This window comes from Tenrec ecaudatus, chromosome 5, assembly GCF_050624435.1.
Source record: "Tenrec ecaudatus isolate mTenEca1 chromosome 5, mTenEca1.hap1, whole genome shotgun sequence".
Classification (NCBI taxonomy): Eukaryota; Metazoa; Chordata; class Mammalia; order Afrosoricida; family Tenrecidae; genus Tenrec; species Tenrec ecaudatus.
Genome location: NC_134534.1, coordinates 51,778,701 through 52,064,777, shown reverse-complemented (window position 1 = coordinate 52,064,777; position 286,077 = coordinate 51,778,701). Strand labels below are relative to the sequence as shown.

Here is a 286,077-nt window from a genome sequence, read left to right as displayed (position 1 = left end):
TTAATGTCTGTGCTGACCGGTTCGTTGTATGCTGTTGAGCCATGCATGGAGAATATATGGTTCCGAAACTCCAAACTCCCTGACATCGAGTTAATGCTGACTCCAAATGACCCCATGGGCTTCCAAGACTGTACCTCTGCAAGAGTAGCAGACCTCGCCTTGCTTCCAAAGAGCGGCTGAGGGTTTCGAACTGCAGAGCTTGCGGTTAGCAGCCAACACCTAACCACTAGGTCACCTGTGCTCCTCGGCCCCTCAACTGTCTGGTTACCAAGGCTAAAAGGTGGCGAGCACATCAAGTCTTTTATCGCCCTGAGAGAAAGAGGTTGGAACTGCCTAGCTTTTGGTTAGCGGCAGAGCACTTTAACCATTGTGCCACCAGGACGCCCTGAGCACCTGATTTACTATACATGGGCGATTTACTATACATATACTATACTATACTGACTTACACTTTTTTGAGTGCTCTAGTGAAGGTGTGCTTGCACATGTATGTCAGCATCTCTGGCCATGTTAGATTACCAAGCACACTGTCATATGCATGGATAAATTGCCACCGTTCATTTTACGGCATATCAACTACTGTTTATAGTTCATGAGACAGTTTCAAGTCATCCATCAAATATGTTTAGAAAGCTTTCCATCAACTAGCCATGGGGTGTGACATATTGGCTGCCTATCTTAATATATTCAAAGTAAACACTCAAACCCTTTGTATCAGGTCCTCTTTTTTGGTCATATATTGCCCTGTCTCCTTTCACCCCCTTTTCTGTTGTCCATCCCCCAGGGAAGAGGTCACATGTAGATCCTTGTAATCGGTTCCTCTTCCCAACCTACTCTCCCTCTACCATCCCAGTATCACCCCTCACACCCCTGGTCCTGAAGGTATCATCCACCCTGGAGTCCCGGTGCCTCCAGCTCCTATATGCACCAGTGTACAACCTCTGCTCTATCCAAACTTGCAAGGTAGAATTCGGGTCATGATAGTTCGGGGGGAGGAAGCATTTAGGAACTGGAGGAAAGCTGTATTCTTCATTGGTACTACATCGCACCCTGACTGATTCATCTCCTCCCCTAGACCCCTTTGCAAGGGGAACTCAGTGGCTGACAAATGGGCTTTGGGTCTCTACTTTCCACTTTCACCTTCATTCACTATGGTAAGATTTTGTTGTTGTTGTTGTTGTTCTGATGATGCCTTATACCTGATCCCTTCGACACCTTGTGATCGCACAGGCAGGTGTGCTTCTTCCATGTAGGCTTTGTTGCTTCTGAGCTAGATGGCCGCTTATTTACCTTCAAGACTTTAAGACCCCAGATGCTATACCTTTTGATAGCTGGGTACCACCAGCTTTTTTGGTGCCACATTTGCTTATGCACACATTTGTCTTCAGTGATCGTATCCTGGAGGTGTGCAGCCAATGATATGATTTTTTTGTTCTTTGATGCCTGATAACTGATCCCTTTGAAACCACGTGATCACACAGGCTGGTGTGTTCTTCCATGTGGGCTTTGTTGCTTCTGAGCTAGATGGCCGCTTGTTTACCTTCAAGCCTTTAAGACCCCAGACGCTATATCTTTTGATAGCTGGGCACCATCAGCTTTCTTCACCACATTTGCTTGTTCACCCACTTTGGCTTCAGCGGTTGTGTCGAGACGGTGAGCATCATAGAATGCCAATTTAATAGAAGAAAGTATTCATGCATTGAGGGAGTGCTTGAGTAGAGGCCCAAGGTCCTTCTACCACCTTAATACTAAACCTATAAATATAGGCACATAGATCTATTTCCCCATCCTCATATATATATTTGCATATGTACATGTCTTTGTTTAGACCTCTATCAATGCCCGTTGCCTCCTAGCTCTTTCCTCTTTTTCCCTTGTCTTTCCTCCTGTCCCACTATCATACTCCATCCCCACCTGGGTTACAGCTATACCTCTTCGTTACCTCACCCTTGATCATTCCCTACCAGGCCTGCCCCTCCCACCTCACCACCAATTTGGATCCCTTGTTGTTCCCTGTCCCTGGGTTTATTAACACCACTTCCTTACCACCACCACCCCACCTCCCCCTATCCCATGTCCCCCTGGAACTGTCGGTCCCATTGTTTTTCCTCCAGATAGTTCATCCAGCCTATCTTATTTAGACAGACCTGTGGAGATAATAGCATGCACAAAAAACAAGACAGAGCAAAAGAAAGCAACAGTATACAACAAAACAACAACAAACCACTAACAAAGAACAAAACAAAACACATCAAGAAAGAAAAGCTTAAAAAAAAAAGGAAAGAAAAGCTTGTAGTTAGTTCAAGATTCATTTGTTGGCCTTTAGGAGGGTTTTCCAGTCCAGCTTGTTGGGGCACCACACCCTGGCCCCAAAGTCCACTTTCAGCATTCCCTGGGGACCTTGCCACTCCATTCCCTTCCTGTTCTGTTGCACTACCCCAGTGCTTTGCCTCAGTGTGGTGGGATCAGGTCGGGTGCAATTCCCACACTGTGTTTCCGGTGCTGTCCCCTGCAGGGCCATGGGTCAGTGAGGGACATCATATCTCATAATGGGGCTGGCCATGTGCTCCTCTCTGTGGACTGGCTGCTATAATTGGGGTCATCATCCTCAGGACCTGGCGGGCCAGGATGTGCTCTACTCTCTCCAAGTCCTCCTTCATCTGCTCCTGTGTGCTCCTATCAGATATGTCCCTGCAGATTCAATGTCGTACTTTGAAACAAATTCTTCTTGGGGGAGGGGAAGGCATCCACTTAATATTTGGTACTGGGGCCAGCCTCCTAGACCTCTCCACTGGTTCCCTATTCCACGCCGAATGTTGCATTCACACCTTGAGGCACTGGGTTGAAGTCTGGTCCTGATGCAAAGGTCTTAAGTGGAGAGCAAATGCTTTGAGAATGATGAGGGCAAAGAATGTACAGATGTGCTTTACACAATTGATATATGTATGGATTGTGGTAAGAGTTGTATGAGTCCCTAATAAAATGTTTTTTTAAAAAACTCAAACCCACTGTTTACAAGTGGATTCTGACTCATAGCAACCCTTTGTAGGGGTTCCACAACTGTAAATCTTTATGCAAGCGGACTGCCTCATCTTTTCCCTGCAGTGCAGATGGTGGGATTGAACCAACCACTTTGAAGTTAATAACCCAATGCCTACCCCTCGGTGCCACCAGGGCCCATTATTTGCAACACGATAGAGAATGTAAGTGAAAGTGATGACATATGTGTACACTGAGTATCTTAGAAGCAGATAGTGAACCAGAGAGGGGATGAAGTGAAATTTGAACTGGGACTTTAAAAGGAGTAGATTTTGAAGGAAAAGGACAAAGATCAGGTTTCTATTTTAGGAAGATCACCCTGGGGACAGTGTTAAGGACAGAAAGGATGGCGGTGGGGAGGGGGTAACAAATTGGTTTGTTGTGTCAATACTTAAGAGCAGAAATGATGAGGCCACAGGAAAGTGGGTGTGGAGAAAAGGAGATGGTGCAGAAGCCATTGAAGAAGTAGAATTAACCCTACTATTGTTTAGTCAGGTTGACCGGATGACAGTGAGTGTGGCTTATTGTTACCCCAAGTCTCTGGGCAGTGCAAAAGGTTAAGTGGCTAGCACCAACGGAAAGATTGGCAGTTCAAAGCCACCTAGAGGCACCTCAGAATACAGTCCAGGCAATCTGGTTTTGAGAAGTCATAGCTTAAAAACCCTATGTTCTAATCTGCGCACATGAGGTCACCATAGATCAGAATGACTCAGCTCACTGAGAACTGAACTTGACAGGGCTGTCACTCTACAGGCGGCAATATGAGGATGGAGTCATGGAATACATGCAGTCTTCTGGCATGGGTAATGACTGCACACATGGTGGTGCTTTGTCATTAGCGGCTGCCCGACATCTAAATACTCTTCCAAGTTGGGAGGAGTCTTTACTAATAAGACCTGAGAGGATGCAGAACTTGCTTTCCAGTACAGAGGGTGAGAACATTGGACACTCACTTCCCAGCAGAAAATGCAGGCATGTGACCCAAACTGGATCCCTCAGATCAGTGGTTCTTAACCTTCCTAAGGCGGCAACCCTTCCATACAGTTCCTCATGTTGTGGTGACCCCTCAACCACAAAATTATTTTAGTTGCTATTTTATAACTGTATTTTTGCTACTGTTATGAACTGGGCCACCCCTGTGAAAGGGTCATTTGACCCCCAAAGGGTCATGTGCTGAGAACCTCCTAGACTCGGGGGGAGATTGATATCAGGATACACACAGATTTCCAAAGAACAATGAGCCTAGAGATGTGGAAAGAAGACAAGGGCCTAGACACACAACCTACAGGGAGGGAAAGGAGGAGAAAAAGAAACAGGAAGGGGATAAGTGGTGAGTGACGAGTGGGTTAAGTGATGTTACATTGCAGGGTTTACAATTAATGAGATGGGATAAAATGTGTATAAATTGTTGAATATAAAACTAATGGTCTGCTCTGTAAACCTTCACCTAATTCACAATAAAAAGTTTTAAAGGAGAAATGTAAAGATGCCACGGCATTTTGTTCTTTGGTGCGTAGGGTCACCGTGAGCCGGACGTAGCTCAACAGCACCTGCTGATAACAATATTATCTGAAAACTTTGTCAAGCCTACCTCCTACACCCCTCCCTCTGGAGGACATTCGACAATTGTGGTAGTCTGCGTTGATTAGAGAAAAAATTCATAGACACACATATGCGTATAAGAAAGAATTTTATACAAAGAGCAATTGTATATTAAGAAAATATCCCAGCCCAGTCCAGTTCAAGTCCATAAGTCTGATATTAGCCCAGAGGCCCCATACCAGTCTATAAATTCCTCTTCAGACTCGTGCAATACATGCAACAATGCTGAATGCAGGAATATCACAGGGAAGTGGGTGTAAAGTCTTGTGGATCCAGTGGCAGTGGAAACATCTCAGCACTGGTGTATGGCTTCTCTAGCTCCAGGGCTCTGGCTCCACCAGCATAGCTCCTTGTGACTTGTCCACAGGAATGCCTTGCAGGATGAGTGTGTGTCCCACCTACAGGAAGGAAGACAGGAGTTCCCAAAGTTCTCAGGAAACGGCCATGCCCACACCGAGGCCCCATTGGTTATGACTGATTGACAGGCTAGACTCCACCCCTATACTCAAGTTGACAGTAGGTTGTGAACTGCCACAGCAATGAATGGGTACACATGTGGTTGTCACAACTTGTAGGAGGGAATGGTTTCAGTATCTAGTGACTAGAGACAGGGATGCTGCTACACACCCTATGAAACACAGGACAGCCTCTTGCAAAAAGATTGATCTAAAATGTTAGTCATGCCAGGGTTTAGAAACTCTGGTTTTATACCTATGGGTCTATATTTTTCAAAAGTGAGTCAGTGTCTTAACTATGACAGAAAGACTACAAATGAGTGGCTTTAACCAACAGAAGTTTAAACTCACACCGTTTTGGAGGCTAGAAGTCTGAATTCAAGAACACTAGCTCTACCACAAACAAAAAAAGTAGTTATGTAGAATATGGTATTTGTGGCCTATATTAACTCAAGATGTCCCCCTGAGACTATGGTCCTGGTTCCAAGGTCCAGCAAATACTTACCTCACGGTGTTAAGTTATGTCTAGGTTTTCATAACTTTTCTCTATGCGTGCATCACCACAATTATGGATATATTTACAGCAAACGTAAGGACACATGTAAAAGTCACCTCTCTCAGATCTACTTCTCTTTATGGATATACTCTTACTCACACATCTGCCAAGCCTGTGTTCATCCATGTACGTTTAGATCACCATTATAGCTGAATTATGTATAGAACAGTATTTGCCTCTGTTGCCTTTCATTCTTGTATGCCTCCAGTGTCTTCCCCTACATCCATTATTTTTGGGGGAGGTGTTAGAGGGTGGACTACAGAAACAAATTCAGAGACACACATGTGTATAAGAAAGAGCTTTATATACATGAGCAATTGAATATTGAAACATAATTCCAGCCCAGTCCAGATCAAGTCCATAAAGCCAATATTATCCCATATGTGCAACATCAATCTATAAAGTCCCCTTCGGGCCAGTAGGTAGAAAGTCTTGTGGAACCAGCGGCAGTGCAAGCATCTCAGCGCTGGCAGGGGTCTCCATGCGGCTCCTCGGACACCAGAGCTCTGGCTGCATCGGCATAGCTCCATGTGTCTTCTCAACAGGAATGTCTAGTAGGGAGTTGCTCCTCTAGTGAGCTATTTATTTCTTTAGTGCATCCAAATGAGGTCATCAGGCTGCAACCTGATTGACAGGCTACACTCCACCCCTTTGCTCTCCTGTCTCGAATTAACAACAGATTATATAACTACCACAGGAGGCAACATCCCCTCTGCCTTCCCCTCTACCCGCATTCACTTGTGTAAATCTGCTTGACTTCCTTTTCCTTTGGTAATTCTGTAACTACACTATTCCTTCTTTTTACTTTATTGTTGTCTTAATTACAAATTGATATCCCTGGATATATTCAGTCTAACCATTTTATTTTACTGTGTATATTGCTACATCTGGGTAGACTGCTGGGCGGTCTTGTAATGTATGTTCATCTCAGTTCGTTGTCTACTGTTGTCAGTTCTCTGTCCAAAGACCTCCCTTTAGTATTTCTTGGAAGATTGATCTGGGTTTCACAAATTCCATTAAGTTCTGCTTAGCCACATATGACCTTATTTTGGCATCATCTTTGAGGGGCAATTTTGCAGGCTGTGGTAAACTGAGAGACTATATGAAAATGCAATGCAGCTAAATCACTCAGGCTCATAATGGCAGATCTGGAACACCAACTCTAGTGTGGGAAGAGCCTCACAGTTATGAGATATAAATCAATCATAATATACATTCTCATGACTGGACACAGTCCCTCCAATAACAACCCCCTCCCCAAAGGAACTGTCATAAGGGAGTTACACTATAAATCATTTCTGTGTCTGACTGCTTCAAAATGCCTAAAGCACTGTGGATGAAAGCAATCAGGTTCTAAAGCCAACCCACCGTAAAATATAGCCAACTCTGTTTTGATATCTCTTGCTGACACTGATCAGAGATAGCTACCCCTGAGGAAGGCTCAGGGCGGGTTGAGGTCAACTAGCTCTAGGTCAGCACAATGAGTCACCTCACTGCTGGTTTATTATGTTACCACTTACAGCATTACCTACTCACTATGTAATATGCTAGCTGTAGGGTGCGCATGCCTTCTGAAACCTCTGCAAGCTTCCTTTATGTATACCCATTGGAAAACACATTCTCTCTCAGTTCTGACATGGGACGAGGACTCCCCTGCCCCGCTGTCTATCTGTCAGTCTTTAATATTTTCCACAATCGCAAAGTCGCTCCCGAGGACCTGAGTGTTGGGGCCCCCTCATCCCAACAGCAGACTTTGTGATTCTTGGTTGGCATTTTTTCTTCTTCAGCGCTTTATGTATGTCATCAATTGCCTTCTTTCTTGCGTGGTTTCTGTTCATTCTTATAGGTTCTCCTTTGTTGGTACCTCTGTGCTTTTTCTTGAGCGACTTTTAGGATGCTTTCCTTGCTTTTGGGTTTGAATAGTTTGTTTATGGCATGTCTTGGTGATTTTATTCTGGAGCCTTTCCTGTTTGAGGCCTTTCCAGCTTTGGGAATGCATATTTTCTCTTCTTTCATAGTCTTCCAAGTCTTCAAAAATTTTCTTTTGTTTCTTCGCCCTGGTCTGGAATTGTGATCACATGTATCATTCTTCTTCTGGTTTCCCACACAATTCCTTGACTTGCTTTAGATTTTCTTTTATCCCATTTTCTTTCTTTCTTTCTTTCTTTCTTTCTTATTTTCCTAATTGTTCTTCTAGCAGATTAATAATCAGAGATTTATGTTCAAGCTCACAAAATGCTACTATTTTGCTCTTTGTTTATACAGTGGTTTAAAATCAGGAAAGGTGTGCATCAGGGGTGTATCCTCTTGCCATGCTTGTTCAATCTATTTGCTGAGCAAATCGTCTGGGAATTTGATTATAGGAAGAAGAGTGTGGCATCAGGATTGGAGGAAGGCTTATTAATAACCTGTGGTATGCAGATTATACAACCTTGTTTGCTGAAAGTGAGGAGGAATTGAAGCACTTGTTGATGAAGACTGAGGACCACAGTCTTTGGTATGGGTTACATTCAATGGAAGGGAGAACACAATCCTTCCAACTGGACAGTAGTTAACCTCATGATAAATGGAGAAAAGGATGACGTTGTCAAGGATGTTGTCTTACTTGGGCCTATAATCAATACTCATGAAGACGTTTTGCATTAGGTAAATCTGCTGCACAAGACCTATTTAGAGGTTGGTTTTGCCATTACAGTGGGTGTAACCATCGCAAGTGCATGAGCAAAGGAAACCCATAACCACTAAGAAAGAAGAGCTACTGGTGGGGCATGTGTGAGATTCCTGTCCAACTACCTTTCTAAAACTGCAATGTCTACAACACCTGAAATAGCAGGAGCCACTGAGACTCTAAAGAAAAGCAAAGGAGCATCATACAGACTATGAAGCAAAGTGGTAAGTGGGCTTCCTGGTCCATAGAATGAGGCAGAGGCCAAGAGACCAGTTGGCTGAGAAGCCAAAGACTAGAGAGAGACTAACCTGCCAGAGTGGCTGAGAAGAAGTGTTGCAGACCAAAAAATTCCATCCTTAATATTCTGTAACCTGTTAGCTTATCATATATGAATATGGAATAAACTCCATATTCAAATTATGTGTGAATTCTGTGTAGCCATTACAATGAATTATTGAACCCACCAGAGAGTCATAGGCAGGATGTTGGTATCATGATAGGATAAAGAAGGATGGGGGTGGGGTGGTGGGGAAGGCAAGTCTGGCTTCTGTTTGGTGGCAATCAGCCTTGGACCAGCCTGGAAGTGGATACTGCTGTGCCTTTTTATTACCAGAGGAGGTCAAATGTGGCAATTATACCATTTCCTCAGGAGGGTATATTACAGTCTGGGAAAGATGTTGAGTAAACAAGGCAAATAAAAGATGTAATATGTTAGAAAATGATAGATGATGGTTGCTAAGGAGAAAAATAAAGATGGAAAGGGTATCGTGTTTGTGTGTGGACAGGCATTGCCGTTTCAAAGAGTGGTGGTTAGAGAAGACCTTCATGGAAGGAAAAACGTTTGAATAAAGACCCAGGAAAGAAGGGAATGCTCCTGCCACCTGGGGCAGCGCATTTCAAGTAGAAGGACTGGGTATACAAAGGCCCTGAGTGTGGAAGGCGCATGTTATTTTTTCAGGAACAGTGAGTCCGTTGTGGGTGGAGTAGAGTGAGCAAGGAGGAGAGCACTCCACTGACATCAGTTCCCCTCGGGTCATGCGGACCTTCTTGAGAGCAAGTAGTAAAAGTCAAGTCAGAATGGGGCTGGGGGCTATGTAGTATGAGGCTTTGTGGGTAGTTGTGGGAACTTTGGCAATAACTGTAAGATAACGTGATTTACATTTTCATTGAATCCTCTGCTTCTTTGCCTTGCGCATAGAAAGAAGAGTGAGTCTAGAAGCTGCAGTAAGCTGCACCGCAGTAATGGTGTCATGAACTAAGAGGGAGGAAATGGATAATAAAATATTTTGAAAATTGAAATGGATCATAAAATATTTGAAAACAAAACTGACAGAATTTGTTGACAGACTTAACCAGATATGGAGTGTAAGAGAAAGTATTGAAAGACTGCGTAATTGTGTGTGTCCTCAGGGCTCCGTAATGACTATTGGCCTGGTTAATACGCAACCGTAAACTCATGAGAGACAGCGAGCCAGAGTTGCCCAGGCAAGCCGCTGGAACACTTTGGACCCACAGAATCTGTGAGCAGTGACAGACGGCGATTGCGGTTGTGGAGCCCTGGTGACACTCTGGCCTGGGGCGAGTGTCAGTGACTGGAAGTTCAAACCCATCAGCTTCTCCGCATGGCAAAGTTGAGGCTGTCTGCTCCTATACAGATGGACAGCCCTGAAAAAAGATTACAGTTTTGGAAAAACCCATGTTGGGTTGCGATGAGTCAGAATGGACTCAGTGGCCCTTTGATTCATGGTTGGGTATTGTTATTTTAAGCAACTACTTAAGAGAACTTCAGAAAGTTCATAGAACAATGGAATGAAAAGGTAATTGAATTTTTGTCTGTGAACTTTTTGAAGCCTCCTTGTATTTTGAACTGCTTGTTATAGAGTAATAGGCAACATATCCAAATGTGGATTACCTGCAGGGCCCTAAATTATTACTGCTGCGGTTCCAGCCACAGTCTCTGTAACTCCCGCCTAAGGGCCCTTTTCTTTTTTTATTCAAAGATCATTTTACTGGAGGCTATGACAGCTTTCATAACAATCCATACATCCATCAAGCATATTTGTACATATGTTGCCATCATTACTTTCTGGACATTTACTTTCCATTGAGCCTTTGGTGTCAGTTTCTTTTTCTTCCCTCCCCCACCTCATGACCCTTTGATAAGTTCTAAATTATTATTATTTTCATATATTATACTGAGCATTCTTTCCCTTCCCCTCTGGTTTCTATAGTTCCTCCCCCTGGAGGGGAGGGTGGTGGTGGTTATGAGTCAGTCATTGCAATTGGTTCCCCCTTCCTCCCCTCCTCTCCCCACCTTCCCTCTACCTTTTTGGTATTACTACTCCCATTCCTGTTCCTGGATTCTGTGTGTACCTGAGCTCTATCTCTTACTGGTACCTGTGAAAGGCTGTACTGAAATCATGATAGTGGGGGTGAGGAAGCCTCAAGGAACCAGAAGAATATTGTTTCATCGATGCTTTACTTCACCCAGGTTGACTCATCCTTTCCTTGTGACCCTTCTGTGAGGGGATGTCTCGTTGTCTACAGATGGGTTTTGGGGTCTCTGATCCCACCCCATCCTCATTCTCAACAATCTGATTTTTTGTTTGTTTTGGGTCTTCTGATGCCTGTTATCGGGGTCATCAGGACCAGATGACCCCTCGTGGTCACACAGGCTGGTGTGCTTCTTCCATATGGGCTTGTTGCTTCTCTGCTAGATGTTTACCTTCAAGCCTTTAAGACCTCAGATGCTATATCTTTTAATAGCCGGGCACCATCAGTTTTCTTCAATCCATTTGCTTATGCACCCATTGTGTCTAAAGCGATTGTGCCGGGAGGGTGAACATCACAGACTGCCAGTTGGTCAGAACAAAGTGTTCTTGCATTGAAGGAAGATATGAACAGAGGCCCAAAGTCCATCCACTACCTCAGTTTATTGCCCTCTAAATATATTTACCTAGACCAATACCTCTATTTGTATGAATTAATGTATTTACACATGTACACACCTATGCTTCTCCCTCTATCCGTAGCTTTGCTTCCGAGATCATTCCCATTTCCTTTCACCTTCCTCCTGCCCCACCACCACACTCGCTCTTCTTCTGCCTCACAGTACTTCCTCTCAGCCAAATTGCTGTTGCTCCAACATCCCAGGATTTGTATGTCCTTCTTGTTGTTGTTGATTTTAATTCCCATGTGGTTAAGTGCCCTTTTCTGATAGGCCTGGTTAAAAGAAGGTGGTGGAAGGTACTGATATCTGGTTGTGGAGTTTATTAGGAAACATGAGAGGCAAAGATACCCCAGGTGACATGGGGAAAAACAAAACAAATATATGTGCACATATTTTTAGGTTTAGTATTAAGGAAGCAGATGGACATTGGGCCTCTACTCAAGTACTCCCTCAATGCAAGAACACTTTGTTCTATTAAACTGGCATTCCATGATGCTCACCTTCCCAAAACAATTGCTGAAGAATAAATGGGTGCATAAGCAAATGGATTGAAGAAAGCTGATGGTGCCCGGCTATCAAAATATATAGCATCTGTGGTATTAAAGGCTTGAAGATAAACAAGCGGCTATCTAGCTGCTGAGAAGCAACAAAGCCCACATGGAAGAAGCACACCAGCCTGTGTGATCATGATATATCGATGGGATCAGGTATCGGGCATCTAAGACCCAGAACAAAAAAATTATATCATTGTGAATGGAGGTCAGGGGGAGTGTGGAGTGGAAACCCAAAGCCAATATTTGGGCAACTGGACATCCCCTTACAGAAGGGTTATGGGAAGGAACGGGCCAGTTAGGGTACAGTATAGCACCGATGAAACATACTGCTTTCCTCTGGTTCTTTAATCCTTTCTCACCCCCACTATCATGATCCTAATTCTATGTTACGAATATGGCTAGACCAGAGCCTGTAATCCAGGACAGATTAAACTCCTCAGAACCCACATTGAGAGTAGCCATACCAGGAGGGTAAGGGGAAGGTGGGGGAGAAAGGGGAAACCAATCACAATGACCTACCTATAACCCCTACCCAGGGAGATGGACAACAGAAAAGTGGATAAATGGAGACATTGGTCAGTGCAAGACATGAAAACGTAATAATAATTTATAAATTATCAAGGGTTCATGAGAGAGGAAGGGAAGGGAAGGGAGAGGGGAAAATGAGGAGCTGATACCAAGAGCTCAAGTAGAAAGGAAATGATGCTGGCAACAAATGTACAAATGTACAAATGTGCTTGACACAATAGATGTATGTATGGATTGTTATAAGAGTTGTATCAGGCCCCAATAAAATGATTTATTAAAAAAAACACCCTTGCAAACATCCCTCCAAGCAAAGTGGAGCCTGGCCTTGATCTCCCCAAAAGAACAAAAACCGAGTGGGTTAGTAACAGCATTCTCTGGCCACAACCGAGCCAGCACATGAGTGTCTCAGCATAGGCTGTTGGCTTTGAGTGCCTCACAGACCATGAAAAGCAGTTCTGTAAAATGTCACCGAAAAGGTAAAGGTGTCTAACGTCTCTGAGAGTCCCCCCAGACTTCTCCCCACATGCCTCATCATACCCCCAGATGTACATGGCAGAGCCCAAAGGCCACACTTTTGAAAAGAGAAAAACAAGAATCAGCCCTGCTGCTGTGTAAGGGGAGAAGGCGCTGGCAGCTGCTGGGCCTTCCCACGCAGGCCTGGGTCCCTCAAGCCTCTTTCCAGCAGCATCCTGGAACAGCTCCAGGTGAGCGTCAGTCAGTGTACTCTATTCTCCGCTCGAGGGCTGTCACTTCCTCATTTAGTGTTGTGAGTCTTAAACCATAAGACATATCGAACGAGATGAAATTTCATTGATGCTGTACTCATAATGACCTCAGTTCGCCCAGTCCTGGTGAATCTTCCTCTGCACTGTATCTGAGACCCGACCCTCAGGTCTTCAGTGCACTTTTATTTTGGAGAGGGGGCTCTGTAGATATTTATTGGGTGACTACCAATATGGAGTGAAACATCTCTGAACCCTAAAAAGGGTATCAGAACAGGAGCCCAGTTTTCACCCTAAGGGCCCCTGAAGCCCTTCCCTTCCCCAGGTCTTCATTTCCATTGCCTGGTGTAAGAGGATTGTAGCAAGGGCCGTGGTGTAGATGGGTCTCTCGAGGGTGAAAACATCAATGTTAGAGTCCCTGTAGGTCAGGTAAGGGATACAGAAGCAGACGAGGCTCTGGTGGAATGCATCTCCCATGGAGATCCGGAAAGTCGACAGGCTGTAGCACTCGGAGTCTGGCCGCTCTTGTATAGCTCAGGCATCACTGGGAGTATCTCTGCAGAGACGTCTTCCTCAAGAGCTCGCAAGAGGAGCAGAGGCAAGGAGGTGAAGATAGGATTCAGGTGTGGGTGCTTCTTACCAGGATACATTACTGATCATCCTGCAGCATAGAAAGGGACCCCTCTTAGAATCAGTTGGGGGACATTTCACTACCAGTGAAGGAGAAGAGCCAGATGGAGAGCTCATCTTTTGGATCCCGAAATCCCTGCATATTGAACCTCCTTGATCCAAGAAACGGTGGTGACAAAGAGGAGTGGCAGAGGACTGGCAGCAGACCCGGAGTCAGAGAATGCGACTAGCGTGCTGGGTCTCCCAGCCCACAGAACAAGTAAAACCGAACACTTATGGGCAGGAGGCTGGCTTGTGCAACAACATGCATCTGGGCACTACACTGGGAGAGCTATGTTGTGCTGACTCATGGAGTTGGAGCTGGAGTGCCTTAGGGTTAAGGTTTACAGCAGACGACCTACCTTTGTAACATGTGCAGACTGGGAAGATGTCAGGCCAAGAGGCTGGGAGCCAAATAATTGCCTGGCTGTGAGCACAGCAGAGAAGAAACTGTCCTGAGCCTTTCTTACCTCAGCTGTAACCTGATAACTTTCCCTAAGCCCCATAACCATGAGCATTGTCTATGAGTTCTGTGAGATCACTGCAATGACTTGTAGAACCCAGCACACACAAAAAAGAAAAAAGTGGAATGCGTGTAAAATCGAGGGCCCTGGAAAGAGCAGTACCACAATCTCACTGCGAATGAGTCATTTCCAGCTAACGTGTACTGTCCTGTCAGGATAGAGTAGAATTGCCTCACAGGGTTTCTAAGGTTGTAAATCCCTATTCATTGTAATTGTCATACTGTTGCACATAAAATGAACCCTCTTAGGATCAGATGGAGGAGGGGGACTGGATTTCAAGATGAGCAGAAGAGAAGAGCCCAAAGGTGGGGAGCTCATCCTTTGGATCCCCTAATCCCAGCACACCGAACCTCCTTAGTCCAGGGGACAGTAGTGACAACAGAGGAGTGTCCAAAAAGTAGCAGCGGAACCAAGAGTCAGAGCATGAGGCAGACGGCCACAGCTTTCTCTGGCAGAGTTGGTGGCTTTCAACAGCCAACACTGGCTGGGGCACAAATGCTTAACCACTGTATCAACTGGGCTCCTTCAAGGTGGAGTCAATTGTTGGTGTCTGGAGTTGCAGGGCCAAGGTGAGGAGAGTTTGATAGTCTTCAGATGACTTCCACAGCCCAAAGCCATACAGGAGTCAAGACAGAGAAAAGAAGAGGGTCAAAATGAAGCCTTGATGGCATTCAACTGCTGAAGCGACTAGTGAGCGAAGATCAAGTGGACAAAGGAACAGGAAAAGAGCCAGAGATCGAGGAAAACCAGGAAAACATCTCTTGTGAACATCTTATCCGTCTTAAGCAAGCATTTAAATCCCTATCAGGGGTTGAGTATTTATCTTTCAGTTCCATAACCTTATACACCTGGATACATAATATTCATTTACTAGATGTTGAATAAATGGGTGAATGAATAAAAATAAAAGTACATTGCAATCCCCCCACCCCACTAAAGCATGTGTATACCCGTTACACCACATTTCTTCTTTCATTTCCCTTCCATTAATCCTCCATACATGATTAAAAACACATGTGGGCGGCTGGATTCTTCCATGTCGAGTTATCCTTTGTAATTAAAAATATACATTTGGAAAAAAAGTTGTATATGTTGCTGTTTAATATCAACATCATTTAATGAGTTTGTCATCAAGGTGGACATGGACCTGTTTATGCCACCAGGTGAGATAGAAGCAAATAAATGTTACACATCGTATTTTATGCAATTCAATACTTTAATGTTCCTTTTAATATAAAGTAGTATAGAGGAAGTCTGTCAAAATAACCTTGATAGTGGATGTTAATAAAATTTTAAGAATCAAAAGAAAAATAAACAAATGTCTCATGATCACAGGTAGAAAAATAAAGAAAATATTTTTTAAGATAAAAATATATCTAGTAAGATGCAATTAGCCTGTAGTTGAGGAAAATGAAGAAGTACATGGAATAGTCATGGCATTATGTAATCAAGTAAAGAATGGCTTATTGGGTCACTAAAAGCACAAGACCCTCCTCTTGCCTCCCTCCCTATTTTAAGGATGAGAAAACTCATGAGGGTTAGGTGTGGACATTATGTACTGTGGAAATTTTGAAACTTGGATTCATTTAGTGTTGCTGGAGGACCTTTGTAGCGGCTTTGGTGGCTCAGTGTTTAAAGAACAGGGCTGATAAACACAAGGTTGGCGGTCTGAACCCACCAGTCCTTCTTAAGGAGAAAAATGTGGCAAGTGACTTCTGATTTACAGCCTGGAAACACCCCATGGGGCAGTTCTATTCTGTCCCCCGGGGTCAGGTCACCTAGTGTAAAAATAAACAAAAAGAATATCAACAAATTTTAATCAACATAAAGCATTTATTTCCTTTCTCTACTATGCTTCAGCTATAATTTGTGTGCCTACAACTTTTCAAGTTTGTTCCTGCTTTGGCTCCTGTTATTCCTTTAAGGACAGTGGTTGAAGATTTTACAGTACATGATTTTACATTTTCCCAGGAATTATAATTCATGAAATGTCATTTTATCTCCAATACTGCTGCTTTCAACACAGTAGCTGCTTTCAACAAAGCAGCTGCTTTCTACACAGTAGCTGTTCTATACACATGTGTGACTGGTGTGCATAAAACCTGTCATATACACCTGTATTTATATGGGGTATATGTGATGGGGTTGGTACGATGTCATCAAGCTGGGTATTTGTATGTGGGCGTATCTGCATGTGGGTGGACCCACCTGGAGCCAGACGGATAGAGGAGTAGTGCCTCGGTTCCTAAGATCATCGGAAATAGGTGTTTCCCGATGGCCTTAGGTGACCCCTGTGAAAGGGTCATTCGATCCTTAAAGGGGTTGCGACCCACAGGTTGAGAAGGGCTGCTTGAAGAAGCTTAGATTGGTCTGCTAGCCACAAGGCCAGCAATTCCACTGCCAGCTGCTCTTTCCAAGGAAGAAGGTTTCTGCTCCCTGTTTGTGTGAAGAGTTACAGTCTGGGAAACACACAGGGGCAGTTCAAGCCTGTCATATAAGGTCATTTTGAGTCAGAATTGAACGACTCGATGACCATGAGCTTGTTCATCTATCATTTCTCTGACCCTGGATCTTTGCATGACTGGCTCCTTATTCTTCTGGCTTCAGCTCAGATATTACCAGCCTGGAGAGTCTTCCAGATTCTCCATCTATGCTGTAATTCCTTCAAGTGTTTCTCTCTCCTGTCACCCTGTGTTATTTTCCTCACAGTATTAGTATTTATGGCTATCTAAAAGAATCTGGTTTTAAACAAGATTTGTTTTCACTCTAGGTTAGAAGGTCCCGCCTGTCTTGCTCACTGCTTTATTGCAAGCCTGGAGCAGTGCTTTGCACAGAGGAGGCACTCAGGATGTTTGTTACATACATATTTTTTAAAAACACTGATTTAAAAAATATTTAGTGTGCATTTTTATGGGGGGGGATTAAATCTAAAACAATGCTTCTCAACGTGTGGGTTGCAACCTCTTTGGGGGTCAAATGACCCTTTCAGAGGTCGCCTAAGACCATCAGAGAACAGATACTTCCCATGGTCTCAGGAACTGAGACACCACTCCTCTATGTCTCCAGGTGGGTCTGCCCACATGTAGATATGCCCACATACAAGTACCCGGCATGAAGACTGTCACCCATGCTACACCATGCTTCACGACCAAATATCATTTATTTGTAATTTGAAAGAAATAGTTCACTATAATTACATATTGTTTTTGTGATTATCACTATGCTTTAATTATGTTCAGTTTGTAACAATGAACATACATCCTACATATAAAATATTTATATTACAATTCATAATAGTACAGATTTACAGTTATGTAGTTGCAATGAAAATAATGTTATAGTTGGGGATCACCACATGAGGAGCTATATTAAAGGGTAGCGGCATTAGGATGGTTGAGAACCACTGTCCTTAAAGGTCTTATGTATGGAAGTATACATTTCTTCAGAGGTTTCATTAAGCAGTTTTTCTGTAACCAAAACTACCCTTTGTCCACTTTTCTATTGGATTCCACAGCATACCACACCCCTGCCTAATAGCAAGGAGTCCGGGGGCATTGCCAGGTAAGCATTGGACATTAACAGTAAGCCCACTCACTGCTGAGGTTATACTGCTCCCCTCCACACCCGTGGGGACCTGATAGCAGGTCAATAATCCGGGGAAGGATGAGATTTTATGCCCCTATTGAAGGTGCCCTACTGGTATAGTAGGCAACTGCACAGGGGTGCTAACTGAATAGTCAGCAGTTCAAAATCATCAGCTGACACCTGGGAGAAAGATGAGACTCTCGGCTCCTGTAAAGAGTTAAAATTCTCAGAAACTCACAAGAGGAAGTTCTCCCCTGTCTTTTGAAGTCCCTATGGGTGCAGATCCCCTCTATGGCAGTGAGTGAGCTTCTGTTTACAGTCTCGGAAACCCAGAGGGTAACATCTACCCTAGCTTGTTGGAGTGAGAGCAGACTCAGCGTTCACTGCTCAACCGCCCTGGAGTCAATTCTGACTCACAGCGGCCTAATTTATACCTGGTAGGTTCAAACTGCTCACTGCGATTAGCAACCCGACTGGTAACGCACTAGCCACCAGGCCTCCTCGTTTACTCGGCGACAGTGGATTTAGTTTGAATTTAAGATACTAATCTTTTATCTACCAGGTTGGTGGCAAATATGTGTTCCAGAGGGTACGCCTATTGATTCCATTTGTTTTTCTTAAGTTTCATACTTTGAAGCGGCGGAGTGTAGTGATGTTTCCACAGTGGCTCGTTTAGTTGCAGGAAGCATTCAGTAGCCGTTAAAAGTAGCCCTCGGGGGCTCACGTGCTCAGTAGAAATCTGTGACTAGTCACGTAGGCCACTTCCTTAGCAACCAAATCTCAACTTGCTCATGAGTCGGTTTCTCATTTCCGAAACTGTTGGGATTACATAAAATTAAGGATGCAAGGTGGCCCTTAAAGCATAAAAACCCAAACATAAAACAATTCACTGCCCTCGAGTCGATACCGACTCATAGCAACCTGATACGACAGGGCACAACTGCCCCTGTGGCGTTCGGAGACGGTTAACTCTTATGGAAGTAGAAAGCCTCATTGTTCCCCCGGGGGGCTGCTGGTGGATTTGAACTCTTGATTTTGTAGTAAGCAGCCCACAACATAGGCACCCCCACAAGCTGGAGGGCTGTGGGACCCGTTCTGATTCAGAGCGACCCTGTGGACAGAGAGCTGGCTGCCCCAGGTTTCCTGGTGGCGAGGTGGGTACCGCGGAGCGGGACACCCAGGCGGGGATGCTCGCTGCAGAAGGCCGAGGCTGCCTGCTCCCGCACAGATTCGAACTCCGGACACCCAAGAGACAGAGACCCTTTGCGTCGGAAGCCCCTCAATAGCAGAGTTTGGAGTCTTGTTTTTGGAGTTTCCAAGATCGTCCATCTCAGTGCAGAGCGGCTGGCGTGGAACAGCCACTGGGATTAGCCACGGAGCCCCGAGGGCTCCTGCTCCACAGGGAACGCGCTATGGCGAGTTTGGCGAACAGGCCAGTGGTTTCCTCGGCCACTTTAAGGACTTGACTCCGGAATGTGTTGTCGTACACCAACTTATGTGAACGACGAGCGTCAGTTTTCACGACCTCCGAGCCGCCCGAAGGTACCAGCCTGGAACACCGCGCGCAGACGGCGCACTGCCGTCCAGGAGGAGGCCATTGGTCGTGGGCGAGCCCCAGCCGCCCACGGGCACCAACGCGGCGCGCGGGCGGGCGGCGGCCGGGGTGGGCGGGGCCTAGGTGGGCGGGCCCTGGTCGGGGCGGGGCTCACCTTCGCCCCGCCCCCGCTCGTCCGGCCCCAGGTTCCTGTGGATCCCGGCCGTCCGCGACCTCGCGGCCGCCGCCTTCCTCGTCGCCCCCGGCCTCCGCCCGCGGGACCAGGCCGTGAGTGCGCGCCGAGAGCCTGGGGGAGGGAGAGGCGCGGCGCGGCGGGGAGCCGGGAGGGGGCTCCGGGCCCGCAGTGGGGCCCGCCGGGCCCGCGTGCTGCGCGTGGCCGCGCCTCGGGCGGCCGCCGGCGGGGCGCGAGGTCTGAGGCCCGCGGTGAACCCGCGCCGCCCGGGGCCTGGCGCTCGCGCACCTGGCGGGCGGTGCCGAGACCTGCGGGCGGCGGCGGGGGGGGGAGGGGGAGGGGGGGTGACCTGCAGCGCCTCCCCGGGCGGGGGCGGGGGTCACCGCTGCCATGCTGGCGAAGCCAGCGCCCTGGGAAACCTTGCTTCCCGGGGCGCAGGGTTCCAAGACGAGCTTCCAGGTGGGGGTGTGGAGAGAGGACTCCCGGTTTCTGGGTCACCAAAGCAAAGCGGGGTGAAGAAAGCGTCTCCTGCCTGCTGTGGTTGGAGCTTCGACTCTGTTCCATCTCGTGTTTGGGGTTCTCGGCGCCGGGTTCGGGAGCCCTGATGAGGCAACAGTGAGGCGCTCGATTCCAAGTTGGTTCCGACCCAGTAACTAAGGGAGAAAGCCCTGGCGACCTACCCTCGTAATCAGTTGGCATGGAGTCTAGTTCTCGGTGACCTATCGGATCGAGGTGGGAGCCCCGTTGGTGTCGTGGGTTAAGCGTTGGGCTGCCAACTAACCCTAAGATGAGTGTTTCGAAACCACCAGCCGCTCCTTGGGGAAAAGTCCAGTCAGGAAGTCTCAGCCCGCTCTCAGGAAACCTACCCGGGCAGTTCTACTCTGCCCTGCTCCGTCGCTAGGGGAGAAGGATGCAGCTTTCTACTCCTGGCTTTGAAACCAAGAGGCCAGTTTTTCCCTGCCCCATAGGATCGCTAGGAGTGGATGACGACTTTTTAAAAAAGAGGGTTGCTATTAGTCGGAATATGAGCCCTGATTCGATGGCAGTGGGTTAGCACAAACTTAAAAATAATTGTTCTGTAGTGTTTCATAGCGTTAGAGTTGAAAACCAAACTAAAACAAAACAAAAACATCTAAAACTAAACCCACTTGCCATGGAGTCGTTTCCCGCTTCTCGCCCACGGGGTTGAACCCACCAGCGACTCCCTGGGAAAAAGGTGAGACTGACTGCTCTACCTGTAAAGACTTAAAGTCTGGGAAAGCCAGAGAGGCAGCTCTACGTTATCCGTACGTAGGGTCACTGCCACGCAGAGCTCACTCAGTGGCCCTGTGGTTTTCTTTCTTTTTTTAAAATTTGTTTTGGTTTAGATGTTTGGAGAACATCACCCCTGGACTGCATTGCAGAAGAGAATTGAAATGCTTTGGAGAGGCTTCTTAAAATCTATATCTATCTTACCAATATGCAATCTTATTTTTTAAAAATAAAAACCATGTCACTCTCAGTATGATGTCTAAAAAAGAACAAAGAAAGACACAATGAAAAATACTAAATGTAGGCAAAGTTGTGGGAAAATGGGAACATATCCATGGCTGGTAGGAATGCAAAATGGGACAGTTGTGCAAGATAGCAGGCTGGTTCCCAGCAATGCTACTGCTAGGCGTATGCCCCGAAGACTTGACTGTGGAGTCTCAAACAAGGGATAATTGGATAAGTGAAATGTGGTACATACATACAATGGAATACTACCCAGCCAGTAAGGACATGAAGTTTTGCGGCATGCTACTATTTGGATGGACCTTCAACACATTATACTGATTAAAATAAGCCAATTGCATAATATTATGTAGCTTCATTTGTATAAAAAGTCAAGAGTAGGCAAATGTGTAGAGACCAAGTGAACTCAGTGCTTACAAGAGTGGGTTGGAGGGGAAATGAGGGTGGGGGTTAATTGTGTACAGATTCATCCCCAGTTTTTAGAGGAAGAAGGAGAATCAGAAATGGAAATGAAATTATGAAGGCAGGTCTAAAAGTATAACCTCTACTGTTTCCCATTCATACATGCATGGGTTTATTCCACACAAATGTGGTAACATATTTCTGTCATTAGCAGATGGTTGCAGACACATTCTCCCAGTACTATATCTGTCAATCTCATCAGGGTACCTTCCAAAAAAAGATGCTTTCCTGCCCTTGCTCAAACAAAAGTACATGCACGACCACCTCCACCCCCACCACCAGAGTCCTAGTTACTGCCATCGTGTCATAGTGACCCTGTGGGACAGTAGAACTGCTCCCGGCTTTTCTGAGACTCCAACTCTTTAGGGCAATAAAAAGCCCTGTTTTTCTCCTGGGGAGTGGCTGGTGGATCCCGCGGCTGACCTGGTTACTACATGTGAGCCAGTCAGGAGCTCCTGGGAGGAGCTGGGCCAGTGGGTTCAAGACAAGAGAAGTCAGCTCAAAAGGTCAGGGTGATGTTTTTTCTGGGAATTGAAAGGGGGGGTAATCTTGCTATTTTTCCTCAGAGAACACAGACAATCATGGGAGCTTATTGTGGAGAAGTTTTAAGGAAATTAAAAACCTCTGTGGAGAAAAAGGCCAGGAAAGTTGTGCCGAGCCATCTCCAACCCTGCCCCCATCATCACAGTGCATCTGCTCATCCTCCCAGGCTAGCGAGGGCTAGCCTCTGAGAGCTTCTTTAGGAAACCTAACCCCATCCTATAGCAGTGATCTTGCCCCTTCAGCTTTCTTTTTATCACCTAACTCATCATGTCAAAGGAACACGATTTGAGCCCCTCCAGAAGCTTAAACTGCCATTTCAGCACAGTGTAAATTTGGGGGGAAGGGTTAGAGAGCTGGAAACACTGCAGAAATGCATGGACCAAATGGAGTCTGAGAAACTAGAGCTTTACATTTTTGATGTCTTTGTTTAATGAAGGTTTCTGTGATGTTATAGCAAGACTTTCTGACATCCCTTCACACTTCCATGAATGACCGGCATGCTTGCCAGGAGAGCAGAGGTTTTGGATGATGCCTGGTTACCATCACTGAATATATAGATCAAAGAATCCACAGAAAGATACTGATCAAAAAGGGGGAAACGAAGAGCAAAATTGTCACATTCTCATGCTTTCTGAAGCCTTGGAGGCAGGACGAAGTTTAAAAGGAGAATCTTTAAATAAGAAATACCTCTTGAAGTAATTTTTAAAACTAAGCAATAGTTTATCTTAACTAGTTAAAAAAAAAGTCTGTCCTCCCACCGAAGGATTTACTTCAGAGGACTGCACTGAAGCTATAGCTCAGGGGGGACGGACATGTCTAATCAGAACACATGGGAGCAAATGAAAGGACAGGAAGAGAGAGTGGAGCACATCCTGGCCCACCAAGCCTTGAGGAAGATATTCCCGCTCAGAAGAGCCAATGCACAGAGTGGACCATATGGCCAGCCCCAGTTTGAGACATGACATCCCTCACTGACCCATAGCCCTACAGGGTACAACACTGGAGACAAGTGTGGGAATTGTGCCGATCTGACCCCATCACACCGAGGCAAAACACTAAGGGCGTGCAACAGAACAAGGGGAGCAGAGAAAGGAAGTCCCGAGGGAATACCAAAAATAGACTTTGGGGCCAGGGCATGGCACCCCATCAGATTCGACCTGAAAATACTCCTAAAGGTCAACAAGCAGACCTTGAACTATTTATAGACTTTTTTGTTGTTGTTGTTATGTTGCTTTATTTTGCTCTGTCTTGTTTTTTTGTGCATATTATCTCTACAGATCTATCTGGATAAGATAGGCTGGATAAACAATCTGGAGGAGAAAACAGCCGGACCACAGTTCCAGGGGATGTGGGAGAGGGAGGTGGGGAAAGGAAATGGGTGTTAACACACCCAGGACAAGGGAACAAGTGATCTAAAATCTATGGCGAGGAGGAGGATGGAGACCTCTGTTAGGTCTTGATCAAGAACAATTTAATCGAGAGGAATTACTGAAACCCAAATGAAGGCTGAGCATGATAGTGGGACAAGAGGAATGTAAAATGATAGAAGAAAGAACTATTAGGCAAAGGGTATTTATAGAGGTCTAAATAAAGGCATGTGCATATGTAAATATATTTATAAGTGAGGATGGGGAAATAGATCTATGTGCATATATTTATAGGTTTAGTATTAAGGTAGCAGATGGACATTGGGCCTCTACTTAAGTACTCCCTCAATGAAAGAACACTTTGCTCTGTTAACTGGCATTCCATGATGCTTACCTTCCCAACATGATCGCTGAAGACAAAGCGGGTGAATAAGCAAATGTGGCAAAGAAAGCTGATGGTGCAGGGCTATCAAAAGATATAGCAGCTGAGGTCTTAAAGGCCGGAAGGTAAAGAAGTGGCCATCTAGCTAAGAGGTAATAAAGCCCACATAGAAGAAGCACACCAGCCTGTGTGATCAAAGAACAAAAAATCATGTCATTGTGAATGAGGGGGAGTGCAGGGTGGAGACCCAAAGCCAATCTGTAGGCAACTGGACATCCCCTTATTGCCTTGGGGAGGAGATGAGTCATTCAGGGTGCAGTGTAGCATTGATGAAACATACAACTTTCCTCTAGTTCTCTAATGCTTCCTCACCTCCACTATCATGATCCCAGTTCTACCGTACAAATCCAGCTAGACCAGCAGATGTGCACTGGTACAGATAGGAACTGGAAATACAGGGAATCCAGGACAGATAAATCCCCGAGGACCAATAATGAGAGTAGCAGTACCCAAAGGGTAAGGGTAAGGTGAGATAGAAAGGGGGAACCGATCACAAGGATCTACATATCACCTCCCTCCCTGAGGGACGGACAACAGAAAAGTGGGTGAAGGGAGACGTCAGATAGTGTAAGTAAGACATGACAAAATAATAATTTATAAATTATCAAGGGTTCATGAAGGAGGGGGGTTGGGGAGGGAGGGGGAACAATGAGGAGCTGATAAGCAAGGGCTTAAGTGGAGAGCAAATATTTTGAGAATGATGAGGGAAACAAATGTACAAATGTGCTTTACACATTGGTGTATGTATGGATTTAGATGAGTTGTATTAGTCCCCAACAAAATTATTAAAAAAAAATAAAATAAAAGTCTGCTTTGAGCATTATGCTTTGTTATGATCTATCTACATGGGTCAAATTAGCAATGGCCACTCTAAAGGTGAGCTAGAAACAGGGGGCAGGGAACTTACGTGACTGAGGGAGGAAGTAACGGGGACAAGGAGCGTGAGAATGATTACACGCCTCGAGTGTAATTTGTGTACCTGAGCTGTACATGTAGTACTTTGATGGGTGTGCACATTCAACAGCAACAACCGATAATACATTACTTAAAACAATGTTAGTCAACGTAATGGCCAGATAACACCATGTAAAGTCAATAAAAAGTGTATTGACAGTGTTCCTTCATGGAAAACAGAGGGAAAGGCTCCCCAGATCCCTTGTCATCCAGCCGATTCCCACTTGCAGCAGCCTAGGAGGACAGGCCGGCACAGGCTGTAATCTACAACTTCAGAGGGCTGCGGTTGCGTTGTTCCCCTGCCACAGCCTGTGGGTTCCATTAGCTTTTCAGAAAGCATCCAAGTGCTTGACCACGGCCCACAGGGCTGCATGGGAAGTGCGACATCATAATTTAGCAAATGATGTGGAAATGTCCTCTTAGGCAATTGCAGACTAATTTGGCTAAGAGGACATTTCAAAATCATTATGCATAGTTCCTGTGACAATTACTAAAGGAAAAGTGTAGGTCCAGTGGCCACTGTAGTCCTCCTCCTCCTCACCCGTGCTTCTGGGTGTAACCATAATACCTCGTCCTCACTGCCATCAAGTCAGAGTGACCCACAGCAACCCTGTAGGTCAGGGCAGAAGTGCCCTCGTGGGTTTCCGAGACAGGAGCTCTTCACGGCATTAGAAAACCTCATGTTTGTCCCGAGGAGTGGCTGGTGGTTTTGAACTGCTGACCTTGAGGATAGCAGCTGCACTTGGAACCGTTATGCCATTGGATTCCTTAAAAGTAATAATATGTGTTAACATAGCTATCCTGAAACGGTTACTAGGAACTTGTCTGATTACGTGCTCATCTGTTTAGGCACCAGGATGATTTAAAAATTGAGGGCCAAGGAAGAATCGTTTTTATTCTGTGTCTTCCTGCAGTGTAAGCTCATGAGAGCACGGGTATTTCTGATGTTCATTGTTGCATTCTCAGTACCTATGCCAATGCCCGGTGAACAAGAGTTACTCTATAAAGATTTGTTTAATTAGCTTTGAATAATCGAATAGTACTATCAGTCATGGTTAGGAAATATAAAGGGTTTTGTTTGAAAAGTTAAAAGCAGCTGAAATGCATGTGCTAAGCAGCCGTGAAACAAATGGTCTTAATATCAGGAAATGTATAAACATCTCCACAGGCAGCCCTTGCTCAACATGCAAGCTTTCAAGCCGATTGAATGAAGTTAGCACAGTAGCGATAGCTTTAAACAGAAGGGAATTTCATATCAGTGCTTACAGAGGATCACATAGTTAAAGAATCATACAGGATCCTATAGTTACCCAGAACTGAAATTCCTGCCTTGTCTAATGAAACATAATAGGTGTCCAGCTAAAGAGAGAAAGAAGGGAGCCAAGTTCAAGAAAGTCTGATTTAGAGTCATGCATAGTGGATCCCATGGGAAAGGGTGGGAGGTGGGAGCGCCTACCAGCTCCAAAAGGAAAGGAGAAAGCCCGGGGCCGCCTCAGCAGTTTGATGTGCCGTCACTTCCGGCCTGCTGGTGATACAGCTAGCTGGTGGTGTCTTACCCCAGCCCATGTAATTCTAAAACTTTCAGCTGAGCATCCTGGGATTGTCTTTTGAAGAATGTGGTTTCGATTCTTATCAAGACAGATTTTGGTAAAAGATGATTCACTTCATAGATATGTCCTTTGCAGCCAATTTGCTCTGTCATGCATGCTCCATGAAGTGAAGCAGTAATGAGAGATTTTGTCACTGCTTACCACTTTTTCCAAAACTGCACTAAGCGAACCTTTGGTGAGCTGCTAACCCTAAGCAGTGACATTTGTAAAATGCATACACATGAGACAAGGGGTTATAAAAGCAATATGACCTGAAACATGTGTTAAATAAAAACTCTATAGCCTATTACAACTATGGAACAGAAATATATAGCTCTCTATATTATCTATATCCTAGGTAAATAAAGGAAGCAGCTTTAGTTGTTCACTTTGAAGTAATTGAGAACAAGGTTAAACAGCACCTTATTTTTAAAGTAGAAGTGATTAGCTCTCAATACATCTTTATCTCTCCTTTTTAAAATAAGTCTTATTGGCACTTCATCCACATATGAAACAATTCAGTAGCTCAGTAATGTCAAGAGTTGTACAATCATTACCACACTCAATTTTAGACCATTCTTCCTTGTTCTCATTGTTATCAGTGTAATTATTTTTTTAATCATTGCAAAAATATACACACCCAAACCTTCAGTTCAACAACTTCTACATATATAACTCATTTCCGTTTATTATATTCTTTGTTGTACAACCATCATAGATATCGTTTTCCAAATTATTCCACCATAGAAATTCAATGCCCCCTAAGCAAAAAAGTTTTCCTCCTTTACCCATGGTATCAATTGGTCAACTTTTGTTTTAGTAGTTTTCTTGATATAATATTCGTATCATTCCCTAGTCAAGTTGCTTTTAAATAGTTGTATATGCATCATCACAATCAATACTAATGCTCTCCTTTAAATATGTGGCCCAAAGCTTACTCTTTTTGCTACCAGGATATCTACTGAAAGCTTAATAATCAGGGAGCAGTGAGTAAACAATGCCATAGACAGGGGAACAACTAGGGAATTAAAATCAACAACAAGGCGGACATAGAGACTGGGGGTGCTGGAGCAAGAGCAATCTAGCTGAGAGGAAGTACTAAGAGGCGGAAGTAGAACGAGCATGATGGGAGGCAGGAGGAAAGTAAAAGAAAACGAATGATGAGGAAGCAAAGTTATGGATAGAGGTATAAGCATAGATGTGTACATATGTAAATACATTAATTCATAAAAATAGAAGTAGTGGCCTAGGTCCATATTTTTATATGGCAATACGCTGAGGTAGTAGATGAACTTCTGGCCTCTGCTCATACTCACCCTCAATGCAAGAAGACTTTGTTTTAACCAGTTGCCATTCTGTGATGCTCACCCTCCTGGCACAATCACTGAAGACAAAATGTGTGTATAAATAAATGTAGTGAAGAAAGTGGATGGTGTCTGGCTATTAAAAGATACAGCATTTAGGGTCTTACAGGCTTGCAGTTAAACAAGTGGCCACCAAGCAGAGAAGCAACAAGCCCACATAGAAGAAGCACAGTAGCCAGCATGATCATGAGGTGTTGTTGGGACCAGGTAACAGGCGTCAGAAGACCCAAAACAAACAAACAAAACCTTATTGTTGCGAATGAGGGGCATCAGAGCAGAGATCCAAATCCCATTTGTAGACAGTTGGACATCTCCCCTCTTAGGAGTCACAGGGAAGGGATAAGTCAACCAGGGTGCCGTATAGCACTGGTGAAACACGCAGTATTCCTCACAGTGGTTCCTTGAGGCTTCCTCACCCCCCACTATCATGTCCCCAGTGCTGCCTCTCACTTCGGACTAGACTGGAGCATGTACACAGGTATAGATAAGAGCTCACAACGCAAACAAAGGAAAAAAAGGCTCACAACACATGGAATCCAGAAATAGGAATGGGAATAGTGATACAAGAAGGGTAGGGCAGGGAGGAAGAGGGAACCGATCGCAATGATCGACACATCATTACACCCTGTTGTTGTACAAAGGGTCGAGATGAGTTGGAACCCACCTGACGGCACCTGAACAGAAACACGTAGTAATTTTGTCCAAGTTACAGGTTAGTGTGGGAGGGCACGTAAGATATTGGAGAATGTTGAAAATGGTCAAATAAACCCTGCCTAATGGAAAAATCCCACCTTCACTGTTACTTGCATGGCATGAATCCAGTTCTTAAAGTATAAAAATAGTACTCATCCCCCCCACTTCTCCGTCCTCACCATCAGATGCTGCTGCTGCTGCAGTCTCTCAGCCCAACCCATCAGAGCTGTGAGAGCTCACACATAGAACACTTTAAACTTTATAAATAGACACCAGTCCCTGTGAGTTCACTACAGGTTCCCTGGAAACGGAAAAGGACACAAAGAGCTTCCAAGGATGTGGGAGGAGCCATAACACAGCTTGCATGACCCAAAATATGACATGCTACTTACTTTCTCACCTGCTTACTCACTAACCAGGCAGCTCCATCTGAGCCTCTGGGTTCAGGTCTCTTATAAGACACACCTTTGTTAGCTCCTATCTTGTCTCCTAAAGCTCGCTCAGCGTTGTTCCCTGAGGTGGGCCTCCTTGGTCTGGTCTGCCCCCTGTTCATTAGCCGCAGGGGGTGGTCGGGCTAGAAAGAACCAAGAACAAGGCCGACTGGCCTTCTGCAAAGGGATTCCACATTTCCCTAACTATCTCGATGTGTGGAATTATTGACTAATCTCTTTCCTTCCACTCTCTTTCTCACGCATTCTATACATTTAATATTAAGAATAAGGGGGGGCGGGTGGGTGGGAAAGAAAACCAATTAGTGGCTACATGAATGGAAAGCCATATAGTTTGATCTTCAGTTAAAGGTAGAAATCGCCAGGGAGCTTCCCCACCTCTGAAGGCGTTTGCTTGCTCAGTCCACACACACAATTTTATTCCACTGTTCTATGTATATGTCAAGGACTATGCATTTATTTTGCTTTTGTTTTGCCAATACCTCGCCCACCATTCAGAGCTCTTAAAAAGACCAAATAACTGTCATGGAGTCAATTCTGACTCACAGTGACCATATAGGACAAGGTAGAACTGCCCTTTTGCATTTGTATACTGCAACTGTGTATGGGAGTAAAAAGCCTCATCTTTCTCCCAGGGAGTGGCAGGTGGCTTCAAACTGCTGACGTTGTGGTTAGCAGCCAATTTGTGACCACTATGCCACCAGCACTTAAGAGCTCAGTAAGTAGTTGTTGAATGAAGGCATCTCCCCAATATATAACTGTACAAGCTCCAGAGTCTTCTGTTGCTGTATTCCCATTTCTTTGGCTTAATTATGACTACAAACACCTTCTTAATATACTGCCTAATCATTTTGATCTGAAAGATCCAAATAGGAGAACAAATCTTGGGTTTATAGCCTTAATCCTTCGACTGCCACTATTCCCATTTTTTTGAAGAGCTTATTAATATTTACTGTTTGAATAACAGTTTGAGAAACACTGTTGTTAGTGTTCCCTGCTGGTAATACTGGGCCTCATTCCAACCTTCCCCTGGCTCCCGCTCAGTGGTGGCCATACATGTGCTCTATGGAACAGCAACTAGTGAATCTTGGTGTTAGAACCAGAGGGATCTTTGGGGACTTGGTAATATAGGTCAGCCTCACCATTTTGCAGCTGAGGATTGAGGTGGGTGGGCACTGATTTTTCCCTTCCAGTTGCTTTAGGTCAATTAATGAATCCATGTCACTGGCTCGCTTCCTTCAGGATGAACTAGGGAAGCCAGCTCAGGTAAACAAACTCTTCAGAGAACATGCAGGAAACTGGCACTTAGTTGTAGTCGAGGTTGACTTTGGCAAATTAGTTTTGCGTAATTCCTTGTGCTTCTTTCATTCTTATTCCAAGTGGCTGTTCATAAACAAGGATGAGAAGAGTGCTTTATATCTTACTATTTTATAGTAATCCATCTGTGCTGAGGCAATCAATTAAAATATAAGGAGTTAATAAAATAATTCTTGCAGCTCATAGAATGTGACTTGGTTCAGACTTTCACCTAAGGTTGAGACTTAATTCTGCCTTAATCCTGTCCAAAATGGGATCATCGGCATAAACACGGAGTCCAGAATTGTAGTACCTCACATAAGGAATTATGCCCAGAAGCCTACTTACTGTGGTTCCAGAGTTCCTGCAAGGGGCCACATAGCTTTCTCTTAATATTTTAGACAATTTAAATATTTTTGCTGTTATTGGGTGCCATTGAGTTGGTTCTGACCCATAACAATCCTATTCACAGTAGAACAAAACACTGCCTGGTCCTGCACCTTCCTCACAATTATTTCTGTGCTCAAGCATGGTTGCAGCCACCATGCCAGTCCCTTTCCTTGAAGGCCTTCCTCTTTTTGGCCGCCCCTCCTCGTACCAAGCAGGATGCCCTCCTCTAGGGACTGGTTTCTCCCGACAGCATGTCCAGAGTATGTGAGATGAAGTCTCGCCATCCTCGCCTCTAAGAAGCATTCTGGCCGTACTTCTTCCAAGACAGATTTGTTTGTTCTTTTGGCAGTGCACGGTACTTTCAATATTCCTCACCAGCACCACATTTCAAACTCATAACTTCCTCAGTTCTCCTTATTGAAAAGTTAGGTCTTAATCTTTCATTTCCTTGGATTTCTCTGTGTTACGTGTTCAGGAAATGTAAGCTGTCGGGAAGAATGGCTGGTCTGCTTGTGTTTTCCTTTTCTTTTCCAAAAAGGAGTGTAAGAAGCAGTCTGTAATCAACCGGGGAGTGTATCCACTGCTAGGGGCTCTTTCTGTTGTGACTCGTTTCCATCTTCCTCCTCTGTAAGGAAGAGCGCGTCATTTCTAACCCAGCCAGATCTTTTGTTTCCTCTACTTGGGTGCACGGTGCTGTTGCTCTCCTTTTATAATTGGTGTACATGATACTTACTGCTCTTTTAAACATGGTGTTCTGTGTACTAGACGATTGCATAGCAAGGAAATGAAAAGGGCATCCTCAGGAGTGATACTATTAACAAGGCCCCAGGCCTGATTGCCATGCGATTTCTTCCATTTACCATTCAGCCGTAATAGCTGAAGGCAGGGCCATTTTCAGGAGGGAATGCTCCTAATCGAGGAGATTTGTTTCCTGGCAGCAGCGCAGTAATGTATTTGTCAGCAATTTGCTGACTCACCAGACTTGCCTGGCATGTTGTTTATCTAGCTCTGGTAGGAGCATTGTCAGGAAAGAAGTAACAAGCCCTCTGATGTGTTGTCTCTTTGCTAGGAGAATGACTTCACCCAGAAGTGTTATCGGCATTGTCTGTTCATGGAAACTTGAGAATTTTCAGGTTGCTGGTAGAACATTCTTGGTGGTATTCCTTGAGAACTTCAGAACTCTGTCCATTCTCATTGGAACAGATGGCAGTTGCTCCCTTCCTGAGTTCCCAGAGTAGTACTAATTTCCTTGGAATGAAACCTTCTCTTGATGCTCTTCCCAGGAGCTTGAGTACAACCTGCACCAGCCAGTCATCTGTACTGGATGCAGAGAAGGGGGCGGGCAAGTTATTCCATCTGCTCTGATTGGAACTGCACTCTGAGCTGCAGCTGTAGACTCGGTGCTGTTGACTTCCCACTTGGCACCTTCTAAACCACCGTAGGCAAAGGGACACAATTCAGTAACTAACATTGCACAGATGCTCCGGTAGTATGAAAAGGAGGATATTAGGCCTCTCTGATTTTACTGATGAGGACATCAACTCTCAGAAAGCAGAAGTGAAGTAGCTAGATGCAGAATTCAATCCAGGTATGAGTTACTCCAAGTGTGATCTTGTTTCTGTTCTTTAATAGTGTGCTACTGTTATTACGGCGACTTAGTGCGGTTTGTAATAGGGGGATCCTCATGGACTGTGAAGGATTAGATCTGAGAGGATCAGGCCTTGGATTCAAGTAGTCTAAAATAATTGTGGTATGTAACGCTTATTGGTGTTAGCTGGTACGTAGGCACTATTCTACGCACACGCAACACGAGGAGGCTTCTAAAAGCCACGGAAAATTCCTTAATTATTTTTTATTTTATTAATTTTTAAAGATTCTATTATTGGTGTAGTGGTGATGCATGGGGCTGCTAACCACAAGGCCATCAGTTTGAAACCACCAGCTGCTCCTTGGAAGAAAGGCGGGGCTTTCGACTCCTGCAAATCGTTACCTCCTGGAAACTCACAGGGGCAGTTCTACCCTGTCCCGTAGTTGGTATGAGTCAGCATCAACTCAATGGCAAGGAGGTTGTTTGGGTTATTATGGATGGAGGTTATTATGGTTTGTTTTACCCTCAACACCCCATACACCTTTTGTTTCATCTCTTTTGTCTTATCCCATGTCCTCCTCGTCCATGTTTCCTGTTTCCATTCCTCCTCCTTTCTGAACTTTGCCCTGGGTGAATGCTATCTTTTGGTCTCCAATGGTTGATTGGTCTGACCTGTACTTCCTTCGTGTGCTTGTTTCCTGTCTTGTCTGCCTGAAAGTTGAGCTGTGGGAGTAAGTTCAGTTGCAGACTTGAGGGGTGACTAAGAGCCATAGAATTTGGGGTTCTGCCTGTCTGTATCCAACCAGTGAGCTTGTTTTGTTTTGTTTCTAAAAGATTCTGAGTTCTGTTCTACAGTTTTCTCCCACTCTATCCAACACCTACTGTGATCCCTTTCAAAGCAGTTGATAGTGGTAGTTGGACACCTGGTTCTGGTTTTAGGGTGTGGGAACCGATATGTGAGGCGTCCATTAGCCCATTGGATCTGTTATCTTTTAATTCCTGTGTTCCCATGAATGTTTTGAGCCCCCTCAGATACTTTCAGTTCTTACAACAACCTTCTGTGGTAGGGGCAGGCATTTACTTTTAGATGTGGAAGCTCAGGGTTAGAGAATTAATGAATTTGTGCAACGTCACCCATTAAGTGAGCATTGAGATCTAAATATAAACTCAGAGTGTGTGGCCAAGAAAACAACAACAAACAACAAAAGCTAGCTGGGAAAAGGAGGGATGCATTGTTCCCTAGGGGTTTCTGAGACTGTAACTCTTCACAGGCGTAGAAAACCTCACCTCTCTCTCTAGGAACTGCTAGTGGTTTTGAACTGCTGACCTTATGGTTAACAGTTCAACTCATGGCCCATTACGCCACCAGAACAGACTGGATTAGGCATTTTGTACAGCTCAAATCCTCCTGCCAGGTGGGTTTATTTTCCGTGTCCAAGACTTTGGGTGACATGCACTATTGGGCCTCAAACAGTGCACTCTCTGAGGAAGTTTGCCAGCTTTGAGATCTTCCCACTCTCAGAAGCGGCTCGACCGCCATCAGCTCCACCTCAATGACAGTCATGGGCGGGTGGGGAAGGGACATACGGCCTGTTTCCTCCAAGTGCTGTCACCTGCACTCCCTTTCTGCCGCTGGGTTCAGGTAGCAAAAGCCACCATCCCCTGTAGCTGCATCCCCTCTCAAGAGCAGTCTGCATCTTGCCCTCTGGCCCCGCCCCAGTTCTTCTCATGTGCCACTGGTTAGCATGCGGCTGTGGTGGCATGGCTAGCAAGTCACAGGGGAGATGGTTCTTCCTGGTTTGCTGGATCCTCTTTCTAAAGCAGTGGTTTGCCAGCTCTAAGCGCTTCTCAGAGTCTTCTCGGAAGCTAGTACTTGGATTGTACCCTAAACCAGTTAGGCCTGTTTGCTTGGAAGGGTCTCGGGCGTCAGCAATTCTGTCACTCTCCAAGCAATTTCAAGAAGCAGCCAGTGCTGTAAAATGTCGGGGTACTCGAGACCTGGTATTCCTCGTGTTTGGGTCTTAGCCACAGAAAATATCTCAGTCAGTATCTTATTAAATAGGCAGCTAAAAATAAGATTGTAGTTTAATTTACTTTGTAGTAAAAGGTTTGATTTGCCTTTAAGAGAAGGATTTGGACTATCCTTAGACTTCTATCATGGTAAAATTTCTAGTAAGATGAAAAGCTTCTTACTATTATTTGCCATATTCAAAGGTAAAGTTTAGTGTCCCACAGTAGATGAATTTCACCCAGTAAGAGCAGTGATAGGAAGCCCTGTTGGCTTAGTGGCTACACGGTGGGTTGCTAACCACAACATCAACAGTTTGACTTCACGAGCTACTCCGTGGGAGAAAGACAGGGCTCTTACTCCTGTAAAGAATTGCAATCTCGGAAACTCACAGGGCCTGGCCTACAGGGTCCCTCAGGGTCCCTCTGAGTCGAAATCGACTCAATGGCTCGTAAGCTTGTTTTTGGGTTTTGGAAGACAACAGACCGAAACAAGGGATGGATAAATCGACACCCATCCACAAGCACATACAGCAAGCAATCTCATTCTATAAATTCAGTCTGCTCCAGTTCTTAAGCCTAATGAGTTATAAGAACCCAATTATTTCCATTCAAAATGATTGGGCTTCTGACAGGCATCATTTCATTGGCTTTTTTGTACCCCCAGAAGTTTTAATGACCTGTTTCCCCTGCAGTTTCATTGGACTGGAATCCACATCATGTAAATGTCGTTTGGTCATGTTAAGAGTTGTACCATCATCACCACAATGAATTTCAGAACATGTTCTTTCCCTCATGGACTTTCTTTCCCCCCCTCACCGTTCAGGAGATGGCTGCCCAGTGCGTCACGAAGGTGGAGCTCAATGTCTCCTGTGGCAACCTTCTGGATAAAGATGTCGGGTCAAAGTCAGACCCTCTGTGTGTTCTTCTTTTGAATACCAGTGGCCAGCAGTGGTATGAGGTAAATAGTCTGATAAGGTGCAGAATTTGTTTAGAATGTCGGTAAAGCCGTCTCAGGTGTTAATGTACTTCTAGTGCAAGTTTGCTCTTGGTTGTGGAATTTTTCATGGTCTGTAGATAACTTCCTTAGCCGCCTTAGCTACAGCTAATTGTGTTTAGAATGTAAAGACTAACTTGCAAGTGCACTTTGATATGAAGAAACTTTTTGTTGTTGTTTTGTTTTAAACGTGGGGATGTGTGTACAGGTTGACCGCACAGAAAAGATTAAGAATTGCTTGAGTCCCAAGTTTTCCAAGACATTTATTATTGATTACTACTTCGAAGTGGTTCAGAAATTGAAATTTGGGATTTATGACATCGACAATAAAACTACTGAGCTGAGCGATGACGACTTCTTAGGAGAATTTGAATGTACCCTGGGACAAGTGAGTATACCTTTCTCTCATTTATACGTTAACCAGAGGATTGGGGGCGGGGTGGGGTTGATAGGTGTTCATTATTAATTTTTAAAATTACAAAACAGGTAAAAGACCATATTTACATAATGCTCTGACTGACCAGAGTAGTTAGAACTTGTCTTATTGTCTTTAAGTGCAGGGACCATATCCTGTGGCTACGTCTATTATTTCTTTGTACTCTGGATGTTTCATGAGACATTTCAATAAATCATACTCTCTCATTGCTTCACCTGCTATTTATAGAGCTCAGTATAATTTTGTGTTTATGTTCAAGACGAAAATGTTATCAAAGTAACTGACTCGGCTGTAATATTTAATTAATTAGTATGGCTGGTCCTTCTTTATTCTGAATACCACCCGTCACCCTTTACCTTCCTTAATCTCTTCAAACATAGGTATATCAAGCTTAGCCTTTCTTCCCCTGATGAACCTTCTCTGACCCACTCCACCCCGAGACTATTTTGGGTCCCTCCCCAGGGTTTCACCTTCACCCTCTCCTGCATTTACCACATCATTGTGCTGTGCTGTGGTTGCTTTGTTATCTCACTACCCAGGATGGGACAAATTTGTGCACGGCTTGGCAGGGCATTGTCTGTTGGCGCACCATTTTGCTTTTAGCTCAGAGTCTGACTTTAAGGAGAGATTGTAACCATTTGTATAGATTGAGGAAAAAGTTAGGAGGAAGGAGTTGAGTGTTTTTTGTTTTTGTTATTGTTGTTTTTTAACTGGGTAATTGGTTATTCAATTTGCTTTTTAATTTTTCAGGGTTGATTTTATTTGGAGAACATGATATTTTTTTTCCCAGTGCCTCCAGAACAATATAGAATTGACTTTCTAAAACATTGCTAAATATTGTCAGAGACAAAAGGAAAGTATTTATTTTGGGGAGGGAAAAGATCCCAGAATAACTCACCCAATTGTAGTGATATTTGTTAATCTAGCTTTTTTCTTTTTGACTTGTTGCGAGGTAGTGAGGGAAGACTTTTAAGCTCTTTACATACCAGTTTGTCAACCCGCTTCTCATGAATTTGAACACTATCTGTGTGGAAGCACCTAGGTCTCCCACATAATCTCAATCTGAACGATACATTTTAGGTATGGAGTATTGAGTTGTCCATCTTTTCAAAAGTAGGCCCCATTGATTGAGTGTTCGCACAGCAGTTTCAGTTCACTGATTTGAGGAGCAGATGAGAGTCTGGTCCCTGTTCCATTCTAAGGAGGAAGCTAAGCTCTGAAGTAGTTGATAAAGCAGCTAGTGGGGGAGGAGACTGTATCTGTCTGCCAGGTGAGCTCTTTGGAAATCTCTTCCAATGGGCTTTCCATGTGTACTTCCATTTTAAATGTTTTTCTAATCTATACATCTTTAAGAAATGGACCGCATGTATGCTTTTCACGATTTTATGTGAGCTTTATACTCTACCCCTCACCCCCCCTTTTTAAAAACTGTGAAGTTTGAAAATCTGTATCATGAAGTGAAATTGCTGTTTCACTTTCCAATTTTAACAGATTGTTTCCAGTAAGAAGCTAACTCGACCACTCGTGCTGAAAAATGGGAGACCTGCTGGAAAAGGGACCATTACGGTAAAGCAAGATACTTCTTGTTCCTCTTCTTTTAATGTACCTTGAAAGCCCGAGCAAGATGAGATGCCACGGGCCCATACGCATCATGTAAATGTGTTACAATCACACTTTTTATTTGACACTCTGGCGTGCACTTCTTCTACATTTCTTGATAGTCGCTACAGATGGGAAGTCTTTTGTGCTCCCCACACCCCCCAAAAGAAAGCCAGAAAGAGAAAATGCAGCGAATCCATCCTTTTGGTTTCTAAGTTGCCTGGAGAGGTCAGGTGCATCTTGGTGATACTTGTATCTCCGCCCCTCCCCATGGAAATGTAAATTCTGAAGTCAGAGAGAAATGGTTTAATCTGAATAGATTAAAGCAAGCATCATCATCTTCATATGACAAAAATGTTTTATGATGGATTTTATTTCAGATGGACACTGTAGTAATACCTGGCCATTGAATACTCTGATTCTTTTTTAAAAAAAATAACATTTTAGAAAAAAATGATTAGGGAAAAGAATGTACAGAATGTACAGATGTGCTTTATACAATTGATGTATGTATATGTATGGACTGTGATAAGAGTTGTATGAGCCCCTAATAAATTGTTTAAAAAAATAACATTTTATATTTTGCTTTAGGAGAAAGTTTATTTAACAAATTAGATCCCCCCTTAATGTGTTTTGTACAAATTGCTCCTTGTGCCACTGGCTGTAATTTCTACGTGCCAGCATTCTCTGTATTTCCACCCTCTTTGTTCCTTTTCCGTTGTTCTAGCTTCCCTTTCCCGTCTTACCTATTCATCTTTGTTTTGGGGGAAATTATTGACCTTTTGGTCTCCTATAGTTAATTGTTTAAGGGGGGGTGTTACTCTCGGTGATATTGTTAATTTTATAAGCCCATCTATTATTTGGATGAAACGTGACCTGCACAAATAGCTTCAATTCCAAGTTCAAAGAGTCTCTTAGGGTGAAAGTCTCAGGGGTCCTTTCAGTCCCTATCGGCCCAGTCTGTTGGTGCAGGTCTGGCATTTTTTAGGAATTTCAATTTCATTCTACATTATGATTCTACCCTAACTGGGACCTTCTATTTTAATCTTGGTTAGGATTAGTAGTGGTAGCTGGGCATCATTTAGCTTTTTGGGTCTCGACATAGAAAAGGCTATTGGTTCGGTGGACCAGTTTCTTCCGTAGCCTTTCGTTTCCGTCATTCGCTTCTGCTCCATGCAAGTAGAGGCCAACAGTTGTGTCTCGACAGGTGCTGAATCCTCCACACTTTAAGGATCTTTGTTGGTTTGCTTTCTGCTGCCCATTTTAACACCCAGTTTTTTTCATTGCTGATTGTTCATGCTAGGCAAATGAATATATTCATTCATTATATTTATGTCAGATGACATAGTGCTGCGCCTTTAAGTCTGTTGTCTCCAAGAGTTTCTGCTTACTGCGTGGAGGGCTGTGTCTGAGGGTGGAAGTCTGGCTACCTGTGTGGTTCATATTTGAGAGCAATAGCGATTACTATACATAATCCTGAGCAGCTGCTTGACTCTGTTTGATTTTCTTGGGATAGGGAACAAGTGTGCTTTCTTGCTCTTGGGTCTGTGATTACCTGGAATTTTGTTTTTAAGTAGCACAAGTATTTTACTTTAATTAGATGAAAGATCCTGATAAGCTATTTTAGAGAACTTTCTAGACAGGATGTACTCATGCTTCTTGATGTTTGGAGAACATTTGCTGGTGTTAGGTTAGCAGGCCTGTACACATCTCTTCAGCTTTCCTTGCAAAAGGAGAAGATCCAGTTTGGGCAATAACATTTAACAGGAAGTTGCATAGTGTAGAGTTGGCATCTTTTGAAAATAATTCATACATATCTATAGAATAATGGTAAATCTCTTTAAATTTTATTTGTTGGGCTGTTGTTGAGAATCTACACAGCGAAACAGAGACAGTCTCTGAGTTTCCCCGTGTAAAGTTGAGTGACATTAAGCACAATCAAGCTGTGCATGACTCGCGTTTGGAATCCCTCTGCACATGTTAGCACAGCGCACTGCCCCTAACACTCTAGTAGTTTGAGTTCTTGTTGTTGTTTTGATCTTATTTAGATCTTAAAAGAACATACTGTTTGAGAAAGACCTTTATTTATTTACTAGTTAAAATATTGTTTGGTGTTTAGAAGACTTCAGGGATTATTTTTGGTGTAAGATTTTTTTTTTTCAAAACCAAACCACCCCAGATGTTATTTATTTAATATACTCAATCACAAGAATGCAAATGGAGACTTAATTTAAAAGCAAACAACACAAAAATGACACCACAGCTTACGATACAGAGTTCTACACAGAAATCACGGGGAGGGACAGACATCTACGGAAAAGAAGACAGTGAGGGTCGGGCTCTTGGCCGGAGACCTGCTTTGAGTCGGTTTCCTGCAGGTATTTCTTAAAGGCTGTGGGTTTTTCCAGGGCTCAGCAGCATGTGTGTTCAAAGGGCTGCCGATGTTGGGCTCTCCCAGCAGGCTCTTGATGGAGAGGAGGGTAGTCCACTTGCCCTTCAGGATGTCCAGGCAGATGCTACCCTGAGTGTGCACGTTGGGTGGTAGCGGGCTGGTGGGGAGGGGGGTGAGGAAATTCACTGTGGGCGCATTGTCAGGGTAGCCACTGGGGAGCTCCAGGGCGAGCTTGTCCCTCAGGTCTTCATAGACAGTGCCAGCTGTTCCGTGGATGGTCTCTACCCACTTGAGAAGGTTGTCTGATTCCCGGGCTGCGCCCCCGCTGGGCTTGCCTAGGACACTGGCTGCGCTGGGTCGCGGTTTGGGGAGGCCATTTGCTCGGGGCTGGCAGACAGGATCTCGGAAGGCTGGTGGGTAACTGCCGATATAAGGTTTAAAGATGACCTCAGACTAATAGTTTCAGGGATTCAACCAGTAAATCTTTTTGTTGCTGTTGTTTGTTTTTAATCATTTTATTCGGGGCTCTTTCAGCTCTTATAACAATCCATACATCATCCAGTAAATCTTAATGGTACCTCTTTATTAAAACTTTTTTTTAGATTTATCTTCTTACATTGTGAGGTAATAGAATAAATTAGCACTTCATGAGTACATCAGAATCCTAAAACGTGATTTCTTTCACTTTATCTACACAGATTTCAGCTGAAGAGATAAAGGATAACAGAGTGGTCTTGTTTGAAATGGAAGCAAGAAAACTGGATAATAAGGTGGGTCAGTCGTATAGATTTCAACAAGGTCCTGTTTTTCTTCCCACTGATTCCCCTTTGAGGAAACACTACTGTGTGCTCATAGCCTGGGCCCCGTCTTTGTGAGCATCAGTTAGTTGCTCAACTATGTCCACCTGCGCCTTTGTGTCCGCGTGTCTGTGTGTTTCAGGGCAGACTCCCCTCGCCGTTCCCCTCTAAATGAAATCAGAGGATATGTCTAGCCTAAAAGACTAATAAACATTTATGTGAGAGAGCATATAGTTGTTTTACCTTTAAGAAATAAAACTCCAATCTCTGCTTTTTAATTATAAGTCAGTTATCTTCTTTGCATTCAAGCGTCAGTATTTATTTTGAAGGATGATTGATAGTATATTAGACGGCTTCAAAAAGCTTCTTGGAAAATGGACTTAAAAGATACTATGTGTTTATATAACGTATCTCTAGGGTTAACTTTTATATATATTTAGGAATACCAAAGAATGTATGTGTGTATGTGCCTTGGATGGTGATGAAGAAGGTAAGTTCAAACATTTACTGTCTGCCTATTGCATGTGGCTGCTGTGGTGAACGGCAGAGAAACTAATGTAATTTATGCCTTGAAATGGCCCTCTTCACCATCCCACCCAGCTGCTTGCGCCCTGTATGCGCAGAGTGCGATGCATTGCTGAAAGGGTATCGGATGCAGTAGAGTAAGATAAGAAGTCATGGTTCCACTCCGTTGATTAATTATATATCTGATCTTAGAAATGATTACACCCCTCTAAATTGAGTTTTTCTTTATAACTGACATGGTCACCTTAGAAGTTGGTATGGCCAATGTTTGAAATAGCAGTTATATAAGACTACCCATGACTAAGGAGCCTCGATGGTGGAACAGGTTATGCATTAGGCTGCTAACCAAAGGGTCAACAGTTCAAAATGAACAGCCGCTCTATGGGAGAAAGATGAGGCTTTTTTTAAAACAGTTTCGTTGACACTTCATCCATATGTCATACAATTCAGTAATTCAGTCATACCAGGAGGAGTTGTACAGTTATCGCCAATCAATTCTAACACATTTTCTTCTTTGTTGGACTCCTGTAATTCATGTAATTATTTTTTTAGTTGTGGCAAAGAAAGATGAGGCTTTGTATTCTCTCTGTAAAGATTTACAGTCTCAGAGCCCCACAGGGGCAGTTCTTCCCTGTTCTGTAGGGTTACAGTTACTAGTCGGAATTTACTCTATGAGTGTAGTTTTAGTATCCAGGATGTTGTTATTTAAAGCCTGAGCAGTCTTACGATGGATACGCACACCTCTTTCTCAACACGTCATCCACACGCCCAGAACAACTTTTACTGGTAATGGGCTCTTTTGGTCTTTTTATTGGAAAGCTGTTGTGTTTTTTAGCAGTATTGGTGTGATGGACAGCAACATGAGTATGTACCACAAAAACCTTAGCATAAGGGTACTTCAAAAGGCTTATGGGAAAAATTTCCACCACCTTTTGGAAATGCTTGTGTAGTTTTCCCCAGTAAACTGACTAAGTTTATGTTTGTGAGGAAGGTGGCAGCATTTGTATGCAATGTCACCCATATCTCTACTATAGAGCCAGACTTCCGGTGGTTGTGAAATGTACAAAATATGGTTGGTTATACATGGTTTCACAGGAGGATATTTTCTTAATTTTTTTTTATTGTAGGATCTATTTGGAAAGTCAGATCCGTACCTGGAGTTCCACAAACAGACATCTGATGGAAACTGGCTAATGGTCCATCGAACAGAGGTATATGTCTGCATTTGACAAGTGGGGGGAGGCATCTATTTGAACTGTAATATTTTCAGTGTTTTGCCTAATTACCTATTTATACAGATGCCAATCTGATTTCAGACTTACTTACAAGTGACATGATGTCAATACCATCACTACTTGTGTTACCATGCTTAATTATAAGTAATTTTCACCACTCTTTAAAGAAATTCTAAATGCTGTGAGAATTTAGAAAACCACCGAAATGTATATTTGCATCAAATCCCTTACCTGGATTCACCAAGAGGTTATGACCTAACGTGCACATGCTCGCTCGCTCTCTCTCACACACACATACGTGGATTCATCAAGAGGTTATCACCTAACACGCACATGCTCTCTTTCTCTCTCTCTCTCTCTCTCTCTCACACACACACACACACACACACACACACACACACGTGGATTCACCAAGAGGTTATCACCTAACGTGCACATGCTGTCACACACACACACACACACACACACACACACACACACACGTGGATTCACCAAGAGGTTATCACCTAACGTGCACATGCTGTCACACACACACACACACACACACACACACACACACACACACGTGGATTCATCAAGAGGTTATCACCTAACACTCACATGCTCTCTCTCCCTCTCACACACACACGTGGATTCACCAAGAGGTTATGACCTAACATGCACATGCTCGCTCTCTCTCTCTCTCACACACACACGTGGATTCACCAAGAGGTTATGCCCTAACATGTACATGCTCGCTCGCTCTCTCTCTCACACACACACGTGGATTCACCAAGAGGTTATGACCTAACACACACATGCTAGCTCGCTCTCTCACACACACACGTGGATTCACCAAGAGGTTATCATCTAACATGCACATGCTCTCTCTCTCTCTCTCTCTTTCTCTCTCTCTCACACACACACACACACATACTCATACACCTGGATTCACCAAGAGGTTATAACCTAACATGCACATTTTCTCTCTCTCTCTCTCACACTCCCACACACCCCCTTTACCAAAGCCATCCCAATGCACGGGCGAAGACATCAGGCGTCCTCACCTTTGCAGGCTACTGCTGGAATCTCTCCAGAAGAGGGACTTGCTCCTATTCAACCACGTTTCAGAAAAATGACCATTGAAATAGTCAAATCATCCAAATGTGAAGATAAGAAGATGTGATTACTCTTCAGATTCTGCAGTTGTTTTATAGATTCTGTATATACTCAAGTATAAGCCAACCCGAATATCAGCCAAGGCACCTAATTTTACCACAAAAACTGGATTGAAAATATGCTGAAAAACTCTGCTTATACATGAGTATATATGGTATTTTGTTTTTGTTTGGCTCTTTTGGCCTTGATCTAGGACTGTTATTTCTACCTTCCTGATATCTTCATGCCGTTGAGTGACTCTTTTGAATAATCAAGGCCAGATTGTCTGACTCTCTGGCTTCTTCTGTGGCCGCACCATTCGATCCAAGTCAATGCTTTCGTCAGAAAAAGCTGCCTGTGCCCTGCCTTCCGCATCATTAGGTGCCCACTGTCTTAGAGGGACCTGTGTTGGTAACACTAAGGCTCCCCAATTAAGCTGCTAATCATTATTCTGAAACAGTGACTAACTGGTGTTAACATCAATTAATGATCCTTAAGTAATTATTACAGAGGCGCTTAGGCATTTATTTTCTAAATCCTCTATTTCTCATAAATATTAGGCATTCTTCATTCCTATCTTCCTGCTTTTTTACTTTTAGTACCATTGTAAATGTAAAGATTTTGGTTGAGATTAGGAGTTCATTGTGTGAAACTCTGTTATAGTTATTATTTATGCTGTTGAAATTAATACACATTTGATCAAGGGAAGCGCTGGGTGCTGTTAACATGGCCCTGTTAATACTGAAGCAATCTTTTACTTCGCGTTCCAAGTATGCTCTCAGTTCATTTTACTTGTCCCATCACAAGTCTGGAACGAGCCATTTATTTTAAGGAGCTTACTTTTTTAAAAGAAAGGATAGTATTTGGACCTAGGTTTTGGTCATTACTACTGGTATGTCACGAGCGCTCCCTGGAGATGTAGTGGTTGTGTGTTGGGCCATGATCCTGAAGGGCAGCAGTTTGAAACCACCAGCAGCTCCGGAAGAGAAAGACGGGCAGTCACGGTGTCAGAAATGCGCATCGCGGTCACTCTGCGTTGGCCCTGGCTGGATGGCAGTGAGTGCAGTCGGTACGCCGTTACTTTGTTTTCATTGGACACAGGGGGCAACCATGGAGTATCTGTTGATGTTGTTAGGAGCTATCAAGTCGATTCTGTCGTTCATGAAGTACTGTTTCATTCTGTGTCATCCTCACATTCACTGTCAGGTTTGAGGCCGTGTTGTAGCCACTGTCGGTCTCGTTGGAGGTCTTCCTCCTCTTTCCTAGTCCTCTAGTACACCAAGCCTGAAGTCCTTTTCCAGGATCTAATACTTCTGATAGCATATCGCCGTGGCTACTCCTCAGGAACATTCTGGTTGCATCTCTTCTGAGATAGATTTATATAATACTCCATGTAGTCAGTGTTCCTCACCAACACCACCATCCAAATGCATCAGTTATCCTGTGCCTTTCCTCCTTCACTTGTGCAACTTCTACACGCGTATGAGGCAATTGAAAATACAGGGCTGGGGTCCGACCCGCCTTAGCCAAAGTGACAGCTCTGCTCTTCAACACTTTAAACAGATCTCTGGTGGGAGATTTGCCTGGTGGAAATCGCATTTTGTTTCCTATTGATTGTGAGCCCAAGTGAAATGAAATTTTTGGCAGCTTCAACACTTTCTGTGTGCCGTGATATTGTTAAGGATACAGTTGTGAAGATTTTTGTGTTCTTTGCAGTGAGTTGTGATCCGTACTGAAGGCGCCGGGTTTCAATCTCCATCAGTAAGTGCTTCAGGTCCGGTTCACTTCCATCCAGTGCGGTGGTCTTCTCTGTCATGGGTTTTTTTCCCAGGGCTAGAACTGTGTTCTTCTTCCCGTAGTTCAGCTTTCAACCACTCGGTATCTCCTTGACCTCCTCACACTACCGCCACCTGGGCTGTGCCGATGTTTCACATGAGCACAGTTCCCTGTTCTTAAGTTCCTCTTCTCCGTAGTTGGCTTTGATCGTAGTTTGTTAGAACATTTGTATAGTCAGTTAAGCACAAGTAAACATCTTTGTGGTCCCTTCTGCTTTCAGCCGAGAGCCGTGTGATGGCAACAGTGATATCCCTCATTCCACGCCAGCTTTTGAACGGGCTGGAATCCTTGGCCGTTTCATCCAGGCAGCTGCGACTGTCTTTGAATTACCTAAAGCAAAACTTTACTTGTCTGTGATATGGGCGACATTGACGATCGCCCTACTTGAGAGTGGACACACATCTAGGGCTCTTCAAGTCACTGTCCCGTTAGCTGTCTTCTAAATTTCATGGCATAAAGGTGTGAGTGCTTCCATGCGGCATCCATGGGAAACATTCAGTTAGTATTTGTCCATTTCCGGAGTCTGCTCCGTTAAGGGGACAGTGTGACGCGTGCTCTTGTCAGTTGCCCCATCCCTCTGTGTCCCATTAGCTCCCTGCAGGGACATCATCCTCCAAGCCTGGTGTGCCAGCCTGGGGTCCAGTCCAGCTCTCTTTCTCTCCCTCCCTCCTCGCCGGCCTCCGTGTAGGGGTGGCATGCTGGCCCCTCGCCCCAACCTGTAGGTTCAGTTCTGCTCTCCACACACCCACTTCCAGGGAGGGGGTCCGTTTGGCTCTGGTTGGGGCCAGCCCCGTAGCTCTCTCTCTTCATGCATCCTTCCGTGTGGCCAGGCTGTCCTCACCGGGCATTTCTTTAGCCATCACTTGAGCTATACAGCCTTCAAGAGCAAATTTCAGAGTCTCATCTGACATTCACTTTGGTGTTTTTCCCCTGTCTTTTTCCCTTTCGTTTACTTTCTTCATGAATGATATTTTTGGTGTCCCAACAACTCTTGTCTTTGGTCATGAGTGTTGGGTGCACCACATCTATGATTGGGTTGGTCTCTCGATTCATACACAGACTAGGTCAATGATGCAATCTGCTTCCGTTAACATGTCTAGCCTTGGAAGCCCGAGGGGCAGTTTTACTCTAGCCTGTAGATTTTCTATGGGTTGGCATTGACTTTACGCCAGTGCATGGCTTTTACATTGAAAAAGTTGAGTGAATGAAGAGGTGAAAGTCTTGCAAGAGCCACTAAAGGCCAAGAGCAAAGTGTTAATGAAGTAGATATTGTTCTAAACTGATCTTTGAAACTTCATTTTTATAGGTTGTTAAAAACAATTTGAATCCTGTGTGGAGGCCTTTTAAAATCTCTCTTAACTCCCTGTGCTATGGCGATATGGACAAAATTATTAAGGTAATTTGACATTACACAGATGTAAGTGAAGCATAATTATTATACATAATGTGGTTTATACATGCATACACAATTAACCGTTTTAGAAAATTAATTGATTTAGATAGTATTAAAGTAAATGTATTATAGATACCTGAAGAGTTGAATTTTGTTTTATATCTCAAACCCCACCCCCCCACCAACCTCACTGTCAAATCTAGGAATGCTAAAATGGAAATATTTTATGATAAAGTAAATTAGTTATTTTGAAGGAGCAGGCATGTTTGACCACTGTTGACTTACTGTTTAATCAAACATTGTAATTTTATGATATATATTTTAAAGTAACATGTTTTATTTAAACCTTTCTTCTTTTAATAGGATTATTTTTGTTGCTTTGGGCAAAGGAACTTTAACTGCATTTCTTGTCCCAGGTGTGCTTTAGGCAGATAAAAGGAGATCTCACCCTAACTCTGAGCCTAGAGCTTCCGTCTTCCATTAAAGACAAGAAGAGTGATGGGTGTGTCTCCCTCATTTCAGAGTGGAGATGTAATTCGCTGCAAACTTTTAGGCTTTAGTTTTAAAGTGTTAGGGAAGGCAGAGTGGGAAATGGAAGTACAAAAGTAACAGCATTTTCTCGGCTTTGATTTTTTTTTACTTTCTATTTATCTCCCTTAGGTTTCTCCCCCAATATTTTAAAGACACTTTTATACTAGAGGCATCTTAATATGATTCCAGATAAAAGCCCATCTCCCCAGCCCCATTCCCCCTCAAGCTTCAGAGGTCACAGCCAATGGAGTTTTGCTTGGTAGTGAAAGTAGGAACAGGAACATTGTGGAAGGAGCATAGATTCTGGAATGGAATCCAGCCGAGTCTTGGCTTAGCCCTTGAGCCAGCCGAGGGGTCGTGCATAATTTCCTCATTTACATAATACATGCAGCAGTGCTTGTCTTCCTAGAAAGGAAGGCATAAATTAATGATAAACACACAAGTTTTATAAATTGCTTAGCATAGTACAGATATCATTGTATTGCAAACGGCTTCTCTTCTTTGATCTGTAAACATTTGACTTCCATTAGCAGAGAACATTAATAAACAGTAAAAGTATCATTTCTGTAGTATTTCAAACAGCACTGGAAATCTCGGGACAAAATAATCAGAATGTTAAAAAAATCCTCTTTCTGGTTGTATCAAAATCTAAGACTTCTGCTTCACACAATAAAAGTCACAAATTGAAAAGCTTCATTAAATCTGAGAGGTCAGGAAGGGCTGGGAAAAGATGACTACGCCTTAATTCTTTCATTGTTTGTAATGATGTGTTACCAGTGAATCAGTGTTCTTACGTTTTTTTTGCTCACAGTGACATGCGCACAGGGTATTTATTACAGTAAGTAACTGGATTTACTCAGCTGCTCTGATGAATAGCTTCCATCCTAGAAAGTTTCTCAGTTTGTTTGAACTGCACACAACTTGATTTGTTACATCTGTCTGTATTTTTTAATTCTCTTATTTTGTTGCAATACTAGAAAGTCATACATCTGGTTTTCCTGGTGGTTGGAAATTGCTGGAAGTACAGAGTCTTAGAGCAGGGGATAGAGCCAGTTACTGGCCATTTCTGTGTTGCAGTGGGAACAAGTCAGTGCTGTTACTGTAAGCCCCAAAGCAGACCCGCTGCTGGCAGACCATTTTGACTCAGAGTGGCCCTCTAGGGGTTCAGAGGCTGAAATCTCTACGGGAGCAGAGAGCTTCATCTTTGTTCCACTGAGTGACTAGTGGCTTCACACTCTTAATTTGGGGGTTAGCAGCCAGCGTGTAATCCACTGTAACATGTATGAATTCCGTGCAAGAGAAATACTGGTGCATGCTGTCACCTTGTCTAAAATGGGAATGCTTTAGTGAATGTAGTATTGTGGTGTGCGTGTCTCTGTTCATTTGCATATATACATATAAAGATATATATATATATGCACACATTTAAATTTCACAAGCACTGCTGATAATGGTTAAATAACCAGCAAATACTGGTTTTTGAATTCTTGAGGTAGAGAAATTAAACAATATATAAATTATTATATATATTTTAACATATATTTGAACTAACATCAGTACTGTTAATGCTGTGTCTTTCTTTAACTCCAAATATTTGCCCTCAGAAGGGCAATAGCATTTCCTGTGAATTTAATCAGAAAGTTCAATTTCAAAATAATTTTTACATGGCTTAAGTTGCAGGCAGTATAAACTTAGGAACAAATTTCGCCCTCCATAAGCTTTGTTTAAATGAAATACTGGCTGTATCAAAGCTTGATTTTTATCTTAGGTATGAATTGAAGTTCTCGAAATAAAAACCTAAAATGTGAAGTTCCAATTCCCATAACTGAAACATCTCTTAAAAAGCATGGCATTATTAAAATGTTGAGAGTTTATTTCCTACATTAACTTAATCTTGGTTTACCAGCAAAAACTGTTAAAGTCATTAATTTCTTTTCTACACATTAAGTCAGATGAAGTCTAAAAATTGAATATCAACTATGTAGGAGAAAATCACTGTTATTCTCAATGGCAGTCCCAGATTTCTATTGTTCGGTTGATGTTTAGTCTTCTTGAATAAAAATTAAAATACAGGTTAGGACTTGTATTTCAGACTTCCTGTGATAGCTTGCAGAATTGAGACAAAAAGAAACTACTTTGTCAGATGCATAGACTTTAGCTTGTGATCAGTGCGCCTTTGTGGCGGACTGTTTGCTAGAGGGAAGTACCTATTGCTTGAGGGTAAGTGCAAATTGCTTCTCCAGCATCAGCTGTTGGTTTAGCACGGGTCCGAAAGGCCTAGAAGCACCCCGCACAGCTTTCCTCGCCCTGCATTGGTCGCCACGCAGCGCACACTGCCTTTCCAGACTTCTTCCCGAATGCCTCTGTGTTTTAGTTGTGCAAAATGGGGACAGTCGCAGCAGAATCCCCATCTGCCGTCTTCACGGGGCTCTGTAGAGAGCATGCACATGGCCCTGGTAAAGGCTTGCAGGGACGAAAGAATCTGGAGATTTTAAAGCGCCTGCTAGTTTTGGCTGCGGAATGGTTACAATGAAGTTTGCTTTTCAGCGTCCCTTGCCCACCTGCTTGCTAGCCATTCACACTCGTATGCTTCCCCTTGCAGGGAATAGTCCAGTGTTCCAGTAAACGCTTAGTCTTTGACTCTGTCCTTCAACCTGGCACAAAACTATATTCAAATGAAATATTCCATCACCTATCTGCTTAGCTGCTCAGGAGGAGAAGCTTTAATGAGACCCGGAACTAAGACTAGACCTCCCAGTACATTAGAACAGACAGAAATAGAATAAATATGCTAATTCCTCAGTGGATGAAGCACTCTTTCCCTGGATCTCTTCTTTTTATAATCAGTGTTATGATCCCCAGAACCGTACAAATCTGACTTTGTTTCATTCTTACTACAAGGCGAGCCTTTCCAGATTATAGCTCAGTAAATACATTTTCCCTAAATCTAAGCCACCTAACATTACAATATACAATTTTTAATTCCCTAAAATGTTCGCTTTCTCCAAATAATGGTTTGTAGTCACAAGATACTACAAGGTGAGAAAGGAGACGTCATTCCATTTTGCCCTTTCTCACTACTTGAAAAGGGTGTGCGAGAGCAGTCAGAAGCTGCTGGATGTGGAATTTAAAAAGTATCGTGTTTCTCATTGCCTGTGATCTGTACTAGAACCCTATTCCACGATGGCTGTTGTTGGAAAGGATTTCAGTACTTTAGGAAGTGAGTCCCATGAACTTCCTAAATAGTAAACATTCTCAGTTATTTTTATTAAAAAGACATTTCTTCCATTTATTGTAACCAATCCATCTTCAGAGAATTATGTTGATTGTGTATGTTTTAATTTCCAGGTAGAGTGTTATGATCATGACAATGATGGGTCCCACGATCTTATTGGGATATTTCAAACCACCATGACAAAACTGAAAGATGCTTCCCGAAGCTCACCGGTAAGTTTCAGGTTTGGCATGTGCACATATGTTATTGTGGTATGGCTTTGTATTTGTTCCTCACTCTCAGCCCCCTTGATATACAGTGAACCCTAATAGCATAGTGGATTAGGCGTTGGCATTTTAACCGCAAGGTCACCAACTTGGAATTGCCAGCCCTTCCGTGGGAGAAAGACAAGGCTTTCTGTTCTGTAAAGAATCATAGTCTCAGAAGCTCACAGAAGCTCAGAAGCTCATTTCCCCATATTTCTAGCTGTCCCACATATAATGCTCTGAAATCTGGGTTTTATTGTGTAATTATTAGGTAATCAGAAATGTATATGCGGGAGCATAAATTTACATTATTTAGGGGTTTAGTTTCCTTTGGCTTGGTGACATGGCTTGATGTGGCATTTTATTGGCCACAATAATTATTTACAACATTGGATAAATACCAAGGCCTAAGGTTTTCTAATTCTCTTGTCTCTTCCTTCTGACTTGTCTTAGCCCAAGGGAAGGATAGTAGCATGACTCATAGTACCTCCAATTATTGAATATTAAGCTGCCACCTAACGGCTTTGATTTTGTTTGCATGAGATATGTTGTTAATTTTCTTTGTAGCTTAGTCATAATGGAATAACATGTATTGTTTATTAACTTCCCCGGAGCCTGAATAATGCCCATGCACATAGCTGGTGCTTCAAAAAATGAAAGAAAGAGGTTATCATTAGGTGAGGACGCTTATTTAGTTGTTTGGCTGAGGAGACTTAAAGGAGGATTTTGATAATTTTAGATCAACATTGAAAAACTAAAATTTAGAAAAAAAATTGATCTCCCTAGGGGGAGTGATAAGTTGGAAGGAAACATTGTGGACTAGATTTTTCAGCAGGCATGTAAAAGTCTGTAGTTCTGTGCCTCACTTTGAGCTACCACTCTTTGAAATGAGGCAATAGCAAAAGTCAGGGGTAAATATCCTATTTATGGAATTTTAAAAGACAGGGCTAATGGGAAGTAGTGACAATTGAGACACTTAAAATAAAGCAGGGCTAGCTAGCCTAAGAATCAACTATGAAATAGTGGCCTGGGTTTGTGTTCAACTGGACTGTCTAGAGGAACAAAACCAGTGACACTCATGTATGCACAGGAAATTGCTTTGTAGCAAGAAGGCCTCCCAGCCCGGTCCAACTCAAGTGCATGTGTTGATGCAAGCTGGGGCCCTCTTCAAGTTCACGAAACTGCAGGACGATGACACAGCAAGGTGAAATCCAGGCCAGGGGGTGTCGAGCTGCATGGTCCGTGGAAAGAGGGCAGGGATGCAGTAGTTCTCAGGGAGAGTGCTCCACAAAGGCCACCGCTGGGGGCAGGTGGAGTCCTGGCAAGCAGGAGAGGGAGGGAGGGAGGGAGATGGAAGTTCCTCGTTCCCCCTTATAAAAAGGCCACACCCAAAGGAAGCACCATCAGGCTGTGTGACCTGACTGACAGACTGCATTCCACCCCTATGCTTTGATACATATTTAAGTTGACATAAATGCTAACTGCCACACATGCTTCAGTTTCACTTTCCAGATTTAGTAAATGCCCTGCTTGTTGTGGATGAGGCTAAACTAGCAATTGTATAATTCTTTGATGGGTCGCCAGGAGATTTCCTATATCCTGCTCACTTGGTTCTTCCCATCCCCTTTGACAGAATGAGGTCTTGGGGTTGGACTGTTTCTCACCTTCTGTGTTTTCAGTTACTGGCAGTCTCTGCCCCTTGGTAGATACTCTGTCCGTGGGTAATGAAGAAAGGGAAGTCACTCAGTGTTTTACTAATGAGAATCCTACTTACAACATTTCTACGTCTCTAATATTTAATCATGAATGTGTATGATTTCAAGGAGCTTGTTTAATTTTATTGTCATGGGGCTGCATTGCTTCTTAATGTTTTGATTCTTTGAAAATTGGCGCTGACTGTGGAAATTACTGAAGGTGCGTTCTGTTAACCAGAAGCAGTGACTGACCGATGCTCACCGAGTGTTCTCATTAGGAAAGACAATGAAGATTTGGAGATCCAGCTTGAAGGCCGTTATACTGTCGCTGAGGACATTGATAAAATGAGATAACCTGGATCATAGAGAGCATGTCACTAAATGCTGTCTGACTGTAGGATGTTTAAGGGGAGGGATGACGATGACAGAAGATGAGGATTGTCTTAGATAACGGCATCCGAGAAGAGGTTGATTTGAATCGTCATGAAATATTAATAGATGGATAAAAGGTGGACAGCATGGTCCTATTGTTTGAGCAAAGGAACGATACTGAGAATTGTCATGTATCAGACTTCTTTATAGCACATTACTCCCTGTGGGGAGAGAATAGAGTTGCATGTTTCAAATATTCCCATTTCTGATAGTAGGTTTTTCAGTCTCTTTCTAAATAGCATATTCTTGCTCTTTGTGTGGATGATAACAGGTGAACTTTTAGTTCTGTACCATAAAAAGGAAAGGTGATACCAATGGAAAGTTTATATTGGGGAGTATATAATTTCCAGTGTACTTTAATTGTTGGGAGATTAACTGATATACATAGGGGAGCCTCAAAAAAGTTTGTGGAAATGGAATGAAAAGGTAATGGGATTTTTTCCATGAATGTTCTGAAGTCCCCTAGCATTTCACATAGGTCATATGTTATTTTCAAATTGTCTCACAGTGTTTTGGGAGCATGCCTACATCAGAAGGTGGTTTGATTCTCTTTGACATTTCTAACAGTGCTAGTAAAAATGCATCCTTTGTGTTGTCTAATTAGCCTTTCCACACTGTTTCACTTTGCACGTCTGTGCATCCACATGCAGGTTATTGTTATTACTGGTACATTGCGGGTTGTGTGTCATAGTGCTACCTCTGTGGCCTTTGACTTCGTGTCCTCATTTGTCTGGGTCAGTCTGCATGCTCTCCCCTGAACTGTCTATCGCCTTCCCTCCACCCAGGTCCATACATGCCTGACCTCTAGTTAGCGGTTTCTCCTCCTTTGCCCTCCCACTCCTGCCTGGTGACCATCACAGGATGTTTCTGTATGAAAACCTTTTCGTGTGGTAGTAGTTGCATGTAACGTTTGTTCTTCTGTGATTGACTCATTTCACTCAGCTTGCTGCCCTGCAGGTGTGTTTGCATGTGCTGCAAATGTGTCCATGACTGAAGTATAGAAACAGGGGCTAAGGCATGAACACTTCTTAGACATAACCGAGCACTCTGAGGGAATGAGCTGAGGGGCTTCAGATCATAGTGTTGAGGGACATCCTGTGGTCACATGGCACGACGTAATCCATGGAGATGATGTTCTATGTTCTACTTCGGTGAGTAGTGACTGTAGGCTTAAAACCTTGCACGCAGCCGGCTAAGGTGTAACTGTTGGATCTTCCTGTCTGGGCGAAAGAAGAGTAGAGCAAAGCAGAGGCGCAAGCAAGCAAGCAGCCCAGAGACTAGTGTGCCACATGACTCCAGCCTCCGCCCCTGGGAGACCAGAAGAGGATCAGAGAAGTACCCACTACCTACCACTCTGAAAGGCCTCACAATGCAAGTGCCTGCTTAGAGCGGGAGAAACATGTAGCTCACAAATCAAAATCATACATAAAGGACCAGGCTTACTGGTCAGACGGAGCATCCCAAACTGTGGCATTTAATACCCCTCTAAGCCTGGCACGGTACTCACCGCTCTGGCTCAACTTTCAGCTAAGCAAGGACAGGCCTTTAAGATGAACAGTAGCGCGAGGGAGGTGCACAATCCTGAGAACAATCAACCATTCAGCCTCAAAAGGGCAGTAGCAGAAGGCCGGAAGGACTAGGACAGAAGAGCCCACGGAAATGGGAAACTCGGGGTGGTAGGGGTATGAGTGTTGTTACATTATAGGGATTGCAATCAGGGACATAAAACAAGATGTGTATGAATTGCTGAAGGGAAAACTGATTTGCTCTGTAAACTCTCATGCAAACCAATCTATAAAAAGTTTTTAAGCGTGAACACTTTGCCCTTTCTTTGTACAGATTGAATTTGAATGCATAAACGAGAAAAAGAGGCAAAAGAAGAAAAGCTACAAAAATTCAGGTGTTATCAGTGTGAAACAGTGTGAGGTCAGTTTGGTTTTAGCTACTTCCTGGCATTTCATGACGTCACCCTGGCCTTCTTTTACATGTATGGTCTCTGTACCCAGTGAGCACTTGAATTGGAAGACCGCGTAGGCATCTGGGCACCTGTGAGGTAAAGAGGAGGGTGGGCAGTTTTGTTGTGTTGTTTATTTTACTGCAGACCTGGCTGTGATGAGATTTTTAAGAAAGTTCAATTCCAAGGTCTGACAACTTTCTGGCCGAGGATCCGGAATATCACGGTTTCCCACTGTCTTAGGACGTGGGGGGCATCATGACTTCCCCCGTGGGTGGACTGGCCCCACCCAGTGCATGCATCCGAATGATAATTCCAAGGTCAAGTATTATGAATGGAGGAAAAGATCCAAGAGACGTCTTAGAAGGTTCAGTGAGCTTTTAACAAAGCCTTGATTTCTGTGATAATGGAAGCTTTGATTGGACTCCTTAATGTTTCTTAAGATTAGGATGTTAGTGACCAAAGATGAAATACACTCTACCATCACTTTTAAAAAGTAGAATATTACCAGGAGGGCTGGGGGAAGGGGGAAAGGAGGGGAGGAAGGGGGAACTGATAGCAATGATCAACACATAACCCCTACCCCCAGGGGGACGAACAACAGAAACGGGGGTGGGGGGAGACAGTGGTCAGTGTAAGATAGGAAAATAATAATAATTTATCATTTATCAAGAGGTCACGAGGGGGGCGAGGAATGGGAAAAAGGATCTGATACCAAGGGTTCAAATAAAAAAATAAATGTTTAAACAATAATGATGGTAACCTATGTACAAATATGCTTGATAAGATTGATGTGTGGATTCTTAAAAGAGCTGTAAGACCCTCCAATAAAATGATTGTTTAAAACAAGTGAAGATCTTAGCAAATTTATGAAGTGTTACCGTAAGGGTGATTCTATGCTTATATCTCATGTTGTTCAGTTAACAACTCTTGTCATGAGCCATTCTGTTTACAAACCTATCCTGCTATTAGGAGACTTAACATTCTGACGGCTTGGATTCTGTTTCCAGATTACAGTGGAATGCACGTTCCTTGACTATATCATGGGAGGATGCCAGCTGAATTTCACTGTACGTAACGCACTGACGGGGTTTTTCAAAACCGGCTGTAACGTGCCTCTTCCTTGGGCTGTGTTATTTATTTGGGTGTGAAACTGACTTTTTGATGAGATCCATGTATTTTGTGTCTGATGGTTTCCTTTGACAGGTTGTCTAGGCTTCTCAGAGAGCTTTCAGCTTTGCTGATACGATCACTTACTCCGGAGAGAAAGCAGATCTGTACACACTGCTGTTGTCCAACAAAGATACCAAAACATCCCCTTGAGTCTAAGCCGTGGATTTAATAATTCATGATTGAAGGCAGTTAGAAATGTAGCAATAGCAGATTGCTTCAGGAGACCAAATAGAAGTGTGAAGGTGTTTAATTGTCTGTGGAAGTACTCGTAGGCAGAGGCATTTTGTTAGGAAAGGAAAGTAGGCTCTGTGGTTATGTTTTGTCTCCTGAAGTTTATTTTGGACCTCAATTTCTTGTTAGTAAAGGGTGCAATTGCTCTTTGGCAGGTGGGCGTGGACTTCACTGGCTCCAATGGTGATCCAAGGTCTCCTGACTCCCTTCATTTCATCAGCCCCAATGGTGTTAATGAATATTTGACGGCCATCTGGTCTGTGGGACTGGTCATTCAGGATTATGATGCGTGAGTATGGCTTTTGAAAAACTAAAGTACTATCTTCAGCACTCCAATAGGGCCGTTCATATTTTATGGACTATGTAGTTCTCTGATACAGTTGGTGGTGATGAGATATTGGAAGGAAGTAGTTTGCTCTTCAAAATTCTTCTTGTCTTGTTTATTCTACTATAAGTCATCGTTACCTATAAAATAGGATAGATCTGCCCTTGTGAGTTTCCCAAACTGTAATTCTTTAAAGTAGTAGAAAGCCCAATCTTTTTCCCTGATGGCTTCGAACTACCAATCATGAGAATCGCAGCCCAGTAAGTAATCAGTACACTAACAGGGCTTCTAAGTGATAATGGGAAATAAAGGCCAATAAGAAAGCAACTGGTATCCTTACGTCTATAGTGAGGAAAAATTTTGACCTTACATATTGTCTTAATCATCTTGTGCTGCCGCAGCAGAAATACTGCCAGTGTATGGCTTTAACAAACAGTAATTTATTCTCCCTGTCTAGGAGACCAAATTCAGGGTATCAGCTTTAAGACAAGACTTTCTCCCTTTTCTGGCTATGTGGGAAGGCCCTTGTCTCCTTTAAACATTTGTGGGTTCTGTATACCTTGGAGATTTCCATTGACCTTGGAGATTCCCAGTGTCTTGGTATAAATATCCCCCAAGTCTAGGATGTACTCAGTGCGGAAATTCCTTGCCACGGAACTTGTTCCGTTCCACCTCTTCTTTCTGTGGGTAGTCAGTCAGGCCCCTCTGCTCTGCTGACTGTTCTCTGCTTTTATGTCTTATGGAGACGATGCAGGCCACACTCCCTGGCAACATCCCTGAATCAAGACTGAACTGAATAAGAATGTTGCATCTTGCTCTGATCCCCTTATGATCACATCATCACATAACTGGGAAATAACATCATCACATGACTGCCAGACTCCTGAGAATCATGGCACAGCCAAACTGACCCATATTTGGGGGACACCCAAATCAGTCCGTGGACATATGCTTTTATTTTTAAACAAGGAGAACTGAATATAAGTTGACTAGATTTTTTTTCATAATATTAAAGAATAATCTGTTGCCATGAAGTGTATTTCGACTCCTTGAGACCATGTAAGAAAGAGGGGAATTGCCCTATAGAGTTTCCAAGACTGTAAGCTATATGGAAGCACACAGTTACATCTTTCCCCCGTGGACCAGTGGCTGGTGTGAATTAGTTAGCACATCTTTCCTCTGTGAGACCAGTGGCTGGTGTGAATTAGTTAGCACATCTTTCTTTGTGGAACCAGTGGCTGGTGTGAATTAGCACATCTTTCCCCCGTGGGAGCAGTGGCTGGTGTGAATTAGTTAGCATACATTTCTCCGTGGGAGCAGTGGCTGGTGTGAATTAGTTAGCATACATTTCTCCGTGGGAGCAGTGGCTGGTGTGAATTAGTTAGCACATCTTTCTCCGTGGGACCAGTGGCTGCTGTGAATTAGTTAGCATACATTTCTCCGTGGGAGCAGTGGCTGGTGTGAATTAGTTAGCACATCTTTCCCCCGTGGGACCAGTGGCTGGTGTGAATTAGCACATCTTTCTCCGAGGGACCAGTGGCTGGTGTGAATTAGTTAGCACATCTTTCTCCGTGGGACCAGTGGCTGGTGTGAATTAGCACATCTTTCTCCGTGGGAGCAGTGGCTGGTGTGAATTAGTTAGCATACATTTCTCCGTGGGACCAGTGACTAGGGTGAATTAGTTCGCAGCTGAGCACTTTACCACTGGGTCACCTGGGTTCTTTAAGTTCAAGGATAGGAAGAAAAATTAAAAACACTAAACTGCTAGTAAATTGTATATAAATGGTCATTATAATGTGTCAGGGACAATGTTGAACACTTTCTGTACAACACTCATTTGACCCTCATTCTCTGTGAGCAAGGCACTGTTAGTACCTGCATGTATGGATGAGGAAGCTGTGGTTAAAGCGCCTTTCTCAGTTCATGGAGGGGCTAGCGGGCAGTCAGGATTGAGCCCACTACAGTGAATCATCGAAGACTTAGAAAAGTAAAAGTAGAATGTCACAGAAGTAACTGTCCTGTCATGGAAGGAAAAGGTGGTGTCAGAATAGGATAATAGAGGCGTGTTTGACCTCTGCCCTGTGGCACTAGGGGAGCCAAAGGGGATCAGATAAGACCTACATGCTATTCAGTCAAACAGATTAATTCAGTGAGGAATTTAATATTTTTATCATTCTTATAATATCATTACATATTTTTCCTATTACTATATTAATGTCATATTAACTTTCCTTCTTTGTTCTTCAGTATAATTTCATAGTTTTCTTAATAAAGATTTCATTTTATTTTCATTCCTTAGTTGTATTGCTAGCATGCACTATGCTATTTTATCTACTTTAATTTTTCCAATGGATTGTTAGTAGGTTGAAAAAAGTATTTCTATTTATATTTCACATTGTACTTGGACATCACAATGTACTTGGCCATTTCTGAATTCTTATTACTTTCTAACATGTTTTATCTTGGTTGATTCTCTTAGGTTCTATTTGTTCCTTATAAGTTTGCTGGAATTTATATGTGAAATTGTGTTGGCCTGTTACCATTGTTCCATTCTTTCATGGTTCTTGAGCTATTTGAGTTTTCTACCTCTTTAGGTCAATGTTGGTAATTTATAGTTTTCTAAATCAATGTGCTCCACTGTTGACTCTTCTTCCAATGGCCCTTGGATTTCTCTCTGTAGTTCTGAGATAGCTATTAATACACAGATGTCAGAATAACCAGCCTCTGACAATCAGGGTGGGGTGTGTGTTTCCGTAATATATAAAGATTATAGTAAAGTCATAGAAGGTAGGAGAGAAGATAGAGTAGAAGAGTCAGACACAGTTTATGGTAGCATGCTCACCTTGGCTCCTCTTGGTGGTCCACATGGAGGTGGGAGAAGAGAGGAGGAGAGAGAATATATTTCTAACCAAGGTTTATATATACTTAGGGGTGTGTAAGCTCCCCTGTTACAGGTCAACCACATATGTCACTGGAAGGGGTTGTACCATAGGCAATAGAGCAATGGGAGAGGGACGATCTAGGGGTGTGCATGCAATAGGAAGAGCAGGGATTAGGGGTACACATGTTACAAGATGGGTGGATCCTAGAGTCAAGATGGCAGCATAATCTTGGTCTTCCTTGAGTTGGCTTGACCTATTCCGAGCTCTCCTTCAGGAAAGCAATCCACTATCCTTATCAGTAGGGTGTGAGTCCTACCTATGTCGGGACAGAGAATAGGGTCTGATTACTCTGTGTGGCTGAATGTCCTCAGGGAGATAATCTCTAAGCAGCTGACCTCCCACTTGAGCTAGCAAGCTGGTGACAACCTGGGGGAAAACTTTTCTGTATCCCACACTGAGGAATGGCTTAGATGGGGGTGTGGTTTTTTGCTTTCAGAAGACCACATCCCCAAGGGAACAACGAGTAGTGACAGGGTTCAGCCCCTCTAGTAAAATGGAGATTTGATACCACTGCCATCCTGTCCATTCCTTTAGCAGAGAACGCGCTCCAAAGTGGGATTGTAACCACAAGCATAGAAGCTGGAATTCATAATATATCACAAAAGGAATTGTGGCTAGAGGGGTCATAGTAATTGACTATATCTGAAGTATTAATCAAAGTTCCAATGGAACCCTGACCAAAATGATGAAGGAAAAATGAATCAGAATTTGTAATTTTTTTTTAGAGCAGGGAAGAAATGACGAGAATTTTCCTTATCGGACATATAAATTTAATTTATAAACTGGATAAATGGTTAGTGGAACCAAACAGGCAGTGGGGAAATAGACTTGAGTGCATAGTCTCCAATTAGTACATGATAGAGATGTTATTTTAGACTGGAGAAGAGGGTGTCGCTGCTGTCCAATTGGATGAGAAATAAATTTGGATCCCTAACTCATACCTGAATCAGATAAGATGCTATCCTGTATAAAGTAATAGACCAAACTGCTGAAAATTAGATACCAAAGCAAAGGCTTTCAACATCGATGCTCTTTTTTCTTATATTGCATTTCTACAAGGCCAAGTTTGAAGGGAAGTCTGTCATTGTCAACTAATAGTTTGCACCCCAAATCCAAAGCAGCTTCCCTAGTTCTCATCTCTAGCCAGTGGGACCCTGAATAGGTGTGGCACATTCCTTTTTATGGGCTCACAAGTGGCTTACAGATCACTTCTACTCATTTCTCCTTGGTCACACCTAGCTGCCTAACACATCGAACTCACAGAAACTTGGTTACTCTTTCTATCTCAGGTGCCACCATCTGAAAAAAGGAGAGAATGGAGATCGGTGGATAGCAGCAGTTTCTGTCACATATCTACTCTTCTAGATGAATGAGACAGCTTATATAAGAGCAAATATTGAAGGTTCTAGAAGAAAATATATGTGCTTGTTTATACACCTGCAGTAAGGAGACAAATCACGACAGAATTCATGTGTTCACATTCATTCATATAATAGTTTTTGAAAGATAAATATTTTAAACAAAATCAAGGACAGACTACAAACTAGGAAAAATACTTTCAAAAATGTGGCATAGGTTTTATGCCCGATGCCATCGTAATTATTGGAAGTTACTATTTAAAAATTTCATGTTTATTACAATACTTTTATTTTCTATTGCAATATTTTATAATGGTAAGACACTGGAAATTAACCCACTGTCTTTCAGTTGGATGAAAATATCCACACACAATGGAATACTTAGAAGTCATTTACATGGTATCCTATATTCAGGTCCACAGTCCTTATCCTTAAAACCTTGAGGCCAAATATTCATAGATTCTGCTTCTGCATGAATATTTATATAGCATTGTGGGAGTTTCATAGTATATGACATTTGTACTATGTTTTTGTGGTAAAAGTATAAATATTCATATTAAGTGATATAAATAAGGTATAAATAACTTGATATCATTAACTTCCAGGCTTTACTGCTAAATGTGTTTTCTGCAAACTAATGAAAAGACGTGTTCTCCCAACTAATTCACAATGAAAAATTAATGAAACAGAAAAGAAAAATAACTGAAAAATCCATGGAGGGCCCTGTATGGGCTGGGGATCATAGGTTGATCCCTGTCCTACTCAGGAGATAGTCTTCAAGCAGTCAGATCACCATGTGAACTGAAAAATGTCAGGTTGGGGACAATTTCCGGCTTAACCGTGAAGACAAAAATGCACAATTCTTAGAAGAAGAAAAAATTAGAGTTTTTTTATTTGCTTACATATCTATTCATTGAAATGATTGTAATATTAAGTAGAAATGATAGGTTATAAAACATGGCTGTGAACTCCATTGCCATCAAATGTATAGAGAGGTTTTTCTCCTTGAGTACCCAGAAAATCATGCAGAATGAGAGTTGCCAGATAGTATTCATTGTCATTGAGTTGATTCCTATGGGTTTCCTAGACAATAACTGTTAACAAGAGCTGAAAGCCTCCTTTTCCTTCCATGGAGTGGCTGGTGGTTTTGAACTGCTGACTTGCTGTTAGCAGCCCGAGTGTAACCCCTCCACCACAGGGCTCCTCTGGTTCTCTTTAGTGGTTGATATTGCAGGTAATTTTTGTTTTCATCTTTACACTTTTCCAAGATTTTGAAATAAGCTTATATTGGTTTTATTCTGAGTGTAAGATAAAGCTCTATTGTGAGAAAATGACATGTCACTTTATTTTCAATTTCTGTTTAGTGATAAGATGTTTCCCGCTTTTGGTTTTGGCGCTCAGGTACCTCCTCAGTGGCAGGTAAGGGAAAATCTCTTTTGCAAGCATTGCCTCCTAGAAAAGCAAAGCCGGTTTCATCAGTCCTTGTTTTCTTTTTTGACAGGTATCGCATGAATTTCCGATGAACTTCAGTTCCTCCAATCCCTACTGCAATGGTAAGTTGAAAGAGGAAGTCAAAGGCTTTGCTAGTCTGTTCAGATTTTCTCTCTCGGTTTCTTTTTGTGGTGTGTATCCCTTTTTGTTGGGGGAAGCTGGGAGGGGCTTCCGAAAATTCATGGAAAAATTCTATTATCTTTTAATTTGATTTTCTAGGAACTTTTCAAAGTCCCTTCAGACAAGAATTGCCCTGCGTGGTTGGGGAGACACTGATACCCAGGAGGCCACCCAGTATTGTGGCGGGGGAGGTTGTAGGCTAAGTTTTACCTGTAGGACAAAGACAAAGAGAAAACTCGCGATCTTGGGAGTAGATCAACAAACACGATCATTCTTTAAAAATATGTTCACAAATCAGTTGATTTTAAGATAAATATTGAAGCAAAGTAAGCAGTTCAACATACAGACATTGTGGCTTTGTTTTTTCCCCAATGTGAGAAAAAAGATCCAGAAAATATTAAAATCCCAAGTGTATCAGAGGAGAGATCAAGTGACAAGGCTTTAACCATTCAAGTCAGATGGATCATTTTAATCTACTCTAGTTGTCTCTCCAACTAGAGTTTATTCCCATCCCTCAACTATGATTGGAGGAAAATCACCAAAGGACAAAAGGGGGGAGAAATACAAGAAAGCAAGACTAGGAAGGGGAAACAACAGTGAAAAAGAGTCAAGAACAACAAGGGAAAAGAACTCCGAGAAAAGAAAAGAGAAATAGGGCAAACAAAGAAAGCATAAACAGCAGGGGGAGAAAAAAATAACAGAAAATGGAAAGGAGAGAACTAGGTCGGGCAGTGTCCAGGGAACACTGGAGGGCTGGGGGACCCAGGATGGGAACCTCAGCTGTCCGAGGATTCATGGGTGATGGGGAGAGGTGAAGGTGGGGAGCTCGTCTTTTCCCTTCCAGCTTACCTGGAAGCAGTTCGTGCAGCTGTGGTCTAGGTCCCTGTTCTGGAAAGAACTCTTAGGACCCAGAAGCAGCTAGGGGATGGTGACTGTTTATGGAAGAGGCTCTCCCAGAACCAGCAGGATAGCTGGTATCAGGCAGCTTGTCCGATCTGTGCCCTGGGTTTAAAGGCAAAGACCTCTGCAGGGCACCACCATTCCTTTGTTGTGTTCGACCTGCTCTAGGGGCCTACCTCATGCTGTGCTGGGGGAAGCCGTGCTACATGTATTTCACCCCTGGTGGGCAGCTTTCAGCAGATCTTCCAGGTTAAGACCGACTAGGAGAGAAGGCCTGGCCTTCCAAAACTCTCATCGTTTGATGGAATACCGAAACAAGAGCCCCTAGTTTAGAAAGCACTCAAAATACCCAGTAGCCACAAAAGTGGACGTTAGCAGACCAGTGATCACTGAGGTGATGTAGGACCGGGTGGCTTTTCCTTTTGTTGTTCATGGAGTCTCCGTAAGTGGAGCCGACTGGATGACAACTAACGGGACAGCACTGAAGTGCAGGGAACGGCAATCGCGTTAGAAGTGAACCGTGTATTTCTCTCACATCCCATTCATCTCAAAGGACAAACAGTAAAACAAAATGCCTTATTCCCCACACAATGTTATTGTGGGACTAGAGAGCAACTTGGAGCAGGAAAGAGAGGTGGGAGCAGGAGTATAATTCTAGACAATAAGCTAATTTTCTGCAAAAGGTCCTTTTGACAATCAAAAGATGTGTATGTTTCTGACAGATGGGAATGTTCTTTTCTTTTCATACATAGAATTCACAAAATAGAAGAATACAAAGGTTTAGAGGGGGAGCAATTTGATTTAGGACTTTCTTCTTTTTTCCTAGTATATTTTCCCCACAATGATCGAGTGCTCCTGAGAGGAATTACTGAAAGCTGAAGGAAGGTTGAACATGATAGTGGGACAAGAGGAAAGTGAAAGGAAATAGAGGAAAGAACTAGGAGGCAAAGGACTTTTATAGAGGTCTAATTATTAGCATATACATGTGTAAATATGTTTATGTATAATAGGGACATAGATCTATGTACATATATTCTATTTTAAGTATTAAGGTGGTAGATGGACATTGGGCCTCCACTTAAGTACTTCCCCAATGCAAGAACACTTTGTTTTAATAATCTGGCATATTCTGAGATGTTCACCTTCCTGACATGATCATGACCACTGATCAAGACAAAATGGGTGCATAAGCAAGTGTGGTAAAGAAAGCCGATGGTGCCTGGCCATCAAAACATATAGCATCTGTGGTCCTAAAAGCTTGAAGATAAACAAGCGGCCATCTAACTGAGAAGCAACAAAGCCCACAGGAAGAAGCACAGCAGCCTCTGTGATTATGAGATGTCAATGGGATCGGGTATCAAAAACCTAGAACAAAAATATATCGGTATGAATGAGGGAGAGGGTGGAGTAGAGACCCAAAGCCCATCTGTAGATAATTGGACATCCCCTCACAGAAGAATCACAAGGAAGAGACAAGCCAGTCAGGGTGCAGTATAGCACTGACAAAATACACAACTTTCTTCTAGTTCTTTAATGCTTCCTCTGCTCCTGCCCTCCCCCACTATCATGACCCCAATTCTACCTTACAAATCAGGCTATGCCAGAGCTTGTACATTGCTACAGACAGGCGCTCCAAGCACATGGAATCCAGGATAGATAAACCCCTCGGGAACAATAGTGGGAGTAGCAATGCCATGAGGGTAGGGGGAAGGTGGGCGCAGAAAGGGGTAATGATTGATGTACAACCCCCCTTCCCCATTATGATCAACAGAAACATGGTTAAAGAGAGTGGACGATGTAATAAATGAAAATAATAGTTTATCAAGGGTTCATCAGGGTGGAGGAGAGAGGAATGAAATGAGCTGATACCAAGGGCTCAAGTAGAAAGAAAATGTTTTGAAAAGGATGATGTAACATATGTACAGATGTGCTTGACACATGACTGTATGGATTGTTATAAGAGCTGTAAGAGCCCCCAATAAAATGATTAAAAATAAATAAATAAAATATAATTTCAATTGGATCATTACACATTCAAATGAAAGCAGAGATAGTACTTAATGATTTCTACATAATTATTTCAGAGTAGATAGAAGTAGAGGCTAAAGATGTTTTTGATTCTCAGCCTGTCTTTGAACGCTTTGTGTTTGCTAATCACTTTGCTTCTCCATTGTCTAACCCAGTGACTTGAATAAATGAAGAACTAAATAAGTGTCTATTATAATAAATTTAATGATTTAAGATAAAAATAGCAACCGAGTGCTCCTTTGAGGCACTTTTAGTGACTGATTTTGGCCTTTTTATCTCTAGTCCATTGAAACTGCTTGAAAAATGTGTTTTGTGTTTATGAAAATAGTTTTTTTAATTGATTGTAATTATGGTTGATTTATTATAAGTAAATATGGATGACATCACTTGTTCTTTTATTTTAGGGATTAATTTTCTCTTTGAGAAATAGAGGTTGTTTGGGGGCTTCCCAAGCAACTATAGCTTTCCTACTTGTGGTTTATAGTTTGGAGGAAGACTCAGACCAAGGAGACATAGCACAGGAAAAAATGCAGCCTTATTGTAGGACCAGGACATTCCACCTTGTGCATAGTTAATCACTGAAGTGAGTTGTATAGAAATAACATATCGTGTCCAGCATTAAAAAAAAAAGAAAGAAAAGAAATAACATATCTCACTAGTCCCTTTAAAGTGGGAAGGAGGGATTTGAGTATAGTTCAGTTTCAGTTGAGGAACTGAAGGCAATTGAGATTTGTGGAGGAATGTAATGAACGGTGTTGCTCATACCTCCAGATTGAAAACAACAAGCTGATGATCTAAGTGAGAGAAAGTATTATCCTTGCTATAGTTGTGGCTTAGCTTTTCCACAGACCATTCTGTGTCGGGGAGACTGCTGGGGGCCGTCTTTATTACTACTGGACTCACTGTCACACCACGCTTCACTTTTAACTTATTGAATAAACCCTTGAGTTGTTAGCATTAGATTTACAGCGTCTGGCAGCCATGCAAACATTTTGCTATCTTATCAGTAATTTTCTTCTTGTCATTTGGATGAGACAGTGCTTTTTCATGTGTGTTTCTTTTTTCCATGAGACTCAATTCCCAAATCAGATCAAAAGTAAGCACAGACAGGTGCTGGAATCCTCCTATAAGCTAATGAATACTGTCCCTGGAAAGAAAGAAATGCCTTCCCCTGGGAGATGGCGGCAATGACATGCTTTTTAGTGCACCCTGACTTTGGCGTTTTGTAATAACTGAGCTTAGAATGCTTGAATCTTTAAAGCGCTATATGTTAATGTATGTAATTAAATGAGCACGCATGGTGAATAATACACAATTCGGTTTTGCTTGAGAATGTTTAATACTGCTTTTGTTGTCTAGGAATCCAAGGCATCGTGGAGGCATATCGGGCCTGCCTTCCTCAGATAAAACTCTATGGACCAACTAATTTTTCTCCAATCATAAATCACGTGGCCAGGTTTGCTGCTGCAGCCACACAACAAAAGACGGCTTCAGTAAGTGCACCATGGCCAGGGGACCGGGAGAATGCACACTGACTGCTTAGTGTCCCTGCGGCCAGTTTTTTCTACACATTTGCACCATTGAGATATAAAAATCAAGACAGGAAGCACTGAAATAGGACATTCTTTGTCAGGATTACCGTATATACTCGAGGATAAGCCAACCCAAATATCAGCTGAGGGACCCAATTTTACCACAAAAACTGCATTAAAATGTGCTGAAAAACTTGGCTTATACACAAGTATATACGGTAGAACCTACAGTGATTAAATTAATGATTAATAACAAAAACAACACGCACAAGTCTTTTTCTTTTCAATTTATTTTCTTAGATAGGTGGTTCTACAAAACAAGCAAGCAAACAGGCTGCTTGTTTGGGAAGTAGATTGAACACACACGGATTGAGGAGATTACCTCAGTTGCGGTTGCAAGGTGACTTCCGGTACCAAAGGTTTGGATTAGGCGACCCTTAGCTGATGACTATGGACCCTGACTTCTCAGCCTCAGTATCCTCAGCAGGAAGGTGGAGTCCCTGTCTCGGAGGAGTGTTGTAAAAGCTCAGTGAGACAATTCGTATAAAGTACACAGTGTTTGGCTCAGGGTAACTTTCACAAATGGGAGTTCGCCCAACATTTTGAACTTAAGTGGCCCACCGATGGAGGCCCAGTTTTTCATAATATGTTCCCATCCTCTGACACCTTTCCTCAGAGATAAAAGAATCGTGAGAAAGATTTTCCCCACTAATCCTATCTACTTTCTGTTTGTTTCATTGGCACGTCAACCGCGTATGGTACAGCTCAATAGTTCAGCTAGATCAAGAAGAGTTGTACAGTCTTTACCACAGTCAGTTTTAGAACATTTTCTTTTTCCCCATACTCATTGCTATTCATGTCATTTTTTTTTCAATTTTAGCAAAAGTATATCCAACCAAATCAATAACTTTTCATGTATAATTCAGTGCCATTGAGTACAGTCTTTGTGTTAACACATCCATTATTGTTACCCCTCTCCAAATTGTTCCCTCTCCATTAAGATGAACTCAATGCCCCTTATGATAACTCTCCTCCGTCACCATGGAAGCCGTGTTTAAGTAGTTTTGTGGATATAATATACACATAACATGCACTTCCATAGTTAAACCACTCCTAAAAAGAGTTATATATATCCGTCATCACAATCAGTTCTAATGCGTCCTCCCCACTCCCGTATTCCCTGATTGTTTTCCAGTCCCCCTTCCACTCCCTCTTCCCCCTTCCTGATAAACCATGATGGTAGTCATATCTCTACACATCCACTCCTTCTAAGCTTCCTAAGTTGGGTCACCTACCAGAAAAAACAAAACCAAAACAAAACAGAAAGAATAAAACAACAAAAATAGCAATAGTATAAAGATTAAAAATAAAAAAGTAAGAATATTTTAAAATATTTAAGAAGCCGTAGAAGAAATTTCTGTCTTGGAAGAATTGAGAAATATTTGCGCCTAGAGCAAATTCAGGTTGGTTCGAGTGAGAGGTCAGCTGACCAAGTATATTATACCGTGGTTCAATCACCATAATCAAGTTTTCAGTAATCTCTGTCTGATAGTAAAGCCACGTGAGTCCCTCACCCTGACTAGAGGGGATCTGCCAGATTCCCAATCTGACCAGACATTCTACAGGTGGGTTTTGGGGTACCACTGTCCTCCCTACAAATGGAGTGTTCACAATTTAAGCTCTGTTGCTTTTCTCATCATCGTATTTGGATTTTGTTATCGTCATCTTTGAATCACACAGCTGGTGTGCTTCTTCCATATAGACTTATGGCTGCTCGTTTGAATATGTCTTAAGACCCCAAACACTGTTCCAGTTGGTAGCCTGGCACCATGTGCTTTCTTCACCACACTTGCTGTTGTGCCTGTATCTTCAGTGACCCCTTTGTGAAGGCGAGTCTTGAGCAGAGCCTTGTTGTTAGCACGAGCAGAGCCTTGTTACAGGAACGAGCAGAGCCTTGTCATAAGAACAAAGTGTTCTTGGATTAGGGTTAGAATTATATTGGAGCCTAGAATCTATCAGCTTGCCTCTCCTTGTTGCCTCCCTTATGAATGACTCTGATTTACTTTGGCATTCTTATTATTACAAAAAACAAAAACAGAACCAATAAGATCAACAACAGCAGCAAACAGAAATAAAACATTTTTAAAAGCCCCCAAACTAAAGAAAAAAAGTAAAACATTGTCAATTATCCCTGTGGGGTATAAGGCAAATGCATTGATAATATCAGTAATTTATCCATTGACATAGATTTTAAGGTACTGTTGATGTGAGGGGTTTATATAAGTAGAATCTAACTCTTATCTATTTTCTTAAGCAGTGTATTTTAATTTTGGTAAACAATTCTGCTTCACCCATATTTGATCTTTGTCAGTTGTTCACTTGAATAGTACTTTAACATATTCAATATTTGAATTGAATCGAAGTGTTTGTGCTTGCATTTATTGAAATGTTAACTTTTGGCCTTCAGATACGCTGCTTTCATGTCGTTATGACAAGGCTATTCTGTGATCTGCTGTACTTTTAGTCAACGTTTAATTTTGTATGAACATTTCCTTTTCTGTCATCAGAGGATCTTGGGATATTTTAGGCTAATATAATCCTGGGTCGAGAATGACAAGGAAAATGAACAAGACAGAGACCAAATTACTCATCAAACTAGAGGTGCCATTAACCCTTGCTTTTATAGTTTGGAAGCTCTACCTGCTCCAGGGTCAAAGTGCCCTTTTGTCTGGGCTGAGAACCACTTGCTGTGAAGGTAACCGAGTCTTTCTTTCCTGACAGCAATACTTTGTGCTCTTGATTATTACTGACGGTGTGATCACAGACCTTGATGAAACGAGACAAGCCATAGTCAGTGCTGCCAAGCTGCCCATGTCCATCATCATCGTGGGAGTCGGCGGGGCCGACTTCAGTGCCATGGAATTCCTGGACGGGGATAGTGGAAGCCTCCGGTCCCCATCAGGCGAAACAGCCATCAGAGATATTGTCCAGTTTGTGCCTTTCAGACAGTTCCAGAACGTAAGTGCATCCCTCCTCGTCTTGGTGCCCAGTAATGCGCTTGCACCCAGGCCTCTGCCAGCCGCTAACCAGGCGGTTGAGCTGGGTGTTCAGGGCTAGAAGACAGTGACCATGCTTCTCTTTTCATTCGGAAAGCCCAGAGTAGAGCTGGCACTATTGTTTCAGAGTGTGCCGCCTGCAGGCTATCCGTCAAGTTATTAAAAACCGTGCTATTATGTAGCCATAAAGAAAAGTGAAGTTCTTAGACGTGTTATGACAGGGATGAACTTTGAACATGCTATGCTGAGTCAAATAGATCAGGCCCCAAAGGATAAACATTGTATAATCTCACTTACATGAAATACCTAGAATATATAGAGATGAAAATGTGGTTACCAGGATTAGGAAGCATGGGGAATAATTGATGAATAAGAGATGCTGAGCTTCAGGGTACTTATTGCTATTGAGTCCACTCTGACTTATAGCACTCGATACGACAGAGGAGAACTTTGAGGCTCAGAAACTGTACATCCCTATGGGAGTAGGAAGCCTCATCTTTGTGGTTTCGAATCGCTGACCTTTTGTTTAGGAGCTTAGCTTGCAACCCACTCTGCTCTCAGGGTTCCTTGAGCTTCTGTTTAGGGTGACGAGGAATATTTGGGCAGGATAGTGGTGCTGGCCGCACAATGCGGTCAAGGTAATGCGTGTCACACTGGCTAACGGTTATGACGAGAAGTGTTTTGTTGTACATATTTAAAATTAAAACAGACAAAACCCCGTAAAGAACTAACATCAAAACAAAGAAGCAAACAAAAAACAATTCTCTGTTGAATTTGCCAAATTAGAAGATGAGTTGGTAAATTTTCAGGGAGTCAATTTACCCAGTTTCTCCCAGGGGTGACATCCGGCAAAACTGCAGTATGTGCGACGCCATAGCCAGGGTGTTGGCATTGACCCGGTCAAAATGAAGAACATTTCCAACACCACAAGGATCCCTCATTCTAACGAAACAAAACATGTTCCCCTTTTATAAGCTGTTCTTCCCCCCCCCCCAGTTTTTGGCAAGAGAGAGTGGCATTTATTTTGCTTTTGTTCTTTTAGTTTTATTGACATGTAACTCATGTTCCACAATCCAATGATTCAGCCACATTAAAAGGAATGGTGCGGTTATCACCATAACCAATTTTAGAACTTTTCCCTCAGTCTGTGTCCACTATTATTAGCTCTCCATTACCCTCCCCAACCTCCCCTGCCATAGCCCTCAGGAACCACTAATCTAGTTACTCTATGGAGTTTACCTATCCTGGATTACACATAAATAAAATCATAAAAAACACTTGTTTGAGCTTTTGTAACATTGTGCCTTGTTGGGGTTTCCCATGCTTCTAGTTTCCCCAATACCGGGTCAGCCTGACGAGCATCTCAAGCAGAGAGACAACCCGCAGCTCCCTCCTGGGTGGTGCTTTGGCTCTTAAGGCCTGTAGCTGGTCAGCCTCCTCTCTTTAACATGAGCCTTCTGGGGCTTTGCTGTACACAGAATGTGAAAGACTTAGTGTACATCTAAATAGGGAAAAGCACATCTACTTCATCTTTTTATTTTTTAACCTTTAAATTGTGAATTAGGTGCAGACTTTACTACGTCATCGTCATAGAAGCAGAAGTTCTCTCTGAGAGGTCTTCAAAAAGTTAGTGGGGAAATGAAAAGAAAAGACCGTGAATTTTTTTCTATGAACTTTTTTGAAGACTCCTAACATCTATTTTGGGGAAGTAATTATAATCTTCTATAACTAATAATTTCATTAAAATCAGAAGATAAAAGGTAATGCCCCCCCTCCCCAAATCATTTGTATTTCTTTATGCTAGATTTAAACACGTAAACCCCAAATTAATATCCCAATAACATTGTCAATTGCATAAAATACAAGGAGAAAAATATTTAGGTATGGAACTTACCTTCTGGAAAAGGAAATATGTTAAACATTATTATCCATTAGGCAAATTCCAATTAGGACCATGCTGAGATATCCTTACACACCTGTTACAACAGCTAAAATGAAAAATGTCGTCGAGATAAAGGGGCACACCAAATGCTAACGAGGATGCAGAGAACTGGCTCCTTCCTAGATTGCTGGTGGGACTGTAACATGGCACACCATTCTGGAAGGCACTTGGACAGTTTCTTTAAAAACTAAACACTTATCCACCATATGACCCACCAATCACTCTCTTGGACATTTGTCCTAAAGAAAGGAAAACACTGAGTCCAGGGACCAAAGTGGGAGGGAGGGATTATAAAAGAGTATGATGAAACAATGTGCCTCTTGATTGTGTTAGTAGCCACACAAATTTACATCCAAAAGAAACACCCAGACCCATTACCAAGGAGCACATGATTCCAACCCATAGTGATCCTACCCATAGTGATCCTGTAGGACAGAAGGGAACCGCCTCACGGGATTTCCCAGTCTGCTGCCTTGACAGGAAAATGCCGCCTCTTTCCTCCTGCTGAGTGGATGGTGGGTTTGAACTGCCAACCTTTGGGTAGCAGCCGCATGCTGAATCACTGGGGCACGGGGGCTCCTGGGATTTGACACGTGTGACAGCATTACACGAGACTATACACACACACAGGCACACAACTGAGTACACAAAGGGCGGTTGGCCCCTGAGCCGGGTCTGTGGACTGCACCAGTAAGTGTGCTGGCTTCCTTTTGTCCCAGAGTAGCTAAGATATTGCCATTGTGGACACTTGGTGAAGGGGATGGGGAGTGTCACTATACTGGTTTTGGTTTTTGTCAACTGTGCTTATTGAGAAATAAAATGTTAAATTAGGCCCAGATGAATAAAAGACCTGCATGTAAAAGTTACCAAAAACCAAACGCTAAAATGCCGGCCGGTACCCAAACAAGTTAGCCTTCAGAATCATAGCGTCGCCAAGAAACGGTGCCAGCCGAGCAGCTGGAAACTGCTGGCTTTTACCGGCCGGTCAACTAGCCTTTTGGCAGAAGGCCAGTGAAACAATGGTTGCCCGTAGAGTCACTTCGATTTTCTCTTTGACCAGGCTCCGAAAGAAGCGCTTGCTCAGTGTGTCCTGGCGGAGATTCCCCAGCAGGTGGTGGGCTACTTCAACACATACAAGCTTCTTCCTCCCAAGAACCCCGCTGCAAAATGAAAGCTGGGCGGCCAGCTCCCACCCAATTCCTCCGTGCCTCCTGGAGCAAAGGACCCCTCACCCCTCAGACCATGAGTCTGTCATGATTTCACCCCCTGCCCCCCAGCATTTATGATGTAAACTCAGTTCTCTGTGGATTTTATCTTTCAAAGTGCTCTTTGTATGCTTTGAGTCAGGTGCCAAGTTAATCGTTGTGCATTCAATTCAGTGATGGCTGGTGAGCCAGAGTAATTGCCTCTCGATGAGGCAGTGTGGGGAAACCTGGCGTTGTGGCTATTGTTGTTCACATCTGTGTGGTGAAAATGCTGTTCTTGAATGTTCCTCAGTACCAGAGTGAAAAAATGGTGAGGAAGCTGAGATTTGCAGGCCTCTGACCTCATTTGGCTTTAAGCGGTGTCTGTTTTCCAGTCAGAGAGCTTCTTAAGAGAGAGCTGGCTCTGTGTGCCGTGCTGGTTCATGGGAGAGAAACCACTTGTGCTGGCTCCTAGATCGGGACCCAGCGTAGAAACTGCAAGGTTTATAGGACAGCATGGACTAGCATAGAGCTTCATGCAGAAAATTCATGGCAAGAAGGGAAGCCGTGTAATCCCTTTGTAACATGCACAACCAGCAAACCAAAAGGAACCAGATGCAGGAAAGCCGTTTGATTTTTAATTTGGCGTTCTCTGTCTTTTAGTCTCACTGTGAAAATCTATGAACCTAGTCAGCATTGGCCTTGGTTTTCATTGACTGTGTGTGACGCTCAGGATTCTATAAATGCTAAGGTGATGATTGTCCCCAGTACAGGACTAGCTTATTTAACGAGGGTTTGTTGACACGAATGGGGGTGTTTTGTCTAAGACATGGTGAGGACCAAACATATAATGGGAAATTAATTTCCTTATAACAAATGTAAGGCTTGACTTATCAAAAGGAGACAATTTTTATACTTTCTTTACTAAGGTCCCATACATTTTGTGTGTGTGCAGTATCATTTAGACTTTTATTGTTGTTTAAATGTGGGGTTTTTTTTGGTATGATTTTGAAATTCATGAACGGTGATGCTAGTTATCTATTAATCATAATCAGATTTGACATTTTAATATTGTATTATCCTAAGTCTACAATATGTTAAGTATAAAGTCTGCTGTAATTATAATCTGTTATACCTTTAAAAAAGTTTTTCAACAGCTACGTTAGGAGAGTAGACTTATATAGGCTTTTGAATTATTTTTTTTAAGAATGGTAATTAAAAAAATCCTCCTACTTTTACCTTTTAAGATATAATGCTTAGAGACCATTACATTTTTTTAATCGATTCAGTGCCATTTACTGAAGATCTGTGTGCCAAGTGCTATAAATATCCATATGTTGGCCAAGCATCTCTAGCAATTCAACATCAAGTTTATGCGCACAGCACTGTGTTGACATGCCTTTCAGTTTTATTGGAAAATCTGCACCCCAGCCCACTCATCTAATGCTCTGCAGTGTCTGCAGAAAGTGAGCCCTCAGTTTTGACTTCTCATAAACAGTTCTTTGCCAAAGGCAGGCTAAGAGGGAATTCACCTGCTGTCCTGGTTGCCGAGACAGTGGGCAAGGATGTATCCCTTGCAGTTGCTGGTCCCTGGATGTTTGCTGTTAACCTGGGGGTCTCTACATTTGAATTCGATAGTCTACTGAGTTGACAAGACATTTCAACATCACTCCCTCAGTAGTTGGGAGTCTTCCTGGCTAAGTTGTCCTAACTTTAGTTCTTTAAATATATTTGGGAAAAGCTTTGATATATTGCTCTTGTTTTCAGAAGTTTTCTTTTTTAAACAAAGGGGGAGGCCCCCTCTCTCACTTTTAATTTGTGGTGAAAAAATGTACGCCACAAAACATTCACCAATTCAGCAACTTCTACATGTACATTTCAGTGACATTGATTACATTCTTTACGGTGTACAATCATTCTTGGGATCCGTTTCCAAAATCTGTCACTATTAATAGAAACTCAGTGGCCCCAAGCACAATCTCTACCCTTCCCTTCTTGGGTTTCTTTCTATGTGCTCATTTCCTGTACGTGAGATATTTTTTGTTTGTTTGGAGATTCATTTATTTTGCTCAGCATATTTTCAAGATCTACGCTGCAGCATGTGTCAGGATGTCATTTCTCCTGATGACTGAGTGATGTTCCATTTATGGATGTTCCATATTTTGTTTATTCATCTGGAAGCTCATTTTGAGAAATGATGCACACCTATTTTCAATGTATAATTTTAAAACAACAGAAGTGGAGCACATTTGTTCCAAGCAGGGCAGGATCTAGATGCCTGCTCACCTGGCTACCTCTTCCCAGGCCTTCTTACAAGCTCCTCAGCGGGCTCGGAGCTGCCTCACCTGGACGCTCAGGCATCATTGGCCATGAACATTCTGTCACCAAGGGTGGCTTGATTTAGTCTTTAAGTTTATATTCTACCATAATTAATTGCTTTAAAAAGTTTTCTTATTCTTCATTGTTGATTGGCTTTATTGGAAGAAGTGTGATTCTTTAAATTGGGTCACTTGGTACTTGTTTGCAGCATTTATAATCTCTAGATTACCATTTTATAAAATTCTTACCATTTCAACACTCCCACTTATCACATGCTTATTTAATATTGTTTAATATTAAAATAGTCCCTCATTTCTCACCATTTAGTCAAATGACATGAGTTTAAAAAATGTGTTTGGAGAAAAAAAACCTCGATTGTAAACCCTTATGTGATCACGTATGTTACAAACATTGGAGTAGCAGTGGCCTGGATAGATGTACTGTTTCTCACATGTATCTTTATTATCAGTAAAGAAGATCAGAGAAGAATTGATGTATTTGAATATTGGTGTTGGCAAAGAATATTCAAAGTACAAGGTACTTCAAGGAGACCAACCGCGTTTGCCTTGGAAGAACACTCCAGATTGCTGCTTCAAAGAGAGGAAGGGAGACATCCTCTCACTAGTTTTCAGCAGGCAGTGGCCCTAGAAAAGGACAGCTTGTTTGCAAAAGTAGAGGGTGAGTGGAAAAGAAGAGCCGCAAGGAGATGGATTGCCCCAGTACTTGCCCCGATGGCCTTAAATGTAAAGCCTGTGAGGATGGCGCAGGCCAGATGGTTCTGTGGTACCCATGGTCACTGTGAACTCGTTCTCGGCGAAAACGCTACACCAACTAGCTGTCACTAGACCTCCTGCTTGCAATTATTTGAGGAATTAAAGCGTAAAATTCCTATTAAACTCAAAGAACTTGTAATACGGAAAAGGACCCGGCAAGTAGAACTGAAGTTTTAAGAAAGTATAAAAATGTAAAGTCAGATCAGGGATTTACAACTGTTTGGTTGTGCCTTAGGTAGGTAGATTCTTCCAAAATACATTCAGGGGTCTATTACTGCTTGTGCTACATTTTGACTTACTTTGTCTTTTTCATTTTGTAAGTTTTGGGGAAAGCCATTTTAAAATAGACCCTGCTAGTTTCCTTATGTGTGTGATTGATAGTCATGGAAGTGCACGTAAGGCAAGTCAGAAATTCGCGATTCTTAGAGACTTTTGTGCTTTCACAGAGGCCAATAATATTAAGTGTATACGCTACCAATAAATGAATCGATGTTAAATGTATCTTCTATTTGAATTCTCTTTGAATAAAGGTATTTCTTGATGTAATTTCTTGTTTTCATTTTTATTCCTGAAATCAATACCAGCAAAGTGAAGAGAAAAGGACCATTGGTCTAGACCCCATATTGGCACAATAACCTGGAGGACAGTGTCCCTGCACGGAGCAGCTCAGACACAGGACTGTAGGGCCGACACCAGCTCATGACATGTCCCATTACTGGAGCATCCTGTGACAGGACAATACTGGGGACACATGGCAGGGAGGTAGTGCGGTCTGAGCCCCCCCTGCAGTGGGGCAAATCAAGAAGGGAACAACAGATCAGCAACTGGAGCAACGCCAAGCCACAAAGCCCTAAAGAGCCCCCTAAAATAGACGTAAGGCTAGGAGAGGCAGCTCCGGAATTCCCCCAGGGCCAGTGGGCCGATAGTCATAAAAGTCAGCAGACAGACCTGGGATTATGTAGATTTTTTTCTCTCTTTCAATTTTTTTCCTTTTTGTTTGGTTTGTGCTATTGTTAGTTTGCCCACTTACATAAGAGGAAAGGGAAGCAAGCTCAAGGAGAAAGTGGGACCAACGGTCCCAGAGGGACTTGTGGGGAGAAGGGGGTGGGTGTGGTGAGCAAACAACGCCATAGACGGGAACAGGTGGGGGAACGACTTGTTAAAAATCAACAAGGAGGATGTAGAGATCCTGGGGGTGTTGGTGCAACAGCAATCTAGCTGAGAGGAAGTACTCGGGCAGAAAGGGCGAGAATAATGGTGGGGCAGAAGGAAGGTAAAAGGAACCAGGAATGATCTAGAAAGCAAGGCTATGAATAGACGTATATGGATAGGTGTGTGCATATGTAAATACATTAATCCATAAAAATAGAGGTCTTGGACTAGGTACAGATACTTATATGGCGATACACTGAGGTAGTGGACGAACATTGCACCTCTGCTCATACCCTCCCTCATTATAAGAACACTGTTCTGTCTTTCTGTGATGTTCACCCTCCTTGCATAGTTGCTTAAGACAAAATGGGTGCATAAGCCAATGTGAAGAAAGTGGATGGTGTTTTTAAAAGGTAGACCGTATATACTTGAGTATCACCTGAGTTTTTCAGCACATTTTCAATGCAGTTTTTCTGGTAAAATTAGGTGCATCCAAGGATATTCGCATGGACTTATACTTGAGTATATATGGTAATGTCTGGGGTCTTTGCCCTGACCAGCGGGACTCAGTTATTCGAGGGGTTTCCGAGGGGGACCCAGCCTGAAAGAGAAACGGGCGAGAGAGAGGAGCGAGACCAAGCAGATTCTTGTCAAGGTCTCCATTTATTGCTACACAAGCCTCTTTTTAAAGGGTGAGGCAAACAAAGGAATTCCAAGGGAAGGTAAAAAAAGGAAGGGTGTGGGGTAGAGCACACAGGGCAGGCAGACACAAATCCAGGGTTGGAATGTCTGGTGCTGGAGCAGACAAGGGTGGGCCATCTGGTGTGTGTCAGGATAAGATAAGGTTGAGGTGACGTGGCTTTAGCCCTGCCGGGCAGACAGTATGGAGTCGGTTTTGTCAGGCTGATTATGTCCAGTTCCCAACAGGTCTTAAAGGCTTGAAGTGAAACAAGTGGCCATCTAGTAGAACAAGCCCACATGGAAGAAGCACACCAGCTTGTGTTATCATGAGGTGTCATTGGGACTGGGTAACAGTATCAGAAGACCCATAATAAACCATGAAAAAACATATAGTTGAGAATGAGGGGGTCGAAGCAGAGACCCAAAGCCCATCTGTAGACAATGGGACATTCCCCCACAGAGGGGTCACAGGGAAGGGATGAGTCAGCCAGGGCACAGTATAGCACTGGTTAAACAATATTCCTCTGATTCCTTGAGTCTTCCTCACCCTCCACTATCATGACTCCAGAGTTGCTTCTCACTCTGGACTAGACCAGAGCATGTACACAGGTATAGATAAGAGATAAGAACTCATGACACATGGAATCCAGGAACAGGAGTGGGAATAGCGATACCAGGAGGTTAGCGGAAAGGGTGGGTGGAGTAGGGGAGAAAAGGGAAACATCGTAATGATCGACATAACCATACACCCCTCCAGGGGGACGAACAACAGAATCCATGGGGGAAGGGACACAGCAATTGGTGTGAGATATGAAATAATAATTTATAATCTATTAAGGGGTCACAAGGGGTGGGGGAGGGAGGAAAAAAGCTGATACCAAGGGCTCAATAAAAAGTAAATGTTTAGAAAAGAAGGATGACAACATATGTACAAATAAATATGCTTGATACAATTGATGTATGGATTGTAATGAGTTATAAGAGCCCCAATAAAATGATCTTTTAATAAAAAAAACCCAGCAAAGTTAAAAATAAAGTGAATATAGAGTTGTAGATGGCCTCTGTTCTCTATCTTGCTGAGTTAAATAATCTGGGGGATTGTATTCTATAGAATTTGTTCCTTTAAAAGTTATTAAATAAGGGTAAACAAGCGGCCATCTGGCTCAGAAGCAACAAAGCCTACATGGAAGAACACACCAGTCTGTGTGATCACAAGGTGCTGAAGGGATCATTTATCAGGCATCAAAGAACAAAAAAAATCATACTATTGGGTGTACACCTCCTTGATATGATCACTGAGGACAAACGGGTGCATAAGCAAATGTGGCGAAGAAAGCTGATGGTGCCCGGCTATCAAAAGGTATAGCATCTGGGGTCTTAAAGGCTTGAAGGTAAACAAGCAGCCATCTAGCTCAGAAGCAACAAAGCCCACATGGAAGAAGCACATCAGCCTGTGCGATCACAAGGTGTCAAAGGGATCAGGTATAAGGCATTATCAGAACAAAAAAAAATTCTTACCATAGTGAATGAAGGGGAAGTGCAGAGTGGAGGCCCAAAGCCCATTTGTTGGCCACTGGAGATCCTCTTGCACAGAGGTCTAGAGGAGGAGATGAGCCAGTCAAGGTGCGATAAAGCACTGATGAAAAATACAGCTTTCCTCTAGTTCCTAAATGCTCCCACCCTCCAAATTCTACCTTGCAAGTCTGGCTAGACCAGAGGATGTACACTGGTACAGACAGGAACTGGAAACACAGGGAATCCAGGGTGGATGATCCCTTCAGGACCAGGGGTGTGAGTGGTGACACTAGGAGGGTAGAGGGAGAGTGGATTGGAAAGAGGGAACTGATATAAGGATCTACATGTGACCTCCCTGGGGACGGACAACTGAAAAGTGGGTGAAGTGAGACATCGGACAGGGCAAGATATAACAAAATAATAATTTATAAATTATCAAGGGTTCATGAGGGAGGGGGGAGTGGGGAGGGAGGGGAAAAATGAGGACCTGATGGCAGGGGCTTAAATGGAGAGCAAATGTTTTGAGAATGATGAGGGCAATGAATGTACAAATGTACTTTACACAATTGATGTATGTATGGATTTTGGTAAGAGTTGTATGAGCCCCTAATAAAATGATTTTTAAAAGTTAATAAATGGATTCAACAACTTTTCTGGGTTCTGTAAAGGAAAGGTTCTCATAACTATGGTGGTCTCACATTTTGTCAATCAAGGTGGACAGTATGTGAAAGTTCTACCTAATATCCTAATTATATATATATATATATATATATATATATATATATATATATATATATATATGGAGAGAGAGAGAGAGACTCCTATTATGCTCCTGTTCCTATGCAAGACCTTAGAGATATAGCAGTGACCAAGACAGTCACAGCAGAAATGGTGTAATGGGGGGGAGACCCAGTGTGAGATCAGATGGTGACATAGTAGGGTCAGACCTAACATCAGAATGGGAAAGGAATGCTTCCTTGAGGATGTGTCATTTAAGACCTAGAATTTGGCTAGATGAAGAAGTTAAAGAACACATATGCAGGTGTTAGGTCAACGGCAAGTATAGGTTTTAATTAATTTTAATTGTTTTATTTTGTGCAACTGAAAAAAGTTTTAATTGGAGCAATGGAAACAAGTTTGAGTTTGCTGGAATACAAAGCGTGGAAGGGAAAGTGAAGAGAGAAGACCACCAAGGTCACCTGGCGTAGCAGTCCCCAAAGAGCATGCTCTAACGCCTGCTTGGGTGAGTGGTGTCTGGCGTCATAAAAGCCCCCGAGTGACCTCTAAGGTGAGCGAGTGGACCACAAAACCCTCACTTGCCATGACCCTGAGACCACGGGGTGTCCACATACGGCTACCAGCTGCTCTTAAAGGGATCTCAGTTGAAGGTCCTGGATCAAGCAGGAGAAAAATGTGGGACAGACCGTGAAGTCATGGAAGAGAACAGGCTTGCTGGTCAAATGGAGACTGGGGGAACCCCTGAGACTGTGGCCTTTGGTCACCCCTCAGGTCTGGAACTGAACTGACACCCCTGGCTCAGTTTGCAACCAAAAAGGTCTATCGGGAAGAATCACACTAGGGAGAGGAGCACACCGTAGACTAAGGAACCATTTGTGATCAAGGGAGAAGTATTTATCATGGACAAAGTTCCGAGGAGTTAGGAAAGAAGGTAGAATGGAGCCAGGAGACAAAAGGAAGATGTGAGTGGGTGATTTATATGGAGGATAGTCCATGGAAAGAAGTAGAAAGACAATCTTGAACAAGACATCTGGCAAGATGCTCCTCACTCCCTTTTCCCAACATGCATTGCTTTCTATTACCATCTGTTATGTTACCACCAGGACTGATCATGCTCACCCTCACAAGAAACTCAGAACATGATCTTCCCTGGTTTTACACCCCTCAAGGCTTCTGTATACAATTTATAGTCTGACCTCAAATCCCAGCCCATTGAGATTCTCAAGCCCTTCCAGTAAACCAGTGGTTCTCAACCTTCCTAATGCTGCGACCCTTTAATACAGCTCCTCATGTAGTGACCCCAACCATAAAATTATTTTTGTTGTTCATAATTGTAATTTTGCTATTGTTATGAATTGGGCGAGCCCTGTGAAAAGGTCATTTGACACCACCCCCACAAAGGGGTTGCGACCCACAGGTTGAGAACCGCTGTATTAGACCCTCACAAATCAGATCATTAATCAGCAAAATCCATTATATCAATGCTTTCTCTGAACTCTCCCTTCACAGTTTTACTAAATTAAGTGGCTTCTGTGGTCCTCAGGAGCTCTGCAATTCAAACTCCCTAGCCACTCTGAGAAAGATGAGGTGTTTTGCTCCCGTGAAGATTACAATCTCCCTAACCCTGATGGCATTGACCTGTGATTTCTAAAGTCAGCAGTGTGAAACCATCAATCTCTCTGACACTCACTGGGGCAGCTCTACCCTGTCACATGGGTCCCTGTGAGTCAGCATCGACTCAATGGCACTGAATTTGGTTTTGGAAACCCAGTAGGGCCACTGACTGAATCGACATGATAGCAGGGTTTTTGCTGTAAGTTCTATGCACATTTAGTTATTCACAGGTTTGGGATCTCTTATCATAAGGCTCACTCTCCCTCCGTCCTTAAAACAATAATCTTATTCTCCGCCTCACCTCTGCTTTCACTTCTGAGATCATACCCTGGACCTTATCATTGTCAACAACAAATTCTTTTCCAAATCCCATTGTCAAGTATCATCCCATTTTTCAATAACAACCCACTTTTCAGCTTTCTCTAGATTACAACTCCAACAAATCATTATCCTTTAGAAACGTCAATACACTGTCCTCTGAATATCTTTCTCTCAGTGCCCTTCAGTCTTCTCTCCATTACCCAGCTTAAAGTTAATATTATAATCACTTCCTGTATGCACTATTCATGCAGTCATTCCTTACCCTTCTCTAGATTCCTTGAATGAACTTGGGAAAATGCTGGTTAAATTCAGTTCTGTCAGGAAGACAGCGGTCGTGTGAGATATGAGAATAATAATTTATAATCTATGAAGGGGTCACAAGGGGGGGGAGGGAGGAGAAAAAGAGGAGCTGATAGCAAGGGCTCAATAGAAAGTAAATGTTTAGCAAATGAGGATGGCAACAGATGTACAAATATGCTTGATACAATTCATGTGTGGATTGTTATAAGTGGTAAGAGCCCCCAATAAAATGATCTTTTAATAATAATAAAATACGAGCCGTGCAGTCATTACCACAATCTATTTTAGAACATTTTCTTGACCCTTGTACTCATGATGATGAGCTCCCAGATTCAGAAGGTGTTCTGATGCAGGAAAAGCAGAAGAGCCCGCCAAGAAAACTGCAATGGCGGTGGTACGGAGTAAGAGAGGAGGGCGGGCTTGGGGGAGCGTTGTTAGCATGAGGAATGTGAATTGTAATCCCCCTTTCCTTTCCTAACCAACGCCGTTTTACTCCTTTCACAGACCTCAAACTACCTTACCCTATCGTATCGCTGTTTTCATGAAATCGGAGGTTCTCTTTCTGAAAGACAAGCCAGACCCTCAGTAATTCGTTCAGATTTGTGGTATCAAAGGTCATAACATAGACTGGATTGACATTTAACCCCTTGGAAACTGTTTCTTGTTTATTAAAAAAAAGTTTTACGTGGGTACTCCTTTTATGGCTAGTCCATGATCTTCATATTTGCAATCGCTTTGACCTTGGGCTGTGCTCTGTGTTGCTGGAGTCCGGGGAACAAACAGAGTTCTGCTTTGAGTTGTTTAACATGAAGACTCCAAGTTCCTGTTAAAAAGAATCTTCCAAGTAGAAGATTCTGATAGTCACAATAGAGCTTGATGTTATTGAAAGCTAGATTCCAGAAACCGCATCACGAGTCTGCCGAAGTACCTTCACATACACCGTGTGTGGATTTCTGTATGTGCTAGGTTTCCCAGTAGATGGAATTCTCACAAATTGGTAGCAGAGTCGTGTGTATGGTGGGCAGAGGTGCAAGGGGGCTGGGAGAGCTGCTGTGACCTTTGAAGTGTAACTCCCTTCTCCATCCAAGGGAGTTATGGTCTAGAAATGTCAGGTTGGATTGTCTAGTGATGCCCATTTACTTGACCTTTGCACCGTCACTTCCACACACCAATATTATAGTAGGAAAAAATATAGCCAGTCATAAAAAAAGCTCGTAGAGGAAAGCATCAAATTTTACTACAGAGTATGGTTAAGGTACTAACAACACGAATTTCAAGTATCTTTGGTATGATTAGACATAATAAATTCCAGAACAGTACTGATTAACATTGTCTAAAGATTTTTTTTTTAATTTCTCTTACAAAGGTAGGAGAATTATTACAAATATAGAACAGGCCCAAATCACAGAAAGTATACTCTTCAACTTGGTGTTCTAAATAGCAATTTCTTACCTGATGGATAACCGAAATGAAACAGAGAGCATTTTGTGCTGCTTTAGGATTGTTAACTATCTATGTTCAACCAAAGACGCTTTCTAGGACACAGGGATGAGGCCAAACTAGTTACTCCATCCTCTGGAGGCATTTAGCTCTTAGAGCCCAGTGTAATACGAAGCTGGTGTCACGGATTACTTTAAAGATTATTTCCAGGGGAAGGAAAAAAGGAAAAAGATTTCCAGTTCAAACTTCTTTCCCACTTTTAGATTGAGAAAGGCTTTGTTTATTTTTGACATGGTCTCTGTATAGAGTTGCTACCGAAAGGACTGTGGATGGCAGCTAAACAAATACTTTTAAAATATAGGCCTCTTCCAATTATTGCATGGGACATACATCCACTGTTAGGGAGCCCACTTGAACTCAGAGTGATCCAGTGACCCTATAGACCAGAGACTGCTCTTTCGTTTTTGGAGATGAAATCTTCCCAGGAGCAGACCGCATCATCTTTCATCCAGAGTGACCGAGGGGGTTAAGATCTCCATGTTTAACAACTGTGCCACCTGGATTCCAATGCATGGTATACAATGATAGGAAAAACATATTCTATTAGCTAGGTGCCCTGTGTTTTATTTATTCAGCAAACCCGTCTTCATGGGTAGCGTTGCTAGATGCCCTTGAGTCAGTTCTGACTCATAAGGACCCGATGTACAACAGAACACTGCCCATCTTACACTATGGTCACAGTTGTTTTGACGTCCATGTCCATTGCTGTAGCCACTGCATCACCCCACGTTACCAAGGGTCATCTCTTTTTCACGTGCCCTCACTTTACCAAGCATGACACCCTTTTCGTGGAATTGATCTCTCTCGAAAACACAGGAACATCTTGATAAGACGAAGTGTCACCTGCTAAGGAGCATTTTGGCTGTACTTCTTTCAAGACAGATATGTTTGTTCTCCTAGCAGTCCATGTATATTCAATATTGGTCATTAACACCATAATTCAAATGCATCCACTTTTCTGCAATCTTCCTTGTTCATTGCCTAGCTTTCACATGCATGGGAGGTGATTGACAAGACCATGACTTGGATCAGGGGCACCATAGTCTTCGAGATGATAGCTTTGCTCATTAACACTATGCAGAGGGCTTGTGCAGCAGATTTTGCCCCAATGTAATACGGTGTTGAATTTCTGGACTGTTGTTCCCACTGGCATTGATTGTAGACCCAAGCAAAAGGAAATCCTTGACAACGTCAACCTTTTCTCTGTGCATCGTGGCTTTATTTGGCAAGCCTCTCTGCATGGTTGTTAGGGGCCACGGGTTTCATCCGGCCTCATAACTAGTTACCTTAGATACAACCCTGTCCCTGTGCCGCCGCCACCACAATCAGTATACAATCCCACGGTTACAGCCACTGTGATGATTCATTTCTTTGATGGTTGTGGCAGATACATAATCGTTTGTCAATTTGAGGATTAAGAGTGTAGGGGTGGAGTCTAGCTTGTCCATCAGGTCAGAGCCAATGGGGCCTCTGAGTGGGCATGGCCTTCTCCTGAGAATTCTGGGAAATCGGTGCTTCCTCCTTGGAGGCGGGAGACACTTCTCTCTGCCACTCCCTGGCAGACTTTGCAGCTGACAAGCCACCTGGACTACCGTGATGCAACCAGCCCTCTGAAGTCGGAGAAGCCATGCAGAGACTCCTTCCAGCGCTGAGATGTTTCCAATGCCACTGGACCCAAAGACTTTCTACCCTCTGGCCTGTGATCTACATCTGGCGTCATTGCATGTGTTTTATGAGTCTGAAGAGGACTTTGGAGCTTGGTATCGGACATATGGGCTAATGTGGGACTTATGGACTTGGACTGGACTGGGCTGGGATGTTTTCTCCATGTTCAATTGCTCTTGGACATAAATCTCTTTCTCGTGCACATGTGTGTGCCCATGGATTGGTTTTGCTAGTCCACCCGGACTAACGCAGCGCCCTTCCTCTTTCCCCTGGCCTTCGTGGTAGCTGTTATCCAGATGGCTACAGTCCTGCGTCCTCCTCTGTATCCAAACTGTCCATTCACAATGTTCTCTTGCAGTTTGCCCATCAGGAGGTGGACTTTAGTTTTCTGCCTCTGGAATCCATGCTGCTTTTAGGGTTTATTTGGTAAGTATCATGTGGTAAAAGAAATGATGGGTCCATTCTGAGTCCTGGCTCACTTTTGCTCTCTCTCTTTCTGTGTCTCTCTCCCTTCTCCTTTCTGGGGCCCTCGCGCCTCCAAGCTGGGCTAGCTTCTGGGCAGAGTAGAGACAAGTTGCCCCATCTGGTACTGTCCCAGATCTGCTCTCCCTCGCCAGCTCAGTACTTAATGACAGCCACTTAAGTTAGTCCACCTGCGCCTCAACCACCCGCTAAACTCATTTCAAATGGGTAACCCATAGAGTTCTGAGCTATGGAAATGATTGTTATTTAAAACCTAGTTTAGAGAGCAAAAGCTAGCTAATTTAGGCTCTGACCATGTAAAAGAGAGGTGAGGATTTTTACATTCTTAGTCTAGAGCAGCGATTCTCAACCTTTGGGGCACGAACTCTTTTGGGGTCGAATGACCCTTTCACAGAGGTCACTCGATTCCTAACAGTAGCAAAATTATAGTTATGAAGAAGCAACGAAAATAGTTTTATGGTTGGGGGGTCACCACCACATGAGGAACTGTAGGAGAGAGTCACAGCATGAGGAAGGTTGAGAACCACGGAACCAGAGAGCCCCTTCATACTGGAAATGTGAGTGCCACAGAGTAAAGTAATGTAAGAGAGAATTAAAACCCACCAATTTTGACAAATAACATTTGAGAATGGCTTCAATGTGTTAGAGGAAACGGTTTGTCTCATAGAAAAAAAAATGACTTCTATAAAGAGACTATCTTGCCTTTTTAACCATGTAATGTTTCCAGGGCCGATCTTCCACTGAATGGGTCTTTGCTGCTGCTTCCCATTTCTGCAGCTTTCGCACCACTTTGCAGTTGTGCACTCTGCTTCCGGGATTGATTGATTATCGAGTTCAGGGCCGGCTGGGGAGACCCAAGACATACCCATGTGTTGCTAATTAATCAGCTAAGGGCTCGTTGACTTGTTTCCTAGTCAAACACTTACTGAGCATGTGCGGAGGGGTCTGCAGAGCAGAGACTTGTGGCTCAGCAGGAGGTGCTGCTCTTAGTGCTGTGTGTCCGTCCCAGGGCGTCCTCACAAGCGGCCGCGTGTTTGAACGCCCTGTTTCAGGGACCCTGGCACCCTGGCACTCTGCTGCATCAGGACTCGACAGAATCGGGTTTTGACTTGAAATGTCAAGAAATTTTGGATCGGGGCTTGAACAAAACACTGAAGTGCGACCCTACACAGGTGAGTTTTGTGAACAAAAGCAGTTCGTGTTTCGGTCGGCGTTAGTTAGCGTTGTTAGTCCGCGTTGTTTAAACCTTTGGCGACTGGGCTCCAGCGTTTCGCGATAACTTTCTGAGTTTTGGTGAATTTTTGTACTGTTTTAAAATAAAAAACAAGGGTCCTAAGAAATAGTTTTTTGAAAGCAATCATCATGATAAGGAACTGGTTAACCGTGTTATCGATATTGTTGATGATAACTTAGCAAACCCTTTTAGAAAACGGATAAGGAAATGCCAACAGCTGACCACATTAGACAGATATTTTTTTTTAGAGAAAGTCAGCCAGGTCTCAGTGAAAAACAGCAAAAAGGGAAAAAACTCCTGAAAAGCAGCAATTCCCCTTCCAAACAATGATTCTCTCTCCTTCCCTCCTCTCCACATTCGTGGCCACAGATCCTGATCCTCATCAGTCTCAAGTTATCGGCCATACTGTAGGTAAAAACTTTTAAAAATGTGTGTCTTATTTAAGTGATATTATTTAACTCTGAATTTATTTACTTTGAAATTTCTGTGTAATGTTTTGTATAAAAAGGCAATGTTGGGGTAAAAACTCGGTGGTCAAGAATGGATTAATCCATTTGCAGTTATTTCTTATGGAAAACATTGTTCTGGAACTCGACTGCATTGCCTCTGGAGGCTCCTAGAAAGGATTAACATCAAGGTGTGGGGTTCTACTGTACTTTGTCTACCCATCTGTGGTAGTTACATCATGCGGTGTCAACTTGTAGAGGGGTGGAGTTTAGCCTGTCAATCAGGTTGTAGCCTGATGAGCTCATTTAGAGGTGCTAAGGAGACAAATAGCTTGCTGGAGGAGGGACACACACTCACTCCCTGCGAGACATTCCTGACAAGGAGCCTGATGGAGCCACACTGATCCAGCCAGAGCCCCGGAGCTGGAGGAGCCCTGTGGAAACCCCTGCCATCATGGAGATGCTTCTACTGCCACTGGATCCATAAGACTTTCCACCCACTGGCTGTGATCTTCCTGTATTCGGTATCATTACATGTGTTTCATGCATTTGAAAAAGAATTTATACATTGGTATCAGACATATGCGCTGATGTTGGACTTATGGACTTGATCTGGACTGGGCTGAGATGTTTTCTCAATATTCAATTGCTCTTGTATATAAAGCTCTTTCTTTTTTTAAACATTTTATTAGGGGCTTATACAACTCTTATCACAATCCATGCATATACATACATCAATTGTATAAAGCACATCTGTACATTCTTTGCCCTAATCATTTTCTTTTTTTACATTTTATTGGGGGCTCATACAACTCTTACCACAATCCACGCATATACATACATCAATTGTATAAAGCACATCTGTACATTCTTTGCCCTAATCATTTTCTTTTTTTACATTTTATTGGGGGCTCATACAACTCTTACCACAATCCACGCATATACATACATCAATTGTATAAAGCACATCTGTACATTCTTTGCCCTAATCATTTTCTTTTTTTACATTTTATTAGGGGCTCATACAGCTCTTATCACAATCCACACATATACATACATCAATTTTATAAAGCACATCCGTACATTCTTTGCCCTAATCACTCTCAAAGCATTTGCTCTCCACTTAAGCCCTCCGCATCAGGTCCTCTTTTTTTCCCCCCTCCCTCCTAACACACCATCTTATTACGGGTCTTCCTCTTTTGGTCTGCTCCTCCCCTGTATTACAGCACGATGTGGTGTCCTTTTCCAGGGATCAGTCTCTCCTCATGTCCAAATTATGTGAGACCATGTCTCGCCATCCTTGATTCTAAGGAGCCTTCTGACTGTACTCCCAAGATAGATTTGTTGGTTCTTTTAGCAATCTGGGGTGCTTTCAATCTTCTTCACCAGCAATGTAATTCAAACGCACTGATTCTTCATCAGTCTTCCTGATTCAGCGTCCACCTTCCACATACATCTGAGGCAATTGAAGATACCATGGCTTGGGTCAGGCACCCCTTAGTCCTCAATGTAATGTTATTGATTTTCAATAGTTTAAAGAGGTTTTGTGCAGATTTGTCCAATACATTGTTTGATCTCTTGACTGTGCTTCTGTGGGCATTTATTGTGGAACCAAGCAAGACAATCCTTGACAACTTCATTTTTTCCCTCTGTTTATCATGATGTGACCTACTGGTCCAGTGGTGAGGACTTTTGTTCCTTTACGTTGAGTTCCAGTCCACACTGACTGCAATTCTTGGCCTGCGTCAGCAAGTTCTTCAAGTCCTCTCTGTCAGCAACTGAGGTGGTGTTGTCTGCCTATCGCTTTGCGATTAAACTCTCCTCCCACCCTGGTGCAGTGCTGTTCTTCACAGAGTCCAGCTTCTTGGAATATTTTCTCAGCGTACAGATTTAATTAGTCTGGTTAAAGGATACAACCTGAGACACACACTTTCCCTGATCTTAAAATATGCCACATTCCCTTTTCTGTTCATATGACTGTCTCGTTGTTCAGACCCAGGTTCCTAACGAGCACAGTGAAGTGTTCCAGAATTCCCTTTCTTCTCAGGACTATCTGTAGTTTATTATGGCAAATACAGTTGAATGCCTTTGTATAGTCAATAAAACGCACGTAAACATCTTTCTGGTATTCTTTATTTTCAGCCAAGATTCATCTGACATGAGTAATGAAATCCCTTGTTCCATGTCCTCTTTTAGACTCAAGCTTAACCTCTGGCAGCCCCCTGTCAATATACTGCTGCATGGTTGGGTGATCTCCAGCAAAATTTTGCTTACATGCGATATTACTACTATTGTTAATTAATGCTATTTCTATAATTTGTGCATTCTGTTGGGTCACCTTTTTGGAATGGGTACAAATATGGATATCTTTCAGTTAGTTGGCCAAGTAGCTGACTTCCAAATTTCCTGGAAGTGAGTGCTTTTAGTTCTTCATCAGCTTGGTGAAACATTTCAGTTTGTATTTCATCAATTCGTGGAGCCTTGTTTTTCTGAATGTCTTTAGTGCAAGTTGGACTTTTTCCTCAAGTACCATTGATAGTGAGTGTTTTGTACCATTGGTTCTTGATCATATGCGACCCCTTAGAATGGTTGAATGTCGACTAGTTCTTTTTGGGGCAGTGACTATGAATTCTCTCCATCATCTTTGGATGCTTCCTGCATCATTCAACAATTTGCCTGTAGAGTCTTTCAATATTGCAACTCAAGCTTTTTTTCCAACAACTCACGGTTGACTTTTTCCTTTAGCTCTTTCAGTTTAACGTATGTTCTTCCTTTTTTATTTTCTATGAGTAGGTTGTTTCACATTTTATTATATTTTACTTAGTCGTCTTTCTTCTTCTCAGCTCATTGATTTCATCACTTTCTTTTCTTTTTAAAAGAACAATATCCATTTTTATTTCCTTTCAGGTTTGTTTTTCTTCAGTTTCTAATTTTTACATCATGTGTGATTCTGAATAGACTAGAGAAACAAATCCAGTAAGATACTCATATGTGTTTAAGCAAGAGCTTTACATAAAAGAGCAATTGTATATTGAGAAAACATCCCAGTCCAGATCAAGTCCATAAGTCCGATATTAGCCCATATGTCTGATATTAGTCCATAAATTCCTCTTTAGGTTCATGCAGCACAATCAATGAGGCTGAATGTCAGGAGATCAGACTAGTGGGAAGACGTTCTTGTGGATCCAGTGGCAGTGAAAGCATCTCAGTGCTGGCACAGGTCTCCACATACCCCCCCCACCCGTTCCCCCCAACTCTCTGAGTGTCTCAACAACGGCAGGAAAGGGAAGGCAGGGAGAGTGAGTCTGGGTAACAGTAAACTATTTATCTCTGCCACGCCTCCAAATGAGGTCATCAAGCTGCAACCCGATTGACAGGCTAGACTCCACCCCTTTGCTCAAGTTGAAAGGAGATTATGTAACTGCCACACATAGGCTTTGATGTAGGTCTAGGGCAGCACCTGTAGGCCTAACTTTGGGTGGTGGTGGTTGGGGCGGGTGTGTGTGTGTGTGTGTGTGTGTGTGTGTGTGTGTGTGTGTGTGTGCGCGCGCGCGTGTGTGTGCATTCGGTCCTTCCAGGCCTCATGTGACCGGTTCCTGACCACCTTGCTGTGAATAGCACAACTCACACAATAACGTAGCTTCACATACAGCTTGGGAAGCACGTATGTGCAGAAGACTTGTGCCTCTGAAATGTCTCTGATGGCTGCGGCCTCCAATACTTTTCTTTTAGTAACTTCTTAATGACCTTGTCTTTGGGCACAGTGGGCATAGTTCTTGCAGCGAATAGGCTGCACATGGCTGGCTTTTCTTGGCCAGATGGTTGTTATTTATGCCTTTTCTTTGTCATGTTGGAAGCAAGGAAGCAAGAGAGCTCATTTCTTTCATATACCTTAGCTATTCTATAATTAAGCAAGTTTTAGACACTCTTTTGACATTCACTTCAATCACTTCTTTCTTTCTTGTCTTTAATGATCTTTTGCTTTCTTCTTGGAGTCTTGATCTCACAGCTACATAGTTCTTCTGCATGACTGTTCAATGTGTAAAATCTGTTCTTGAAATTCATGTGGGAATAATTAAGGTGGTATTTTGGGTCTTGTGGATTTGTTTTGATTTTCTTGAGCTTCAACTTGAACTCATGAGCAATGCATGGTCTTTTCCTCAGTCAGCTTCTGGCCTGGTTTTAGCTGTGATATTGAGCTTCTCCAACTTCTCTTCCCACGGATGTAGTCAATTTGATTTCTGTGCATTCCAACTGGAGAGATCCATCCTTATGTGTGAAGGGCAGGTTATATTCTATAAGCAGTAGAAAAGTGAAAAAGACAGGAGCAGGGCAAGCTATTGGGAAGTTTGATATGTTATTTAAGTTGTTAAATACTTGGCTGCACACCTCCATGATATGATCGCCGAGGACAAACAGGTGCATAAGCAAATGTGGTGAAGAAAGCTGATGGTGCCCAGCTATCAAAAGAGATAGTGTCTGGGGTCTTAAAGGCTTGAAGGTGAACAAGCAGCCATCTAGCTCAGAAGCAATAAAGCCCACATGGAAGAAGCACACCAGCCTGTGCGATCACGAGGTGCCAAAGGGACCAGGTATAAGGCATCATGCAAAAAAAAAAAAGAAAATATATATATATGTGTGTGTGTGTGTGTGTGTGTATATATATATATATATATATATATATATATATATATATATATACCATAGTGAATGAAGGGGGAAGTGCAGAGTGGAGACCCAAGGCCCAAGTGTCGACCACTGGAGAACCCCTTATAGAGGGGTTTAGGAGAGGAGATGGGTCAGTCAGGGTGCGATGTAGTACCGATGAAGATCACAGCTTTCCCCCAGATCCTGGATGCTTCCTCCCCACAACTACCATGATCAGAATTCTACCTTGCAGGACTGGATTGGGCAGAGGTTGTACACTGGTGCATATTGGAGCTGGAGGCACAGGGAATCCAGGGTGGATGATACCTTCAGGACCAGGGGTGTGAGGGGCGATGCTGGGAGGGTGGAGGGTGAGTGGGTTGGAAAGGGGGAACTGACTACAAGGATCCACATGTGACCTCCTCCCTGGGAGACGGACGGCAGAGAAGGGGGGGGAAGGGAGATTCTGGATATATGATAAAATAGCAATCTGTGCATTATCAAGGGCTCATGAGGGAGCGGGGAGCAGGGAGGGAGGGGAAAAAAAAAGAGGACCTGATGCAGAGGGCTTAAGTGGAGAGCAAATGCTTTGAAAATGATTAGGGCAAAGAATGTGTGGATGTGCTTTATACAATTGATGTATGTATATGTATGGATTGTGATAAGAGTTGTCTGAGTCCCTAATAAAATGTAAAAAAAAGAAAAGAGGTGAAAAAAAAACAAGAAAATGATTAGGGCAAAGAATGTACAGATGTGCTTTATACAATTGATGTATGTATATGTGTGGATTGTGATAAGAGTTGTATGAACCCCTAATAAAATGTAAGAAAAGAAAAGAAAAAAATGATCAGGGCCAAGAATGTACAGATGTGCTTTATACAATTGATGTATGCATATGAATGGATTGTGATAAGAGTTGTATGAGCCCCTAATAAAATGTTTAAAAAAATATAAAAAACAAACAAACAAAACAAACTAACAAACAAAAAAAGAAAAAGGTATTTGCTATGAACAAGTTGTTGGTTTTACAAAATTCTATCACATGATCTCCAGCTTTGTTTCTATCTCTAACACCATATTTTCCAACTACTGTTCCTTCCTCTTTGTTGTCAACTTTTGTATTGCTATCACCAATAACTATCAGTGCATCACGATTACATGCCTGACCAAATTCAGACTGAAGAAATTGGTAACAGTCTTTAATTTCTGCATCACTCGCTTTCGTGTTGGTGTATAAATTTGAACAATAGTTGTATTGACTGGATTTCCTTGTATGCAGAAGAGATTATCCTATCAGGATAACACTATACTTCAAGAGAGATCATGAAATGCCCTTTTTGATGATGAATGCAACACCATTCCTCTTGGATATGTCATTCCCAGCATAATCAACCTATGACTTTCTGATTCAAAATGGCTGATCCAAATCAATTTTTGCTCACTAACACCTGGGACATACATTTTTTATGCGTTCCATTTCATTTTTTACGAGTTCCAGTATTCCTAGATTCATACTTCATGTATTCCAGGTTCCAGTAAAAATAGGTGTTGTCAGTGTGTCTTCCCATTTTGAGTTGTGCCTGATCAGCAAATGAAGACTCCAAAGGCTTTAATCCCACAAGTTTTACTCCATCTGGAGTCGTTACGGTCAACTTTGCTTTGAAAAGGCATTCTCAAAAAAAAAAAAAAAATGAAAAGGCATTCTCACTCACATTTTGAGTACCTTACGACCCAGGGGCTCATCTTCTGGCACCCCTCGGATAATCCTCTGTTGCGGTTCATGGTGTCTTTGGCACGTGACCATGTCCCACTGCTAGGGGTGCAGGGACTATTCTTCACAGTCTGTTCCTAGCTGAAAGCTCTGCTGAATCTGTTCACTTTGGGTAACTCTGGTGGTACTTGAAATAGCGCTGACATCATGTTCAGGATCATAGCAACACACAGCCACCTCCGTGCGACAAACTGACAGACACATGGTGGCAGAGGAAAAAATAAAGTGCTATGACACACAAGTGTGTCCAGAATAGATCTAGTGTAGGCATTGAGCCCTAGGCTCTGAAGCTCAAGGGTCTGGGTTTTGTTACTGGTCCCATAATTTGCTTTCTGTGGAGACTGGTTTGACATTGGAGTGGAAACTTTCAGTCTTCGTTGTTGGGGACCCCTGGATGTCTGGTATTTGACTCTTGGCCAAGGTAAGGACAGTGGACCTCATCTTCTCTGATGGACTAATGAAAACTACAGTGAGACCTTTTTGAGCAGTTCTATGCAGCATGTGAGGTGCTTGAGAGCTTGTCGCTGACTTGATAACAGCGAACAACAACAGCAACAATCATAACCACCATACTTTAGCCAGCCTGACTTTATTATGTGGCCAGAAAGGTATTTAAAAAAATTTTTTTCCATGAACTTTTTGAAGTCCCCTCCTATAAGCACCACTGGGAACTTCTACATTGAACTCTCCCGAGGTCAAGATTCCTCACACCTGTCTTGAGAAGAGTGGGGTCAGATGCTTACATAGGAGTTTGGTAATTGAGATCCCATTGCTCTTGGATCCCATTACTGGCCTAAGCTCTCTGACTCTTGTTTCAATGTGTCCTTTGTCTTTACTTCAAAGACCAATGTGAATATACACGTGGAGTGTGGTGAGTTCTTTCAAATATGTGAACTTGGGAACTTTCTGCACTCCCAGTGAACTTGGGCAAATTATTAAGTGCCATATTTCAAGTTTCTAATTTGGGAAATGGAGACCAATAATAATAATAATTACTTTATAGAGTTTTTATTTGAATTTACTTAAAAACAACTAACAACACCAGGATTTTTAAGAAAATTAAATGAGTTAATAGAGTAACCAATTAGAACAGTATTGGCCCATAACCATCCATCCAACCAAACAAGCAAACCATTGAGCCAGTCGGGACTCATGGTGTCATAGGTTATGTGGCAGAGTAGAACTGTGCTCTGTGGATTTTTCAATGGTGGTGATCTTTTAGAAGCAGGTCACCAGACTCTTCTTCCAAGGTACTTCTACATGGATTCACATCACCACCTTTTCAGTTAGTAGCCAAGTACCTAAACCTGGGGGCCACTGACAGACTCCAGTATTGATTGGCATATGGTAAATGAGAGGGCTTTCAAAAGTTCGTGGAAATGTGGAATTAAAAGTTAACAGGATCTGTCCACGAGCTGTAGGAAGCCCCCACGTAAGTGTTGCCTATTATATTTGGGGCCCATCTAGAACCTCAGGAAGGATGATTTTTGCTTTAATTGTGTGCTCGCAATCATGTTTCCTATTTACACACCTATTACTAAGAAAAGGATATTGTTTTAAAATAGCAGGTTTTTAATTGTTCCTAATAATAAGTCAGCTTCATGATGGGGCACATACAATTAAAAAAGTAATTTATTATTTGTGGTGGAATTCAACACTTGAACGTTGGTGCCCATTCAAATATTCTTAGTATGTGTGATGGGAATATCAAATAATAAGTAAGTGTTTACAGGGTTACCAATTTACCTTTGTGATGATGTTTGACTTAAGCCACTACTAGGTTTCATTTCAAGAACCCTGGTGGTGTAGTGGGTTATACCTTTGGCTATTAACTGTAAGGTCAGCAGTTTGAAACCTCCAGCTGTTCTGCAGAAGAATGAGGCTTTCTGCTGCTGTAAAGTGTTACAGTCTCAGAAACCCACAGGGCCAGTTTAGTGCTGCAATGAGTGGGAATCGACAAAATGCTAAAGAATGAGTGAGGCTTAGTTTGCATTCCCTGGAGGAATATACAGTTTAGGTAAAGGAATGGATGGGGAAAATAGTCCAGTAGGAAAGGCTACTCCTACTGTCCCATATTGTGGTGAGGGGAAGCAAGGGCTGGCAGGAGTCACAATGCACTTTGGAAGACAGGATGGGGTTGGCTGGGTGTTCTGCACCAATATTTGAAAGACTTAGGAAATAACAATGAGATTTAGTGTGATTTGCAATCGAGGATTTTAAAACATTAAAAGATCAGGTCCTCTTTTTTTTCCCCTCCCTCCCCCCTCCCCCCTCCCTAAAAGAGGACCTGATGCAAAGGGCTTAAGTGGAGAGCAAATGTTTTGAGAATGATTGGGGCAGGGAATGTATGGATGTGCTTTATACAATTGATGTATGTATATGTATGGATTGTGATAAGAGTTGTATGAGTCCCTAATAAAATGTAAAAAAAGGTGGGGTGGTGGTGAGAATCACATCACCGTGAAAGAGGGAGAGTGCGTGATGGGGACCCAATGCCCATCTGGAGACAGCTGGACACCCCTTCCAGAGGGGTTGTGGGGAGGAGATGGGCCACTCAGGGTTCAGTGTAGCAACAATGAAACTAAAAACCTTCCTCTTGTTCCTGAACGCTTCCTCCCCTCCCAATCATCATGACCCCAATTCTACCTTGCCTTGCGGACCTGGTTATACCAGAGGATGTACAGCGGTGCAGTGGGGATCTGGAGGCACAGGGAATCTAGGACAGACGAACTCCTCAACACCAGCTGTGGGAGTGGTGACACCAGGAGGGAAGGGGGTGTAGAAAGGGAGAACCGATCTTGGAGTTCTATGTGTAACCTCCTCTCTGGGAGATGGGCAATGGGGAGACGGGGGAGGGGAGATGCCGGGGAGTGTTAAATAAGATATAATAATTATTTATAAACTATCAAGGGACCAGGGGTGGGATCGGGGAGGGAGGGGGATGGGGGAAAAAAAGGGAAACCGAGCTGATTCCAGGAACCCAAGTGGAAGGTGAATTATGAGAATGACGAGTGCAACGAATGTGTAAGGGTGCTTTGCTCAATTGATGTATGTACAGACTGTGATAAGAGCCTTATGAGCCCAAAAAAAGATTTTAAAAAAAAGAAAAGAGGAGGAAAAAAAAGAAAATGATTAGGGCAAAGAATGTACAGGTGTGCTTTATACAATTGATGTATGTATATGTATGGACTGTGATAAGAGTTGTATGAGCCCCTAATAAAATGTTTTTAAAAAACCATTAAAAGATCAAGAAACTCTTCTATTTTGAGGGGATCTGGGTGAGGAAGAAAAAAACCTAGTATATTAGGCTAGGTTGTGCAGAGAAACAAAGGCAGTGACACGCATATATGTATACGAAAGGACTTTTTATCAAGTACTCTTATATCAAGAAGCTAGCCTAGTCTAGTCCAACTTAAGTCCATGGGTCCCATAATAGCTAGAGCCCTTAATAGGGTCCCATAATAGGCAGAGCCTTCAGACGCACGCAGCTGCAGGTTGATGAAGCAGAAAGGTGAAGTGGAACCCAGAAAGCTTACAGGCCCATGAGTGCAGTCGTATGTATCCAAGGTCGGTGGAAACATGGCAGGCACTGACAGCTCCCAGGTTGGGGCAACCCATATGGGATTGACCTTTGAAGCTGGCACAGAGTCCCAGAAATCAGGAAGGCGGAGGAGCAGAGAGAGAGAGGAGGGGTCCTAGTGTCTCTCTTAGAAAAAGGCCTACACTTCCCAGAAGGCATAATTCAAAGTGTGACCTGATTGACAGGTTGGACTTCACTCCTACACAAGTTCAAGTTGACATAAAATCTAACTGCCACCCTAAGGTAATACTTCTGGGGGATTTACAAACCCTCAGATGAGGAGAGGGGCGACAGTATAGAAGACCTGATGGGATCTACATAATTTATAGCCGATTATGTCAGCCCAAATCGGAGCAGTAAGCCTTTGGCGGAGTGCTAAAGGTAGACTCGGCAGGTGGAACTGGCCCAGGCCTAGTCTGAGAGAACACCACAGTTCATTTGGGGATTCTATTCTCTCAACTACTTCTTACTGAGTACATACGGTTGGTTGCGTTCCCTTTAAGAACTAGCAAGAGTTCTGATCAAATTAAGAGTTCTGAGCCTGGAGTGCGTTGGGAATGAGATGTGTAAAACTCAGGGGTCTTATGAAGAATTAATTTATTAAGATCTGTTTGAGAGGAGTGTAGTCAACATTCATGGAGCTTACCAATCCAGTTTCAAGCACTATTCTTCTCTAGAGTTTAGTGCCCAAGAACTCCCTATAATGTACTTCACAAAGGAGTTACAGCAATTCCATTGGGTTATACATTTTCCTGTAGAGTTGCGTCACTAAATCCTCTCTTTACTTTCATTTGAATCCCCATGAATCCTCAACTCCCATTTTACTGTTCTTCCTTCCCACTTCGATACTACCTCCACCCACCCCTACCCCGAGCCCCACCTCCCTCTCCATGGAAGATGACACTGAAACTTATACTCTAGTGGCAACGTCAAGGCCTGTTCATATGCAGTGGACACCTCGTCAGGCCCTAGTGGTGTCGTGACTGTGTCCACAGTTCAGGAATAATTCAGGTTAACGGGAAGGCCCTGCTGCTGATAGTGCTCCCCCTTCTCTATTAGCTCGTTACTAGAAATACCTCCCCCCCCATTTAAACTCAAGTTCACAGAATGAGTTAATCCTGCTTCTCAGCACATGGCACACTATCCTCATTGGTTGATGCCCTTTTGTATTTGATTTTCATGCCATCTTCTGTTCCTATTACGACTTCCAGAGCCCTCCTTTCACAGCTCCTCTCTCTAATGCATGTAATAAAGATATAAAAATTACACCGTTGGTGTAGGCTTTAAATTGGAAGTGTGTAAAGCTACTTTTGTTAATCAACCAAAGGAGACAGTGTTGAGAAACTGTTCCATCAAATCTGAACTTGTCAGAAAGTTTGCTGTCTATGATCTTACTAGTGAGCCTGAACCTTTCCACTTTTGTCCGGGGGATGTGTCATATGGGCACAAAGATACATGACTTCACACACAAAGTTTCCCAAACACAACATTTCATGTGTGTCTCCCCTTAGTTGCCCCAGAAACAGGACATTGAGTCTGGTTTTCATTTCAGATCCTTTACATAACATCCCTGCTTTTATTTGAGCCAATTAAAACATGACTGACAGAGACAAGTCCCCGGAGAAGGACGTCATGCTCGGTAAAGTGAATGGACAGTCACCAAGAAGGTTCTCAATGAAATGGATTGATGGTGGCTGTCACACTGGGCCAGGCATGGGAACAATTGTGAGGATCATGTAGGACCCTGTGGGGTCTCATGCTGTGTGCAAAGGCTCGCTGTGGCCTGGAACCAATTCTATAGCACCTGACAGCAGCAGCACCACCACCATCACCACCACCACCATCAACACCATCATCACCATCACCACCATCACCACCCCCACCCCACAACCACCACCACCATTACCACCATCACTATCACCACCACCACTACCACCCCCCACCATCACCCCCCACCATCACCACCCCACCCCACCCCCACCAGAACCACCACCACCACCACCATCACCACCATCACTATCACCATCACTATCACCATCACTACCACCATTACCACCAACACTGCCACCACCATCACCACCACCACCATCGTCATTGCCACCATTGCCGCCACCAACACTGACACCACCATCACCACCACCACCACCATCACCACCACCACCACCACCACCACCACCACCACCATCACCACCTCCACCACCACCACCACCACCACTACCATCACCACCACCACCATCACCATCACCACCTCCACCATCTCCACCACCATCACCACCATCACCATCACCACCTCCACCACCATCACCACCACCATCACCATTACCATCACCATCACCATCACCACCACCACCATCTCCACCACCATTACCACCACCACTACTGCCATTGCCACCATCGCCACCGCCACCATCACCACCACCACCGCCACCACAACCCCAAGCCCAACCACCACCCCCACCACCACCATCACCACCACCACCACCACCATCTCCACCACCATCACCACCACCACGTCCACCACCTCCACCTCCACCACCATCACCACCACCATCACCATCACCACCATCACCATCACCACCACCACCACCACAACCACCACCACCACTACCACCACCACCATCTCCACCACCACCACCATCTCCACCACCACCACCATCTCCACCACCACCACCATCACTACCACCACCACCACCATCACCATCTCCACCACCATCACCATCTCCACCACCATCACCATCTCCACCACCATCACCATCTCCACCACCATCACCACCACCACCATCACCATCACCACCACCACCATCACCACCACCACCACCATCACCACCACCATCACCACCACCACCATCTCCACCACCATTACCACCACCACCACTACTGCCATTGCCACCATCGCCACCGCCACCATCACCACCACCACCGCCACCACCACCACAACCCCAAGCCCAACCACCACCCCCGCCCCCCCCACCACCATCACCACCACCACTGCCACCGCCACCATCGCCACCACCACCATCGCCACCATCACCACCACCACCACCACCACCACCACCACCACCACCAATACCAACACCACCACCACTACGACCACCATCACCATCACCACCACCAATACCACCAACACCAACAGTCAACACAGTTCATTAAAATTCTGCCCAATCCCCTCCTGTCCTAAAATAGCCCAGTCTTCCTGTGTGTGTCGCCACATCCATGAGTACTCTGGTCAACAGTTTCCTTTGTTTCAGCCAGTTAATAAACCTGGCTTTGTTCAACAACAGATCTCTCCCCTTTGGCCTCCATCAGCTGGCCTGGATACAAGCCTGTTGTTGCTGTTTCCAGTGCTGTCAGGTCAATTTTGGCTCAGAGTGGCTTCTGGTGACAGCATGGAGCTGCTACAGAGGATTTTTTGGGCTGCAATCTTGAGTGCATTTGGCAGTGCTAACTCACCAGAGCCACCAGGTGAGCCCCAAGGGCTCTGTGCATGGCAGCACAGCGAGACCTGTGAGGGGGGAGGACTCTACAGAACGGCCTTGATTTTCTGGGTCCCAGCAATTGCCCACCATCAACGGTGCTCTCTGAGCCCGAAAGATACTTGGGTTTTGTTTCTTTGACAAGCTACCAGGTTCTCAGGTTCTACGGTTTCAGAAAAGCTTATTCTTTTAGCTTACTTAAAACCACACACACCAGTAATTCATAGGGTCTATCCATGATGTGGCTTTCTAGTCCCATAAAGAGTTACAGTCTCACAAACCCGCGGTGGTGGTTCTACTCTGTCTACAGGATCACTATGAGTCAAAACTGACTTGATGGCAGTGTTTTGGGTGGTTGTGTTTGGGACCCATGATGCGGTTGAAGCTCATCCATACAGAATTTCACATTCCAAGACGCCAACATCCCCACATTGAATGGTCTCTTACCTGTGAGTTGGAGTCCACTCCGTGGCAGTGAGCGTGAGTCTGTTGTGTTATTCACGGGGAGTTATTCACGATGGCATGAAAAGGAGGTTGGTTTCCCAAGGTTCCTTTGTATTACTAGCAGGGCTGTCCATCTCCATGTAGCTTTCTCTTATGGATCTCCTTGAGCATACCTCTGGGATACAGTATGTACCCTCTAGAGTGGTCTTGCTGAGTTATCAAGTTGCTCTCCACTTGGTTCTGATTCATGGTGACTCTGCATTTCAGAGTCGATTTGTTTTCCCATAGGGGTTTCAGTGGATGATTTTTCAGAACTAAATTGCCTTTCTTTTAGAAGTAGATGCCTTTCTTCTGAGGCGTGTCTGGGTAGACTCGAACATCCAACCTTTCAGGTAGCAGTTAACCATTTGTACCACCCAAGAATTACTATAAAGGTAATAATATTAAAAAAAACACTAAAAACCAAACTCACTGCCATGGAGTTGATGCCAGCTCATAGTGACCTTTTAGGACAAGATAGAACTGTCTCCAGGAGTTTCCAAAACTGTAACTCTTTACGTGAGTAGAAAGTCCCATCTTTCCCCCCCCAGAGTGGCTGCTGGCTTTTGAATTTACAAGCCAATGTGTAACCACTATGCACACAGGGTTAGCTAAAGCTATATCGGTACTTAATTTTGCGGAGTCCTGTCGGTGTGGAGGCATCCACACTGGTATCATTATCTGCTTTGGAAGATTTTCCAATTTGCCACGTGTGCAATTCCATTGCTGCTCTGGTATATATATTTTTAAGCACAAGCCGAGAACAAGTAAAGTCAAATATCTTTTCATTGTTGATTACTTATTTATTTTGAGTCTGTGAATTCCCATTTTCTCTTCAAAAATCTAGGCTTTCTGCCTTTATGCAAATAAAGCACAAGGGCTAGCATTTGTCTTTATAACTTACACTTAGGTAGAAGTCAGAGCACAATGGAGAACAATGTACTTGTGCTATATTCTGTAACTGTAAAACTCGAAAGGGTAGAATTGTGATGGGGTGATGTTACGAGGTAGCTGGAGACATAAAGTATGACAAGATTCACTAGTTTAGAAAACACATAAGTGATGGGGACACAAGGGACTTCTAAACCATGGCAGGCATCCCGGGCAAAAGTCAGAGGAAGAAAGGCACATGGCTCAAGAAGATCAAGGAGATTATCTTGAATGGAGAGTCTGGTTGTTAGTAATGGTAATTAAACTTTGATCAATAAGGCTTAGAAGAGATGAGCAGGTACCTGAGCAAAGAAGTGACATGATCACAAGTAATGTTTTAGAAAGATCTGATTTTCTCCATCAACCTTCAGACAACTGATTTTTTTTCCTGCTGATTTGTTTATAAATTTGTTACCTGTAGTCTGCGAGTTGAAGGTTGATTCCTAGATATCTTTCTTTTTTTAAAAATAATTTTATTGAGGGCTCTTACAATTCTGGTCACAATCCATATATTAGCTGTATCAGACATATCTGCACACATGTTGCCATCATTCTTTTCTAGACAATTACTTTCTATTGAGCCCTTGGTCTCAGCTCCTTTTTTAAATTTTTTTGAGACTGTCATTTCTTTTTTTTTAAAACATTTTATTAAGGGTTCATACGACTCTTATCACAATTCATACATACATCAATTGTGTAAAGCACATTTGTACATTCATTGCCCTCATAATTTTCAAAGCATTTGATCTCTACTTAAGCCCTTTGCATCAGGTCCTCTTTTTTTCCCCTCCCTCCCCCCTCCCCCTCCCTCATGAGTCCTTGATAATTTATAAATTATTATTTTGTCATATCTTGCCCTGTCCAACGTCTCCCTTCACCCCCTTTTCTGTTGTCCGTCCCCCTGGGAGGAGGTCACATGTAGATCCTTGTAATCGGTTCCCCCTTTCCAACCCACTCACCCTCCACTCTCCCAGTATCGCCCCTCACAGCCCTGGTCCTGAAGGGATCATCCACCCTGGATTCCCTGTGCCTCCAGCTCCTATCTGCACCACAGACAACTGATTTTTGATAAAAACCCAAGCTACCATATATACTAGAGTATAAGCTGACCCGAATATTAGTGAAGGCACCTAAGTTTACCACAAAACTGCATTAAAATGTGCTGGAAAAACTCAGCTTATACACGAGTATATATAGTACATTAAATAAGGAAGAGATCGTCTTTTCTAGAAATGGTGCTGACAATATCGGACATTTATTTGACACAGACCCATGCCTTGGAAAGATGACACAGGACCCATATGCCACTCAGTATAAAAAATGAACTCAAGATAGACAAAGGCTTAAACGTAAAACCTAGAACAATATAGATCATCAGTGAAAAACATATCACTACATCTAAGGACCCTAACACTCACTATCACATTTAGTGGCATAAATACACCACCAAACATGTTGAAACACACACACATGCACACGCACACACAGCAGAAGACAAAGTAGAGGACTGCCTAAAAGGAAGACACTAGGGCATGAAAAGTCTCCATCAAAAGAGTAAAGCGAGAATGGATCGGGGATGGGTGGGTGCGCATTTGGCAATGATATATCAGACAAGAGTTAATCTCAAAAATATATAGAAAATTATAAAACGTCAACAAGAAAAATATGAAGAATCCAATTTGAAAAATGGGCAGAGGACAAGAGCAGATGGTTTACAAAGAAGATAATCAGTTGTCCAATAAACATATGAAGAAATGAGATCACTAGCCACTTGAGAGATGCCAGTCAAAACAATGATGGGATACCACCTCAAATCAGCATTGATAGCAAAGTTTATAAAAGACAGAAGATAAAACATTCTGGAAAGGGTGTGCAGTGTTGGGACCTCCATGTACGGCTAGTGAATTGTAATAGTACACAGCCACTGTGGAAGCACTACGGCACTTCCTCAAACAAGTGGGAAGAGACATTCCATAGGACTGAGCAGTCCTTTTATTTGGTATATATCTTAAAAGAATAAGAGGAGCCGTAGTGTGAACAGATTTAGATGAACCCATGTTCATTGAAGAACTCCCAAGAGCAAGAGATGTAAAGTACCTACATGCTTCTCAGTGAAATAGTGGGTACACTTTAACTTTGGTGTATACATACATTTGAAATACTGTGTAATCGTCAGAGCTGCCAGATGAGGAACAGACTGAAAAAAGGAATAAGCAGTCCATATCTGAGGAATTAGCCACTGAAAACCTATGGATAGTGAGTTATACTCGATTAATATGCCCCTTGCAGCCATAATCCCTTAGATGACATAATTCTGGATTTCATGCACCCGCAGCTATAGTCTCATTTTTGGGAGGGCATTATTTGCTAAGACACAGGAATAGGATGAGATTAAGTATGTACCTTAGTAAAGGGTGTGATTCAGACCACACTCTTTGTTTATTGTTTACCTTGGTTACTGCTATTTATACTGTGTATTAGGATTATGCTACAGCTGAGAGGAGAAAGAAAACTGTTTCTGGAGTGGCCTGGGGAAAGATTGATCGATTATGATGAGTAGTAAGCCAATATCTGCTGGAAACATCTTGCCCGAGGCCCCAGGTCATATCTGCATAAATAAGATAAAGCCAGGGGTAGAGAATAGATGATTATATTTAGGTGAAATTGGATTGCACCACGTAACTCCCACCAAATGACCTTTCCATCCTAAGAGGGGTAAGAAGGCGAGGAAAGACACTTATAGAATTCACCTGTGAATAATTGTTAAGTGGAGTCCCTGTAATGCCATGCTGCTGCATATAAAATGAGTCCACTGAGAAGCTGGGGATGTGAGCTCATCACCAGTAAGAACCAGAGTGGAGTGTGTCCTCTGGCCCCAGCATCTGACCTTCAGATTTTGGATTAAATAGCACTCACCACCAAATGAAACATTTCATTAAACTTCATGCATTCTGTGGGATTTTGTAGTGACTCACAGAACCCAGAGATGTGAGGGAATTTACTGAAGGGAATGGTGAGGGGGGGAAATGGGACAGACTGTCATCTTGCAAGAGTTGGACTTCTGGAACTTTCTCAATCTCCAACTTCTGAGACTAGTCTGGTATTAATTCATATAAAAGAAATTATTACCATGGATAGCATCAAACCATTGTCAGACACAAAACTTCACAAGAGTAGAACCTGGTCAGAGCTAGATACAGAATGCAAACCCCTGAGTTCAGAAGGCACTCACAATATGACTGAGGAAAAGCTTTCTTCTCATGGAGGCAGGGAGGAAAGCCTGTGGGCCCTTCATTTGCTGCTGATGGGGCATGATTCAACGTGCGAAGAAACAGCTGCAAATGTCAGGTAATAATTGGAACTTGGAATGAGTGAAGGAATTTTCCTAAACTGGAAATTGTAAAGAAGTGAAATGGAATGAATTAAGATCAATATTCTAGGCATGAGTGCCCTGAAATGGAGTGGCATTGGCCATTTTGAATCAGAAAACCATAAAATTTACTATGCTGGAAATGACAGATTCAGGAGGAATTTTCATCCTCAAAACGGTCATTTCAAGATCTATCTTCAAGAACGGTCTGTGGTAGTATAATATCAATCCACATACAAGGAAATCCGGTCAATACAGCTATTATTTAAATTTATATACCAACACTAAAGCTGGTGATGCAGAAACTGAAGAATTCTACCAGGTGCTTCAGTTTGAAATTGATCACATGGAATCCAGATGCATTGAGAGTTACTGTGATTGGGGTGTGAAAGTTGGAAACAAAAGGGAGGGCACCACAGTTGGAAAATGTCGCCATGGTGACATAAATGAAGCTAGAGGTCGCATGACAGAGTGTTTCAAGAGCAATGACTTCTTCACAAAAATCTGTTTTCAACAAAACAAACAGTGACTGTATACATGGACATCTCCAAAAGGAATACACAGAAATCAGATAGACTATGTCGGTGGGAAGAGATGATGGAAAAGCTTAATAACAGCAGCTGAAATGAGTCCAGGGACTGAGTGTGGAAAAGACCATCAATTGCTCAGAAGTTCATGTTGAAGCTGGGGACAATTAAAACAAGTCCAGGAGAGCCAAAATGTGATCTTGAGTATATCTTAATTACAAGAACGTGTTTGATGAATTGAACACTAATGACCAAAGACCTGATTAGCTCTGGTATGACAGACCACCGATTGTTCATATGTAAGGCCAGGTTGAAGCTGTAGGAAATGAACACAAGTTCATTGGTCTTCGCAGAAGTACTGTCAGAATACTTCTTAGAAGCCAGGATAGTGAAACTTTGTCTCGTGTGTTTTGGACATGTTGTCAGAAGAGACGTGCCTGGAGAAGGACATCCTGCTTGGTAAAGTAAAGGAGTGGCCAAAGAGAGGAAAGTCCTTGACAAAATGAAAGGGCACAGTGGCTTGAGCCATCATGGAGATGGCAGAGGACTAGGCAGTGTTTTGTTTTGTGTATATGGGTCAGCTATGATTGGCATCGCCTGGGCAGGACTGAACAACAGAGAATAATGGAGAAACTGGGAAACATCTCATACATGGATGGATCTGAAAGACATTGTGCTGAGTGAAGTTAGTCAATCACAAAAGGAAAAATATTACATGAGACCATTGCTATATTAAAAAATCCAGAGAAATACTTTTCATAGTCAAAGAAACAGAATTTGATTGTTTCCAAGGGTGCAAATGGAAGAGAGCAAAGGAAAAGTGGTCGGCTAGAGGGTAGACTCATGTTAGCTAAGGTGAAGGACATGTTATATTCTACAAGCAGTAGAAGAGTGAAAATGACAGGAGCAGGGCAAGCTATTGGGAAATTTGATATGTTATTTAAATTTTTTTTTTAACAGCAGATAGATTCTTTATGGTCTGACCGTAAAGTCCGTTACAAAAGCCCATTGCCCTCGCCCAGTCCTCCATCCAGGCAGGTCCAGGCTAGGTGGTGGGGAGAGGCAGGGTAGGATGGGGTGCACAGCAGACTCATTCAAATTCAGAGGTAACAGACTTCAGGGCGAGGGGCTCCTTTGGGGGGGGTTGGTGGTGGTAGCAGAAGGGAGGGTATTATTGCATCTGCTGGGGGGGGGTGCCCCCCTTCTACATTCCCTGCGTCAGGCAACTGAGGAGGTCGCGGCCCCAAACAGAACCCAAGGCCCCAGGGAGACAGAGGGGCCAGTTTGGCAGCTGATGTGGAAAGTGTTGTGGGCGGGGACGGCCGCCCAATTTGGCAGGTCCCTTCCTGCAGCGCCTAACCGGGCTGAGGTAGGTGGGGGACAGGGTGGAGGGCCTGGGGACCCCAGCTAGATGGGGGAGCGAGGAGGGAGTGGTACCGATTGGTGTGGGGCAGGGGCACCTCTGCTCCACACCACCCTGGGGCTGGGGCCCAGGGCCCGGTGACCTCTCTGGAGGTCATTGTAAGGTCCAGGGATGATGGCCTAGTAGCGGCCAACCTTCGCGTCCCCGATGGCGCCCCAGACATCAAAGACGAACTCGTCAGGGAAGGCGAAGTCACCAAGCCGCTCGTCCAGGGCTTCGGCCAGTTCATCCGGGTTCTTTTTGTCCTTGCCTAACTCCACCATGGTGGCCGCCAGTTCTCTGTCCCTGATGCCCATGTAACTCTCCAGCAGGTCGTCCACTTTCTCGATCGCCTTCTCCTCAAAGGCCGAGGGCAAATCCTCCACAGTGGCTGGGTCCCGGGATCGAAGCCGCAGGGTCCCTCGGCCAGTGCCTACTGATGGGCCGGAGCCAGGGCGGCCACCCCCTGAACGCTGGCTGATCATGTCAAAAGCCTTGCGGGGCTCTGTGAGCTTCAGGGTGAAGGTTCGGCCTCGGGGCAGCTCCTTGAGCAGCCGGGCCACCTCGTAGTGCCGGCAGCCTAGCAGGCTCTGCCCGTTGATGGCCTCAATCATGTCGCCCACACTGATGAGCTGCATGTGGTCGATCACGCTGCCTTCCTTGATACGCTTGATGAAGGCGTAGCCAGCCCCATTGTCTGTGATGGTGAGCCCCAGAGCCTCCTCCGACTTGAATACTTCCACCTCTTTGCGTTGCCCCTTGACGTGGGCGAAGATGAAGTCCTCCAGCCCGATCTGTCCCCCCAGCAGCTTGTCCATGTCCACTTTATGGGTGTTGAGGGTGCAGAACATTACCTCGGCTGCCAGCAGTCGGAAGGCCTCCACAATCTTCCCGTACAGCTCCTTGACGTTGGTGAAGCCCTCGATGCGGCCGGTGGGGCTGCCGTGGGCCAGCTGGGTGTGGAAGACGAGGCGGGGCCGCAGGGCTGGCGGAGGGGGCGGCAGGCCCATCTGGGGGCCCCCTCCCCTCATCCCCGCCCAGGAGCCCCGGCTCGCCCACGCCCAGCCCACCCCGGCCGGGCTCGGCCTCCTCATTTTCCACCAGAGGTGGTGCCTTTTTCCGCCGCCCGAGTCCCAGTGGCATGAGCCGGGAGCAGAACAGCTATCCCGAGTAAATCACTTCACTTCCCAGGGTCTCCGCTTCCTCATCTGCGCCGCCACGGCCCCACGCACGCCCGCTCGGCCCTCCGCAAACTCCGGCCCGGGCTCTTATTTAAATTGTTAAATACTTGGCTGCACACCTCCATGATGCGATCACTGAGGACAAACGGGTGCATAAGCAAATGTGCCAAAGAAAGCTGATGGTGCCCGGCTATCAAAAGAGATAGTGTCTGGGATCTTAAAGGCTTAAAGGTGAACAAGCGGCCATCTAGCTGAGAAGCAACAAAGCCCACATGGAAGAAGCACCACCAGCCTGTGCGATCACGAGGTGTCGAAGGGATCAGGTATAAGGTATCATCATCATAAAAAAAAAAAAATCTTACCATAGTGAATGAAGGGGGAAGTGTAGAGTAGAGACCCAAAGCCCATTTGTTGGCCACTGGAGATCCCCTTACGGAGGGGTCTAGGGGAGGAGATGAGTCAGTCAGGGTGTGATGTAGCACACTGATGAAGAATACAGCTTTCCCCAAGTTCCTAAATGCTTCCTCCCCGCAACTACCATGATCTGAATTCTACCTTGCAAGTCTGGATGGATAGAGCAGAGGTTGTGCACTGGTGCATATAGGAGCTGGAGGCACAGGGAATCCAGGGTGGATGATACCTTCAAGACCAGGGGTGTGAGCGGCGATACTGGGAGAGTAGAGGGTGAGTGGGATGGAAAGGGGGAACCAATTACAAGGATCTACATGTGACCTCCTCCCAGGGGGACGGACAACAGAAAAGGGGTGAAGGGAGATGCCGGATAGGGAAAGATATGACAAAATAATAATTTATAAATTATCAAGGGCTCATGAGGGAGTGGGGAGCAGGGAGGGAGGGGAAAAAAAGAGGACCTGATGCCAAGGGCTTAAGTGGAGAGCAAATGCTTTGAAAATGATTAGGGAAAAGTATGTATGGATTGTGATAAGAGTTATATGAGCCCCTAATAAAATGTTTAAAAAATTGTTAAATACAAAAGTGATTATGTGATCACTGGCCATCTGAGAGATGCAAAGCAAAGGAACAATGAGATACCAATTTACACTAACAATAGCAGCCAAATCCCTCCCCTGTCAAAAAACACAGAAAGCAACAAATGCTGGAGAGGATGCAGAGGGATCAGAAACCTGATACTTTGTTGATTGGATTGTATTTTTAAATTTATTTTTAGTACCTGCAAATGTTTAGATTTCTCTCTCTCTCTCTCTCTCTCTTTCTCTCTCTGTGTGTGTGTGTATATATATAAAATTTTATTGGGGCTCATACAACTGTTATCACAATCCATACATACATCAATTGTATAAAACACACACATTCATTGCCCTCAACATTCTCAAAATTTGATTTCCGCTTGGGTTCTTGGAATCAGCTCCTCATTTTCCTTTTCCCCCTCCTCCTCCCTCCTCACTCCCCCTCCCTCAAGAACCCTTAATAATTTATAAATGATTATTTTTATCTTAACTACCCGGCATCTCCCTTCACCCACTTTTCTGTTGCCCATCCCCCAGGGAGGAGGTTATATACAGATCCTTGTGATCGGTTCCCCCTTTCTACCCCCTACCCCGTCCCTCCCAGTATCACCACTCTCACCGCTGGTCCTGAGGGGTTCATCTGTCCTGGATTCCCTGTGTTTCCAGTTCTCATCTGTACCGCTGTGGATCCTCTGGTCTTGCCAGGTTTGCAAGGTAGAATTGGGATCATGATAGTTGAGGGGAGGAAGCGTTTAAGAAATAAAGGAAGGTTGTGAGTTTCATTGTTGCTACACTGCACCCTGAGTGACTCATCTCCTCCCCACTACCCCTCTGCAAGGGATGTCCAGTTGTCTATAGATGGGCGTTGGGTCTCCATCATGCGCTCTCCTCATTCATGATATGATTTCTCACCCCCCCACTCCCCCGCCTTTGGTGCTTGAAACCTGGTCCCCTTGGCCCTTCATGATCACACATGTTGGTGTGCTGCTTCCATGTGAGCTTTGTTGATTCTGGGCTAGATGGGCGCTTGTTCACTTTCAAGCCTTTTAAGACCCCAGACGCTATATCTCTCAATAGCCGGGCACCATCAGCCTTCTTTACCACACTTACTTATGCACACATTTGTCTTTAGCGTTTCTGTGGGGAAGGTGATCACACAGGATGATTTTTGTTCTTTGGTGTCTGCTACCTGATCCCTTCAATACCTCGTGTTCACACAGGCTTGTGTACTTCTTCTCTGTGGGCTTTGTTGCTTCTGAGCTAGATGGCTGCTTGTCTGCCTTTAAGCCTTTAACATCCCAGATGCTATATCTTTTGATAGCTGGGCACCATCAGCTTTCTTCACCACGTTTGCTATGCACACGTCTGTCTTCAGCGATCATGTCGGGAAGGTGGGTATCATGGAATGACCATTTATCTGATCAAGGTGCCCTTGTATTGAAGGAATGTGCGAGGAGGCCCAATGTCCACCTGCTACCATACTACTGAATCTATAAATATATGCACATAAGTCTATTTCCCCTATAATCATAAATATATTTACATATTCTCATGTCTGTATGTAGGCTTCTATGTATGCCCTTTGCCTCCTACTCCTTTCCTCTATTTCCTTATGCTTTCCTCCTGTCTCACTACCATGTTCGGTATTCATTCTTGTTTCAGTAATTCCTCTCAGTTACCTTGCCCTTGGTCACTCCCTACCAGTCCTCCTATCCCCTCCCTCCACTGGTTTTGAACCCTTCATTGTTCCCTTGTCCCTGGGTTGGCCAGCACTTCCTCCCTTCCCCTGTCTTTCTCACTTGCTTAATTCTGTTTGTCCTCGAGATCACTGATATGGTTCTCCGCATCCTCAAGCCTAATCATAAATTCTGTGACCTTGTGTGTGGCTTCTGCTACCTCCTCTGTTAGCTCCTGCAGTTCCCTTTGGTAGGTGGGCTTCATCCCCTCTATTGTGGACTTCATCTCCTCTATCATTGCATCCTTATTCTGGGTTGCTTCCCTCAGCACCTGTATTACTGTGAGCAGACTTCTGAAGATTTCCTTCTGTGGCAGATCTGTATGTTTCTTCTATGAGAGACGTTAGATCTGCTACTGTTTTGTCTCTCTGTTTTTTTTGGTTGGGAGTGATGTGGTCTGTTGATTTTTCCTCGATCTTTTCATATGCCTCATGTTTCTGGGAGGCCAGGGTAACCTTATCTGTGTTACTGTTAAGAATTCATTCAGGCAGCTGCCTATGACCTACTGTAAGGATGGGTCAGACTGCTGTGTAGGCAGTTTCCCCGAAGGCTTAGTGACCTGCAGTGGTGAGCTGTTTCAGCGACTGGAGTGGGGGCTGGAGCCTCAGTGAGTGCCCCCAGGCTGCTTTGACCTCGTCTGTCAGGGTACCCTTAGCAACCCTTTTAAAATTTAGTAATAAAAAAGGAAAATTAAAATAAAGAACTTTTTTTTAAATTTTGGGAGGAAAAAGAAAAAATGGAGAGAGAAAGAAGAAGTATAAAAGAGGAGAGAAAAGAAGTGATAATAGTGAAAGTGTAAGGAGAAAAAAGATAGAAGGAAAATGTATAGAAAAGGGGCAGAAGAGAAGTAATAGCAATAATGAAAAGGAGGAAGAAAGAAGAGAGAAAATAAAACTCAGAAATCAAAAGAAAAAAAGAGAGAAACCAGCACGAGATAATTTAAATGTATATATTTAATTTTTCTCTCCTTTTCCCTCTAAGCTCTAGTGATGCCTAATAGAAGGCGGAGGTGGGTGAGGCCTCACTGCCACGGGACGTGGTGCTGATCTGGGCCCCAGAGTCCGGCTCTGTGAGGGGAAAATGCCCTTCAGTTCAGCAAGCCCTCCCAGGTCCCTGCAGGCCTGTAGAGATGAGCCTGTGGGGAGAGGCTACACAGGCGGGAGCAGCCCTATGGGGGTGAGCCTCCTGCACCGACCGGAAAAGGCTGGGGTCGTAAGGGGTGTTGAGGGAGGCATAGGCGCAGTGCCCGCTTCCTGTGTCAACTGGGCAGGGCTGGGGCAGGCTTAGAAGCTGGCGCTGGGGACCCCAGAGGGCCCAGCAGTGGTGAGAGCCGGCCAGAGTGCACAGATGCTCCGCGGGGACCGCAAAGCCACGTCCCAGGCTCCCTAGCAGGTCGGGCACTCATCCCTTGAGCCGCTGGCCCTGTGTGCAGCGAAGGCTCCTCAGCGCCCGTGGTCTGAGCCGGTTCAGACAGCAGCGGCCCTGGCGGTGAACAGCGGGCAATGGCTCCTGCCTTCACCCCTGGGAGGAACGTGCCCGGCAGGCTCAGAGCTCGGAGCTGCTGGCCAATGGAATCCCCCGCAGTGCACCCGGGAGGGCAAAGCTGCTCCGGTGGGGGTGCAGCGCCCTGTCGCTCGCGCTCCCAATACACAGCAGCGCCCACTGTTAACGCCCGGCGCCGTCAGCGCTGGATGGAGCGCCCCGCAGCAGGCAGGTTTAGTGCTCAGGGTCGCAGGCCAGCCTGAAGTGGCTCCGGGGGAAACAGTGTCAGGGATAGAAGCGGCGGGGAGTGTGCAGCGCAGGTTCCCGGGCGGGAGTGGAGTGGGAGCTAAGCTGACAGGGGCAGGTGGCCGGCAAGCGGGGTGCTGGTGGAGAGGTCCCAGGCAGCAGTGGGGTGGATGGTCCCCAGTGGGGGTCGCCCGGGCAGCTCCTGGTAGATTGCAGGTTAGTTACCCGGCCTTGGATGAATGGAGGGAAGGATGCGGGCTCAAGGGCAGATTGCTGCCACGTGGGGAAAGGGGAACCGCGGGAAAGAGAAGCTACTCTCCTAGTGGGGTCCCGAGAGTGGGCAGCTGCGGTAGGGGGTCCCGCCACCGCTGTGCATGTCTTGGCAGAGCAACCAAGTGACTCTGGGCTCAGGGTCCCGGTCTGAGGGTGGAGTGACGCTATAGCTAGTCGTGGCTGTGGTGGCAGCAACCTAATGACCCAAGATGTTTCACGAATCAGGTCCTGGATCATAGAGGCCGCGGTTCAGGAGAGATGTGTGGGTTGGGGTTGGGGTGCTGTCCCTGGGGGATATTTCGCTCACCAGATTCCTTCCACTCGGCTACCTGGACACCAACCCCTCCTTGTTTGAAAGAGCTCTTAGAGTATGCGGGTCCCCTGTTCTGCCATCTTCCCAGAAGTCCCACTACTGTGGAAACTGATAGGGTATTACTTCAAGCAACTTGGAATACAATTTCCACATGACCCAGCAATCCCATTGCTGGATAGACACCCTAAAGAAGTAAAGTCATAGCACGAACAGACATATGCACTCCATGCTCACCACAACACTGCTCACAACAGCAAGAAGATGGAGACAACCTAAATGCCCATCAGTGTAGAATGGATAAAGAAACTACGGTGCATATTCAGAAATGGAATACTATGCAACGCTAAAAACCAGCATGAAACCATGAAGCTCCTCCTGGCATGGTTGAACTTGGAAGACATGATGCCGAGTGAAGTTAACCAATCACACAAAAGACATATATTGCATTAGCTCACTATTATCAAGAAAAAAAACCCCAACAAGAAACAGACTTTCAGCCAAAGGGAACAGGCTACCAAGACAGGGAGGGGGAGGGAAGAGAGATGAAACCATAGACTGGAGTGTGGATAGTTATTAACTTGGGCGAAGGAGAAGATAGTAACCCACAGCTGAGAAAAGGCAAATCAGAGAATTGCGGAGTGGAGGGTGGGGTGGTAAGCTAATGGTATTTTTTATAAATAGGTTTAATTATTGAATTGATGATCTGGTATGTAAATCCTACCTAATCACAATAAAAAGTTGAAAAAAATCCCCCAAACCTCCAAATAGTAAAACAATGGTTTATCCAAGAGACTGGGAGGGTAGACCAGTGATTAGAGCAGATACAGGTGCAAAGGAAATGTTTATATGGATGGAATGAAAATGATGCGTTAACCTGGTTGCATTGGATGTAGAAAAGAAAGGCTAAGTAGAATGAGTTAATAAAGAAAAGAGATTCAGTGATTCTATATATGTAACGAAAGAGTTGCTGATTATGTTTAGATTTTGAACCAAAGAGTTGGAATATATAAGATTCTGTAGGAGAGTTTGGGAAGTGATGAAAGTTCTGGGGAGATCTTAAATGGCATGTAGAGTGTATGGAGCAAGCTTTTAACTTCTGGATGTCTCCTCCCCGCCCCCTGCCCCCCTTTTCTTGTTATCATCTTCTTTCCCATCCTATTTGACATTTCCTTTCAGACCCTATTCGATCACTCTTATGCACACAAATCTCTTTTCCTCAAGTAAGTACTACTGAACAATTTCTTTGTTTTCTCTATATTCTTGAACAACACCAAGTAAACTTTTGCAAAACTTGCTGTTTTCTGAGACTCAAGCAGTATTTTCCAATATGGTGACTCTAGCAAATGATATATGCTATTACGGTGATTGAATTGTACATGGTTTGCTAAATTCATCTATGTTGTGGGCTTTTTCACTAATATAACTTGTTAAAATCCTCTCAGCAAAGTGCTGTTACAATGACCCTCTTCTGGGATTTGGAAATAGCCTTATTATACAGAACTTGACGTTATACACTAATGGCATTTATTAGAATGGAATTCTATATGTATTATTACTTCCAACATTAGCCTTGCTTTTTATGCCTTCTCACAGCTTGAGACTTTGGTAATTATGCTAATTCCAGCTGAGTCACGAGGACTGCTTTCTAAAGTGCACCTCATTAACTTGAAGACTTTGTAAACAACTATCCATGTAGGTCCCACAGACTGTGGGGACATGTCAATCTGACATGTGTATTCTGTGTAGTCCTCACCTCTTCACCCTCTGCTGAAGCTCAAAACAGAGAGCTCAGATCGTTACCTTGTGAAGCAAGAGCTTGAAGAAGAATTTGAGAAATGTTACTTTAGCTTGTGCGATGCTAGGAAAGATCTGATCCCTCTTGAGTTCCGTTGAGTTACATAGATCGTGCCTTTATTATGGTGGGAGGGAAAAATAATGGAAGTTCTTTTCTTGGGAGTAAAGGATGTGGTTTTTTGGTCACACCCCCCCCCCCCCATCTCTCCAACAGTTCGCTGCAATAGAATTTTGCCAGCTGGTTCCTTCTGCTGATCAGCCCTGTTCTTCAGTGGAATCTTCTGGAGGTCAGGTTTCTCATCCAGAAGGATTCATGATTGCTGCTTCCCTTCAGACCTAGCTGCTTGGTTGATTAGATATGACAATGACGCATTGTCCTCACAGGAATAGCAATCGCCCAACTTTTGACACATTTTATTAAAATCTCAATCTCCAGCTGGGTAAGAGATAATATTCACATGCACAGAACATTTAAGTGTGATTGAAAATACCATACAAAAATTCACACATACACACACAATGTAAGAGAACACTATTTTAAGAGGTTAATGATTCACATCAGTGATAAGACCACGCTAATCCAAAGGAAGGGAGGAAGAATCATTTGGAAAGAACCGGAGAGGAAAAAAACAAACCCTATGACAATTAGAAGAAATAGCAACTGCACCGAGCTAATGACAATAGAGAATAGGGATGTTTTTTAATAATCTTCTTATTACCGCTGCATAAAATCACACTCTCAGATAAGTCTTAGAAACTTAGCTAGGGATTTGCCTGTGGGTTCTCAGGGGTGTTAGCAAGGTCTTTCCCCCTCATTAATTTAAGGTACAATCCTGGGTACAATCTCACTGGGAACTAGCTAGATTACATTTCAAGATAATCAAACATTTATTGTTTAGCCTTTTCTTTGACTTCAATCGTCAGAACCTCTTCCCCACCCTCAGTAGAAGGAGTCATGCTGATGATGAGTGATTGACGGGTAGTTCCTCTGGGTAATAAAATTGTTTTTCCAGTTGACTGGGGCACTTCCTCCCTTTTAATATGACTCGTTTCACAGTTGAGTCTGTCCAGTGATTTCTCTGCTGCCTCTCTTTCTTTATCTTCATCTTCTTTTCCATTACCCTCTCCGTCAGAGTTCTCACTTTTTTTCTGGAAAGAGCAATTACAAATAATTGGCAAGGATTTTATATTCCTTTGATTAGCATACAATTGCTACAAATCGCAGCCAAGAGAAAACCCTCTGAATTAAATTAATATGGGACACACGTTGCCCTGTGCATCTCGCTGTCATTTGATTAAGTTTTCCGCAATGCTGAAGAATGGGACGTTTGATTTCGAGGGCTCGTTTGGATGATTACTTTTGTCTTGCAAAGGAATTCTATCCCTACTTGTCCTCCATATTCTGAAATATTAGATTCACGGGTCAAGAGTCTTTGTTTTCATTCTTTAAATGTATTTTTGACAGATAGTATGGTGTCCCTCTTGCACAAACTCATGGAAGAACCTTAGGATAAAACTCAGTGACTCTAACGGACAGGGTAAAAGTGCTCCTGTGAGTTTCCTAGACTCTAACTCTTTACAGGAGGTGAAATCCTCTTCTTTCTCCCTTGGAGGGGCTGGTAGTTTTGAACTGCTGTCCTTTCAGTTAGCATCACAAGCTGGAACCCCACAACCACAGTTCTATGTTATACTAAACACAAAGGAAGTTCGTCATAGAAAACATATGATCCACATTCTTTACTGATGCCTAGGATTAGATTGAGACATGCTTGAATGTAGCATGGGTATGCACATATAAAGTTGAGAAGCTTACTCAAGAATACATTCATTAATATTCACCTCCATACAACTTTTATATAAATTACTATTTCAGGTATAATTTGAAGAGGACAGCTGCTTTATAGAGCAGCCCTCATTTCCACCAGTGTGCGTGTGGCGAAGAAGAGGGAAATCTGGAACCCACCCATGTTCGAAAGGCTCACATCTACCCAGTTCCGATGGTTTGGAAGCAAATATAATGACGAAACTCAGGAAACAAAGTGAATCTTGGCTCTATTTCTCAAAACCTGCTTTCACAGCCTAATTGTGTGAATTAAAAAATATGCCAAAAAAGCAAAGCAAAGCAGTGGCATTCACGTTTCCTCACACGACTAGGTATTTGGAGGTAGCTCAGTGTGGGTCTGCAAGTCTGAACACTTGAATGGGATTTTTTGCTCTGTCATCTATTATGATACCAGCCAGATTCCTTGATGAGGATTTCAGTTTCTTTATAATGTGGAAGGCTTTAATGAAATCTACAAGAACCCTTTCAATGAAAAAATTTGTGGTATAGAGTTGATAGAGTACATGTGAAAGTGTCATTTGCTAGCTTCTTGGTAAAATGGGTTATATATCTATGATGGGGCATCAAACCGTTTATGGACAGACAATTCCATTTTCCATGAACTTTTTGAAGTCCTCTCACATATGTAGCTCTTGTTTCACACACACACACACACACACACACACACACACACACACACACACGCACGCACACACACACACCCCTTCTACAATAAACCTATGAGAATGAAATATGATATTTGGGATATAGGTTTAAAAATGACAAGTGCTAGATATAAAATAGTAGCTACTAGTAGTCACTTAATCCAAATACCACCATCATCTGAAATGGAATTGAAGTTAGAACTGGCGTGGACACTTACTCCCATTGTCTTTCCACTAGAACCTTGCCTTAAGTCTGTCTTGTTACCTGAGCAAAGACCTGGGTTGTTGGCACAGTGGGTGCTGCCTGGAGCTGTGAACGGAAAGGCTGGCATTTGAAACCCCCTCGTTGCTCCTCAAGGGAGAGTGCAGGCAGTTTGCTTCCTGAAAGATGTAGAATCCCGGAAACATGTGTGGCAGCGTGCCTCTGCCCGAGAGGGTTGCTGTTGAGGTGAAGTTCATGGGATGGCAAGGGGCATTACCTGAGCCGCTTGCTCTTTCTTCAACTTGAGCAGTCTCGCAAGGCCTGCTTTCCCCGAGGCTCCAATCAGAGCCTTAAACATCTTGGGTGTGTCTTCTTTAGGCGAGACGAGAAAGGCAAGTCCTTTTCTTGGAGGTGTTGCCACTGTGGTCTGAGCCTGATGCTTCAGCAGCACTCTGTGAATGGGAAAGAAGAGCTCGCTTTGCGTTCTGGAAAAATGTGACCAAGAAAGCCACCTTTTTGTGTGTTAAGTGTATCACATGGAGAAAGTTGAATGCTACGATCACAATGCAGTTCTTTCAGCTGTACATTTTTCAAGCTCAAGCCAATGCCACCCCTAAAGGAATTTTAAAGATAAAAGGCACCTTGCTTTCTTCATGAGGAGCTTTTCAGAATCGGGATAGTGCTGTAGAATATCTTGGAGGGTCTTTTTGTCCAGTGTTAAAAGGTTGGCAAAGCCATGCGCCACCACATTGGCAGTCCGGCGGTTTCCTCCACCCGCTGCCAGCAGGCTGCAAGACAAGAAGCGGGTTCTTGCCATCAGTGTCGCTTCTCCTCCACTGAAACCCTTGAAATACAGTACGCTGTTATTGTCAGACATTCACACTGGGAAGGAGAGGTGCTAGGTGTTAGAACGGAGAGAGTTGATATATGGTGATAAAAGAAGTGGGTATAGTTTTTTGCATGCTTTTTTACTTCTGCATTGCTTTGGGCTGGGCAGTCTCCATTTGTTTGTTCCTCAAGAGCCACTGCTCGCCATGCTCTAGGCTCCTTTGTCCCCTCTCCTCCCCAGGGGGCTGACCCCTGTGGACTTGCCCGTTGGTTTCCACACGAGTTTACAAACATATCAGTAGGAAATTAGAAAGCAGGAGGAGAGTGGGATCAGGGCATATATTTTCTACCTACTTTACCTGCTAGGTTTTAGGCTATCAGTGGGTACAGTTCTGACCAAAAGTTGCACCTAAGCATGTGCACGTCTCCTAGAATTGTCACTCGAGCCAGGGCACATTCTTGGTGTGGTAACAGTATGCATTCTGGGTCTGGAAATGAGGTTCGTTGTTATCTCATGTTGCGTATTCTTAGAGTTCATTCCCTCTCCACTTCCAAACCCTTAGATGAATGTCCTCTCAGTTCTCTTGGATTAGTGCCTTCTCTGTTTCCTACCTGGGTTCTGATGGAAACTACCCTCAACATCACATTATATCCAACTTAAAAAAAAAAAGGCAAGGCATGGTAAAAGGCAAAGAGAAAAAAACCCAACAGTAATAATAGACAACATGTTTTTAGAACCAGTGTCAAACATGACAAGGAAGTTTTTAAAACTACGATGAACACAAGGAGCCCTAGTGGGGCCGTGGGTTGGGTGTTGGACAATTAACCGTAAGGCCAGCAGTCCAAGCCCCCCAAAGCTCAGAAGGAGAAAGATGAGGCCGTCTGTTCTCATAAAATGTAGTTTTAGAAATCTCTATCCTATACATTAGCCACGAATTGGAATAAATTTAATGGCAGTGGTTTGATGATTGACATGGTAAGGATCTAGTGAAATGATTAGACATCATGTAAGAATAGATGGGTAAGGTATGCAGAGAGAGAATTCCAATAAAAAAATCTAAGTTAAATTCTAGGAATAAACCAGCAACACTGTTACAGGAATCGGTAATGGTTTTGATGGGCTCATCTACAGACGGGGCATGGTCAAAGAAAAAAGTCAGTGGACTTGAAGATAAGTCATTAGAAACGCCCAAGTTGAAACACAAAGACAAAAAAGGTACAACAACATCAGTGGCTGTGGAACAATTTCAAAAGATGTGACCTCCATACACAAATTACAAAAAGAGAAAGAAAAATAAGGAAAAGAAATGTTGAAAGTATTAGTGGCCAAAACTCTATCAAAATTAATCAAAATTCTAGACACTAAGCCATAGGTCCAGGAAGATGAGAGAATACAAAACCGGATAAATGGCCACAACAAACAAAGCCAAAGCTTCACTAAATCCTACTTCAAATCACATTTAATATGCAGAAAACCAAAGACAAAGAGAAAATCTTGAAAAAGCGGGATGATAGGGGAACACTTTACATGATTTATATATAATGATAGGGGAAGAGATCTAGGTACATATATTTATATGTTTAGTATTAAGGTAGCAGATGGACATTGGGTCTCTACTCAAGTACTCTCTCAACACAAGAATACTTTCTTTGAATAACCAGCATTCTGTGATGCTCACCTTCCCGACACTATTGCTGAAGACAAAATGGCTGCATAAGCAAATGTGGTGAGGAAAACTGATGGTCCTTGGCTATCAAGGAATATAGCATCTGATGTCTTAAAGGCTAGAAGATAAACAAGTGGCAATCTAGCTGAGAGGCAACAAGGCCCAAATGGAAGAAGCAAACCAGCCTGTGTGATCATGAGGTGGTGATGGGATCAGGTATCAGGCATCAAACACCCAGGAAAAAAATCACATCGATGTGAATGAGGGGGAGTGTGGAGTGGAGACCCAAAACCCATCTGTGGACAATTGAACATCCCCTCACATGAGGATCACAAGGAAGAGATGAGCCAGTCAGGGTGCAGTATAGCACCGATGAAGTATCCAGCTTTCCTTTAGTTCTTTAATGCTTCCTCCCCTCCATTATCGTGACCCCAATTGCACCTTTCCAATCTGGCTAGACCAGAGCATGTACACGGGTACAGATAAGAGCTTGCTACACAGGGAACCCAGAACAGATAAACCCCTCAGGACCAATAATGAGAGCAATGATACCAGGAGGGGAGGAAAAAGGTGGAGGGAGAAAGCGGGAACTGATCACAATGATCAACATATAACCCCACCCCCCCAGGAGGACGAACAATAGAAAAGTGGGTGAAGAGAGACAGCAAATGATGTAAGATATAAAAATAATAATAATTTATAATTTATTGAGGGTTCATGAGAGAGGGAGGATGGGGAGGGAGGGAAAAAATGAGGAGCTAATACCAAGAGCTCAGTAGAAAGAATATGTTTTGAAAATGATGATGGCAACATATGTACTAATGTGCTTGACACAATGGATGCATGTATGGATTTTGATAAGAGCTGTATGAGCCCCAAATAAAATAATTTTAAAAACCTCCAAAAACCTAAAAACAAAAAGCCTTCCAAGTGAGACAACAGATAAGTCCACATGGAATAAACACAACAGCCTGTGTGATTCAAAGATTGTAAATAATAAAATCTAAATCCAGAAGCGGGAACACTATTAGAGCTTAAATTTTGAACATCTGGTTTGCTGAAGGCTAGGGCTGACAGTGAAAGCCCCAAACTCATTTGCAGGGTTAAGCCGTGGATGAATCCTCTCTGACTCTGAGCCAAGCATGAGGATGGCCTTGTTATCAGGTAGAGTACCTTGTAGGGTGGCTTACTGCAGTTGCCGTTAGGTTAAAACGTGACAACTGGTCACTTGATTTCCCTTTTGTTCCAATGCATATTTGTTGCAGTGTTTAATATTTTCTGCTTTCTTTTTGATTGTGGTTTTTCTGGGTTTTTTTTCATTGTTGTTATTGTATTGTGATTTTGTATGCTTTTTCTGTATATGAAATTCAGGACAGGTAAATCTATAGAGACAGTAACTAGATTACTGTATATATGCGAGTATAAGCTGACCCGAATATCACCCGAGGCACCTTATTTACCACAAAAATGGCATAAAATATGTGCTGAAAAACTTGGCTTATACAGGAGTATATAGGGTAATAGTTTCCTAGGGACATGGTAGAGGAGGTTGGGCAGAAACGGGAATAAGTACAAAGAAAAATGTTCTAAAATTAATTGTAGTGATGATCACACAATTCTTTGTAATAGGATTGAACTATTGCATGACATGAGAATTATATGTCAATGAAACTGTTTTAAAAATAGGGGAACCCCAGTTAGAGCAGCCAGTCCACAGAGAGGACCACATGGCCAGCCCCACTATAAGACATGACACCCTTCACTGACCCATAGCTCTACAGAGGACAACACCGGAGACACAGTGTGGGAATTGCACCCGATCTGATCCCGCCACACCGAGGCAAAACATTAAGGGGGTGCAACAGAACAGCAAGGGAACAGAGCGGCGAGGTCCCCAGGGAGTGCTGAAGGTGGACTTTGGGGCCAGGGCATGGTGCCCCAACACACTGGATTGGAAAACACTCCTAAAGGCCAACAAACGATCCTTGAACTAACTACCAAAAAAAAAAAATTGGGGAAGAAAAGAATACTAGAAACCCTGAAAGCAAGACGAGAATAGACCAACATAAGCTACTTCCCTAGAATTCTACATTTAGCAGAATTATCCTTCAAAGATGAAGAAGACGTAAGGACTATCTCAGAAAAACAAATGCTGAGTGAATTTTTCACAGACCTCTCTTCAAGAAATGATAAAATAGATTCTTCAGGAAGCAAAATAAAAAAAGATGCCAGACATTTCCATATAAAGATAAAGGTGCTAAAGCAAAGTGTGGTGAAGAAACTAGATGGTGTCCGACTCTCAGCAAGAGTAGCATCTGGGGTCTTAAAGGTTTCTTTTCAAGCAAGCAGTCATCTAAGTGAGGTATCATGAAAGAAGCACACCCGTGTGAGCCAGGGATTGTAAATAATAAAATCCAAATCTAAAGAAGGGAATTGTATCAGACTTTAAATTGTTAACACCCGATTTTCAGAATGCTATGGATGAAGCCCATAATCCATTTCCAATCCAATTAAACACATGGATTAAGCTTCTGATGAATCCCCTCTGATTATAGTTGAGGTGTGTGAATTGATCTGTTATCAGACAGAGGACACTTTATAGTCAATTATGGCAGACACAGGTTAAAATGTAATATCTTGTCATTTGATCTCCTTTGTGACCCATCATAAAGCTGTTTCCGGTTTTAAAAGATGTGAGGGGTGATAGGATCGCTGAAGACAAATGGGTGCATAAGCAAATGTGGTGAAGAAAGCTGATGGTGCCCAGCTATCAAAAGAGATAGTGTCTGGGGTCTTAAAGGCTTGAAGGTGAACAAGCAGCCATCTAGCTCAGAAGCAAATAAGCCCACATGGAAGAAGCACACCGGCCAGTGCGATCACGAGGTGCCAAGGGACCAGGTATAAGGCATCATGCAAAAAAAAAAAAAGATATAAGTGTGTGTATGTATGTGTATATATGTGTATATATGTGTATATGTATATATATACCATATTAAATGAAGGGGGAAGTGCAGAGTGGAGACCCAAGGCCCAAGTGTCGGCCAATGGAGATCCCCTCATAGAGGGGTTTAGGAGAGGAGATGGGTTAATTAGGGTGTGAGGTAGTATCGATGAAGAACACAGCTTTCCCCCAGATCCTGGATGCTTCCTCCCCCCAACTACCATGATCCGAATTCTACCTTGCAGGGCTGGATAGGACAGAGGCTGTACACTGGTACATATGAGGGTTGGAGGTACAGGGAATCCAGGGTGGATGATACCTTCAGGACCAAGGGCGTGAGGGACGATGCTGGGAGAGTGGAGGGTGAGTGGGTTGGAAAGGGGGAACTGATTACAAGGAGCCACATGTGACCTCTTCCCTGGGAGAGGGACAGCAGAGAAGGGGGGAAGGGAGACTCCGGATAGGGCAAGATATGACAAAATAACGAGGTATAAATTACCAAGGGCACATGAGGGAGGGGGGAATGGGGAGGGAGGGGGGGGGGAAAGAGGACCTGATGCAAGGGGCTTAAGTGGAGAGCAAATGCCTTGAGAATGATTGGGGCAGGGAATGTATGGATGTGCTTTATACAATTGATGTATGTATATGTATGGATTGTGGTAAGAGTTGTTTGAGTCCCTAATAAAATGTAAAAGAAGAAAAGAGAAAAAAATGATTAGGGCAAAGACTGTACAGATGTGCTTTATACAATTGATGTATGTATATGTATGAACTGTGAAAAGAATTGTATCAGCCCCAATAAATTAAAAAAAAAAAGATGTGAGGGGAAATGCACCTGGATTAAGGCCCTGGTGCAGCCCCTCTGACCAGGGACCAGGGACCAGGGTGTGGACAGCTCTGCTCTCATGCAGAGTGCATGGGAAGCGGATGGTTGCAGATGCAGGTAGGTTACAATTTAGATCTTTTTCATTTGATTTCCTTAATAATCCATTTAAATATGTTCTAGTTTTAAACATTTTCTGCTTTCTTTTTGATTGAGGTTTTTATCTGTTTTACTATGTTATTGTTATTCGTTTTTTAAAAATGTTTTTCTGCATATGAAATCCAGGATAGGTAAATTTATGGAGATTAGTAATTGGGTTAATTGCTCCTTGGGGGTATGGCATGAGAGGTTGGGGGAAACGGACTGCTGGTAACAATGAATACAAAGTGAAAAGAATGTCCTAAAACTGATTGTGGTGATGATTGTGCAACTCCTTTTGATGTGATCGAACTATTGAATTGTATTATATTTTAAGTGAATACTGTGTTATATGTGAATTATATGCCAATAAAATGGTTAGAAAAAAATCAGTAGATTAATGCATTAAAATATTTTTAAATGTTAAAGATAAAGTGATTAATTAAAAAACCCAAATTAAACATTTTATTAAAATTATGCATTAGTTCCCATAACAACCAATGGGAACTGTTGCTTCACAGCTGAAAATTGCAGCTGCCCTTGACATTCATTATAGCCACATTTCATCTCTCTAAACAAGTGAATTTAAAAAATATAAATTAGTGAAATTTATAGTTTCACTTAAAAAATAAACAAGTGAATTTTTGAACGTAGAAAATAAAAAGAAATTGCCATCTACACAATGAAAGAAAGCATATAAGACAGTGAATAAATTAAGGTAAAGTAAAATCTTTTATTTTTATTTTCAATGGATATAAAGGTAACAGCTTGTTTAAATAATTATAGTAAGGATGTATTGCGTGATTGTAGCATATGAGTAAATAAAATGAGTGACAGCAGTGTTACCAGGAACGAGAAGGAAGAATTGGACTCACTCTGTTCTAGGTATATATACTATGAGAAGTGGTTCAGGGTCAGTTGAGGTGAATTTAAATTAAAGTGAGGAGGACTTGAAGCTCTTGCTGATGAAGATCAAGGATTGCAGCCTTCAGTGTGGATCACAACTGATTGTAAAGAAGACCCCAATCCTCACAACTGGACCAGCAAGTAGCCCTGTGATAAAGGGAGAAGAGCTTGAAGTTGTCAAGGATTTGGTCATGCTTGGTTCCACAATCAGTGCTCATGGAAGCAGCAATCAAGAGTTCAAAAGACACACTGCACTAGGTAAATCTGAGGCACAAGACCTCTTTAGAGTATTGAAAGGCAAGGATGCTACTTTGAGGAATAAGGTGATTTGAGCAATAACCTGACCCAAGCCATAGTAGTTTCCATTGCTTCATATGTAAAACTTGGACATTGAATCAAGAAAACTGAAGAAGAATTTATGCATATGAATTGTGGTACTGGAGAAGAAGATGGAAAGTACCATCAATTCCTAACAGCACAAACTGCTGTCTTGGAAGATGTACGTCTAGAGCGCTCCTGAGAAGCAAGCATGGTGAGACTTTGTGCTACGTATTTTGTACATGTTGTGAGGAGAGACCAGTCCCTGGAGAAGGGGCTCATGTTTGGTGAGGTGGAGGGGCAGTGAAAGAGAGGAAGGCTCTCAAGGAGCTGTGTTGACACAATGGCTGCCGCGATGGAAACAATTGTGGGGATTGCGCAGCACTGGGCATTGTTTCATTCTGTTGTGCATACGGTAGCTCTGGGTCAGAACCCACTCAACAGCAGCTGACAACAACAATACCAGAGAACGCAGGAAATCATTACTTTTAAAACAAGTATAATTGATATGTTAAGAGAGAAAATAACACGGACATAGATAAGATGTTCAAATGAAACCAGAGAAGGCAAGAAAACAGGAGGAGATACTTTAATGTAAATGTAAATGTCCACCTTCCATTGAAGGCATCAAACAGGGCCGCTTGCCGCCACCTAACATTAAAAGTGGGCAAGGGACATCCAAGACATTTAAAAATGGAATCACTCTCTCAAGACAGAAAGTATACACCTGAAACCGCTAAGTTATGGCCATATCAATGCCGTCTCATATTTTGCTGAATGCTTTCAATTTTACTGACTCCACGATTGCACCTACTTTAACTCTTTTCTAAATTTTTTCCCAAGATAAACTCTGCTTTGCTTATATTTTCAAAGACAAATAATTTTTTTACATCTATGTGTCTATTTATCTATCCATCATCATTATCTCTTTATTCAATCTACCTAATAAGCTACCTAACTTCCTGTCTACCACCTGACCAATCTCTATGAAATGCATGTTGATATTTGAAGGACAATAATTGAACGGGCCTGTTTCATTCACATTCTGGTAACCAGGACGCGGTGTAATCCAGTAGACAGACAGAGCTGGATGGCACTGGGGAGCTTAATTTGGACCTGAGAGTGTCTCTGTGTGTGTCAGACGAGAGCAGAATGGAAATAACATATTTAAATGTCAGGCTATTTTGAGATTTCTCAAGCTTTAATTAAAGTTGCCTACAGGTTGCACGTTTAGAGCACTTGATGAGTTTTCGAACAGAGGAAATAGTCTGCCTGCCAGATGGATTTTGCCCAAACTCTTTCAGCAATGTTTAAAATAGCATCTGTTTTTTACTCTTGTCCACAAAATGCTTCTCCAGCATCCCACCAATGGAAAGTCTCCTTAAATAGCGTAGTAAGAAGATCCCTAAGTATTTCTAGCTGCACAGCTTTTGAGTGATCAATTGCTGAAGGCCAAACAGTTCAGGTTAATGTGGAATGTCCCAGGCCATTACACAGTGAACAGAGCAACAATCCAGGACATAATGGTATCCTTTCTAATCCTAGATCCACTCCAATTTGCTTTGTCCCTATACAATCGTATAAGGACTTTCCTGACTTTGATTTTAATCATAGAAGTACTTATTAGGCACCATATTCTCAGCACAATGAGATGAGAGGGGAAAAGCGAATTATGAAGGCGATAGGGAGTTGTGCGGAAGGAGCCCAGACTTTGGTATGTGGCCATGCTTCCATTGAGTTTGTTTCCGAGCAGGTTCCTTAGCCTCTGTTGGAGAAAACCGCCATCAGCTCGTGGCCACCCTCGGGAGGAAATAGCCGTAGTCTAGGATGAAGGGGGTGCTCTTACGTAACATTTCTGACAAAGGAGTTTAAACCCCAATTTGAAGTATGTAACTGGACAGCAAATTACTTGCTGTCTACTAGTGTGCCCAAGGGGAGACTGAAAGTGACTGTGTTACTGTCAGAGAAACACCGTGCATTCAGCACACTCTGTCAAACGACTATATGTACAAACTTCTAGAGAAGTCAGGAATAAATACCAACATGGAAATGACACACTCGTATACACACTGTCTGTAGCTAGTTATCTGTATCTACATCTGTACCCAGATCTAGCTATGGAGCGATCAGAAATAACGAGAATACTCAGTTAGTCTCTAGCCAGCCATTTGCTCCCCCTTTATCCAGGGCTGCCAAAGGAGGCACTGTAACTTTAGCTCTGCATCCAGACTGTGATGCCATTGGGGCCCCCAGGGGTGGGGGTGGGGTGGGCAGGACACAACTGGCACCACTAGTTTGGATTTTGAATCACTGCTACTGTAGCTAGACAGCACACGTTGGTGGGGGTCGTGCATTCACCCCCTGTCACTGAGTTAATTCCGACTCACAGCGAACTTTGGGAGAGAGTGGAGCTGCTCCCGAGGGTTTCTGAGACTGCAACTCTACGAAAGCAGACAGCCTCATCTTCCTCCACCAAACCATTAATGTTTCTGTTTGTCATTGTTTTCTCAAAAAAAAATAAAATTAACTCAAGGTGCTGACAACGGAAAGAATGGCATATGTAAGGTTGAGTGAAAGAAAGAAACTTTAATTTGTTTCATTAAGCAAATTTCCAACTGGATCCTGAGGTCAAGTCCCCAGTGTAATTCTTTGAGGAGATATGCCTTTATCTTCATCAGTATTGTGGGAAAATACCTTGTTTCCTAGAATGATTACAATTTCACGAAAAAGAAATTCTTAAAAATGTTTGCGGGTGAGTAATAGCAAGAGCATGTCCCCGGGTCTCTTCTTCCCAGGATGATCGCTCTCTGCAGACATGTTGATATTCATAAGACTCCTGAATGGCAATCCCACGTCACTCTAGGGATTTTATTTGTATGATAGCTTGAGGAAAATCTGCATGAACAGAACTCTAGTACTTAGAACACCGAGCGATCACAGATATAAAATAAAGCCCCCTTCTTCCCAGGTCTCAACTTTGTAATTGATTTCACTTCAAAGGAGGAGGTGAACAAAGCAAGTGAGTAAACCTTCTCAGAGGGGAAAAGAATTCCATGTAAACTTACTCGCACTGGAATGCTACACAGTGTTAAAAGACAACGGTTATGTTACACCTCAAAGAATGGCTGACCTTGGAGAACATTAATGCTTCACGAAATTAGTTCAGCACGAAAGACTAAAGACTGTATGTTATCACTACTGCACAAAGTGAAAGAGAGGTTTTCATGTGACAAACAATATTCCTTGATGGGGGGAGGAAAAGGGGAAGAAGTCCCTCAAGGACAGACAGATGCCAACGTGGGCGAAGGCAGGCAGTGTGTAATGAGAGGAGGCCAGCAAGCATAATGCAAGCAGGTGGGACACCGGCAAGTTTGCACGAATTAAAGAAAATAGAGATAAATACTGTTATGTACACAATTCCTCAAAAACTGTGATCTAGGAGTAGATATAGGGATAGACAACCAGGCTGAGCAAGTGTGGGAAGGACAGTGAAAGTAAACACATGCGTATATATAGGACTGACCCAGGATATGTGTACACGCATATTTACCTCTGCTGAAAATATATCTGTGAATATGGTGAAACGTACAGATGGCAAAGTTATGAAAACTTCTTAGACATACTCAAACACCTTGAGGGAATACTTCACTGAACTTGGGGGCTCAGGACCATAGTTTTAGGGGACACATATGAAGCAGAAGAGAAAGCAAGGTCCATGAGAGCCAGAAATTCTGAGAACATCTCAAGTATAGATTTGACTCAGTGGGCACAAATGACCTAGACAGGATGAACTGTGGCATGACATGAAGGACGTCAGACATGAAGAAAGCAAAAAGGTCATTAAAAAACGCAAGAAAGAAAAGATCAAAGCGGATGTCTGAAGAGACTGAAATGAGCTCCTGATCTGCAACTAAAGCAGATGGAAGAACTGTCGAAGTCAAAGAGCTTAACAGAAATGCTTAAAGGGCAGCATGAGAAGTCAACGCAAGGTGTTATAATGAAATATGCAAAGATCTGCAGTTCCAAAGCAGGCAGGAAGAGGGTACTCGATATATTTCACATGGAAAGAACTGAAGGAAAGAAAAGCTTCAAGCCTCAAGTTACAGTATTAAAAGCTTATATTGGCAAAAGCTACATTTCAAATGGTACCAGTTTTGTACATTATAATTCACACACCACACAGTTCGATGGTTTCAAAATATTAACGAGTTGTGCAGTCATCACCACAATCAGTTTTAGGATGTTTTCTTCATGCTTCGATTCATTATTATCATCTCATTTCCCCTGAAGCGTCTCTGTCATAAACCTAAGAACTACTGATACAGTTACCGTCTCTATAGATTTACCTATCCTGGATCTGACAAAGAAAAACATAACTCCCACAACAATAACCAAATAAAACACAGAAAAACCGTAACCCCAAAGAAAGTGGAACATATTTTTAAAAAAGAACAAATTTAAAATAGTTCAAAGGTAGAGCACATTTAAAATGGTTCAAAGAGACAACAAATGATCAGTTATCAAATATTAGCTATTTACCCTTGCATGAGGCTGTTAACATTCCTGATCAATGATCAGAGAGGATGCTCCAGAGCCTTAATCCACAGGGGGCCGTGCAAATGGACTGAGGGCTTTCACTGGTATCTGCAGTAGAGCCCCGTACTTGACCGCATCAGTACTCGACATAATTGGATTTTGATGTGAAATGTCGAGAAAATTTTGCATCGGAGCTCAAAGAAAACATCGGGATCCGACCCGACGCACGTGGTTTTTGTAAACAAAAGCAGTTTGTGTTTCGGTCAATTGGCGTTAGTTAGCGTTGTTAATACATGTTGTTTAAACCGTTTGCATCTGTGGTTCCAAGCGTTTTGCTATAAATTTCTTAGTTTTTGTGACTTTTTGTACTGTTTTTAGATAAAAAACATGGGTCCTAAGAGTTTTATGAAAGGAACCATCCTGATAAGGAAGTGGTTGACCGTGTGATCGACATTGTTGATGATAACTTAGCAAACCCTGTTAGCCAACAGTTAAGGGCGCACCAACAGCTGACCACATTAGACAGATTTTGTTTTTTGAGAAAGCCAGCCACTCCCTAGTGAAAAAGGGAAACGAGGGGAAAAACTCCTGAAAAGCAGCTGCCAGTTGATTTGAGGGAAGGCGATTCCCCTTCCAAACACTGACTCTCTCTCCGTCCCTCCTCTCCACCTTCCTTTCCACAGAGCCAGATCCTCATCAGTCTCAAGGTATGGGCCAGACTGTAGTTGGGAAAAACTTTTTTAATGTGTTTATTTTTTAAATGATATCATTTAACTCTGAACTTATTTTACTTTGAAATTTCTGTGTAATGTTTTGTATAAAAAGGCAAGGTTAGGGTAAGATCTTGGTGGTCCAGAATGGATTGACCCATTTTCAGTTATTTCTTATGAGAAAAATTGATTCAGAACTCAACTGCATCGTATCTTGAAACTCCTTCCAGAACAGATTAGGGTCGAGGTCCAGGGTTCTACTGTAGGTCCTTCTGTAAAGTTTAAGCTCTAAGACAGTTCCCTTTTCTGGTCTTGAATTTGATTATTTACAACCCTTGGATTACAAAGTTGTTGTACTTCTTATATGTGGATTTAGCTGACACTTAGATAGCTGCTTATATTTAAAACAAGCCTTGAAGACCTTAGACGCTATTTGTCATTCTTCCTGGTAGCTGGGAACCATCTGATTTCTTCACCACGCTTTGCTATGGCACCCTGATCTTCAGTGACCTCTTCATGAGAGCAAGTAACCAATAGGGCTACATCATAAGAATGAATTGGCCTTAGATTAGGGCTCTTACTAAGTGTGAGGTCAAAATCCTTGGATATATCTATAGTTTATATGTGTCTCCAAATTTAAATACATCATTATCATTTCATTGGCGGAATATTAGAACTCATTCTTTATGGGAAAATATTGAATAATTCAGGAAGGATTAAAAACCGATGAGAAAAATGATGGCAACATAAGTACAAATACGCTTGATGCGATTAATGTATAGATTGTTGTAAGAGCCCCCAATAAAATGATCTTCAAAACAAACTGATGAGAAGAATATAAAGTCACAGTACCCAAAATACAGAGGCTTGGTAATGTAGTTGTTACACGTTGGGCTGTTAATTGCAAGGTTAGCAGTTCAAAACCACCAGATGCTCCTCGGGAAAAAGATGGGGCTTTCCACTCCTGTGAAGAATTACAATCTCAGAAACTCATAAGGGCAGTTCTACTCTGTCCTATAGGTTGATTATGAGTTGGCATTCACTCAACGGCAGTTTTAGTTGGTGCCCCAAAGAACTGATGGACATTCCACCATTTCAAGAGGTAATATATAAATAAGTACCGATGGAACTGAAGGAAGAAGTCAAAGCTGCACTGAAAGCATTAGCCCAAAATAAGCTCCATTAATTGATGGAAACCAACTGAAATGTTTCAACCAGCCAATGACAGCACTGCCACTCACCTGTGCCAAGAAATCTGGAAGACAGCTAACTGGTCAACTTGTTCTATGATTGTTCCATGAATTCCGTACAAATGTGGACCTCTTCCAATTATCAAACAATATAATTACTATCACATGCAAATGAAACGTTGCTTAAAATCATTCCATAGTGATTACAACAGCACACTGACAGAGAGAAATTCAGAAAGTCAAGCCTAATTCTGAGAGAATGTGAGTGAGGAATATATAATGACTGACATCACATGGATCTTGGTTCAGTAGAGAATGCCAGAAAGATACTTGCTTGTGTTTTCTTGAAGGTGCAGAGGCCTTCAACTCCAAGGCTGGAGAGCATCCATGGGAGCCCAAGAACACTTGGTTGTGCTCATGCAGAACCTATACACGGACTGATGACAACTCTGCAAACAGGACGAGGGAGCGCTTCAGGTTTTAAAATTAGGAAAAGACCTGTATCAGGGATGTGTCCTTTCACGATATCTATTCCATCTGTAGACGGGACAGATAATGTGAGAAGATGAACTGTATGAAGAAAGTAGCATCAGGATTGAAGGAGGACTTAGTAACAACCTATAATATGCAGATGGCAGGAAGACCAGAGCCTGCAGGTTTCAGTATGGATTACAACTCAATGTAAAAACAAATCCTCAAAACTATTTCAAAAGATAATAATCATGATGTAAACAGAGAAAAGGTTAAAGTTGTCAAGGACTCAATGTAAAAAAAATTCTCAAAACTTTATCAAAAGATAATCATGATGTAAACAGAGAAAAGGTTAAAGTTGTCAAGGACTTCATCTTTCTTGGTTTCACAGTCAATGTAATGGAGGCAACAGTCAAAAAAAATCAAATGACTTATTGTGTTGGGCAAATCTGCCACACAAGACCTCTTCAAAGTGTTGAAGAGCCAGGATGTCACTTTTAGGACTAAGGTGTGCTTGATCCAAGCCATGATATTTTGAATCACCTCATCTGCATGTGATCATTGAACATTGACTCAGGAAGACAAAAGAAGACCTAATGTATTTGAATCATGGTGTCGGTGAAGAATATTAAAGCACTACAGACTGCCAGAAGAAGTAACAAGCCTGTCTTGGAAGTAGTACAGTCAAAATTCTCCTTGGAAGTGAGAATGGCAAAACTTCACTTCACATGCTGCAGACATGTTATCAAGTGTCCTTGGAGAAAGACATCATGCTTGGTAAAGTGGAGGGGCAGCAAAAAAGGAAAAGATTGTCAAGGAGATGGACTGACACAGTGGCAGCAACAATGGGCCTCGACCTATGAGAATAGCAGAGGATTGGGCAGCGTTTCCTTCTGTTGTGCATAGAATTGCTAGGAGTTGGACCTGGCCTGATGGCATGTGGCAGGCATTGGTGAATGGTCCCAATCTAGTTCACAAAGACAAGACTCCACATCCTACTTTGGTGAGTATAGTCTAGGGTCTTACAAGCTGGTCATCAGCCATTGACCTCTCCCCAGTTGGAGAAAGAAGAGTGTCGAAAATCATAAGGCACATGGAAGTAATTAGTCCAAAGATGATATAGTCTCTTATCACCTGAGACCAGGATACCCAGATGACGCCATGTTACTACTCCAAAATGCTCCTAAGTGGAATATATTAGAAAGTCTTGAATACAGTGGGAGGACAAACTAAAGTTCATAAAAGTATTTTATGAAATCAACAAACTAAAATTCATGAGTCTAGGCTTACTGGTTGGGTAGAGAATTGTGGGACAGACCTTTCTTTTGTCTGGCAGAAAACTGAGCCATATAAGTGAGTTCATTTCTAGGCTGGAGGACCACAGTCTCAAGGATTCTACCATACTGTATTATACCAGTAAGCCTGGTCTTTTTTATGAATTTGGGTTTGTTCTACATTTGTCTCACCTTCTGCCCGGTTCTTCTAATGTGAGCTCTTTCAGAGTGGTGGGTAGGGATAGCTGGGTGCCATCTATTTCTTCTGGTCTTGGGGTTGTGGAGATTGAAGTTTGTGTGGTCCACTGGTCTGGTGGACTAATTGTTTCTATGTGTCTTTGCTTTTCTTCATTCTCTTAGTCTCTGGACAGACAGTAAGAGGCCGGTTGTTATACCTTAGATGGACTCTTATGAGTTTTTAAGACCCCAAGTGCCACTCATGCAAGTGGGATATACATTATTGTCTGTGGACTATGTTATGTCAATTGAACTTGGTGTCCCCTAAGACATGGTCTTGAGCTCCCAGACCCAGACTATTTTATGAGGTGTTTGGTTATGCCTAGAGTCTTCATAACTTTGCCCCTTATATGCTTAACAACATTAATAGATATATTTTCAACAAAGCTAACCTATCCCTGTAGACATTGAGACTGAGTTCTAGAATCAGTAAACAGAACTGTTCAAGGACAGTACCTATGATTTTCATATCTGAATTAAAATATAAGATCAAATAAGGATTTTTTTCTTATACTTTAACTCCAGTGTTATGAACACAGCCAAGGTTATTATTGCAGTGACACAGATTTGGTAATGGACAATAGAAAAGATAAGCATTAAAAGTCATAAAGATGATGTGATAACCTTAGCCAATGCCTGACTATCAGGATAGTTATTCCCTCTGTGCTTTTCCAAATGTTCTTAAAGAGCTTTGATTTTCACAGTATTAGAGATTACATAAATTCTTTCCTCCTGAGAATATGTGAATGAATATTTCAATGATTGCTCTAAGAATGTATTTATTCACTGGAACATTGTAAGGCCTGGGTGGGGTTTGGAAAGAATAGGTGGCTAGAAGCAAACAGTGCTGCACAATTAAGGGGATTGGGTTTAAAAGGCTTTAGTGAAAGTAACACAGATACAGTATACATGTTTGGGATAGAAAAAAATGAGTATGAAAAATGTTCTCCTTCAGTATTAATCTTCTGATTTGTTTTTCTAATATATCTGTGATTTATGATCCCTAGAATAAAAGTAGGGAGAATGAAAGGAGTAATGACCAAAAGAAAGGAAGAAATGGGAATAATGGAGATATTATTCAGCAATGACGAGCAAGAATATGGTGTTCAAATATTCCAGAGAACTAGAGGTTCCCTCTGGTTTCCTCATTTTACAACCTTAAGTGTTCAGAAGAACTGAGTACAAATGGTTTGAAAGAAAGAAAGAAATGTTAGATGTTATTTATTTATTTATTAATCATTTTATTGGGGGCTTGCACGAGTCATATCACAATCCATTCATACATCCATTGTATCACACACATTTGTACATTTGTTGCCATCATCATTCTCAAAATGGTTTCTTTCTACTTGAGCCTCAGCTCCTCATTTATCCCCCTTCCTCCAGGCTCCCCCTCCCTCATGAAACCTTGATAATTTAGAAATTATTATTTTGTCATCTCTTATACTATCCATATTTCCCTTCACCCACCTTTCTGTTGTCCATTCCCCAGGGAGGAGATTATATGTAGATCCTTGTAATTGGTTCCCCCTCTCTACCCCACCTTCCCTCCACCCTCCAGGTATCGCCACTCTCACCACTGGTCCTGAAGGGATCATCTGTCCTGGATTCCCTGTGGTTCTAGTTCCCATCTGTACCAGTGTACATCCTCTGGTCTGGCCAGATTTTTAAGGTAGAATTGGGATCATGATAGTGGGGGGAGAAAGCATTAAAGAACTAGAGGAAAGTTGTATGTTTCATCGGTGCTACCCTGCACCCTGACTGGTTTGTTTCCTCCCTGCAACCCTTCTGTAAGGGAGTGTCCAGTTGCCTACAGATGGGCTTTGGGTCTCTACTCTGCACTCTCCCTCATTCACAATGATATGATTTTTTGTTCTTTGATGCCTGATAGCTGAACCCTTCAACACCCTGTGGTCTTTTTAAAGTGCTTGGCTTTTTTGCAATGGCATAAAGTAAATACAAGAATGAAACCCTCAGAGTGGGAGACATGACAAATGTGGGTGGGGAAATGTTGGAACTTAAATGTGTTAAATGAAAACCAGTCTATGTAAAACATATAAGAATAGATCAATGTCTAAGTTCTACTAAAGAACTTGTTAAAATATGACAAAAAGATGAACAAGGAGAGAAATGCAGAAGGTAAATGATCACATTCATGAAAATAAATAGACCTAGAGGAAATTAATTCATTTAGCAAATATTTATTGAGGACCTATTATTTTCTAGGCACTATTTAGAGAAATGCAAATGAAAACAGCCTATTAAAATGCAAAACAGACGAGAATAATAAAGTAACATCAGTAGTGCTGGGGAAAAATAGCAATGCGTTGCTGATTGTTTTGCAAATTGGTTCACTTTTTTTCCTGGAAATAATCTGCCCATATATTACAAGAGTTATAGGAATGGCTCTACCTTTAGGCCCAGTTCTTCCCCTTATTGAAAACACCCCCAAAGAAATAACTTAAAAAGAAAGGCAAAGCAATTTCACACAGACAAATATAGCAATACCATTCTTAATTGTGAAAACTGACACAAAAGGGCACAAGACTGACTATGCATATTCATGACAAAAATGAATGTGTATCGATACATTCATAAAGATAGAGAGATAATTGAGTTCACTTCTTTATTCAGTATTTATTAGGCACTTATGTGGACCAGACCTGCCATAAGAGCCGGAGACAGAGTGCGCAACAAAAGCCAAAGAGGGAGGTTGCATCAATTATTCTTGTACGAATTACAAGAGTGTGGCCTCTCCGGCTTGTGCTGCCCTGCGGGTGCAGAGATTGTTGAGAGGAACACCTCCCTTTACCAAAGTAGAGGACACCTGTGCTTGAGGGGAGGCAAAGGGCCAGAACCCCTGTCTGCGAGTGGAGGACCTGGGCCCCATCCTCCTACCCCTCACTGGACATCTTCATGCCAGCAGGGTTGCTGCAGACCCATGTGGTAGTCCTGGCGCCTACACTAGACGGAGTACAACAGACAATGAAGAAAGAAGTGGACACATGAATGCCTCAGGACGGAGGTGAGTGATGCGAAGAGAAGGAATAGAGCTTGACGAGAGACCTGGGTGGGGGCGGGGTCCCTGAAGTGGGGAATCAAGGAAGGGGTGGGAGAAGCTGAGCTCCAGGCGGAGAATGTATCCAAACAGAATAACAGCATCTGTACAAAATCTCCCAGTGGCTAGCTAGTGTGAGGAACTTCAGACCAAATCCCACGGACACCCAGTAGATTCTCACTCATGACCCTTAAGGGCAGAGGAAAACTGCCCCTTTGGGGCTCTGAGACTTTCACATTTTACAACCGCATCCTTCTCCCCAAGAGGGACCTGTGGGTGCCAGCCGTTCACCTTGCAGTTAGCGGCACAGATGTGCAAACCACTGTGCGCACTAAGAACACCAAGAACCTGTCCAAGAGCCAGGGTGGCTGCATGAATGAGAGTGCGGCCTGAAGTAGAGATGAAGACAGTGGCCATGCCTTTCGGGGTCTTGTAGATCCAGGCCAGAACTTGGTTCTTATTCCTAAACTCATGGCCGCAGCCACTGTGTCTACCCATCTCCGCGACCTTCCACTATACCATGCAGGATGCACTTCTCTGGGGACTGGTCTCTCTTGAGACCATGTCTGAAGTACGTGAGACAAAGCACTTTCTATTCTCATTTCCAAGGAGTATTTTGACTGTACTTCTTCCAAGTTAATTTGTTTGTTTTCCTGGAAATTCAGAGTACTTTCAATATTCTTGTCCAGCACCATAATTCAAATACATGAGTTGTTCTTTGGTCTTTTAAAATTAAATGACTGATTTTCACACGCACATGATGTGATTGAAAATACTGAGGCTTACAAAGTGGGTGAACAAGTAAATGTGGTGAAGAAAGCTGATGGTGCCCGGCTATCAAAAGAGATAGTGACTGGGGTCTTAAAGGCTTGAAGATAAACAAGCGGCCATCTAGCTCAGAAGCAACAAAGCCCACATGGAAGAACACACCAGCCTGAGTGAGCGAGTGATCCCAAAGGGATCAGTTATCAGGCATCAAAGAACAAAAAATCATCATATCATTGGCTGCACACCTCCATGATAGGATCGCTGAAGACCAATGGGTGCATAAGCAAATGTGGCGAAGAAAGATGATGGTGCCCGGCTATCAAAAGAGATAGTGTCTGGGGTCTTAAAGGCTTGAAGATAAACAAGCGGCCATCTAGCTCAGAAGCAAAAAAGCCCACATGGAGGAAGCACACCAGCCAGTGCGATCACGAGGTGCCAAAGGGACTAGGTATAAGGCATCATGCAAAAAAAAAAAAAAAAGAATATGTGTGTGTATGTATATATATATATATATATATATATATATATATATATATATATATATATATATATATATATATATATACCACATTGAATGAAGGGGGAAGTGCAGAGTGGAGACCCAAGGCCCAAGTGTCGGCCACTGGAGATCCCCTCATAGAGGGGTTTAGGAGAGGAGATGGGTCAGTCAGGGTGCAAGGTAGTACCGACGAAGAGCACAGCTTTCCCCCAGATCCTGGATGCTTCCTCCCCCCAACTACCATGATCCGAATTCTACCTTGCAGGGCTGGATAGGGCAGAGGTTGTACACTGGTACATATGAGGGCTGGAGGCACAGGGAATCCAGGGTGGATGATACCTTCCGGACAAAGGGTGTGAGGGACGATGCTGGGAGAGTGTAGGGTGAGTGGGTTGGAAAGGGGGAACTGATTACAGGGATCCACATGTGACCTCCTCCCTGGGAGAGGGACGGCAGAGAAGGGGGGGAAGGGAGACTCCGGATAGAGCAAGATATGACAAAGTAACGATATATAAATTACAAAGGGCACATGAGGGAGGGGGGAGTGGGGAGGGAGGGGAAAAAAAAAAGAGGACCTGATGCAAAGGGCTTAAGTGGAGAGCAAATGCTTTGAGAATGATTGGGGCGGGGAATGTATGGATGTGCTTTATACAATTGATGTATGTATATGTATGGATTGTGATAAGAATTGTATGAGCCCCTAATAAAACGTTTTTAAAAAAAAAAAAGAAAATACTGAGGCTTGAATCAGGTGACCTTAGTCCTCAAGGTGAAGTCCTTGCTCCTTGCCATCTTAAAGAGGCGTCATGCAGCAGAGTTGCCCAGTGCCATACATTGAGTTTTTTCAACTGCTGCTCCCACGAGCATTGATTGTGTATTCAAGCAAGGCGAAATCTTTGACAACTTCTAACCTTTCTGTTTATTTCATGATTGTTATCTTTGGGTCCAATTGTGAGGTTTTTTTTTCATTTTTATTTTTTACATTGCATTGTATTCCACAATGAAGGCTACAATCGTTGATCTTCCTCAGCAAGTGATCAGGTCTTTCTCACTTTCACATGATTCTGTGTCATCTGCATCTCACAGGTTTTCTTAACTTTCTTTCCATCCTGGTGCCATGTTCTTCATACAGTCGGCACGCAGGATGATTTGCTCAGTAGACAGATTGAATAGGTACAGTGAAGGGACACAGCCATCACACACATGTCTGATTTTAAACCATGCCACATTCTTTTGCTCTGTTGGTATGACCGTTTCTTGGTCTATGCACAGGTTCCTCGTGAGCACAATGAAGCGTTCCGGAATTCCTGTTCTTCTCAGCGATACCCATAGTCTGTTGTGATCCACGCAGTCCCGATGGCCTTGCACAGGCAGTAACTCAAGCGCACATCTTTCTGGTGTCCTTTAATTTCAGCCCAGATCGAGCTAACATGCTTTCCCTAGTCTTCTTGGGAATCCAACTTGAACTTCTGGCAGCTCCCTGTGGATGGACTGCTGCAACGGTTGGTGAAGCCTCTGCAAAGGCTTACTTGCATGTGATGTTAAGGTTATTGCTCAGTAACTCCCGCAGCCTATCTCGTCACTTCCTTTGACATTGGCACAAAGATGGATCTCTTCTAGGCTCTTGGAAGTTTCTTGACATAGGTGAGTGGGTGCTCCCGGCTTGGTGAGCTTTGCAGCATTTCAGTTGGTATCATGGCAATTCTCAGAGCATTGTTTTCAGGACACTTGGACCCCTTCTTTGGTATGCATGGTTCTTGAGCATATGCTTCCTATGGAAATGGTTGAATGTTGACTAATTCTTTTCTGTTACAGTGATTCAGTATATTCCTTCCATTGTCTTTTGATATTTCCTGCACCATTTAATGCTTTACTCATCGAATCTTTCAATGTTGCAACTTGAGGCTTGACTTTTTCTTTTCAGTTCTTCTAGCTTGAAATATGTTGAACACATTCTTTTCTTTTGGTTTTCTAAATCCAGGTCTTCTTCAGTTGCTCTTTGAGATTTTTTGGTTCAGCTCTTTTATTTCCATCATTTCTCCTATTTCTTGTAGTTACTCTATGATCCAATGAGAGTTTTACTCTCTTCTGACATTCACTTTAATCTTGTATTTCTTGTCTTTTAGGTGACCTTCTCTTTCTTTATGTATGAGGGTCGTGATACCATCACACAGCTCCGCATGCCTTCTGTCACTTAATGCATCACGTCTGTCCTTGAGGTGTTCTCTAATTCACCTAAAATATTTTGGGCTCCCCAAATATAGGGCACCTGGATGTTTTATCATTATAAACGACTGGGATTGACTTCATTTAGATTTTCCCTGCTCGCTAACCTGTCTCTGTCCATAAAAGGCTGTTGAGTCATGTTCCTCCTGATGTCTTTAGATGCACCCCTCACTTCTCAAATGGGTCTGGGGAGATTGATGGGTGAGATCAGATATGTATTCTATTCTCTGGGGAATTCTCAGATCTGGGGTCACTTGGAAGATACTGATGTATGGACTGTGCATGTTCTCAGAACTGGTTTGAGTTGGATTGTCCCCGGCGGTGAAGTTTTTGGAGAGTCCCTGTGCAGGGACCACTCTTCCTTATTACTAGGTGCCTCTAGAGAGCTGGGTAAACTGACCAGCTATGAGAGACATGGACTTTTTCACCAAGAGAAGCTACCATATGGAAATGGAGTACTGTGATGCTGGCAAGGTCACGATCTGGTTTGCACGGCCCTTCAAGCAAGCAAGACTTTGCATACTGTTTCAGGTAGGGAAGTGGAGGAGGTAGTCTCTGAGGTGGGCCCAGAGCAGCTGTACTGGCTGTGGGTTCTAGCGTCAGCGTTCTGCAAACGGCTCTTTCAAGGATGCCCTGTGAGCACTTGGAAGTGACCTTGGTGCAACGTGTTCCGTGTGGTCCGTACTGTGATACTCCTCCTGACTAGGAAAGGTAGTCTGGGGGAAGGCCATGGAGAGGGCATATCGGGGGGTGTCCTATTTATCCTATTGATGGAATGCTAGTGCCCAGGATGTACAAGATGGAAGTATTAGATAATAGAAGGGTGGACACAGAGTAATACATTAAGAGACACAGGGCTAATAGACACAGGGGTGTTGACCTAAGGGTTTCATTAGCTGGATAGGGCTGCTGTAACAAGTTTACCACAAAGCAGGTGGCTCCGAACAACAGACACTTATTTTCTCATAATTCTAGAGATTATAATCCAAAGTTGAGATGTTGGCAGGGCCAGGCTCCCACTGAAGATTTCAGAGGAGAATTCTTTGCCTCCTCCAGTGTCTCAGGCTCCCGGAATTCTTTGGCTTGTGGTTACATAACTCAAATCTCTCTCTCTCTCTCTCTCTCTCTCTCTCTCTCTCTCTCTCTCTCTCTCTCTCTCTCTCTCTTCCCATGGGCCTTCTCCTCTGTGTCTTCTGACTCTTTTATAATCACTTATTCTCTTGGACTTAGAGCTTCCCTGGATACCCCAGGATGACCTTCTCTTGAAATCTCTAACTCAGTTACATCTGCCAAGGACCTTTTCCCAAATAAGGTTATATTCACAGCTCCTAGGATTGTCAGGGCCAAAATCCAAGGACGCTTTGGTCCTTGATAAGCCTTTGTGCTCAACAGCCTCATGTGTATTTATCTACACATAATAGTATTCAGTCCATACATCTGACCCAGTGGGGCTCAAAACACTCTTTTACTCATCTCACTTGTTTGTAAGGTGTGTGAGTCTGGGTGGACGAGAGAAACAAATCCATGGACACACATATGTGTATAAGAAAAAATTCATATACAAGAGGAATTGAACATTGAGAAAACATCCCAACCCAGTCCAGTCCAAGGCCAAAAGCCTGATGAATTAGTTTATTGTGCCAACCTGGCTGATAAACACATGTGGGGTTAATTGAAGGGGAGAGGGATACATGGCTCAGTGTGCCCCGCCTTTCTAGTTCTTGGGTCTCTTGCTTTGTGATGGTCGCATCAGGGTGCAGCTGCCTTAGCAGCTCCCTGCTTCAGCTTGCAAGGTTCACTTCCTGTAAGACATCCCTGAGGAGAAGCCACATGGACCTACCCCGATGCAGCCTTGGGTGCTGGAGCACCTGTGTGGAGACCCCTGCCAGCACTGAGGTGCTTACATGTTTACTGACTTGGCTTTCTTCCTGCAGTCGGTGTCAATGTGTGTGTTTTGTGAGATGGAGGAAGACTTTGTGGATTGGTGTCGGGCATATGGGTTAATGTTGGACTTTTGGGCTTGGGCAGCACTGTGATTGGGATGTTTTCTTGATGTGCACTTACCCTTTATGTAAAACTCTCTTATACATGAGTTTCTGTGGATTTGTTTCTCTAAAGTACCCAGACTAACACATCTGATATTAGCCCATATGTCCGATACCAATCTATAAAGTCCTCTTCAGACTCATGAAACACATGCAATGAAGCCAAATGCAGGATGATCACAAGTCAGTGGGTAGGAAATCTTTGGGTCCAGTGGTGTTGTAAGCATCTCAGTGCTGGCAGGGGTCTCTCTCTGGTTTCTCCAGCTTCGGAGGTCTGGTTATGTCCATGTGGCTTGTCTTCTGCAATGTCTCCCTGGAAGTAGCAGAGAGAGAGAGAGAGAGAGAAGTGTCTTCTGCCTCCAAGAAGGAACTCCCGGGTTTTCCAGGAGAAGGCCATGCCCACATAGAAGTCTCATTGGCTATCTCCAGATTGACAGCCTAGATTCCATCCCTACATTCTTAATCCTTAAATTGACACCAGATTAGGTTACTAAACATAAGGTTTTGAGAAAGGGTCATTTTTGTTGATCACTAGCTGCTCCACAGGAGAAAGCTGAGGCTTCTTATTTCTGTAAACAGCTTTGGAAATCCACAGGGGGTAGTTCTCTCTTGTCATAGAAGGTCCCTAGGAGTCAGAATCATCTACTCGATGGCATTGGGATTGTACCCTCATAGTTGGCACAGTGCCTGACATGGCAGGAGAGTTTGGATTTCTCGGTGACATTTCATATTATGCTTGAAAGGGCCCTGAGCCAAATTATTTTTTCTTGTGTGTGGGTGTGCATGTCAGTTTACAATGAACTATTATTACTTGAAAACTGCAGAAGAGCAGTTGACAACTAATTTTGAAAGAAGGAAGGCTATGGCTGTATCTGTATAGGACTTAAATTCAGAGTATTGGGTTTGTGGAAGGCTATGACTTATTTACAGTGGAAGTTCTAAATCCATTTCAAGTCTCCATGTAAATGCAGCCTCCACTTGGTTCTTCTCATCATGAAAGGTAAATATAAAGTCTTCTCCTCGATTGCTGAGATACCCCTAGCCAGCCTTGGCAGGAGCAGTCTTTCCCTTGGGACTTTACCTTGGCATACCTTTGAGAGAAATTGGGGTGTTGGGCTGGCATGGCTGTGAGTCATATGCTGATTAAGGTGGCAAGGGACAGAACCAGTCCTGTGAATATTTCTAATTTTTTATTGTGGATGTATCCAAACCATGGTCCAGTCCCAATTCTGTAGTCCCACCTGTGATGGTGAAGAATTGGATTTCTCACAAATCATTTCTCATCAATCATGATTTTGTAACAGATTTCTTTGTTTCCCATTTTCTATAGTTAGCCATGTGACCGAGGGCACTGCTACGTCTTCCTGCTGACAGTTTCTCTCCTCTGAAGCATTTGCCTTCCTCTTTGTCTTTGTCCTGTTTAAGACTTAATAAAGGGGACTCTATAAAATACATTTGAAATTTGGAATCTCTTTTCCCCTTAGAACATGCACAATGACCAGCGTGGATTGTACAATTTTTATGTAGCTGCTTGTGATATAAAGTTGGGTAGATAGTTCTTATCTTTCAATAGCTCAATCAGTGGGGACTCCAATTTGAACACATGAATTATACCATCAGTGGTAAGAACTATACTAGAGGCATGAAAGAAGAGCCGCAGAAACTTTGAGCAGGGTCATGAATTGTTTGGGGTGGGGGCAGCCGGAGATGACTTCAAAGAGGTGACATTTGACTAGGAATGAGTAGGCATTTGTCAGGAGGAAAAGGTCCCAGAGAAAGATTGTTACTGGAAAACAGCAATACCAATGGTCAAAATGCAGATGTGCTTCAGATAGCATTGGAATGTAACCGATGTGAAAAGAGGATTACCCCAAATACCAAGCTCTACCATCGAGTCAATTCTGCCTCACAGGAACTCCCTATGGGGCTTCTGATACTGTACATCGTTACGCATGCAGACAGCATCATCTATCTCCTGACTGGTGGTTTTGCACCCTCAACCTTGCTGTTAGTCATTCAATGGCTAACCTACAACTCCACCTAAAGTATTTACCACAAATACTTTCTGTGACTAAGCCTTGTCATTAAATGTAAGGAAAATATAGAATCACAAGTTACTACAGGGCCATTCTGGGCCAAGTCTGGAAGTCAAACAAGAACTCATAAGGACAAGAAGAAGGAGTTCTTCTGGCAAGGAGGTGTCAGATAAGGAAGCAACACTAAGCAAAGTGATTGGCTAGTTCCAAGTTATTTCCCTTTTCTGGCACACCGGGCACTTTTGCAGTGAGGTCACCCAGTGGAGGTGTGTGAGTAGCTAAGGGGGTCGAGTGGATTGGTTGATTTAAGTGTTGGTTCCAGGGCAGAATGGGCATGTGCAGGAATAGAAAGAAGCCAGGATGTAGTTTGCTGACATGGGACTTAGCATGAGTTCATCTAATGCGGGTCTAGAATGGTCAGGCCAAGTGTGAGGGGGACTCCTCCTCCAACCAGCAAAACCAAGTTCACTGCCACCCTGTTTATGCCAACCCATCGTGATCGCACTGTGTCGGCCTCCTCCTTTGGGTATCATAGATCTCCGTGCGAACAGAAAGCCTCATTTGTTTTTCCCAAAGGAGTCGCTGGTGGAGTTGAACTGCTAGCTTTTCAGTTAGCAGCCCAATGCCTAGCACTCTATGTTACCAATGCTCCTTTGAACTCCATTACATCCTAACCCGGTAACGCCGAGAGAGCGATGTTTTTGTAACGTTTAATGAAAACATATCTGGAACCGAAATTATGAAGCTTTTAGAGCCGCCGCCGACGATGTTGCGGAAATCGTCGCACTTTACTAGTACAAATGCACACCGCTAGTCACGCATGTTAGCGGCAAAATGCTTGAATAGTGGCCCATGTTTTGACCGATTGTGTGTTTGAGGTTAAGTGGTCATTGGCGTTTAGTGCATTTTACGATTATTTTCAATCTAATGAAGTTTTAGTGTTGGTATTTTTAGTATATGTTCATAAAACTGTAGTGTTTATGCTGAAGGTATCATACTCATAAAAACATTATATTTATTATATATTTCCACTTTTTCAAAACCTAACGACTTTGTTTCATTCGTCTTTTGAATTGACGGTGACAAAAATTAATACAGCATGGATTGTGATTTGTTTTATGGAAAACAGCAAATTTATGACCTAGATGGAAGTGGTACAGTCTCAGACAAGGAACCAGAAGCTAATATGGATGAAATTGGTAAATAAAATGTGTATTATATTTTAAAATTTTCATTTTACAATATAAAATTTTAATTATATTGCTATTCAAACTATTTTGATAACATTTATTTTTTCCCATGATAGGAAGTGAATATATGCCTGATTATTCTGATTTGGGTAAATTAGAAAACCTCATAGTCAGCAATGAGAATACTAGTGAAGATGAGTTAGAAACCTCAGTTGTTGAAGTTGAAGAATCAATTCCAATAACTACAAGTTCAAAGCCATCTACATCAAGAAATCGAAGAATTCCTCTTTGGTGGCACATTTCTGGAGACGGTACAGCTATACCTGAATGGTTAGGACAAATAGATTCTTTTGTGGTAGTAAAACATCCCGTTGAATATTTTAGATATTTTTTCTCAAAGGATATCATGACTCATATTGTTGACCAATCAAATATTTATGCAATCCAGCAAAATCCCAATCAACCTCTTGCACTGAGTAGCCAGGAACTTGAGCAATTTTTTGGTACACTGCTTGATTTGATAGCCTCGCTAATTGCACTGTACAGAATTCACATCAAATTGAAAAAATATTATCACAAATTATATTTTCATTTTATAGATGTGACTGTGGTGAACTCTTGGCTACTTTATCGTAGAGACTGTGAGAGCCTTCAGTTACCAAAAAAAAAAAAAAAAAAAAATCCAAAGTCTGCAAGAGTTCAAAATGAGCATTGCTGAAGCTCTTCTTGAAGGAAAAAGTCATAGACCAACAAAATGAGGCAGATCCTCTACAAGCTTTATTGAGGTTGAGTTTGCTAACAAAAAGAGAAGAGGTCCTGCCACCAAAAGCATCCCTGGAAGAGATACCCATTTGGATGGTCTTCCTCATAACCTTGAGGACACAAACAGAGGAAGATGCAAAAATGTAAAGTGCAAGAGTGCACCAGTACTTTTCTGCAGCAAATGCAAAGCTCACCTTTGTATCACAAAAGAAAAAAATTATTTTGTTCAATTTCATACTAACTAAAATGATAAACAAATAAATTTTGTGTTATATTTTATAAATAAAATACGTTTTCAGTTTGTTTTTTTATTTAATAATAAAATAAGATGAAAAATAATATAGAAATGAAGGTGCATTTTTTATTCTTGCATTATAAATCCATGGACGAATGTGACAATTTGGTTACATTATAAAAAAATGTTGTAAATTTTATATTTTTAAAATATATTTTGGTTGTTATATATATTGATAACTATGAAAGTAAAGAATAAAAACAAAATTTTTTTTCCTGAAATTAAAAATACAGGCTCTATAGGGCTAAACACAAAAGCTCCCTATTGAGCATGTTTAGAATTTGCCTACCTACTTGTTCCAATTTGGCCTTCGTAACCAAATTGGCCGTAGGAGATTACTTGAAAAGCTGCTGTCAGAAATCTAGGATTCCTTCTGCTGTAGCTCAGCAACATCTGGATTTTATTCCTAGGGCATTTCCTCCTGTGATGAATAATGTCAGTAATTAACATACTTGTATTTAAGAAGCTTCATTCTTTAGAGAGTACTCAACCCTTGGGAGAGGTCAGCTAATTAATTTCTACAATGTTTCCAACTAGGCTTTTGCACGTTTTATGACCTTCAAGAATACAGTGATTATTAAGTCACAAAAATGTTAAATCCATATTGTAAAGACCTTCAATGAGAGCATGATAGAAGCAGGTAACCAACTCAGCTCTTTGACTTCGTAGAGAAGTGTTTTTCACACTGTTCCCGCATGAGAAGCTTCCCCGGGGTGACCACCCAGTTGTTAAGGGAGCAGCAAGATCAAAAAGAGAGGCTGCACCATCCACCAAGAAACAATATGCTTCAGCCTTTTAAGGAAACTGTCTTATGCTAACATGAGTTCATCTGAAGTGATTCAGATCACGAATGCAGAAGGTAACTTATTAGCAGCAGTGAAATGAGAAGCTGTACAACTTTCTTCTGTGGTGTAGTGGATGGATGGGGCACTGGACCCAGATGCTTGCTACTTGGATTTGAATGCCATGCCTATCACTTATTAATTTTATTTTCCTGGGCAAGGTTTTTGATATCTTGGATTTTCTCTATTGTGAAATGAATGTATTACTAACTGCCCGATGCTATATCTCTACCTTAACCCTTGACATCCCAGTTAAAGACACCGTCGTCTTTCTCTTGAACCCCTGCAACGGACTCTCAGTGGGTCTCCTTTACTTTATTCTTGCTCTTTTACCTTCTTTTTGTTTTTTTCTCCATGGCTATTGGATTGGTCTAAAAATGCTAATTTAGATGGTGTTACTCTCTTCCTTAAAGCTTGCCACTGGCATCCATCCGTATCTAGAATACAACACCAAGTCTTTACCACTGCCTGAAAGGTGCTATGTAGCCTTCTTCATTTTTGGCCTCATTTCGCCCTCAAGATCTCTTATTGGCCATATTGATTTTCCCTTTAGGCTATTCAATCATCTGAATAAGTTGTCCCCATTTCTGAATAAGTTGCTACTTCTTTAATCCTTCACATCTCAAACGATCCTCTCTTCAGAGTCCACCCAGAACAGTGTCTAAAGTTACTACTCGTCATTTTCTTATAATTTAGTTCAGTTTTGCCTTCATAATAGTTATAGCAACGTGAGTTTATCAGGTTTTGTCAATTGTCGGCATCCTCCCACCAGTCTGCAAGCTCTGTGAGGCTGACTTGTTGTCTATTGTTCGTTCCTTTTCAGAGTTGAGAGTAATACCTGGTCATCTCTGCACCAGACACTTAATACATAATTGTGAATGAATCAACAAATGAGCTAAAGTGAGATAACACACACCAAAGTCTGGAAAAGCAAAGGGCTTAAATTCTGCTGCCTGTATTCTTACTCTTAAAGTAGCCCTGGCGGTTAAGTGCTAACCGAAAGGTCTGTGGTTTGAACTGCTTTGTGGGAAAAGCTGTGACGATCCGCTTTTGCGAAGACGGCATCCTTGAAGATGCTCTGGGGACAAATCTGCTCTTCCCTAAGGGTGCTGCTCTTTAGAATAAGCCCCATGGCGGGAGGGGTGACTTTTAATTTGGATCCTATTCTGGGGGACTTATTCTAGGACAAACTTCTGGTCAGTAAGCAATAAACCCCAACTTACTGCCGTCAAGTGGATTGCTCCTGATAAAGATCCTGAGTTTCCAAGACTGCAAATCCTGACTCCAGCAGACAGCCTCACTTCTCCTGAGGAGCACCGCCCACCTGTGCGTAGTAGCCCAGTGCTTATCCCGCTTATCTACTAGAGCGCCTTTCTGAACCCGAAGGCCATAGAGTGGATTCTGTCTCAAGTTACCCCACAGGGCAGAGTACAACTGCTCCTCCGTGCTGCCAAGACTGCAAATTTTTGAGGTGACAGACAGCCTTGTCTTTCGCCCACAGAGCAGCTGGTGAGTTCGAACTGGCCATCCGTCAGGTAGCAGCCCAGTGCCTACCCACTTTTAAAGCTCTTTCCAGATAACAGATGGGAGAGGTGGCAGTATGCTTCTGTAAAGACGTACAGCATTGGAAACCCTATGAAGCATTCTACTTTGTCCTATTCGTTCTCTCTGACTCAGAATTGACTCAACGGAAGTAGGTTGGTTTGGGTGTTCCAGATGCCCGGCCCCATTTTAAGTCGTTTTTCATGTATTAACGTATCTACCGACACTCTAAGATATAGATTATTATTGTTATGATTAAGATGAGAAGACGCAAGAACAAAGGGGTCAAGCAATGTGTCCAAGGACCATAGCTGTAATTGGTGGCCCTAGGTTTTCAACTCATGCAGTTTGGTCCTACAACTAAAATGATATCACTCAAAACCACCTTTCTAGCCTGTCATTTTGTTCTTTGAACAATTTGATAGCCATCGACTTTCTGGATAAAATAATTAATTCATTTATGTTCGATTTTGACATATATTGAGCATCTCTCTTAGACCAGGCACTGACGTGGTCCGGGGGCAGTAGAACTGAGTGATTGAATCCTTTTTATGGAAAAAAAAGCCCTTGGGGGAAAAAGGAAAGGAGAGAAGGAACAGAAATGTGAAACTCCTTGTTTTACCAGGGCTCTTGGCACAACCAAACCTGAGAAGGAACTTAAGTTATTTCATAACCTCACATTTTGATTTTAGGATTAATGATTGACTTGAATATCTAAGAGACATCTTTAAGGTACCTGATTTCTCCCAGGACTGACCCGGCTTTCAGAGTCACCAGAACTTGAGTACCATCAGGACCCCCGAGAACTTGGACTTCTCCTTCCTTGATGATATACATTTCTTTGCCAATTTCTCCCTGTATGCCAAATGTGAAGAAAAATTATCGTCACTTTACTCTGTCCCCAAATTAAGAAAGTCTTCTAGAGAAGTAAATAAAAATGAGAAACCATGCAACATTAATTTAAAAGTCTCTTAATAACTGAGTTCATGACATAAATGTTGGCTAGACTTATCACTCAGCAGGAAGTGATCAGGATGATGGACACTTTCCAGCATTGTATGCCATCCTGGACATATGAAGATATTTCTGTCATTTCTATCAGAAGAGGGCCTGCATGTGCATGGGCGCTTCCATTCAAAGATCATGATCTGCAGTCATTCAAAGGCTCACTCTGCTCTTCAGCTTAGGCATGGAGGAAACTCACTGCCGTTGAGTTGATTCTGACTCACAACTATCCTTCGGGACATGGTAGAACTACTCCTGTGGAATTCTGAGATTGCAAGCCTTTAGGGGATAGAAGGCCTCCTTGTTTCCCTGGGGTGAGACTTGGAACTGTTGCCCTCATGGGTAGCAACCCAATGCAAAACCCATTATGTCACCAGGTGCCTTTACGGCATTGAGGAGTGACTTTGGAATTGGTACATAGGAGACCTTTAAGCTATTTTTCTTATTCCACAATGCAGCAGGCTGCTCAGTGACAGCATTAGAACTGTTAGGTTTCTGGAGTGGGTTGTACCTCGCTTCTTTGCTTCACACACTGAAAGAATTCATGCCGAAGCCTGTTTTGTGATCCAAGTGGGTTTTTATAAAGGAGAGGACAACTTTCAGGTTTACTGTCTCAAAAGGATACACGCTGTTTCTGGGAAGTGTGCCAAGCTGTGTAGAAGCTGCGCTGGGGTTCACAGCTGGATATGAATCACCACGTGGAAACGAGCACCCACAGTGTGGAACTTGGGGGGAGATCCCGGGAGACCAGAAGTCCAAGAACCCTAGAGGCTAAGAGCACGTGGGCCCCAAGTCAGCCTGGAGGGGTGCATGTGCACCCGCACAGGGGTGGGAGACCCTCACCCTCCACCTGCCTCTCACCAGGAGCAGGGTAAGAGAGAACGATGCCTTCCCACAGCCAGGATAGTTCAAACTTCTGCCTGGGAAGGCGTGGTTGATGGTGTTGGTTGATCCCATTGGCTAAATTAAGCCCACCTGGGTGATGTCATGAGCCTAGACCTAATTTGGCCCTCCCACCTGGCTCCAGAGCTTGAGTATGAGCATGCTTAGTTTGGTGTCTAATGGTTGCCTGATTTCTTTCCAACCTTCTCTCTTTGGGGGCCTTTGCAGGCATGGGAGGGGCAACCCCTATGTTGCTTGCCTTTATATAATACATGTAGATCCAGCATATCTGAAGATGGCTTCAATATAAACACGAATCTCAAAGAAAAGAAATAGTGTAGCTATGAATAATTTTAAAAAGAAGGGAAAGTGAAAGCTACTTTTCTAAGGCATACTTAGGAAGTCGATATTAGGACAGGGTCATATTCCTGTTTCTTTGCATGAAGTAACTCTCAAGGAACTGGAATGATTTTTCAAAGGCAGTTATTACAACTGACTGGAGGTAGAAGTACATAACGGGTACTTAAATATAGTTCAGCACTTTTAATTATTTTTTAATGATCATTTCAATAATTTTCCAAGGAGATCTGGCATAATCACCCAACCAAAACTTCCACTGTTTCTTGCATATTTCTAGGCTAATTTAAGTCTTTCCTGCGAGGAGTTTAATTAGCATTCAAATGAAGTAGACATTCCTCAGAGAACAAAGGCTGACAGCATGTGCAAAATAAGATCGAACCAAGCTCTTCTGGTTGGTTTATGTGCTAATTTGGAGAAAGTGTTAAAGTATCAGAGATTCTTGAAGAATGAGGTAACCCTTGGTGAGAGGCTCTGGGAATTTTTTTATTTTTAAGGAGAATATTTTCAAGCTTGAGGGAACATGCTGGTCCTTGAATGTGCTCTGTCACTAAAGGGTAGCGTTACCTGAAGTATGATTTCTGGACTGGCATCTTCAGCTTCACTTTGGAGCTTACTTAAACACCAAACCAGCTGTCATTAAGTCGATCCACCTTACGGTCACCTTGTGTCCGTCAGAGTAGACCTGTGCTCTCTAGAGCTTTCAGTGGCTGAGTTTTAAAGACATGACCATCAAGCCTTTCTTCCAAGGTGCATCTGGGTGGATTTGAACCAGCGACCTCTTGTTAGCCGACGAACATCTTCATGAGTTGTACCACTCAGAAACTCCTGGAGCTTATTTAGAAATGCATACTCTACTGGATCAGAATCTCTGGATATCTGGGAATCTTTTTAAAAAACAAGATACCAGGCAGTTCGTAGGCACACTGAATTGTGAGAAACAATGCTTTAGGCTCAGAGCATCTGGACAAGTTCTGAAATGCTCTTTGAGGCTGTCCAAGTGACCCAACAAACAATCCTCCTGAGGGCCAGCGGAATTCAGGGTAGCAAACTCAGACCAGAATCATGCCATTTCTTCAATGATGTAGGTGACTTCTATATGGCACGGATTTGTCTCTTCTCTTTTCCTGTAATGGCTGTGGCACAGATCATCAAAATGGAAGCTAATACTCAATTGTGTAAAATCTGGTCACATGATGGACTTGTAGGGACAGCAAACAGAGCAAGGGATTGGAGGGAGGGGTTTCCAGTGGTGGTTGGGGGGGCACTATAAAAGGGAGATGATGTCAGGGAGTCCTTGTAGAAAAAGAATGGTTGGGAACGGATCATGGTAGCAATTGTACATTCTACTTGATGTGATTGAAATATGGAATGATAAATATATTAAATCCCAACTTAAAAAAAATCTGGTCATGTAACAAGTTTCATCTCTGTCAATATGTACTATTACTTACACACTCTCTTAAATAAAAACAAAGACAGAAACCCAAACCCAAACCAAAAAAATGTGATTTATTGTTCCCTTGTCTTCTCATTTGTGCTCTTTTCCAATTTCTTTCTTTCTTCCCCTTCCCTGTGCTTGCTGATTTATTTTTATTACTGAGAAATGGCTGTCCCCTAAGAAAGAAGTCAGAAATGAGAAGGCTGCAGAGACTCCACATTTCACACACTGTTAAGCAGATTCGCACTGCTTAGGGGCATAGGTGCTAAAGCTTCTCTGAGTCATCTCAGTATCGGTCCTGCTGTGATTGGAACAAATTGAAAGGGCCTTTTGGTGTGTTAAGGGCACACCAGTCCAAACGCACCACAGCCTTACAGGGATACTTAAAATGCACAGTGCTTTGCATGTCCATTTGTTGTTGATTTGATATCACCAATCTGCCTGCTTTTAACTTTGGCTAATTTGTGTAGGATTGTATGTCCTTGCTTTCCATTATATCATATTTCCCTCCCATTTTTCCGTTATCTCTGAAAGCATCCTAGTTGCCTGTCCGATATTTCTTCGTTATTCTTGTCCTTAAATATTGGTATTTTTAAAAGTTACACCTTGGTCCACTTCCACTTGTCTTTCTTGAGTTTCTCGTGAAGTCATCTTTTACTGTGTACCATTGGTTCCGTCCTTTCTCACGGGCTAGATCCCTTTTCAATATACAATTCAATATACAACCCAAATCTCCCCCCAATCCATGCTTGTATTTATCACATCACTTCACATGTCTTTCACCACAGCCCCCATTGCTATGGTTCATGTTTCCTAGGCTTTTTCTAAACTGCTGGCTCCTCCACTCATTAATAAAGAACTGCTTTTCTTCAGATTTTTAAAAGATCATGCCCGACAATATGCTAACCTCCCTACTCTCTGGCCTTCCCACACTCCAATCTAAATTAAGTGCCTTTGCTAGCTCATGTACCCCTGACAACATCATATTTGTGTGTGTGTGTAGCTGTTATTCAACTTAACTAATTTTATAGTTATGTATTTATTTAATTTTATGATTTATGATGTGTCTTTTTCTTTCAGGCCAGTGGTTCTTGACTCTGGCTCAAGGTTAGAATCACATGGGGAGTTAAAAAGGATAATGGATGGGCTTCACACAAATCAATTGCATGACAGGGGATAATGCCCAAACATCTACATTAAGGAGACTTTGAGATACTTTGTAAGTGAAGTACTTCTGCACTAGACTCCGAGCTCCTGGAGGACACGATTATCTCTTTTGCTCACTGGTAGATCTACTCCAGGGCCCGAGATGGCACGGAGTGGACTTGACTCTTTATCTGAAGGTTGATGATTCCAATCAACCCAGAGTATGACAGAAGAAAGCCGAGGCGATCTGTTTCCATAAGGGTGACAGCCAACAATACTTTATGAAGAAATCCTACTCTGTACATATAGAGTCTCTATGAATTGGCAATGACTGATGGTAATGAGTTTCATTTGTGGATGTTTGTGTGTGTGTGCATGCAGTAGCTAGCAGAGTGCTTGGTTTATAGAGTGTATTAAACGTATTTGTTGACTTTTAATGAATAAATGATATTTAAACGATAATTTTCCCTTACTACAGTTCTCTGTACTCCTTTTTTTCTGTAGACATAGTTCTTTGTTTTGGATTTAGCTTATGCTAATTCTTTCTTCTACCAAAACACCTGTTTCCTTTTTCACTTGGATCGTTCCTGTTCCTCCATTAAGACTTAGCTTGGATGTCATCTTTTCTGGGAAATTTGTTGGTCTCTTCCAGAAGGACAAGTGTCCTCACTCTGTTGTCCTGCAGTGCCTTGTTCTTCTTCTGTAATATGTCACTCATTAACTTGGGGCAATATTAAGTATCTCACTAGCTTTAATTTCTAATTGCTTCTCTCTCATTTCTCTTCTTTTTCATTTGTCACCTATTTCTTTCTCATGCTTACCTTTCAGTTAATCTCTTATTTCATCATTAGTTTCATCTCTCATTTCTTTGAACTGTTTAGCTTTCTCTGATTTTAATTTTTGACTTAACACCTGATTTAGTTCTTTACAATATAAATGAAAGAAGTCATAATTCCTTCTTTCTACTTCAGTTAATAATCAGAGTTGTGCAATATATTTGTACCAGGGGATGTTAATATTAAAGTAATTGATAATTATTTATAATAGAAAACACATGGAAATGTCCAGCAATAAGTTGACATGGCATATCCATAGACAGAAATATTATACAGCTTAAAAACAATAATATTAATAAAATATGAAAATATTTATATGTATTCAAAATGATATATATATCATATGGAAAAGCAAGTGTAGATGCATATACTATATTGTAAGATGCCAATCTTATAAAAACATTCTGTATGATCCATATAAAATGATAAGACATATATATTAGAGTGGTTATTTCTGGATAGTGGAATTTCTGTCTGTGATTTTATGTATTTTCCATTTAAAAATAGGGTGTATGCATCATAAACATTTTATTTTGTAATCATAAAAAGTCACTGAAGTTTAAAGAATTCATTTATTATATACAAACAGGGTAAGCCAAGTGGAGGTAACTGATAGTAGGCTGATTATTTGTTAAGGGCAGAACTACCTTTTGCTTCTTTAACTTCTTTGTCCACTTCAACTATTTGGAATTAATGGAGCGTGATGACTCATAATTTACATTTCTGCAATGCAGTTTTTCAGATTACCTCAATCATTTATAGTCTATAACATAAGTAATGAATCCATTTTGCCCATTTGTACTTTGAGAGCCTATTATTATTATAGAGAGCTGTGTATCATAATTATTCCTATATTATAGAATATATCCTGGACACATTTTATTTAAACTATGCTCTTGGCCTCTGTTTGAACTTCTCTTCAATGTAGTTACTAGTTTTGCATCTGTAAGAAAGCATGTATTTACCTTTTTGCAGACAAAATCACCAGGTAAATAGATAGTCGATTTTAATCTTAGCAGCATGTCGTAAATCATCTGTGTGTCACAGCCCTAGATAAAGAGAAAAAGAAAACATTCAAAAAACTGATAGGCCATGATCTCGAAAATCAAAGGAAGTATATAGGAATAGATATTATCTATGTTAGAATTAAATTATTACCTGAAATTGACTTTGGGGCCCTAATATTTAGGGGAAAAATGGAGTACTCTAGCAAATTGATTACTGGTCAGGTAGATGTAGGTTTGAATCTTGACTTATTGTTATAGTATCTCTCTTGCCCTCACATGTAAATGAGAATTAAATGGGTTTTTTTTAAATACTACACTGGTTAAATTAAACACTTAACATGATGCTTCATTAATGATATCTATTACTCTATTACTGAGTATAAGGAAACAAACATAAACCAAACCTAGCCTGTTGCTGTGAGTCAGTAGCAGCTCGTGATGATGCTCTAGGGCCGAGGAGGATGGCCCGAAGGGTTCCATGTCTACGATCATACTGAAAGCTGACGACCACCACTTTCACCCTTGGAGTGGTTGGTGGATTCAAACCACTGACCTTGTAGCTAGCAGCTCAGTGCTTATGAGGCCCCCGGGTGCGTACATAAGATGTAGTTGATCTTTATTATTCATGGGTTCCATATTCGGAATTTGCCTGCTTGCTAATGTTTATTTGTAGCCCCTGAGTCAATATTTGCAGCTCTTGTGCAGTCCTCCGAGGACACGCACAGAGCAGCAAGAAGGCGGCGTTGCCCGATGCAGATGCTCCCAGCGGAAGTGGACACGGTCTTTCAGCTCTTTCATAGCAAAAAGTGGCCTTTTCTCGGTCTGTTGAGAGTCATGTTCGTTGCATTTTCGTGCATTTAGCGGGTGATTTCGCTATTTCATATGGCCCGAAGCACGGTGTCGAAGCATGTCGACTGTTCTGACGTACCAGAAGGCTCTGATGTGCATTGTGGAGCAAATACAAACTTTAAAAAAATACATTTTACTTAGCCATGAGTTATAGGTCTGCTGTGGTGGAGTGGAATTTCTCAATATTTTTCTTCTAGCCACATCTTTTTAAATCCTGCCAAAGGATGAGGTGGGATTATGCAAATAGGGCTTGTATAACACTAACTGAGGACCCAGCAGTTTCATTACCATCACCCAGTCTCCTCTCTGTAAAGATGAGCCCTCTTAGATGGAGGAGCAGAAAGAGAAAGTCCCGGGCCACGAGAAGAGCATGTGTTAGATCTCTGTCCGAGGCACACAGAGACGCTGGCACAGGGCAAGAGGAGCAGCACTAAGCCCGTGAGACTGTGGGACAAGAAGGCAGAGGCCACGGGACCATGCGGCTGAGAGGCTCAGGGAGGACCTGAGAGAGCCTTGGTTGTTGTCTGGAGAGAAGTGCAGCTGTGGACCAATGTCTGTGTTCTACTGTTTACTATTCCTGAGTTGTGGTAACCCATTAACACTGCTAATCACCCTCCATAATTATGGATATTGTTTGTGAGTCCTGTGTGGCCATCGCAACAGGTTATTGCATCAGTACTGCAGCAGAGTGTAGTGGGAGGAATAGTAGGTATCAGAGTAGGTAAAGAACGGTGGAGCACGGAGGCCTGTCTGACCCCCAAAGATACTTATATATAGAGAAAGATATGCCATGCTCATTGATTGGAAGACTTATCACTGTGAAAATGTCAGTACTACCCAAAGGGGTCTACAGATAGAATGCAGTCCTGATCCAGAGTTCAACATCATTCTTGAAAGAGAGGAAAAACTAGTTACCGATCTTATATGCCAAGGAAAGAGACTTTGGATCAACAAATCCCTGCTAAACAAGAAGCACGAGATAGGAGGCCTCCCACATTTTCTGGCCTCAAATTCTACTACACAGTCACGGTCGTGAAGACAGCCTGATTCTGGTTCAACGACACATGTCTATGGGAATGCACAAGTAATTCTATCCCCCTATGAACAGTTAATCCTGAGCAAAGTGACTAAACTCATTAAATGGGGCTCTTGTATAACTAGATCTCTATTAATAGAAAAACAAAAAAGACTCATATTTCATACCATATACAAAAACAAACTGGATAGATCGAAGACCTAAATTTAAAATGCAAAGCAATAGCGATTATTAAAGAAAAATAGGAACAAACCTAGGAAAACGAACACATGGGTACCAGACATACCATTGCTCAAACAGTAGGAGAAAAACTGGGCCAGTGGGATGGTCTACATATTAAGCACGGACGCATGTCCAAAGATTTCACCAAAAGTATAAAAAGAGAGCCCACAGACTAGGGATCTTTGTTTTTTGGCAATGATATACCAGACAAAAGACTCATCTCTAAAATTTCTAGAAAACTTCAACATCACAGCACCAAAAATGCAAATAACTCAATTAAACATGTCACTTAAGGTGGCATTCAGGCAGCCAACAAACACATATAAAAAATGCTCATGGTATTCACCATTCTCCCCCTGAAAGCATCCAAGACAAACCCACTACCATGGAGTTCGTGCCTACTCAGTGCCCCACATAAGATTTCCAAGTCTGTAAGCTTTTCCAGGCACAGGTCTCATCTTACCTTTTCTCCTGCAGAGTTCCCCGTGGATTTGAACCTCCCACCTTTTGGGTTAACAGCCCAATGTCTCCCCCATAGAATCACCAGGGTGAATCAAAACAGTAAGATATCACGCCACTCCAACATTAATAGCAAAGTGAGAAACAAACAAGCAAACAAAACAGAACAGAACAAATACTGGCCAGGGTGTGGAGCACCATCACTGGCAGGATCATAAAATGGAACAACGGATGCACGGGGGACACAGTGGTGAGCTAGCTGCCTTCCAAAACGTCCAACAATGGGGGAAGAGAGTGAGATGGTTCCTTCAAACATTGGAAAGAAAAATGCCATGAAATCCAGTAGCCCACCACTAGATCTATAATCTCCAGAAATAAGAGCCGTGACACAGATAGATAGATGCATCCTCATGCTTGTTCCAGGACTGTTTACAACAGCAAAGTGATAGAAACAACCTAACTGACCACCCACGGAAGAATAGATAAAGAAGGGACACACACGCACAGTGGACTACCACACACCTTTAAAGAATGAAGATGCATCTGTGAACCACTCATAAGTGGACCAACCTGCAGTATATGATGTTGAACGACAAAAGGACAAACATGGTGCGTGTTCACTAGTTTTAAAAGTCCAGAAAAGGTTTTTACACAAAAGGAAACAAAGTTTATTTTTTGTGCTTTCTGAAACGTATGCTTATTATGTTGTCAGTGAAAATTCTCTAAATAAATATACATTTATGTAGCTGATTCCTTTTAACGACGTCATCAGCTCAGAATGATTTAATTTCAAAATTGGCATTCCAAACACAAAATCTGCTTAGAGAAAACACAAATATGCAGTGTTGATGTTGTTCTCTCCTTCACTAAGGAAATTCAGGGTTTTACATGTTTTAAAGAAAATCCATTAGAAACATAACTGTATGTTCTCAAGCATGTCTTCAGTATCACTGCAATAAAGTAAATGTTCAGTCATTAATATTCATGGAGAAAATTTCCATGAAAAATGATCAGAGGTAGAAGATTCCAAACCCCCATTTCCATGTGCATAATTTGATTTTTGTGGGCTTATATTATTTGTTATCTCAATTGCAAAATTTTTGAAATTGTGATTTCGGTAAAAGTTAACAGAGAAAATTGGTGTTCCATTCAACAATTAATGTTTATTTTCGGACATTGATTGCAATGGTCCCGAAGGTGACAGACTTCTTCCAGCTTCCTGCATTTACCATTTCCCTTATTCTTCTTTCCGATCCCTTCCAGCCTCCGGAACTCTTGCCCTGGACAAACGGTGCCCTTTTGGTGGCAAATGGTTGCTTGCTCTGATGAGGGTGTTTTCCTGGACTTGTTCACCTTAAAGGCCTGCCTATCATTTGGTGGAAAATAGAGCCATGGGGGAAGTTGGTGTGTGTGTGTGTGCGCGCGCAATTCCAGGCTTGCAGTGTGCCTAGGGACTACAGTTTCAGGGATTCCACGGGTCCCTATCAGAAAAGTAAGCCTGGTCTTTTTCGATTTTGAGCTTGTCCACAGTTTTCTCCCACTCTATCCAGTACCTCCTGTTTTGGCCCCTCTCAGAGTGGTCAGCAGCAGCTTGTTTGCTGGCCTCAGGGTTACTAAGGATGACGGTCCGTGGTCCATTAGTTCTTTGGACTAATTGTTCCCTCACCTTTGATTTTCTTCACTCCTTTTGCTTCAGGAAGGGGGACTAATTGCTGCATTTTAAGGATGCTCTCACTCTTAGTTTCACCCCTTAGTGTTCTACAGTGTTAGTTGTTTAGGACTTTTGTGTCTTTCATTGGAAATTTCTAACTCCTATTGCATTAGTTTGGGTAGGTAATGTGTTTCTAGAAATGTGCCCATTTCTTCTAGGTCAAAGAATGGCACATTTTGGAGATGGAAGAGCCAATCCTGTTCCGCACAACAATTTGAGAGTTTTTTGAGAGCCATAAATATATTTTCACAAACAAATGAAATCACAGTTATTTGGATAATATACTGTAACAGTTTTTCAATCGACAAAATAATACAAAAATGTTGCTTATGGATATATGCAAGGAGCTCTGGGAGCGTAGTGGTTATGTGTTGGGCTGCTAACTGCAAGGTCAGCAGTTTGAAACCACCAACTGCTCTGCAGGAGAAAGACTGGGGCTTTCTACTCCCATAAATAGTAACCGTTTCAGAAACTTACAGGGGAGGTTCCGCCCTGCCCCAGATGATTGCTCTGAGTTGGTATCCCCTTGATGGCAGTGAGTTCTGAGTAAGGATATATGTAAAATTATGAGGAATTATAAGATTAAAAATATCCCTTAATGGGGCCACCTCTTATGCGGAAGGGAGAAAAATAGATATGATATGCTTTAATATCGATATTTATTAATTTTAAATTTCAATAAAATGAAGTAAAATACAAATACAGACTTACTTGTAGGAACCAAGTAGCCTTTTTGGAAACATTTTTACCTTTTTTCTTCAATGCTTAAGGTGAAGTCGCCAGTAGAAAGCATAAAGAAAAGAACTCAGCCCGTGGAAATCGTTAGCGCAAACTAGAAGACTAACTTTAAAATGGATAAGCCAACCAGTAGCTCTTGGGTCTGTAGGAATACCCACGAGGACTTCCATCCATAGCTGAAAGCTTACATTGCCTCAGCGCAAAACCATCCATAATCACTAACACATAGAAGCACCAGTTACATTTCCACTTCAGGGGCTTCTGGGTATGCTTTTGTGCCCCTTACAATACAAGGGTAAGCCCCAAAGTATTGCTACTGGGGGTTCCATTTCCAAGCAAAGCATGATTAATCCTGTGTCTGTGATCAGTGGATGGCAGCAGACAAATTCTGTCAGTAATAAGCTTCTCTTAAAAAATGATTAGGGCAGGGACTGTACAGATGTGCTTTATACAATTGATGTATGTATATGTATGAACTGTGATAAGAATTGTATGAGCCCCTAATAAATTGTTAAAATTATATATAAAAAAATAAGCTTCTCTTAGTCTCATTAAGACTGTCAAAGCAAAGGTCTAATCCAAAGGGATCCACTGGACCAGTGAAAGTCAAGGTAAAGTGGTTACCTCATATGCTTATAGCAACTATTTATTAATCCAATGGGGGTAATCTGGACAGATTTTCTTAAACAGGACACAGGAAAATCATGTGAGCTTACTGATCAAGAAGCTTTAAGAAAACTGAAGACTGCATTTGTAAGGAAAAGAGCAGGAACATTATGCTGAGGATTTTCTCCCATCGCCCTTCATTTTCTGCTCATTCAGCGAAGGCATGACGTTGTTGGGTGAACATTTTGTTGGGATAGCTTGTCCCCACACATCATACGTGTGTGAACCTTGTGCAAGGAAGAAGAACGAAGAAGGAACACTGATAGTGTTGATGAAGAATATCAAACTACCGTGGACTGCCAGAAGAGCAAACAAATCTATCTTGGAAGAAATACAACCGTACATTAGCATGGTGGGACTTGTCTCAGGTATTTTGGACATGTTATCATGAAAGCCCTGTCCCTGGAAAATGATACCTTGCTTGGTCAAGTGGTCAGCATAAAAGACGAAGACCATCGAGGAGATGGACTGACACGGTGACCGCGGCAACAGACACAAGCACAACCATCGTGAGGATGGTGAGGACTGGGTCATGTTCTGTTCCGTTGGGCACAGGGTCTCTGAGATGGAACCAACTCAACAGCACCTAACAACGACAATAATCTCACCCCCTCTGCCCTCCAGCCCTGACCTTGCCCGTTCAGATTTATTTTTGTTCCTAAAAAACACAAACATTGAAAAGCAACATAAATGAAGTCCCCGAGGATCCTCAACCCTCTGTTTTTTGACATGGACTAAATCTAAGAGCACGGAGTTCTTCAAAGAAGGGTTAACGAGATGACAGCCTCCCTCTCAGAAGTGTAGAGACCGACATGGAGAATCTGTTGAGAAACAGTAGTGCCACGTGATATCTTTGTTTAATGACGCGCTCAGCGCTATCTGATTTACCCTGTGCATGCTGGTGTCTGGCCAGGGACTTGTCTAACCACACAAAATGGGCGCCACCCTGCTGTGGTGGACGGCAGTATGAGTGGAGGTGAGATTTTGTGGTATGTTTGTCTCTCTGGGCTTCTAGACAGGTGAGATTCATAAGTATATTTATGGTGTTCCTTTGTGTTATTGGGAAGGTGCGATTGTTGGCATTAGGCAATATTAAAGTGAATAAATTATATTCAGTTGAAATACAGTAGAGGCATAATCTTTTATAAACTTTATGACCAAAAGTTCAAACAAATGCCACGTCTTCTGACTGCTTACTTAGATTTCTGAACAATTAGGTGCCGCTCACAAGGATGCTTTTATGTGTTACCTCATGTGTTCAAACCCTCCGCTGAATTAAATGACAAAAAAATATTTCCTTTGCCTCATTCTATCGATCCTACCCGGGAGTGCCCTGGTATGCATGCGTACCATATACTATTTATAAGAAATCCATCCTCCATAACAAAAGATCACCACCATTCACTGATTCTGCATGCATTTCTGTAGTGAAACAAACCCCATTGCATTTATCAAAAATTATAAAAGAATTTGGTAAAATATGACTATTTACATACTTGACTGGAATGTGGATCAAACTATGAAAATGGAGTGTAACTGCTGAACTCGTATGTAGTAACAATTTACCCTGGAAGTGATTTGTGGCCCTCAGCAGTTGCTTTATGCAAAGCTTGGGGCAACAGTGGTTGGAATGAGGCCCTTGCTGGATATAGACCGAGAGAGATGAAGTCTCCATTGTGACATCATTAACATTTATGATGGGTTTTGAGAACAATTGTGCTTTTATTATCAACTTAGACAATTTTTTTTCTTGAGATGCACTTTGCAAAACTATTGTATGATTAGAAATAACTACATCCCGGGGCTAGCTCTTTTCTTTGTAAGTCACCTTCCATTCCCTTTATATAGATGTCATTGGAATATTTTCTAATTTATAGGAAGCCACTGTTTACAAAATATCCTTTTTATAAAGTGAATGTATCCACATTAACAGCAAGATTAACATTATATAAGTATTTCACATTTGTGTCTCTCCCCCGCCGCCCGCCCCCCCCCACCCTCAGTTTCTCTTGTCTGTCCTCCCTGGGTTGTCTACCCTTCATTGTCATCACTCTCATTTTCAGATGAGGGCATGGAGGTCAGGATCTCTCTTGACTTTCTCTAAAGTCACTCAGATAAGTAGGTGCCAGAGGAAAAGTGTTACCAAAACGTGCGTGTGCTTACACCCCACTCAATTTGGGAGAAAACTGTATGCTTTATGCACACCTGTATCTCCAAGGTCATACCCCAACCTGAGGCATAGCAGGTGCTAAGTAAATATGGGCTGGTATGTGGAATGAAGTTGTAAATTATAATTCTACTTTTGGCATTGTAAAGTTCAGCACTTTTGAAAAGTCTTGTGTTTCAGAATTAAGGGTTCTGGAGCATTCAATGGTGTTGGAAGAAATTCTCTTTTCATTTCAAGCCTATAGGTTAGGTGGTGATGTCTGTGCCCAGAATGTTCTTTTAGCATGGAAAATGCGGAGCAAACTTATTATGCTGGTAACATTTATACATGGACATCCAGTAGGACATCCCTTTTCATGTGTGTGCTTTCTTCCAAACAGAATTTAAGCCATTGTCAGTAATTTATACTTCACTATACTTTGTAGTTACCCTCAAGTATAAATAACAATATTCCGGGCTTTGTTCAACTCAGTTTTATTTCTGAATATCAAAGAAAATGCTTCGCCCAATCTGAAAACCTTGGTCCCATAAGATGATCAGGTGATGGTGATATGCCTAGGGAATGGAATTTTGGATCCAGTTGCCTATGGTATTGAGGTCAATTCAGGCCTGACAGCTGTTAGGAGTAGCAAAATCAAAAGTGATAAAGATTTGCAGGACATTATTATGTCATACAGATAAATACTGGCCTCTAAGTGATATTAACCGAATCCTACACTCAATACTGTAAACACCAGTAAAAGTACTTTTCAGCAAGTTTTAAAAAGAACTGAAAATTCACTCCCCATGGACCCCCCCATAGCTTCTGTATCACATAGGAGCCTTGGTGGTATAGTGGTTACCTGTTGGGCAGTGATCCCAAAGATCTGTGGTTCGAAATCACCAATGTGCTCTGAGGGACAAAGATGGGACTTTCTACTCCTGTAAGCAGTTACAGGCTGGAAAACTCCGAGTGGCAGTTCTACCCTGTCCTATAGGGTCGCTTTCAGTCAGCATTGACTCATGGCAGTGCTTGTTTGCTTGTTTGCATCACATACTGAAAATGGCCAGCCCTGATAAACTAATACCCTTAGCCGAATCAACTTTATCTTCCTGTGATTGAGCACGATCACTAGGCTACATGGTTTGATTTGTGAAACTTCCTAGTGGTTGTATCGGTTTTATTCCTCAGTAACAGTAATAGTAATATAGTGTGTTGATGTGATGTTGGGAGCTATGTAATTGGCATTTCAAATACCAGCAAGGTCACCCAAAGGGAACAGGTTTCAGTGGAGCTTCTAGACCAAGAACAGACAGGAAGAAGGAATAAGTTGTCCACTTTGGAACAATTAGCTACTGAAAACCCATGGATAGCATCAAAACATGGTGAGAAACTAAAGGCTTAACGATTAGAAGCAGAACATGGTCAGCGATGGCACCAAAAGAAGAGTCTCTCAGGTTAGAAGGCACTCAAAATACGGCTGAGGAAGAGTTGCCTCCTCAAAGTGGTCAAGCATCATGATGTAAACAGAGTAAAATCTGTGGGAAGGAGTAAAGCCTTTTGGAACTTTATTTGCATGTCTCACATGGGGCGTGTCTCAAAATAAGCAGCAGATGCAAACATCTACTAATAATCACAACTTGTATGAAGTATGAATCTAGGAAAAATGGAAGAAGTAAAAAATGCAGTGGAACTCACGAAGATCTCAGTGCTAGATATCAGTGAGCTGAAATGGATTTGGCTTGGCCATTTTGAATCAGAAAATCACATGTTTTTTTATGCTGGGAGTGACGCACGAGGTAGACCATTGCACCATCATGCAAAAGGACATTTCAAGGTCGATCTTGAAGTACAATGCTGTATGTGAGAGAATTATCATGTATCCGGATTCAAGGAAAACTAATCAATAGAACTATTATTCAAATTTATGCACCAACACTAAAGCTAATGATGAAGAAATTCAAAAAAAAATCTACCAAACTCTTCAGTCTGAAGTTGATCAAATGTGCAACCAAAATGCATCGATAATTATTGGCGTGTGAAAGATGGAAACAAAGAGGAAGAGTAGTTGCAAAATATGATCTTGGTGATGGGGATTCACAGGAAATTCCTTTTTAAGCAACACAAATGGCAGGAATACACATGGGCTTATCTAGATGGAATGCACAGAAAATAAGTTCACAATACATCTGTGGGAAGAAATTATGGAGAAGTTCAATATCAGTGGCTAAAATGAGACTAGGGGCTGACTATGGTACAGACCATCGATTGTTCTTATGTAATTTTAGGTCGAAGCTGAAGAAAATGAAAAAAAAAATCCATGAGTGCCAAAAATACAACCTTGAATCTATCCCACCTGAATTTTGAGAACATGTCAATAACATATTTGCTGCATTAAAACACTAATGACAGAAGACCTGATAAGCTGTGGGGTGACATCAAGAACAGCATTCATGAAGCATGCAAAAGGTCATCAATAAGAGAGGAAAAAGACTGAAGATCAAAGTGGGTGTCTGAAGAGACTGAAATTTTTTTAAATCATAAAGTAACTAAACAAAGATAGAAGAAATGATGAAGTCAAAAGCTGAATAGAAAATTTCAAGGGGCAGCTTGAGAAGACAGAATAAAACATCAACGAAATGTACAAAGACTTAGGATCAGAAAACCCCAAGGGAAGAACATGTTCAGCATTTCTTACACTGAATGAACTCAAGAAAAACATTCAAGCCTGGAGCACCGATTTCGAAAGATTCTATTGGCACGATCTGGAATGATGCAGGAAGCACCAGAAGAAGATGGAGTGAACCCACAGAGTCAATGTAGCAAAAAAGAACTAGTTGACATCTTACCATTTCAAGAGGTAGCATATGAGCAAGAATCGATGATACCGGTGGACAAAGTCCATGCAGCACTGAAAACAGCCAAAATCAAGGTTCTAGGAATTGATGGAATGCCAGTTGAAATGTTTCCATAAGCTAATGAAGCCCTAGAAGCATTCATTCATCTATGTCAGGAAATTTGGAAGAGAGCTACTTGGCCAACTAGAAAATAGTCCGTGGTGTTTGTACTCATTTTAAAGAAAGGTGACTCAACAGACCACCCACATGATAGAACAATGTCATGTGCAAGTAAAATTTTGCTGAAGGTCATCCACCGAGAGTGGCAGCAGTACATTGATAGGGAGCAAGCAGAGGGTTAGGCGGGATTCAGATGAGGACACGGAAAAGGGATATCATCGCCGATGTCAGCTGGATCTTGGCCGAAAGCAGAGAATACCAGAAAGATGTTGACTTGTGTTTTATTGATTATGCGAAGGCATTCGACTGAGTGGATCATAACACACCATCAATAGCTTTGAGAAGAACTGGAATTCCAGAACATTTCATTGTGCTCATGGGAAACTTGTACGTGGATCAAGAAAAGGTTGTATAAACAGAAGAGCATATGACATGCATCCTTTCACTATATTTATTCAGTCTGTATGCCAAGCAAATAATTAGAGAAGCAGATTATATGAATAAGAATGTGGCATCAGAATTCGAGGAAGGCTTATTAACGAGCTGCAATATGCAAGGGACCCAACCTTGTTTGCTGAAAGAGAGGATTTGAAGCACTTGCTGGTGAGGATCGAGGATTGCAACCTTCCATGTGGATTACAACTCAATGTAAAGAAACTCACATCCTTACAGCTGGATCAGTCGGTAACACCATGATAAATGGAGAAAAAGATTGAAGTTGTCAAGGATTTTGTTTTGCTTGGTTATATAATCGATGCTCATGAAAGTAGCAGGCAAGAGAGCAGACAAGGTATGTTTCAGGGGTTTAGAAGCAAGGATGTTACTTTGAGGACTTGTGCAGCTGACCCAAGCCATGCTATTTTCAATTGCCTCATATGCATGTGAAGTTGGATATTGAATAAGGAAGACCAAAGAAGAATCAATCCATTTGAATTATAATGCTGGGAAAGGACATCAAAAGTGCCACGGACCGCCAAAAGGATAGACAAATTTGTCTTGGAAGAAGTACAGCCTGAAGGGTTTTAGAGGCCAGGATGGTAAGACTTCATCTCATGTACTTTGGACACGTTGCCAGGAGAGACCGTCACTGGAGAAAGATATTCTGCTAGGTAAAGTAGAAGGGTGGCAAAAAGGAGGAAGGCCTTGGACAATCCATATTGAGACAGTGGCTACAGCCCTGGGCTCAAGTATCAGCACAATTGTGAGGACGGCACAGAACTAGGCAGTGCTTCATTCTGTTGCACATACGGTCGCTATGTTTTGGAGCTGACTAGATGGCATCGAACAGCGACAAATATTGCAATATAATTCGCTACGTGCTAGGCATGCTTTTGTGGAATTGACATATTTTTAGTCACTTGATCACTACATTCCAAACAAGGATATTATTTATTTCCCGCTCTGGAAGAGAAGCCCTGGGGAGTAAGGGGGTGTGGGCACAATATCTGCTTCCGACAGAATAAGTGTCCATGGTTTTTTACTAGGGTGGAGTCATCTAGGTCTAAAGCCACAGCCATAGAGTCTGACTCATAGCAACGCCATAGGGTAGGAAAGGTTAGCTTTAACCTTTGCTTTCCTGAGACTGCACATCTATGCTAGTGTACCCATCTTTATCTCCTTTAAGGATCCTACCAAGATACACAATAAAAGTGAGACAAAAGCAATGTAATAGGGCTTCTGTAGCTCTTTGATCTTAGCCCTTTGAAGTCAATTCACGAAGGTATATTTGAACAGGGAATCCCTGTGTGGTGGTAGAAATAATTTTGATATTCCCATGCATTCCTGGCCCAGTCTGTCACTCATAGGCTATGTTGGTCCTCCTCATCTTTCCCTCTTCTGAAGCCATAGCCTTTCCAAGCACCGCTTGCCTCATAGTCACAAACAATGAGTTACAAATTCCATTAAGGTGTCCTCTTTGGGCTGATTTATTTTCTTTTACAGAACAACTATCTATCGGATAACGTCTTACCTTTCTTGGCTGACTAGATACCTATGTACCAATTCTGCCATCTCTGGGTTGAGCTGAAAGGAGCTCCAGTGTCCTAGTGGGTTAAGTGTTGGGCTGCTAACCTCAAGGTAAGTGGTTCAAGCCCACCAGTACATTCTGTGGAAGAAAGAGAGGCTGCTTGCTCCTGTAAAGATCTGCAGTCTTGGAAACCCTACAGAGCAGTTCTATGTTAGCATATGGGACACTATGAGTTGGGTTGGATTTGACTAAGTGACCCTGGTTTTGATTTTGTTTGGCTGTCTTGCTTTCGGCTTCAGCTTCTAAAGACTGAGATTTTAAGGTCAGCCACTAGGTGGCGGGACAGAACTTACATTGCATTCCCCCTGCCCTTCCCCGCAGTTTCTAGTAAATAACTGGCGAAGGCAAACTGATATCTCTAGGATTTAATTTGACTAAATATATTTGAAAATCAAGATAATAAGTTGTCAGACAGGATAGAAACTTCCCAATCTCATAGAAATGAATCATTCTTTATACTTAAGATTGGTTTCAGAAAAAAAAAGATTGGTTTCAAACCACACAAAATCTACAAGGATGGAGACCATTTTTGGGGCGTGGGGTGGAAGTGGGGGGAAGTGTGACTTTTTCATCTCCAAGCATTTTCAAACTCTGCCCTCTGTTGAAGCAGTCAATCTCACGCCTTAGGCACAGTTGATTGAATCAGGTTATAATAGCCTGCTGCTCTAATTCTGCCTGCTTTGACCCACTCTCTGCCATGGAGTCCGCTACCACGCATAAACCATCCCAAAGGATAGCGGTTGGAAATATCACAAAATCCAGCAACTTTGTAGCAGACTACACAAGTGTCTGTGGGTGAATTTAAGCATCAGGCTTTGAAAGGCCCTAGTGAACCAGGGCTAGATCGGCGCGAATCACCAAAAGCAGTGTCTGCATCTTGCATTGCCCTTCAGTTCGAATGAAGCATCCCCTGGTTCCTCATCTTGTGAGCTCTTATCCAGGTGGGGCAGGTGGAAATGGAAAGGCAGCATCATGCTGTCAAGTTCACCGAGTGTGAAATCCCACACCCATTGCTCAGAGCTCATGAGTTCAATAGTAAGTAGTCTGTCCTGACTGTAAAATGGGGAATACAAACATTGTTTTGGTTGTTGTTGTTGTCAGAGTCGCTTGAGAATTAAATGAGAGGAGCAGTTAGCAAGCAGGGTATATGCTGAGCACTCAACCAACCACAGCTGTCATGACCCTTGTGAAGACATATGGACCAATTTCAAAATGAGGGGTCATAAAGAATTCTTACAACTCAGGCATTCTTACTTCTGAGGCTTTGCACTCAGACTCGACAGTGCTTCGATGCCACTTGAAAAAGGTGGATGCCACGGTGTGTCTTGGCAGTGCTGTTGGCATTGAAAGCCCACATGGGCAGCGTGGACAACCTTCATGGGACATTGTCCGTGGTATGATTTATGACACTCACATGGCTTACGCTACTTCTGCTAAAGCAGTCTGACACATGGCATTCCACCAGTTTGCCAGCCCATTTCACAAGACTCTTCAAAGGAAAGGCGCATCACACACATTTTAACTTGAATACGATGCAAGGGTTTACCCGAGTGTAATGCAGAGTAAGGAGCCTCCGTGGCTCGACGGATTACAGGTTGGGCTGCTAACCACAAGGACAGCAGTTTAAATGCACTGGGTGTCCCGAGGGAGAAAGAGGAGGCTTTCTGTTCCCGTGAAGATTTACAGCCTTGGAAAGCCCCCTGCAGGGTCACTCTGAGTCCGAATCAGCCTGATGCCCATGAAGAGGGGCATGAAAATGTGGAGTTAAAGCAGCGCACGTAGATTTTGAAAACCTGAATATTGTTTCGGTTACATGATTCTTTGGGGCTGCATGGTGAACACAACTCCACTTCCAAATGGACAAAACAGAGAAACCTCCTTCCGACAGTTTTGATCAAAAAGCCAATGTATAAACCTAAGATATTCCAAGGAGCATCTTAAACTAGGTGCTTATAAATGAGATTATTTTCAAGAATCTTTTAGCAACTAATTCTACAGATGAGACTGGCAGCTCCCAAACCATGGGTCAGATTTCTTGGCTCCTCTCTCTTGCTTATGTGACCTTCAAAGAGATGGAAGGTTCACACCAGGGAGCCTCATTTCTGGATGGTGCAGGGTAGCGGGGTTCTCCTTAGAGAAACAGGAAGTGGCGATGCCTACTCAACACGGCGAATGGAAGCAACTTCACCGGCTTTGTTCAACACACGTAATGATGAGTACAAGGAAGATGGAAATGCTCTAGAATGTCACGTGGTGACAGTGGTACAACTCTTTTTGATGTGAGTGAACCATCGAATTGTAGGACACATGGAGAAAGTGCTAATACAACTGTTATAAAAGAAATGGCTTGGTCCATGGAGATCCCTATACATGGCCTTTCCAAGGTTGCAAATAATTCTGGGATCAGACAGCCCTATCTGTCCTGAAGATGGATGGCTGGGTTAGAACTGCTGACTTGTTAGTAGCCCAGTGCCCAACCCCAGCACGACCCAGGCTCCTTGTGAACGATCACAGCCTTGACAATCCCACCAAGCACAGCTCTCCTCAGCACACGCGGGGCCACTCTGACTTGGAATCAACTCGCTGGCTATCGTTGCTCTGTTTTGAGATTCGTCTTTGGTCATCATCCACATCCTATGATCTGGTCCCAAGGATCTTCTTTGCTCTGTGGACCGGTCCTGCGTTCCCATATTTGTGAGCCTCTGCTCAGAGACTTTCATCTTCTCCCCTGGTAGATGCACGCCTGCATTCGCTTCCCAAAGAGGCTGTAACAAAGAACCCATGCCCTGGGCCCCTAAGACCACCGACATGGACTCCCACAGTTGTGAAGGCCAGACATCTGAATTCGTGTGTCCACAGTGCTGTGCGGTCTCTGAAGCTGTAGCGGGAGAGCCTTCCTCTTCTTTTCCAAGTTTGGGGACCCCAGGAATTCTTGACTTTGTGTGCCTTCGCTCCATGCTCTACCTTTGCCTTCTTCACAAGGCCATCTTTCATCTGCAGCGGAACCTCTTCTTCTTCTTTTCCCATAAGGACACAAGTCGTGTTGGGTTATGGTCCACCCTACTCCAGTAGAGCCCCATGTCAACTGATAACATTTTCCCAGACCCTATTTCCAAATAAGGTCATGGTCACTTTCAGGGACTGTGGGTTAGGACTTCAACGTCTCCCCGGGGGTTGGGAGTGGGGGGATCAAATGTAACTCAAATAACTCCTGAGCGTCCTTCTGGCACACATCCCACCAAAACGACATCTTCTGCACATTCTTACCCCGGACACACTTCAGAAGCAGCACAAAGATCGAGTGGATAGAACCCATGACATAAAGGTGCACACAATCCCGCCTATTTCCTTCCTGCCTAAAGAATCACGCATTGTATCAACTGCGAAGATTATGCACACAGAAATGAATCTTGAAAGATTCCTTACCTTCTGAATTTCTACTTCACTTGGTTTTAGAAGAAAAATAACTTTGCCATTTATCAGAAGTATACCTAGAAACAGAGTCTTTCTGGATGGCACTGCGTCGCTTCATGGAAATGTCAGAAAAGCAAGAATAAAGGGAGATTGAACCCTCCCCCAGTCAGAAGTTGCCAATTTTATGTATCTCCAAAAAATATATGTAGAAGCCAAGGGGTGGGGGGGCTGGGGAAAGAACCATGAGGCTAGAAAACGGCTAACTTCTCAAACCAGAGAGAATTTGCCTTGGGTCAGTGTGGGTCAGAACAACTAGATGGCCTCTGGCAGCAGTAGCAGCAGCAACGACCTTTTAACTTTGTCCTTTTGTTTGTGGAAATTAGTTTTCTTAGCTTTTCTCATCATTTTAAAGGTGCTTAAGCAATTCAAAATTTAATCCTCTAACACATTAACTATTCCTTCCTGCTTTGTATCATCACCTGCTAATTTGAAAATCTTGCCTTTTAAGTCTGCATCAAAATATTGACGGAAGTCTAGGACAATATATTGCCAAGGAAAAGTCTCAGGATACTCACCTAACTTTAAGATTCTAGATACTATTAGATAATATAACTCGGGGAGTGATTTTGTATAGCTATTCTGTATCCATCTTGTCCATGAGGGCATGGATCACATACTTCCTCTGAATACATTTCTGTTTAGATTCTTTTCTTTATTTCTATTTTTTATAGTTTAGGAGACCATATTGAGTTTCATGGCTTAGAATGCATCAAAATGTAAATGTAAGTTGCTTCTCTAACTTGGACCTCTCTCCTGAACTTCAATGTATAAATCAAAATTGCCCCAATGACATTGCCATCGGAGACCCTAACAGTCATCTCTTAACATTAAAACATAGGTTTGCTTTATACGCCCCCTCAATCTGCACTTAACTAAAATTTCCCAACCTACAAATGGTGCCTCTGTTTCTCTAGTTGCACAACCTAAATCTTTAGGTCATCCTTGGCCCACTCCCCCATCTCCATAGCCACACAATCAAACAGCAAAACGTGTGGACTCTTCCTTTGGACACATCCAATGTATGACCGAATCTCAACAATTCTATTACTGGGCCAGTCACCATCATTGTTTTCTAGGCAGTTACTATAACTCCCATTTGGATATGCAGTTGCTTCCTAAGATCTGCTTCCATACAGCAAGAAGAGGGATCTTATACATATCACTGCTATGTTACTCTCTTCTCAAAATCCTCAGTGGCTTGTAAGGAAGAAAGAAATGTTCTAGAATTGGATTTCGTAATAATTGTACAACTCTTCTTGATATGATTAAATTCTTGAATTGGATGACATGTAGATGAAGTGCTAATAAAACAGTTAAAAGAAAAATAAAGTTCCTCAGTGGCTTTGTGTCTCAGCGCACAACCACAGCCTCTGTGGCCCGACATTAAGTTGCTTTCTTGTCCCCTCAGCCCTCCTTTTCTGACTAATCTTGCCTTCCCTCCTGCTGTCTCTTCTCTAGCCACTCTGGCCTCCTGGAAGTGTTTCCCCCAATTCAGGGCTTCCAGCTGGTCAGTCCTAGAATATGCCCTAATCCCCACTCGGACCCCTTCACCAGATTCCCATCTGCATGGCTCATACCCTCTCTTCGTTGAGTCTTCCATCCAAATGCCAACATCACAGTTGCCTTTCATGATCCATGCTACCCCTCATTTCAATGTTGTTTGTTGCCCTTGAATTGGTTTTGATGACCCATGTCAGCCTTGTGCGACACAGAGTAGAACAACTCCATATTTATCTTTTCTTTTCGTTTTAGTGCAGTTTTAATGGAATCCGCTCACCAGGGTTATCTTCTGTGACACTGCCAACCATTAGGTTAGCCGTAAGAACATGTAAGAAGGTTATGCCATTGAAGGACCTTTCATTTCTGTTCAAGCCACTGAGGAGCTTGCTTGATGTTACACGTTTACACACACACACACACACACACACACACAAATATATGCATATTCCACTTTTCTTTTTATGGAATTTTAACTTCATATATATGAGCATTTATTTCTCAGCCATTTTCTTTTCAGTGGCTGACTCAGTGTGGAGGACATAGTAGGGACTTAATAAATCTGTACTGAATGGATTCATTGAATGGATGAAGCAGGGAATTTCACACTCAGGGTTAAATCTTTGGTAAATACATTTATATGTAGAATAATAATGTATATAAAGAGGGTGTTAGTAAAATCAACATCATTTAAGAACTAAAAAAGAATGGACTTCTTCCCAGAAAAAATGAAGCTTCTAAATTTAAATCTGGCCATCTTAGAAGTCTAAATCCAAAGCATTTGCAATAGGAAACAGGATTCGGCACGATTCTCTGATTGTCAGGCCAATCCAGAGCTAATCCGGGGCCTGATTTGGCATGTAATGCCAAGACACATTCACAAACGGGAGACGGAGTGCATGCTAACAAAGACATAGGGCTGTAGGGTTTAATTATATTTAAATTAATGCAGTAAGAGTCTGAAGAGCTCTTCTTCCCTGACACCAATTAGGAGAGTGGAGCTTCTAAAGAATAAGTCATCTGCAGAAGAGAGACTCATACTTATTTGATTCTTAATTCTACATAAATTCTCCAGGTTATTTTGACTTTGTTAAAACATCATGCAAAAATGAACTGATTCCAGCAACCTAAGCAGAAGGCGAATTTTGAGAATGATGAGGGCAATGAATGTATAAGGGTGCTTTACCCAATTGATGTATGTATGGATTGTGATAAGAATTGTATGAGCCCCAATAAAATTATTTTTAGAAATTGACAATACCAAGACAAAATAAATAAAACATCATGCAACGCTCCCCTCCCCTAAAGCTCCCCCTCCCCCATCATAAATGCGGTGTAAGGCAAGAGCCTAGATTCTACAAAGAAATGGAGACAGTTGACTTTGGACTCCTTGTAGAGACACTTGCCTTGAACAAGTCGACTTTGCTGATGATGCTGAAGTTCACGTCCAGGGCGAGGGCTAACTGCATTGTCGAGGGCAGTGTCTCCAGCAGGTCAGACTCATCTTAAAAGAGATCGACACACGAGTTCACCAAAGCAGACTCGTTAATAAAACAAGTCACTAAGGAGCAGAGAACCATTTTCAAAGTCAAGGAAACAAAAGGCCAACTCTTTTTATCAACAGAAGGTGCATCTAAGGCTATAGATCAGTTGGACATACAGACCTAATCACAGTAGCTTAAATGTGTCCGTTAAAGAAAACACTTATTTCAGTTATGGATGACATGTGTTCCATAATTCTAGAACATATTTTTTGGATAGCATTTAGATATGGTGCCTAATGATCATGGGGCAAAGGCTAGGAATAAATGGGGCCTGAACGAGGGTCCACTTCTTGCTTTCGGATTCGACTGCGTCTCTCCATCATGTCCGGTGGACTGCGCACAACATCAGGTGCCACGTGGCACTTGAAAGCTGACAGAGCTTTTGCATATTATTATCTTATTTAACCCACACGGCAACCACAGGGGTAGGCATTCAGCTCATTTTGGCAAGAGAAAAAAGGAGAACCAGAAGAACTGAAGCCCGGAAAGGCTGTGGTTGTGCAGAGTTAGTGGGCAGCTCAGTTGGGATAGAATCCAAGGAAGAAATGTGCTAAGCGAGTAAATTTGAATCATTGTTATTTACTTGCTTATTAACTCAGTGATCAATAGGAATACTTTAAAGATTTTTCCATATGTGAATTCAGCTGAAATGATAGGCCTGTAGGCTAATCCAATGTTCTATAAGCAAAACTGCCCATTCTTAATATCGAATATGCCAAAGGCTTCCCACTTGATTATTTTTGATATTTATCTTGTATTCAGGAAAAAATTGCTATTTTGATTTCAATATTGATTCTAAAGATGAAAATCCTCTGTAAAATATAAAATGACAGCGTTCCTTGTTTCTGAGGCCTGCTGTTCTCCAGCTACGATGTAAGCTACTCTCTCCAGGGAGAGAGGGAAGGAGCCTGCCATTCGGTGCTTTCTCTCCCCATGAAAAGCTCTCAGGAGTAACTTTTTAGGAGCTCAAAATTGAGACTCTTGGTTTTGGTAATTCTGGACTCAGAGTGTCGGGGTTGAAGTCTCTGACAAGTGGAAGAGAGGTGGAGAAAGCGTGGATAACTCGCCTGGTAGGAACCTTTGCTATTTGAGAATTGCTATTTTCCTTTAGGAGGAAATGACATTTTGGCTTCACAGTGGCATTCATTTCTATTGTCATATGGTAAGGGACAAGGTAAAAGTTGAATTTCATTATGGTAACTCCCAGACCAATCTCTAGGGGTCGCATGTCGGCCTACTAACCGCAGAGTCCGCAGTTTGAAACCACCAGGTGTTGATTGGGAGCCGGATGGGGCTTTTTGCTTCACTAAGGAGTTACAGTCTCCGAATCATACAGAGGAAGTTCTAGCCTGTCCTACAGGGTCCCTGTGAGCCAGAATCCACTCGATGGCAGTGAGTGATATATGTTTACATTAGTATTTTGCTACTCATAACAGACAAAGAGTCTGGGTGCTACAATGAAGAAGCGTGGCTACTCACCTAAAGGTCGGTACTGCTGACCTGACCTACCAGCCACTCCAAGGGAGAAAAGAAGAGGCCATCTCCTCTAGTAAAGATGGTAGCCTGGGAAACCCAATGGGGCAGCTCTCTCTGTCTTAGAGGGTTGTTAGGAACTGGAATAGACTCAAGAGCACCACCTCTAACAAATCACAACCCAAACCAAACCCAATGTTGTGGAATGGATTCTGTGCCCATAGCGACCACACACCACAGGGCAGAACTGCCCCGTAGGGTTTCCCAGGTTGTAAATATTTTAGAAAGCAGACTGCGCACCTCTCTCCCACAGAGCAGTTGAGGGGTTTGCCTACCTGACTTGTTACTTAGCAACCTAGTGCTTGCTCACTGCACCACCAGGCTCCTTCTTTATTCAAGAATAGATTTCATTCTTTCTTCCGGATCTGTTGGAAGCAATCGAACCTGCCCAGGCAGGATGGGAGTGGTTGGAGAGATTGCTGCTCTTTCTGAGTGCTGCGATCTGGGAGGGATTGTGATGCCTTTCAAAGAGGAAGGAGCACTTGAGGGGCAGTTCTCGTGCCGGCTTTATGCCTTTGGGCAAAGGTCTTCATTAAGAACCTCCATTTCCTTGCGTCTACAAAGAGATTGATAACACACTTTGCCTAATGATTCTCCTCCTCCATCATTTTCTTCGTGAAGATGATATGAACCTGGCATCAGGAGTCACTGAGTGAAATCTACTCTTTACCTCTCCAGGGTTTGCATATGTAGCATAATATCTTATGCTGGATGTATAAGAAAAAGAATCCCATAGTATAAAAGTCATGATTTTAAAGGCCATCAAATTTATGTTGCTGTTGCTTGTTGAGTTTAAATGGCTTCTGCTTCTACCATGCAAATATATATATATATGCACATATATATTTATTACATTACAGGGTGTATAGGCTTTGAATCAATCATTTTCCAGGCTTACCCAGCATTCTTTGAGAGTCCCACGTGTACTCATACCAAATCCGAACCCGATTCTGCACAGTTTTGATAATGGAGTAGGTGTTCATGTAGGCAATGGTGTGATCCATGCAGACCCGGAAGTTGTTTTGATTGGCTCCGGCAGCCCCGATTACATCTCGCATCTAAAACACACGCATGGTCATTCCACACCCAGCAGAAGAATGGGATAAGCTATTAAACGTTCATTTAAATTTGACTGTCTCACACGATCAATTCTCCTCCACCGCACTGAATGATTTTGAACACATTGATATTGGTTTCTAATTTTACCTGTTGCATAAACTATTGGGAAAGTCATGTCTTCTCACTGTCCCAATAACGATATAAGACCCATTTTTCCCACCACATGAAGTTCTTGTCAGGACATCAGTCACCCGAAGCACGTGCATCTCTTTTGTACATTTGTATATTACTGCAAAAATGTTAGCTGATATTTAGAAAGCCATATAGCTTGTTCCTATGCGAGAAATGTGCAATGAAAGCTGAACCATTACCTGGCAGAATGGCGAGTCCCTTTTGGTGAGTCTTGCTTTGAGAGCATCCTTCACAGATTATCCAGTGTGGATGACAATACAGACTCCCTTCATCCTGAAATTGCAACCTCTGTGCTTCCCTTTGTGTTGTTTAGACAGATAAAATCAAATTTCATCAAGCTTCAGGCAAGTATTCAGCAGAAGTTGAAATGTGCTGGAATTACCGAAGCATCATCTAGTGCTGTGACAAGACTGAAAGGACTGTCACGGTTTAGCTCTGGGATGTTTATAACTCAGCCATAAAAATCCACTCTGGGTTAAAAGCTGATCTTTAAGGTCTCAGCACAAAAAAGATGTATAGTTCAACTCTTCCTCTTGCATGGAGGGGGAGGAAGTGGCTGTAAATGTGCCTTGACTGGGGGTTTGTAATAGGGATGAAAACCAGGGCCATGCTTCCACTCCCTCAAGACTGCGCATTCATTCTGGAAGCTGAGCGGTTTCTGCTTACAGAAAAACCACTCCTTCTTTGAGCTGCAGCTCAAGTGACTCTTTTATTGTGGCATGTGCCTCAGTTTCCATCTCCAGAATTAATGGACTCTCCTAATCCTCAACTGCCTGTGGGGAGGTGTTCTATATGCAGTCAAACTGAATATGTCTTTTTGAGTCTCTCATTTACTCCTCAATATTATTCCAATTATCTTTCAGCAGCCTCCATTCCCAGATCCCTTCTTCCCAAGCTGGCTAAATTACCAAGACACTCATAGCTTGGAGACTTAAACTATTAGTGTGGATTAGGAGCGTGAGTAAACTGTTATGCGTGACACAGGAGGCAATGAAAAGGCTTGCTGTTTAATCCTGGGTAGTGACAACAATCTGAACATTTATTAGTTTTTCTTCAATAGTGTTGACCTGGTGGTGTAGGGGTTACAAGTTGGGCTGTGATATGCAAGGTCACCAGTTCAAAACCATCAGCCACTCCTTGGGAGAAAGATGGGGCTTTCTACTCCTGTAGACATGTACAGTCCCAGAAACTCACAGGGGCAGTTCTGCCCTGCCCTATAGGGTTGCAGTGAGTTGGCATCACCTCATACTAGTATTATTTTCAACAATGTTGGGTTGTTTGACAGTGGGGGTTGGGGAAGACCTGTGATCCATGATGCGTTTCCAAAGGGCTGGGGAAGTGAGGATGTAAGAAGAGAATGTCTATAAGAGGAGAGGATATCTTGGATAGCATATTATGAAGAGGTCCAGGGTGTGGTCATGTGTGTGGCTGTGTGAAAAATATCGAATCCGTGCACATTTTGTCCCAGGGCTTCTCACTTTTCTTTCTGGCTTTTCTCAACATGTTTTATGCCCTGAAGCTCTGGAAGGCTGTAACCTCCATCTTCAGTCCTCTCCCCTTTCCTGTGCTCTGGTCCCACGTGGATGCGACTTGACATTTTCTTGTTTGTGTTGAACTCACGTTGACCATCAAGGCAGGGTGGTGCATGTAGCAGCACTGGTAAAACATCCATTTATGTGTAAATCACCCAAAGATCTGGTGCAAATGTACGTTATTACGGAGTCCATCTCAGTGAGGGTCCGGATTCTACATTGCACGAGCGATGCAGATGCTAATGCACGTCCAGTGAGTATGCTTGGGGTGGCAAGAGAATTAAACTGGGGCTCAAATTTTTTTTCCAGTCTTGTGAAAATTATCTTGGACAAAGTAAGTGTTCACTACATTTTAGACTACAATCATCCTCATAAGTATTATGATTTATGGCCTTGTAATGTCCTAATTGTACAAACTGACAACAGATAAATCTGCTTGGGAGAAGTCCAGCAAGAATGCGCCTTCGAGGTGAGGATGGCGAGACTTCATCTCACATGCTTTGGACACGTTGTCAGGAGAGACCAGCCGCTGGAGCAGGGCATTGTGTTTGGTAGAGCAGAGGGACAGTGAAAAGAGGAGTTCCCTGGGCAAGACAGACTGACCCAGTGGCTGCCACAATGGGCTGAAGTATAAGAATAATTGTGAGGAGGGTGCCGGACTGGGAAGTGCTTTGTTCTGTTCGACATAGGGCGCTGTTAGTCCGAATAGACGTGATGGTGCTTAACAGCAACATCATCAACAACAACAACAAAAGTGATGCCTCATAGGTTTTTAAAATCAGAGTTTCCTCATTGAATGAAACATTAAATGTGATGTGGCCACACACAGTTGATAAAAGAAAATTTATGACATAATGTGATTTTTACGATGTGTCCCCCACCACTCCATCAGCCGTTCAGACGGGGTTGTCATGGTCCTGGGCTAGTTTGCTCTCTTTAATCTGGGCTTTCTACTCCCGGTCTCACTGGCTCCAATGTGTATCACATGCCAATGAAGAGTTCTTGAATCTCTTTTTTCAAAGTCCTCCCCACCCCATCCTCTTCTTCAGGATCAAATCCAGCATCTTGCACTTAACATGGAGAGCTCTTAAAACAGTTTTACTTTTACCTACAGCTCTAACTTTGTACGCAGCCGTCCTCTACTCCAGTGGTTCTGTGTCTCTTTCTGCTTCCCCAGCCCATCTTGGGCTTCATCCCTGCTGTCTTCTCACACCCTGTTCCTCAGCCTGATGGACTGAACAGCTACTAGTAATCATTGAATCCTACTTTCTTTCTGAAAAATATAGTTTCACACCCTCACCCCCAGCCAGTCCTGGGGCTTTGGGGCTCGGCTCAAGGGGAGTCCCTCTGGGACTTGGGGGTACAGTGAATGGTATGAGTCTTTGTTAGGTATGCCTACACAGTAGGGTATGCTGGGCTCCCCTAGTGTTTCCCATATGGGCTCCAATAAATTTCTTCCCTTTTGCTTAAAAATATATGTATATAGTTTCAGTGCCTGCCTCCTCCTTGATGCTTGGGAAGCCTCGCGTTTTCCAAAGTAAGAATTTTTAATCACTCCTCTGTTGCTCACCATGGCTTTACAATTTGAATTTTGATTACATACTTGTAAGCAGTTCCAAATGATAGGAAGAACAGTTTTTATTATCAAAGCTTGTTAAAGCCTGAATTTTATGCATAGCATGGTAGTATCATGAGTAGGAGAACAAATAATTATTTACTTAGTGGGGATAATCATGTCATGATTTAACCTAACTCATCACCCAACACCCAAATCTCAATAACGCTTTGTTTTCCCCTAACATGTGGATTGCAAAGTATCATTCAAGAAAGTAAAACCTAAAAATAAAGAAAAAAGAAAAAAAAAGTAAAACCTCTAAAGATGCTATTCTATAATAATTTTTCTTGTGTATTTGGGAATTCACAAAGACTTGGGCTACATCCTTTTCCAATGACAGGTACCTTGCATTATACTTATGTAGGTACGAAGGCGATTCAAAATATTTAGTGAAAAATGGGATTAGAAGATAATGGAATTTTTCCACAATTTTTGAAGCCCTCTAATATTTATTTTACTTAGTAGACTGTGATTCCTGGAGAATGAGGGCAAGAAGATGCCATATTAAATACTGAATAATTAGATATTAATTATTTGGGACGGCACTTGGCAACCTCTGGCTTTAATGACTTCTGAAGTCACATTTTAAAGTCATTGACTTAGTAAAAGTATTTGAAGTTTAAATAAATAATAAAGATTTTGAGGTGTGTGTTTTTAAAGGACGCCCAATTAAGAAGTTAGCTTATAAATTTAACTTTCTTTGGGAGCCCACATTAACTCTCATTGTTGACAGGTCTTCTTAGTGTAATATGTAATTTGTCTAGATATTCAGTATCCATCGAGATTCCATACTTAGCTTTGAGAAAATGCTAATGAAAGGGTAGAGATTATTGTAGCCCAGATAGAAAGATGATCGGTAAACCTGGGCAATTGAAGAACAGATGACACGCACTGAGAGGCGTATGTAACACACTCACATACATGCACTTGGCTCAAGTTGCCACTGAGTCACCTGACAGATTTAATGTTTTAAAAACCGCAAGGCAGTGCTGACTCTGTCATTTCCTTTAATTCATTAAAAAAGAAAGAGAATCAGATAGAGTTTGCACAAGATTTCCAAAGACTTGTTAGCCTTTCAAAAACCGACAGCACTGTGCAGCTAGTGAAGGACCTTTCCATTTACCTGACCAATTAAGCTAGAGAACACAAAGACTCCCAGGAAATAATTCAAGAGTTGAAAAGCAATTTCAAATGTATTTTGTGGTTCTGGAAGGCCTCCAATGGTAATTAAACTCCGAACTGCCCAATAATAGCATCTCAGGTACCTGTGAAAAGAGAAGACATACATTTTGCATTTCACTATCGCATTGAAATCCTGCTCTGCTTGGGCGCATGGTCTACTATGCTAAGTTATAAGATATTCTGCTAATCAACACTCTCTTTGCACGGGCGGCATTGGCAAATACTATGGTGCTAATAACAATTTCACAAACATTATACGATGGCTGAAAAAGACAACCCCCTTGCTGTCAAACCAGCCACCCCCAAAAGTAATGTAAAAACCACCACCATTTTATTACACTCAGAGTATTGTGGGCCAGGAATTTGTGAAATGCCCAGAATAGATAGCGTGTCTGTGCTCCATGCCGAGTGGAGTCTCCTCTGGGGGAATTGACTGGCTGCCCATAGCTGGGAGGACTTGACTGGGGCTGAGTACCTGGGTCTTTGTTCTTGCCCTTGGCTGGGTTTCTCTGTTCTTTTCCACATTATATTTTCTCAGAATGCCCCGTGGGGTTTCTTCATTCGTATATCTGGGCTGGAGCGGACTGGTTAACGGGGTGGCTGGCTGGGTATTCCTCCCTGTCCATGAACCTTCTCTGCGTGACTAGCGTGCACGTTTGCACAGCATGGCGGCCTCAGGGTCCGCGGACATTTTCACATGGCGGTGGGTTCCCTCCAGAGCACTCCCTGTACAGGCAACTCTGAACTTCCACCACATCTTATGCTCATGACCCTTTCTATTCATCAAAGTACTCATTAAGGAGAGCCCAGAATGAGGGGCATGGGACTTTGTATCTACCTTTCATCGGGGAGCAGACAGAATCTTAGACCATCCTTAAATGACCACACTAGGGAATGTTAGAGATCAAATATATTTAGGGGAGATTCTTTGGCAGTTCCTGTCGACATGATTATACTGAGAAAACAGAGCAGAGGAATATCATCCTTCTCTCTCCTGGACACATTGGATCACATCCCTGGCACACGTGACAGAGGCTGAAGCAAGCTGACTCCATCAGAACAGGGAATCCCTCTAGTGCAGCAGTTCTCAATCTGCAAGTCGTGACCCCTTTGGGGCTTGAATGGTCCTTTCATGGGGATCGCCCAACAGAGGTCCTGAAACGGGCCAGTTCACTGTCCCTCAGACCTGTTGGAGGGCCAGACTATAGTTAAAAAAACAACAAAAAACTATGAACAAATTCCTATGCACACTGAACATATCTTATTTTGAAGTAAAAAAAACAAAACAAATGGGGCAAAAACACCTGGCGGGCCGGATAGATGTCCTTGGTGGGCCGCATGTGTCACACAAGTCTGTCCTTTGCTGATGGACTTACTCGGGGCCTTGTAGGTCTGTGCGAGAATTCTCTTCTCTTGAGTTCTGTTTCCCATCAACTTTCTGAAGCCCGCTGCCATTCCCTCAGGATAAAGTCTCCCAGCGCCATCTATACTGTGACAGGTATCAGGACTTCATTTCTCTTACTCGCCGAGTAGTGTTCCCTGTTATGTATGCTCCATGTTTTATTCATCCATTCACCCGTTGGTGGGTATTCAGTCTCTTTCCACAGCGTGGCTACTGTGAAGAATGCTGCAAATCACTGCATGCGGCTCTGCGTTCCAGTCTTTTGAGTATATGCCTAGAAGTGGAATTTCTGGGTCGCAGAATAGCTCAATTTTTAGTTTTATATTTTAGGAACCACTATACTATTTGCCACAATGCAAAATATTTTATATTCCATAAACAATGGGCAAGGGTACAAGTTTCCTCATGCCCTAGCCCACATTTTCCGTTTTCTATTTTGTGTTTGTTTCTTTAAACTTAGCCATTCTACTTGGAGGGAAATGATACTCTCATTTTGGCTTGGATCTGCATCTTCCTGACAGTGAATGATGCCAGCTAGTATCTTTTCATGGGTTTGGTAGCCATCTGGATGTCCTTTCTGGTGACATGGCCCATTTTATGATTGGGAATGTCTTTTTGCTGTTGTCATGGTTTTACATAACCTACTGACATCGAGTATGAGCCAGCTCATAACAACCCTATGGGATAGGCTATAACTGCCCCACAGGTCTCTGAGGCTGTAAATCTTTATAGGATCAGAAAGCCTCACTTTGCTCCCATAGAAGCTGGTGCGTTCAAACTGCTGACCTTGTGTTTAGCAATCCAATGCACAAAGGACCACATCATCAGGACTCCTATTGTCACATGTATTTTAGTTATTATAGAGTCACTGGATTTTACTGGTGACTCTGGGGGCGTTTGGGACACTGTGTAATGTTGGGGTGATGGTCATACGTGTTCCCACTCTCTGAGATGCCCTGTGCACACTGAGAACACAGATGCACCTGTTAAGATTAGTCCAAAACAATTGTTTGTGCTCAGAGCAATTTTATCACAATGTCATTGTTATTCCATGCATGCTATACAGCCTTGCTCATTAATATAGAAAGCTGGACTTTAGAAATAAAGTTTGCCATGGGCTCATCAGTCCACTGGTCACTCTACTTCCCCAGGTCGCCACTCACTGCAGGTCCACACCACTGGGCAGTAACAGTGATTAGCATTTTGGTTGGCTGTATGATTTCCAAGATAGTTTTCTAGTCAATAGTTTATCTTTTCAGATTTTACAAGTCATTTTTAATGAATAGAATTTAAACATTTTTATGAGACCCTACATATGTATTTTGTTGTTTGCTGTTTATGCTTAGATCATTTGCTGTTAAAAGCTTGGCCTATCAGTGCTTCCTGTCATTTCTTCTAACAATCTTAAGATTTTACTTAGCATATATATGAAATGACAGTATGATTCGTTTATTGATGGTCTTGAACTCACCAAATGACTGGGTGGAACCATGCAAATAGGGCGTATGAAACGCTGATAGAAGGTTTTGGTCAATTTTGCCTGATGACCATCAAGAAAGAGAGCTACTGGTGGAACACATGGGAGAGGAATGCTTGAGAGGTGGGGGCAGTGGGGGCAGTGGAGGCCAGAGAGGCAGCGTTCGTTAGAGCCTGAGACAGAGCAGAGGATTGGCGCCAAGGCTGTGATGCAGGATGATGCGCTTCCAGGCCCGCGGAACAAGATAGAGGCCGTGAGATCCCATGGCTGAGAGGGAGACCAGAGAGAGACACAGCCCGCATGGTTGATAAGAGGCAGACCAAAGAACTGTTTCTGCAGCATTTTCTAACAGTGAGCTTTCCTAATAAACTCCATGATTGAGAGTCCACTGGCTGTTGCGGGGAATTATCGAAGCAGAGAAGTAGAGAGCCCTGGGAGGAATGGTTAGTGTCAGAAAATGGTAAAGAGGGATGAAGGGTGGAGACCTGTCCGATCTACGCCTTGCAGAACTTGACCTTGAACTGACGTTGACTGAGTTGGCTTCTCCTTTTCCCCCCGCTGAAGCTGGATGAAGTCGGATGTGGTCTCTACACCATTTCCTCAGGTCTGTAATCAATTTTCAATTTGTTTTTTGTGTATGGTGTGAAGCATAGATCAACTTTCCTATTTCTCCATGTGGAAATCTAATTTTGCCAGCATCATTTAATGAAGAGACTCTTCTTTCCCCATTGAATGGACTTAGCAACCTTATGGAAAACACCAGCTGGCTGAAAATGTCTGAGTTTACTTCTGGACTCTCGGTTTTATTCCATTGGTCTGTGGGTGCTTTGCTATAGCCTCATGTGGACTTAGGCTGACCACTGTGTAAAATAGACAGGAACACTCTCCACCTCACAGTTATCGTGTACGGGAGTCCGTTGTGGCAGTCACTGTGTTGTCTGTCTTTTGGAGGGTCTTCTTCTTTGTCACTCATCCTCCACGTTTCCAAGGACTGGTCTCCTGATCACACCCGGAGACAAAGTCTTGTCATCATCACTTCGAAGGAGCATTCTGGCTGTACATCTTTTCAGATAGATTAGTTTGTTCTTTTGGCAGTCCAGGGTTCTTTTAACATTCTTCACCAACCTCATAATCCAAAGGCATCAGTTTTTCTGTGATCTTATTCATTGTCCAACTTTCAAATGCATGAGGCAAGTGCAAATGCCATGGCTCTGGGCAGGTACACTTTAGTCTTCAAAGCAACATCCTTGCTTTTCAACCAAAGAAGTCTTGTGCAGCAGATTGACCCAATGCAGTGTGCACTCGCATTTGTACACTTGACTGCTGCTTCCATGACCATTGACTGGGGATACGAGCAAAATTATTTCTTTGACTACTTCAATCTTTTCTCTATTAATTACGAAGCTGTTGATTGGTGCAGTTGTGTGGATTTTTGGTTTCTTTGCATTGAGTTTTAATCCATATTGACTATGTAGTCTTTGAGCTTCATTCCTAAATGCTCCCAGACTGCTTCCTTTTCAGCAGGCATCTGCCTATCTCAGGTTGTTAATGAGCCTTCCTCCAATCCTGATGCCACGTTGCTCTGATAGCCTAACTTCTGGGATTATTGGCTCAGTGCGAGGAGCCTGGTGGAGTAGTGGTTACACATTTGGCTGCTAACTTAGAAGTTAGCAGTTTGAAGTGACCAGCCACATCTCAGGAGTCTCAGAAACCTACACAGGTAATTTTACCCTGCTGTCTAGGATCATTATGAGTCAGAATCAGCTAGATGGCAAGAGTAGAGAGATTAAATGTAGAAGGATGCAACCCTGATGTACCTCTTTCCTGATTTGCTTTTAGATTCTACTCACTCATTGTCATCCAGTTGATTTGAACTCTTAGCGACGCTGTGGGGCATGATTGTCTCTGTGGGTTTCAGAGACTCCTAAAGAAGCAGCCACCTTCACCTGTCTCCGTCCAAGCAGCCCGGAGGCTCAGATGTGCGAGTGGGTAGCAGCTCACTGAGTACCCCGTTATGCCACCTGGGTGCCTGCCCTCGCGTTAGTAGCTCCCCAATACCCACGGCACTATCCAGGCAGGCACAGAAGAACAGCACCTTGGGCAGAATTCTGCCCTAGCCAGGCTTCTATTTTTCATGCCGGCGTGCCATATTTACTGACAGCATTTTACTGTGTATGACTTTTTGAACAAGTTGGCCTTTTTGACAAAATAGTTATTGTAAATGAACCGCTGGGGTTTCCAAAGGAGGAAACAACTTCAGTTGAATTTCATATTTAAATGCAAACAAATTTAAATGGAAATCCCTCATTTTGAAACTTGGTACTCTTTGAAGGACATGGCTTTTAAGTTTTATTTTATCTTTTCCATCTAATGCTTATAGGAACAGAAAAAAAAATTCTCTGGTAGATTTAAAAAGCATGGTCCCAAGAGAATAAGAACACTACATCTCTACAATTTCCCCCCAGTAGATTTTCTTATACTTGTTGCTGTCGCAGTAAACTTGCTTTTAAATAGAACCAACTTGAAGAAGCACAAACTTAATTTTATAGTTTGCATTTTGAACTTTTCAAATTCCAACTTGTAATTTGCCATTACCTAATTTATTTTGGCCACAGGGACTGGGTCTGTAAGTCTGTTGGAATTAAGAAAGTTTATCAATCCCAATACTAAGAATGGACTTTTCCCTTTGTACGCCCAATTCTATTACGCACATAAGTTAGTGCTTCTGAAAGACCATGGTAGTGTGAGCGTTGTGGTTTTAGCAGAAAACAAACATAAGAATATTTTCATTCTCATTTTATTATTTATGGATATTTAAAAATTAGCTATGAAATGTGAAATTCTGTCATGGTTTTCCAGATCTGAAGTGGTAGCCTGGAAATGTGAACTGTTTCTTTTTCTAGGTAGTATGTTAATTGGAAGCTTTCTGCCCTGATGATTTGAGGTTTATTTTAGGCTTCGCTTCCCACTTCTGTCTCGCACACAGACAGGCACAGCTGAAGGTAAGATTTGTAATTTAATTAGATGGCATCTTATTGATTTTCTAGGATTAGCTTAATTAGTCAAGTGTGTCCATCTCTAATATCCACACCACCAATGAGTAGATCTTTTCAAGGAGACCCTCTCTCCTGCCTGATTTAATGTCTGAGCTATCGAATAAGCCTTCTGAAAGCTTAAGGGGAAAGTGCTTTCAGCATGCTCCAAGTTAAACCAAGGGGAGGCCCAGTGGCATAGTGGGTGATGCATTGTGCCGCTGACCACAAGGTCAGCAAATCGAAATCAGCAGCCACTCCTAGGGAGAAAGAAGAGGCTTTCTGTTTCTGAAAAGACCTAGCGTCTCAGAAACCCACAGGGGCGTCTCTCCCCTTTCCTATAGGAATTGTTTAGAGGATAACGGGACAGTTAAAACAAGGATGAATTTGACATAAAACCATAAAGCAAATAGTGTGAAAGTAGAAATTATTTCATTTTGAAAAAAAAAGTGACATGCAACATACCCCCAACATTTAATTAGGAAAAGGTTAACACACACACACACACACACACACACACAAACTGAAAAAACTTTTCAGTGAACACCAATATGCCCACCTCCTGGCTTCTGCCAGGGAGGTTTAAGCCCCAGCAGCATAGTGGGTTACATGGTGGCCTGCTAACCTCTATCAGTCATTTTGAGGGAGATAGGCAGGCTTTTATTTCCATAAAAGTTACAGTCTTAGAAACCCACAGCAGCAGTTCTACTCTGTCCTATAGGATGGAGAGGAATTGGAATCTACTCAGTGGCATGAGTGAGTGAATGAGTAATTCCTACGTTGTCACATATCCTTCTATTTATCCATTAATTCCTCTTATACTTTGGGCACATTTCAAAGTAGATTGCAAGGCCACACAGAAAATCACTGCCATCAATTCGATTTCCTCTCAGAGGAACCCTTTAAGGTGGAGTAGAACTACTCCCAACTGTTTGAGGTTACGGATCTTATTTCATGGGAGCAGAGAGCTTCATCTTTGTCTTGTGGAAGGGTGGTGGTTTGAACTGCTGACCTTGTGGTTAACATACCAGTGACTGTTAACCAACTAGGCCACAAGGGCTTCTTTCATACTTCCTCCTAAATATAGCATTTCAGAATCCATATTCTTGCTTGGAGTTTAAAATCGTTTAGTTATTTTTATTTTGAACATACAATAAAGTGCATTTGTAACAGTATTGTTCTATGGGTGCTGACGGTTGCATACACCCCGTGTGACTCCAGCTCCTCTCAAAAGGCAGACTGTCACCATGGCCCCAGAAAGTTCTCTCGTAACATCCTGAGTTAAACCTTGCCCCTGCTGGCCCAGAGGCAACCCCTGTTCGCATTTCTCTTCCACCACCGATGTGGTTTGCCCAGGTCCAATGCGACATAAACAAAGCCACACAGCATGTCCACGTCTGTCTAAGGCCCACTGTACTTCGCATAATGATTTTGAGGTTACCTTTTGTTGTATGTGTTCACGGTTCCTTCTGTGGTACTGCCGAGGAGGATCCAAGGAGCTCTGGCGGCAGAGTCGGTTTGTTGAAGTGCTGACTGCCCGGTGAAGGGGGCGGCGCACTATGGATTGAAGTCCACTTAGCAGCTATGGGTTGGTTTCTTTGTTCTTAATATCAAGCGTGTGACTTGAACACTGTCTAGCTAATCTCCAAGTGAGATCAAGGCTAGTTCCAGTCTGGGGCTGTGATGAATAGAACTTCTCAGCATATTCTTGTGAAAGACCTTTCATGGACACCTGTTCTCACTTCTCTGGCTTAGGATTTCTCAGTTTTAAGGTAATTGAGTAGGAGGAAGATGAGGCTTTCTATTCCCACAGAGAGTCACCGTCTTGGAAATGTGCGGTGGCAATTGTGCCCTGCCCGGTCGGGTTGCTATGCGTCAGAATTGATTTGATGGCAGTGAGTGAATGAAGGTGAAAAACTTTTAATTTTATAGGAAGCAGTTAGGTCTTTTAAAAAAAAGTGGTTATACCATTTTACATTACTTTCAACAAAGTATGCTGTTCCCCATTCCACCCGCCGCCCTTGCTGGTATTGCCAGGCGTTTTAATGGTAGCCCTTGTGGTAGGGACGGAGTGGGGGGCCACCCGACTTTATCTACCTCTCCTCTGCTTCTCTTTCTGTGTGGGCTTTCTTACAGCTTCTGGAAAACGGCTGACGGGAAGCCCTGAGTTTGGGAGAAGATGGCTCCATTCTTTGCTCATCACTCCATTTGAACGTAATAGTTTCAAATAATCTGAGGGTTGCAGCTAAGTCTCCTCCGGCTCACGTTGGCTTCATGTGCTTTCCTTGGGGCTTTGGTGGCTGAGTTTTCAGCAGTGGATCACCAGGACTTTCTTTTGAGGTGCCTCTGGGCAGAGTCGAACATCTGGACTTGCAGTTAACAGCTGACCACAGGAACTGTTTGTCCTGCCCAGGGACTCCGTTCCAGGCCTGGCTTTTCTGAGATAAGAAGATAAATAGACTGGAGCTGTGAGAACCTCTGAGTAACCCCCTTCAAGACTCTTTCCTGTCATGCGTCCAGCTTTCTTCCATCTCTCTTCTGGTCCCGTCAACTTATTGCTCTGGTTCATTCTTGTTAAATCCCAAAAGGGTGTCCTCCCCAGCATTGCACTCTCTCATTTTCTGACTTGAGGGGTTTATGGGACCCTGAGTAAATGCCTTTAGTTCCAGGTCTCATCATCTCCATTCATAAAGTGAAATATGTCAGTTTTCTTTAACCACCGCCCCTAGCACCAAACCCGAGTAATTCAGGCTTCTTTCTAATCCATCTACGGTCAGAATTCCCCATTGTAGCCTTCTTTGTTTTTCTACTCTTTGCTTCAAGAATCAGCACATGATGGATTAAGGTCAGGGTTGTGTTAAGAAGCTTGTGCACATGAAAAACTTTATATATAAAAAAACAAATATGATTGGGGTATATGTGGGCAGAGGTACATGGGGGACATTTCTGAACACTTAACTTATTTATGTGTATGTTTTCCTTTTGAGCTAAATATTTTCACTTTGGCATCATATTTCACAGGATGCCATTCATTCCCTATAAATGAAAATGCCTTCTCTCATTTCTACTAAAGTAAATAGACATTGTTTTTCTGGAGACAGTTAATGCTTTAATAATAAACTTGAATAATTAAAAATATTCACAATGCTCTACTTAGTCCCCACATCATGCTGCTAATTTTAACTAGGGCAAAGTTTACAAATCCAATGGTCTTCAAGAATGACCTTTAATTTAAAAGTCATCGCAAACCATCACATGGGCTAAGAAAGAACACTTAAGATAATTATTGCAAAATCTTGGTTTACAAGGTCAGAGGGTAATATGAAGCAGTTGGAGGAGCAGGTGATGGTTAAAAATCGTGAGAAAAGGTAATTATTGTAATAATTGCCATGTGCAAATCAGCTAGACTACATGTAGAAATACTGTTTCTAAGAATGTTTTCTTTCTGCAGGCTGGGAAGCAGGCTTCTCAGATGATAGGCAATAGAATTATGGGGACTTTGGTTTTGATTGAGGACCCTGTCATCGAAGGAGCAGAGCAAGGCAGATGGGGTGAAGTGTAGCCCAACTATCAGGGTCTGGGCTGTGCCATACCAAGTCTCTGATAGACACTGAAGCTTCCTTGTTGGCTTCAGAAGGTTATTTCTTTCAGCATTTCGTGAGCAATTAAGAAGAATAGGTGAGTTTGGATTTTGTCGTTGTTAACTGTCCTCAGGTTAGCTCCACGCACAGGGAGACGGAGCTAGGGTGCACTTAGGAGCTTTTGCCGACTGCTATTTTGGAAGATGATTGTCAGGCACTTCTTTCGCTAGTTCTATCGGTGTCTGCTATGTATTGGCTTGTGTTCCCCCGAAATACTGGTTGTAAACCATACCCTCTAAGTATGTGGAAAGGAGCTTTGGTGGCACAGTGGGTTACATACTGGGCTACTGATAGCAAGGTTCACAGTTCAAACCCATCAGTTGCTCCAGGGAGAGGAAAAAGGCAGTCTGTTCCCATAATGTTTTGCCATCTCTGAAACCCTAGGAGGCAATTTTACTTTGTCCTATAGGGTCAATTTAGGAGCCCTGGTGGCATAGTAGACCATGCACTGAGATGCCGACACAAGGTTCGCACCCACTACCTGCTCCACAGGAGGAAGATGAGTCTGTCTGCTCCCATGAAACTTCAGTTTCAGAAACCCCAAAGGGCAGCTCTGCCCTGTCCTATAGCGTCACTATGAATTACAATCAACTAGATGAGATAGATCTATATATACCATTGGTAATAGTATTATATACCATATATATATTCTGTGGAGTAATCCCATTTTGGGGATAGGGTACTTCATCTGTTATGTTCATGAAGCCTCACTAGTGAAGAATGTGTTTTATTCATTTTTAATTTTACTATTAGTACCTTTTATTGGGATATACTTCAGCCATCATGCGCCATGACTGTTCAGGCGTGTGAAGAAGCTTAGTGCAATTGCCACCACAGTCAGTTTCAGAGGGTTTTTCCTGTGCTCATTGCCACTCCCTCCCCACTTCCCCGGATCCTCTCGCGGCACGTCCGTAGGAAACTGTCAGTCTGCCTACTGCCTTTATAGATATGCCTATAAGAAGAATAGGTGAGTTTTAATAAAGAAAACCATACAAAATAGCTGATTATAGTGCAAAATAATTTGTACTATAATTCTAGAGCCATTTATAGTTATTATAGACATGAGTTAAATAATTCAATTACTACTCAATTAATGTAAAGTGTTTTGTATGAAAAAATTATGTCTAGATTCTAGAGAATAGAGACTCTTTAATAAAACTGTTAAATGAATGGGGGGAACTTGCATAAAAAGGAAGTGAGCAAACAAACAAAAATTCAACCACAATGGCTAGACAAAACAGAAGCAAAAACCATTCAGAAAAGCATAAAATATTAAAAACGGAAACAAAAGACAAAGCAAATGTCCAGATACTGCATGTTAACCTAACCACATATGCCATGATTGACTTTACAATACTGTCTGTCTGATAGCAAGGCTGGCCACATCCCTGCCTGTGGTCAGAAGGGACTCAACAGAGGCTTAATTCATGTGGGGACCCTGCAAATTGATTTTTGGGTTTTCACTGTCATACGTAGCCTTCTACAAACAGGTGTTCACAATTTAAGTGCTGAGACCATTTCTTCTTTTAGATTTGGATTTTGTTATTCGCAGTCCTTGGATCACACAGGCTGGTATACTTCTTCCATGTGGACTTGCTTAATGCCTCACTTAGATGGCTGCCTGCTTTAAGACAAGCCTTTAAGGTACCAGATGCTGTTCTTTCTGAGCCAGGCACCATCTGGATTCTTCACCACACTTTGTTATAGCATCCATGATTTCAGTGATCTCTTCATAAGGGCGGACAATGAGCAGGACCATATCATGAGAATTAATTCTTCTTAGATTGGGGCTAGAGCTAAGTGGGACCTCAAAATCCATTCCTATATCTATGGGTTTTATGTGTCTCTGGTTCACTTTAGAGATATCATTATTATTTTATTATACAGCTCCTTATAAATCATCCCCCTGGGGCATAAGGGAATTATATAGAGACTATAATTAATGTAGCCAATGGTATAGAATTAAAAACCCTTTGAGAAAAGGAAATTACACAAGTATAGGTTGGTTACTAACACAATACATCGATTGTTGATTTGTACAGATTAAATTCTTAAGTGGCTGGACACTAATTATACAAACCATGGGATTTGGTGATAGGAGGAAACCTTCAATGGCACTCATTTACACTGGCTGAACCATGTCTACCAGATTAATGCATGTCAGAAGAAAGCAACTAAACCCCCACACTTACAGCCCCCGAGTCGATGCTAACGCATAGTGATTCTATAGGACAGGGTAGACCTGCCCCTGTCAGCTTCAGAGACTGTTACTCTGCAGGAGAGTAGAAAGCCCATCTTTCTGCCAAGGAATGGCTGGTGGTTTCAAGCTGCTGACTTTGTGCTTAGCAAGCTTAACCACTGTACCACCAGGGATCCTCTAAGAAAACAAGGAGGACATTAAAATAGTAAATATATGGTAGTCCCTGGCCACCATTAATCGAGCTTGTAGGGTGTGTTTTAAACATTTCAATTTTAAAGCACAAAAGAAAAGATTAAGTTTAGGCAAAGAAGCTAACAAGCACAAAGGCTGCACGGAACTCCCCAAGCCCACTCACTCTAGGTCGTGTGTCATTTTGTAAGGCATTGTGTCTCTCTTCCTTTGTCCCACAATTGCTCTTTCCCAAGTCTGCTGTGAGTTGTCCTTCAGAGTAATTCTAGTATTTTCTCTTTCCCAGTAAGGAAATGACCTTATCCTCAATGCCATTTCATTGGAGCATAACGTTAGTGATGTCTGGTCCATAGCAGGCCCTTGTATCTTCTAAAAGGAATTGTCACTGTTGAGCAACCTAGTGAAATCCTGCCATTATTCAATTCTGATTCTACTGTGCTGAAGTTTTCCAATGATTTCTCATATTTTTGATCTCTCTTATGTTTGAGATGATTACCTACCTAATTGTCAAGTTTAATTTATGAACCTTGTTATTCTCTAAGTGTTTAATTGAGTTAGTAGTTATAGCTGACTCATAAACCCATAAAACCCTTCAGTGGTAAGCTAATTAGCCACTGCACCTGCCCTCCAAATAATTAACATTGCTCATGACTAACAATCAGCGTTGAAGTTATTAAAAGTTATCTTACCGCTCAGTTGTGTAAAGCAGAGACTTTTAAACTTTCTGATCATGCCCAGACTGCTGAGAAATATGCTTAACAGGTCACACACACACACACACACACACACACACGGAATAAATGTTCATGAAATAATACTAGGTGGTGCAGTGGGTTGGGTATTGAGCTGCTAGCTTCAAGGTCAGCAGACCAAATCCACCAGCTACTCTGCGGGAGAAAGATGAGGTTATCTGCTCCCATAAAGATTCAGTTTTAGAAACTTTATATCGTGTTAGAATGAGTCAGAATAGACTTGATGGTATTTTCTAGTATATACTGCCATGTTTTCATCACACATTAGTGAGTTGTGGATGAGCTCTGGTGGGGCTTAAATGTTCTCCATGAGAGAAAGATGTGGTAACCTGCTTCTGTGATGCTTTCTAGCCTTGGAAACTGGATGAGGCAATTCTGCTCTGTGCTTCAGGGCCTCTAAGAGTTGATATCAACTTGAAGGCAATGGGCTTGAGTTTGGTTGATTTAATGGGTTGTGAAGGATGCCGGGTGGCACAGTGACTAAGTCCTTGGATTCTAATAAAAAAGTTGGTAATTTGATCCCACCAGCCCCTCTAAGGGAGACAGATATGGCAGTCTATTCCCATAGAAAGAGGAAGATCTTCGAAGAGATGGGTTCACCCACTAGCTGCAACAATGAGCTGAAACACACCAATTGTGAGGATGTTGTGGGACTGTGCTGTGTTTCTTTCTCTTATGTGTGTGATCAATATGAGTTAGAACTGAATTAACAGCACCGAAAGACAACAACATTTCCATAAAGATTGCAGCCTAGGCAACTCAATTGGACAATTATAGTCTGTCCACCAGTATCAGAATGATTTGGAATCAACTAGATGGCACACCAGAACAACGGGTGGCGACCTGCAGTTGGAACAATATTAGCTTAAGAAAACACAAGGAAACCAAAAATTTCAGAGAAATGAACATGCTATTTTTTTTTTCTAAATGAGGACCTACTTGTTTCCTTCACCATTATACACCCACTTGGTTGTGCCAAATCCTTCATAGGTTGAAGCCCAGTAGTAAACACAGGCATTAATGTGCAGGGTAAACAGCAAGTACCCAGTTGTCCGGATGACTCTGTCAGAGACAATAAAATCAAAGTAAGAACTCATGTTATTCCTGGAACGCAGCCTATTTCAACAGTTTCTTTTTTGGAAAGTCTCCATCGAATCCCTTTGGCTTAGCATTGGGACCCGTTAGCTCTCATTAATCCTGTAAAAGATGACGGTGTTGTATGTTTTTGGACCACTGCGTCTCGACAGTGTGTAAAGAAAGAAAGGAAAGAGCCGCTTCTCTTTCACAGATGGTCTGAGTCAACTCTGTGAAAGACATGGTCTCTAGGGTCAGCTCTTCAGTTCAAGTCCCATAACTTACGCCAGAGTGATCTAAACAGGGATCTCTAAAACGCTCGTGAGGCTTCATGCTACGCTTCCCCACGGCTAGAGCAAATGCGTGAGCTTTAGGTCAGGGATGAATTGTGATGGGAGTAAAGTCAACTTGTCAAAGGACACACTTCTCCACTTGCTCTGACTCAAACAGGCAGCAAGCTCAATTGTTATTATTTTAGTTCTGTATCATCTAAATCTAGGAGATTTTGTGTTTTTATTTCATTTAAACATCATCCATATTGACAATGATTGGTTTCTAACCTTTTGGAGCAAAAAGGGAAGAATGAAATGAAAGACTCAAAGAAAAATTAGTTTACTGAACAAACATTCTGCATCAGCCTAGAGACTTGGAGATTAGATGGTGTCTGTCTACCACCACTGGCTGGCCATTCTAATCAGGGCCATAGTAGCTGGGCCCTGATAGCATGGGAGAAAGATGTGAATCAGAAAATCAGGCTCCTAAAAATTCAAACAGAGACAACGCAACAACAACAAAACTCTATCTGAGTCACAATAACAATTAAAAATCAACAATAAAAACAGACTCATTAGACTAGTTGAGACTGGAGGGCTCTCAGAGACTATTGTTTTGAGACACTCTTCAAACCTTGAAACGAAATGAACCCTAGAGGTCACCTTGTAGCTAAATAATAGATTGGCTCACAAAATAATGGATATCATCCATCATGAATGGATGGGTTTCTTTTAAACATCACCCATATGGTAGAGATGAGTTTTTTTACTTCCATAAAGAGTTACAGTCTCAAAAACCCCCAGAGGCAGTTCTACTCTGTCCTGTATGGTCACTGTGAGCCAGATCAACTAGAGAGCAGTGCATGAGTGATAGGAGACTGGTAAGCAAGTAGTTATTGTAAAACTTTAAAAATGGTGAATTAGGTGACGGTTTACAGAGCTTATCATGTATTTCACACTCAACAATTCATTCACATTTTGTCTCAACCCCTCTATTGCAATTCCCTCCGTATACCATCACTTTCTGCACTTTCTATCTCTCTGTTTCCACCCTCCCTCTTTCATAGTCCTCTGATGTTTGTCCTTGGATGGTTGATTACTCTAACCTTGGGGTGAGTTCGTTTCCACACAGGAGGGGTGATTAAGGGCCATGGTCTTAGGGGTCCCACCAGCCTCTACCCAACCAGCAAGGCTAGTTAATTTTATGATTTAGAGTTTTTCCATATCTTTCTCCACCTCTATACAATTCCTTCTACTATGATCTCTTTCAGAGCAATTGGGAGAGGAAGCCAGGCATCACCTAGCTCTTTTGGCGTCATGTTGTGGAGACTGCTGTCTGCACGGCCCACTAGTTGACTGCACTAATTGCTGCCATGTCATTCGGTTTTCATCGTGTCTCTCTTCTTTGGATGGGGGAGACCAATAGTCACACTTCAGATGACTGCTCTTGAGCTTTTACGATCCCATTTGCTACTCACCAAAGGAGCATGTCTTTCCACAGTGAGGAAGCCAGAGGACAGAGAAAGTAGATCCATTGAAATGGAATAACCAGAGCGGAAATAATGAGAATATTCATGTATTGTGAAGAACGTCAGTAATGTCATTGAAGAATGTGGATGGAGATTGTTGAATGGGAACCGACAATGCTGTGTAAACCTTCACTCATACACAAACCATTATGATTAAAACAAGTTTCCCGATCAATTTTAGGATACAAACCTGTATTTTATATAGTACCCCCCAAATCTAAAATTTTCCATTTTTCTTGAAAAAGCCATCACACTTCTCCAAAGTGTTTTCTAAAAGTGCTATTGTTTTGCTTCTCTCTTTGTCAGCCCACCACAGCTCCGGGTTCTACTTTACCTGTAGATATATGCCTTGCCCATCAGAGACTCAAGGTGATGATTAAATGCAAAAAATGAGGTATACTATGTAGAAAACAAACAAAAGAAATTGAAAGGTGTTAGTCTTACTTAAACAACATGATATAAAGTAGAACCTATTTATTTATTCATTCTATCTATCTATCTATCTATCTATCTATCTATCTATCTATCTATCTATCTATCTATCTATCTATCTTCTATTTTAAGGCCCAGGACATATTTAGTGGTATTTTCCTCTGTGCCATTCATTTTAGCATAGTGTTGCTACGTGTTGAAATTGACTAGACAACAATTTTTATTGTTTGCATAGGAAGGTGTTTGGTAAAATTTCAGAGCTTCTTGCTTTATTTCATGTCTATACTTTAGCTGGTAGCATAGTGGTTACGGATTAGGCTGGTAACCTAAAGGTCAACAGTTCAAAACCACCTGCTGTCCCGTGGGAGAAAGATGAGGCATTCTATTCCCGTAAAGAATTCTGCATCTAATCTAAATACAGTTGCTCTTCTGCAGGGTCTTCTTCTGTTCACATCTACTACCACTACTTACATTCCCACTATTCAGTTGTTGGGAGCTCATTCACGTTTCCACCAAAGGAACAGCACAAGTCAGCGGCAAGAGTTGGAAACCAAATCCACCAAACCTACTGTCTTCTATTCAACTCTGACTCATAAAGAGCTGGTAAAGGGTGTCGGAGACTCTAAACCTTTCCAGCATCGTCTCCCTCCTGCAGACCATCTGGTGGCTTTGGACCAGCAGTCTTCTGGTTACAGCCCAATGCTTATCCCCTGGTCTCACCAAGGGCTCTTTAAAGAACTTGAAATCTAGAGCCAAATAGTAACCCCACCCCTACCATTTATTAACCGCATGACCTTGGAAAAGTCATTTACTCTTTCTGGATCTGGTCTTATCATCTGTAAAATGGGGATAATAAAAGAACATGCCCCCCAAAGGGTTGGATGTTTACACAAGTTAATAAAATGCCTAGTATATGGCCTGACATAATAAAAAGCACCCTGTATATGTTTGCTATTTTCATGGCCCAAATGACAAGTTGCTAGGAGTTTTGTCTTTTGAAAAGTGAGGGTTTATTGTATTATTTGCATCACTTTAAAGTTGTATCTACTACTAAACTATATATTACACATAGAGTCATAGACTGTAACGGAAGAAATCTGAAACAGATGACTTAGTCTTAGATTCCATCCAATGTGGATCTGACTGTAATAGAACATGTGAAGTTAAAGTATAAATGTTGTCATTATTTAATTAAAAATATACAGAAATAGCTTGTTTATTCAGAATTTCAGTGTATAAAAAATCTCACAGACATTGAAATTAATATAATTTCAATTATTGGGAACTTGTTTATTGGGTTCATTAGTAGAAATTTGCCTGAAGGGATGTTTGTAAATTTAACTTAAGTGTTTACTATAGAGAAATGTAGCACAGTTTTAAAAGATATGGTGAAATATATGCATATACTTAACTACACAATTATTTCAATAATTTCATTCCCACCTTTCAACATATATAATTCACTTGGATATATAAATAATATATTTTTTCCATAAAAAGCTTTGGGAAAGCATCACAACCCTATAAGTAACATGGCTTCACTCAGGGACTGTAAAAAGAAGATTGATATATATTTCAAGAAAAACCTAGGACACCATACACAACCCTGTTGCCATCTCCAGCTACTCCATGCCTCTGGCTCATGATTGTCTCATGTGGGGCTGATGGCAACTATGCTATACTGGGTTTGTAATGACTGATTTTTCTTTTCTTTCTTTTTAAAAAATCATTTCATTGGGGGCTTCTGCAACTCTTATCACAGTCCCTATGTACATCCATTGTGTCAAACACATTTGTACATTTGTTGCCATCATCATTCTCAAAACATTTGCTTTCTACTCGAGCCCCTGGTATCAGCTCCTCATTTTATTCCCCTCCCTGTCCCCCCATTCCCTCCCTCATGAACCCTTGATAATTTATAAATTATTACTATTTTTTCATGTCTTACACTGACCAATGTCTCCCTTCACTCACTTTTCTCTTGTCCATCCCCCTGGGAGGGGGTTATATGTAGATCCTCTTGATCGGTTCCCCTTTCTACCCCACCTTCCCCTTACCCTCCAGGTATCACTACTCTCATTATTAGTCCTGAGGGGTTTATCTGTCCTGGATTTCCTGTGTTTCCAGTTCTTATCTGTACCAGTGTAAATTGTCTGGTATAGTTGGATTTATAAGGTGGAGTTGGGGTCATGATATTGGGGTGGGGGAGCATTAAAACACTAGAGGAAAGTTGTATGTTTCATTGTTGCTACACTGCACCCTGACTGGCTCATTTGCTCCCCGTGACCCTTCTGTAAGGGGATGTCCAGTTGCCTACAGATGGGCTTTGGGTCCCCAATCTGCACTCCCCCTCATTTATAATGATCTGATTTTTTGTTCTTTGATGCCTGATACCTGATCCCTTTGACACCTCGTGATCGCACAGGCTGGTGTGCTTGTTCCATGTGGGCTTTGTTGCTTCTGAGCTAAATGGCCGCTTGTTTACCTTCAAACCTTTAAGACCCCAGACGCTGTGTCTTTTGATAGAGGGGCTGATTTTTCAGGAGGAGATCATCAGGTTTTCTTCTGAGGCTTCTCAGGGTAGACTCAAACATCTAACTTTTGGGTCGGCAGCCATGTTTGTTAACCCTTTATAGCACCTGGAATCATTGGGACACCTTGCTGCTGTTGTTAGCGATGTCACCTTGGTTCTCTACGTACCACAGAATGACGTGCTGCCAGCCCTGTGCCCCGGACCAGCCTAAAAATGGTGGCTTTCACAGTCTTTCTCGCAGTCCGTTGAAGATATTTAAGCACCACGTTTTAAACTTTTTATCAGGCGGTTGAGAAGTCATTTCTTCCTCAGAATGTTTTCTGCTCTACATCTCCGTCAGTCGTTTGAGCCATTCCGCCTTCATGTGAACTGACCTAATTTGTTGTCTGTGGGACATGATGGTGTTGCTGAATGTGTAGTTCACTGGTGATTGTGTGTTGATCTGTTGTAAGATAATTTTCCCCTGTCTCTTAGTGAGTGTGATAGAGTAGACAGGGTGTGCAAAGTTTTCTGTTTGCTGTTCATGTAGTACAATCGGGGTGACTTGGACTGGTGTTGGCTGTCTCCTGACATTGATCAAGTGTTCCTGGCGTGGGTGTGACTGGATTGTGTGTGCATGGTTACCGTCTTCCACGGAGCAGGGCAAGAAAGAAGAGTCTAAGAGAAGCAAAACAAAACAACAGATACCAACAGCAAAAAGGAAATAACAGAGGAAAAAAGAAGGAAAAAGCCCGAGTGGGTGGAAAATAAGCAAACAACCAAAAGAAAAAAGAAAATAGCTTAAACTGGAAATAACAAGTGGTTTTAAAAAAAAAGGAGAAAGGAGAGTAATAAAGAAAAAAATTTATGAGAAAAGCCAAAGGAGGGAACAAAGAAAAGGGTCAGCAACAAACAAAGAAAAATGGAAAGCAGAGAAAGAAAGAACAAAAAGAAGCGAAGGGAAAGAAAAGAGAAAATTGCCCAAGGAAGGCTAGGCACGGAGAGCAGAAACCTGTGTGGGCACAGCTTCCAGTACGGGTGTGCCTTGTGTGGGGTGGGGGTGGGGAGTTGTGTGTGGTGGTGCGTATGTGAGGTCCAGTTCTAGACACAGTTTCAGTCTAGAAGGTGCCTGCACTCAGCCCGCCCGATCATTGAAGGGATTGTACTGATTCAGAGGGTGGCTGTGGTGGCAACTTGCAGCCCTGAGGGCAGCCGGGGCAGGGTTCCTGGTACTGGCAGGAGTTCCTCCTGGCCCAGAGGGCAGCCGGGGCAGGGTTCCTGGTACTGGCAGGAGTTCCTCCTGGCCCAGAGGGCAGCCGGGGCAGGGTTCCTGGTACTGGCAGGAGTTCCTCCTGGCCCAGAGGGCAGCCGGGCAGGGTTACTGGTACTGGCAGGAGTTCTTCCTGGCCCAGAGGGCAGCCGGGGCAGGGTTCCTGGTACTGACAGGAGTTCCTCCTGGCCCAGAGGGCAGCCGGGGCAGGGTTCCTGGTACTGGCAGGAGTTCCTCCTGGCCCAGAGGGCAGCCGGGGCAGGGTTCCTGGTACTGGCAGGAGTTCCTCCTGGCCCAGAGGGCAGCCGGGGCAGGGTTCCTGGTACTGGCAGGAGTTCCTCCTGGCCCAGAGGGCAGCCGGGGCAGGGTTCCTGGTACTGGCAGGAGTTCCTCCTGGCCCAGAGGGCAGCCGGGGCAGGGTTCCTGGTACTGGCAGGAGTTCCTCCTGGCCCAGAGGGCAGCCGGGGCAGGGTTCCTGGTACTGGCAGGAGTCCTGGTACTGGCAGGAGTTCCTCCTGGCCCAGAGGGCAGCCGGGGAAGGGTTCCTGGTACTGGCAGGAGTTCCTCCTGGCCCAGAGGGCAGCCGGGGCAGGGTTCCTGGTACTGGCAGGAGTTCCTCCTGGCTTAGAGGGCAGCCGGAGCAAAGACAACCACACTCAGAAGCATGTGCTGCCTGTCTCTGCGTGGCTGGGGCTGGATTCCATCCCGCTGGTCGGAGGAGAAGGAGAGCACGCAGCTCCAGATGCGGAGGTGATGTGCGCCTAGCATCTCACCCACTAAGGTGCACCTCCCATCTGAAGAAGAGCAGGGCTTGTGGGGGGGAGGGTGGAATGGGTAGTGGGTGGGTAGCTTTGTGTGGGTGTGTGAAGGCGGAAGGTGGCTATGCTTCTGGTTCCCAGGAGGGTGTGGGGAACAAGGTGGGGGGGGGGGGAATTGCACATTTCTGGTGACCAGTCCTTTGTGAACACATGTATTGTCCTGGGCTTATGGAACTGATTATTAGTTGCTCTCCGATTGAACACTCTATGAAAAAGTTCAAATTGTCTGAGCTGTGTCAGGTCAGCAGACAATTTACTTGCCCCATTTGTCTCCTCACTTCCCACTTTTATTTAGTTTCTTCTTATAGTTGATATCCAATCTGCATTTCTTTCTTTCCCTTTTAGGTGCAGGGTTCTAGGATTATTATCCTTATCTGGTTCATTTGGCCTCTCCTGACTTCCTTGTAGACGGTCAGAGTAGCGGATCTGCCTGATCTGCTATCTAGTAGATAAGTCTGCCTTATCACCACCTCTTCTAAACCGCATTCAGGCTGTGGTTCTTCTGAGACAGATTTGCTTATTCTCTGGCAATCTATGAGCTAGTCAATATTTTTCACTGACACCATCTCATTCAAATTATTGATTCCTCTTTGGTCTTCCTAATTTAATGTGCCTTTCCCCCCCTTTTATTCTGTGCACATGAAACATGAAACAATTAAAAATATAGTTGCTAGCGTCAGGTAAACCTTAGTCCTCAAAGCAGCACCTTTGTTTTTTAACACCTTGAGATCTTTTACAACAGATTTGCCAAAGTGTAATGCATCTTTGCGTTTCTTGACTGCTCCTTGATTGTGAATCCAAGTAGCACGAACTCCTTGACAGTGTAGTATTTTCGCCATTTTGCACGATGCTGCGTATTCGTCTAGTTATGAGGAGTTCTGCTTTCTTCCTGTTGAGGTGCCGTCCGTATTACGGCTGTAGCTTGCCATCTTCCTCTGAGCCCGATGCTGCAGTGTGCCCAGTGTCTAATCTCTCTCATTATTTGCTCAGCTTGCAGAATGAAGGCATGTGGTGAAAAGGCACTGCCTGGATGCACACTGTCCCTCACGTTAAACCACACAGTCTCCTCTATTCCGTTTCAGTGGCCGCCTCCTTTGGCTGTTCGGGACTGCCTTCTGAAATGACTAGACCAGCCAGGCCTCTTTTTTTTTTAAAACAAAACATTTTATTGCGGGACCATATAACTCATCACAATCCATACATACACCAATTGTGTCAAGCACATTTGTACATTCGTTGCCCTCATCATTCTCAAGACATTTGCTCTCCACGTAAGCCCCTGGCATCAGCTCCTCATTTCCCCCTCCCTCCCTGTGCCCCCTCCCTCATGAACCCTTAATAATTTATAAATTATTATTTTGTCATATCTTACACTATCTTATGTCTCCCTTCACCCACTTTTCTGTTGTCTGTCCCCCAGGGAGGAGGTTATATGTGGATCCCTGTAATTGGTTCCCCCTTACCACCCCACCCTCCCTCCACCCTCCTTATATCGCCATTCTCACCACTGGTCCTGAAGGGATCATGTGTCATAGATTCCCTGTGTTTCCAGTTTCTATCTGTATCAGTGTACATCCTCTGGTCTAGCCATATTGGTAAGGTAGAATTGGGACCATGATAGTGTGTGTGTGGGGGGAGCATTTCGGAACCAGAGGAATGTTGTGTGTTTAATCATTGCTACACTGCACCCTGACTGACTCATTTCCTTCCCATGACCCTTCTCTAAGGGGATGTCCAGTTGTCTATAGGTAGGCTTTGGGTCCCCACTCTGCACTCCCCCTCATTCACAATAATTTGATTTTTTGTTCTTTGATGCCAGATACCTGATCCCTTAAGCATCTTGTGATCACACAGGCTGGTGTGCTTCTTCCATGTGGGCGTTGCTGCTTCTGAGCTAGATGGCCACATGTTTACCTTCATGCCTTTAAGACCCCAGATGCTATATCTTTTGATAGCCGGACTCCATCAGCTTTTTTCATCATATTTGCTTATGCACCCATTTGTCTTCAGCAATCGTATCACGGAGGTGGACACAGAATATGATTTTTTGTTCTTTGATGCTTGATACCTGATCCCATCAGCACCTCGTGAGCACACACGCTGGTGTGCATTTTCCATGTGGGCGTTGTTGCTTCTGAGCTAGATGGCTGCTTGTTTACCTTCAAATCTTTAAGACTCTAGACACTATATCTTTTGCTAGCTGGGCTCCATCAGCTTTCCTCACCACATTTGCTTATGCACCTGTTTTGTCTTCAGTGATCGTGTCATGAAGGCGAGCATCATGGAATGCCAGTTTAATAGAACAACTTGTTCTTGCATTGAGGGAGTACTTGAGTGGAGGCCCAATGTCCATCTGCTACCTTAATATTAAACCTTAAATCTTAGATCTATTTCCCCATCCTTATATATAAATATATTTACATATGTACATGCCTTTATTTAGACCTCTATAAATGTCCTTTGCCTCCTAGCTCTTTCCTCTATTTCCTTTTATTTTCCTCTTTGTTACAGTGACGGTACATAACTCCTATCATCTTATACTTCATGCATCACTTAATGTTTTCCCCATAGAATCCTTCAGTTTTTCAACAGGAGGCTTGAAGTTTTCTTCAGTTTTTTCAGCTCAAGAGCTGCCGAGTATATTCTTCCCTTTTGGTTCTCTAACTTTAGGACTTCGCCTATTTTATTACATCAGTTCACTTTGTCTCTGGAGCCATCCACTGGCGTCTTTGGTTGAGCTACTTTATTTGACCATTCCTTCTGTTTGCTTTGTCTGCTCTGTATTCAGGAACAAGGTGCAGTTTCTTTTGACATTAATTTTGACCTTTTCTTTCTTCCCCCATTTTAAATGACCTTTTGCTTTCTTCATGCACGTTGTCTTTGATGTCACTCCACAATGCATCTTGTCTTATGTCATTCATGTTCGTTGTGTCAAATTAGATCTAGAGACGATCTCCAAATTCAAATGAGCTCTACTCAAAGTCATAGTTTTGCTCGGTGGGCCTGTCATAATTTTATTTTAACTTCAATTCTAACTTGATTACAATCAATTGCTCTGCCACTGGTCTGTGGTTGTTCTGAAGGAGGATATTGTGTTTTCATGATTTCTTTCTACAGATTTGACTCCTGTGTGCTCTCTCTGGTGAGGTTCATGTGCAAAGTCACCATTTGTGCTACTGACAAAATGTATTTCAAATAAATAAGTGATTGGTATAAAATTCTGCCATAGGCTATGCAGTGTCATTTCTAGTACTAAGGCCACATTTACTAAACACGGATCTTTCTCTATTTTCAGTGTCTGCATTCCAATTGTCAGTAATTATCAAATGATCTTGGTTGCATGGTTGGGCAATCTCAGACTGAAGGAGGTAGTAAAAATCTTCAATACTTTCACTTTGACAGTGGCCAGTGTACAAATTTGAGTACTCATTGCACTCACTGAACTTCCTTGTAGGTCTGTGGCTATTGTCCTATCGCTGACAGTGCTGCAAATCAGGATAGATATTGAGATTCCCTTTTTTGTCAACGATGTTATACAAAGGCTCTTCAATTTGCCATTATCAGTGTGATATGCTACATGGTCCCCCAATTCAGAATGGTCAATGCCAATCTCTTTGAGCTCACGAATATCAATTTCCAGGAGCCCCGAGGGTGCTGGGTGAGTGTAGGGCTGCTAGCCACAAGGTCAGCAGTTGAAACCCACCAGCCTCTCTGAGGGAGAGAGAGGAGGCTATCTGTCCCGTGAAGATTTACGGTCTTGGAAACTTCACAGGGTACTGTGGTTTGGAATTGACTTAATGGCAGCGGGTGAATATCTATTTCATTTTGAACAACTCCCAATTTTCCTGGATTCATGTTTGTACACTCCACATTCTGATGATCAACGCGTGTTTGCAACAGTTTCTTCTAATTTTGAGTTGTGTCATATCAGCAAGTGAAGGGATTGAAGCCTGCTCTCTATCCTTGTCATTAGAATCAACTCTATTTTGAGAAGAACATTTCCCAGTTGTATTTTGTGTCGAGATTCTTACCCTTGGGCAGGATCTCAGACAGTGTTCCGTTGCATTTCATAAGCTTCTCATTGGCTGATTTTTCAAGGAAGTAGTTTGCCGGGTCCTTTTCTCCAGTCTGTTTTATTCTAGAAGCCCAGTTGAAATCTGCTCATCATGAGTGACTCTATTGGTGTTTTAAATACCATCTCCCAGAATTATAGCAACTTACAAACCATCATAGTATGATAAAGTGACAGACAAATGGAATTGTGAATAGTTGGCACTTTATGAACTTTTATTGTAATAGGAGGCACACTCCAAAATTCATAGGAACTTGGGTATTTATAAAAAAGTTCACTGTCACTGCTCATGGGTCTCCTCAAAACTGGCTTGTGAGGCTGGACATTTAATGGTGGATCACCACTCAGCTGCTTGGACTAGTAGACCCACAGTCCATGGCAAAGTCTGGAATCTTCAGAATTTCTTGGATGTCTGGACATCTGGGCAAGGTCCCTTTTTTCATGGAAAAATCATAGCAATGGAAGGAAAGCTCTGTTAGTCTGAAGTGTTTATGCCAAGCTGATGATAGTGAAAAAATTTGGAGTCTGATAAACAGGAGGGATGTAAAGCAGATATCGTCATTGAGCAGCAGGGAGTCTGAACAGATATTTCCCACCCCGCTCTTTGTGCTTCTGCAGCTCTACCACGAAGTTGTTGGGAAGAATGAGCTATTGGATAGAACGTTTTAGTTAGGCATGTCATGCCACGGGCGTATTCACAAATTGGAAACTTTTGCTACCTTTGTGGGTGTTCCTGGGGCGTGTAAACTATTAACATACTCAGTTGGTGACCTAAAGTTTTGAGGTTCCAGTCCACTAAGAGACGGCTAGGAAATAGAGTGGCAATCCATTTGTGCAAAATCTTGGAAAACTCTATGGCGTGTTTCTGCCATGGCACAGTTGGGGGTGCCAGGAGTCAGAGTTGACTAGATGGCCGATGCCCATTGCTTTGCTGATCTTATTGTTGTTCCTGTCACCAGACGTCATCAGTGTCACTAAGTTATGTTGTCCTTTCTTGTTAAGATCGCAAAAGAGATAGTCATTTATCCATTATAGCATCTTTATTTCTTTTAAAGGAAGTTTTCTTTGGAAATAAAATGTATCATTGCAATAACTATTGCTAATGATTTATATACAATTTCAAATTAAGGTGGCTTTGGATTATTTCAAGTTTTTCAGTAAAGCTGTGCATTCTAAACTATTTATGTACGTATTAGAAGCCCTTTTAAAATTCAATATATTTACATAGTTCAATAACAATATGAAAATATATAACCTAAACAGTTTTGCTACCATTCTTGTCCCAATGCAATGCAATTTTCCTTCTCCTGCAGCCCCTTTCGACTTCAGGTGAGCACTTGCTTTTGTTGTTTTCCAGTGTTTATGGAAATACAGAAAAATGATATTTGCAAAATATTTTCTTTTACACAAAACCTAAAATTCCTTTAACAATGACTCTGAAGTTTGTTCTTTTTTAGTCAGCACTTTATTTGGAAGTTTCTCCCTATCCACACATAGAAAACTTCTTTTTGCCTTTTCTAAAGCTATAAACTATTCTATTGTATGGATGTATTACACTTAATTTAACTGGTTCCTTCTGGATGGGCAGTTTAATTTTTATCTAACATGAGTTTTTTTTTATGTAAAAGTTTGCATTTTTCTGGAGTTACTGAATTTCAGATAACATACGGTAACTTAGAGGTCATCTAATCTAACTTCCTAATTTTTTTAGCTAATTATACATAATAATATCAGACAAATCAAAAAGTCAAAAAAAACCTGGGTCTTTCTCAAAAAAGTTCTTCATCTCTGAGCATGGAGCTCTTGAAACTTCCATGTGTTGCTAGAAATATGATGGAGGATGGCCACCAAACTGCCTGACTGTTAGGATCTGCCTCAACCATCCTCAATCTTCCAGGCACTCAGGGATTGTGTGATAAAATGGAAGAATGGGAAAAATGAAAATGATAAAAACTGAATTTGATATTATAAATGTATTTAGAGGTACAAAAAGATTTGTATCTTTGATGATACAAATGAAAAGAAATAACTACATCATATTAATGCCTATCAGTAGATGCAGTGATAATATTTTTGTAGTTTTTGACCATTTATAACATTGTTGAAAGCAGATAACTGGAGGTCAATTTGGACAAATATTAGTAACTTTAGGAAAATTTAAATCATTCCAAGGTTTCTATGAGCATAAAAAAGTTAAATTTAATTCTCTTACCTTTAACATCCTATTTGCTCTAAATATTGGATTAAATCCAAAGAAGAGGTAGAAAACATCAAATGGTATTATTGATACAAGGTCCAACTGTTGGAAGAGCACATTTCACAGTTATCTTGTGTTCTACAGACATAAAAGGTGACCTGTCACTCTGAATTACTATATGCGTCACACAAAATTGCACCGAGTTAGGTATCTGTGTTGCCACTGAAAGTTACGTCTGCACTGTGGGAGCGTCAATGTAATGTGGAAAACCATTTATGAGATGCGTTACATAATCGCCCCAACAATGACCGCAAACATATGAAAGATTGCTCAGATGGCATAAGAAGGCGCCATGTTTACTTATGTCCCACGCAAGGTTGCCATGAGTAGGAGCCTCAGAAGTGGCAAATAAACACAGCAGACATTGTCTCCTATTTTCAGTGGATCACCTATGACCCTCATGCACCTGACCTCTCCTTCGGCAGGGCGTCCTCTGGAATTTTTGTGGAGTTGCCACATTAACAACTTCAGGTTGACATACATTTTAATAATGTTTCAAACATAAGTCTCTTGGACTGAAACCAAGGCAATCCTTGATTTTATCTGAAACCACTGCACATTCTTTATGGTGCTATCCTTTCATGTTTCAGACAATTTCTCCAGTGCTCAGAGCATATTATCTTGTTGGTGCTTCATCCATACTCTAATTTTACCTTCTGCCCTTTACTTCTGGATGCATTTGTTGCTGGTAAAGTGCCGTGAGCGCGTCTACCAGAGGCTGTGCAGGTGGAAGGAGCGGAAAGGGATGCAATCCATTCCTTTTACAATTAATCAACAGCAGGTATTGAGAGTATTGATGGGAGTAGGCGTTGAAAGTATTACTGTAGCTACAATTATATATTTATTTATCTACATGTAAACGAATCTAGCTTTCTTTGGATGGTGATGGTGACACCACATACGCACTTTCCTAATGGCAAGGATAAAAATAAAATTCTTTAATGTAGATAAAATAATGCATCTTCATTCGTCTTCACATATACCTAAGAAATAGGATACATTAAATAAGCACTTAAGAAATCTTTCGACGAGTCAGAGCAATGAGAGGCTTTGTGTAAGGGCCACAGCTGTGAAATGGAGAGCCGAGGTAGTTGACTGTGTAACAGTGCTTAAAGCTATAGCACAGAAGGAGAACTTTCCATTTAACCCAACCGGGTTAGCTATGAGAAGCTGATTACATGTTAAATGTATTGACTACAAATTGTATCATCTCATAAAACCTCATCTTACCAAGATCGTGATCTTTACAAGAAGTTGGGAGGTGTAATGAGCAGTTATTACAATAATTCCATGCAATTAAGAAAGCCGGAACACAGCGCTGCTGCCTCATCAAGAGCTGTGGAAGAATCCACATGGACTAATATTGGAATGTTGTTTTCCCTCACTTTCCAACCAGCTGCTCAACGTGGACACTTCTCAATGCAGACAGTCGGCAGTCCTGTTTGAAATTATCATGTTCCTCTATAGCCCCCTCCCAAACACACAAATGCCACGGAGTCAGTGCCGACTCATGGCGGCCCCTTTGGTTTCTGAGACTGTCATTGTTGACCGGGCTAGAAAGCGCCGTTTCTCCCTCAGAGCTGCCGGTGGCTTAACTGCTCACCATTCGGATGGCAGCCAAATGCATAACCACTCCACCCCCAGGGCTCCTTTCCCCATCTCCATAGGATTTACGCGATTTCACAGCGTACAGATCCCTCAATAGCTGGAGATTATTTGTTTCTCAGCGAATTGTAGAAAATCTCATATCTAAATGATGAGCACCGTACAGAGCATTTTACACAGGAGGTTGGTATTGGACTAGGGATAAGGCACCGTTCCTGCCAACAAGCCGTTTACACTCCAGCAGTGATCTAGTGAAGCACCAAGCTTACCGTAATTGGCCTGAAGACCAGCAGAAGGCACTAAGGACATTCAGAAGAAGGCACGATGGTACTTGAATACGTTAAAATTTTGTTTATAAACAAAAAGTGCACATAAGAATTAATTTAGTGCCGAGTCAAGCTCAGTAATGTAATGAGGATTTGGAATGAGCTTTGTGGCTCAAAGAATTTTCATCCTTTTCATCGAGTTCATCAGTGTTGAGCTTTGCTGAATATTAAATGTTTGCAAAAAAATATGTAGAAGATGCAAAGAATGGAACTATGTTTTAATCATTTCTGATCACCAATCAGGACATTTAAGGATCTAAATCCAGATTTATTTTTTTTAACATTGGAGGCATGAAGTTGATGTTCTTGAAATGGGAGGCTCATGGTCATGGATTTGGATTGGATCCTATCAGGTAGCCTTAATCTCTGTAATTTCAGTTACAAGAGCTAAACAAAACAAAAAAAGGAAAAAAGATGTATAATTATGGGCTAGCAAAACAGTATGATATTGTTATGTGAGGAAAGAAAGATACCACGTTATGTGCATATTTTCTTATTTTTCAATTAGCTCATATGGACGAAATGTTGATCAGATTAGAAACAATTTTATAGACTTCTCTATTATCATGCCACATTAGAATTTTGTATGAAAAAGGCAAAGGTAAACCACTTTGATGTCAGAATTTAAATTTCAGTATTAAATCATTTTGTTCTGCCCAACAAAGACCCGTATGTTGAATTATACACTTGAATATCTAAGGAGATGTATCATGTAATTATTGAGAAACAAAAACTTTAGGCCACCCTTCATCTAATAGAGTCAAGCCTTAAGTAATCTAATACAGTGGTGTAGTGGGTTACGAGTTAGGCTGCTCACCACAGGTGGCAGTTCAAATCCCTCAGCTGCTCTTTGGGAGAAGGATGTCGCCTTCTACTTCTGAAAGCAGTTAGTGCTGGAAACCCACGGGGCGCTTCCTCCCTGCTCTGTAGGGTCATTAGGGGTTGGAATTGAATTGAAGCAGTGGTGTGTGTGTGTGTGTGTATAGTGTAGTCTACTATAAGGAGGCCAAGTGGCATAGTGAGATATTTATTGGCCTGCTAACTGCAAGGTCAGCTGTTTGAAACCACTATCTATGCTGCAGGCGAAAGATGAGGCTTTCTTTTCTGTAAAGATTGAATCTCAGAAACCCACAAGGGGCAGTTCTGCTTTCCTGTCGGGTCACTGTGAGTCGGAATGGGCTCCGTGGCATTGAATTTGGTTTTGGTTTAGTCTAACGGCATGTTCGCAATGGCTCTGAAAGGACGAGGTTTCCCTTATAGGGATCTATGGCTAGAACTTAAAGTGGAAATGGTAGCAGAGTACTTGGGCGATGTTACAATTGCTTTTAAGTCACCTACCTGAAATGTTGTGGAATTCCTGTAGTTTCTCTTGAGCTCATTTGAGTCCACCTGAAAATATGGCAGCATGTTTATGTTTTATATTAATATTAGCTAACTTCATCAATCAAATAATTCTCAGTAGTATTCTCTATGTTTAAAGCCAATTCTTTCTATTGTTCTCCCCCCCCCCCCCCAATCAGCCTAAAACATGCTTCATCCTCTGACATCAAAGACCAAACCCTCAAAATTTCCCGTTGTTTCTGTTTCCTTTCTGTTACTGTCTTAATGCTTGTCAAGGTCAAGTTTCTCAGGGGTCACTTACATTGCTTATTGCTCTCCCCTACATCCTTCCCTCAGCTTTATTCCTTAGCCCATGTCAGTGGTGGCAGTGTGGCACTTGCCACTTCTGTTACTCAATCAAGACCACAGTGCTAAGGCCAACAATGCCCACCTCATCGTCACGCCCTGTGAATTCTCTATAGTTTTTAGCATTCCATTTACTTCTTTTATGGCTCTGACTATATTTTGGAACTATGCATATAATCTCTTGACATTGAAAAATATCTCCTCCCTATTAAATGATAATATAGAGAGGGCAGGCACAAGTTTTATTTACTAGTGTATATAAGTGTCTAGCTTTGTGCCTGGAATATATTGAGTTCAATACCTGAAGAGATGAATAAAAAATTTTAAAGTATTTAAAATAACATTTTGGACAATTTTGTCCTTGGAACAATCTCTTTCCGAACCACTCTCTTCTTGGTTTCCCTTACCTCTTCAGCGCCTCTTTTTCTGCGTCTCAGCATCCAACTTGATTTTTTTTTACACTTGTTTCTGGGAAATCTGACCCATTTTCATAGTTTTAAAGAGCACCACATATGGTGATACTACCAAATCTGTCCTTCTTCCTAAAATCACATTCCCGGTGTTTAATTTGTGCAAGCAACTGCCCTTTGAATTCTTGGCCGTTTCATTCAACCCAAATGTAACATGCACTAAACTGCAATTTATTATCAGTCTTCATTCCCTTTAAAATAAATATGCCCCATTTCCTCTGGGTGCCATTTTGGCTAGAAGCATTTTCATCTACACTGGACAGTGGTTCTAGGACACTCACTCATCCTGCACCCTCATCCAACCAGCAACTGATTCTTCAGTTCTACAAAATGTTCTTCCTAAAATGTTCTCTCTTTTGAATGCTGGCCTTCCTGTCTCCGCCTTGCTCCTCTCCATTCCTTGTACAATAGCAGCCAGCTTGATATTTCTAGATGAGCCAATTTAATAATCTCCATTTATATTAAAATCTACAATGACCTTGCATGACTTAAACCATATGTTCCCTTTCATGATATATAAGTCTTTATTCATATTCTCTCCCTCCCTCCCTTCCTCTCCTCTGGTAGGATCTCACATTCATGCTGTACAGCAGTTCCTCAACTGCGTCACAGAGCCTCATCTTTGCCATGTTGTTTCTAGTGATTGGGACATACGTTTTCCTTTCTGCGGGAGCAGAGAAGTACAGATAACTCCACCTCATTTTCAAGATTTGGCTCAGTTATCCTCTCCCTCACATCATTTTGTCTGAGTCTTATAGTACCCTTTGTCTATCTGTTCTTTGTATTCAGAACCGTTGAAAGGGTAAGGCCATGTCTTTTACCTGCTTCTATTGTTGCAAACACAGTGTCTGACACGGAGCAGGTGCTCAGTAAATGTATTATAAGTGAGAGAGGAATAGGGAGGCATTTGTTATTATTTGAATGTACAATAACCAGGACTAAAATTGCACCTATACATGGGGGCTTCAAAGAGTTCATGGAAAATTTTCATTATCTTTCCAATTCCATTTTTCTATGATTCCTTGTTCAGTTACAGGTACTTTCTTTGAACTATTAGTTGACACAAGTATTATGAATTAAACACAAGGAAAGCACATCTTCTGGGAGTTGTCACTGAGCCTACCCAAAGGGAGACAGTTTTAGAATCAAAAACTTCTGAACTCCTGCCTTAACTCTTTTTGTCCCCTGAAACGTTTACTCACGTCCATATGCTGAATTGTATGGAAATACGTTAGGGACTCTATATGTGGGCTAATTTAATGACTTATGGTGGACCAAATGTGTTACTGAACCCTAGGCTGACTACATACAGGCTTTAGTTGGTAGCCTTATAAGTCATACTCCTTCAAAATTTAGAATGGACCAACAGATACATTTCAAGAGCTCAGTAGTTAAGTTAATTTATTACCCACGCCCTACACCTAGGAAGAATTGTTTTAACATATTTATCCCATTACTTTTTGTCTTGTCTATGATTGAATAAATGTTAATGATACTAAAACTTGCCAGATTAAATGAAAATGCCACTTAGTGATTTTAAAATCCCATTTCTTTGCAGCACTGAATAAATTCAGCATTATCAGCCTTCTGAGAATCTGCATGCTTATTGGTAACAATTAGGTAATTATTTTTAAAATGTCATCCCATTTTATTCCTTTTTACAGCCTCATCATTATGCAGGCAACACTGCATCTGGGGAGGCTTACTTTAGGCAAGGTGTGCTAATTATAACTCAATCCTTTTTCAACAGATAGATTTTGAGGAGGCTCTACCCAGGTATTAGATTTACCTATTATTCTCCTCTTCTGATATACAATTCACAGAACTCCTTATTTGCTTATTTGTTTTTTACAAAATAAAATGCTGCTTTATTATGATGCAGGGAACACCAGAGCCATTGTGGGGGGGCGGTGAGGGGACGTCCCACAGCTCCTCAGAGAGACGGGTAAGAGGCAGACACAGACATTTACGGGTACCTGCAGAATCCTCAATCACAGCACACTCACGGGTTGCAAAGAACAGTTAGAGGTTTTTAAAGGCATCACTATACTCTGGGAGAAAATACATCCTGACCCAAAGGTAATGCCACCAACAGATCAGCTCTACTCTGCTGTTAGGTGTTGGGTGCAGCTGAGGTGGCTCCGACCCAGGAGACCCCTGTGCGCGGCAGACTGCTCAGTCATGCCCCACCCTCACAGTCTCTGTTTGCACCCAAAGCTGTGGCCAAGTGTCAACTATCTCATCTAGGGTCTTCCTCTTCTTTGACGACCTTCTATCAAGCATAATTCTACCAAGTATAATATGCTTTTCCAGAGATTCACCCCTCTTGATAACATGTCCAAAGTGTTCCTGCTGCACTTCCAAGAGTTTGTTTGTTGTTCTTCTGGCAGTCCATGGTACTTTAAATATTCTTCATCGATATTAAAAAAAAATCATTTTATTGGGGGCTCGTACAACTCTTATCACAATCCACACATCCATCCATTGTGTGTCAAACACATTTGTACATTTGTTGCCCTCATCATTCTCAAAATATTTGCTTTCTACTTGAGCCCTTAGTATCAGCTCCTCATTTTCTCCCCTCCTCCCCGCTACCCCTTCCCTCATGAACCCTTGATAATTTAAAAATTATTATTTTGTCAAATCTTAAACAGTTCAACGTCTTCCTTCACCCACTTTTCTGTTGTCTATCCCCCAGGGAGGAGGTTATATGTAGATTCCTTGTAATCAGTTCCCCTTTCTACCCTACCTTCCCGCCACACTCCAGGTATTGGCACTCTCACCACTGGTCCTGAAGGGATCATCTGTCCTGGATTCCCTGTGTTTCCAGTTCCTATCTGTACCAGTGTACATCCTCTGGTCCAGCCAGATTTGTAAGGTAGAATTGGGATCATGATAGTGGGGTGGGGGTGGGGAAGCATTTAAGAACTAGAGGAAAGTTGTAAGTTTCATCATTGCTACCGTTGCTACACTGCACCATAACTGGCTTGGCTCCTCCCCGCGACCCTTCTGTAAGGGATGTCCAGTTGCCTACAGTTGGGCTTTGGGTCCCCAGTCTGCACACCCTCTCAATCACAATGATATGTCCTCATCGGTATTATAATTCAAAGGCAACAATTCTTCTCTCGACTCTTCATTCACATGCATATGAACTGATGGAAAATACCAAGTCTTAGGTCAAGTACACTTTAGACCTCATAGGCTCTCTAACATTTTAAAGGGGTCCTGTGTACCATATTTTCCTAATGCAATACAGAATTTTATTTCTTGACTGTTGCTTCCTTGAGTGTTGAATGTGGATTCAAGTGAAATGAAACTCTTGATAACTGCAGTCCTTTCTTCATTTGCCCAGTTGTGAGGATTTTTGTCTTCTTTACATTGAGTGGCAATTCACACATAAGGCTATATAACCTTTGATTTTCATCAGTAAGCACTTCAAGCCCTCTTAATTTTCAGAAAGCAAGGCGTGTCTCTCTCCAATTCCAAGCAATGTTCTTTATGTAGCCCAGCTTCTTGGATTATTTGGTTGACAAACAGATTGAATTAGTAGAGTGAAATGATACAACCCTGAGAATGCACCTTTCTTGATTTAAAAAACACACAGTTTCAACTTGTTCTGTTTGAAAGACCGGTTGTTGGTCTGCATACAGGTCGGCATGAGCTCAGTGAAGCGCTCTGAAATTCCATTCTTCTCACTGTACTTAGTTTGTTATGATCTACACATTGAATGCCTCGTTAGTCAATAAAACACAAGCGAGCATTTTCCTGACATTCTCAATTTGCAGTCAGGGTCCATCGAGTATCAGCAATGTTATCCTTTGTTTCACCTTCTGATTCTGGTTTGATTTTCCAGCAGCTCCCTATAGAAGTTCTGCTGTCATTTTATTTGAATTGTCCTCGGCAGAGTTTGACTTATGTGTGATATGAATGGTACTGCTTGATAATTGTTATGTCACCTTTTATTGAATGGGCACATCCATGGACCACTTCTAGTCACTTGGCTAGGCCACTCTTCCAAATTTCTTGATGTAGACAGGTGATTGTTTCCAGTGCCACACTGTCTCTTTTTTCTTTATCACATTTCAATTGGTATTTCCTCAGTTCTGTATCCTTGTTTTTCACTCAGGCCTTCAGTGCAGCTCAGACAGCTTCCTTCACTATCATCGGGCCTCAATCGTATGCTGCTTCTTGAAATGGCTACATGTCTAGCCATGGTTTTTGGCACAGTGGCTGGGTACTTTCGATGCCACCTGCATGATTCAATATTTCACCCATAGCATTCTTTAATATTGCAACTTGAGGATTTGATTTTTTCTTCAGTTATTTCAGCTTGAAATATGATGAGCTTGTTCTTCCCTTTAGGTTTTCTAACTTCTGGTGTCTGCACATTTCATGACAGTGCTTTCTTTGTCATTTTAAACTTCCCTTTGAGAGTTTTTGTTGAACTTTGTTACTTCATCTTTTCCTCCATTTACTTTAGAAACTCTCCATTCAAAGTAGTTTCATAGTCTTTTCTGACATCCATTTTGGCCTGTCCTTTCTTTCCTGTCTTGTTAATGATCTTTTCCTTTATTCATGTATTATGCTCTGGGTAGACTATTCATAGAAGGGTAAATTTATGTTCTTAAGAAACACTGTAACCAGCAGTTCTCAACCTGTGGGTTGTGGCCCCTGTGGGGGTCAAATGACCCTTTCCCAGGGGTCACCCGATTCATAACAGTAGCAAAATTACAGTGAAGAAGTAGCAATGAAAATAATTTTATGGTGGGGGGGGGGGGTCACCACAACATGAGGAACTGTATTAAAGGGTTGCAGCATTAGGAAGGTTGAGAACCACTACAAGTATAAATGAATTGTGTATATGGACATCTCATATTTTATAAACCCCACTGACATTACCAATTGTATTTGTCCTGTTTAAAGAGGAAATTACTGGTCCTTGGTTCAAAACTATACCATTTGTTGGTGTAGCGCAGTTTTCAGAAGAAAAGGATTGTAAAAAATGGGGAAGCCCTGCAAACCCTCCTGGCTCATTCCATTGTGCCTTTAGCATCTCAGTGAGAACCATATGCTGTCTTCACTTGCCTACCTTCCTTCAAGTCCCGCCCCCCTGCAGTACCTGACAATGATAGGTATTTAATAAATACATTACTGGATATTTAATAATCATATTTTTCAGTAAAAATACTGAATAAATGAATGACAACTTGGTGGTGGGGGAAAGAGGAGGCTTTGTACTCAGGAAAGAGTCACATTCTTGGAAACCCACAGGGGGAAATTCTACCCTGCCTGCAAGATCTCCAGGAGTCGGAATTGACTCGATGGCAGTGAGAGTGAGCACAGCCAAGGAGGCACAGAGCGCTAAAAGTTGTGAAGATCTTCATGCGGAGCACTAGCCTTGGATTTAATCTCTGTGCCCATCGCCACTGAGTGCATCCTAACTCACAGGCATCACACAGTCCGAGCAGACCGTCCCTAGCGGGCTTCCAAGCTGTAAGTCTTTGCGAAGCAGACTTCCCCATCTTTCCTCCATGGAGAGACCAATGGACCCGAACGGCCAGAATGCTTTACACCTTGTGCCACCAGTTTCCTTATAATGACCTACAAGGAATTAACGAAACTCTACTCTCCCCTACAGAGTTCCTATGAGTCAGCCTTTGCACAAACAAGGCAATTAGTTTCTGCTTTATATTTGTAGCTCGTGATAATGCATTTTAAATACAGTCCATTGAGTGTGCTTTTCTTGGTTATTTTTCTTGGTTTTAGCACTCCATTGTGCTTAAAAGCCTCTTAGAAAATTGAAAATAAAAGTCTCCGCTTACTGATTTTGTCATTTTCCATTTGTCAAACATTGATTACCCACCCCCTATTTATCTAATGGAGGTTGAAATTAGTGTTTTTGTTTGCTTGTTGTTGACTTCTTATGTGTACAGCGTCATCATCATTCATCACGCTGCTGGTGAGCCCGAGGGGCAGTGCTGGCGAGGTAACCGATATGCTGGAGCACACCCCGGGATGTTGGGTATTGATTGTTAACCATGGCTTCAGTTCTTGCCTTTAACATTTCTTTCTAGGAAAGATTTGAAATAGAGGGAGAACTATATTTTAAAAATTAAAACAAAAACCCCAACAACCCCAAATTGTAGATTTCCACCTCTTTTTTGATAATAGAAAAATGTTCAAAAGAAAATATTCAGGAGATTAAGGAGCTTTCCTTTTTGAATCCAAAAATATGCATAAAGGGCTAGTGGCTGGGTCACTCTGCTCTCCTTGTCGTGCTGTGGAGAACATTTCTATGGATCCCTGCTGGGCCTTGTAAGGATGAGGTCACAGTGGACAGATGTTGGAAAGGAAGCATCTTTCTATTTGTCTGAGAAAGGGCCAGAGGGGTAAGGCTCTATTTGGGTATTCCTAAAATTTATCCTTTTGTCTCTGTCTTTGATTAAATTAGCTCTGAAATTTTCTTGATACGGAGACTAAATGAAGAAGATAGTTTTTCCTGAAGCAAGCATGCAGGTAGTTTCTGAGTGGGCTGTGGCATTTGATGATGAGGAATGTGATCAATCTGGAAAGAGGAGAAGGAGGAAAGGAGACATTGGTAGGTGCCGTTCAATTAAGAAACCACACAAGCCACGGCGGTGTTCTCTGTGTATGACTGGTACGTGCACACGGGTTATGTGGCTTCCTCTCTATAACTGGATTGTCTTGATGGAGATCTTGATGGTTTTTTGTTTCCTAATTCTTACAGCACTATCTAACTTTTTTTTCAAGAATGGAAATCCCCCGTGCTGTCTGACATGGTAGCCACTAGCCTTGGTGTCAGAGTGGATAAAGTGCTGGGCTGCTAACCACAAGATCAGCTGTTAGAATCCAGTAGCCTCTTCTTGGGAGAAAGACGAAGCATTCTGTTCCAATAAATATTAACAGCCTTCGAAACCCCAAAGGGGAGTTCTGTTCTGTTCTATAGGTTTGCCATGAGGCAGAATTGACTCAATGGCATTGGGTTCAGTTTTTGGTTTGGTTTAGTCACAGGTGGTTATTGAGCATTGGAAATATTGATAGCGTGACTGAGTAAACTGCATTTTTAAAGTGTTATTCAATTTTAATTACCTAAATTTGCAGCTAATTGCCTTCACATTTAAATTTGTATGGATACATGTAGCTAATTGCCACCCTATTGAACACTATGGAAAGACTGCATCAACTAAGAAAATTATGACACTTTTGCTCGTATGTAAACTGGGGTTTCTCCAAGCTTCCAAGTCCCACCTTCTGAACTTGATTTCTACTGTGTGCAGGCGCACTGCTTGATGATAAACATACAATGACAAGCTAGACGCAGTCTGTGCTCAAAAAGCTTACAGCTTAGTGCTGCTTCCTCACCACACACGGCAGCGAGACGAGTCTACTGAATGAAGAATATTGAGGGAATGGCAGGCTGTAATGTGTATGGAAACAACTGCCTCATAGATAGGCTTAATTACTGTAGGAATACATGAAATTCTTTATTCTTTTGTACAGTGATAAACCACACAGTATTTACTTAAAATATGTATAAGGCTTTAATATTTTAGAGTTGGTGTTATTTTTGTACTCTCAATTATTGCCAAGTTCAGAAACACCCACCAGCTTCATAAGCCTAATATGCTTTTTAAAAGCCAGGGTTTTGGAATCAGACAGACCTGGTCTTGAATCCTGACTCTGCTACTTTTCAAGTTTTGTGCTTTGGGAAAATCACCTCCTCTTCCCTTCCTCCCTCCAAACCTTAATTTCCTCATCTGCAAGCAGGGGTTAATGAGGATATATTTATCATGTAGATTTTGGTTGCCATCAGTCATGGTCACCCCGTGTGCACAGACGAGAATTACTCCCTAGGTTCCCATGGCTGTGACCCTTCAGACACAGACAGCCAGGCCTGCATGCCCAGGTGCCTCTGGCTGTGTTGGAAACCAACCCAGGGATGCCGCATCGCTCAGCTCCTCTTCGTGTGGTTGGCAGGATTAACTGGGACACTGAAAAGAAGTGAGCTGTGACGAGAATGAGAGTTATAATCTCCAAGGTGATTTCAGCCTGTAGGACAGAGGAGAAATGCCCCCAAAGTTCCCAACACTGTGAATCTTTGCAGAAGCTGACTGCCACTCCTTTCGCCTGTGGAGCGGTAGGTGGCTTCTAACCACTGGCCTTTTGCTTAACAGCCAGGCACGTAACCACAGCACCACCAGCGCTCCAGAAGAGCAACTGATATTTAATACACATATACTATGCTCCAGACACGGTCACAAGGACTTCCCATGAGTTAACTATTCGATTAACATTATGAGCAAGGTAGTATTGTTATTCTCATTTCAAAGATGCAGAAACTAAGGCACACTCAGTGTTGTTTCGATGATTTGTCTTATGACTGATGGTTTCCTGTGGGTAGGGACCCCCATCTGCGGAGAAAACCAGTGACTCACGAGTGAAATCAATTGGTTTAGAGTACAATCTGATATTATTCATTTGTCAGTTTGCACTTCTCCCACACTGTACTTACGATTATTTCTCCTCCTCTTATAAACTGTAGCCTGGGCTGGACCAGTAGCATGTCACACAGGTAGATGGTATCACACACGATGTCTGTCATGAACCAGCAGTGCATGTTGCCTGCTGTTTGATATGGGAAGGCTATGCGCAGTGGGATGAGCCAGCAGTTCCAGTTATAGGCAATGGTGACGAGAAAGAGCCACAGAAGATAGCTTCGATCTGAAAAAAATAAAAATAACCAGCGGCTGAAGTCAGGAACGTGACGTAGAACAAACATTAAAAGACTTGTCTTGTTTAGTTTGAGAAAGTTGGGGCACCACCGTCTGGAAATAAACAACGTGCTACAAGATGCTCTTTCGAAAGCTCAGCACATGTTTGCCTCTGGAGTCCAGGCACATTTGCCGAGGGATGGCAAATGATCTCCTCAACTCATCTAACGCACGAGTGCATGCTTTCGGGCTGAAAGAAATGGCCACGCGATGACTTTGTGTGTCTCCCAAAGGCCACAGCACTATTTCCATCAGGAAAGGGTAAACCCCAGAAGTGGTGGAGTCTGACTGCTCATGCATAATTGCAGTGATTGCCCTTTGCTAATCAGCAGTGAAGCTGCCTGTCTCCCAGAGGAGGTGGGAGAAGGGTCACATTGTGCCTGACGGGAAGCGTGCCAAGGACATGGCCCTGAAGTGGGGAGAGGAGAAAATCAATGAACAACATAGTGCCAGCCCTTCACTCACTGCCTTCCTGGGCCACCGGGGAGCTGGAGGAGCGGAGTGTTCAATTAGAACCATTGACACTGTAAATCCCCGGGAGAAGACATGCGCGCGCACACACACACGTACATGCATACTGCAATGTCTACTTTTTTTGGGTGTCAGTGTACCTTTTGCTGAGAGCTTTGGTGCCTTCTTTTTAAAGGTAATTAATGGCAGGACAGTCCTGAACGGCCTTTAAAACATAGGCACTGGTCTTTTGTCTTTTGTCTTTTGTTCACTCAAACCCCAAACCAACAACCAATTCACTGCCATCCATTCAGTGCCTCGCAGAGTGACCCTGTAGGACAGTGTAGAACTGCCGCTGTGGGGTTTGAAGCTGTAAACATTACTGTACAAGAAAGCCTCATCGTTCCCCTGTGGGCCACTGGGGGATTCACACTGCTTGACTTGTGGTTAGCGGCCCACCATGTGACCCATGGTCTTAGTAGGGCTCCTTCACCTTCACCAGGAGGCAAACAGGGCTTTGCGTGTCATGTGGTTCAGCTTCTGTTTTCTAGACAGACTTACAATGTGGGCTAAGCAAATAGCAGCCTCTGACTTTGATACTTAGTGTCAGCCAGCCCCCCCCCCCCCCCCCCCGCCCCCGGACAGTTACCCCCCCCCCCCCTGTTGATGTTACCTGTGTACGAGTCTATGCTCTTTGGGAGCCCAATTTGCTTTAGGTAGCTGCTCAGGGGCAACTTCAGGAATTTGCCACCCAGCACGGTGTAGTCACGCTCTTCTGTGAGCTTAGCGCCGCTGTCAAGTGCCGATGCTCCTGCTGCGGGCTTTGCTTGACACGAAAGAAAAGGGGAGAGAGAAATGTAAGAGATTAGATATCATTTATTATGCATGGCTTTTGATTTTGAGCATTCTATTCTGTGTTTTATCAAGGTTATGTGCCTACGGCTGAGTTGAAGCGGTCATTGACTCGGGGCAGGGTCAGGGCCATCAACTTCATCTTAAGAGCAGAGCACTCTGGAGTTTTTCTTAAGGAGGTCTTTCCAAGCCCTGAAATGGTGGCTGGTGCATCTCCACAATAACAGAGTCAAAGCCGAAAAAGGGAGCAGATTTGTTTACATTGTACAATTAGACTTTCTCTGTCCTGCTGATCTAGTTTCATCCTATTTTATTTAGTCCAATTCTATTCCAGTTTATTGCCTTTGTTTAAGGATCAGCTTAGCTTAGGGAGCAGAGAGCTAGGATTTCTTGAAGTCAGAGCATTTAAGAAACTTCTCTCAATAGCAACATATGAGAAAAAAATCTTCATGGCACTGAAGAGAGTTACAGTTAGGAAGAAGATACTAGAATTTGGAAAAGTGCAGCAGTATTCAGCTCATATTTTAAATGAAGTCTCAGAAAGGAGTTACAAAGGAGATATTTTAGAGACAAATTCGAATACCATATTGTGGGACCCAGCTGGAGCCACTGCTTTGGGTTTGCACGAATGGAGCCACACAGCCGACCGTTCAACAGGCTTTCATTTTTCGCGTCAGCCCAGGAGTGAGATTCAGCTGGTTGGAACCAGTTAGTCAGAACCGATGCCTAATTTTTTATTTAGTGTGCGTGCTGATTGCTACAATAGCACTTGCGACCAGGGTTCGCTCAAATGTCAAAGGCTGGCCCACCACATGTGGAAATCACAAATTTACATTCCCGTTTTAAAAAGGTTCATCTGTCCAACAGCAGATTCTAAGCTCTGTAGTAATGTTCATCCCTTCCATAGGTATAAAAAATTAGATGGAACGATGCTTGTACTATTTATACATTTCATAAAACTCAGTATGCTTTTGATGAAATACTTCATTTTTATTCCTCTGCATTCATTACTTCTGTCAACACAAAATAAATAACATAAAGAAAAAAAATTGCCAGCCAGATGGTGGTATGCTGTTAGCTTCATTTGAACTTTGCGTCACACCCCAAATCCCCACAACAGATGGTGAGTGAATTATGCAGTTCTTGAAAGTGTCCTGGGAGCTAACATACTTTCAGAACAATCGTTAAGTTCAGCAGAAGCAGAAAGAGGTTTTTCAAAGATGAACACAATATACTCAGAGAAGAGAAGTTGTGTATTTCTAGAATATCAAGCACAACTATTGCCTCATTGGCCTAAAAAGATGGTTATAGAAACATCACGCAGCCGATGATTCCCAGATAACAGTGGAGAATATTGCAAATGAGGACACTAATCAAGAAACAATATGGAAATATCTTAACAGTTTATTGTTTTTTGGTCATGTGTAGTGAACTCGCTACATCTCTGTGTAGAGTTTTCCCATCTGCTGGAGCACACGGACGGACGGAGAGTGCTAGGGAGCTAATAACTTATTCTCGCAGCAGGGATCCATGCCGCCTTCAATGGGATTCAGCCCTCATGTCAACAGCATTGATTCTCTAATCCCACACTGCTTTTGGTTTAACTCTCTTCTCGCTTTCCCACTTTCACCATCATTCCCGAATCACTCTCAAAACAAGCAAGTAGACTTTCTGTGGACTTGATTCTAACTCCATGTGGGACCAGTGACTATGTCTTCATAGGGATTTCATTGCTGTAATCTTTTTCTTTCTTCAGTTCTCCCCCCAACATCAAAGCATTTTATTGGGAGTTAATATAATATCATGTCATTGCATAGTTTAATCACATCTAGCAGTATCATACAATTGCTGCCACAATCAGCTTTAAAACATTCTTTCCTTCCTGAGTTCCTTGATGTCAGCTCCCTGTAATCTTAATGGCGACCGATGGCGAGGCTTCTTTTGGATTTCCTTTCTCTTCCAGCACCTCCGGTTGGTTCGAACCACCAATCCATCACTGAGCTGCCGGAGCAAACCCCTTGTGCCAGCCAAGGACTTCAAGATAAACTATTTATACCGAAATCATTGAACCCCAAAGAGTTTAAGCTTATAAAAACACAAGGCTACTACTTGTGTATACAATTGAGCGAAGGGCATGAAGACCCATCACATAGAGGACGAACAATTGCCAACCACCCCAACAGTGATCTTGGATCTTGCTTTTGGGAAAACTCAAACTACGAACATCTTAAAGTAAAAATTCTCTCATAACACTCTTTCCCCTGGTGCTTTGAGGTACGATGCTTACCAGTTTGGGGGCTGCCTTCTGGTGAGGATATCTCTCCCTCTACCAACTTTCTCTTGTAGAGGGCCGTTCTTTGACGCATCCTTTTCACCACCTTCTGTAGCTGAGCATCAGCATAGTCACTTATAACAGGAGCTCTGGGTGGGAATGGGTACAGAGAAGGGTTTGTGAGGGAAAAGGATTCGGCTGTTCACTTACATTATATACGCACAGTTTTCAATTGCCTTTAAATGTCATTAGATAGAACAATCCAGATTTCTGATGGAAACTGCTGGTGGAAGATAGATGTGAAATTGAAAAATACTTGATCATATAGGACCATGGCCTGCTATTAAAGTACATTACTAGAAGAAAAAAAACTATCGTTGATATGGTAGCCAGAATTCGAATGTCCCCCAAGACATCTTGTACACATCCTACATAATCCTGGGGGCTGGGGCTGGGATGGATTTTACTCTCACATTGTCGTTGCAAGCTACTGTTGAGTTTCCCATATTCATAATGAGTCTACACACAACAGAATGTAATGCTGCCCAGTTCTGTGCTAGCCCTGTGTTCATCTGGGGATTGGACTGTTATGATCTACAGTTTTTACTGGTTGAAATTTGAAGTAGATTCCCCCCATTTTCTTTCTATTCTGTCTTAGTGTAGAAGCTTTGCTGAAACCTGTTCAGTATCATAACCACACTCAAGCGTTCACTGGCGGGCAGGCGGTGATTGTGCATGAGGCAAGTGTGGGTCTTGAACAGGAAAGGCAAGAATTCCATCACTTCCCTCTACCTCCACAATGAGTTTGGTTTGATGGCACAATTCACTCACAGAGAAGGAGCTTTCCAGGTGTGTCTGATCTAATCCCGGGAGTCTGTTAAAAGCAGAAAGTGGCTCCAATTGATGACAAAGGATCTAAACCAGAGATTTGAGGCACAAAGGGATTTCACTCCGGATCTATTCTCCACCGCCAAGTCCAAAGGAGGAACATTCCTCATATTTCCTCCCAGTCAGAGTTGCCCTTTCCCTCCCACTTCAAATTGGAGTCTTGGAATTGGGTCAACTGGGGAACCCATTTAAAGGAAACCCTAGTGTGAAGGTAACATACATGAATAATATAACACATCTGTAATTGTTTACAGGTTCCTGGATCATTGCGGTCTTTCTCTCTTCCCCTCTTAGAAGCATTATATTCCTTGTGTTGCACTGTAAGCTAAGGGGAGTGAGTGCGGAGTAGTAAGCAAAGGAAGGGCATGAACATGAAGTGCGTGTCCCACAGAAGTTGCAGGGTGGCGGATGGGTTGAAGACGAGTCTATAAAACACGGGGATGAGGCAAGACGTTTTTCTCAGAGGCTGATTTTGGCGATGAAATAAATAGAGCGGAATTAAAGAAGGCTTTTGCAGGCAGAACTCACATAAGTTGAGTCCCTTTCTGCAGCTTTGGATAAATGCAAATAAAGAATCAAAAGAATAATTCCTACATTTATAAAGATGACATTAATAGAAATAGAAATTCAGAAAGCATGGATTTCTATCTGGAAGGACATGGAAAAAGATGAGGCTTTTTTTTTTGTATATTAAATTCAAGGTGTTTATAGGACCTTTTGTGAAAATATCTTACTTATGATACCCGGAGACATTCTAAAATACAGGTTTTCTGCAAAGATCTTGTCAGTCTTCAAGGTAGATGGAATCTTTGAAGTCATGTGTGTGGATGAAATCATCACAAACTGTAAAGTTTTCAAGGGGAAGACCCGTGTCTTATCTCTATGGTCAACCGAGTCTTGGACAAGGTATCTTTCTAATAAATGCTTGCTGGATGAACAAACCACTAGTTCTGACCTCTCCTTTGACCTCATTTGCTGTGCCTCAGTGCTCTTTAAAGCAAATCTATAGGAAGTGAAGTGGAGGGTTTTTGGATCATTAACTGTAAAGTCAGGATATTCATTCTGTCAAAATGGGTAATTAAACCCCTCAGGACATATTTCTTATTTTCCTAAATGTCTCTAAGCCCTAATTGACATTATAATTGCCACGTTACAATACCGATTTTTACTGTGCAAACCTACTTCTTGGTCAAAATGCTGGCAATCCTAGTAGAGAGCATATAAACATTCCAAATACACAATTCACATTTGTGTATATTTAATTTACCATAATATTTTATTTTATATTAGCTAGCTCCTAATATCTTACTTTGCTTAATCTCTTTTCCTCCCCATTCTTTCTGAGAGAATGCTTGCTCTTTTACCCATCTTACACATACTTATGCTGTAAGTGCATTTTTTTCTGTAGATAATTTGGCGAATAACAGAAGAAGACAAATTGAATTGAATAAATATTTATTTCATGAACTAAGCACAGAAAAATCTGAGTGGAAGAGAACAATACATGTCTCTTAAATAATATTCATTTGGGCTATATTTGATATTTCTAGAGTTCACTACCAATTGTATAACTGTAAAGAATTGTAAAGTTGTCAAGGATTTCATCTGACTTGGATCCACAATCAACACCCAAACAGTCAATTGCCAGGTAGTAAATTATGTAGTACATTTGGGAAATCTGCTGCAAAAGACTGGAGCATGTTGTTAGCAAGCAAAGATGTCACCTTGGGGACTGAAGGGTGCTTGGTCCAAGTCTTAGAATTTTCTGTAGCCTCCTATGCATGCTTACGGTGGACGGCAAGCAAGAAAGAGGAAAGATTTGATGCTTGACATTGCCTTTATGATCCTCTAAAGAAGGCAGACTCTGCCCTGCACTATATGGTTCATTGAGCATGTCAAACAGTTTCTTTTCAAGCCTTGGTGACCCAGGCCCCATACTACCTGGACTTTAGAGATGCTGTGCTCTTGAAGTAAACAGCATACTGCATAGGCCACATCCAAAAGGTATGAGCCATAAAACCTACTTAGTGAACAGATTTTACTTGAAACACATCTGTTGTAGATTAAAGGAACTAATAGCCTTCTCTGGACTTAAAGTTTTAATGATCTAGGGAAGGGGTTCTCTACCTCTGGGTTGTGACCCCTTTGGGGGGGTTGAATGACCCTTTCACAGGGATCACCTGATTAATAACAGTAGCAAAATTACAGTTATGAAGTAGCAACAAAAATCATTTTATGGTTGGGGGGCCACCACAACATGAGGAACTATATGAAAGGGTCCTGGCCTGAGGAAGGTGAGAACCCCTGCTCTAGGGAAAGAAGAAGAATACGACTGCTACCTTCATCAAGGCTGTGGGACAGAATGTCATTGGACTTCGGTTCTAACCTCTTGCTTTTGAGGTTTCCCAATAATTAGTAACCGAAGGCTAGCACATATTTGACACCTTATAATTGTTTGTTTATTTTCTTTTCTTAGTTTTCAAAGACATGACTTAGTTCTACTTCAGTGAAGGAGTGTTATTGTGACACTCATTGTTTTCTTAAGCAGGATCCAGTCACTTAAATATTAACACGTATAAGTGACCATCCATGTATTTAATCTAAAATATTTTCCATATGTCAATATTCCTTCTATCTTAACAGTTTTCTAAATTTCATACTAGTGGCTAATTTAATGAATTACTAAAGGCACCGTGGTGTCACATATACCGTCACTCACAGAACTGATAAGGCTGTCCCTAAAATGGAACAGAGACACACACATATCTTAGATGTCTGAATGGAATTTGATTTCACACTTAGCCTTAAGCCCTACCGTACGGACAAGCTTATGATGTTGTCCCATTCACTATTTACCTTCAAGAAGGGACCACTGAAGGTATGAGCACTGTAGCAAAGCGTGGTAAAGAAATCAGATGGTGCCCAACTATCAGGAACATAGCTTTGGGAATCTTGTTAAGCAGCAGATGTCTTATAATAAGCTGCCATCTAGGTGAGGTGTGAGCACATCAACCTGGGTGATCCACAGATTGTAAATGACAACATCCAGTATCACGGGGGAGAAATGTATTAGAACTTACATTCTGGGCACCCAGTTGACAGGCTGTGGGAGATCAAAATGGATGTCAGAAGAGACTCTGAAATGTTCTCTTAGGAGTAGAGGAGCTAAGTCACATGGAAGAAATAATGCAATAAAAAAGCTGAACAGAACACTTCAAAGGGCGGCTAAAGAAGAAAACGTAAAGTATTGTAATGAAATGTGCAAAGACCTAGAGTTAGAAAACTAAAAAGGAAGAACATGTGCAGTGTATCTTAAGCCGAAAGAACTAAAGGAACATTGAAGCCTCGAGTTGCTACATTGAAAGATTCTATGGGCAAAGTATTGAATGATGATGGAAAGAAAACACAGAGTCACTGTACCAAAAACAACTAGTTTACCTTCAACCATTTCACAAGGTAGCATATGGGCAAGAACAAAAAGTTCTAAAGAAAGAAGTCCAAGCTTCACTGAAAGCATTAGTCAAAAACAAGACTTCAGGCCTTGATGGAATACAAATTGAAATGTTTCAACTAGCTGATGGAGCACTGGAAGCTCTTATTTATCTATGCCAAGAAATTTGTGCGACACCTACTTGGCCAACTGATTGGAAAAGATCTGTATTTGTACTCACTCCAAAGAGAGGTGCCCCAATTGAATGCTCAGATTACAGAACCGTATACAGGCAAGTAAAATTTTGCTGAAGATCATACTGCTGCAATCGTTGAAGCAGTATATTGACAAGTTCAGGCTGGATTCAGAAGATGTAGAACAAGGGCTGTCATTGCTGATGTCAGATGGATCATGACTAAGAATTGCAGAAAGATGTTTACTTGTGTTTTATTGACTAGGCCAAGGTATGTGACCCTGTAGATCAGGACAAAGTATGGGTAACCTTGAAAAGAATGACAATTTAAAGACACTTCATTATGGCTATGAATAATCTGTATGTCGACCAAGAGGCAGTGGCAAGAACAGAGCAAGGGAACGTGGCATGGTTTAAATGAGGAAAAGTGTGTGTCAATGTCATGTCCTTCACTGTCCAATCTGCTTGTTGAGCAAACAGCACAAGAATGTTCCTTAGATGCAAAAATGGCAAGGCGAGGAAAAAGAAAAAAGACTGGTGTCATACATGGGTTATTATAAGAGCTGTAAGAACCCTCAATAAAAAGATTTATTAAAAAATGACAAGGCTTCATCTTACATGCTTTGGACATATTGTCAGAAGAGACCAGTCCCTAGAGAAGGACATCATGCTTGGTAAAGCAGAGGGGCTTCAAACCAAGCCTCCATCGAATTCTCTCAGGACCTTGACCAGGGAGGGGAAAAGCCTTGCCCTTTGACAGAGTGTATCAGAAAGTGAATTAATGCAGATGGATTCAAACTCAACGTTTCATCATTTGTTTTCCCTTTTAACCCATTTTAAAATTTCCTACTTTTTATTATTTCCTACTTTCAGATTGAGATTTTTCTGAGTTTTATTGGGTTATTGTTGTAAAGGGTTTAATGTAAGATTTTCTTTATATGAAATTCAGGCAAATCTATAGAAACAGTAGCGAACATAATAGTTTCTAAGGGTTATGATGAGGAAAATTGTGAGGAGAGGGCGGTATCTATTAACAATGAGTACGATCACGAACGTGTTCTGCAATTGTGATGATAAATGCACAACTCTTTTAAAAAAGTTAATTCCCAAAATGAAATTTTATAGTACGCGAATTACATGGTTACAAATTGGGCTGTGGTCTGTGAGGTCTGCAGTTCGAGACCACCTAGCCAGGTAAAGATGGAGCTTTATCCTCTCATAAATAGTTACAGTCTCAGAAATGGAAAGGGGCAGTTCTACCTTGTCTTATAGAATTATTATGAGTCAGCTTTGATTTGATGACAAGGAGTTCATTTGAGTTTGAAAACTGTTAAGAAGTGAAAAGTAAGCATAATGAAAGAGTTGATGCACTTGTTTGCAGTATGATGTTGAGGAATATTGAAAGTACCAAGGGCTACCAGAAGAGTGAGCAAGTAGATCTCAGAGATGTACAACCAGAACGTTAGAAGTGGGGATGGTGAGTCTTCATGTGACTTTTTGGGACAAATTATCAGGAAGGACAAATCCCTGGAGAAGGACAGCATACTGGGTAAAGTCGAGGGTAGGTGAAAAAGAAGACTGTGTGGATTGACCCAGTGAGCTTCGACTGTGGGATATAGCAGCATTGATTGTGAGGGCGATGCAGGCCTGGACGGTGCTGTGATCTGCTGTGCATAAGGTCACTGTGAACCAGGACAACAACAACAACAGCAACAAAGGATTGTTTCTCATAATTCCTTGATTAAAAATTCAGTATATAGAAAAAATCAGATTATATTATAAATTTTGATGAACAATTGAACATAGAAAGAAACGTTTCATAGATATACTTTCCTGAGATAGATGAGACTTTTTAAAATTGACTTCTTTACCTGTTGAAGAATAATCACAAAACAATAATGAATTTGATATTCCTGATTGTTGATAAAAGTTTAGAAAATACATTTACTAAAAATGTAGATACAAGGATAGAATTATATTATAGTAACACTTCTCATTTCTTTACATTTAATTGGTTATAAACAAAACATCACAAACGAACATTATGTCTTTGCTAGTGTTTCCAAACTTCATACTGCAGGGCAATGCATCAACAAGGTTGGGAGGAGGGCGGCGTAGCCTTTATTTTGCAGAAGTGGGAGAAGGGCCTGTGACGGGAAAACTTGAAGTTTTCAAGTGTTCACGCAGGGAGGTCAGCTTTAGTACATGGTACATATGCGAGGTGTGGATCTGGAAATTCGTTATTTTACAACGATGTGTTTATTACAACTTTGGGAACATTTTGCTGTGCACACACAGGTATGCAGATTCCCTAGTTGAATATTCCTGTTTTAGCCAGATACGCACAAGGAGGTGCCTGATTTTAATGGGGCCAGGTAGAGCAGATGGGTGGTAGTCATAGTGGAGGCAAAATTTGAGTTGAAACTTGAAGGATAAATGGAATTTCACTTGAAAATGTAAATGTAAGATACGAGAAGCTCTACAGTTTTGTGGAGAAATTCATTACCTTTGATTCTAGCTTTGCATGACCTTTGTGAAACATCTTTGTATTGAAGACAAAGAAAACGGACTAAGGAAAGATGTGCTGGTTGATTCCTTGTGGAGGATTTGAGAGTCTTTGGCTTCCAAAATCATGGCTAAAGCATTTGTTCATAGGCTACTAAATAATTATGATTTAGATGGTTGCCTGAGACCAATGGGAACGAGTGCAGAACATCAAGCAACATAGCTCTACTGTTAGCTCTTTGTTTCAGAACAAAACGGGAAAAAGAAAGAAGACCCGAGGTGAGCAAGATGATGGCTTGAAGAAAGGAGTAGGTAGAGTTAGAATTGAGGGGTTAATATAATATCACAAAATGTTCAATTGAGTCATTGTACTGCATTGCATAGTGTTCTCTCAAAATGGATGCCCACTTAGGACCTCGAAATCCATGACTAATGTGTTCTCAAGAGGCTATGTGAAAACAGAGAAGACACACAGCGAGAATGCCACAGGACCAAGGGATGGAGTGATTTATCTCCAAGCTAAGGAACTTCAGAGGCTAAGAGACCGCTATGGAATGGATTCTCCCTCAGAGCGTTAGAAGGCATCAGCCATGTCAACATCGTGATATCAGGCTTCTGACTCTACAACTGTTAGAGCAAAAAATTTATTTTGCTGTAATTTGTTATGCTATCCCGTTGGCAACTGGTATAGTTAGCAAAGTAAATAGTCATTGAGGTAGTTTATTGTGCCAACCTGGCCGATAAACACATGTGGGGTTAATTGAAGAGTGGAGGGAAAATGGCTCAGTTAACCTAGCCTTTCTAGCTTTTCTAGTTCTCGGGTCTCCTGCTTTGTGATGGTTAGACCAGGGTGCAGCTACCTTAGCCAGTTCCCTGCTTCAGCTGGTAAGGCTCACTTCCTGCAAGACATCCTGAGGGTAAACAACATGGACCTGCCCCGATGCAGCCCTGGGTGCTGGAGCAGCCGTGTGGAGACCCCTGCCAGCGCTGACATGCTTACACATTCACTAACTCGGTTTTCCTCCTGCAGCTGGCATCATTGCATCTGTTTTGTGAGATGGAGGAGGACTTTGTGGATTGGTGTTGACATATGGGTTAATGTTGGACTTATGGGCTTGGGCAGCACTGGGTTGGGATGTTTTCTTGATGCATGCTTACCCTTTATATAAAACTCTCTCTTATACATGAGTTTCTGTGGATTTGTTTCTCTAAAGTACCCAGACTAACACAGTCCTGATAGCATATGGGCAATTCAGATGGAAGCATACACTGTAAGTGAGATACAAATGCCTTCATTTTTGCTGTTATTGAGTGATGTCCACTCACAACAGCCCATGTGAACTGTCCTCTGGGCCGTTCTCAGATGTACCGATGGAAGCAGGTGCCCGGGTTTTTCCCTGATAGAGGGGTTTCAAACCAGCAAGCTTTTAACTAACAGTTTAGTGCTCAGCGATTGCTCCATGTAGGCCCCTCTCATTTATTTGACTCTGTGTTAAATTTGAGATGGGAATTAAAAATGGAGCTAAAAGTGTACAGCAGGCAGCTGAGCAATTAGGAGTCGAGGTCAGAAGAACGGACTGAGCTGAAGATGTACAACCAGGAAACATCTGTCTGGGAGTGATGGTGGGAATTATACCGTGTCTGAGATTACTGGTTAGTGTTTGCATAGGACAAGAAAAAGACCGGTAGGTCTCAACTTTGGAATTTGCTGACATTTACGTAGGAGAATAAGAAAAGGACTTGGGAAGTAGCAATTAGGGAGATAGCTGTAACCAAGAAAAATATCACAGAATTCAGGGAGGTAGGAGTTTGAGAAAGCAGGTCACTGGTGTCTCTTGCTGCACATAAAATGAGGAGGATGGGAACTAGAGAGCACTTTCATTTCAGTTAGTTGGATTTCATTGGTAATCTTTAAGAAAACTGGGTAGGGAAATATGGAATTCTAACAAATTTTGTCATTTATCCTTTAATTTGTCTGAAGTATTTTGTGAAAAAAAGTACATTTTCCTTCTTCAAATAATATTTTTTGGATTTTCATTGTTTCTTAAGCTCATTTCCTTTATAACATAGTCTTGAATAAACTTCGATTTTGCAAACTATTTGCTAGATTCCACAAAAAATTTCCCATCATAATTTATCTTTCAAAATTGCAATCTACGTCTATGAAAACCTGCTATTTCTATCTTGTTGAGTATAGATAAGAATTGGGAAAATGACATTATATTTTAATTTTTCAAGGAATTGGAAAACAGGGATTCCTTTTAAAATTTTCAAGTCTAAGAATCAATGATTAATGATAAATTAAGACAGCTGCTCTCAGAAGTTACTTTTGAAGCCAACGGACAGTTCTCCTCTGTCCCAGAGGGCTGCTAAAAGTCAGAATGTTACTTGAGGGCAAGGAGTTTGGCTTTATTCTTTTCGTAGATATTTATAACTCAACCATGTCTCATGTCACTTCATTCTCACTTTCACTCCCAATGCTGTAAAGATGTTCAGTTATGCATCACATTCTACTTGTGCATATGGTATTGTTTGTACACATTAGTTTGTACATATGGATAGGATGATGCACACAAGCCTAACCTACATTATTTTTTATCTTTATATGATATGGTACAATGTGATCATGCCTCCAAAACTTGTTTTTTTATAACCCCCTTGTCGGCATAGTAGACGCTAGTAGATATTTTTTGCTATTAATCTGTACATGCTTATTTTTGTTGTTAATGGAACATATTCAAGTGGCTAGTACATTTTGTTGGCATAGTCAGCTATTTAAAAAAAATCATTTTATTGGGGGCTCGTACAACTCTTATCACAATCCATCCATCCAGCCATTGTGTCAAGCACCTTCATACATTTGTTACCATCATCATTCTAAAAATTTTTGCTTTCTACTTGAGCCCTTGGTATCAGCTTCTCATTTTTCTTCTCCCTCCCTGCTGCCCCCTCTCCACCCCCTTATGAACCCTTGATAATTTATGTTATTATTATTTTGCCATATCTTACACTGTCCGATGTCTCCCTTCGCCCACTTTTCTGTTGTCTGTCCCCCAGGGAGGAGGTTATATGTAGATCCTTCTAATCAGTTCCCCCTTTCTACCCCACCTTCCCTCCACCCTCCCAGTACTGCCGTTCTCACTACTGGACACTTACATTGTCCTGGATTCCATGTGTTTCCAGTTCCTATCTGTACCAGTGTACATCCTCTGGTCTAGCCGGGTTTGTAAGGTAGAATGGGATCATGATAGTGTGGGGGGGGTGGGTGGAGGAAGCATTTAAGAACTAGAGGAAAGTGGTATGTTTCATTGTTGCTATACTGCACCTTGACTGGCTCATCTTCTCGCTGTCACCCTTATGTAAGGGGATGTCCAGTTGCCTACAGATGGACTTTGGGTCCCAATCTGCACTCCCCCTCATTCACAATAATATGAGTTTTTATTCTTTGATGCCTGATACCTCATCCCTTTGACACATCATGATCACACAGGCTGGTGTGCTTCTTTCATGTGGGCTTTGTTGATGGCCACTTCTTTACCTTCAAGCCTTTAAGACCCAAGACACTATATCTTTTGATAGCTGGGCACCATCAGCCTTCTTCACCACATTTGCTTATGTACCTGCTTTGTCTTCAGTGTTGGGAAGGTGGGCATCATGGAATGCCAGTTTAATAGAACAAAGTGTTTTTGCATTGAGGGAGTAATTAAGTGGAAGACCAATGTCCATCTGCTACCTTATTGATTAATAAGGTATTAATAATAATTAAGAACAAACCTATAAATAATATGCACATCTATTTTCCCATCATCATATATAAATATATTTACCTATGTACATGTCTGTATTTAGACCTCTACAAATGACCTTTGCCTCCTAGTTCTTTCCTCTATTTCCTTTTACTTTCCACTTGTCCCACCATCATGCTCAGCCTTCATTTGGGTTTCAGTAATTCCTCTCAGTTACGCTGCCCTTGATCAATCCCTACCAGGCCTCTTACAGCCTCCTTGCCACTGTTTTTGGATCACTTTTGTGTCCTTATCCCTGGGTTTATTAACACCACTTCCTTTCCCCCACCTCCCCTTCGCCCATGTCCTCCGGAACCATCAGTTCCATCTCCAGATTGTTTATTCACCCTATCTTATCTAGATTGACCTGCAGAGATAATAATATGCACAAAAAACAAGACAGAACAAAACAAATTGACAAAATAAAACAAAACAACAACAACATAGAAACCAATGGGGAAAAAACGAGAAAAGCCTGTAAATAGTTCAAGATCTGATTGTTGACCTTTAGGAGTGTTTTCCTGCATAGTCGCTACTTTAAGGCTTAAAGCAAGCTATAACAACAATGACAACAAAACAATTAAAAAGTCGATTTTGCCACCTAGATTGTGAATATGTACACACAGGGGACATCTATACACATCTAACATAGATAAACTTATCAACATCTGCTTCTCCTCAAACCCTAGCCCAATTGGAGAATGAATAAACACGTCGATATAAACTAAACACAAACTAGCCATTATATTGGTGTATTTTACGTACATGAAACTTTAAACTCCTTAGTGGCTTCAGATATTGTGAGAGTAAGGCAAGCTGAGGGGAGGGGGGCTCTATGTCTTTACAGTGTTCGTTTGGGAGTCACTTGAACGTGTCTTTGAATGTGTTTGTAATTGTCTCCAAGGTTTTAGTGTCTTCCAAATTCTGAAGTGCATTTGGAATGCCTCATTCATTTATTCAGCATAAGTGCATTTACTTAAAAGATAATTATGATGTTCTGTTCCTCTGTTATTAATATTTCTCTTTAATTTAGTTTTGCTGGGTTAGGCCAGGTTGACTAGAGACAAATCCAGAGACACTCATATGGATAAGAAAGATCTTTAGATCAAAAAGTAATTGCGCATAAGGAAAACCTCCCAGCCCAGTGCTACTCAAGTCTCTGTCTGATACAAGTCCAGAAGTCCAATGATAGTCCATAAACCCTTCTTCCTACTCACGAAGCCATTCAAAGCTGCATGAAGGTCACAGGCTGATGGGTGCAAGGTCTTGTGGATTCAACGGTGGTGGACTCATCTCCAGGGCTTGTGCACATCTCAGTGTGACACACATGGGAGAAGGTGCAGGCAGAGAGAGAGAACTGCCCACCTTCAGCGAGCAAAGGAGGACCTGGATGGACCCAGCAGCTGCATTGGTGCTCTCAAACAGAGCAATAGTGAATATGGCAGACAGCAGGGTCAAGTTTCATCTGTGGTGCACATGGTCACAGGAGTGAGAATCCACTTGAAGGTACCTAATGATGACAGCACAAATCTCCATCAGAGCGGATAGCTTCATTTTCCTTCCGAGGAGAGGCTGATAGGTTTGAACTGTTGGTCTTGTGTTTAGTAGTCCAGCACCAACAGTGCTCCAAAGGCTCCCTAACAGCCTCAAGGAAAACCAGAAATAATACAGAAGAAATTTGAACTAGACAAATGTGAAGTGGCCAGAGTGCTGACCATCACCTCTGTGGAACAAGGGTCAAGATTCTACACAATGGGATACAAGATTGTAGAACTGCCTTCTGAGAGATTTTAGCCGGATTTTAAGCAGCAGAACACCGGGCTGTCTGATCCTGCCCACGTAGAAATGAGGAGTTTCAGCATCTGGCTTGCAGCAGTAGTTTCCTCTTTAAGAGGTGAAGAGTAAATGGTTATCAGCAAGGACACACAGAATGTTCTTTCGAGGCCAGCATGGCATTACTTTGCCTCATATGCTTCGGTCATGTTGCCAGGAGAGACCAGTCCCTGGAGGAGGCCATCCTGCTGCAGGGCAAAAGGAGATCATCAACAAGATAGATCGACACTGAACATTGAACGCAAACATGTGCAGAGCCGGGAAATGTTTCATTCTTCTGTACTTGGGATCACTACGAGTTGCAACAGACTCAATGGCACCTAACAACAGCAACAGCAACAGCAACAGCAACAGCAACAACAACAACAACAACAGTATCTTCCCTCTTCTTATCAGAACCATGCAAGGAAGGAAATGTCATTTTGGGGGAGTTAGAGCCTTTTGCTAGAAAAGCCACCTTAAATAATTCACGTGCCAGCAAAAGCCATTGTTTATACTCCAGCTAAAGAATTAATTGCAACTAATAGGGGTTCTGAGGAGCTTTGGTGGCATAGTGGTTTTGTATTGGGCTGTGAATTGTAAGGTCAGCAGTTTGAAACCACCAGCTGGTCTGAGGGAGAAAGAGGCTTTCTACTCCTGGAAAGAGTTAGTTTCCTAAGCCCACAGGGGCTGTGCTGCCTTGTCCATAGCCCGCTATGAGTCAGAATCCACTCTGTGACAGTGAGCTTATTTGTTTTCCATAATGGTGCTGTGGGTCAGCATTGCTTGTGAATGGCAAATTCACCAATTCAAAACCACAGTCTATTGTGGAGAATGATGAGCCTCGCGTCCTCATACAGGTTAGTCTTGGAATCCTACAGTGGGCTACTGTGAGCTGAAACACACTCACCGGCAGAGGGTGGAATGAAGAAATAATGGAGAATGAATATTCAGTGTGACTTTGAAATAAAGAAGGGGACCCTATAGCTAAGGGAGAAACTGAGAGACAAATTAATGACTTACTTTCCATCTTCTAAACAACACGCAGGGAGGGGACAGCAAGCTGATCAAAAGCGCCAGAGAGCCACTAAGCATGTTACAGGTGACTGGGCACTGTGGATGAAACTTAAGTGCATTTTGACCTTCAAACCAGCAGATGACAGGCTGAGGAAGGGTCTGTGGACAGTAGGTTACTGGAGAGCAAGATGGAATTAAACACGTTGCTGATAAGTGCTGCCATAAGAACAGTGTCCTGCCTCTCGATCGGGGCTCTCCTTAGGAGGCAAGCTGATGAGAAGGACCTCTCTTCTTCTTTTTCCAATGATATTTTCATGAAGACATTTGTGCCGACTGGGTCACTGCCATAGTTTTGCTGCTGTCAGTTAGCTACTCTGGGACAGGCCTGCAGGATGTTCATGTCACCATTAAAAAGGCAGAGACTCATTTTTGACGAAGGTGCCAAAGCAATTCAAAGGTGGAGAACAGCTTTCTAAGCAAATGATTCTGGAAAAATTGGACATCTATGGCAAAAAAGTGAATTTCAACTTAAACCTCACACTTTATATAAAAAGTTACTCAGAATTGACCAGGAACTTAAGTGTGTAACATAATATTATGGAATTTAAGAAAAGATGTAGCAAAACAGTCTTTTGGAACTAAGGCTAAGCAATGCGTTCTTAAATTTGCTGCCCAAACACATGTGGGAGGAAACATTTGTACATTGCACCCCATCAAAAAAGACTCTGCTAAAAAGGTGAAATGACAAGCTACAGATTGGGAGGACATCTTTGTAAACCGTAAGTCCTACACAGGTCTAGTAGACCTAGAATAGATAAATAACTCTTAAATCTCAACAGTTAAAAACAAAATCAGAAACAAAAAACCCTACAATCCAGTTAAATAGTAAGCAAAAGACTTGAATGGACATTTCCCAGAAACTGTTCTGTCAGCGTGTTAATTTCAGTTTAATTAGTTATTAGGAAACGCAAAGTTAAATCACAATGAGATCTCACTAACATGTATCAGGATCACTAAGATAAAAATTCACGATGACGCCAGAGGCTGGCGAGGGTGTGGAGAAACTGGAGATCCGGAGAGGAGGGGAAAGGGCGCAGTCACTGGGAAAGCAGTTTGTTGTCTTCTTACTAACCCTGAAATATCCATATGAACTAGCAGTTGCATTTGGGCACTTATCCCTGATAAAGGAAAGTCTGTGTCGACACAGGAAGCTGTACATGATTGTTCATAGCTGCTTCACTGTGTGCTGGTAAACTACAAGCAACCAGACATTCTTCAATGGAGAATGGTTAAGCAAATGAGGTCACAGCCACGTCATGGAGTACCACTCAGCAGTGAAAAGGAATGAACTATTAATGTGCCGAGCATTTTGGAGGGATCGCTATAGAATTTTGCTGATAAAAGGCAACGTCAAAAGCTTACATATTATTTTTAAATACACATAACATTCTGGAAATGATAACAGTTCAGAAATGCAGAGAAGAGTGGACCCAATGGTGGAGAGCAGAACGGGCGCTCTTCTTCAATATTGGGCTGTGCATCTGAGCCGGAACCATTAGAAAACAACAACAACAACAACAACAAAATCCAGGGAATGCGATTGGCCAGAGAGGAAGTGAAACTCTCGCTGTATGCAGACAATGTGATTGTGCAGAGAGAGGACCCCGAAGAGCCCATCAAAGGACTCTTGGAAGCTATTGGGGGTTTGGATAGAATTTATGATTTAGGTTTCTCTCTCTTTTACTTTGTTATTATTATTATTTTGGATATGAAATCTAGGAGGGGTAAATCTATAGCGACAATAACTGTATTAACGTTTTCTTGGAAGCATGGCAGGGGAAGTCTGGAGGAAATGGGAGCAAAGAACAATGAGTACAAGAAATAAGAAAATGTTCTAACTTAATGATTGTACAACTCTTCTTAGTATGACTGAACTATTGAATTGTATGATATGTGAGTTATGTGCCAATAAAACCTTTAAAAAAAGAACCGAGTGAGAGTTTGTGTAGTGTGCTAGTTACATAATCTGGTGTCAATTTGGGACTTCAGAGGATTAAGAGTGAAGGGTTGGAGTCTAGTTTGTCAAACATTGTATAGCCAATGAGACTTATGTGTGAGGATTCTGGGAATTCCTGTATTTTCCTCCTTGGAGGTGGGGGAAACTCTCTCTCTGCTCACTCCCTGAGGATTCTGGGAATTCCTGTATTTTCCTCCTTGGAGGTGGGAGAAACTCTCTCTCTGCTCACTCCCTGAGAGACATTCTACTGACAAGACACATGGCGCTACACTGATAGACCCTGTGCTCTGGGAACTGGAGGAGTCTTGTGAAGACCCCTGCCAGTGCTGAGATGCTTACAACACCACTGGATCCACATGACTTACCACCCATTGGCCTGTGATCTTTCTGCACTCAATATCATTGCACGTGTTTCGTGAGTTGAAGAGGACTTTATAGATTAGCCCATATTAGACATATGGGCTAATATCAGACTTATGGACTTGTTCTGGACTGGCCTGGGATGTCTTCTCAATATTTAATTGCTCTTTTATATAAACCTTTTTCTTAGATGCATATGAGTGTCAGTGGATTTGTTTCTCTAGTCTACGTGGAGTAACACATGTAGGGAGGGAGGTGGGCAAGTTTATTAAAAAAGCAACATGAGGGATTCTTGTGGAACACTAACACTGAGGGAATTATGATAAGGACTCTATTCCCTAACTTATTACAGAGGGAATCTGGGAAGCTGGTTTTCCACAGTAGGAAAGCCTCGACTTGGGTAAGTTAGAGGTAAAGTCCAAGTACATTATCCTGCTTTAGATATCATTCCCACAGATTGTCCCCTTAACAGCTCTGCTGCCTTAAAGTGAACACATGGTTGATTATATCTCCCTATAGAAGAAGATATCCTTTCTTTCTTCCCATTGAGTGTCACCTAGACCCCTCTCATACCTTCCCCCAATTAGGTTTCCTCACCTGTGAGCTCAGGGACCTTAATGTAGATACCACCCACCTTGTGACACATGTAACTACTGAATATGTACGTCTTATGGCTACCTATAAAGGTCCCAAGATAGTAAAGGTTCTCTCTCACTTCTCGCAGTTCCACGCGGTCCATCAGAAGGAACTGAGGTTCACATGCTACCATAAGATGTGTCTAACTCCTTTATTTGACTCTCTCTCCTATCTTTCTTAGCCTCGATGACTTTACTATTATCTTTATCTATTATTGCCATACATTTACGCCTTCTGGGTCTTCGGTTGTTGAAGGCTGGTTTCCTCCGACAGATCCTTTGGTGGCACCGTTCTGTATCTTCACTACGGTGGCAAGGACTTGCACATGCACATGTGGTACAACCACACAGGACTCACAACCCCCCGCCCCCGCCCCATAAAGTGACATGAAGCTAAGAGAAGTAATACAAGTAAAAGTGGAGGAAGTAAAGTAAAGGACAATTAAACTTGCAAATATGAACAAAAAGACTGGATTTGTATCAAAATGTCAACATTCTGATTATGACATTGTGTTGCTGGTAGGTGCCATCGAATCCGTTCTGACTCATAGTGACCCTGCGTACAACGTAATAAAACACGCCCAAGACGCCACCACACAGCTCTCGGTTTGTTGGACTCTGGTGGCTTGTGTTTTCTGTTACTAGAAGCTAAGTTACCAGTATTTCACATGTCAGAAAGGCCACCCAAGGTGAACAGGCTTCAACATAGCTTCCAGACTTAAGAGCTCTGGAGGGAGGGAGTAGGCTGTGTACTTCTGAGGAATTAGCCACGGAAAACTTTATGGACAGAATCAAAGTGTTGTCAGAAGACCTTGTGCTCCTTTAAGAGAGCCACTGGGGCCTCTGCGGGTCAAAGCAGAAATGTCAGTGCAGAAGGTTATGGTGACTGTGTTTTGGGATTCCAAAGGACTAACTAGAAAATATTTCCTGTAAGGATACAGGATAATCAGGGGGCTCCTTCCAGTGAGGTTTTAAGGAAATTGAAAACGACATTGGTGAGAAAAAGGCCAGGAAAGTTTCACTAAGGACCTTTCCCCCGTCGCACCGATTTATCTATTTATTCTCGGCATGAGCACTGTCCTAGGAGAATTTCCTTAGACAATAGTACACCGTCCACCTTTCAGCCTCTTCAGACTCCTTCTTCCCCAAACTTAAAGACTCTTTATGAGAAATACAATTCAAGTCCTTTAAGGATGCCAAAGTCATCATTTTGAAATGACATAAAAAGAAGAATTCTGGGAAGGGTTCAAGGGAGATGGTCACACCATTGTCAGATGTGGTACAGATAGAGATAGAAGACATCAAGAAGCAATACCTTCACATTTTAGTGTTTGTTTGAAAAGCATTTCTGTGATTTTGAAACAATACTCTTTGACTTATCCTCATACAACTTTTCTGATGAATTAATTGAGGCCCACCTTTTCTGATCAAGAAGTCATGTGACAGGAAACAGAAATGAACGAGAATCCAGTCACACGGGTTCTAATTTAGCAAAATCAGTTAGGAGGTGAATTTTTTAATGTTTGGGTTGACTGGCACTCACTTCAACCTAGTTTACTGATTATGAAGATAAAACAAATATCTTGCAGAGGAGAATGATGAACTATTGAAAAAATTTTAATCTTCAAGAGAAAAATATAGAAAATGGAGACAGCCATCTGGTACTATCAAATAAACTTCCACAGGTTTTAAAGAAGGGCAGGTCATTTTCCTGATGAACATTGTCATCAGATTGCATGGGCAAAATTACCTACCGTATCTTGTGCAAATAATTTGCATAGTCTGTCACATACTGTATTATATTGAATATTCAATTCAAATAACCTAGATTCTGAAGGACAGAACAGCACATAGCTGTAAAACTCACTCATAAATCATTATGTGCATGGTTGAAAGAACCCATCATTTGATCTATTTGTAGTCAGTAGAGATCTTGGATGTGCATCACAGCTTTTTATGTAAATCAGGAACATCAGTAGTCATATAAATTTGCATTTGGAACTTGATTCCTCTTAGCAAATGTGACAGGTTCATCATATTGACTACAAGTAACCTGCAAAAAACAGCGTATAAGAGATTACAGTCTTAAAGTATTATGGCCCCTTTTAGATATATTTTATTTAATTTGACATTTGTGAAGACTAGGTAATTGTTATCAGACTTGTATATGAATTCTTTCTGACACAAACATTTGGTTCTCTTCTGTAACCTGAACTTAGGGTATCTCGTAATTGACAGACATCTGGGATATTGTGGTTCCTGTTCACGTTGCCCACATCACCAGACTCTTAAAATTCTTACTTAGATCATAATTTATTTATCATAAAGTCTTCACATGTGGATATTGTGGCATTAGGGTAGCCTTCAGGGGCACTGGTTAAATGATTGACTGCTACCCAGAAAGTCAGTGGTTCAAAATCACCAGGTGCTCTGTGGGAGCAAGATGCTCTGTGGGAGCAGTCTATTTTCTTAACAGTTGCAGCTTCGGAAGCTCGATGGTTCTGTTCTACTCTGCCCTGTTGGGTCCTTTGGAGTTGAAGTGGTCCCAAGAGCAGTAGCTCTGATTTTGATTTTGTAGTGGCATTGGAAGCAAAAGTGAACAACACCAAAGTAGGAGGTGGGTATAATGCCATTTTACTCATCAAAAAAATAATAGTTTCAATAGACATTTCTTGATGTCTTCTATGCAAGGGAAATTCAAGTTTTGTAGAATTTTCCAGAAGAATGAACAAATTTTCATAGAAGAAGTACAAGGACAGCCAGAATATTCCTTAGACAGGAGGAATTCAACCTCAGAATTCTGGACATATTCTCAGAAGGGACCAGTTCCTGGGGAAGAACACCTTGCGTGGTAAATAGGGTGTCAGTGACAAGGAGGAAGATCCTCCATGAGCTAGACTGAAACAGTGGTTGCCACTTAAACACAACACATACTGTGAGGTGGGTATGGATTGGAAAGTGTTTTGTTCTTACAGCACACATGGTTGCTATAAATTGGATTAACTTGGTTGTATTTAAAAGCAATAGAGTTTGAAATGTGTCTAATTTTAGGGCCCTTTCCAAAAAAGATGAGTGGATTCAGATGTGGATTACAAGAGGATGTGGCACCAAGGAGATCATTGCTTACAGCAGATGGGTAAAGGACCAGAAGGAGGCTTACTTGTATTTTATTAATATTGTTTATTTGTTTTTGTTTACTTGTGTTTTATTGACTGTACGAAGTCATTCAACTATGTGAGGATCATAACAAACTATGGATAACCTTGGGAAGAATGGGAATCGCATACACTTCATTGTGCTCATGAACCTGTTCCTAAACCAAGAGGCAGTCGTTGAAACAGAATAAGGGATACAACATGGTTTAAAGTCACGAGAAGTGTGGGTCGGGGTTAAATCCATTCTCCATACTTATTCAATCTGTATGCTGAGAAACATCTCAGGAAATGGGAGTATATGACAAGCATGGCATTGAGATCGGTGGGACGTTTATTAACAACCTTTGCTATGCAGATCATACAACCTTGCTTGCTAAAAGTGAGGAAGCCTTGAAGCACTTGCTGATGAAGAGCAAAGCATGCAACCTTCAGTGTGGAGTGTAACCAATGGAAAGAAAGCTAAAACGCTCCCAACTGAACAAATAAACATCGTGATAAATGAGGAAGGATTGAAGTTGTCAAGGATTTAACTTTGCTTGAATCCACAATCAAGTCTGAAATCAAGAAGCAGCAATCAAGAATTCAAATGATGTTCTGTATTGGGAAAATCTACCGCTCAAGAGCTATTTAAAGTGCTAAAAAGCATAGATATGATTTTGAGGACTAAGGTGCACCTGATGCAAGACAATATTTTCTATCAACTCGTGTGTGTGAGAGTTGTATAGTGAAGGAAGATGATGGAAGAATTGGTGCATTTGAATTATGGTGTTGGTCAAGAATACTGAAGTACCATGGACCGCCAGTAGAACAACCAAATCTGTCTTGGTGGGAATACAGTCAAAATGCTCCTGAGAAGCAAGACTGCCTCATGTACTTTGTACACGTTATCAGCAGAGACCAGTTCCTGGCAAAGGACCAAATGGTTGGTAAAGTAGAGGGTCCATGAAAAAGAGATCTTCCATGAGATGGATGGGCACAGTGGCTGCAATGATGTGTTCAAAGGAACCACCATTGTGAGGATGGTGCCGGACCTGGCAGTGTCGTAGTCACTAAATAACCCCTAACAGCAGCGCTTCAAAATCTGCCACTCATTCACAATTATGTGTTCATTAAATACTTCTGTGATTTTGATGTATTAGACATATGATCAGGAGTGAGAAACTCAAGGCCAAAGATCTTGCATCTGAGAAACAGAGAATGTTGTTCCTGTGATAAGGAACATAATATAGCGGAGGGCAATATTACATCGGGGTGTGCAAATTTCCAGAAAGAAGTAGCCATGTGGTTATGTAGGAAACTCAAACCAAACTCCCTGCCATTGAGTCAGTGCCGACGCCTAGCGATCCGACAGGATAGAGCAACACTGCCTCTGTTGGCTTCTGAACCTGCAAATCTTTATGGGAGCAGAACGTCTCATCTCTGTCCGGTGCAGCTGCTGGTCATTTCAAACAGCTGACCTTGCATTTGGCAGCCCCACACATAACCCAATCTGCCACCAGGGCTCGTTGATGTAGTACTTGTTAACAAACCAAGAAGAGCTGGGGTGCTGGGTGAGAAGCACTAGGTTACTCACTGCAAGATTGATGGTTCAAACCCACCGGCCTCCCTGCCAGAGAGAGATGAGAGCTAAGTCAGAGATGACCGTTGGGAAACCTTGTATTGTGTTGCTATGAGCTGGAATCAACTGGACAGCTGCTTTTTCTTTCTCTCTCTCGCTCTTTCTTTCTTCTTCTTAAACAATTAGCAATTGCTCACTTCGGCAGCACATACACTAAAACAATTAGCAAAGTTTTATTTGCTCATTATTTTTGGCATTTAATGTATTCTTCAGTAACACCCTTGGCTTGAGATTCTCTGCCACAGTCCTTCACAACCACACAACTGCAACCAACCACTTTCCGGGGTCTTCCTTCTCTCCTTGTGCAGAGGGCTGCCCACTCTCCTAGTCTATTGTGCGCATCCACCTTCATGCGGTTGGCTTGGTGTCCGGCACACAGGGCCTCCACCCACTGGACGTCCGTAGGCTCATCACAGGTGGATGCAAGCACACAAAGAGGAGCCTGGCGCATGTCGAAGGCTTTGACAGCTTCGAAAATTCCACGTGCTCGGCCCTCGTGGATGAGTGTGGTGTTCAGCCCCTCTTGTAAAGCAGTGTCAACGTCCATGGCACCGCCAGCAGTGGTCCCTTCCTTGGCCATGGTGGTGGGTTACGGGTGGGACCGAATGTCGAACACACCAGAACATCCGCCTCCGCACAGCTCAGCGGTGATGGGAAAAAAGACTGCTTTTTCTTTTTAATGAAGAAATCGGTATTAAATATGCTCCAAAGAAAAAATTTATTATGGTACTTGTTATTAGATAGCTTAGTTCCCAAAAGAAACAAACTCATTGAGAATATTAAAAAAATTCTCTAATTGTGTTAACATAGAAAGCATTAATTAATTAATTAAAGTCATAGAAGTGAGAACTACTAAATTATGTGCAGAATATGCTCCTGTACCAATTTGATATGCATGTATTATCTGAAGACTATTATATCAGTTTTAGAAATTCCATTAACACCCTGAAATGAACATACCCTTAAAATGCATATTCACCTTTTTTGCTGGAGAAAATGCCTGTAGAATTTGGTAGTTTTCAAAGAACAGAACCTCAACTGTGAGGACTTAGCAGAGTTGACATATTACCAGAGTAAAGCATTTCCTGGCCTATCCTAGTTCTCTTTCACACTTGGAAAACTCTGTTCTTCAGCTAGCCAGACACTGAAACCGGAGCATGAAATCTCAGTAGCAGTGTCTTTATTGAGGAACCAATGGTCACATGGCAGGCTAACCCACTAGGTTGACTCCACGGAAATATGAGCGCTTCCGTCTTTGTGGCAGAAAGCAAAGGCGGGGTGTGGTGTGAGGGTGGGAGCCTTTTGTTACCACAGATTCCCTCTTCTTCCCATTGCATGTCGGGATGACGAGTTTGGGGCAGTTGTGGTAACATAGGCCTTCCTGGGGCCCCGTGAGGAGTGGGGAGAAGCCCCCGGGAGATGCACAGAAGATTCAAGTCGTTTGTAAATGCAGTGTCCCTTTATAGCTAGCTCTAATTACTGGGAAGAACTTTGTGATAAGCCCGTCTCAGACCTTCTTAAACTTTGCATACATTTCATTCATCTTCAACATGTTGCCTGAAGTTACTTAGGCTCCGTCTAATTCCTCCTCCATGCCATGAACAGCTCATCCGAAGGAAGACGATGATCCCTAATCTGCCGTCATGAATTTTAGGATTCCAGGACTTCGTGCTACTGAGCATGTGTTCCAGTTGTGTCACGTTGGGACTCCTTTACCACCACCAGGGGTGTCTTCTTTGAGGTGGCATTTCATTTTATTTTACAGGAGTTCCTTCAAGGTAGCGTGTCTGAGAAGGTGCATGTTGATGAAAAAAGCATAAAGAATGATTCAAATTATTAAATCCTTTTATTGGGGCTCGTACAGTTCTTATCATAATCAATACATACATCCATTGTGTCAAGCACATTTGTACATTTGTTTCCCTCATCATTCTCAAAATATTTGCTTTCTACTTGAGCCCCTGGCATCAGCTCCTCATTTTCCCCCTCCCTCATAAACTCTTGATAATTTATAAATTATTATTTTGTCATATCTTACACTGTCCAATGTCTCCCTTCACCCACTTTTCTGTGGCCCATTCCCCAGGGAGGAGGTTATATGCAGATCCTTGTAATCTGTTTTCCCTTTATACCCCACCTTCCCACTACCCTCCCAGTATCGCCACTCTCAGCACTGTTCTTGAAAGGATCATCTGTCCTGGATCCCCTGTGTTACCAGTTCCTATCTGTACCAATGTATATCCTTTGGTCTAGCCAGATTTGTAAGGTTGAATTGGGATCATGATAGTCGGGTGGGGTAGGGGAGGAAGCATTAAAGAATTAGAGGAAAGTTGTATGTTTCATTGTTGCTACCCTGAACCCTGACTGGCTTGTCTCCTCCAAACAACACTTCAATAATGGGTGTCCAGTTGCCTACAGATGGGCTTTGGGTCCCCACTCCCCCTTATTTACAATGACGTGGTTTTCTTGTTCTTTATGTACAAGCTGCTTGTGCTCATTGGGCTGCTAACCTAAAGATGGGTGTAAGCCCCATCCAAAAGTACGTTGGAAGGACAGAGCTGGTGGTTAGTGTTTGTGAAGATTACAACCAAGAAAGGGGGAACCAATTACAAGAATCTACATGTGACCTCCTCCCTGGGGGATGGACAACAGAAAAATGGGTAAAGGGAGACATTGGACAGTGTAAGATATGACAAAATAATAATAATTTACAAATTATCAAAGGTTCATGAAGGAGGGAAGAGTGGGGAGGGAGGGGAAAATGAGGAGCTGATGCCAGCGGGCTTAAGTGGAGAGCAAATGTTTTGAGAATGATGAGGGCAATGAATGTACAAATGTGCTTTACACAATGGATGTATGTGTGGATTATGATAAGAATTGTATGAGCCCCCAATAAAATGATTTAAAAACATTGCAGCCAAGAGCACCGTATGGAGCAGCACTGCTGGGTCACAAAAGGGGTTGCCACAATATGGAATTGACTGGGTAGCAACGGTGCCAATATTGAAATAAATGGAAGTCCTGATGTTGAGTTTAATTGCATCACTTTACTCCACGAAGCACATGGGACCTTCCCGTGCTCTGTATTCAGGGTGGACTTTCTTCCATGCCCTTGACAGCCCTGCATCCATCTCTGGTCCAGCTTGAGCAGTGATTGAGCCTGCATTCTACCACACCCAAAGGGCTTTACTCCTGTTATCCTATTTGAATGTGACAAGATCCTCATGAATGAGGCTGGTCCAGTGTGACCTGCCTCTTTGGCAGGTAAGGAGCCGGTGGTCCCAGAATACCGAGAGACTCAGTCACATCCAGAAGGGTAATGAGTACAAGGGTCACCTTGAAAACCGACTCCATTCTGTTTCATTCACTCCCAACTCTTCTCATCTCTTCTTCTTTTAAAATCTTCTCCATAAATATGTTATTTTCCACCTATTTTCTTTCATGTATGGATTTGAAAGATGTGTCACTTATGATCTTATTGTGGTCACTGACAGAAATTGGTGAACCACACAAAGCAAAACACGCAGTTTTGTAGTTTTACCATTAGGTACTAAGTCCGTGTCGATTGAGCTACTAAAACTCAGTAGGTTCATTTGTTCCGCTAGTTGTATATTCACTGAATACCTATTTTCAGGTTCTTAAAAAGATGTAAGAAGTTGTCAACATGAGACTTGAAAACGCTTTTCTCAAATATGTTAACTGGAGATCACCTGGGCTTGTTTGTAGCGAGCTCTCACTTGTCACCTAGACCAACATTGTATAATCTAAGTGCTCAACAGTCATGTGTAGCAATTTATTCTAGGATTCTGCCACGGATGAGAATACAGCTGATCTTTAGTTCCCAGATTCTACATTTTACACCGTTAGAAATGAGGACTTTTTTTCATTCTTATGCAGAATATTCAAATGATTTGTACATGAAGACCCTTCTCATTGTTTGTTATTAAGAGATTTCTTAGACACCAAGTAGAAATATCATTTTATTAGGGAAAATGAAGCTGTGAATCCATGGTGTTTCAGACATTTTTATGACTTGTGTAGTGTCGAAGCCCTGGTGGTGCCACGATTAAGCACTGGGCTGATGACACTCAGGGTGGCAGCTAGAATCCGCCCCCAGGCTCCTGCGAAGGAAGACTGGGCGATCAGCTCCCACAGGATTACAGTCTAGCAAGTCTGATGGGCAGTTTCACCCTGCTGCGTGGTATTGCTGACTTGAAACTTACTCCATGACACCTAACAACAATAATAAAATTTAGGGGGAGCAGTTCTTGTTAACTGGGGGAAATAAAAAGTGTATTCCAACCACGTGTTGGGGGTGCGTGATCTGATTAGAGCAAAGCCATATTTTGTTAAAGTCTGTAAAAAAAGTGCCATTTGGAGATTGCTTTGTTCAGTTTCCTTCCCAGGAATTCTAAGATGCTGAGTGGTATTCAAAGTTACTTAACAGAGGGAAGGCTTTTCATTCCAAAATGAGAATTCGGCTCAACTTGCATTTTGAAGAAATAAAACTTTATTTATGCTGAGATAATTACCAAGTGACAAAGTGGGGGGAGAGGACTGGGTGTTGAAGTGGCTCTGCTGGTTGGTGGGAGGAGTGGAGTGCTGGCCAGAGGGAGTGTTACCAAGAGGTGAAGCTGGTAAAAACTGATGATCTGTTCTGGAACCTTTACTCACCTCCCCATAAAAAGTCAGAGTATAAAGAGAAAGTGAAGGAGGACCCGAGGAAAAGGAAAGCGCCAAAAGGATGTGGCCAAGGGACTTTGCGGGTCAGGGTGATAGATTTGGACTACTTCCCAGTTGTGCACTGACCACAGCAGGTTTACGATGTAGGCAAGGAACATAACTTATTATTATTTTTAGATCATTTTATTGGGGGCTCTTACAACTCTTGTTACAATCCATACAGAAGATAACTTAGTTAGGATATCTTCCCTTTTTCTAGAGGAAAAGGAGAGAGAAAGAGAAAATATTCTGGACTTTTCTGTCTGCCTCACCCACTTTAGTTGATGGGAGGCTTACTATTTTAAGGCAGCATGTCTGAGACCCCCTCATCTAACCAAGCATGTAATTGACAATCTTAGATGCTGAGTATATTTTTCTTAAGCAAAATAATGAAAGATTAATGAGAGGGGAGGTGATTATTCAAAATTCATACATTTTGAAATGAAGTGAGAGGAATAACCCACACAATTCGATTTTTCTTGTAAGAGCAGATGTTTTAAATTCCCCTTAATTTGGACACCTTTTCTTACTTCACTAGTTGTATCTCATTATCATGTTGAAAATTACAACAGTATTTAAAATTTATCTTCACTATTAACTTAAACTACTGTCATGACTGGTGATTTATTTATGAGTTAATTAGCTAAATTGTTCACAAATAAACAATAGATTTAAGACTATTTAAAGACAATATGTTGCATAGGGACACCAATCCCAATGAAATGTGTATTGTCATTTGTGGATTATTGTTAAATATTAGCTACAGCATTGGCAAGGACACATCACGCCTTGGCAACCACAAAAATCAGTAAAAGGAGAGGAAAAAGCCCCCAAACTACTGGAAGCTCTTAAGTCGTTCTTTGTCTGCAAACTGTATTTAGCTAAGAATACAAGTTTAAATTCCCATTTTTCAAACTTTATTGTGTTGACTCTCTTTTGTTAAATGCATAAGGTTGTCAGGATTAGTTTTTTGGACAATGCCAATAATCTGTCAGCCACAGCAGGTGGTGAATCCTCTAATCTTCCTTGCAGGCTCTCTACAGGAGTGCCGGTTGGAACTTCCAATATTGTTTATTCTCTTTTCCTAAAAAAAAAAAAAATCTCTCCTTCTCATTTCCTCTCTTCTCTTCCATTCTCCACCCCCACCCCTTCTCTGATCCAAATCAAGCCACGTAACAGGGCAAAACCTCACGCTATTTTAAGATGCTCAATGGACTTTATTAGGCTGAAGATGGCTAATTGCTGTACATGTTATTGAAGGTTCAAAAATAAATAAATAGAAGGGAGCATCTTCAAAGTAATTACAGAGTGAGGTCACCATTCTATAAGAATCACTATTGTTATAAGATCATTTTCAGCGAACTAAGTCATGTATCCGCAATTATGCCTTTTTATCTAACTTGTAAGTGATTCACTGTGCTCTATGCAGGGCACTTTTTATAGCACTTTGACAACTATTAAGGTATATTGCCTGCCAGTTTCAAACACTTATACACTAAGTACCATTCAATTAAACATATGGAAATTTTCCACTAGGACATTTTCATGAATGAACATTTTCCATTCATTAGTTGTTTTTACATAGTTGCTATAGTAAACAGTCTAGACATTTTCCCCTGGAATAGAAGTGAAATTTCTACTGTTATTTTCTATTTACAAAAAGGCTGTTACAGTGAACAAGACTAACTTGTTTGAATTTTAACTCCTTTGTCTTTTCCACCAATACCCTGATGTGATTTCAATCAAAGCCATGTCAGCCTGAAAGATGAAGCATTGGTAGAATAAAGGGAAGATGTGTTTTTGGATCGGGTGATTGCCAGTGTTCATTATTAGACTGTGGATTATTATTATGTTCAATTTGGTTTATGAAATAAAAATTTGCACATATTGAATTTTCAAATTTTCACATACTTAAAAAATACAGCACGAAACCTCTACCATGTAGTAGGTGCTAACTCATAGTGACTCTCTAGGACAGAGTTGTATGGCCTCATAAAGCCTCTAATGGGGGAAAGACCCATTTGGACAACTCCGAGGTCTCCTGATCCAACTGGTCTACTAAAGTGAGAATCACTTGTATAATGTCTTTGGACAGATGATTACCTAACTGCTTGTGGCTATTTCTTCTGTGGGGTTCCTGAGGTGATTCCCAAGTTTAGAGCAAAAGAGCAATCCCAGTGCCCTCATGTAGGATCTAAACCATGGCTCCTTTATGGGAAATCACCACAACACCACCTCTGTGTGCGGTTCCTCTTCCAACATTCGGTAGGTAATCAGTTGGAAAGAGCCACCTCCCACTTCAGTGTTCTCTTGTTATGGATTTTACAGGAAATCACATTATAATTTATTATTAAATTTATTAATTAATTTACCCATTAAAAATGAGTGGTCATTATTGAGGATTTGGAAAATACAGAATAGGTGAGTGAGGAGAATTTTAGGCCCATTATGTCCAGCTGACTTTCAATATTTTGACATGTTATTGTTGCTAGGGGCTGTCGGGTTTGCTCATAGTACACCTATGCACAGCAGCACAAGGCACTGAGGGGTCTGTGCCACCAGCTTCACAACTGCTGTGCTTGAGCCTGCTGTTCCAGCCACCGTGTCCTTCTGTCTCTTTGATGACGGTGCTCCTTTGCACTGACTTTGCCACGCGGCTGCCCTCTCTCGGGCTGCTCTCTGCTGACACTGTCCACAGGTTCTCTTAGTCTTTGCTGTGCGGTGAGGTGCTGCTCATTGAGTCCACTCTGGGCCGCCCTGCGAGTGCCAAGTAGACGTGCGCAGGGTTGTCGGCTCTGTGTCCTTTCAGAAGCACCTTTCCCGGGGTCGCTGGGTGGGTTTGAACTCCGGACCGACTGGCTAGTAGTCAAGGGATTCCTGCTTGTTCCACCCAGGGGCTCCTTTGTTTTACATGTCGGTTTACCAACTGTATTTGGGATTGGATAGTGTGTATACGTTTGCATTCTTTCGGTTATTAACAATGCCACATGATTTTAATTTTAAAACCTCTCCATAAATTAAAAAATTTATTTCGAAATGATCGTATAAAATATGACCCACAGAGTTGATGTTAACTCCAGCTCACGGTGACTGCCTATGGGCCAGAGAACTGAGCTCCATCGATTTTTGATGGCTGTTTCTTTTAGAAGGAGCTTTCCAGGCCTTTCTTTCGCGGTTCCTCTAGGTGGATCAAACCTCCAATATTTCGGTGAGCAGCTGAGTGCACAGACCATTTACGCCACTTAGGGACTTCACACAGGGTATCTAATAAAATACTTCTTAACCTCTTTTCTCTCCTATCTCATGGCACACCTAGAAAATGACAATTTTTAAGTCTCTTTGAGGGAAGCAGATGAAGCTTTTTAGGCTAGAGCTCGAGCTCTGGAGGCTCTGGTTGTCTGAGGTCTACTGGGAATTAATTCTTGAGCTTTGAGAGAATCAATGATCTTGACATCCTTTCTTCAGTGTGATAGTGCCCAGAAGGGTGCAACCAGCTTAAGATTCTTGTGCACGACCCTATCATCGGATATTCAGGATGCATATACATTTTATAGTACCATAGATAATTTATAACATTTAATAGGATTGTTTCTTTAAAACAAATCCTCCAAAATAGTAACATCGATTATTTCTGGGTATAGACATTTCTAAGAATTGTTTTTTATTTTCTTATGACTAAAAGTTATTGATCTAACAATTGGTTTTTAACTTCATCCGCATAAAATACATCTGATTCCATAGTATGATCTGAGGATCCAGGTATAGTTCCCATTCTTGCAAATAACTCATTGAAACGCACCAATTATTTTTCCGAAGGTGTACCATTAAGATTTGAGCATATCTATTTTACACTGCCTTCACCAGCTCTGAGTGTTCTTTTAAAATCATTTCAGTTAATTTGATAAGCTGAAAAATGACATGGAGTTTTAATTAGTATTTTTGTTAACTCTCAAGATGAGTGCATAACAGTTAATTATAAGTCATACTGTCTCATTTGTTAATTGTTGACTTGGAAGTCAGAGTCATTTCCTTATCTCAATGTATGAGTTATTTATATATCATTTATGTATTATACATTTTCTCAGTTTTTCTTTTTTTGCTAATTTTTCGAATTCTGTCGAAAATATAATCTCAATGCAATTTTCTTTGTCGTTTCTTCCAATTTAAAAAAGTCTTCATATATTTGATGAAGGTTCCATTTTCTCATGATTAAAATAAAAATTGATCAAACATATCACCCATCTGAAACACATTTGACTCCATTGTGTGATCTGTGGGTCCAGGTATAGCTCCATCTCTTCCAAATAGCTCACCATTTGGCCTCATATGAATTTTGGAATTCTCTTTTGTTTTCTCGTGATTGATGATGCCATCTTCATCTTCCCTTAGTTTGGTATTCCTTTTTTAAAAATTCCTCTTCAAACAAGAACTAGTAAGTCTTCTCATCCACTTAAATATGTATAAATAAGACACAGATCCCAATCCACAGCTTTATTACAAGATCATTTTCCTACACTTGTTGGCTTCATCAGGAGGAAAAAGAGTGTGGATATTGTGTTGGTAAAGGTAGGTGGGAGTGGAAAAAGAAAAGAGTTGTCTGACAAACCTGTTTTCCCCAGAGTAGGTATCCAGTGAGCAGACACAATGTGATTCCTTTTCTAATCATGTCTTTCTGTCTCTTAGTCCTTGTTTTCCTTGATCTCTCATTTTTGCAGTATTATTTCCGCTGCAAGCTGTTGCATTGTAGCTAGTGGACATAGGCACTAGAGGGCAGTGTGAGTGCATGGTTCTGGATGCAAAGCCAAGATGCTCAGAGGCAGTGTGAGCAGTGTTCAGTCTTTGCTGTGATTGCCACTTTGCCTGGTGTTTTTGAAACTCAGTCTGGGTTTGGTTCGGCAGACGACTGAATAGTAGGAGATAGTATTTGGAATATTTGCCGTAGTCCCAGGGTGCCTGCACAGCTAAGTAAAGACTTGTTTGAGTTTTGCATAAAGCGATTCATTGATTCATTCTCTGATTCTTCATCCTTTCATCACTTTGTATTTTTCAGCAATGAGTGAGTAGGTAGGTCTGGTATTATAACTGAGTGTTGAGATTAGGTGTGGTTTTTATTTTTCTCTTGTCAGATGCTTTCCAAAATTCCAAAGTAGACACGCATATGACGGGGCTTAAAAAATTCATATAAAATTCCAGAATCATTGAATTCCAGTTTTTATGGATTTGTCAAGCTCCCCGTGTACATTGCACAATGAAAAGGAAACAGTAAGTGCTACTGTTTTTAAAAGTCAACAAGGAAGGACTGGCTCCCTATTTCTGAGGAAGAAGATGCTGAAAACCTTATGTATGCAGCACCAGTCATACGTAAATTATAATCTAAATTGAGTTCCATGGATTTACCTTGGAGTTTAACCATAATTTTAAACATTTTTACAGGGGAAAATGCACTGGGTTTTGGAAAACCAGTGACTTTCAAAATACTGTTTGATTGAAAAATGATTGGGGGCCCATCTATGTGAATACATGACAGGGAGTCAGTCTCCTGTGCTCAGGGTCACTAACAACACAGAGACTGGAGTAGCTACACTTAAGGGCAGATGGGAACTAAAAATTGGATTTGGAATTAAATGTATATTGGCCCATGGCCAAGCATTGAAAGCTGTTCACGGGCAATAGATCCCTCCCTACATTCCCCAAAAGGCATCTTAGAAGAAGTACATCGTTGAGGAACTCTAATTATCTACTAAAGTCCTTTGCCAATATTTCATTTAGAGTCGAGTTCTCAGATGTGTTTTTGTTAGAGAGCAGGCAGCTTCCCCCCTGCCCTCTCCCCTTTAGGCAATTAAAACTCGGGTTCCTGAGCATTTTCATGGTTTAGGTTTTGTTTAGTCTTGTACTGTTTACTAGTCAAAATGATACTGTGGATGCTTGAACTCTTGGTACTTCTCAGACTGAGTAGGCCTCGTAGAAGGGGAATCGTGCCATAGCATGCTGGCCCCCAAGATGTCCAAGGACCAATCCCTGGACCCTATGAATGTGAAACCTGTGAATAGGATACAGGCGTTTGCATGGCAAAAAGGATTCTGCAGGCAATAGATTTTAAGATTTAGGCAGCACTCTGGATTTTCTGAGTGGCCTCCAGCTAATTGTGTAGTCTGTTGGTTGCAGGCAGAAAGAAGCAGCAGAAGGGGAAGTCAGCCTGAGTTGAAATATGGAAAGAACTTGCTAGGGCTTTCTGGATTGGGAGATGTAGGGTCTCACAGGCAAAGGCCAGAGAGAGGTCTAGGACATGAAAGGTGCTGTCAGTCTGTCAGGAAAAGGGAGCACATCTCTACAACCACCAGGAACAGATTCTTTCAGCAACCTGACGGACCTTAAAGTAGATTTATCCCGAAGGAACCCAGCCTGACCACTACCTCAAATTCTGACTTTAAACCTGTAAGGAAGACTAAGCAGAGAACCCTGGTGAGCCAACTCTAGTAGAACGTTTGGTTTTCAGAGATGGAGAGAGAATACATCTGCGTTGGTTTAGATTGTGCAGTCTATAGCTACTTGTCACAGCAGCAACAGAACCACTACATGGAGGGAGAACTGAAGGAGCAGAATATGAAGTGCCACTGATGAGGAGAGAGATGGACACGTGTATGTAGGGATTGGTCCATGAATCATGGCTGGGAATCATAATTTTTTATTTTTTTCTCTGTGAGTGGCAAAACCTTAGCCCTAAGCGACGTTTTCTCCCAAAGGTGTAATTTCGAAAGCATTCCTAGGATGGTGACCACTGGCTAAATCACCGAGGTGAGGAAGAGCCTGATCTCAGTGGTACTTAGAGACCAGCAACCACCAACTTTGGAGGCTTATTTCTTGGGTTCAAATTCAAGCTCTTCCACATGCTGACTGTGATCTTTAACAAGTTAGTTAGTTTCCTCACCTGTACAATGGGATAACACTAGTATCTCCTCGGGTTTTTGTGTCACCACTTGTCTACCAGTTTGTTGTGCCGTTGTGGCATGTGTGTGTGATTGTGATGCTGGAAGCTGTCTTTGGTATTTCAAATGCCTGCCAAGGAGAGCAGGTTTCAGTGGAACTTGCGGACAAGGAATAAACTCAACCCAAACCAACTCCCTCCATTTGAGTTGATGCAATAGTGGCTCCCTCTGCCTTGCCAAGACTGTAACTGCTCATGGGAGTAGAAATTCCTGTCTTTTCCTTGAGGAGCCATTCGTGGTTTCTAACTGCTGAACCTGAGGTGGACCGCAGCTCAAGGCATAACCGGGGCTCCTTTAGACTAGGACTAGACTACGAAGAAGGATTTGGAGGAAGTAGCTACTGAAGACCTTAGGCAAAGTATCAAAACATTGTCAGATATGGAAGGGCTAATGATGGGAACAGATCATTGCCTGAGCTAGTGCTGGAGGGAGAGCAGGAGCGGCTTTCTAGAGGTAGAGTTGACCATGGTGACGTGAATGGAGCAAAGCTTGTGGCAGTACAACTTGAAGGTTTTCATTTGTGCATGGGAACAACTCAAACAGAAGAAAGAGCTGCAAAAATCAACTATTAATTGGGACTTGGAATGTACTAAGTAAAAAGCTTAGGAAAATTAGAAGTGGTAAAAAATGAAGTGAAACACATAAAGATGGATATCTTAGACATTAGTGAGCTGAAATAGACTGGTATTGGCCATTTTGAATGAGGAAATCATATGGTTTACTCTGTTGGAAATGACACAGTCAAGAGGAAGAGTATTGTATTCGTTGTCAGAAAGGACAGTTTGAGATCCATCTGAAGTAGTGTGGTCTATGATAAGACTATATCTGTCAGCCTTCAAGGACACCCAGTCAATATAACTATTGCGCCAGTTTACGTACCAACTACCAATGCTAATGATGAAGGGATTGAAGAAGTCTGCCAAGGTATTCAGTTGGATATTGATCAAACATGTGGTCAAGATGCAGTGATAATTATTGTTAATTGGAATGCAAAAGTTGGAAATAAAGAGGGAGGAACAGCTGTTGGTAAATATATGAGGGAGTACCCCCCAAACTAGATCCCCCCCAAGCTATGTATTTAAATTTTACAAAACAAACTTATCACCATCAAAGTAACTCTCCATTGCACTTAATGGATTTGTCAACTCTGCGATTCCATGGAAACATTTTTCAAACTCATCTGTTTGGATGGCTGGCAGCACCTCCCTAATTTTTTTCTTCATTCTTCTACATTGGCAGATTTCTGCCCTTCTTCATTCACGGAAACAAAAGGAAGACACACGAGTGAGGCCAAGTGAGTGAAGCGCATGGGGTAAGGGGGCAGCCCGTTTTTTTTTTTACCCAAACTGCACACTGCGATGGCTGTGTGAGCAGGTGTGTTGCCAGAGTGGCAAAACCAGTCCCCCATCTGTCACACATCAGGCGGTTTGGTCACACACTGTTACACAATCTTTTCAGAACCTCTAAATGGAAAGCTTGATTAACCATCTGAACTGGTGGAATGAACTCCAATTGGACTATTCCCCTCACATAAAGGAAACCCCAAATGAGCATCATTTTTATGAGGGGGGGAGTATTCCCTCATACTTCTGGTGATAGGAATGAAGCAGAGATCTTATGATAGAATTTTCTCAGACCAATGACTTCTTCATAGCAAATACCCTTTTTTAACAACACAGTGACTATGCACATGGACGTCTCCAGATCAGATCCATTGAAATCAAGTTGACTACGTCTGAGGGAAGAGACGATGGAGAAGCGCAGTATCAGCAGCAACCATCAGAGCAGGCTGACTATGGAAACCCACACTTGCTTGTATGTAAGTTCACGGTGAAACTAAGGAAAGTTAAAACAAGTCCATGAGCGCCTAAAGAACTTCTGAAGAACAGCTCTATGTGTTGAATACGAATGACAGAAGACCCAGCGAGCTGCGGAAGGACATCAAGAGCATTATTTAGGAAGCAAAAGGTCATTAAAGAGACAGGTTCGTGTGGATGGCATAAGAGACCCTGAACCTTTCTCTTAAACCTAGAGTAGCTAAGGCACAGGGAGGAAATGATGAAGTCAAAGAGCTGAATAGAACATTTCAAATGGCACTCTGAGAAGACAAATAAAAACATTAAAATCAAATGTGCCAAGACCCAGAGGTAGATAGTAAAAAGGGAGAACACACTCAGCATATCTTAAACTGAAATAATTGAAGAAAATATTCAAGCCTTGAGTTTCTACACTGAAAGATTCTCTGGGCAAAATATTGAATGATGTAGACACATCAAAAGAAGATGGAAACAATACACAGAGCCAGTGTACCATCCATTCATTTTAGAGGGTAGCACATGAGCAAGACCCATTGGAGCTGAAGGAAGAAGTTCAAGCTGCACTGAAAGCATTAGCTGAAAGCTAAACTCAACTGAACCGTTTAATCAAGCTGATGAGGCTGCATGCACTTGCTTGTCCACACTAGGAACACTGGAAGACAAGTACTTGGCCAGCTGACTGGAGAGTTCCGTATTTGTGCCAATTCCAAAGAATGTTCAAATTATAAGACAAGATCATTGAAATCACCTGTGAGTAAAATTTGGCCGACCATCACTCAAGATTGGTTACAGCAGTACATTGAGAGGGAGCTACCAGAGGTTCAAGCCAGGTTTGGAGGAGGGTGGGCAACAAAGGTATCATTGCAGATGTCAGATGGATCTTGGCTGAGAGTAGAGAATACCAGAAAGATGCTCACTTGTACTTTAGTGACTCTGCCAAAGTATTTGACTTGCGAATCATAACAAACTGTGGATAGCTCTGTGAAGAATGGGACTTCCAGAATGCTTCACTGTGCTCCTGCGGAACTTGTACATGGATCAAGACATAGCTATGAGAACAGCACGGTTTAAAAACAGGAAAGGTGTGTCAGCGTTGTATCCTCTCACCATACGTATTCAATCTGTGTGCTGAGAAAATCATCAGAGAAACATGATTCTATGAAGAAGAACACAGCATTAGGATCAGAGGGAGTCTTATTACCAACCAACCATATACAGCTGTCGTAACCTTGATTGCTGAAGGAGGACTTGACGCATTTTCTGATGATGTCCAAGACTGCAGCCTTCAGTATGGACTGCAGCTCACTGTAAGAAGGACCTCATGCTTGTTGAAGTAGAGGAGCAGTGAAAGGTAGATAGGCCCTCAACCAGATTGACACAGTGGCTGCAACCATAGGCTCAAGCACAGGAAAAATTGAGGATGGAGTCTGTACTGGGCAGTGTTTCCTTATGTTGTGCATTGCATTGCTGTGAGTCAGAATCAACTCCATGGCACAGAACAACAACTGGAACGTAGATGACAGTTCAAGTCCAAAATCTACTAGTAGGGTGCCCACATGGATCGAGACTCCAGTGATTCCCCTTAAACTATAGTCCAGGGATGTAAACAACCTTGCTATTATAAAGTCGATTGTCAGGTATTGCTAGCGTAAAGTGTAGCACCTTACATTTGATCTTCCTTTTGACCCATTTTAAAAATGGTTTGCTTTTAATGCTTTCTACTTTCTTTTCTGTTGAGCTTTTGTCATGGTTGTTGGGGGTTTTGGTTTGTTTGCTTTCTGTTTGTGGTTTCTATGATTTTCTGCATGTAAAATCCAGGACAGGTACACCTATGCAGACAGTAACTGGATTAATAATTACTCGGGGGCGTGGCAGGAGAGGTTGTGCGGAAATAGGGAGCCGACAACAACGAGTATGAGAAAGAAGAGAACTCTTTCTCTGAAAGAAATTGATTGTGGTGATGACGGCACAAGTCTTCTCAATGTGGTTTAACTATTGTATGATACAGGAATGAGAGGTCAGTAAAATGATTTTTTAAAAGAGAAAGAAAAACAAAAATCTAATTTCATTTCTTAAACACTCCTCTTAGAAAAAAAAAAAAAGGTACCAGTATGTTGACTTGTTGAGCCTCAGCGTGTTCGCCCGAATAGTCTTGGTCAGTTTGTGATATCCCCCCTTGAATTCCCACAGGTGAAAATGAGGCTACCTTACTGATATTCTAGGATTTTACAGCACCTAATATACTTTTCAAATATAGGTTGATCCACTCGGAGAAAAGCCAAGTATTTTCATGAGATTTGGTGATCTTATAAGTTTAGCCTGCTGCTACTCACTATGAGTAATTTCAGCCTACTCATTTCTCCCGTAATGGGAGCGGCATGTAGAATCCAGGAGGTCCCTGGACAATTTGGTGGAGAAAATGTGTGGCAGAATTGGATTGTCAGATTCCAAAGCTCAGATCACTTCAACAGGCTTCATACAAATTCAGATGTTCAGAAAGTTCCCCATGATGTGTAAGAACAGCAAGGTGGGGAAAAGGGGGAACCAATCACAATGATCTACATATAAACCCCTCTCAGGGGATGGACAACAGAAAAGTAAAGGGAGACAGCGGTTGGTGTAAGAAGAAAAAAAATCAAGTGTTTATTAGAGGGGTGGGGTTGGCTGGGGGATTGGGGAGAATGAGCTGATACCAAGGACTCAAGCATAAAGAAAATATTTTGAAAATGATGATGGAAACATATGTACAAATGTGCTTGGCACAATGGATGGATGTATGGATTATGATAAGAGGTGTAAGAGCCCCAATAAATGATTTTTAAAAAATTGTAGAGAAAATATTTGTGATTCATGAAGAAATGAATGGAACATCTTCTATCTTTTTGCCAAATGTGCAAAAAAGTGTGTGTTGCCTGGATATAGGATGGTTTATGGGAGTTGTATGAGAGTGTGACAGAAGAAATAGAGGTGGTTACTTGATCGAGTGCTTAGCCCAGAATTCTTATTTTTCTTCAAAGTTGGCAGACATTTGTACATACATCCTCTTTTTGTACAGAGGTAGAAAAGTAACTTTGAGGTAGGACCAGATGCTATAAGCTATTTTGTTTTGTGCCTCCCAGAGAAACAGGGTTCTTTGTACAGTTAATCATTGGTTGCAAATAAGAACTGTATAAGAAGACGTGCAGCTAAAAGAGCCCCCCTTTTTTTGAAATTTGAAGCTCTGCTTCTGGACTAATAGGAAATTAAAACTCCAAACTGGTTCTCTGGGAGCCAGGGTGGGATGTGACTCGCTTATAGATCGACAGACATGGATTGTTCTAAAAGACAGCGTCCAGGTTTGAGGCCAAAATGGAAACAGACACATTAATCTGAATAAACAAAGGAGAGACACAGGATGAAAATGCCAAGGACAGGCTGGATGACCAGGGACACAACAGACATGGCATGCAGTTCATAAGGCAGGCACCTCCCCAGTCATCTGCCTGGAGCAGCAGATGGTCCACAGATGGTGGTAGAGGGCTTGGCCTGAGGTTGGAGCGAGACGCTTGCTGGACCTGTTAAATTTGTATTTGTCCTCATGTATGGAGTTGATCCAAACCAAGTAGCTCCTGGTGAGAATCAGGGTAGGAGCAGTGGTTATGTCTTCCACCAGTTGCTGGAAGAGGAAAATCTGAAGCTATCTGTATAAAAAAATCCTTTGTTTTGGTTGTTGTTAGGTCTCCTTGAGTCAGTCCCAGCTGACAGTGACACTAACTCGGATAGAATGAAGTACTTCCCAGCACAGCTGCCTGAAATCTCATAGAAGGAAGTACTTTCCAGCACAGCTGCCCGAAATCTCGTAGAATGACGTACTTCCCACTCCTTTGCCATACCCACGATCTCTACTGTGCTTGAGCCCAAATGCCACGGCCACGGTATCCGTGCAGCTACGTGAAGCACTTCCTAGGTTTTGCTTACTCTCTAATTTCCCAAGTACGATGTCCCTTTCCAAGGACTGGTTCCTCCTGGCAACGTGTCCAAAGTACTAGAGATGGTGTCAGGCCACCTGCCTTCCTGAGGAGCACTCTGGCTGTTCTTGTTCTAGGAACAGAGAGGCTCTTTCTTCTGACAATCCATCAGTCAAAGGTTTCCCTTCTTCTTAAGTCTTCTTTACTTACTTTCCTGTTTTGCATGCACATGAGGCGATCGAAAATACCACAGCTTGTCGAATACTCTTGTGTGAAAAAAAAAGCAGATGACTGCTATCTCAAGGTTATAGATCTGGAGGTCATTGAACTTTGGTCTGGATCTCTTGCCTTGAGGATATCCTACGAATGGCAACTTGGGAGGACCATGTATTTTGTGTTTTATGATCTCTTTGCTTTTTTAAATGACAAGTCTTAGTCCAGCAGGCATGGCTATGCTTTTCTAAATGAGTGTTATTGAGAAATTTGCACTTTCCCTTACCCTCGTTGGTTGCATAATGTCCAGTCACTTGAGTTTTAACTGTACAAGTCATCAATTTATGTATTTTAGCCTGAAAAGCTGTTCTATACATTTATAAGCCATAGATACATGAATGGATTTTGAGCTCACACTTAATCATAGCCCTAATTTAAGAACAATTAGTTCTTATGACATAGCCCTACTCAGTACTTGCCCTCATGAAGAGATCACTAGAGATATGGGTGCTATAGCTAAGTAGAGTGAAGAAATCTGATGGTGCCTGGCTGTCAGAAAGAAGACTGTCTGGACTCTTAAATACTGTGTTTAAACAAGCAGCTATCTAGGTGAGGTGTCAGCTAAGTTCATAAGGAAGAAGAACACCAGTCTGTGTGATCTGAAGATTGTTAATAATTAACTCTAAGGCTCGAGGAGGGAATGGTCTTAGGGCTTAAATTGAGAATATCCAGTTTGCAGACAGCTATGGATGGCAGTGAAAGCTCAAAATCCATTTGCAGGGTCCCCATTTGGATTAAGTCTCTGGGGAATCCTCTCGGAACATTGACCATGGATGCAAATACCCTTGCTATTAGACAGAGTGCTTTGGAAATTGGACTAATGCAGATGGAATTAGGTTATGACAGGAGAGGCTGGAGGGAAATGGGAATATAAGTACAAGTAAGGAGAAAAGGTTCTAAAATTGATTGTAGTGATGATTTCATAACTTTTTAAAATATGTTAGACCTATTGAGAATTATATATCCATAGACTATTAGAATTAAGCTTGAAAAGAAATACCTCAGCTTTGGTCAGATACATGGTAGTTCTCAAAATGACATCTTTCCCTTTCGTTATTTTACAGAGTTTTTTTTTTTGCAACATATTTGCCCCGTGCAGAACATGGTTTGATTTGTTGACTGCTGCTTTCAGGATAAGCAGAGAATATATTGAAGTTGTCAAGGATTGTGTTTTACTTGGAATTATTTTTCTTTCCATTTTCACAAGTCCTCAATGAGGAAAAAATTGTTAACACGAAGACCTTTATTTCTATTGAGGCCTTACACTAATAATGATCTTGGTAATTTAATTGTAGCTGCTTATAAAAATTACCTGTTAACAATTAGAAAAAAATTCCCTTTATATTGTGAATTTATAATGAATGTATTAAAAATGTGTTTATAAAGTAGGAGGTGAGTTACTCTTTCCGGTCCTGTTAAACCCAAATATGTAAGAAGAGCCGAATGAAGACTGAGCGAAAATTGCTGTGCATACGGGGGACACACGGCAAATGGCCCCTCTTTCTCTCAGAATCAGGCTGAACGAGGCCTATTTTAGTCTACACGAACCATATGTCACATTCTGAGTTTCTTTAAAAACACATGTTGTTAAAGTTTAAGCAAAACATGCATTGCTTTAAGAAATGCCCTCTGCTTCTAATTTTAAAAGCATGTGAGCCAGTGCACTGCTCATCATGGTGAGACAAACACTGCCCTGAGCTCCAAGTAGGTAAAAGTGCAACCGTCTTGGGAGTGCTTTCATGTGGCCGCCATTTGTGTTCTACTCCTGGAGGGAAGCAACACAGCCTTTCTCCAGTTCGCTTTGCCCAGTTGAGGTCTTCCTGGGTCCCACAGCCCTGTGCTTTGTGATGTGGACCGAGGCCCACAGAAGTCCAGACAGAAACCATTGCTGCCCCCTGTCATTTGAGTTTAGATCATGCCCCAGACTCTAGAGGTGAACACCCGGTGTAACCATCTACTGATTACAGTGATTTCTCCAAATCTGGTTATCACACGAGTCCTTGGAATAATTGCAGTTGAACCCCAGGATTGCAGAGGGAAGATTGAATGCGTCCCTCCCAATTCCTGTACTTGTGGGATCAGTGGAAACATGAGGGTTCCCTTTTGGTTTTGACCCCCAATAGCTTAAAAGCACATTGAATTGTGAAATTGCCTCGAGATGTTGGAAAGACTTAGAAATATTTTGTGATAAGAATATTGTGAAATCAGGTAATGAGCTCCATTAAGTATATTAATAGAAAAAGATAAGGAGTGTTCTTTAAGAGACATTCACTTGATGGTGTTTTAAATGTAAGAATTTAAGAATAAAGGATCACATTCATAGAAAGGAAACATTATCTTCTTTCCCAAACTGCAGAATTTTGGATTCCTATTAATTTATTTAGCATTTTTACATTTTAGGTCATCTATTTGCCAGGGACTCTTATTGGGCACTGAGAATAGAGAAATAAACAATCAATTCTCATCTTCAAGCATCTTACTTTCTAATAGGGAGCACCAGACAACACAGACATTTAAAAATAATTTATCAGACAATGATAAATGCTATGAAGAAAAACAATGTAGAGTCTGGGAGATAAAGAATGAAACTAATTGTTAATTGCTGTTAAGGTGTTTGGGAAGGTCCCCCACCCCCAACCAAGGTGACACTTGGACAGAGACTTTGAAAGAAGTGAAAGCAAGTTATGAAGATATTTTCTGCAGAGTGAAGATATTTATGTAGTATCGGAGGAGGATTATTCCAGTGTGGCTGGGCTAGAGTGAGAGCCAAGGTCCGAGAAAAGTTGTTAGGTGCCGTCAAGTCAGTTCTGGCCCCTAGCAATCAGTTCTGATCCACATCAACACTGCGCCCAGCAGAAGGGAACACCGCCCGGTCCTACAAGCTCCTCACAAGTGTCCCTGTGCCTGAGCTCACGGTGCAGATCCATCTGGGAGAGGGCCTTCCTCTTTTCCATGGCCCATCCATGTTCGCAAGCATGGCGTTCTTCTCTAGGTACTGGTCTCTGGAGAAAGAGCAGGGGTCAGAGAGCCTATGGTCTTAGGAATCATTCCATTGTGAAGACTTAAACTTTTACTTGACATAAGATGAGAACCTACTGAAGACTCTGGAGGATCAAGGGGTGATATCTTGGCTGCTCTGTTGAACATCGACCGCGGGGTGCAGAGTGGAAACGAGGTGACTGGTTAGAAAGCTACTGCCTTAGCCACAAGGGGGATCATGGGGGAGGGTGTCACAGTAGAAGTGGTGAGATCCTGTATATAATCCAGTACTCTAGATAGTTCTGTATAATACTAGCCAGCAGCTTTTACGAGTGACTTGACGGTTGGATATGGGAGGAAGCTAGGAGTAAAAATTTTATCTGAGAAACAGAAATAATGAAGATGCTTTGTTCTCAGATGGGAATGATTGTAGGGAGAGAAGGCTTACAAGAGCTGAGGGTAATTTAGAGTTGGTTTAGAGTGAGTACGTTTTGACATGCTGCACAGACACCAAAATGACCATATTAAGTGGACAGTAGTGGAAGCCCAAGTTCTGAGGAGAGATCTGGAAATATAAAATTGAGTCCTTAGGGTGACAAGAGGACTGTGCGTGGTGTAAATGGTTTGTGTTCAGCCGCTCAACTGAAGGTTGGTGGTTCGCGTCAGATCAGAAGCACGGTGGAAGAAAGACTTGGCTCTCTGCTTCCATAAAGATTGTAGCCAGGATTTCCCTCTGGGATTTCTCTTTTCTGAAACTGGGATTGCATATGGTGGTCACCATGAATAGGAATTGAAATGGTGGCACTGGAATGGACTCTAATATTTGGGAGGTCACTATTAATGAAATCCATGGGACTAGATAAAATTACTTAGAGAATGTGGGTGGGACAGAGCATTGGTCTGAGGGTTGTGCTTGGGTTCTTCAAGGTTTAGAGTTTGAGAGGATGAGGAGGACCATCAATGAACCCTGAGAAAGAATGACCAGGGAGGCAGAAGGTCATCTGAGAGAATGATTTCTGGGATGACACGTGAAGAGAGCGTCTGAAGGAGTTACCGATCAACTGTAAATTACCGAAGACACATTGAAACAAAATTGGCCATCAACTTTGGCAATAGAGAGCAAACTGCGTTTCAAAAAAAAAATGGACAAAACACAAAGAAACTTTGATGAGGCAGATAAAATCTGGTGACAAGGAGGCGTACAATCCTTGTTGAACCTGATCAGGAGAGTAGGGGAGGAAGGAAAAATGAAAATAGTGCTCAGAATTGAGGAATTGTGTTGCCAGGGTAGAATTGAAATCAGGCAATAGCCGTCCACATGGAGCCGAGGGAGGCATTTTGTTAATGTTATTGTTGTTTAAATGTTACAACATGTTCATATTCTCTTAGAAGTGATCCAGCAGGGAGAAGGAAAAAGATGTTGCAGGAGAGAATGGGACTAATTGCCAGAGTGACGTTTATGAGTAGGCGAGACAGGATGAGGACACCAGTGGAGGAGGGAGCCTCAGACAGCAGTGCACTGGTTCGGCACTGTAACAGGAGTAAAGGCTGATTAAAGGGTCCGGACCTGACATGTGTTATACTCAGTGGTGGGAGTATGTGGAGTTTCTCTTCTGATTGCTTCCATTTTGACAAGTTGTCCCCTTGCTGCTTTTTCCTACGGAGCACAGCTGTTACTCTGTTGTCTATCAATGTCTTATAATGTCCGGCACTTGGCTGGGCCGAGACAATGCTGCTTCTGTGAGCTGGCTGCTCAAACAAGGGCACTGTCGAGCGGCGGCAATGAAGTGAGCCATTAGGCTAGGTAGAAGCCATCGAGCCGCTGATGGCTGGCACTTCAGCGAGTTGCTAGACTATTTCTGTCTCAGCAGAATTAGAGTGAATGCTTATTGGTACAGAATGATTAGACATCTAATTTCCTTTATGTTTATCCACATTATAAAACAAACTGTCCAAATACCATGGGATACTGGAAAGGGCAATAATAAATACAAACATCCTCTTCCATGTCAAAGAAGGCTGTCAAAACACCCCATGGTGAGTGGAAGCAGCCATATTTGCAAAGATTCCTATATTTAAAGCAGGAACACTACACAACCCTAAAAGTGTACTCTTGAAATTTCCATCACAAACTCACAAAAACCCATTTGTGTGTTTTTACCGTGTGTAGCTCCTTCTAGGCATCTAGTCTGAGGAGTCCGACAGTGTTTTATTTGCAAAATAGTTCCGATCGTTTATTTGACATCTTATGAGCTGGTTGGGGCCCCAGATGCAGACACACCTGCGGGGAACACCGTAGCAGTGCTACTTCTGCAAGCCAAGGCGGTCAAGGACCTCAAGTGACACTGGAAGCCTCCCCGGAACCTGCCAGAGGGCAGCACCTTGATTTTGGACATCTCGTCTCTAGAACTCTGAGCGCATACATTTTTGATGTTCTAAGAAATCCAATTTGTGGACTTTTTAAAAAATGGAACTCCTAGGACACTGATAGCAGGCCCCAGCTCCCTGGACTCTTTGTGCGACGGTAGGGCAGCCAAATTGCTCTCAAGTTCACCTCAGCCCCCTCTTCATCCGGCCTCTGTGGTTTCATATATTCAGTGGACCTTCTACGTGGGCATCACCTGTCTGCCTCCCAGAGATCTGAGTCTATCCACACACCTGCTTTTCACAGGTATCTAATTAATCATTATCCAACGGTGTCCCTAGGGGGTAATAGGTGACACTGTGACTGTGAGAGAACATGACACCAAAATGACGGTCTGTAAAATTTTTGTACAGGGTTTCGGAAGCAATGTACTATTTTAATAAACAGATCTCTGTAGGTAGTACAGGAAGCAGTTCCTGAGTGGCAGTGGAGGGGTGTCTAAAAACCAGGAGTCACTGGACTGGGAGACACCAACCTGTGTGAAGGCACCGACTCAATTTCTCCTTATATGGCACTCACCATTTGGTTAGGTTAAGACAGCCCACTTAAAAAAGGCGTAATTTAGATACGGTACAGCAGCACAGGAGTGGCCCCAGGTCCTTTGTTTCGTATCAGAAGAAGGAAGGGCTCCTGTCTCTCTGGCTTTCTCTGGCAACAGGCAGCCGAGCTGTTTCACGCCACGATAAATAGCAAAGTGATTTTAAGTTTCCTACACAAACTGGGTCTGCACGCTTGTTCCTTTCGAGGGACCACTACACAGTCTCATGTAAGCTCTATTTTTTTCCTTTGCTTTTCTCTGCTGACTCATGTCGAAGCTGCCTACCAATAAAGCACGCTTGCTATTCCTGACACTCGGCTGCTTCATCTTGGGTACACTTCATCTAATTCCTGGCAGAGTTATTAATGATTTGTAAAAGCACAAGGAACAGATGGCTGTACTAGCAGGTAATTCCCCACTAAATATATCTTATGTGAAATTTATAATTATGCAAATGAAGTAATCTCACACTAATATATGCATTACTATACATTATGATGTAATACTAACACAATTTTCTTTTCAAATAAGGCCGAGCCTTTAGGCTGCACCATATTGAGCATCATGATAATTTTCTTCTGGGAATAAATGATATATTGGTGTACTCTCAAACAAAAGAAACTCACTGTCATGGTCTTACTGCTGACTCATAGCGATCCTATAGGACAGAGTAGAACTGCTCCTGTGAGTTTCTGAGACTGTAACTCTTTAACAGAGTGAAAAACCCTACCTTTCTCCCTTGGAGAGGCTGGTGGTTTTGAACTGCCGACCTTGTGGATTGCTGCCCAATGTCTAACTCTCACTCCACTAGGACTTCTACTCTAGGGTATTAATTAAACTCTACTATTTGCCTGTTGGTTTTTCTATGCCGATTTTCAATCAAATAACTACAAGGTCACTTACGCTGGACAAGTTTCAGTGGAGTTTTTAGATGAAGACTGGGGAGGAAAAAAGGTCTAGTAATATATTTCTGAAAAAAATCCCCAAATTAGTAAATAAAAATCCTAAAGACCTCAGTTGGGTCCCCTCCTTTGAGAAGCGTTTGAAATACACTAAAGGTTGTGACAATTCCCTGAGACCTGGCAACGTTGTGTTGTGCTGTACATGGGTTGGATCTTAGTCAACAAACATTAATTAACATACACAATGCATCTGATATTCGATTTTGAGAAAAAAAATGAAATAGCGATGGCATCATATCACAAAAATCTCCAATTAATCTAATTACTAACAGTTTTAAAGTATTTAGTCATGCAAAATAAAATATAAAATTCATGCCATCAATTCCTAAATTGATCTTTCTATAGAGTCACTTCTGACTCACAGAGAGCACGCGAGCCCAGGTCCTGCCCCCTCTTCACAAGTGTTCTTAAGTTAGGGACCATCGTTGAGCCCCCGTATCAGTTTATCATGTGGATGGCCTTCCCCTCTTCCACTGCCCTCCGCTTTATCCAGCATGATGACTTTCTCCCCATGCTTCAACCTTTAAAGGCAACAGAAATTAGAATATGTACATCTATAGATTTGATGAACTCATTTTTCCCATTTGAGAATTTTGCCCATACATTTTTTGTAAAGCAAAATCTTTTTAGGTGGTAAAATCTATGAAGATTTTCATTAATTGTTTCTCAGTTTTGAATCTTAGGATTAAATACACAAGCCCACGTCCCTAACCCCCTGTTTAAAGCTGCCTTTTCTCTACACCCAGGGACTCTAGTGTGTTGGTGAGTTACGCATTGAGCTAGGCCAGCCGTTTGAACAGCCCACAGATTTTCTGTCCCACAAGGGTTTGTGGTTGTTAGATGCCATCGAGTGGGCTCTGGCCCATAGCGACCTTATGCACAGTGGAAGGAAACACTGCCTGGTTCTGTGTCCTCCTCCCAACGGTTGCCATGCTCCTGCCCATTGTTGCAGCCACGGTGTCAGTCTCCTGGAGGGCCTTCCTTGCTTTTGCTGTCTCTCTCCTTTACCAACCACGATGTCCTTCACCAGGGACTGGTCTCCACCGAAAACGTCCAAAGCACATAAGACAAAGTTTTGCCATTCTTACTTGTTTTTTCCATCCTTACTTCTAAGGAGTACTCTCTGGCCGGACTTCCCCACCAAACAGATTTTTTTGGGGGGTCCTTTTGGCAGTCCACGGTACTTTCTATAATCTTTTCCAGCACCACAATTCAAATACATAAATTTTTCTTTGGTTTTCCTTATCTAATATCCAACTTTCAAATGCATTTGAAGCAACTGAAAATACCATGGCATGGGTCAGGCACACCTTAGTCCTTAAGGTAACATCATTGCTTTTCAACACTGTAAGTTGTGCAGCAAATTTGCCTAATGCAATACGTCTTTTGATCTCTTGACTGCTGCGTCCAGGAGCATTAATTGTGGATTCAAGCAGGGCAAAATCCTTGACAACGTCAATCCTTTCTCTGTTTATCATGACGTGACCATTGGTTAAATTGTGAAGATTCTGGTCTTCTTTCCCTTGAGTTGTGACCCAGGCTGAAGACTACCATCCTTGACCTTCATCAGCAAGGGCTTCACGTCCTCCTCACTTTCAGCAAGCAAAGTTTTGTCATCCACATATCACAGGTTGCTAATAAGCTTCCTTCAGTCCCAATGCTCCTGTTTTTTTCATATAACCCAGCTTCTTTGTTGATCTGCTCAGCATATAGATCGAATAATATGTTAGGAGGATACAACCCTGACTCACACCTTTCCTGACTAAAATATTTTCTTATTCTCTTTGGAAACCCGGCGGGACGGTTCCATTACGACCCACAGGATTGCTATGAGTCAGGACTGACTTGATGGTCGTTTTTGTTCTTTCCCCTCCCTCTCCTGATTTTAGATGCCAAACTCATTATAGACTACATTTTTATAGGCAAGTAGGTTTGCTCCTATATTTTATATTGAGTCTATTGGTTTATATTTATGTGATATCATCATATTATCTTAATTACAGGGTTTCAGATAAGTTTTAATATCTGGCAGGAACACGATTTCCATCGTTTTATTTGTCATGTTTTCTTGGTTATGTTTGCTTGTTTGTTCTTCCAAGTGAATTTTTATTTCCTTTTTAAAAATTTTGAAATTTTATTGTGAATTGGGTGAAGTTTTACAGAACTGATCAGTTTTTCACCTAACAATTTATGCATACTTTTTGTCAGGCTACTAATTGCAATCCTCACAACAATGTGACATCACTGAACACATTTTCTCCAAAATAATAAAGAGAGAGGGAGAGAGAGAGAGAGAGAGAGAGAGAGAGAGAGAGAGAGAGAGAGAGAGAGAGAGAGAGAGAGAGAGAGAGAGAGAGAGAGAGGGAGGGAGAGAGAGAGAGAGAGACAGGGAGGGAGGGAGAGAGAGAGAGAGAGAGAGGGAGGGAGAGAGAGAGAGAGACAGGGAGGGAGGGAGAGAGAGAGAGAGAGAGAGGGAGGGGAGAGAGAGAGAGAGAGAGAGAGAGAGAGAGAGAGAGAGAGAGAGGGAGGGAGAGAGAGAGAGAGAGACAGGGAGGGAGGGAGAGAGAGAGATAGAGGGAGGGAGGGAGGGAGGGAGGGAGAGAGAGAGAAGACAGGAAAAGGAAGGGAAGAAGAATGTAGTGAGAAAGGTCCCTAAGCAGAAAAACCAAAACCAAAAAGAAATAAAACCCTTGGGAATATTTTCATTTTCCCAAACATTTGATGTATAGTTTTTCCATTCGTTCTTTCTTATTTCCCTGAGCATATCCATTTTTTACCTCCAACTCAGTGCTGTTGAGTCAACTTTGACTCGCAGAAATGTCTTTTCATCTACAATGGGGCTGGCCCTTGGTTCCTTTACCCCCAAAGGCGGACCGCTGTATCACTCTCACATGCGGTTGGTTGATGGTGGGTTCCAAGAGTCAACCTTTTGGATTTTAAGGATTACTTAAAGATGTGTTTAAAATGTTGTGTTATATAATGGATTTTCACAGTGTTAGTTTTTTTGGTTATTAACTTCTAACGTTATTTCATAGTGCTCTGAGACTATATTCAATATAATATACATTCTTTAACATGTTTTTAAACCTGCATTATGTTCTAGTGAAATGGTTCTCAATTTGAACAATAGAATCAACTGAGAATTAAAAAAAATATTTATGTCTGGAACCCACTCTGAACTCATTAAACCATAATGTATGGAATTAGAGCTCGAGCACTGATATTTGTAAAGAACTCCTGAGATTTTCCAGGGCATTTTGAGTATAGCATGCAGTCCAATTTTGTGTATATTCTACGCCCATTTGAAAACATCTGAATCCTTTAGTAACTGTGTTTAAGGGTTTTCTAAGTGTTTTATTGACTATGCAAAAGCATCTAATTGTGTGAATCACAACAAACCATTGGTGATATTGTGAAGAAGGGAAATTCCAGAACACTTAATTGTGCTCATTTGGAATCTGTATAAAGACCAAGAGGCAGTAGTTCAAACAGAACAGAGGATACGGTATGATGTAAAATTCGGAAAGGTATACTTCAGAGTTTTATCGTTTCATCGTATAATTCAAACTACGAGGCGGTTCCCCCCATGTGGAGCAGAGCTTGGTAGTATGCATTTTTTTCCTGCCGGATGAGCATCAAGCAACTGGCTCTGAGTTAGTGCACCCAGTGGTATTGCCTAGGAAGGTTCCTTTTGATCACAGTAACATTTTTTTTGTAAAAACAGTTTTGCTCAAACCGTGTTTTTTGTGATGGCCAATTTAAGAGAGCAGTGTGAGGCTGTGAAATTTTGTTTCCTGCTCGGGAAAAATGCCATAGAAACTGTTGTGATGTTGAACACAGTTTACAAGAAAGGACTTTGGGAAGAACTCAAGTGTTCAAGTAGTTTCCTGGTTTCAACAAAGGTGAAATGTTGAATGATGACAAGCCTCCTTCTGGATGCCCGTCAACTTCCCAAATGGATGGAAATGTTGACTCATAGTGCATTTGTAGTTCATTCCACCAGGTCAGACTGTTAATCAGCTTTCTATTTGGAGTTTCTGAAAAGATTGCATAACCGCCTGTGACAAAAAAGGCCTGATTTGTGGCAGACAGGAGACTGGTTTTGCCACCACGACAATGGACCTGCTCATGCAGCCATCTCAGTGTGTCAGTTTTTGGCACAAAACCATCATGCCTCTCTTGTCCCATGCACCTGACTCACCTGACCTCTCTCCGTGCAGCTTCTTTTTGTTTCCGAAAATGCAGAGGAACATGAAAGGACAGTGATTTGACGATGTCAAAGAGGCGGAGAAAAAAAACCAAGATTGCTGCTGCCAGCCGTCCAAATAGATGAGTTTGAAAAATGTTTCCAAGAATGGAATTGCAGATTTGACAAATGTATTCAGTGTAATGGAGAGGGCTTTGAAGGTGATAAGGTTGTTTTGTGACAAATATTAAATACAAAGCTTTGGAAAAATATTCCTTTTTTGGGTGGGATACCCTCTCATATATGCTGAGAAAATAATTTAAGAAAGTGAAGTATATGAAGAAGAATGTGGTATCAGAATTGCAGGAACAATAATTAACAATCTGTACTATGCAGACAATACAGAATTGTTAGCTGAAAGGGAAGATTTACAACATGTACTTATGATTATTAAAGACTACATCCTGCAAAATTACACCCAAGCCTAAAATCCTTACAAGGGGATCAATAAACAGCATCATGACAAATGGGAAAGTGATGCAAGTTTTCCTGGATTTCTTTTTACCTTGATCCATAATTGACACCCTTGGAAGCAGCATTTATAGAATTCAAAGAAGGTGTTGCATTGAGAAAATCTGCCGCAAAAGGTCTCTTTAATGAGCAAAGATATCACTTTGAGGACTAAGGCGGGCCTCACGCAAACCATAGTAATCTCAATCATCTCATAATCTCATATGCATGCAGAAACTGGACGATGAACGAGGAAGACTGAAGACAACTTGGTGCCTTTGAATTATGGTATTGGAGAGCAATGCATTTATACCACAGATGTTCAGGGGGAAAAAAATCTACTTTCAAAGATAAGGTAGACAGTATGCTTCTTAGAAATGAGGATGGCAAATCGTTGTTTCATGTCCTTTGACATGTTATCAGCTCCCGGGAAAAGGACATCATGCTTGCTGAGTCAGTTGAAAAAGATCAAGGTTGGATTGATACAGTGACGGCACCAGGACTCAGATACAGTGGTGTTTGTGAGAATGGATCAGGACCGATCCTACTCATTTTGCTGGACATAAGGCCACTGTGAGCCAGAACAGACTCAGTGGCATCTGACAGCAACAATAACAGTGTCCTTTAGATCTAATTTCTGAATTGTATTTGTCCAATGTACTATATCCTTAGTAATATTTTAATTATTGGTTCCTTAATAAACAAAGAGACATGTTTAAGGTCATCCAAAGTAGAATGGTGGGTTTATCTGTTATATTTTATAAGTTACACAATTGCGTGTGTTCATACTCTCGCGCCTTCCCTTGATTTTCATTGCTTTGCTCTCACGCCGCGTCCTTGGCTGTTTCTTCAGATCTACCTCCCACTTTCCCGACTTTCCTGCTCGGTTTAATCTGATGTCGAAACCACTGGTTTCCTAATTGTAAAGATTGTGTTTTTCATTTCTGTAAGTTTGACTAAGCTCTTTTTAAAATTGCATTTTAAGGTCTCTTATGAATTTGCCTTACTTTCAATCTTGTCTTTTATCTCTTCAAATATGTATAGTATATATCCTGTATATGATCATTTCATTATTTGCAGATATTCAGATTCTGATTCAGTGGCTTATTGTTTTTGAGATAATTTATTTCCTCATACATTTAATGTTTATTTTTTTGGTTTGAATTGGAACACTCCAGGAAATATTATTGGTCAGGATTCATTGAAAGCAGGCTTTAAATTGCTTTCTCCCAAATTGTATGAACTTTTGGTAGATATTGGGGCATCTAAATGGAAACATTTAAATATAAATATATGTATAATTATTTCCTAAATCATGTTATTAGGACATAATCCAGACATCACACCATTCAACAGCTCAGTCATATAAACAGGGTTGTACAATCGCTACCACATTCATTTTCAAAACATTTTTTCCTTCTTGTACTCCGTGATATCGACTCCCCAGGACCCCACAGGAACCCTGATTCTCTATAGGGACCTGGGTTTCATAAGACAAAACATATAGAAAGATACATAACAAAGAGTCAAGAGTGCTACCAGCAATAACAAAATACAACAGAGAAAACCCCCAATCTGAGAAAATGAAAAACGACACCCGAAAATGCTAAAAACCAGATGGAGCTCACAGGGCATCAAAAAGGAGATCTAACCTTGTCCCCCAGGCCTTTCTCAGGACACCGAGTCTTAAATTCTTGTTGCAGACTTGCCTGGCTGCTGACTGAAGTTTAGGAGTGCTCAGGGGAGCCATTTTCCTTCCTCTCCTCTTCCTTCTCTGATTCTTTCCTCTCTACCTTCCTCATCACTCTTTCAAATTTCTTTTTCTTTTACTTAGAGGCCTCTAAGCCTTGTGTTATTCCCACAGAGTCTCTCTTAGAAAACGCTTACCCTCCGGTGGGCCACCCTTTGAGAGTACCAGTCATCACGTCCAGTTTAACCTCGGGTTTTAGCTCAATGATGGTGCTTTGTAACTCAGGCTCTAGGTCATACAAATGGTATAAATCTTCAGGAGAAAATTCATTCTTGTTTTTTTAAAAAATAAATTTTGTCCTTAGATCAATAGCATTAATTTTCCATTAGTTCAGGCATGCATTAAAAGTATTGTTTTATATTTTAGCTAGCATTTAAATTAAGTTCTCGCTAAAGAGTTTTCTATGAACATTTAGTCTCCCATATTGCTAGAAATAGAAGTTAGTAATCATTATTAAAAATGAATTGCCAATCTGTTGTTAAAAGTGTTTGCAATGGCTAATTATAAAAGTACTACTTACCATAGAGAGAAATTTTAATTTGAAGCTAAAAGCAATAGTGAATCGTATTTATTATGCATACCCCAAACTGGCAAATATTCTTCTGATTTTTAAAGCAGCTTATAAATTATTGAAGTATAAATTGCATTTTATTTTTGCCAATTTTACAGCTGACATTCTTTTCTATTTCAACTGTAAAGTCACATATGAATTTTGAAGCATCTTTACCGCAGTGATGCTTGCTTTTTTCTAGCTAGAAGACAATAAATTGTCAGTGCTTTATGAGTGCTGATAAGATTCTGAATTCTTGTCTGCTTCCATTGTTCCTGCTGTGAAATGATTGCCTATTTTAAAACCACCCAAATAGAGACTGATTGCGATTATGAACAGACTATTCATAGAAATAACCTTCTTTGTTGTCATTATGGGTAGATGTGGTGAAGTTGAAATTTCTTAATCTGACTCTTCTATCCACGTCTCTGAAACTCCCATCAAATGATTGGCTGCGGCTATGCATATAGAGGCACGTGTGACACTGATAAGAGAGGAGTGGTCAGTTTTAGTTAAAACTCCCTTGGTTCGAAGGATGAGCCATCTTTGAGGTAGCAGGAGAGAGAAACCCAAGACCAGTGGAAGTGGAGTGTGTCCAGATCTCTGTGATGTGGTGGACGCTGAGACAGAGGCACCAGAAGCTGTGGTGCAGAGACAGAGTAGAGGAGCCAGGCATAGACCAGAAGCCTAGGCAAGGAACCGAGGGACAGTGATGAGCCTTGGAGTCTGTGAGGTAGAGCAGCAGTCTGGATTCCTAGCTCAGAGGGCAAGGCCACATGGCTGAGAGGCTTAGGACCAAAGAGAGACTTGGCTGAGGGTTGAGAAGAGGCATTGCTCTGGATCAGTGACCCTTTCCCTACTGGTTACTGATCCTGAATTGTGGAATTCAGTTAACTCCCCTAATAAGCTCAATTTATCACGATAGGTTATCATTGTTGATGTCAGGTCTTGACTGAAAGTAGCGACTATTAGAAAGATGTTTACTTATGATTTAGCTGAACATTCAACTGTGTGGACCATAATAAGCTATGCATGGAATCCCCAAACACGTAACTGTTCACATTCAGAACTTGTACATGGATCAAGAGGGAGTTGTGAGGATTGATACCTCATGGTTTAAAAATCAAGAATGTTTGTGTCAAGATTATATCCTCTCACAGTGTTTATTCCATCCGTATGCTGATGAGCAAATAATCAGGGAAGTTATATGAAGAAGAAATGTGGCATCAGGATTGCAGAGAGGCTTATCTACGACCTGTGATATGCCGATGAAACAACCTTGTTTGCTGAAAACGAGAACTTGAAACAGTTGCTGATGAAGATCAAGGACTGCAGTCTTCCCTGTGGGTTGCAGCTCCAGGTCAGGAAGACCCACATCCTCATAATGAGACCAATAGGGAGCATCCTGATAAATGGAGAGCAGGTTGGCGCTGTCTAGGATTTTGCTTTTCTTGGATCCATAATCAGTGCTTATGGAAACAACAGCCGAGGTCACATGATGCATTTCATTGGCTAAGTCTGTGGCCTAAGACTTATGCAGTGAGTGTGGAGAAGCAAGGATGTTACTTTGAGGCCCAAGCCATAGTATTTTCAATGACCTTATGTGCATGTGAAAGTTGGACATTGAATACAGTTTTCAGAGGAGAGCAGATAAAAAGCAATTCATAACTGATAACTGTTATCAGGCATCAAAGAACTAAAAATCATATCATTGACTGCACACCTCCATGATACAATCGCTGAGGACAAACGGGTGCATAAGCAAATGTGGAGAAGAAAGCTGATGGTGCCCGGCTATCAAAAGAGATAGTGTCTGGGGTCTTAACGGCTTGAAGGTGAACAAGCGGCCATCTAGCTCAGAAGCAACAAAGCCCACATGGAAGAAGCACATCAGCCTGTGTGATCACGTGCTTCCGAAGGGATCAGTTATCAGGCATCAAAGAACAAAAATCATATCATTGGGCGCACACCTCCATGATACGATTGCTGAGGATAAACAGATACATAAGCAAATATGGCGAAGAAAGCTGATGGTGCCGGCTATCAAAAGAGATAGTGTTTGGGGTCTTAACGGCTTGAAGGTGAACAAGCGGCCATCTAGCTCAGAAGGAATAAAGCCCACATGGAAAAAGCACACCAGCCTGTGCGGTCACGAGGTGTCAAAGGGATCAGGTATAAGGCATCATCATCATCATCAAAAAAAAATCTTACTATAGTGAATGAAGGGGAAAGTGCAGAGTGGAGACCCAAAGCCCATTTGTCGGCCAATTGAGATCTACTCCCAGAGGAGTCTAGAGGAGGAGATGTGTCAGTCAGGGTGCGACGTAGCACGGATGAAGAATACAGCTTTCCTCTAGTTCCTAAATACTTCCTCCCACCCCCACCCCCACTACTATGATCTGAATTCTACCTTGCAAGTCTGGATAGAGCAGAGGTTGAACACTGGTGCAGATAGGAGCTGGAGGCACAGGGAATCCAGGGTGGATGATACCTTCAGAACAAGGGGTGTGAGGGGTGATACTGGGAGGGTAGAGGGTGAGTGGGTTGGAAAGGGGGAACTGATTACAAGGACCGACATGTGACCTCCTCCCTGGGGGAAGGACAACAGAAAAGGGGGTGAAGGGAGATGCCGGATAGGGCAAGATATGACAAAATAATAATTTATAAATTATCAAGGGCTCATGAGGGAGGGGGGAGCGGGGAGGGAGGGGAAAAAAGAGGACCTGATGCAAAGGGCTTAAGTGGAGAGCAAATGGTTTGAAAATGATGAGGGCAAAGAATGTACAGATGTGCTTTATACAATTGATGTATGTATATGTATGGATTGTGATGAAAGTTGTATGAGTCCCTAATAAAATGTTAAAAAAACCAAACCGAACCAAACCAAACCAAACCAAACAAAAAGCAATTCATTTGCATTATGCTATTGGCGAAGAAAATGAAAGTTCCATGGACTGACAAAAGAACAAACAGATCTGTCTTGGAAGAAGTACAGCCAGAAGGCTTCTTAGAGGCCAGGATGGCAAGACTGAGTTGTAAGTACTTTAGACACGTTGTCAGGAGAGATCAGTACCTGGAAAAGGACCTCATGCTAAGTAAAATACCAGGGCAGTGAAAAAGAGGAGGGCCCTTGACTAGAGGACACGACCAGTGGTTGTGACAATGACCTCAAACATGGGAAGAATTGTGAAAATGATGCGGGAGTGGGCAGTGTTTCTTTCTGTTGGGTAGAGGGTCTCTATGGGTCGAAATGACTCGGTGGCATCTAACGACAACCGCACAATCATGAGTATTGTCTGTGAGTTCTGTGTGCCCATTGCAGTGAAATATCAGAGCCAGCATAGACGTAGAGTGGAGTAGGAGGAATGGTCGGTGTCAGAGTAGGTAAAGGAAGAGGCCGGAGGCCGGTGTGAACACTGCCTTCTGGCAATAGGGTAGCCAGAGGATGTCAGGTATGGTGGCCCTTCATGCTGTATGTAACATTAGCAATGAAGATGAAAAGCCATATAACCGAAAAACCTATTGCTATCCAGTTGATCCTAAGTCATAGTGACCCCCTAAGGCAGAGTACACTTGCTCCACATAGATTTTAGAGTAGACTTGGCCCATAAGGAAATTGACTGCCAAAATCTTTTTCACACTGAGAGCGGGTGGATTTGAATGTCCGACCTTTCAGTAAGCATCCTATAGTGTAATGCCTGTGTCACAAGGGCTCCTTAAAACTCATGTTCTATACTGGTAAAGTTAGTATTGGAGATACTGTACATTTTATTGGCTTGTGTGTTCATCATTAACCACTTAACCATTCAACTCTGTTTCTTTTCTTAGGTGTAGCAACTTGATGTTTCTAGACAAAACACATCTTCTTTTGTTACTATTCATTAGTGCCCATCAAATATATATTTTTTATATTAAAAAATAAGGATGTGCTGAGATGAAATGCCAGGAACAAGCTGCTTTTCTGGGTATGGACAAATGACATCAATGGGATTTTTCAGGGGTGAATCCCATGACTGTCGACAAGCAGCTAAATGATTCATCTGACAAGATAATGAATTGGTTTCTTCCTTCAGAGAGGATTTGCAAAGAATTTCTTTTCCCAGGATAGACAATTTATAAAATGTTGTGAAAGGATTAAAAAAAGAAAAGGGAAAGAAAAAAGGAAGATAGTTCAATATAGATAGATTCAAGTCAGAAATGTGGGCATGTAATACTTGGATATCTCAAGAAAACATCTTCTCTTGGGCTGACATGTGTTTGATAGAAGTGTTATCACTTTGGCTGAGAAATTACTTTTAGACTCTATTTAGAACCAGTTAAGGGTTGGATAAAAATGTCAGTGAAGGGGTACAATTGTTTTATGAAATTTATACTTTTAAAATAACAATATAAATTTTATCCATTTTTTTCACTTTGAGTTTATCTAAATAATGAAATAGATTTAATATGTGAATTTTCCATGAACACACATTTATATTCTTTTGTATTTAAAAGCAATAGTTGAGACAAGGACATCAGGGACCATTTAATAAACTGTGCATCCAATTTTGTAGATAGCTAACATTCGACTTCATTTTCAGTGGCAGGATGGTGATGAAGAGTCTTATTAAGCCTGTCCGAGAGTGTTGTTGGATGCTATCAATTCTGACTCTTGAGAACCCATTAGATAGACTATAACTGCCCCATGGGGGTTCCTCAACTGTGATTTTCAGAGGACACATCTTCAGCCCTTTTTCTTATATGGCAAATGAATGGCTTTGAACCACAACTTTTAATTGGCTGCCCCGTGTTAAGCTTCCGCCCAGCAGGATTTGTGCATGCGAGTACACATGTCCTGTCTTAATGGGTTTGGGTAACGGTGGGTCCAGTGAAATGGGAAGACAGTGGGAAATGATCAAAGGAGACTGAACTTTGGTCGGGAAGACCAGGGTTGGTGCAGTTCCGTTTCCTGACAGTGTGTAAGGGATAACAGTGATCTGTGCCTAAGTTAGTCATTGTTCCTGTTTCGCCCATCTTCTGTGTTGTGCTTAGGGTAGCAGAAATGGAAAGAGTAGCCACTAATATCACCTGGCACGTATCTACTGTGGAAGTGAAGGTTTTGTGTCAATTTGGTTGGACCAGGATTCTCAGTGGGCCGGTAGTTATGATGAGTCATAATGAGATCGAACACATTGTAATCATTTCCATAATGAGATCTGCTGCGAGCCACCAATCAATTGAAAGGCTATACCTCGGGGGTGTAGCCTGCTCCCAATATAAACAGATGCTTTGGGAAAGCTTGCTTGCCCTTTTGGTGGATTTATATCCTGCTTTCGACTCGTTGACTTCTGGTTCTTTGGACTTGAGCCAATGACCTGTGATAGTATTGGCTGATTCTGGGGGTCCTCGTTGGCCTGCCATTTACTTGCTGATTCATTTCCCTCTGCCACCACAGAGCTGCTGTCTTCCTCCGATTTGGCTTCACCATTCCACAAACTACATGAGTCAGCAGAAACTCACAGCCTAACTATCTGATCTATGGTCTTGCAACTTGCCTACTTCTACAGCTCTGTGAGCTATTTTCTGGATATAAATCTCTCCGACGTATGTAAGCTTCTATACATAGGTATATGTTCCTATGTATGTAAATTTCCCGGATTCCGCTGCTCTAGAGAATTCCGCTTAAGATGTAGATGGAGACAGCAAAATCCAGGATCCCTCTGATACCTAATGAACAACGCTGACCCGTCAATCACTATTCAGCCCAGGGGGGAAGGTAAGGGCATTTTGACTAAAATCTCTGTTTTAAAATTTTTATTATTAATAACCTCATTTTATCCAAATTCAAAAAAATTGAGAGAATTAGTCACTCAGCATCTATATTAAGTGCCTGCAATCAATCATATCCTTCGTGTTTCTGAAGGAGGAAGAGCTTTGAGATCCCGACCTTCCACAAGGTTAAATATGCTGATTTGTAATAACTGTCACTACCAAAATTGTCTTTCCTCAGTAAGAGCGCCTATAGCTAATATTTTACCAGGGCGCATTTTATCTTTGATCTTTTCTAATAGTATAGAAGGACTCTGTCTGCTCTTTAGGTGATGAGTTTTAGTGGCATCGAGGTCCATTGGCCCAAACAGGAAGACGGAGTGCCTTACATGGCGCTGAGATCCCAGAATTCCCAGCGGTAGGAGTCAAAGGTTCCCCGGAGATGCGACGCTACTTTACAGTTGCTGCTAGCTTTCCCCTGGCGTAAGGGTGACTAAAGCGTCTTCTCATCCAACAGTAAGAGTTTTAGGTTTGCCAGGGCAACCTGCTCCATTTGCCAATAATTCTCCAGCTCCGTGGCACCTCGCTCGCACCAAGGGTCGTAAGGAAGGCCTCAGCCTGGTTTGGGTTCAGGAATTTTGCCTGCTCAGGGTAGTGACGGTGAGGAAATGCTACTTAAGAAGAGGGAGTTCTCCTTAAAACATTCATCTGGCTTTTGTCCTCGGAAACCGTATGTTTCCCTATTACCTATTATTAAACAAAATTGAATTTATTACAATAAGTGCTAGACAAGGCTGTTATGAAGATTATAAGTTCAAGCTGTTGATTGAAGGAAAATGGATTTGTGGG

The 286,077-nt window shown here is 42.3% G+C and overlaps 2 protein-coding genes and 1 pseudogene across 2 annotated transcripts; 1 reads left to right on the top strand and 2 right to left on the bottom strand.

Moving 5' to 3' along the window:
* The first annotated feature begins 19,523 nt into the window (after window positions 1-19,523).
* On the top strand, window positions 19,524-76,575 carry CPNE3 (copine 3). The gene is made up of 16 exons (XM_075549514.1): window positions 19,524-19,674; window positions 35,044-35,178; window positions 35,423-35,602; window positions 37,142-37,216; window positions 40,340-40,411; window positions 42,091-42,174; window positions 46,478-46,567; window positions 50,444-50,542; window positions 54,541-54,627; window positions 55,666-55,725; window positions 56,215-56,348; window positions 62,049-62,103; window positions 62,186-62,237; window positions 66,583-66,716; window positions 69,537-69,773; window positions 72,814-76,575. Exons 2-16 carry the CDS (start codon window positions 35,047-35,049, stop codon window positions 72,922-72,924), a joined length of 1,602 nt encoding a protein of 533 aa, XP_075405629.1. The 5' UTR covers window positions 19,524-19,674; window positions 35,044-35,046; the 3' UTR covers window positions 72,925-76,575.
* Window positions 76,576-107,944: 31,369 nt separating this feature from the next.
* On the bottom strand, window positions 107,945-109,004 carry LOC142448722 (PDZ domain-containing protein GIPC1 pseudogene; annotated as a pseudogene).
* A 7,759-nt stretch (window positions 109,005-116,763) lies between these two features.
* Window positions 116,764-248,415, bottom strand: CNGB3 (cyclic nucleotide gated channel subunit beta 3). The gene is made up of 16 exons (XM_075550830.1): window positions 248,156-248,415; window positions 226,436-226,569; window positions 223,970-224,122; window positions 222,588-222,796; window positions 213,237-213,287; window positions 209,923-210,009; window positions 198,941-199,005; window positions 196,671-196,793; window positions 182,980-183,121; window positions 178,357-178,516; window positions 175,788-175,885; window positions 156,499-156,582; window positions 150,603-150,721; window positions 119,206-119,352; window positions 118,842-119,016; window positions 116,764-117,024 (listed from the first exon to the last, which is right to left on the bottom strand). Exons 1-16 carry the CDS (start codon window positions 248,413-248,415, stop codon window positions 116,764-116,766), a joined length of 2,268 nt encoding a protein of 755 aa, XP_075406945.1.
* Between the last annotated feature and the right edge of the window lie 37,662 nt (window positions 248,416-286,077).

What these genes read in the sequence shown, in the direction of transcription:
- CPNE3 (XM_075549514.1), top strand. Translation starts at nt 35,047, where the DNA reads ATGGCTGCCCAGTGCGTCACGAAGGTGGAGCTCAATGTCTCCTGTGGC. An exon ending in ATATGGACAAAATTATTAAG is followed by an intron (nt 46,568 to 50,443) that starts GTAATTTGACAT and finishes TTTAATTTCCAG; the next exon opens with GTAGAGTGTTATGATCATGA. An exon ending in CTCCAATCCCTACTGCAATG is followed by an intron (nt 62,238 to 66,582) that starts GTAAGTTGAAAG and finishes TTTGTTGTCTAG; the next exon opens with GAATCCAAGGCATCGTGGAG.
- CNGB3 (XM_075550830.1), bottom strand. Translation starts at nt 248,415, where the DNA reads ATGGCCAAGGAAGGGACCACTGCTGGCGGTGCCATGGACGTTGACACT. An exon ending in TAAGAGGAGGAGAAATAATC is followed by an intron (nt 213,288 to 222,587) that starts GTAAGTACAGTG and finishes CCATATTTTCAG; the next exon opens with GTGGACTCAAATGAGCTCAA. An exon ending in TCAGTCCTGGGAGAAATCAG is followed by an intron (nt 119,353 to 150,602) that starts GTACCTTAAAGA and finishes CTTGTCTTGCAG; the next exon opens with CCTGCTGGCAGCGGGTGGAG.